Source organism: Aythya fuligula, chromosome 3, assembly GCF_009819795.1.
Source record: "Aythya fuligula isolate bAytFul2 chromosome 3, bAytFul2.pri, whole genome shotgun sequence".
NCBI lineage: Eukaryota > Metazoa > Chordata > Aves > Anseriformes > Anatidae > Aythya > Aythya fuligula.
The window spans coordinates 525049-746635 of NC_045561.1; the positions used below are offsets into that span (position 1 = coordinate 525049).

Genomic DNA, 221587 nt, shown 5'->3' on the forward strand with positions numbered 1-221587 from the left:
TGCCGGTGCCGGGAGCAGCCCCTCCCCCTCGGCCCTTTGTGCGGCCCCGGGCGGCGGGGCGCAGCTTTATGCTAATGCCGCGCACAAAGGCGGCCGCGCCGGGCCGGGCGGGGGGTGCCGCGCGTGCCGCCCGCCCGCCCCCGCCCCCAGCACCCCGGGCCGGGCCGGCTGCTGCCCCCCACCCCCCGGCCGCCACCTGCGGGGCGCTGGGCCCGGCCCGGTCCCGGGCTGCGGGGCGCGGACAAAGGGCCGAGGGGCAGCCCTAGCACCTGCCGCGTGTCCGCGCGGCCCGGGAGCGGCGCTAACAGGTAGCGGCCGACCCGCGGGGCTCGGCCCCTCGCGGGGCAGGGGCAGCGCCCGGTCCCCCGCCTCCCGCGGCGCCCCCCGCCCGGCTGCAGGGGCTCCGTCCAACGCCTGACGCCGAGCGGCACCCCGGGCCCCCGCAGCGCGCCGGAGCCTCCGGACCCGCACCCCCGTGGAGGGGGGAGGGGGGGGGAACGGGGACGCGGCCCGCGGCGAGGGGAGGGGAGGGGAGGGGAGGGGAGGGGAGGGGAGGGGAGCGGGCCGGGCCCCGCGGCGGGCGGCACACAAAGGCCCACGCGTGCCGGGGGCGGGCCGGGCGTGTGCCGCGCCGCGGGGGGGCGGCCGGGGGCCCGGGCTCAGGTGCAGCCGCTCCGCCCGCCGCCGCCGCCCGCCGCGGCGCCGCTGATTGGCCGCGGCCGCCGCCGCCGGGCCGAACAATGGCCCGGGCCCGCTTAAAGGCGGCGGCGGCGGCAGCGCGGGGCCGAGAGGGGGAGCGAGCGCCGCTGCCGCCGGGCGCGGAGGCGGCCTCCCGCGGAGGCGCCGCCAAGATGCCCCGCGGCTTCCTGGTGAAGCGCAGCCGGCGGCCCACGCCCGTCTCCTACCGGGTGCGCGCCTGCCGCGAGGTCGCCCCGCTCCCCGCCGGCGGCGGCGCCCCGGTGCCCGCCTGCCCCGCCGCGCCGCCGCCGGCTCCGCGGGACTCGCCGCCGCCGGTGCCCTTCGGGACGCCAGATGCCGCCGTGCAGGCGCTGTACAGCCCGACGCGGCCCGTCAGCAGGGACAAGTACCTGGAGCGCGGCTTCAGCCTGGGCTCGCCCGTCTCGGCGGAGTCCTTCCCCGCGCCGGCCGTGCCCAGCACCATGGACCCGCTGCTCTTCGCCCCCGCCGAGCTCAAGCTCTGGGCTGCCGCCGCCGCCGGCCACGCCGAAGCGCCCGCCGCCAACAACGGCCCCGGCGCGGCCCCCGCCGCCCCCGGCCTCGCGCCACCCCCCCCGGTTGGGGCCCCCCCCGCCGCCGCCGCCTCCGGCCGCCCCCAGCCCGGCAAGCGGCCGCCGGGCGCGGCGGAGGCCGGCAGGCAGAAAGCGCCGTCGGGCAAGAAGGCGAAGGCGATCCGCAAGCTGACCTTCGAGGACGAGGTGACCACGTCGCCCGTGCTGGGGCTGCGCATCAAGGAGGGCCCGGTGGAGGCGCCGGCCAAGGCGCGGGGCGGCTGCGCCCGGCCGCTGGGCGAGTTCATCTGCCAGCTCTGCAAGGAGGAGTACGGGGACCCCTTCGCGCTGGCGCAGCACCGCTGCTCGCGCATCGTCCGCGTGGAGTACCGCTGCCCCGAGTGCGACAAAGTCTTCTCCTGCCCCGCAAACCTCGCCTCCCACCGCCGCTGGCACAAGCCGCGCGCGCCCGCCGCCAAGGGCGGCCCCGAGCCGGGCCGGGCACCGGCGGAGGAGCCGCCGAAGGAGGCGAGCGGCAGCGAGCGGGACACGCCGAGCCCCGGCGGCGGCTCGGAGGCGGGCTCCGAGGAGGGGCTCTTCGAGTGCCCGCGCTGCGCCAAGCGGTTCCGCCGGCAGGCCTACCTGCGCAAGCACCTGCTGGGTCACCCGGCCCCGGCCCCGGCCCCGGCCCCGGGAGCGGGAGCGGCCCTGGCCCCGACCCCGGCCCCGGTCCCGGTCCCGGTCCCCGGTCCGGCCCCCGAGCCCGCCGCCGAGGTGCCGCCCGCGCCGCCGCCCGCCGAGTGCCGCCTGTGCCCCGTGTGCGGGGAGACCTTCCCCAGCAAGAGCAGCCAGGAGCGGCACCTGCGCCTCCTGCACGCCGCCCAGGTCTTCCCCTGCAAGTACTGCCCGGCCACCTTCTACAGCTCGCCCGGCCTCACCCGGCACATCAACAAGTGCCACCCGTCGGAGAACAGGCAGGTCATCCTGCTCCAGGTGCCGCTGCGCCCCGCCTGCTAGAGCCGCCCGTGCCTTCCCGGCCCGCCGAGCGCCTCCCGCGGGCTGCGCACCGGACTCGCCGCACCGTTAGCTTTAATATGGCTTGTGAACTGCTGGAATCTGGCTTTACAGTTACTTTTCCGGGTTCTCTTTCTCTCTCTGTCTCTCTCTCTCTTTTTTTTTTTTTCGCTTATTCTTTTCGTTTTTTATAAATGTGAACAGATCAAAGCGCTTCAGGAGAAATGAGAATTTCCTTTAGTGTAGCCACAAATGCCTTGACTCTGCTGTTGTTGGTCTCCAGAAAATGCTGTAGAAAATGCCTTAACTGTGACATGCCAACTTTCTGTTTTCGTTTGTTTTGCCCTTACTAAGGTAGCTTATGAGTTGACTATTTGTATATGTTGGTTTGCATAATTATGTTATTTATTTGTTATTTATTTATATTAATTATGAAGATTGATATTATTTGATTGCAGATGTTCTAATGCGCTTTTTTTTTTTGTCTCCCCCTCCTGCCATTTCACTGTGCATTTCAGAAGATTTTTTTTCTAAAGGGATCTGCTAAAAGGTTTTAACTTTTATACCTAGAATAACACACAGTCTGAACCATTTTATCCTGTGCAACCGACAGCTCTTACTTTTAGATGCAATCTCTTTTTCTACACACATTATTTTCTTAACTGTTAGTTATTTATAGAGTGCTTCGATAGAACTGTTTCAACTGTATAATTATTTACTATTCAAATAAAATATTTTCAAATTCAGACGTGCCCCCACTGCCTCCTGCTTGGCCCAGCCAGGGGGATTGGGGCCGGACCCTGCCTGCCCTGTTGGAGGGCACCCCAGTAGGTACCGCGCTGCTCTGTGCTTTCTGATGAGATTAATTAAAAGGCAGTTATGGGGGGGGGGGGAGGGGGAGAAGAGCGAGGTGAGGCAGGCTGGGTCCCAGGGGGGCTGACAGGGATAGGAGCCCCAGGTGTTGGCCCCCAGCCCGGGTCAGGCTACAGCTGTCCATGCACTGCGCGCTGTGCTACGGCAGGTGAAACAGCCATGGAAGAGTGGTGCAGGGGAAGCAGAGGGAGGGAATGTGTGTGTGTCACATTTGGGGGAAAGGGTGAGAAATTGGAAAGGTTCTGGCATGTAGGAAGGCTCCTGGGAAGCCTTCCTGTGCGCTCGGAAAGGCAGGCTCTGAGGCTCCCTAGGACGGCTGTGCCTGGTGAGAGGCAGCCACACGTGTGCAGGACCCACCGGGGCCCGAGCCCGCTGCCCCATGGGGGGCTCTGCAGCATCCCCAGTAGCTGTGGGGACCACTCCAGCTAGGAGAGGCACAGCCCAGTGGTGTGAAAGACCTCAGGGCAATGGCTGGGGCAGATGGAGCAGCAAGCAGGGCGCTCCACTCACCCTGTGGGCTGGGGCAGTCAGCCCTGACGTGTGGTGGTGCACACACTTTACTCAGCAAGTAATTTCTTCAGTTTTTTAGCAAAAAAAATATAAAATATTAGCATGACTGGGGAGGATGCACACTGGGCCAGTGAAAGCCCTCTGGCAGGCTTTGTGGTGCCACCGTGTCATCTCTCCCTCCAGCAGCAGAAGCCTCGGAGCCACCCTTACGGCATTATGGCACACAGCTCTGTGTGGGAACGATGGGCCCAAACCCCTTGTCACTTGCTGGTGTGCTCAGGGCCTGGCATGGGCTGAGGGCATGGCTCAGGTGTTTGGTTGCTCCAGGCTGGGGACAGGAGGGCACGCGGCCACCTTGGGCATGGTGCTGCCTTCAAGGCATTCATTAACCAGCCTGTTCCTGATGGGCATGCTCACCTGGAGGCTATTGCCTGAAATGGGGCTGTTCTGCCTTGGGAAAGGCAGGCGGCCATCTGGAGATCCCCAGCTCCCCAGGAATGCTCCAAGTATTTGTTTACTTATTTATTTATTTTTGATATAGCTTTTATAGGAAGAAAAAGATAGTTGCTGAGGTTTTTGTTTGTTTGTTTTGGGGTGCTCGTTTATTTTTTTATTTTTGCCTTGTTTAGTCGGGCCAAAAAGCACTGAAGCCACCAGGCACTCACTGTCTCCACTCCTAGGAAACCAACCTTCTTACACCAGGACTGGCCTCAGGTCTAGGCAGAGCTGTGGTTTTAGCAGAAAATTGATACACTGAAAATGAGTGTAGTCTTGATAGCCTCAGAGCTACAGGCAGCAAAACATGTTTGGCAAGAAGTTTTGCTTTGCTTTTCCCTGTTCCTTGGGGCCTGGAAAGCCCCAGGGATGGGTCCGTCACAGCCTGCTGGGGCATAGCTTCCCATGCACTGGCAGTGCCACTTCACCAGGTGTCCAAAGCAGGAGCTCCCCAGGGAAATTTTTGAACACACGTTGAAGCCCTCCTGGGCTGCCGGACACTGTTCCCAGACCAAAGCCCAGTGCATCCATCAGAGAGGCCCAGAGGATGCACGTCTCTTCAGCGGCATCCCAATGGAAATCTTTGTGCTGAAAACTTGCTCCATATCAGTGTCAATTTCCTAATATTCAGGAGAATTCTTTCCTGCCCAAGCAGGAGCCAGATCAGATCTGTTGGAGCCAGAAGAATTTCCCAGGTTAGCAGGGCGATGTCAGGGTAAGCATCAGTACCCACGCTTTTACTGCATCTGCTGCTGGGAACCTCAACTGCTGAGGGAAGCATGGGCAGGGGAGGCTCGGGCTTTGGGGAGGAGGGAGAGAGGAAGCTTGAGTGCTTTGTAGAGTGAGGTCCTTTCACAAATCCCCCGTGAAACTGGGGCCTCGCTTTTGGAGTCGCGGGGCTATAGAAGTCTTGGCAGAGGTTGTGCACCGGGGTTTCACCCCTTGAGAGACCCAAGCGGCGTGGCTGAAACCCAAGCTGCAGCTGCCACGCACAGCAGCTTCTGGGAATGCAGGTGTTGCCTTCCTGGTGCCATCTTCTCGCCATCCGGCAGCGAGGAGTGGCCAGCGCTGTGCAAACAAAGCCTTCTGCTGTCAGCTAACAAATCAATTTGCTGATGGCTCTGAATTCATCCAGCAATAACAGGTTTGGGCACCTCAGAAAATGCTGAGCCTACCCAAAACGTGATCTCCAATTTTTTGAGGCAGGTACAGAGGTCATCAGCTTTCCGTGCAAATGGCCATATATGTTTGCCTGTTTTGCAAAGCTCTGGATCTGGCCCCCTCTTTGAGCACACAAAGAGTTGAACACATGGTCTGAAATGGATTGTTTGCAAACTGAAAGGAATCAGGGAGATTAATTACAGGAACCTTCAGGGTCCTGAGAAATGCAGCTCAAACACCGTCACTGGAGCGTGGGCATACAGCTGGTGATGAGCTGGAAAGAGTTTTCCCTGCAGCGTTGTCAGCACAAGAGGCGGTGCAGCTAACAGGGGAACAGCTGAAATGCTCTGTAATTAGATGATCTTTAAGGTTCTTTCCAACCCAAACCATTCCATGCCTCTAATGCCACCGCTCGCCTGCATGTTAACAATTGTGGTGCCGACAGCACTGTAAAGTAGCAGCCGTTAATGCTGTCCATGCAGCAAAGGAGCAAAGGGGTCTGGGACAGAGCTTTGGCTTCAGATTTCAGTTTCCTTCCCCACACAAACCTGCTTAAAAACTGGTGTCAGTTTTGAATGAGCAGGTGAGCGGGGAAGCTGCTGGAGGTTCCCCCAACACTGGTGTGGTGGCATGGGCTGGGACTGGGTGATGCAGGTGGCGGTGCCATCGCTCTGCTCTGCCACTGTCCCACATTCCTCACCCTGAGCTCAAACATCTCACATACTGCCACACAGATAAAGGAAAGGGCCTCATTATGGCCATAAATGGTTTTAATTAAAACTAAGTTTACAATTTGCATAACAAAGGTCTGCCTAGTGGAAGGGTTGGGAAGGCCATGCTAGTATGGCCTTCCACGTTGCAGGTGGGGGCACCAGGACAGGGCACTGTCTGGCTTTTCTTTGCATTTCTGTTGTGAGGTGTTAATGAACGTGCTGCTGGGAAGCACCACTGAGTCCCAGCACTGCACTGGCCCTGCCACATCTGTGCAGGACACCCCAGGAACTTTCCAGAAAGTGGCTCCCAGCTGCTGGGACTTTGGTGTGGCTCCTGCCAGGCGGCCTCCTAGGCTGGGTAACTCACCCATTATAGGCAGCAACAACAAAAGACCTGATTGCCTTGAAGCTCAGGGAGCACAGAGCCCTCCCTGTTCGTCACCTCAGCTCCAACTTGCCATGTGCCTTATCAGCATCCTTTGGGCCACAGTGGCTTTAGACAAACTTAGTTTTTTAAAACGCCACCCATGTGCCAGGCACTGGCTCACAGCAAGCCCTGCACAGGATGGCAAAGCCCCGGGCAGCTGATGTAGCTGCTGCTGGGGTGCGCGGGGAAATGCTGCATTTCATCCTGAGATGTGGATTTTATTTATTTATCAGGATAAGGACCCAGGTCATCATTTCATTTGCTAATTTTATAGTTTTTCATATATATGAATTAAATCTATTCCAATAGCAGTGTAAAAGAAAAAAAAAAAAAAGAAGGGAAAAAAAAGCATCTGCATCCAATGGTTCCTTAGATTCGGACCTAGAAAATTTAATACATGTAAATGAAACAAATTATAAAACTAACTAGATGATAGCTATAGAATTTATTCTGTATAATAAATTATAAATATGTAAATTAAATGAAGATTAGATGTTCATATATAAAATTTATCAATATTTGTATACGTTATATTATGCAGTATGGCACATGAGATATATAATGTATTAGAAATTATATGTTGCCTGTTATATAAAACTTGTTATAGAAAGCATATTATAAAGCACTGTATGTAGTATATATGTATAATTATTTATACTTTATTATTTAGATAATGAAATATTTTCTTATATAATTTTGTATGTATTAGCTTTCTAAGACTATACTGTTTAGTGTATAGAGTGTTCATTATAGAATGCACTGTTTTATATGTATATGCACATATTGCATACGGGGCATATACAGGCATGCACAATGTATGTACATTATATATATTATGCATAATCTATGATCTATAGTCTATGTATTGTCCATATTATATTGTACATTGCATCAAATATTCTATGATGTATGTTATACTTTCATTATATGACATATATAGTATCAAGTATTATTTTGATAATTAAATATAATCTATGATGTGTTATTTATACATTACTGAGATTATATAACCATGTATAACTTATAGTAAGTACTTATGCTTTAAAGAAATATACTACATATAATATGAAATATTGTAGTTTATGTAGTATATACAGAATATATTATAGTCTATACAGCAATGTGTGTATGTATAGATGTAATATATACATGTATATATGCATATCTAGTATATATATGTGTGTGAACACATGCATAATATAAATATACTAAAAATAAAGTAATATAATATACAATATAAATATTGTATATGCTTTCTGCAAACCATAATATATTTGGATAAAAATAATAAATATTTGTATAATAAAATTTAACATTTTATTGTTACATATATATTAATAATGTACAAAGAATATAAAATTTATTGTACATAGGACATTTATACTACATTACAGTGCATATTTTATAATATATATAATTTATAATATATTATGTATGTCATGCTCCTGCATGCTGGCCAGCGGGTGCAGTTAGGGATACAAATGGGGCAAGTGAGGCCTTTACCAGAGTCGTTTGGATTAATTCTCCATTGTGGAAGAGAGCAATTCAAGAGAGAACTTGGTTGTCCCTTCAGAAAGAGCAGCAGACATTTCAAAGCTGCTTTCACACTGCCAAATAATCCTGTATCATTCCCACTGGCCTAAGTGGGTATTAATGCCTGAGCACCCCCAACATAATTACGACGGAGCACACAACCCCCCCTTCATTTTTGTAAGTGATGTCTCTGCAGAGTAGAAAATTGCCATAAGAAACATTGTTTTTAATGTCCATGCAAATTCCCAGCAATGGGGCATTACACAGCTTAGGAAGGGAAGCCTTGTCATCATGCATTTCTTGCAATGAATGGTATATAAATAATGTCTTCTGGGGTTTAGTAATGCTCTGTAAGTGTTATTAGCAAGATGCTGCAAAGCCCCTTCAGAGGAGGCTGGTGATGATGTGTGCTGGGAGCATGCTCAGCTACCGAAATACTGCTGAAGTGCACGTGCGCTTGCTGGCCAAGTGCCATCATGAGTGTGCCAAAGCATGAGGTGGGGAAACACTACCGACAGCAGTGCTGCCTATGCTTAACAGCAAAGTCTTTTGCTGGGGAAAGACCAGCCAGGTTGGCATCAAACGTTCTGAACCGCAGCAGTCACTCTTAAATGTGTTACTAGGTGGCCTTGTGATCCCCTTTGCCTTGCATTTCAAAACCCAGGATAAAACAAAAGCTACCTGCTGTCCACCAGAAATGAATTATTTGGTAAAAGTACAAAACCTTTATGAGAAGATGCCAGAGGGTTTCAGCAGGATGTCTTTCAGGTGGGTTGGTCTCTCCCTGTCCACAGGTGAGCGAAGCACATTCCTGAGCAGCCTGCAACAAGTGCTCACTGCAGCAACGCAGCCACAGGGCCTTGTTGCACACCGCATGCACTGGGCTTTAGCCCCAGATCCTTGACCAGGTTTGAATCAGACCTGAAAAACCATTAGGCATGCAACATGGTGACCCACGCGGGGCAGTTCGTGCTTCCCGAGCTCAGGTGCTGCCCCTGGGCATGGTGTGGGGACAACAGCCCCTTGGGAATGGCCACTGCCAGTGGCAGCAGCCCCAGTGTCACAGTGCTGCTCACTGCTCTTTAAAGAAGAAGCTGTTGTGAGCTCAGGGCTGTGAAGTTTCTGAGGTGTAACAGGACAACTTTGTTATTTACTTTATGGTACACAACTTCAGTTGAGTTTTCACAAATTAATATTACTTTTTTTTTTTTTTCTTTTTTTGACATCAGGAAAACACTTTTCACTGGTGTTTTAATTCTTCTCTGAAATAGAGATGTGTATTGCTCTAAAGAGAAAAGTCTCACTTTATTCAGAATGCTTTTGAAATTATTTCAGACCATTTATTAGCTAACTAAGAACAAGACAGCATCGTGTATTCCATCATGAAAAAAAATAAATTAAAATATGTTTTATTTTCCAATTTACCCCCACACAATCAGTAGAAATCAAAACCAAAATGTGAGGCAGAAAATCAAAATGTCAGTCAAACACTTGGCCAGCGGGCTCCTTCCCTGCAGGATTCCTGCGCTCACCTGGATCCCAGGAATGCCAACTGTGCCCCGCACCCGCTCGCTGTGTGGCTCAGCTCCCACCCTGGATGGTGAGAGTGCCCAGCCAAAGGCACGCCGTGGGGATGTGCCGCCAGTAAGCTGCTTCACAAAGCTAACAGCAAAATGTCCCATGAGCTTGGTGGTACTGTATTTGTGACACAGTGTTCCACATTTACAGGGAAGCACTGCAGAGAGGTGATGACGCAAAAACAGGCAGACACTCAAGTTAACACATAAGTGGAAGTGCAAAAAATGGTGGCCCAATCATGCATTTTGCTTCACTTAAAAATCAGTCCCCTTCACTTCAGACAAATCACATTAAGTTCAGAGATGTTCACTTAAATGCTGAGTAGCATAATAACCAAAAATTGAACAAAAAAGCAACAAGAACCAGACCTGAGGAGGAACAGGAAGGCCAGCGGTATATCTGTCATACTGGACAGAGATACTGATGTTAAGAACACCCAAAAACCAAAGGTAATGCAGATGAGCTTTACCGCCACATGCCCCAATCATCCTCATATGAAGAGTGGCTGGGGGCTCTGGGCTGCACGGTGCCTGCCCCACCACGGCCACCATCAGGTCCTGTGTCCTGCGGGGGCACTGGGGCTCGTGCTACTGTGCCCTGTTGCGTCTCGCTGGTGCAGCAACTGCCCATTCCTGCCTTTGGTCTGGATGTCTTCCTCATGCTGCCTGTTTGCGTTCATGCAGTACATCTTCTGGGTTGCTGTTTTTATAATACATGTTTTCCTAAGGTATAAAAAGTTTTCACCCCTGGAAACATAGGATACATGTAGTATGAAATACATTTCCTATTCAAAATAAAAGATTTGCTTACTACACAAAGTGCCAACAGGACACTACATGTCCTTGAAAACCTTCAGATTTATTTTATTCTAACTAAGTAGAGATGTTTCAATTTGCAGATTATTGCCCTGATGTGAAAAGGTGAAGTGGTTACCTCAGAAGTATACTGTGTCACAATTATTCAAGCCCTGGTGAGTAGTCATAGCAGATGTGCAGCATTTGCTCTTCAAAAAGAAATGTGGCTATTTTTATTTTCCACGCATAGTGAGCAGTTCACATTATGCAGCCACCACAAACATTACTGGAAAGGACTAAACAATCCTGAAGCTAAAGCCAGTGCTGAGAAAGAGGTCTTTTGGCTAAAACACGTGCAAAGATGTGAAATGTTTGTACCAAGCTGGCACCGTAGCTGCTGACTAGCGGCTGATGCCTGGCACAGGGTGCTGCCACCCCCAGCCTTCCATTTGCCACAGGCCGGCATGTACTGAGCATGCTGAAGAGGAGCTGAGAAGCCTGGATTGCTGCGGTGCTGAATGCACCGAGCACAGGCTGGAACATCCTCAGCTTCAGGATTTTGCACAATAGGTAGTGATGGATGACCTTGAATAAGATAGCATGATTAAGCAGAGCGATTTCAGTGCAGGTGCTGCCATTTGATGAAACTGGCAGCACCCTCCTGCATTTCAGATCAATGGCTTCTCTGATTATTACTAATTCTTAGCTACATGCACAAAACCTGCATTGGATGACTACTGAAAACAGAATTGGAGCAGAGGTTGAATAGATACTGAAAAGCACCTCAATCACTCACCCACACTTCAGAGGAGGAGGAGATTTGTAACGTCTAGTCATTAGAAAACTCTTTTCTACTTTGACAAAATTCCCTAATACACAATTATGTGTTGGACGGAATGACTACAATCAATGCTCTGAAATTACATTAGGTAACTGGTTTCAGCAGTGGTTTGTGTCCTCTTGCTGCAACAGCTGCCTTGCACACAGGTGCCAAGGGAGGAGAGGCGCATGCTGCCGGGAGGGCTCTCCAGCACCGCCATGCTCCTTGCAACAGCAACAGACAAGAGAGCACATGGTGATAGCCCAGGTGATGTTTGGTCATCGAGGATGGCTACGTGAATACAATGATAGTTTTACAGAGCAAACCCCTCGCCCATCCCCTTCAGCACATGCTCATCCCAAATTTCAAGTTCTGTTGGCAAAATACATGGCTCGATACATGTTGAGGTCTTTACGGTTCCTTGAAGGGGGTGCATTCCCACAGCCCTTCAGCTGGAAGACTTGCTCAGTGTGCTGGTGGAGCGGCGAAGCTTCCCAGAGACTTTGCTCCTGGTGGCACGTGGCAGCGTTGGCGAGGTTGGCTCCACTAGCTCTATTCCTATGGTGACAGTAAGGTCGGCGCTTGTGCTTGTGGTGAGGCAGCCTGGAATACAGAACGGGCATAGAGAAGGTGCCTAAGAAATGAGACAACCTGCCTGCAACTTGTGCAGCTGAACAACTGCTTTGCAAAGGGCAGCCCCTCTCCACCTCCTCTTCCATGTTACTCAGGGGTATGACAGCTGATCTGAACATTTATGTCAGAGACTCTGCCCAGGCAGCTGAGGGGCTTAACCCTGTGTTTTCAGGAGAAATGAGTGGTTTCTGTGCTAGCTTCCAGGCAGAGCTGGTGTGGGACTGTGAGTGGCCCCCGCACTGGTCTGCACAGCACCTGCAGCAGCCTGACACAGAGCTCTAGCCACAACCACAAAGGCAAAATGGAACTCAGAAAATGTTTCTTTCACATGTACAATTACAATGATATTTCTTGCTGCATTTCACCAAGAGATTTTTCTGTATGTGGTCTATGACAGAGGTCTGAGAGCAAGCTTCCAGAACGTGCTCATGAGGCTCCCTGGAACGTGTCTTGGTAGCTGATAAAAAATAAAGAATGCCAAGTTTTTCTCCTTAGCTCCATAATTCAAACAGGACACCAAATGCCCATCAGTGTCATTGTTCTCATGACCAGCACTCAGGAATGGTGTTTGTGAGCTGGGAAATACTGGACACCAGCAGTGCATGCTACATGCATTTACACTTTGTTGTTCAACAACATGAAGTTACACCTCAGTTACTCCCCAGAGGTGATTATGACTACAGGTCAGGGCTAGATGGGTTGTCTGAATAAGCAGCTGGGGATATGACTATTGAACTAAAAAATAAATGAATAAAACTGAGTGTGTGTGCACACAGCTCTCGCCTGTCCCCTGCGCAGCCCCTGCCGTGCGCTGGGGAATACTTGCATACATGCTGCAACACCACACTGCTCTTGCTGCTGGGGCTTTGACTCGTCCCAAGGCATTTCTTGGCGTGAATGTCATTTCATCAGCTCCCTTGGGCTGCAGTATTTTTAAATCATGTTACAACTCTCTCTCCATCTCTGTGTGTTTTTTTCTGGTGGCAGAGGAACAGCGCCGTGCTCAGGTGTTTGCAGCCCCTGTTTGTGTTACAGAGTGGGGCTGAGCCCAAACCAGAGGCCCTGCAGCCAGATGAACACCTCTGAACTCAGACCAATGGCTGGATTTTGCAGCACAAACCTACTTCCAGTTTGACAGGGGTCTGTATCTTCTGGCTGTGCCTTTATTTGCCTTTAATCTACATGATGGATGACTGCAGGGATGTCTAACACACCTTCAGCTCACTAACCCGAGTGACTCAAGCATGCAAGAAGTACTCTGCAACTCAGCCCGTGCCTGGGTTACATGCTGAAGGCATCAAAATGCTCAAGTCAAATGTGCTGGTTAATTGGTTCAGAGACCTGCAGCTTTAGGGAGAGCATACTTTATCAGCAAGCCCTGCAAACAAAGGAGCTGCCTGCGCTCCTGACGGGGTTTTCTGGTAGCATTGGCAGTGCCACCTGGTACGTCCACACAGCGCTCAAACCTCGTGACTGACTGGGAACTCTGCAGTGCTTGTTGGGCACAGGCAGCCCCTCATTTTGTTTCCTCACTTGAAGGATTAAGACCTGAGCCCTGTGCTGTAGCTAACTCTGGATACGTTGGTGAATCAACATGATAAACGCTGTAAAGCTGAGGTGTGGCTGCAGCTAAATCTAAAGCCTGTCCTGCTTCTCTGAAGTCCTGTAGCCAGTTTACAACCTGGTGCTCACATTTCGGATGCAATCTTTACTTACCACATTTATACTTCAAGACAACTGACTGAAGGGAAAATAGCACATTAAAAAAGGGTGAAAAACATGAAAATGTGCAAAGGCATTTTCTGTGAAAAATGTGGAGCTGTCAGTTTGGGATTAAAAAGAAAACCTGCGGTGTTCTTCGCAGGGAGAAAAGCGTGGGGGAGAAAGGGGGTGTGAGGGAGGTGCCGTACTTTACATTCCTGCAGTTGAGCGGCATGGCAGATGGTCAAAATAATACAGTTTTCACCAAATGGACAAGCTCAAGCAATATTCATGCAGGCTCCCAACAATGACTCGCCTGCGCATATGAAAGGCTGGGCAGTGGCGGGCAGGGCGTGGGACGAGGCGCAGCCCGGTCCCCCCAATCCCAGAACCCTCCGGCCCCCAGCCCACACATTCCTTCAGTCACAACTTTCTCCTAGTGAGTCCTGAGCTTAGCAGTCAACCTTGGAGCAGCCCCTGAACCACCATGATTGATAGGGAGACGGCAGCTGCAGAGTGAGCGAGTAATAACCACAAAAGATAAAGGCTTTCATACAAATATTATAATTCCACTTGCAAGCTGTCTGACACGGACTCTAATTACATGGCCTCCTTGTGGGGGAAGCCTGCAACTTTGTTCACTCGCTTGGCCGGGGAGAGGGCACGGGGCTGTGCACGGGCTGCTGAGGGGCTCGCTCGTTTTGTCGCTGCTGCTGTGGTCCTGCATTTGTTTCAGAGGGTGCACAGACAGCGTGCAAGTGGAAGTTGTAAAAATCAAGCAGCAGCTCTGGAATGGTGTATTGAATAAAAAGTATTCATTTTCAACTCACAAGTGGGCCCCTGGAGTGCTCGGGCCCTTCAAAATTCAACCAAACAGGTAGAATTCGCCACAGGGGGAATTTGCCCATGGGGAGCACATCAGCCTTTCCCTGTGGGCAGCAGGAGGGCAGGGGTGGTGGGACGGCGTTAGGGAGAGGCAGAGACAGCCTAAGGCCAAGCCGCCAGCACAGGAAGAGTAAGAAGAGGAGGAGGAGGAAGAGAAGGAGCATGGTTAGTGATAGAGCACGACGCCAGCAGTGTGGCCTGTGGGAAGCATCGCTCTTACCTGCGGCAATTACCGTAACGAGACCATTACATATTCTAATCTAAAGGGAGAGAACACAAAATGGTGTAAATACAGGAACAGCACACACATTGCGCTCGCGCGAAACCCAGGCCAGTTGCCCATGGGTGCTCAGCAGCAAGTTAAGCACGGTGGGCAGCGGGCTGAGTGAAAGGGCCGCCTCAGCACCAGGGACCTGGGGAGAAAGTGGCGACTGCTGGCGTTCTTCTGGCTTCTGCTGGTGCATTGATTGGAAAAGCAGAGGAAGGAAATGTTGGCAAGAATTAGAATGAATAATTGTCATCTTCAACTTCTGCCAAACTTGCAGACATGGTGCCATGGGCATCCAGCATCCTCTTACTCCTACATTTCCAACATTGTTAGTGGTCATACAGGTTCAATCTGGGTAAAATTAAAGACTTCTTGGAGACCTAGACTGCTATTACACTGTAGCCAGGTTAAAAAATCAGAGTGAACAACATACACGTCACTGTGTCACATAAACTTCACGCAGGTGGAAAGTAATGTTTGTGCATAAAAACACAGCACGTGCAGGGTATGCCTGCACACCAACAGGATCAGGCACCTCCGCAGCTCTTGCAGGTATGAATACTTTACGGTGATGCAACCTTAAGATCTTAGAGTAAGTCCCTTGCAGAAAGGGATTAAAAATTCAGTTAGTAATACAGACAAAAGCACGCTTTAAATGAACAATTATCTTTTGGAGAGCTGCAGAGATCTGATTTGCTTTAATCTACTGAATAGAACAAACCAGGCTTCTCACACAACACCAGGGTACATTTCCCCAGGAAAAAACAAAACAAAACAAAACAAAACAAAACAGCAAAAAAACTCTTTTAAGCAATTTTCCCCCATCACAGGTGGGGTACACATTGGGAGCTCCAGCCTGTGACGGTGGGCACAGCAGGCCTGGCTCGCTTCATACCTGGTCAGCGTGGCTGGTGCATGGGAAGACCAGGGTGGCCACTTGGGGCGAACCCATGTGCATGAGAATGGACCCTAACAGCATGTGTGATCACTGAGGATCTCAAAGCTTTGCACTTGAGGTAGATCCATGAGGTTTCCACATAGGTCACGACTTATCCCCACAGTGAGCCTACCGGCCATGACACCACTGTGGAAACCTTTGTTTCTTCCCCAGTAAGTGTGGAGGCAAGAAAATTGCAGAGAGAATCACATGGGAAATCCGCTTAGCATTTTGACCTGCTCTGCTTTCCACTGACAAGGACACAGCTGAAAATACCATGTGAGTGTGTTCTGAAGCCATTATCAATAGGTAAAGGAACTGTGGCTGCATTCATTCAAAACCAAACATGTTTGTATGCCAATGACATGAAATGCAGGTACAGCAGCAAACTATGCATTATGGATGTAAGACATCGAATCTTTGGCTCTGCATCTATACCGTGTGCTCCTTTGCTCAGGTGTCTTGTGTAGCACCATCTGATGAACTATGCCATTGTTCTGCCACCAGTGGCAGCTGCTTGACACCTGCATTTGGCCCTTCCGTGGAAGAAAAGGCAGGTATTCTGGATGGGGCCACCCTGACCTCCCCCTGCTAGTTTCATCTGGAGTTTTCAAGGGGCTGGACTCATGCCATCCACTGCACTGCAGGCCGTGGCAGCAGTCCCATGCCTCCCCTGCCATCCTGCATGGTTCATATGCCCACAAGCCAGCCCAGTCAGCACCACGCACATTTGCCTCAGCGTACTCAGGTCAGAGGAGCTACAGAGGGCACAGAGCTGATGCCACCTTAGGATTTGCTTCATGGTACCTAGCATGACTGTCCTGTTGGGTAACAGAGCATTTCTGACCCTCATGGGGAAGCCAGGAATTTCACTAACTAGACAAGAGCATTTCATGAAAATATGTAAAATACCGTGCTGCCGACACACACAAAATCCAGCTCTTTACAAACACGAGGGGTTCTGACCAGCCCTGGAGAGTGGCATGGCATGCCAAGGGCATGGGAGCTTCCTTTGCGTTCCTCCCATCTGGCTGCTAGTGGGGTGCTTGAGCCCCTCAGAGTGCTCCGGGCTGGAGCAGATTAATTAAGGGGGATGCCACAGCCTGCAAAAGATTTTCACTGACTGACCGAATCCCACAGAGGAAAATCAGCGTTTCTGATTTCTAGTGTTGTCTCTGAAACTGTAGCTAGTGCTTCTGTGTGGGAAGGGCTGTACTTCCACTTGCTCGCTGCCTCATCATTCGGCAAAATTCTGACTGTTCATAGCACCCATCTGTTACCACAGAAAGCGCCAGGGTTTCTCAGCTTTGCCATGAGAAGAGGCAGAAGGTGGACAGAGTTGCTGTGTCACATTGTTTGGATACCTCATGCGGGTGTCACTAAGTGAGAGGGAAGGAGGGAGTGGAAAACATGAGATTTATTTTGTGCGTCTTGCTGAAAGGCATCTCTGGGGAGAAAGGGTAAATTTGGGGTTTCTGCAGAGCCTCATGACTTTCCTCCTTCATTAAATCAGGTAATTATGCTTGATTCAATTGAAAATTTTATTTGGCACCTTTTCATTCTCTGCTACCAAGCAGTGACCATGGCCAAGAGAAAAATTTACCAAGCAGGGAGAAAAACACTTTGGTGTCTGAGGGCTGGTGAGGTTCATGACATGGTTCGTTAGTGTGTGTACAAATACACTTGCGAGCGGCCAAGCAGGGAACAGTGCACTTACGATCACAAAACAAAAACTCTGCGACTGGAAATGATGGGAGGTAAAATTTCAGCATCCCACTGGGTTCTGCCTGTTTGCGATGCAGAGAAACAGGCAGGGCCTCCAAGAACTGCTGGATGAGCAGAGAGCTACCATGGGAGGAACACTGTGATGGGACGCCTCCCCTTCCGCACCGAGAGCTCTGCCACCAGCAGTGGGGATGGAACAAGTTCTGGAATCGCGCACACATGGCACCACAGGTCCTGAGAGCTGCTCCAAACCAGCATGTGGCTTGGCTTGGCTGTGCCGTGCACAGACCAGTGGGGTCAGTGACCACGCAGCCCTGAGATCCACACGAGAGGTGGCAGGGCCAGAGCTGAGCCAGTGTGAGAGATGCTCCAGTTGGCCGAGTGTGGGCCACCCAGGGAAACGGGGTGGAGAAGCGCCTTGCATCTTGCACCTCCTCCTGCATGATCTTCACAGGGAAAGAGAGAAATATTTAATACCTGCAGTCCCTTCCCATTTGGTATAGCTTCCCACCCCTCGCTCCACCTCCCCAAGCCTTCCCCCCTTTGTTTACTGCCTGGACAACTTCTACCACTGCAACGATTCGATTCGCTTCTACGACTGCAAATTTCTCTCTGGCAGCCTCCCACGCAGAGTGCAGCCAGCTCCCCACAGCCCTCACAGCGAGCTTGGCACGGCACAGCATGGTGTGCGTCCTTCCACGCAGGATGGGCAGCACCGCACTGGGACATGAGGAGTCTGCCGCTCCCACTGCAGCACATCCATGGACCTGTCCGCAACCGCTGCCAGATGGTTTCAGCACCGCCTCCTTTCCCTGGAAAACTGGCTGGGGGGGGGCTCTGCTCTGCCAGGGCATTAGGGAATGCTGCACCTCTCACTTACTAGGAACTCATTTTTCAATTTCAGGCACCATGCTTGTGTTGTTAAAACTCAACACTTGTCATGTGCTGCACTTGCTGTAAGTAGTACCGTGACACAGCCGTTCATTTTCAGATGGGCATTTTCTAATATTCAGCTCCATCCAGCTTCCCAAAAATACGAATATTACACAAAACCCAGAGAGACTTTTATTCTGCCTAGTACATAAAACTGCCCAAACATCCTACAGATTTTCAAGTAGACAGGGATTCTCACAGACAAGGAATGAAAAAAGAACAGCAAAACCAAACCAAACCAAAAAGAGTCACTGCTGAATTATATTTACAAATAGCGCAAATATGTTCAAGACAACAGTAACTTCCAGGTTCTGTTTTGCTTCTGCCAAAAATATATTTTAAAACGACGCAGCCATTGGAAATGTTCTTTTTGCTTTAAAGTGAAAAACATAAAGCTCAGCACTTAGTAAAAAGCATTTTAAAATAATCCAAATCTTGTTTGTTGTACGCTTACATGTTTTCTACAAGAAATTTATGCGTATAAAAGTCCAGAGACAAAAGAGAAGCATGTGTCATCTTTTCAACAAAAAGGCTGCAAAATCTCAGTTTTATGTAAATAAGCACACAGGGTTCCCAAGGCTTTAAAACCAGGGAATGCTGAAAACGTCTATAGTTCCTGAACTCAAGTGTTCCTCCTGGGCAATGCTATAATATTAATTAAAGAATCCATTTATCAACAGATACCACATGTCAGTGTTTTCCAGCACAGTTTTCCTGACACTCCAGTGAAAATGATGCTTTAAAAAATGAAAATGGAAAGCAATAATCCGAGATTCTTCTGCCTGCTGTTTCATTCTGCAGTAGCGATTAGCAACTAAAAAAGTAAAGATTTAAACTATATCCCTTCTGATAACGTCAAGCATTATGCTTTATTTTCCAAATCATTAGCATGCACAAGAATGACCTCATGGTGAACAGATGCACTTGGATATGGCAGTGATTAGATCAGTCCTCTCAGCAGTCAAGTGTGCCCATTTCAATTAACCCTTTGAAGTACTAACAACAAGCCTGCAGCGCTGAAAAGCAGGTTTGTAGGTTCTCTTGAAAGTAGAAAGCTACCCCTGCAAGTATAAAAGTGTAGAATCTAAGTACTTCTCTGGCCAAACAGCCATTTCTTTTCCCTTCTAGAATATCCAACTAGTTCTGTTTTCGAAGAGTCAATACAGTTCTGGCTGCTTAGCTTGAATGAAAAAATAATGATTTTTAGACACCAGAGGCAATTAAAGTTGGAACGCTTCTGTATCTGTTTGCACCTGTTTAGTTTTTATGTTTTTTTTTCTTTGTTTTGTTTTGTTGTTGTTGTTGTTTTTTTAAGCATATACAAATATTTTGTTGGATAACTGTTTTCTTTTTTTTTTTGGCGGAGGGAGCAAGAACAGAATAAGATAGCAGCTTAAAAACCCATCCTTTAGAAGGAGAGAAGTCTGCAGAGGGAAAGGATACGAATAATTCAATAGTGTTGGATTACTGAGGATTTCCTGGGCTGACTCTCATACCCAGCCTAATTAAAATACAGCATGTAATGCACCAGTTTAACAACAAAGGACTGTATTCTCATCTTTTGTTCCTAATCTGCACATCCCCTAAATGAGTTCGGGGACGTCTATTCTTCCCACCAGCCTGCATTTTCAGTGTTTGAGATATACAGGGGTATCTATGATACGTATACGGAGTTTAAGGCTCTACTTCTGAAAACAGCAAGTGAGGTCAATTGGACTGTGTTTGTGCATAAAACAAACACCTGCAGAACTATTTATGATATGAGAAACTAAGCCAGGGCAGATTTTAAGAAGCCTGTTTGAATCTAGGGGAAGCATCCCCAGAGGCAGTATCAGAAAACATAAAAACAGCTAATTCAAATAAATAGATCATGGTTAGTAACACACCAATAATGTGTGTCATTAATGGCTACATATTGAATTCATTTAATGCTTCTGATTTGCCTCTTGTACTGTATTAACTGCTTAAAACAGTCTTAATTTTAATAAATATGTAGTTACTCACTGAGCCGTTTTATTGTGCACATGTATATGCAATGATGACAGGATTAAAATTAGGTGGCACTAAGAATAAAATCAGAATAGAAATAACCTGAAATTGACCTGAAAACTTTAGAAGCCAGGCAGGGTTGGTGGTTTCAGCTGGCTTCCTGCTTGAGAAAGGAGAGAACACAGCCCGGTGTCAGTCCCACACATTTACATCTCTGTGGCTCGTTTTTCCCCTTTCTGAATAGCGGTTCCCCTCTCGCACGAAGACCTTGCCGTGATTCCCCAGGGCAGCTACCCAGCCTATCCAGCTCACACCCTCCTGGCTGCACCACCTGCGCTGCGTCGGTGGCCCCAAGCACTCTGTGCCCTGTCTAATCCGTAACAGGGGCAGAGAGATGGCTGCAAATCTATTCAGACTTCACCTGGGTTGGGTCTCTGTTTCAAAGGACTGATTCTACAATTTGAGGAAAGATCAAAGTATGCCTTATCCTCTGCTAGACAGAAGTGTCAGCCTTGTGTGTTCGTTCCCAACGGAGAACAAACCGCAAGGACTTGCTGACTGGGGCATTGCCGGGGCAGCACTTGCAGGCACTCCCTGGGCTGTGAGTGCCAGAGCTAGGCTGAAGGCTGCCGTCAGCAGGCTGCCCTGCTTCTGGATGCTGCCAGTACCTTTGTCAGCACTCACCGATGTAAAACACCATCGGCGTGTCAATGCCAGCAGCGCTGTCGAGCAATACTCAACTGAACATACAAGTAAGTGAGTAGGTAACGTGGGGAGACTTCTTCAAACAAAGAGCACTCCCCGAGGCATGGATTCACATCTCTACCAGCAGCAGAGCTCATCCCATCCAGAAAACCTTATTTTCATGTGCTGACGAAACTCTTCTTGCCTCATTCCTGCCCCACAACAACTTCCAAAGCCCTCAGGAGTGAGATGCTGGGGGTGCCCCCAATGGCACGTTGCCTCCAGAGAGCAGCTGGGCTGGGTCCAGCACCGGCAGCACTGCTGTGCCACCTCCATGCTCCTGGTGCTAGCAGGAGAGGGCAGGAGGGACGTGGCTGCCGCTGCCCCAGCCCATATCAGCCCTTTATCTCTGCACATTGCTGATCAGAAAGGAATTGTAACTGACAGACTGGGGGCAAGGTGGCGACTCTGACCCTAGAAGTCACAGCCAGACCCCAGCTTCTCCAAGAGCACGAAGTAAAATTGTGATGTTTGGAAGCCTGAAAATCAGGACCTGACAGTGGCAGGTCTTTAGAAAATAAAATCATGAAATCATAACATCACATTCAAGTACTAATTATTTAACAGCATTCTGAAAAATGTAAATGTATTTTAAATAATTTTTGTATAGAAAATAGATCACAGAATTCAGAAAGCATGACTACGGTGTTATTGAATGAATGTGTCCTTGTTTGTTGAACTAAATTTGATTAGAGTAGGATCCCTATGTGCTGCAAGAGGAACATGAAAAACAAACAAATGGAATTATGCATAGAGAAAAACATTTAAAATATATCAATATCTACTTTTTTTTTTTTTTTTTTTTTACTGATGCATCAACAGATAAATGATCCAAAGTGCTAACAACACTGGGCACAAAATCTACATTTCTATTGAAATTGATAATTATTTTTTTTGTCTCAGACTTTTGGCAGAGAATATAAAAGAATTTAATTCACAGCTGCTCTACTTTTTAATGTAGAAAACATTAATCAAAGCTTTAAGTTATAAGCTTTTCTAATGTTGTTTAGTATTCCAGTTCAACAAAGATCAATAGAGGCCATCCCTGTGTTTCTTGACGCCTCTCCAGGAAGCAGAGGCGCGATTATGTAAATAGCACTGGCTCCCCTTTACTTCTGCCAGCTTGCTTATCTCCAAAGCCTTCTGCCTGCTGCTACTGGCGACCAATGCAAGTACATGCATACACCTCTTATCTCCTAACAAAGCTCTGAAAGCACAAGGATTGGAGCCAGTAATGTTAAACAATGATGCACGGCTGATTTTATTTGTAAGTGATTTATTTTAGTAAATTTAATTTCTTCCTTCAATTTTTCAGTTTAGATGGAAGATATATTATAACAAGTCAGGCTGAAGAAAAATAGAGCAGATGTCCTGCAACATTTATAAAGGTTTGAAAAAATTTGTTAAACTATCTGAAAGTGTAGCAGGAAATAATTAGAAAGTGCCAGTTTCACCCAGTGAGTGTAAAAAGGGGATTAGGGAATCTTTGTTAAAGAATCCAGCATGTAGTAACTGTATACTTTCTGAGGATGGAAAAACTGGAAATCTGCATTTCAGAGCCAGTGCTCCCTTTGAGGAGACACGCATTTAAACTTAATTTAAACAGCAAAGTAGCAGTTCATATCTTACTCACGCATGCTAACTTAAAACCTCGATAGGACATATGAGGAATAAATTCACAGAGTTCTGCATTAAATTTTTGTCTTTCGGTAGAGATGATGAATTATCATCATCATAAAAGTCTGAAGTGTGTATACACATAAACACACACACACATTTATTCATACATATATTAAAAAGAAAATTTAAAAACAAAAAAAACAAAAAAAAAAAACAAAACAAAAAAAGAAAAACAAAAACAAAAACAAAACAAAACAAAACAAAACAAACAAAAAAAACCAACACAGATTCCAGACCAGGTGTTGGAAGAAAGCCTACAATTTGCTCATATATATGTAAAGGAAATGCTAGCGTACTGCATGTGGCTATGATTTTCCAGTGGAACACCATTCTTACATTTCTTTTGCATTAATCCCTGACCCTGGTATCTCAGCAGCATAATCCCCATTTAGCATTAGTAGCAACGGCTTCTACTGTGAGGAACTATTTTTCGATAAGTAAGCACCGATTCAGGCAAAGCTTTTGAACAGCATATTCACAGCTCAGCAAGAAACCCACACTCCTGAATGAACCGGAGCACATTACTGAGAGAAAGTTCATTAACCTTGCTAGATTCAGGGGTTAACAGGATAGCTGAAGAAAGGAACAGAGTGAATAGCTTTGATGCAAAACAAATTAAAATGAATGTCATCATTCCTTTTGATATTCATTAGTTGATTCAGGGGAAGAATGGTTTTCTTAAATTTGCAAGCATTTATCTACAAAAAACAGGTGTACATCTGCTGCTCAAGTGCGTCTTAGAGCTAAAGAGAAGAATAACATGCAGAGACTCACCAGTTCCACCGAGAGAGTAGCTGGGAGAGGGAGAAAAGACCTGAGCAGCAAAATCCTCAAACGTCATTACTTCTTATGGTTCTGGATTATGCTTCAAGGTACAGAGCTCTTTCCTCGTAGCTGCAACAGCCAAGTTAAGGAAATGTGTGCACAGAGTTAAATGCTCTACATGGACGGCAACACCAGCAGTTCAAGGCCACAGAAACACTAACAAAGCTGTATGCTGGTGTGGAAAAGAGAGGACCCAAACTACACAATTCTGCTTAACAGTTCTGAACAGGGGCAGCCAGGAGTGAGCATGCAGTTGCTTGAAATGATGGATGACACCTTTTAGCTTCATTCGTGAAAAGTTGTGACTCAGTAGGTCCAACAGATTGCTAGTTACAGGGGGTAAACCTAAAAAAAAAACAAACAAGCTCCAGAGTGCAGGCTTTTCGAAACCACAACCCAATTTTAACAGAAATTAGCATTATGGAAAGCTCCTGGCACACCGTCTTCCTGTTAAAATAACCCTGTCAGACTAGAAAAATGATTAGACTTGGGGGAAAAGCTGCAGAATAGAAGAGAAAACAAACAAACAAACACATTTATTTGATCATTATACTTCTTAAAACAAATTAACAGTAATAAAAGCAAATCCTAAAAGTGTGAAGTTTATGTTGAAGGCAGATGCTGGAAGGTGTAGCATTATGTATCCTAAATGAATGATGCACATGGGAAAAAAAAAACTTGCATGCATTATTGTCTGCATAACGCAGACAATAAAGCAATCTAAAATCAAGACTATTGCCTTTTAATTAAAACTCGGCAACCTGGAACACACAGCATTCAAATGTGTAATCAAAAACCAGTCACCAATAAAACTTACAAGCGTAACAAGCTGAAGCAACTTTCCAGCTGTCTTAATAGGACCCCTGCTTGCGGCAGCTTTTCAGAGTGGAGAAAGCAAATCTTTTTCTTTTGTGTGCAGCTTCTGTTTTCTCAGAAGGTGAATCATACACTTCCAATAACAGGATAACGCCTGAAACAAATCTACAATGGGCTGAAGAACCTCACGTATGACTTTATGAATTAACGCTTGCAGGAGCCAGTATGACATCTCATTTTCCATTTCCTTGTTTTAAACAAAAGTTTTCAGATCCTCATTGTGCTTCTGTTGTGCAGAAATGTATTCTAACTCTAAGAGGCTGTTATGGGGGAGAAAAGGCCAATTTAAATTTAGAAATTAGGAGCAGACAGAGGAACACCAGTGACAACACAATGCAGGTGAGGGTATTTAAAATTGAAAAGCATTACTAATGAATATTGAAGTGCCATTTGTGACTTTCATCACGTTAACAAAAACACTTTTAAACAGCATTAAAAAAAAATCAGAGCACTTAAAAAAGGGACACGGTGGCTCTAGTGTTTTGCCTCAATGGGAGAAAGCAAAGCGCGTCTTAGCTGTATGCAAGTTCCTAGAGTCACTGTGGATAAGACAAAAAAAAAACAAAAAACGGTAGTTTGGGCTTTAATGCTAGCAGAAGACGGCAGATATGTGATAAATCTTCTTACAAACTTCCCGTGGAAGCCTGAAGAAAGAAAATCAATAGATGCCGTTTCAGAGCGTGCACCTGCTGACAGCGTTATTTGCTTAGCGGTGCTCCCTTTTCTCCTCTAAGCCCAGGAGAACGCATTCCTGATAGCACAAGCATTAGCCTGCCTGCGTTTGGGGCTGCCTCCCTATTATGGGCTGAACTCCTGATGACTCTTGTTAATGAATAGGCTGCCAAACTTCCTAGGAGAGGAGGCACACGCCTGGGCCCTATTCTAAAGGGACTGACGGATGCCATTCACTTCTCATTACGAAGATGCTTATTCTGTGGCGTGCTTGGCTGTTGCCAGGGCTGTGCGGCGCGCGCTTGGGCTGTCAGCGGGGCGCACGGGCGGCACAGCCGTCTGGCCAGCAGCCCCTCCGCCGCAGAGCTGGCACGTGCGGGCGCAGCAGGGAGGGAGCGAGGCGTGACAAATCGCTGAAAGGGCTCAGCCAAACCAGCGGCTGCTGGCCACCTGAGCCTGTCGCCCCGCCATCCGTGCGCCCTGCGCTGCACGCCCTGCGGTCTGCTGGCAAGCCCATGCGAGGCGAGGCGGGGAGGCCAGAAAGGCTCTCCTTGCCACGCCTAATTGCATCCTGCTGCTTAATAGAAGGCCTGGCACATCCAACACCCCAGCGGACAACGTGCACAACAACCGCCAGCACGGCAGAAGTTTGTACCCGTTTTGTTGAAGGCTGCTCAGAGAAACAGAGCTCCAAGGTTTCGAGAAGGTTAGCTGCACAGCTCTTACAGCCTGTCCTTACGAGATGGAAGATAGCCCAAAGTACACAAAAAAATGGCCAAAATCCACTCGGCCAACCAGCTGGGCAGCCAAGGGAGAAGCACCTGAACAAGATCACCAGGCACGAGGGCTATGTCAGCACCCAAAGCTGTGCAAACTCAGCAAGGGCTGTCAAAATCTGTTGTGGGCATCGTTAGTCAACAGTCAGATACCCTGGAGTCCCAATGATGTATTTTGGAGGGTCCAAGAGAACACAAAACACCCAAAGAACAGCAATATGAGGTGGGGTGTGCAGAAGGCTTGGGGATCAGCATTTCAAAGCCACTTTTACCATAGCAATCTGCAATGGTCTCTGAATTGCAGCCCCAAAAGCTCCCTGCCCATCACCACCCAAGAGTGCTCCCACCCCGGTAATCACAGTACAACACCCAGGCTTGTCAGGGCTGCAGTTGTTGTACATTTGCTGTGCCCTCACCCTGAAGGACCAGGGATCAGATTTTACTCTTTTAAACTTATTAGAACATTAAGTTATGTAAAAACTTTTTAACATGAAATTTGTGTCACATCTCTGCAATGAGCATGTGACATGAACCTGCCCCTGAGTGCGAAGCCTACCTGCATTATTTAGGTGAAGCCAGTATTTGCACAGGGCCATATAATCTATGCCTTGCATGCATCAGCAGCTCAGCTTCTGCTGCTCATTGCTATGCTGCAGGTTGAGCAGGGCCAGGAGAAAGCCCAAAGTGCCCGGCTGGTGTTGCTGCAGAAGCCTCAAGGCTAAATTGCTGAAGTGAAGCATGCAAATCATTTCTGGGGATGGCCTGGCTGCAGAGGATGGGTTATGATCTTGAACCCTACCCTGCCAAAGGAGCTGGACAGCTGGCTTCCCTGATTAACTAAGCCCCCATTTATCTGAAGGTTTTGGACATCCCCTGAGATCTCCCGATAAATGGAGTTATACCAGACATTCAAAGGAGATGATCAAAAGCAGCCTCTTTTAATATGTACGGCAATTTGACCCACCTCTTACGCGACTGTATTATTTTACATTTTGCTTCTACTACGACAACACTCTAGAGCAAAATGCTTTCAATAGGAACAAACATTTTTATCTGATTCACACGCTGAATGCAGAGAGCCATGAGAAGGCATGAATTTATCGACCATGACTATATATATATGAATGCATGACAGCAGGAATTTAGCTGCAAACAGAATACAGCAAATCTCAGTACCTCAATGCTATGAGGTTTTATAATTCTTTTATCACTTTTGAAATTATTTTAACAGCTCAACTATGCACTGCAAGCCGAGTGACAACCATCGCAATGCTCAGATGAGCTGCTTGAAACACACCGCGCTGTCTTACTGCAGGTAGCGGGATGTGCCGTGAAATCATGTGAGCCCCACTCCGGACCTCCTGCCGGATGGGGAGCCCCACAGCAGACAAAAGGCAGCACTTCTGACAGCTGCCCCACTGCAGGGAGCAGCTGGCACAGCCCCAAGCCAGCTCCCCCGGCACACAGCGCCACGCCAGCACAGGGAGCTCCCTGGGAGAGCCAGGGCTCTGTGGGGCTGGGGACTTGCCGGGGGGTCGGGAGGCATGCCGTCCTGCTGCTGCCCCTCCGCTCTGACTGCAAGCTCGCTGCCACACAGCCGCAAGCTTTAAAGGGGGTTCTGTGCACATTTTGCCAGTAAAAGATGTGATCACAACCCGCAAGCATCAGTCCCACATTTAACCTCTACGAGATGGTGACAGCTTCAGACGTGCAGTGCAAAACACAGAGACTTTGGACATCCCTCCAAGCCCTGACTTCAAGCAAAACTACCAGGTAACCATCACTGCCAGCAATTCCTTCTGGACCCTATTTTTAGAAAACAAAAACATTTTGGCAACATTTTCATATTCTCACCAATATATGGAAACAACCATGCGTTTTGTTGACATAGCACTCTTTTCATGCAAACAAAAGCCGAAATTATTTGTGTTTTTTTGAGCAGGCAAAGCGAGAACTGCCTGGCTATCCTCCATGGCTTGTTGTTTGTGGTGTGCCAGTGCCAGGGGGCTCCTGTCCCGGACTGGGACCCAACTGCTGGAGTCCATGAGGAGCAGACGGTGATGCGACTGTTCCTCTGGCTCCGGAGGGTTTGCCAAGGAAGTTAATGCCGACTGTTGGCATGAACTGATTGCAATTCCCATCTGTGATGTGAATCCCACCCCAAGAAGGGCTTTCAGGGCATCTGGCCAGTGGAGAACCTGAAAGTATAGAGGCAGACAGCTCTTTCCAACCCATCAGACACCAAGGCTGTCTACATGATCACAAGCCAACTCCTGCTTCCACCCAAACGGAGACTCGAAGGAATGATAAATTCTTTGAACTTATGGTTAAATGCAAGAAGCACATTTCACAACTCTACCCCAGGGGTTTCCAGCCTCACCTCCAGCTCATGCAGGTGATTCGCAGGTGTTGTGCAGGCAAGACACAGAAAAACTATTTTGCAGGTAGCTGTTTGCTTGGGCTGGCCTGACAGACCCTGCAGCAGAGGAAATGCAGTGCTGTTTTACTGGCTGGCCTTTCAAGATGTCAGTACTGAAGAAGTACAAATAAGTCATTTCTGACCATTACATTTATTTCAATATCCTCTTAATTTGTACCATAAGAACCAAAGCTGGGTACACAAAAAGATTTTGCCCCTGACACAACAACAGTGGTTTTGAAAACAAACGCAAGTATAAATGTTTGGGACTTACCAAAGTAGAATAAAACAGGGGCCATACAATTGAGGCCAACAAATGTGGTGGTAGATGACCTTTATATGCCTGACTGTCCCCCTCACGGCTCTGAGCACTGAAGAGCTACTGTGCTTTTAAAATGCTGTGATAGGTAATTTCAGTGTGAAAGTCAATATGCTTCAGTCACTTATGGTCTAGTAACTGTCACCACTGTGTAAATTTAACTGAAAACTTTTCGGGGAATTTCAGTAACATATATCCTTCACTGAACAGGTGCAATTAAACTACACCTGTCAGCAGCTGCAGATTTATTTATTTATTTATTTTATTTTAAACCAAAACATCTGAGATTATTTAGAGAGTGATGAATTTTTAAAGACTGTTACTGTGCCATGGAACACCACCAGAGGAGGCTGCCTCTGTGTAACTGTCTTGACTCAAAGCAATGGCTGCATGAGCAGGAGCGAGTTGGCTCTGCACCCTGTGCCAGCCCCATGGATGCCGTCTGTTCATCTGTCTGCAGAGCAGCCAGGGCAGAGGCTGCTGCTCGCAGGCAGGTGCCAGGGCTGCTCCTCCTTCTCGCCCGGGCAGAGGCGGGCAGAGGACCCTCTTCTACCAAAACGAGGAGAGCATCCTCTCTGCAGCATGACTTCCCTCTGCTCAGCCACCCTTCCTGCAATTTGCTTCTCCAGCTGCTGCATGCCACATGGGGATCTGCAGGCACAGGGAATGGCTCAGCCAGAGCCCCTGTTTTTTTCAGAGCCTTTGCTCTCACCCAAACCAGCAGGTATGGGGAGACTTCCCAGCAGATTTGTGCTCTGCAGAAGGCGTGCCTGGAGCCTCAGCACCACATGCCAGGAGCTTTGCCATCGTCCTCCCCAGTGTGGGGCTGGTGTCCTGCCAGTGGGCTACAAAGGATGCTAAGTAGTGACTGATACAGACAGGGCTTCAGGTACAGCTGTAACATAGAGCAACATATAACCTGTAACTGCTTAAAGTAACACAGCAGACTTCCTCAGCACTTCCAAAATGTACTGACACGTTTGTTTGCCCGTGGATGATCACCATTAATTGCTTTAAAGAGGAAAGTGAAGCAAAACAACAAAAACATGCTTCGCACTGTCTGAAACCAGCTCCCTGGAAATCAAGCCATGTCACAGCAAACTCTTACCCAAGGGCCCCGTGGCAGAGAGCATACGCTCTTGTTCTTCGAGCTGAGCCTGCTCCGGTGCTGGCCTGCAGCTCTCACCAGGCAGTGCACGGCCCAAGGTGTGCTGCAAGCCACCAGCCTGGCAGCTGTGCTCACACTGCCCTGGGATGTCAAGAAGCTGTGGCACATTAGTCATGGCGAGTGCTGCAGGGGAGACTTTTGCATTTATTATGAATAAGGCAGAAAACAAGCTTTCATCTTAATTTACTCCTCTTCCTCCTTGCAGGAAGCCGCTAGGAGAAGACAGCATTATAGAGCAATCACATAATGGTAGGAGGGAAGGAACAACAGGTTGCTTTCCTAATACGACACAGTTCTGTACTCGGCGCCCATGTTTACCCACATCTTGAGCTATTTTTATTCTAATGTAGAGTACTTGTAATGATCCCCTGTCAGGTATCCGTGTTGGTATAGATACCAGCAATGTTGACAATAATGTTAGAAATGCACCTCGTTTCCTTTATCAGTTTTGTTTAACTGAGACTGTTCTTAATATAGCAGAAAAACAACACTGCAGCAGTGCACAAAGCAGTGGCAAAACTACCAAACATACATGTAGATAGAAAAAGGGCACCCTGAGCTCTGTGTTGTACAGATGGCCCTCTGCACATCCCAGGTCCAGTTACAGCTGTACTTCATGCTTCACCATACTGATAGACTTTGATTACAATATTTCCATTGATTAAAATGATGCCATAATTGCCTATTGCCAGTTAGTGCACCAGAAGCCCTAGCTAGTAAATCATTCTGCAGAGCACACAAAGGTTTAACCACTAAGAAGCTCTCTCTGAAAAACGGTCTGTCATCCTGCAAGAACTGTGATGACTTCAGTTATGCAAGTTTATGGCCAGTGCATCGTTGCCTATCCCACTCTAAGACATACCCTACAGGAACAGACGCTGCCCAGGTCTGATTGAAAGCCACCTTCCCAGGGTACCGAAATGCAGTGGCTTTCTCTCCCGAGGACAGTGGGATCAGATACCTACTGGCCATCTCTGCGCACTACTTACTCCTGGAAAACAGCTGCACTGGGCAACAAAAAGGATGGGTGAGAGAGGCACAGAAAGAGGGGGGCCAGGGTAATCCGCAGGTCTCCCCACAGCAGAAGACCCCTGGCGAGACAGACCTGCACGGGAAGTTCATGGAGAGCAAAGCCTGGCCATGATCTGCCTTTGCCTACACAGCGAGTGGGAGCTGCTGTCGTGCAGACACTTTGCTGTCTGGGTCCAGAAGGAAAGCTGTCCAGTGGCTGCAGAAGACAAATCCCTAGCTCGTATTTTCACAGAGATCATTATAACACTGTAGCTGTCCCACTTTATCAGTGTATGTACAGCTGCTGATGCTCATGTTCTGCAATTATCTGGCTTGTTCCACAAACTGGGTGATCATCGAGGGCTAAATAACTGCAGGAAAGGTCACATGTTACCGAGCAATGCTTCCCCCATGCTTTGTTGCAGTCTTAATTTCATTCAAACACTAACAAAATGCACCTATTTCAGTAACTCCACTAATGGGCTGTTACTTTTGGACATCTTAGAAAAAGGGCAAAGGTACAAAGGTTCAATTATTTGTCATTTACTTATGCCATCCAGTTCCTTCAAATTGGCTGCTTGAACACACAGAAATAATATATTATCTTTGGTCTACTATTGTTAAGCACATAGCAGCAATACTATGCCCTTTTGTTGTTATTAGCATCTTTGTTACAGCAGACACGTGTTACAGGGACGGGGAGGCTTCCTTTCAAAGCATGAGTATTTTTGCACTAGAACAGTGTTCTGGTAATTTGTTGTTCGTGAAGAACAGCCATAGGGTTTTCAGCCCTGCTCAGAACTGCCCATGCTGCCCTGTGGGACGGATGGCAAAACTCCTGAAAGCTTTTATCAGGCAAACTGGGAGAACTTTTGAAAACCCCAACCCCGTAATAACAGCAATAAAGGCCAACAAACATAACACCAGATGCAAGACTGTGAACCGATGTCCTTCCAAACACGTAATCATTTCAGAGGTATCATTCAAGTGGTTGCAGAAATGATTTCTTGTGAAGCCTGACATTGTGTTGCACTAAAAGCCTTCACAAAACTTTGTGGAGAAAGAACCAGCTCTGTTTGCATTGACTGGTTGGCGTTTGCAATTCCCATTCTTTGAAGAAAAAAAGCATGACTGAGAGACTGGACACTTCAGTGACTGTTTGGGAGACTGCAGTGTTGTTTTGGAGCTACAAAACCAAAAGCCACAAAACATTGCTAGCAGGATCGTGCCTCTGCCTCCCGCTTCGTGTGGGTGCTTTCTCAGAGCTTGCACTGTGTGCGTCAGGTTAAGCATAAAACTGCTAAGTCATTCATTTTTGCAGCATGTGTGGACCAAATATTTAACTAAAGTCAAACCTGGTGTGTGCTATCACACAATATAGCCTATCTGAACGTGTGACATAAAGACATTGTCCACCAGTGTCTGTGATTAATTCACCACTTACAGATGGCTGAGCCATGTGGGCATTATTCAGCCTGTTCCAAGAGCGAGATCCTCACTGCTTGGCTGGGTGACCTACTGGAAACGAAGGGCTGGTACGTGTTAAGTGAGAAACAAATATGCTGTGTCCACACAAATAAATTAAATATGCCCAGGAATGCTCTGGCTCTTCATCTATCTTGCACAGAGCACCTTGCATCTGTGCTACTTAAATTCCTTGGTTTCCAAAGCAGGATGGCTACATTCAGGTATTTTACTCATAAGAGGCGAGAAAACCTTGCAGAGGGGGTGCATCATTACCATCATTTTACAGTTGACAGAGGTACAGAGAGATTGGAAATGTATTTCAAAGTGATAAAGGATGATTTTGTGGTTAAGGAACTATATAATAACCAATGTCCTGCCTCCTCAGTAAGGAGTGCTTGGAAAAATTTTAAAAATGCAACTGATACATTTTTTAAAACACTTCCACTAACTAATCTTAGAAACATAAAAGTGACTTAAATCGGGATTTTTCATGAATAAGAATTTTGTAGTTTTAAAATCTTAGTCAAGTAGCTCTCTTGCTCCCTTTTTGCAATGCTAGATTTTTTTTTTCTTTCTCTTAAGATAAAGCATTTGCTTTTGGCAGCAGTAGCACACTGTGAAACACCCAAATCCAAGCCGTTGGCTAATCTTGGAATTCAGTATCTTTAGCTTCAGGCCATGTATGTGTATTAAGTAGGGAATCAAGTTCAGCAGAAGAAGCAGAAACAGTTTTTCTCATAGCTTATTGTTTGTATTTGACAGCTGTTGGAAACTGCTTACATGCTGGAAATATTAATAGTCTTGATGGAGATAAGTGAGTCAGGCAAGCAGGAATTACAAGTGCTGTTTATCACATGGCTCTACTATATGGCTGCAACTTCCTCTGGACAAGGCAGATAATGAGATTTGGTCACAAAATACACGCAGCAGACGCTGGAATGTTTACTTGGAGCCGTAACCAGAAAATAAACAGGGTGGCAGGGCTAAGTGAAAGCCTTGCGCCTTCTCATAAATGCGATGCTGCTCCCACAGGTCCACACAGTGGCAGCGATTGCTGCTTGAGCCTATGCAGAAGAGGAGAGCATCTTTCTCTCTCCTATGGACCTTTTGCCAGTGCCTCACAACTCGGCTGCTGTAACATCCCACGCAGCGCCCACCCTCAGGGCACTCAGACATAATGCCGGTGCAGAACGCAGTCGTCTGCTTAGCAAGAGAGGCCTTGGCCTGGATCCGCACTGGATCCCCACAATGGTCCTAGGTGGAGCCTCTGACTGCCGGGGTAGGGGTCTCCTCTCAGGGATGTGCCTCACAGGGATGCTCTGTGGCCAGTGCCAGCCCACCCTGGCTGGGAGTCCCCCACCATAAACACAAAGCAGATGCTAGTGGGGGACACTCCACCACAGACCCAATCTTCCAGCTTTTACTGATGCTTTTAGGAAAGGAGCAGACTGGACTGTAGGGCCTGTGGGTTTTGTTTATTATCAGCTGATGACAAAATCCTGTTGGTAGTCATTTACATCTTTAAAATTTAATAAAATAAAACAGGCACATTGATTGCCTCATAAAGATAGGTTCAGCCAAACTCAGCATAACTGCTCAGAGAAGCTCGTACAGAAAGTCGCTGGAAATGAGCGCACTGGAACTGGAGAGAAGCTCGAGCTGAGAGAAGCAGAGCCGCACACACAACTGTCCCTCGCTGGTAAGCAGCTGCGCAGTATGGGGAATCATACGTCCTTAGGAACAAAGACTGTCCTGGTAATCTTACAGCTTGTTCTCCTTATTAACAATCAGACAGTTTATGAGCCTGAAACATGGGACCAAACTGAGGTCAAGGTGTGGGACTCTGCAACTAAAAACGACAAGGTTACAGTGGGATTGCTCGGCACCTGGCAAGCAATCTCTGAGGCCTTAAAGAGCCCTGTGGAGTCACAATCACAAATGTGTGGCTTGCCAGACAGTGAGGGAGCTGCGGGCTCCTTTACTGATCTGACTGCTACGCCATGGGCCCCTCTGCTGCTACAGTCATCGAAGGCTTTTGCTGTTATGCCCCCTGTTGACCTGGACGTGCCTTTTGACCCAGGCCTATTGGCCTTGAAAAGGAGATGGATATGCTTTTCTTCGATCTGGGAAGAACAGGATACATAAGGCCTGAAGACCGAGTTGCTTGACAACTTAAAGCGAGACATATTGCTCAAAAGGAATGGAAAATGGAGACTTGTTTATAATCAAGAAAAGGAATGGAAAATGGAGACTGTTAAGTCATGGAACTTAAAGGATTGTTATCTTTTCTGATCGTGAATATGTATAGGCGTACTCGATTTTAGTAAGTTATGGAACTTAAATGATTGTTTGTTACCTTTCCTGATTGTACAAATGTATAGGCATACTCGGGTTTAGTATGTAAAGCAATGTTCTGTATATTTAGAATGTTTGATGTTCGTGTGTGCATGTTGGTGGATCGTAGACTCCCTGCACATCCGGCGCTGTTTACTTGCCTTTTATACCTTTTAGAAATATTTGTTTTATAAATATTACCAAATTCAGATTGAGTTGAGACCTCATTTATAACATTACTATCATCACATTCTCCAAATGCACATATTCACCTGAAGTCAGACATGTCACCACACTGGCACGCTGCCTCTTAAAAACTTCACATGCCACACCAGGTTTGCTCCTCATGCTGCTCTGCTGCACAGTGCAGCTCGAGAAGGGCACAGGTCACAGCATTGCCTCAGAGTCAGTATTTTCTAGCTCCATCACAGCAGTACCAAAGCGAGTGCACGTTTAACAGCCTCCCAGCATAATGGTGTACTCAACACCATAGAAAAAGTGAACTACCCAGTGATATTCTAAGTCATTCTCAGCCTTTAAAATGAAACAACTAGAGACAGGAAGCGGGAGATGATGACAGATCTATTATTCAAAACCCCTACCTGGAGAACTGTTCATCAGCCTTATGAGACAATCTGCATTAACTTGCAAGATAATTTTGCTCCTGTAAATCAGAAGTCAACTTTTGTCTCACCATTACTCCTCAATCATAAGAGACAGCAAGCAGAAATTACCAAAATATTTTCTCGTACACACACTTCAGAAATCTGGACGTTCTGAAAGTTGAAAAAGTAATTACTGACAGGTTAAACATGACGAGAAGCGCAAAGGCAGGAGGATGATTGCAAAATAGTTTAAATAACTGAGGAGAGGAATCTGGTGTATGTAGCTGTGCACCACAGCACAGAGCCCGTGTCCTGTGGGTGGGCATGAAGACAGCTCCTGCTCCTTGCCGAGCCTCTCCCTGCAAGTTCCCCACAGGGCTGGCCATGGAAAAAGAGGATGTCTGCCAGCAACCCCTTGATCTGAGCACCTTTGAAAAGCACAGAACCTCTCTATAAACTGGCTTGCCTTGCCTTTAAAGGGCATCACGGTGACCTTACCTGAGAAATTGTCTGCTACTACCAGCTGCCACACTCCTGACAGCAAAAGCAGCACATGCTGGGGCAGATTAATGTGTAACACTCCTGCCACAATGCTCTGTGGTGCTTACTGATTTACCTGGTAGGTAAACACACAGCCCTGCAGAACGGCAAGAACAGAGGATGATAAAATTGCCTAGAAAACCTGTGCTGAATGAGGAAGGCCAGTGCTTAATCGTGCACTTGCACATGCAAACTGTGGGGTACTTGTTGCCCACTGCATACTTACAAACCAATTGAGATTACATTCATCTATAATTTGGTAAGTCTGCTTTTCATGTTTCTGTGCAAGATGCTACAGTGGTTACTTAAATGGGGTGTATATGCCGGGAAGTCAGGATACTGCAGTTATCTTCATGTTAGGCTTCATGGCAGATCACGTGCATATTGCAAGACAGCTTTTGACTGCCTTTCTTTTTGTTAAGTACAAAAAAAGTCTTCTCTGTGTTACACAAAGACACCTGAATAGATGCCTTTCTGCATCACAGATGCTCTTACAGAGGCAACGTCAAGCCCGATCCCGAGGTCACAGCCACAGTACAGTGGACTGTGACAGAAAAGGGCCGCACTCCACATCTGCATGGGCACGAGACTGGCTGCACCGAGCTGCTGCCGAGCAGCACGCAGAGGTACTTGAATGTACAGGTGCAGAACTTCCTCTCCTGTCACACAGGCACAAAGGTCACCTCCATGCCTCAGACACTGCTGATGAACCAGCAATCTCTCCACCAGATTCCCACTCTTTGGTTGAGGAAAAATCTTTTCAGATTAATTTATAATCATATGTTTTTCACCTACTAAAGGTTAATAAACCATCACTGTCAGATTGATAAGAGTATAAGGATCAGGCTGCTGCAGCCAGAACAAAATATAATTACACAAAATAATTTTGCCCCTTCTACTTTATTACAGATCTTTTCATTATGTCTGGGACCAACACTGAACAGCTCAGTTTCAGGTCTATTATACTTGATAATTTACATTCATTACAATCAGGGATAGGTAACTGTGGGGCTTATTATCACATCCATTACCAGTGACACCATTTGCAAGATGCTCAACACTAAATGTACTTGTTGCTGCAGCAATACAGGCTGGGAAATTGCTCTACATTAGAGGGTAGGAAGGAATTGTGCATCAGGAAAACATGGCCAAGAAATCAGGGGGGATGTCCTGACTTTAAGTTAAAAAAAAAAAAAAAAAGGTTGCGGGTGTTAACATCATAATCCAGGCCATTCGTGACCAGTGTAGATGTCCCAAAGTAGATCTGGGGACGAGAGACCCCCAGGCACAGGGGGTCTGGGTCCAGCCCAGTGCGCACCTGGCATCCTCGCACTGCTGGGTGCTGCAGCCACTGGTGCCTGGTGCCCAGTGTCCATGGGGTAGGCACAGCGCAGCACCTGGTGTGCCGGTGCGGGGCCCTCCCCAGCAGCTGACTGCAAAATCTCCCTGCCAGGTGGCTGTGCTTCAATTGCGTCAGCTAGGCATTGTAGGGTTAACAAGTATCCGAAGGAAATCTTTTATTCATATAACACAGTACGCCTTTTGTTGATCTTTGAATAATGTTGCTTAAAATCCATTAAATTAAAATACTCTTTCAAACATGCAGACGGCAACAGGTACAGCACTATGCATCCACTGCTTTCTGCTCTACCAGCTTTGTCATTGGCACGAATGAAAATCTGATCCCCAAAAGCAAATGATTAAGCCAGCATTTAAAACAACATTTTTTTTTCCCTGGAAGTGACCTCTCAGTAGGGGGAACGGATTCCCCTTTCACTGCATAGCTCAGCCGGTGTACATGCTGTGATGTCTCTCAGTTTCCCCAAAGGAGTAAATTAAAATTCTGGTGCATGTTTATGAAATCTGCTTTTTTACTTATACAATGGGCAGTGTGGGGGGAGGAAGCAAAACTGAAAATGTAAGGGAGTCCTTCACAAAGAGGCAAGCTAATACGATAGCTTCACTGCTGCTAAGTTCTTCTAAATGTTCTGTTGTTTCTAGAACATTTAAAATATATATTTTCTCCCCCCACAGGCTTTAAGAAATTCCACTTGGTCATAGAAGCTTACCATCCTATTTAATTAAGGGTCAAAAAATGAGTTAATGACTGAACTGTGTAATGTGGAATTGAAACAACCACATTCTAAATTCAGGCATGCGATGCAGACAAGGCACATCACCAGGAGAGAGGTGGGACAATCACCCCCGATGCAAAGACCCCAGGTACTCCGGAGACTGGGGTTGCACAGATATACAGGGGAAAGCATCCACGAGCAATTCCGCCGTGAAAGCAGCAAGATGCTGGCACAGGCTTTGTGCTCCTGCCCATCACCAAGGTGCCTGGGTTATGGAGTGTGCATTTCCACCACGATGAGATTATAGGCTGATTCCCAGAATGACAGCACTTTGTTAAAATGGAAAATTAATCTGATTTGAAAAGGCAAACGAGAGAGCTAGTGCTGCTGTAGAGGAGGCTGCCATACAGAGTAGAAATCCTGCGTGAGTCAGAAGTGGCTTCTGCTCTCACCTCCGTGAGCAAGCACCAGTGAGAAGCGTGTTGCCTCAGTGCCTTTCCCCGCGACCACCCAAAAACGCACAGGAGCCCCAGCAAAGGAGCCGAGCTGCTCCGCCCCACACAGCTGTGTCCACCTGCTTCCCGATGGGGCATTTTGATGCGTCTCACTGTAGGCAGCATAGAAACCGCGCTCCCTGATGTGCCGTGCTACCACGACCACCATCAGCCACGCACCTGACCCGTCCCCAGTGAGAGCCTCAGCGCAGCGCTGCAGCCGCCTTCAGCTTTGTGGACTGGGAGAAAGACCCCTGCAGAAGCAGGGGGCTGGGGAGCAAAGTGCCTGGTGCACAGGATTGCTGGATGCTCAGCGGAATTGCTTTGCTCTTTTATTATTTTTTTTTCCATTTTTAATCAGGGTACCAAAAGGAAAGGCTTTGGTGGCATTCAGGCTCAACAGTCCTTGTCACAGACACAGGCTGAGCAAAGAGGGGGAGTTTTCTTTTTGTTCTTAGCTTTCATTAAAACACATCAGTTTTTTCTTATTCTTAACACTGTTTCTTGAAGACAGTGCCCTTTAAGTTGAATTTCTGAAGTTCTTTGAAGCCCTTCACTGCTGAGTCATTTCAGACATAAAAAGAGGTAATGGGGATCCCAAAGAGAAAGGGGAAGAGCAGAAGATGAATTTTTAATGAAGCATCAAAGCTGGGGGAAGTAAACAGGGAAGCAGACTAGGGCCAGTGATGCAGGCAAGAAGGCACCGGGCAGGAATGCTCTGTGCTGCTGCCACTGCACCTTCAGAGAAAAAAATTCAAGTGCAGGTGTAAGTGCAAGTGCAAGGCTTTTTTTTTCCATTTTTTTAAAGTCTTAATTTTATCAATTAAATACTTGACAAGCCATAAGCTTTCTCAACTCCCACCTTTTAATTAAATTTTATTCTTTTAATTACCTAAGAGAAATTGCATGAGAAACACTTTTGAAGATTTCCTGGTTTATAGTTTAATATGCAACTTACTATTTTTACGATTACAACTTTTACAAAGCTTTAGTTTTCTACTGCTTGAGAAACACAATAGGCAATTTTTCTGATTCCTGAGCAGAAGACTGTTGAGCATGTATGTGAGCTTACACTTTCCTAAAGCATCCATCCTACAGCTAGTTTATAGTTAGTGAGTTTACTAACTCAAAACTCAAGCACCAAATTTCACCCAGTTTTAATAAGGAAGATTTTTATCAGTTATTTGTCCACTACTCTGTCTTCCATAGAGCACAATCAATGCTAAAATAGCTCCTGTACAATCGTACACTAACACTTTCCATATTTATCTTCACAGGGGATTCAGTGAACTATTTCTTAGCAGTCAAGAACAAAAGGAAGATCAATATTTTGGCAAAAGTGAGAGTAGATATAAACAGCCTTTCTCCCTGCAAATCTATTACGGCAACTGTGTTGTGACCTGCATCAATCCCCTGCTACGTGAGCTATGAGTAGCCTGCAAAATTTCATCCATTTTCTGGAAAATATCCACTGCAACACAAGATGAGCCCATCCAAATAATTTCACTTGCTAATTAACTTTGGAAATACATTATAGCCTTGTCTTCAACAGTTATTTTTACAGACTACAGCACCCACCACACCACCAAGCTTGCTTTCTATTTTAAAACCGAATTGTATGACTTGGTATAACAGCAGTAATGCTGCCACCTAAGTGGATTATTTAAAATAAAATATTTGGCTTTTTGAAACATCTATTTTCAATAAATGCCTTGGCTTTGCTTTGGTATTCATCTGTGCAGGCACACTGTTATCTGATCCCAGCATATAATGCCATTAATATTATTGCATATTTATATTATGCTACCTCGAGCAAGGTTTGGCTACCAGGGTATTAGAATCTGCCTCCATGAGGCAGATACTGCTCTGCAGCTCAAAACAATGACCAGCACTTCTGAATGAAAAGAGAGAAAGTGAACATTAGCACATCAAAGGCCCCTTTCTGAAAGAAGAAAAATTGCATGATGCACACTTTAATCTTTCTGACAATCTATGCATGGATTGAACTGAATTCTATTTTTCACGTACATGTGAATGCTCAATACGAGGACATCTTTACCAACAGCAAAAAGAACACAGGGCATGGTAGTGCAATCTTTGAACTTGTAAAATATGGATTAACATGCAATAATATTTAACCACTGAGAGAGAACAGCGTCCTTCTTGGCTTTCCTCATAAACCCAAATAATGTAAACATACATTTCACAGGCAACATACTGAGAAAATGTTATAAATATTTTTATCCTAAAATAAAAAACAACTTGAGAAATGTTCTCCCAAATGGAATACAGCAAATATTAAAGTCTTCAACTGAATGTCTATTATTTAAAATCAGCTACCCATCACAGAACAGCCTTAATTGTTAATTCGCTTAATTAGCACTTCTATTTAGCTGAGGGCAGAACAGGACTCGTGTTTACAGGTTTAAGAGACAATATTGCTATAACATGTATGCAACGTATATTACACTAATGACGCCCATTCTGCTGCTGTAAGCTCAGAGATTTCTGCACACCTCTGCCATCACCCTGCGGAAGATGTCTGCTGGTCGAAGCCTGGCTGGGGCTCCCAGCTCCTGGCACCAGGCACAGCGGGAGACGCTTCCAGGCAAGGCGAGGGCATACCAACTGGCTGGCACGGCTCTCCCTCGACACCCTCAAGCAAGTCCTGAGCAAGTAACACTGAGAGCTTTGATTGCCTCTTTTCCGCTGAGGCGAAACGCAGGTTCATTCTGTTTCCTCAGGAGCAAGCCAAGAGCAGAGCACTGGTGATGAGAGCCCCGGGCAGGCGCCTTCCAGCAGCTGCACGCCTGAAGCAGAGCACGGAGCTGTGGGGACTGCAGCATGGCCTCTAGGCACAGCCAGCCAGACCCGCATGGCCTGTGGAGAAACCAGAGAGAAAGGGCAAACAAGCGAGGGGCAAGATCTTCTCCTTCATCCTTCATCAGGATGCTCTGTTTGCTGTTAAAATTTCACCAAGGTGGCCTGTGCATTTTTTCCTGCTGACAACAGGCTGAAGTGTTGAGAACAAATGCTTGTGGGGAGCAGGAAAGGCACTTCACAGGAACCACGTCCTAGAGTTTTCTTCTTGTAAGCAAAACTGCATCCTCCAAACTAGAAGCTTGTAAAGGAATGTCATGGCTTTAGAAGCAAGACTTACTAAATGCACATGATGAGTGAATTTGTCTCTAAATAAAAAAATAAGCCTAATTCATTTGGTTGTAGCCCAATCGCAGCCAGTGGAATGAAGTTCCAGAACAAGCCAGATGAGATCCCAGTGCTCAGCTTGCAGAACACCACCAGTGGGGAAAGCCGAGGCTCTGAAGCTGAGCCAAAGAGCCCACACCTGGCTCTTGGCACAAACCAACACAATCCTGAACCTAACATGCACACTTCTCAAAAGGTCTGTGGGACAAGCACTTCTCTTGCAGACGTGCCAGTGCCTGGCAGTTGCACGGCTGCAGCCACGCGGAGGGGCAGCACACTGCATTTTCCACTGCCCTGCACTTGTCCAGGCAGGGGTCAGCACAGAGGGGAGGAGCACATGGGTGGAAATAGTGGAAGAGGAACTTAAAGATAGCTCTTTGGAAATGTTCCCTTTTAGGGCACTGGAAACCTTCGACATTCAGGTTGGAACTGGTCCAAAAGAGGACAGTGACTTGAGGAAAACCCCCGGTAAAAGATCAACATGGCCGGGAACCCCAGGAAAACAGAAAAGATTGCCTGTGCCTTGCCTTACGCAACTACGATGCCATAGAGTAGCATACTGAAGGCAAAACAAAAAACAGGTGCTCTTGATACTGTTTTCACAAACAACTTGTGAAATGTAGAAGGCAGGCAACACAGCTCGTTTTTCTGAACACAGCGGCTGCAGCCCTGTGCCTAAGGCTCTTATTTCACTTCAGATTTTGCTTCTCCAGGCCACGCGCTTACTCAAAGCACCAGCTAAAATGTATGCTGCGGGAGAAAAGAGTGGCTGGCCCGGACAGATGGCCTGTTTTAGAGGCAGAATAGGATTTTGAGTGAGTTGAGTGGTATGACTTAATTCTTGTCCTGAATATTTAAGGTGAACACAAGCCAATCCAAAGCGGGTGAAGCACAACTACAGAACTACAACACTGCACCATACCAAGAAGCCAGCAAGAGACCAAGAACGCAAGAACACCCTCAGGAAAGGTGTCCTTTTCCTCCTTTGCTAACCACTCAAGCTCCAGAGCTGCTTGTGATTGTAATTTGACATTTAAATTCAGTACAGCTATTTGCCTATGAATTCCTAATGCACAGAAACCTTCTAGGGCTGTTTTTCTGAAAAAGTATAATACTCTTGAAATATGGCCTCTTCTGTCTGATCAGGGAGCAGAAATGTACTTTCATTTTTAAAAATGCAGCCATCTGTTCATTCTGCACAAACCACTGACTTCCCATGCTGCTGCACAGCCAGAACGCCCGCAGATGCCACAGCAGCAATGCTCAAAGTATTTAGGAACTCCTGTCCTACTGCTTTCTCGTTTTTCGCTGTTCTGGCCCATTATTGCCACCGTCCCTATGATACCTCCCAGCAGCACTAGCCATTCCACTGAGCCCTAAAATCTCATTATACTGAGTATTACAAACAAGTAAAGCTGCCTCGGTGCTGATGTTCTACATGCCACAAAAAGATGATATACAAGGAGTGGAAAATGTGTCTGCGCACACTCTATTTCAATTTTTCTCCCAATAAGTGCTAAGTATGAGCAAAATGAAACATTTTGCTTATTGGTCTGTGGGTCTGTGTATATCTTCTTCAACAATACCAGGGAAGATTAAAGCACTGCTGTTCTAGGCTTTAACAAGAACAAGAAAGTCCATGTGAGCCTTTTATTTGCAGCACCAGTTTTACAGAGATTGTAACTGACATGAAAAAATTATACTAAAAGTAAAATTTCTCTAATTTGCCTTAAGAGATACAAGTACTTTGTGTGCTGACTTTTGGGATTCCAAAATGCACGTTGCTGTGGTATTAAAAAAACAACAACAACAACAAAAAAACAACGGAAATGCTGGCATGCAAATCCTATTCAACAACTTGAGAATACTAAGAGCTTTTACAAGGAAAAGAACATGTTAAAAGTTCATTAATTAAACAGTGCTTGTGAACAGATGGAATGGCTATCTGGGCTCTAATTACTGTAAGTTGGTACAGAGGTTTGCAGACCTTAATGGGGTTCAATAAAATGAATGATTACACATCAATCACAATTAGAGAAACCTGTAAGATTAGCTGAATTATCGTGGCAACAAGTCATAAAACATGGGAGCACAACCCAGCAGGCTCTGCAAAACCTAATAAAGAAAACATTTCTGGCTTAAAACAGTTTTTCTGGATTTGAACAATTCTTAGCCCTTGACACCCCCACAAACATGCTCAGTGCTTTAACTAGAGGGTTATACCATCTTCCTCTCACATCTGCATAATTGATGAGCTGTAGAAAAGTGCAGGGGAGGACAGCACTGAAAGGGTTAGCAGAAAGAAGGTGAACAGGGCAATGCTCTGAAAAATAACGGGCTACGGAAATGAAGGGAGCGGGAATCTTTTGTTGCACATTAAATACATTATTGAAAATAAAGACACCAATGTGTCTTTTTATCTTAATAGCTAAATGAAGATGTCAAACGTCAGGTACACAGGCTGCTTAAAACCAGTACAATTAGAAAACAATCTGCAGCTAGCTGGAAAACTGTAGTCAAGGTTATTCAAAACTGCTAGGTGTGGGTGCAGCTGCTATTTCTGCAGTGCCAAGCCTTTAAAGTAACAGCGAGTTTTATTTAGCAATTATGGACAGAAAGCAGATCACAGCCCCTTCTGTGTCTTACCACTGGGCCTGCACATGGGAAATGGGACTGCCAGAGCCTCGAGTGTCCCAGCTGGGACAGACTGCAGCAGCAGGGACAGGAAGGTGCTAGGCTGGGGACGGAAATTAATAGTGAGGGGAGGAGTTCACTTGTGATACGCCAAGTCTCCAAACATCAGCTTCAGTGCTTGTTCCATGAAGGAACATGCACGGCTCTCTACTTTTGTCATTTTTCCAGTCAGGCAGGCACAGCGCTGAAATACTCCAGAAGTCAACTTTCAATAGCAGGGAGCTCGATAGAGTGACAGGTATGGCACAAAATCAGGTAAGAGCTTTCAGACTGAGAGAAAAGAAAAATGCATGTGAGCTTGGGGTTATTTTCTTTAGGTTAACCAGGTCACTTTCAGGTTGATGTATTTTTGATGTCAAAGCTTTGCAGTAATGAACAACTGAGCGAACGCCAAGCCTGTTTCAGTGATAGCACTAACATTTCTAAGTGAAAGTGCTGCTGCTGAAACAGCACCACTTTGTCCAGCTGAAAGGTGGGCAGGGGAATGCCTACAAGTTCCTGTTTAGGAAGCCAACAAATTGTAGACCAGCAAGGTTTTACAAGATCACCTGTTTTAGCCTGTTAGGCAGGTGAATGAGATGGATAATCCTAAACCAATACCGATAAATCTAGCTGTTCAGCAGAAGTTATTGGATCTAAAAAAAAAACTGGTCAAGGCCAATTTAGAGACAGTATTAAAAAGCAGAAAATTAAGTTTTTTTTTCTTTCCTTTTTTTTTTCTTTTTTTCAGAAAATGGCATGTTTACTAGATACTTCCTTAGTATTACATGTAAGTAATTATTATAAAGCCATCTGCTCTTATACACACACAAGAACACAATCTTACTCTGAAATACACACAAAGACATGATACTGCGGAAAGAAAATATTCAAGCTGAATAAGCCAGACAATGAGCCAAGCATTAAAAAGTATCTTTCTCTCATTCCTCTCCCTTGTTGTCTCCAAGCTTTTGTCTCCAACCTAATAAAGATGTCTCCAGTAACAAGATATTCCAAAACGTCTTCAAGTGCACATAGAAGAAAAAATCTTCCTTCTTTAAGGTATGAAGTAGGATTACAGTGATACCCATTAAAATAGCTCTTGTGTAATACCCATTGACATTACGTATGTCCTTGTCTTAATATTAGATTCACGGAAACCCTGGACCAGCCAGGCTGCACGCAGGCCAGGAGGGGATCTAGCCTCACCTCCTCCTCAGTGTGGCCAACAATGAATTCGGAGCCTCACTTTTACTTAGAGAAAAACAAAGCAATTAAAAAAAATCAAAGCTACACTTAAAACATCTCTCCCATTGAGAAAACTATGACTCAACTTCTGAAGGAAGTAATTGCAGCATGTATGGCTGATGAAGAACATATACTGAATCAGGTTTTCTCTAAAAATGAAAACAAGGAAAAGTTTGAAAAAAATGAGTTAGAAATACCTTGGAGATTGCACCTTTGCACTAATGGAAGTGCCTGTGTAGTCAGGCACTTGCCCGAGAAGAGGCCCACATGTGTGTCAAGCATCTCCACGCCCTCCCACAACCCATGAAGGTGCACACGTGTGGCTCAGGGCCCTGGGAGCTGCCCTGCAGGATGGAAACCACAGCTCCTGGGGTTGGCACCCAGGCTTTGGGAGAAATGAGCAATCGTGCGTCTCACTGGGGCTGTGACAAGCCCCCTGGCAGGCTGGCATACGGTCACCTGCCCCTCCACAGCTCCCAGCTGCCCCCAGCTAAGAACCACTTCTCCTCACAGGTGTCACCTGGCACAAGGGCCAGCCCTGCTGGGCCAGGCCCAGAGGCTTGCTGCAGCACGACGTGCGCTCACGAGGAGCCCGAGCAGCCATGATCCTGCCACCTCCATATTTCATCTCGCATCCCTTTGTTCTTTTGTTGTGACGGAGGAGCGCGGGGCTTCCTGCCACACCATCCCGCTCGACCCCACGTGCACTTCCGTCGTGCTTTGTGCCTTGCAACAAAAGTGGAGGAACCCGAGCTTTTCACTCTCCTCTAACGAGTTTTCTCATGACCTACATAATCTCACTTTCACGCAGAGCACCCGCGTACCATGCAACCAGTATGTGCTTTAGTTTTCTCTGATTTTTGCAGCTTAATTTGATGATCACGCTGTAAAAATTAAGACACATCCTTTTAATCTAAATTACTCAGGGTAATTCCACATAATTTTATTAAAATGTAGAAATCATTGCTGTACGTTCTGCACAAAGGAATTAGTCTGGAAGGCTAAGAACAAGCATCAGTGGTAACAGCAGCTCCCTCTAGTTGGAAAGAATGTTATTTTTCTCCCCGAAGAACTAGCATACAGGAAAGATAACCAGATATTAAAAGCTTTTTATCACAAGTAGCTAGTTAACTGCACTGTTGAATATGATCGCTGCAGACCCACTAACAACATTGCTTTGATTCTCTCTAAAATGAAAATGACTTTTTATCCTCTGTGCTGACTTCAGACTACTTTTCTAATATGTAACTGCCAAAGAATAAAAACAAACAAACAAATAAACAAAAACATTTCACTGAAAATCTACTTTGGAACAAAAAGAAACAAAACCACCCATATGTTAGAAAAGCGCTCTGAAAACAGCATTTTACAGAAATTCAAAATAACTGTTAGAACTTGCATATGCTTTAAATAAATATAGGGTTTCATTTATTGATCCAGAAGCTACCTCCTTACATTTCCAAGGCTTTGAAACTAAAAGAGGAGGCTTTTTAGCCCGAGGGGTTAAAAGTGTGGGTGTGGAAGTGGGCTTTTGTTAGAAAAATTAGCAATGCTATGAGTCATTGTGCATTAGCGGCAGAATAGTTTTGCATCTTGTATGAATCCAGACACCATATGCCATGCGAGGGCCTGCTACTTTATGCGGTGCTGCTGCTGTCGGGCGGCCACGTGGGCATCCCCAGTGGAAAGGCTGTCTGCGCGCGGCGGCGGGCGCAGGAACCCGGTGATGCGGACACGCTGGACATTGTCGTGAGCAGCAGGAACAGCTGGTAAGCTAGCGGAGCTCGCTGAGCGAGCAAAGCCAGTGCGCCGCAGAGCCGGCGCCCAGCCAGCATGCTAATGAGCGTGCACAAAGCCCCTGTGGCACAGCGCGCGCAGCCTGGTCGCTGGCTGGACTCGCTGCCCCAGAGCTCGGGGCAGTCGGGACACACCTTGGGGTGGCCACAACGCTCTGGCCAGAGCCATGGCTGCATGGCAGCCCAGGCCAGGCAGGACTGGCGGCACAGCTGGCACACACTTTGCCCATGCGAGCATCGCACAGCCTAAGCTGAATGCAAAATCTGTTCAGATAATATTGCCTTTTTGTAATTTTTCCTCCTCCACCTGCAACAAAAGCCAAAGAAGAATAACCCACATAATCCAAAGCACAAATGAGTGCGTGGGAGCAAGTTTCTAAAAGATGCAGTGGAGGTTTCAGCTACAGAAATCCCAATAAAGTTAACAGGGGCAGAAGAGCAAAGCCATCACAAGCTGTTTTGAAAACACCAAGAACATAAAACTGTTAATCTGTCTGGTGTATGCCTGAAAAAAAAAAAAAACAACAAAACAAAACAACAAACACATAGAACTTTGAATGAAGTAGTTAGTGTTAGCCTGAACACATCCATTCTGGCTGCCATCGCCACCGTGAAGAGACCCACCATAAACACGGGTTAGGTGCTGCCTAACGTGATGGAAAGCAGCACACAGCAGGCGCTTGCACCCCTGCGCGTCTCTCTCGAGCTCACACCTGGCTGCCAGAGGCACGGTTACCAGCTCAGTTGTACACAACACTACACCACACCGATCTGTACTTGCTATTGCAACTTAAATCACAGATTCCACTGCAGGTAGGGCACTCACAAAACTGCCCCTTGAACAGAATTGCTTTATTTTTTATGGGGAACAACAGGAACAAAACTGTGCTTTACTTGGGAACATCCAAGAGTTGTGCGGTGCTTCCATACCTGGATGTGGAGAAACTTGACTTCCAGCCACCTTAAGGGCAGCAGCAGGACACAAACCCTTCTGCACAACTTGTTTGATCCAGTGCCTAGGACACAGCAGTTTAAAGCAACACTTAGAACAAAACCCCAGCTTCTTGCAAAGTTATCCACGTACAAACAAAATGACTTTTTTATTCCATTTCTTCATCAGTAACGAGAATATCATCCAAAGCAGCAGCTTCTCCATGACGGCAGAGGGAAGTCAGGATTCAAATTCCCAACTCCAAATCCTGACCTGCTGCTTCTATTCTATACATTGTACAGTTTCCAGCATGATCATGACTTTCCAGTCTCTAGCAGGGGCTGAAATAGCATAGCTGTGTATTTTAATAAGCTTGTTTTCAATTAGTGCATGTGTACATCATTCAATGAGCCCAGAATTGCCTTTTTTTTCCTGTTTCTGACAGATCACACACTGAATTCACTTTTCATTTAAAAAAAACATTACATTCATGATATTACTTAAATACAGGCTCTTTTTTAGGACTATTCATTAAGTCACTTAGCAAATAAAAGCCTTTAAAAGTGCTGGGGTTTGTTTACTTCTACCAAAGAGAGACCAGCTCCAGCAGGAGCAGCAGTTAGTGCTGCTTCAAACCCTGTTACAGAATTAGCCTGGGACTTTCTTAGCAGCCCTCAGTGATCTGTACAGCTTCCGGTTGTGGAGAAGAATAATGATGCTCTTTATGTTACAGCAGAAAAATGAATTGTATTGTTAACAGGAAATTACAGACATCCAAAAAGGTGGGAAGACTCAGGGTCACTGGCCTGATAATATTTTTGGAGGGGCAAGAGGTATTTTATCACACAAAATAACTCAAAACCCTGAGAATAATTTTTGTAGCCATCCGTGGGGAACGGACTAGCTGAGAGCAATGAAAGGTGAGAATCCATCTGGAAGGTCGGGTGAGGAGTTGCCACAGTCATTAGGATTACAGGCCAGGCAATCTCTGAATCAGGAATGAGGGACACCACCAGGGGAGCCAGGATGGCACAGCTTCCTGTTGGCACACATGTTCCAAGAATAAATAATGGACTGCGCTTTCTTACCTTGCCTAGAGCTCCACTCGCTTTTTATCAACCACTTATACATGGTGCAAGCTTCACTGCTGCCTGCCTTCCTCCTATAAAACAGTGAAAATAACAGGCCGATAACAGAGGTACATATGCAAGATGTGTGTTCCGAGGGAACGCGAGCAGGGACAGGTGCATACAGATTTGTGCACAAAAATACAGAAACTTAAAACCATTGTGTCCACATGCGAAGTTCGGATCGGCAGAATCATTATGCGCTCTTTAGATATTCACAAGTGGGATGCAGTAGATTTCTCTGCAAGTCTATGAAGAGCACTATGAATAAGAGCTGAAGGGCCGCCTCCACAATCCCATGTAATGCCACCTAAAAGCTTTGCCACGCATGACTTATTACAGGCTGCAGCAGATTAGAGGCATCGATCGCTGCCTGGTGAAGATTCTGGCTGCGAGGCGGGAAAGCAGCCGCAGAGGCAGGGGCCCAGCCATCAACTGGCTGCCGCGGGAGCTGTGCCACACACCAGAGGCCAGCGTTGCCTTACGCCACCCATGAAGCCTCCGAGGCGCTCGCCAGCATCCCCTGAGCAGCATCGCATGCTGCTGCCTGGCACTCGCCCTGCCATGCCAGGGCTGGTTTCGGCAACACAACGACTGGAGAGGCGGCAGACAGGCAGCTCTCCTCAGACAAAGCAGCAGAGGAGCCTGTGAGCCACAACCCATCATTTCGGCAGAAAACTGTCAGATGCTATGTCATATAAATTGTCACAGCTCACATGACACAAGATTTAGAATTTCATAGTCATTTCTAACAGCATCCATATATCCCAATGGCACAACTTCTTTGGATGAAAAAAGGGGAACAAATTACAAACTCTTCTCCAAAAAGAGTAGCAGGCTTTCCATTTTGCTTGCAGTGCAATCGAGCACCCCTTTATCATCAGAATACAGTTCTGAATGCAAGCTGAAAAAAATACAATTTGAAAAGTACCCGAAAACACGTTTTCAGGCATCTTGCTTTACGTGCACCTACAAAATGTGACAGTCATTCACACGACTGGCTCAATCACAGCAAATGTTTATTTTTTAGTGTCCAACGAAACACACAAGCAGGTCAATTGCCCTATATTAAGCTAATCATAAATCAGTTTAAAGCAACAAAAGCAATTTGTTTTGAATTCAACATTGATAATCTTTGCTTAATCTTGATTCCAGACATGACATATTAACATGTAGTAGATATGCTCATATCTACTATACAATGCTCATATCTACTATACAATGTAATGAATTAAAGTTATGGGTATTGTTTTTTTTGTTTTTAATCCTAGTGAGCTACTTGCTTCGTATAGGTAAGCTGGCATGCCCTATTCATCACAGAGCGTAAACCTTTATGACTTATGCACGTATCGGATTACCTCTCCAAAGGGCTGTTTTCTCCTGGCCCACATGCTTGCAAATCTTAAGCAGGGAAATGGTGACATCCAGTGCTCAGATACTATGTAAAGCATATGCATCCTCGCAGTGCTTTTTGTTTGTTCTAATGCAGACACATTCACGATCTACTGTACAGACGCACTAACACAGAGATGTATTATGTTGCAGCAAAGCCCTGTGAATGTTCAAGACAAACTCAGGAAGAATTGAAAACTCAGTATCAGATTTTCCTCTCAGACTGAACAGCAACAGAAACTGCAATCAATTTTGGAAACAATTCTTCAGCCTGAAGCTGTGGCAGTAACTAAGTAACTACCTAAGTAACTAGTAGACTAAGCAAATTTGGATCGGCCCTTACAGAATTCTATTTGTGTAAATGAAAGAAAGAAGAAGCAGCACAGCTTATATGAGAGATTACTGTGAGGACTGCATCTCCAAGCACACTTGGACAGCTACCTGAAACATTGTTTTGACAGCAAAAAGAACAGCAGAGTGATTGATGAGTTGGCATGTTGCCCCTGCCATGAGATATTTCTTCTTCCCCTGAAGAGCATCGCAGTACTGTCCTCTAATCAAGATGCTATAAAATACTACAAAAAACACACAATAATCAAAAGGCAGAATAAGAAAAATAAAATTCCGTAAGACCAAACCAATTTATCCTAAAAGTGAGGATGCTTAAAAAGATAGTTTTACAGTAAACACGTTAATTCTTAAACCCCAAGAGGCACTAAATCATCATGTACCCATTCACAGGAAAATAAATGTAGCTTAAATTGCTAATAAAATATTTCAAAGACTACAAAAAATCATTGGAGAGTATGGTTAAAATCAAATGGTGCATGTACACAGGGAGATTTCATACTTTCCAGCAGATTCCTCAAAAAGAGCAGGTCGAACTTGGGGCAACATCTCAGACATGTCAGAATCTCTTCTGCTTTTCTTCAAACTCAGTTAGTGAGAGCAAGCAGGACTACAAGTACAGGGGGGAACAGCAGTAAAACACCACAAATAACATCAAAACATTTTTTCAATTAAAAAGAAGCTCTTTTATTTTTTTAATCTCTTTTTTTTTTTTTTTTTTTAAGTGAAGAGTACAAACAGAGAAATGTGGCCACTCACATTCAGGTACAGGGGTCTGCTTCTCAAACTTATCTTTTCCTCTGCATCACTGTACCCATTTTTCAAACTCTAATAAGCTTTTCTCCCAACTTAAGAAGCATTTGCAATTTTTTTCTAAGCAAACCATGGTATAATCTTTTAGCCACTGCGATTTGAAGAATACCTGTCTTCTTGTGAAGATAAGCTTGCACTACTATTTTTCTCATTTTTAGAAGGATAAAAGAGAAGAATCTGGGATGTTCATTCCTGTTGTTATTATGAAATGTGTGAGATGAGAAAGAATAAGCAACCTGGTTATAAAAGTTCATAAGTAAACCTGAGAGTGACTAAAAAATCTAAAAAAAGAACAATGTAATTCAATGAGCAAGGAAATTACTCCATTTTGCATGACAATCTGGATTCAGGATAATCAAAATTGCTTTTCCCTGTGTGTTCTAAGGGGATCTTTTTGTGCAGACATCACTATACCCAGATTCCAAAATCTTTGTGGAGCAGTATATTATGGACCAGCCACCAAAGTGCCTGACACCTGCAGGTTTAGTTACATTTCCACATTCAGTGACTTGCTTGCACCTGAGCTTTGATACTATCAGCTTCAACAGCATCTGTAAATCAGACCCAAAATAACATCTTGGGGACAAGCCATGTTTTGTTTCCCCCCCTCCCCCAGTATTTATCTTTACAGATAAGACCAGCTCTCAAAGATGTGTACCACTATATACACTGCAGCTTTGGGCAACTGGGACTCCAGAACAGACCAATGTTGAAAAATCCTTTTCCAACACACAACTAATGTTATATTAACTGGAAGAAAGCATAAAGATACAATTTTTAAAGTATATCACCACCCCTAACATTCTGGGAAATGTTCTGTACTACTGGAACCAGAGCAGACACTTGCTCAGGGGTCCTGCTCGACAGGCCCCTCGCTGAGTGCAAACAGCCAGTTACTGCTCTCCAGCTACGGCTGCCCGAGCAGTTGGCCTTCCACCTCTGCCATGCCCTCTCTTACAAAATACAGATCACACCCAGATTCCCCCAGCAGCCTGAGGGACTGATGTGGTGTTTTCCAGTGGCACCAGTCCCGCTCCCCCCAGCAAGCTGTGCTTCCCTCCCCTCCTCATCTTCCCCCGACACCTCACCTGTCCCCTGCGAGCTCTCTACCTGCAAGGAGCTCTGAAATCCTGTCAGGCCTTGTAATTGTGAAATGGTAGGAACGAAACAGAAGCCCAGACATTTGTGGGTGCAATCTGCCAGGCCAGCACACGTGAAACACCTTGGCTCAGCCAGTCCTACTCCTCTGTCAGGGGCTCAGCAGGTGACAGAAGTGGTTTACAAGAAAGAAACGGGAAGAACTGGAGAAGTTGCCCACAAGTATAAGGGGAAAATCATGTTAGTAGTGATTAAAGTAGCTGGGAAGGGTGACTTAACATTGCAATTCCTCCACAGAATGCTGCAGGTGGAGGTGGAACAAGGCTGGCGCTGAGGTGCTGCACAAGCAGCAGGCCGGCAGCACCTCCAGTTGCAGCTGGCAGGTCTCAAATTACTGGGTATCTGTGCCCTTACTCTGCTCTGATACCAGTAACACACACAAAGCAAAACAGGATCTGGATATTTTGCGGCAGACTGCATACAGAGAGATGTTTTTTTTTTTTTTCCCAGCTCGATGTTTATTTTCAAAGACATAACTCACTAAAATATCCCAATTTACATTTGTTCAAGAGCTACGTTTAGGGAGTTCTGAAGAAAAGCTGTTGCACAGCTGTGAAGAAAAACACACGCTTATTGGAGGAAACACAACAATTTGATATTTTATTCACATGCGGATATTTTTTACACTGCATCACATATTTTACACAGTCCACAGATCCATGTTTTCCTCCTTTGTGTCCAGTTTCAGTTGCCAAAGTCTTAAAAACTGACTGGTTTTCATCCCTGCTCTTACTGCCTAAACCCTTCTGCTTATAGACTGGCCTTACTCTCACAGACCGAGATTAGCAGCCTCTGCTTTAACTGGGCTCTGTAAGAGGAACTTCAGTTTTTGCACAGGCAATTGTTTGTCTGGGAGATTGTAGTTTCCTCCTTTCTCCATCAAACAATAAGGTGCCTTTAAAAAACTCAAAAACTTGCATTAATATATACAGAATCACAGAATCCTCTAGGTTGGAAGAGACCTCTAAGATCACCCAGTCCAACCTCTGACCTAACACTAACAAGTCCTCCACTAAACCGTATCACTAAGCTCTACATCTAAACGTCTTTTAAAGACCTCCAGGGATGGGGACTCCACCACTTCCCTGGGCAGCCCATTCCAGTGCCTAACAACCCTTTCAGTAAAGAAGTTTCTCCTAACATCCAACCTAAACCTCCCCTGGCACAACTTTAGCCCATTCCCCCTCATCCTGTCACCAGGCATGTGGGATAATAGACCAACCCCCACCTCGCTACAGCCTCCTTTAAGGTAACTGTAGACAGCGATAAGGTCACCCCTGAGCCTCCTCTTCTCCAGGATGAACAACCCCAGCTCCCTCAGCCGCTCCTCGTAGGACTTGTTCTCCAGACCCCTCACCAGCTTCGTTGCCCTTCTCTGGACTCTCTCGAGCACCTCCATGTCCTTCTTGTAGTGAGGGGCACAAAGCTGAACACAGTACTCGAGGTGTGGCCTCACCAGAGCCGAGTACAGGGGGACAATCACCTCCCTAGCCCTGCTGGCCACACTGCTTCTGATACAAGCCAGGATGCTGTTGGCCTTCTTGGCCACCTGAGCACACTGCTGGCTCTTATTCAGCCGACTATCAACCAATACTCCCAGGTCCTTCTCTGCCTGGCAGCTTTCCAACCACTCCTCTCCCAGCCTGTAGCTCTGCTTGGGGTTATTGCGCCCCAGGTGCAGGACCCGGCACTTGGCCTTGTTGAACTTCATGCAGTTGGCCTCAGCCCATTGGTGCAGCCTATCCAGATCCTCCTGCAGAGCCCTCCTACCCTCAAGCAGATCGACACACACACCTAACTTGGTGTCATCTTCAAACTTACTGAGGGTGCACTCGATCCCCTCATCCAGATCATCAAAGATATTGAAGAGGACTGGCCCAGTACTGAGCCCTGGGGGATGCCACCAGTGACCAGCCTCCAGCTGGATTTGACTGCATTCACCACAACTCTTTGGGCCCAGCTACCCAGCCAGTTTTTAACCCAATGAAGCATACACCAGTCCAAGCCATGAGCAGCCAGTTTCTTGAGGAGAATGTTGTGGGAAACGGTGTCAAAAGCCTTACTGAAGTCAAGGTAGACCACATCCACAGCCTCTCCCTCATCTTCCAGCATTGTCACTTTGTCATAGAAGGAGTTCAGGTTCATGTAGCAGGACCTGCCTTTCATAAACCCATGCTGACTGGGCCTGATCGCCTGCTTGCCCTGCAAGTGCCGCGTGATGAAACTCAAGATAATCTGCTCCATGAGCTTCGCTGGCACTGAGGGGCCTATAGTTCCCCGGGTCTGCCCTCTGTCCCTTCTTGTAGATGGGAACCATGTCTGCTAGCCGCCAGTCGACTGGGACCTCCCCCGATAGCCAGGACTGCCGATAAATGATGGAAAGTTGCTTGGCCAGCTCCTCTGCCAGTTCTCTCAGTACCCTTGGGTGGATCCCATCTGGCCCCATCGACTTGCATACATCCAAGTGCTGTAGCAGGTCGCCAACCATTTCCTCGTGGATTATGAGGGCCACATCCTGCTCCCCATCCCCTTCACCAGCTCAGGGGGCTGGGTACCCAGAGAACAACTGCTCTTGCCACTAAAGACTGAGGCAAAGAAGGCATTAAGGACCTCAGCCTTATCCTCATCTCTTGTCACTAAGTTCCCCCTCCCCCGCCATCCAGTAAAGGATGGAGATTCTCCTTAGTCCTCTTTTTTGTGTTGTATTTATAAAAACATTTTTTTGTTATCTTTAATGGTAGTAGCCAGTTTGAGATCCAGATGAGCTTTGGCCTTTCTAATTTTGTCCCCACAAAGCCTCGCAACATCCTTACAGTCCTCCTCAGTGGCCCGTCCTCTTTTCCAAAGATTATAAACCCTCTTTTTTCTTCCTAAGCTCTAGCCACAACTCCCTGTTCAGCCAGGCCGGTCTTCTTCCGCGCCAGCTCGTCTTTGGGCACGTGGAGACAGAGCACTCCTGAGCAGTTAAGATTTCCTCCTTGAAGAGTGCCCAGCCTTCCTGGACTCCTCTGCCCTTCAGAACTGCCTTCCAACGGACTCTGCCAACCAGTGTCCTGAACAGCTCAGTCAGCCCTCCAAAAGTCCAAGGCAGCAGTTTTATTGATCCCCCTCCTGACTTTGCCAAGAGTAGAGAACTCCACCATTTCGTGGTCACTCTGCCCAAGACAGCTCCCAACCACCACATCTCCCACCAGTCCTTCTCTGTTTGTGAAGAGAAGGTCCAGCGGGGCACCTCCCCTGGTAGGCTCACTAACCAGCTGCGTCAGGAAGCTATCTTCCATGCTCTCCAGAAACCTCCTAGACTGCTTTCTCTGGGCTGTGTTGTGCTTCCAGGATATGTCTGGGAAGTCGAAGTCCCCCACGAGAACAAACGCTGATGATTTTGCAACTCCTGCCAGCTGCCTGTAGAACTCCTCATCCGTCTCCTCATTCTGGTTCAGCAGTCTGTAACAGACCCCCACCAGGATGCTTGCCTTGTTGGCCTTCCCACTGATCCTAACCCACAGGGACTCAACCTTAGCATTCCCAGCCTCGAGTTCTACAGCATCAAAACACTCTATAATGTAGAGAGCCACACCACCACCCTTTCTGTGCTGTCTGTCCCTTCTGAAGAGCCTATAGCCAGACATTGCAGCACTCCAGTCATGGGAGTGGTCCCACCACGCTTCCATGATGGCAACCAAGTCATAGCCTGCCTGCTGCACGACGGCTTCCAGCTCCTCCTGTTTGTTACCCATGCTGCGTGCGTTAGTGTAGATGCACTTCAGTTGGGCCATTGCCTTCTCCCCTGGCCTTGCCATTGTTCCCTCTGGCACACCTCCAACAAGCCTTATTTCAGCCCCTTCCCCCTTCTTACCTAGTTTAAAGCCCTCTCAATGAGCCCTGCCTGCTCCTGGGCTAGGATCCGTTTTCCCCTTAGAGATAGGTGAGATCTGTCTGCGGCCATCAGGCCGGGTGTCAAGTAAAGCGCCCCATGGTCAAAAAATCCAAAGTGTGGCTAGAGGCTGGTGCCAACACAGATGTGTCTGGTGCGCTTTCCGTGTCCTCTCTGTACCCCTCCCTGCCACTGTAGGGATGGATGAAAACACCACCTGCACTCCTGCTCCATCCACTCCCCATCCCAATCCCCTAAAGTCCCGTTTGATAGCCTTCAGGCTTCTCTCTTCAATATTATCACTGCCAGCCTGGACTCTCAAAAGAGGACAGTAATGAGTGGGGCAAACCAGGCTGGGAAGCTTTCTGGCAACATCCCTGACCCTGGCCCCAGGGAGGCAGCAGACTTCCCTACGGGTAGGGTCAGGCTGACAAATAGGGCCCTCTGTTCCCCTAGGAAGGGAGTCGCCTACAATGATTACCCTTCTGTCTTTCTTGGTGGAGGAAGTCTTGAGGCATGAAGTTGACTTCCTTGCCCTAGGCATCCTCCTGGGTACACTTTCTACCTCATCCTCACCCACCGGTCTCTCAAGCTCCAGGGCCTCAAACCTGTTGTGTAAGGGCAGCTGGGAAGGTGGGGCCAGCAGCGGGGTGCATCGTCTGCAAGGTCGAGCAGGGACCTGTCTCCATTCCTCCTCAACTCCCAGGTCCCCTCCCTCTGTCCGACGGCGACAGGGCAGGGGGTCCACCCCCATTTTGGGTGTCCCATCCCGGTACCTCTCCTTCATGCTCTGCAGGGAGTTGCTCCACCAGTCTATCTCCCGCTCACACTCCCTGATGGCCCTCAACCTCTCCACCTCCTCCTTGAGCTCTGTCACCGGGCTGATCAAGTCATCCACCCGCTTGCACCTCACACACACAGTATCTCATCAAGTGGCCTCGATGCCAGAAAGAAAGCCCTGCCTGTCCCGATCCCCTGCTCTGCTGCAGAATGCGTCTGCCCCGAAGCCGAGCACCTCGGCAAGTTATGTACATTAAGTATATTAAGTATGATAATACATATCATACATTATCATGTAACAATTTTAGAAAGTTTAAGACTTAATCTTTTGCGTTCTCATGTAATTTTAAGCCCCCTTATTGTTTGTGATTTCCATAAAACACACACGCATACTTAAAATGACAATTACTGCCTGAAAAAGCAGAGTGGTGAGGCTGCTGAAAGACATTACTTTGCGCTTAACAGTTACTTAAGTACGGTGAGAGTACCAATTAGTACAGTCTGCGGCCGCTCAGTCTCAATGCTTCAGTGCACCAAGAATGGACAGTTCCTGAAAAAATGATTATTTTGGATATACACTAATATACAATCAGCCATTAACATGTAAACATTACAGCAGTTGCAGAGAAAAATGAGCTTTAACCACTCCACAGACAACTCAGCTATGCCTAAGTGCCCTGCTTTTGCTTCAGTGCAATGCCATGACATGCCATTTGATGTACACAACTTGTAGCCAGAACAGCTTTAAACTAAGATTTAAATATAGTTAATTATTTTTAATGAATATTTATCTTGGCCTAGAGAGTGCCTTAAAACAGAAGCAGTTACTTGAACACAAAAAAATGGATTAAAAAACCTTGTGTGTTCTGCCATAGTTACGTTTCTCATTTTCAGAGGTATTCCTAACAGAAAAATGTATTTGGGTACGACAGCGGAATTTGTGTCATCACAACCAAAGGATTACAGTGCAAAGCGAGATTCTCCCGTGGCTCTGTGGTCCTGGTCCCCATGGAAACCAGACTCAGATACTGTCCCCCGCTTGCTGGAGCACCCAGCTCGGCAGCCTTTTGTGCCTGATGAGATTTCTTCCACAACCTTCCAGCAACAGACCCTACCGCTTCCTCCTGATTCTTTCCTAATTGAGATGCAAATTAATCTCTGGCTGATTACACTTCCCTCAAAGCCCCTGACAAGTGCAGCTGTAACCGGAGTTTGCAGACTTTCCAACAAGTGACTTCAGCTGTCACTACTCGCATGCCGCTGCCAGCACCCAGCAGCATGCAACCCCGCACAGCACTCCCGAGGGTCACAATGCTTCGCCCACCTGGGAACCACGGCAGTGGAGCATGAGTGCTTTGCTTTACAGTGAAACTTCCACAGGTGCCCGATAAACCAGTCCCTCTGCCCTCCACTTCTTTTTATTACTGCCCCGTGATTTCCCTTGGATTTGTCAGTGTTTTATTACCATTGAGCCATTTACACCAGACGAAGTGTTCATTCAATTCCTAACCATGCTGGAATTGAGAAAAAAATTACCTACTAACCCTTCCTACAAATGCTGACTTGTAAAATGTCCTGTACAACAAACAGCAGTGGAAGACTCTCTGGCTCTGCCTTAACACAAGTGTTTCTGTGCTCATCCAAACTGCAAAGCTATGTGCTGCCAAACAGCATCCTTCCCTTTTCCAGGATTATCGCTTTTTATTTCTCCATTCCATTCAAATATTTTATTTCACCTTTGAGTTATTTTTGCTCCCAGTATGACAAAGTTACTAAAGTCCTTTATTTACCTGTTAAATTGTTGGGGCTGCTCTCCTTTTGTTCTCCAAATAACAGCTAGCAAAACCAACACCAGGGAGAAAAGTCATACTGAGCTTGCACATTTTGCGGGCTACAAAGTAGTGTTACTGCAATGGACAGGTTCAAATACCTCCTTTATACATCCATACATTTACACGCTAATTTCTGGCTCATTAAGAATTTTAGTATATCTTTGTGTTTATAGGGAGCAATTATTGTTGACCTTTTCTATTCAAATAAATTTAATTTTCTACAAAAAATGTTGTTGATGTCTTTCTTTCCTACTCCAGCATCATCCTGATGGGACCTTCCCACCCCATTATCTTTGTCCAGTTTCAGAAGTTTCTCAGTTCTCTTTCATCTATCAAATGGAGATGTAGCAGTTGATCCACAAGAGATACCACTGGTGCAAAAGCAGACACAAAAAAAAAGGAAAACAAAACAAAACAAAAGTAGACACAAAAAAGGAAAACAGGAGTCAGAGGAGAGAGACAGTTTTAGCTCGACCCAAAACATATGCTGAAAAGTGGTATGTGCTGCCACATTTGTGCTGCTCATGTTTCAACAGGGACAACGAAGGACCCAGAAAGGGACCCTGTAGGAAAGTGGGAGCACAGCAGGTGGGTGCAAACCACCTGCTCACAGAACACTGTTAGCCAAAAGATGAGCAGGATGCAGAAATCTAAGGACTCTTGGGGAGCTCAGTGGTGGGATTACAGGAAGAGGCAATAGTGACACTTCATTCTTGTCAGTACTGTTTTTTACATTGATTTTTCTACACTATTTCATTATTACACATTGACTTTACCAGCAGATGGATTAAACTAAATTCCACATAGAAGAATTTTAGTAATTAGCTAGACTGCTCTCATTAAACAAAAGTGGAAAACCTGGCTAGTTTTGAATCATCTGTTAGGTACTGCCATGATTTTGCAATTGATGTACTGCACTCAACTGCTTATGCAGCAACCACCAACTGGCTTTGTTTTGTGTATGAAATGAGTAAACAATGAAGTTGATCAAACATGAATTTATTTAACTACAATGTTACTTTTAAATTCCAAGGACTCTTGAAAAGTATACTGGATAAAATTCAGCCTTACTTAAAAGAAGACCATTTTGAAAATACTGTATTTTAAAAATGTGTTCCAAACTAATTAATCAATATTCTTTCAAAGCTAAAAACATTTATGAACTCTTCCTAAAACTCATACTATTAGAAAAATCCTCAAATCAAGAGTTCCCCAAAGAAAACACTGTATATTAAGTGTTGTTCTGGAGATAAGTGATAAGATTAACAAACAAGCAATAAAACATTTCTTGCATAATCATGGCATTATGAGAAAATCCTAGAAAAAGTGAAACCCAATAATAATACTATTAGTCTGCACATCATGTAAGAATAAAAGTTTATCCTACAATTTATGTAGGAGAAAAGCATACCGTCTAGTTATCTCCCATCAACTGTTAGAAAATGTGTTCTGAAAATTCCCTATTACAGAAATGGCTTGAATAAGACTGGAATTAGGGAACTGAAACATCCATATGAGAGGCCAAATCCCATCTGTCTTGTTAATATAATGAGTCCAAGTAAAGTCAACTGGACTACTTTCTTGAATAAGATAAGAATACAATTAAGCTATGTATTAGCCTAATATACACTATTATTGGCATTAGAGAAAATTGATTATCAATACTTATGGTTCAAAGCATCAGTGTTAAGTCCAAGCCCACCATCAGCGAGAATGTCTGCAACCTCTGGTGAGAACATTCTTGTGATGTTATGATTTTTTTAAAAATAGTGGATGGCAACTGGGAGTGAATGACTCTTAAAAACATTGAGCTTGACACGAAGAAAGCTTTGACCTTTTCTAGGAAGTATTTATTAAAGCTTACCTCTTAGTAGCAGGATATTCAGAAGTAGGAACCCTACCAAGGGGAACTTTGCATCATCAGCAGGAAAGGATACAAGCTCTGGTAGAGTGGGATGAGCGACTTGACAGCTCTGCTGGCGTTGATGCATGTGGCACATATAAGGCTTGGCAGAAGCTTTGCAGTCACAATGGCTCCATCAAAGAGAGGACCAAAAAATGGCACCTGTAGACCCCAAAATAAAAACAACATGTGAAATTGAGCCAAAGGAGGCTGTGGAGCATGGGAGCAAATTCCACTGTTAGAAACAGAAACAACACACCCAATGCCCACAGGGTTTTCACAGCAAGGCACCTGCTGCTTGAGAAAGGTAAGAGGCAAGGGGAAGAAGATTTCACACTTCCCAGCTCTAGGCAAAAGACTAGTAAACTATTTTGCCAGGAAGCAGTATGACCACATTGTTTTACATACTGACACTTCTAGTATGATATTAATCCCAATTTTTTTTTAAGCATTTAACCTTCTGTAACTATTACCAGTAAGTTGATGTGCATATGTACATGGCATATTTAATGAGGCAAGCACGAGCTCATTATATACATTTAACAAAATTTGCCAATGAATTTGAAGCTCATGCTCCATTTGGAGCAGATACTGAGAGAGGTTTGTTGTCTTATAATTTCAACGTGAGACCATTGGCTGAGTCCCCCCCTGGCAGGAGCTTTGGCAAAGAAGTATTCATTTCAGATTAATCCTCTATAAACTCCCTTCCATGGACTTCTCTAAAGGAAATAAAATAAAATAAAATAAAATAAAATAAAATAAATAAAATAAAATAAAATAAAATAAAATAAAATAAAATAAAATAAAATAAAATAAATAAAATAAAATAAAATAAAATAAAATAAAATAAATAAAATAAAATAAATAAAATAAATAAAATAAAATAAAATAAATAAAATAAAAATAAAATGCTGAACCAAGATAACGAGGTTCAGGGAAAGCAGGGGAGATGGCACCTGTAAGCAAAGCTGGCACACAGGCAAACAGGTCCATCCAGCATACGGCATCAAGATGTTAAGAACTGTGTTACGCAGGGTTACCTCCAGAGAAACCCTCCACATAACGTCATTTGGTGGCATATGCTCTTCAGACAAAGGCTACATTAGGTAAAAGAGCCCCACACACTTTATAAAGTGAAAACATCTGCCAGTGAGGAAACATATAACAGGCTTTGCCATGTCAAAAGCAGAGACAATCTTAACGATTAACTGTAAATTTCAGCATCGACAAATAGTCAAACTCACTTCCTTATCAACCTCAAATGAAAAAAAAAAATGAAAAAAAAAAAAACAACAAAAACAAAAACAAAACAACACAGAAGCTAGCAGCAATTAACAATATTTAAGCTGTGGATTTTTCCATCTGTACAGGGGCTTATCACATAAATAAATACCCTCTATTATTCTTCTGCAACTGCTTGTGGGTGACTGTGACAGTCATTCAATAAATGGACAAAGAGAATAATATAAATCCCCTGCATCTAGGGAATTCCTCTAATTAGAAGTGGCAATGAATTACAGGAGAAATTTGGATTTAATATAACATCTGCAAATGACAGCTGTCTTTTCACAGTTTTGTCATTCCTTTACTTAAAATAATGAACTCCCCCCTCAAATAAAGACTAATGTAAAATGTTTCCACAGTATTCCTTTTTCCTTTCCTTTCCTTTCCTTTCCTTTCCTTTCCTTTCCTTTCCTTCCTTTCCTTTCCTTTCCTTTACATTCCTTTACTTTCCATTCCATTACATTCCTTTCCTTTACATTACTTTCCTTTCCTTTCCATTCCTTTTTTTCTTTCATGCTAGCATTACTAACTAGCCAGCTGGAAAGGAAGGTGACAATAAGAAAATCTATGCCACAAAAGTGATAATGTTCTAGAGCATCAAGTTTCTCCAGTTTAAGCAATAACATTTCTAAGTGAAATTTTTAACACACACTCTTACCTTTCAAGTGTTGACAACAAGAGAAAGAAATGTAAAACTATGTTTTTATATAAGCACAAATAAGCCTGTGAAGTACATATTAGTATTAACATTATATCACACGCAAATGCTAGATATTCAAATCACATTAGCACTTACATATGCTTACCGGACAAAGAAATTCATTCTCAGTCTTTTCGGCAGCAAGCTGAAGGCTTACAGGTTGTTGTTACACTATTTCAGAAGCACCTGGAGTCTAGGGAGTGAGGCAGATTGTCTTGAACCTAGGATTACTGAATTTTTATACTGAAAGTATACACAAGGTGTGTTTATTTTGTACACCATTTATTTGCATACATTTTTAAATATCTTTCAATGGGCACTCTGCTGCAAATTTTTCAAAAAATATCTCCAATCTGACAGACTTCTTTAAACAAAAAGTTCAGTAGTGTTTTCTATTGTACTCTGAGAACCACACTTTACTACAAAAAAAAACTTTTTCAAACTAAAAAGTAGGCTCATTTGAGCTGAATCACAAAACTTGGGCATGCTCCTTTGCTGCTTGTGGGTGCTTGTGCCTGCCAGCTTGCCCTCAGCCATAATAACGCTGCCAGCCAGGTACCGAAAGGCACAAAAAAGAGGCGTGTGGAACAGTTGTGAAGTCTATTACTTACCCTGCACATGATTATTTTTGTAAATACAGAACTTTCAGAAAATGCGGAAACATGCTTTTTTCTCAAGAAGAAAACTACATTATTTAAATTATTGCGTCCTAGGCAATTACTTTGTCAAAAAGTATTTTCACGAGCCAAAGTTAGCATACACTGTCTGATAGGAAAAGACAGCAATGAAGCAGAGGATAGAGGTGACTTTGTCAGAGTGCAAATGATTTTACATTGGCAAAGCAAGACAAGCGTAGCCCACGTGAAACCAGAACCAAGAGCAGATCCATCAGGGTCATTAAAGTTAATGGGACGCCATGTACCGCCATTCTCCATCCGTACAGCGCCTGCCTTAGAGGGAGCACGAAGGGACAGAGAAACCGAATGCCTAGGAACACACTCCCCTGTCAGTACTTTTCTGTAAGCCAGTATTTAAACAGCCATTTGAGGAAAACAGGGTTTCGAACGGTTACAAAAAAAATCAGTAGGCTTAGACAGGAATGAATTTGAAAAAGAAAAAAGAAGTCAAGGGAAATTACCCCCCCCCCCCCCCCCACTACTCCAAATGTCAGTGCAAGTTATCCACGAACCATAAATTAATATTCACCACATTGCAAACACCTGCTTCATTATAATTTCCAAGAAAAAAAATAATTATTTTTGTTGCACACAGTAAAAGTAGGCAAGGTTAAATAACCTTTTGAGCACAAAGACTTCACTTCTATAGCAAGCAGCACTAGTTAAAAGACTGGGGAATGGGTAAATTATTGTACCAAATGGCTGAGAATTAATCTCTGATGACTAGCTGCAATCTAACGAGGCATCTGTGTCCCAGGGAACCCACAGTATGTCCCTGGCGGTATGTGCAGTGTGTAGAGTCTGCCTGGCATTCTTTGTCCTCTTTTGCAGGCAGCTTTTCGTCTCATTGTTCAGAATATCCTCATGCATCTGTGACGCGTGGAATGCATTCACACTAACAGACTTACTATTGTCTTCCCTCAGAAGCTTTGTCGAGCAAAGACTGCATCACGGTTCCTGATAATTATATTGCTTAATTAATCAAGACAAAAAAAATTTGCAAATCATTGCCCGGTTGCCAAGCAGGGAGATAAAAATGAAAACAATACAAGCTGAAGCAATATAACAAAGTAACAGCTATCTGATCAGAAATTCTTATATAATGAAGCTATTAATGCATAATCGGTTAATGTTACATTGCTCCAGGTGTCTCTACTTAGATGCAAACAAAAGGCTAACATTATTGTATATAAAAGGCCAAATGTTGCCATGGATTCTGTAACCTGAAAGAGAGGACAGCCTTTTCATTTGATTAGGGAATGCAATTTAAATACCAGGGACCGAAGCCAAACAACAGACATTTCTTTCTGCAAGCCTCTTTCATTCACCCTGGGGGTCAGTAGCTGGTGAACAAAAGGTCAGCCACACTTGCCCTGGAAATGTCTGGATTAATTTTATTACATTGTAATGGTTTGTACTTTAAATGTAGGGATAACACTAAATTTCCAGTTAGCTATTATTCTTCTGCTGGTGGGTATTTTTGACTAATATACAAGATGACATAGCTGTTCTCGGGTTGATTCATAGAATTTTCAAGCATGTTCATAGAGCTAAACTTTGATTTTCCTTATGGAAGACTAAAAGCTAAAATTCCCAAGAAGTAAACTCTAGAGTTCACCATCAAGTACAAGGGAAAAAAAACACTCTTTCAAAACATAAAAAAAAAAATCAAGTTTGAAATGTCTAGTCTGATTAATATGTAATAGCTCCCATCATTCACAACTCCAAAAACATCATATACAGCTGCTAAATATGTCACCTGGTGGAATGCATTTTTCCACTGCTGGTTATTTTCTTGGACAAATACTGTCCCTCATAAAAGGGAAATAGTATTTACCGCATAGATTACTTTCATAAAGTACATACTATATATGCCAGACAAATATAAATACCAAAAAAAAATCCCATTTGAAAAAAAAAAAACCAAAAACTCAAAATTTAGTCGTATGACAATTAATTAAATGGCAAATAATAAAACTCAAATACTTTGCTTGATGTAAGGATATCCAATGCCTGTACCATCCCACTGAGTCCAGAATAGGATGAGGGTTCTCGAAAATATGCGAGGTTATGCCCAGTGTCATATATACAACAGTTGATAATTCTTATGGGGTGAATCAGTAGCAAATGAGAAGCTTAAATTTTTATATTTTGCTTCTGTTGCTCACGTTGGAAATTCATCATGATTTTAAGCTGTTTGTACAATAACTTCTATTGGTTTAGAAATCTGAAATGTTTCTTTAAGCGCTAAGCAAAATATAACATGAATTAGTAGCCATTTCAATTGCTACTACATTTTCTACATTTAAAACAAAAACTCATTGCTCAGTATGCTTTTAAACTGAGGACAGCCTATATATAGTATTTGCTGGGAGAAAAAAAACAACGCTATAACACTGAGCTTTATTTAAGCAACAAAACTGTTGGTCACATGTGCAGCATAAATAATAGATCCAATACAGCAGTCAAAACATACCTCTGGTTTCTTCATTATCTCTATGAAAAACATGTGATTCTTCATTGGATAAATAACAATTAAAACATCTCCAAATCTGTTGGTATAATGCCCCTGCGGTAGTTCCTGGTGTGTTCAGACCAGACGATGTGAACCTCATCATTTCCCAAGTGACGAAGCTGCAACAGCAAATTGGCTCTTTATTAATCAGAGCGATAACAACAGTTTATGAGGGGTCATGGCTTACAAATTGAATTACAATGCTCAATACTAGAAATAACTCATTACAGAAAAAAGTTAAAATATTGTTTTTCTTCAGTTACTCATGAAAAGATCAGCTAATAATTTGCTTCATTCAGAAACACATTGCTATCTGATAGCTTAATTAAGTAATTATCAAATTAGCCATTAACATGAGTATGTAAATGTACATTACCTACAATAATTTAAGGCGGAAATCTAAGTTACTAGAACAAAATGTTAGGCAGCAAACATCATATGTCAGTTATAATAATGCAGCTCTCACAGAAATGTGAAATGCCTGGACTCTGGATGTCAAGAAACTTTCCATCATGGACCTCTCTTTCTTTCTCTATTTACTATATTACAAATGTTTTCTTGAGGTCTCCATATCTGGTGAGGAAGACTCCTCTTTTGTTTGAAAATGGATGCAAAATATTTTGGACAGTGTAAATTACAGAAGAATGGGAAATACTGGGTAAGTTACTTTGTTTGGAGCAGTCACATAAAATATGGATCAATTATAAGTAGGACATACCCCAAATCCATCTAAAGATCTGTGTGTTTGCTTTGTTAGATGGGAGGAACTGGAGGTGATCTAACAGATGGTAAAAATTATTTGGCAATCATGTACAAGCTATGCACAATAGTTTCAACTGTAAGCTTTAAAGTTAATATTTAATCCACATGCAGAATGCCAGCCTAATGTATAAAGAGAGTTTAAGTCCCACTTAAACCTTAAAAGACCACCACCCCTAGTTTGGTGCTAGCCCCTGAACAATGTGGACAATAGACCTAACGAAGCTAAAATGTAGCTCTGCTTCCTGCATTCTCTGTAAAAAAATAAAAATAAAAATAAAAATAAAAAAAATCGTTGGTAAATAATCTCTAGGGACCTCATAGCAGCTGGTATTATACCAAAGAATATTCCCTCTTCAGAACCAGTAGCATCTTTAAAAGTAAAGAATGTAAATCCTACAAGGTTGGTTGAGTGGCAAACGGTACCCTAGTTTGTAAGAGAAACATGCAAAACTGTGAACCGTGACAGGAATCAATATGCCTTTTTGCCTATACTTTGTACTCAGCAGAGTGAAATGGAGCTACACTCAAAGTAGGATTGAGATTCTCAGTTTGTTCTAAATTAAATAAAAATTCAGAGTTGTATTTTGTTTAAAGCTATACATAAAAGCCATTTTTGAAGAAAATGCAGTCTGTGCTTACAAGAAATTTGGAAACATTAACAATACTAATAACAGCCTCTTACATGTAGAAAATCAGAATAAAAAACTGTTCTCATGGTCATCCCAACTTCTATTTTATTACTCAGTAAAAACAAAGTCATACCCAAGAAAATACTTATGCTGACAACATCACAGTGCAGACCAGTACATACAAAGCTAGATAGTAATTTAATCGAACATCCTGACTTTGTTTTCACACTCATATCTGAATAAGCAGACACAGCTAGGTCGCCTCAGAAATGATTAAGGCAGCAGGTGAAGTTTTCTATGACCAACTCTGCCCGGTGCTAGGGCTTTGCGTAGAAAAGTTATAGACTGCGAGGATTTGGCATGGCCGCTCCATGCCTGGCTGAAGTCGAGCTGCAATTCCTGCAGAAGCTGGGAAGCCAGGACCTGGCTCGCAGCAGCAGTGCTCAGAGCAGGCCAGGCACTGGGCTCACAAGCCATGACCCACATTTGCTCGGCGGAGCGGAGGCACCCAGCTCACCTTACAGAGTGAGTACAGGCACTTGCTCTGCGGCATGGAGAGAGCCCACAACGGCTTTAGCAACCTCTGCTTATAAATAAATAAATAAATATGAAAACAGACTTTTGCAAGGCTATGCAGTTGCCCTGTTGCATAGGGAAATTCAAACTGGAGACAGCTCACTTGTTTTACTACAAGAAAACCAGGAAGAAAAGGGTTGGTTCTGCCTTTCTTCATGGTGCCTTGGGAATGGTACATGGCATGTATAGCTACAGAAACAAAATTCAAAATAGGTCCCAGTGCTGGTAAGAGACCCTTTTTAATTCACAACAAATCACTCTCTTAATAATCAAACACTTTTCATACTGAAAAAATCCCCAAACGCTTTATACCTGTATCACACCCCAGAGAACAAGACTCAGTAAACTTGAAGTCAGTGCGACCTACACTTGTTTGAGACTGGAAGTGATGGCTCCAAGCCCCAAATCCTGCAAACATCAGTGCGATGATGAATTACTCTTTGCTATGAGTACCACCTCATTACATGCAGAGAACTGCTTTTAAAGCACAAGTTACTATCTCTTTGGTTTTAAACCATACATCCCTAACCACTGCATTTATACAATGCAGTGCCACAAATGTACAATTGGCATCAACCAGAAGTATTTGTCCTTGTGAGATCATTCCAGCGATAAAAACCATTGCAATAATCTTATCAGTGGCAGCACACAGCTGCAGCTTCCTGGGTCACTCGCTCACAGCACTGGCTGTGGTGGCCTGGGCTCCCCAGTGGACATCACCGAGGTTTGCTCCACAGGCCAGAGCCCGGGTGCACGCCAGGTTCCCCGTGCAGGTGGAAAGACAGAAACACCTGCATCCGAAAGCCCAAAACAGCAAGAGCATGAAGCACATGCTAAAATCCCGGGGAACGAGGAGCAGCCTGAACGCTTGAGTTTATCGTATCCATGTGACCCTGCCTGAAGCTGGGCGTTGCGCCGATGCTGGTGCCTCGGGTGTGCTGCCGGCCAGGGTGACTGCAGGGCCCTGGGTGGCTGCAGCGCGTGGCGGCAAGGCAGTGCTCACAGCATATACCTCGCGGCCTGACCCCTATCCCTGCTAATTGCGTTACAGAGCCAGCTGGCTCCAGAGAGGAGTCATCTGTTTGACTGAAAAATTCCTGCTTGTGGGGAGGCACGGCTGCTACTTTCGCTAAGTAACAGTCAGGTCTGACATCCCCATTGTCTGGCTGACAGTGCGCCCATCCTAAAATCTAAGTTTTATTTGTAAATTAACCGAGAAACTTCCTGCCAGAACAGTGCTGCCTGGAGACTGATAATGTGTGCCTTTCATTCCCTTTCACTCTTACTGTATCACTGCCAATTTGTTTTTCTGCTGCTCGCCAGCCCTAGGCTATAAAAGCCTTGTAAGACATAAGTGCAATTATAGTCCTGGAGTCAAATGAATTGGACAAATCCAATAGCACAGCTCTGTCCCCACTCTGCAAACCCCTACAGCAGTTAGATTAGCTGCTAAAAATCTAATCTAGCTCTAGCTAACAAATTTCTGCAGCGAAGGAGCAAGAGTTCAGTATGGGGTTGCAACCAGATTTCTGAATTGAAAAATTTCTGCTTTGACAATGGGGGGAGATGGAATGAATCACTTGAAAATTTTGCAGCCCATTTTTAAACCGTTAGATGCAATTTAGTTAGAACAAGAAAGGGGTCTGCAGGATGCTGTTACTATGATTGATTTTCGTTCTTGCCACAAGACATCCAGATAAAAAAAATTTAGAACCAATGATGCTGAACCCTACAGCAGCAAGAGATATCAGTTGAATTTTAATTATTCCACAAGAAAGCATTTCTTTCAGGGCTAAGTCTTATTTTAGAGTGGTTTGTTGCGTTTTATTGTGTTTGCAGGGGTGTTGTGTTTTGTTTATTTTGTGTTTTTTTGTTTTTTTTTCGAACGATATAATATGTCAGCATATACTTCATATAAAGGAATACAAAGTGCATATTACTACTGTATGGCACAAAAATAAGAGGCCAAACTCATCCTCAGTGGAAGTGCACTTATTCTTGTGAATTTATACCAGGAATGACTTTATCGTCTTGTGTTCAGTAAAAATAAAGAAACATAATAACATTTAAATAAAATTATTGCATCTGCTAAATTCCCCAGCCCACAGAATTTATGGCCTGCTGTACTACTTTCCTGGCCAGCAGGTGGTTAGACCTTCTGTTCAGCTCCAGAGTTTGAGAGCCAAGCAAACTGGTATTGAATGCTTTCTGCCTGTCCAGAGGCAAAATAAGCAGGGAAGAAAACACAGAAATGACAAAGATTTAGGAGATAAGGGGGAGCTTAGAACCCAAATAGTATCCATGCAACCCTATCTGATGGAAGCATTAGGAAGGCAATAAAAAAAATCTGTGACCCCCATCACACCCTGAAGGCAGCACAATGACATTTTCTCCTCCCAGCAGTGTTGGTCTCTAATAGCATAAATTCCTTTTGCAGCAAAAATGGAAACGAAGCAGGTACTAACTTACAAGATCACAACCTTCCTTCTTCTCACAGCTGCTATGAAAAAGAAGAATTAACCAAAAGAGGTAGTAGATAAATAATGTTTTAACCATAAAACACCTGGATGTACTGCCTCGTTAATCTGAGGTGAAGACTTCAGCCCACCACGCGCTAACTGTTCAGTGAGTAAGTGGAATTATTAAAACACTCGCAACGATGTTGAGCGCTGCTGCAAACAAAGAAGAGGCTTTCACTGCTGGATGAATGACACACAACATTTTGTTTGAACGTGGCTCTCTTAGCCAGGCACATTGCTCATAAGTGCAGTATCACCAGGTGGGGAAACAAATACTTTTTCTTCTGCTTTAACAGTATGTCACAGACAGGCACACGTTTCTTTTCAAGCACGCACCAGTTGTGGCCTGCACACAGAGGAGCTGCCAAAATCAACATGGGTCTGTGGCAGACCGAGGGATTTTTCTACTAAAGCATCAATGCACTTGCCTTCCTGTATCTCACTGTAAGGCCTCCTTGCAGCTAAGATTCACAAGTGAAAAATCAAAAAAATGGACACTTTAGAGTTTACTTTTAGGCTGATAAGAGCTCTTAAACAAATATTGTCATTAGAAATGGTTTGGATTTACACTCAAATCACTGGTTTCAAATGAGGGCTGTTTCATCCATCAGCATTGCCAAGGAATTAGAGAATTATCTATCTTCCAGAATTTTATGGTGCCTCGTACATGTATCTTGTCCTCTGCATTTACATGAAGTTTGCTAAGAAGTCTGTGCTAATTTGTACAGAAATACATGCTAAACCAACACATTACCAAACAGCTATGGCAAATCAAAGTTTTTTTTGTGCAGAAACACAGCATCACAAAAGATTGTGCAACCCACTGTTTACAGGAGGACCAGCTCCCAAGCTCCATTAGGTTGCTCAGAGCTTTGTCTTCCCTTACCAGAATACACAGTTTGATCCCTGCAGGGCTCCCATTCCTATAGTAGATTTAAGATTTTTTAAAGTCTTAAAGCAATTACTGTGAGGTGTTTTCTGTGGATAGTATGTACTGGAGCTGGCCTTGTTTCCTAACACTTCCTGACCCAGAGACTGGCAACTACTAAATGCTTTTGCTTTTTTTTCTCATGAAGAAGAAATTCTCCCAGAGTAAATTTAGGGAAGAAAATTAAATAGAATAACCAGACTCTCTCCATGGCTGTGTTAATTACTAATACATGTGTAAATTAGGGGAATTAGTAAAATAGACTGTTTGCAAGTAAAGCCCATTTTTCCCTGCATGGTGGGCTCTGTCAGACTGTGCTCTCTCCTTTCCCAGCTAATTTATTATTCAACAGCTAGACGAGATATTTCACTACCTTTGCTATGCTTCCATAACATCCAGGAGCTATGACTTAAAAGGGAAGATTGGACTAAATGACTACAATTTGTCCAGGAAAAGACTGAAAAGCATGGTAGCAGTTCTCAAACATGAAAAGATCTGCTGCAAAATGATCTCTTTGTAGCTACCTGGGATAGGGTAAGAATAAATGGACCTAAACTGAAGCAAAGTAGACGCCACAAAATATTTTCTCATGGCACAAAAAGTAAGTCATTGGAGTATGTTGCTGAGGGAATCTATAAAGCATTTATCACAGGAGGTTTTTAACTAGCAGCTGGATAAACACTAGCCAGGAACAGTAAAATACGGATAGATCTACCTTGGTTCAGTGACAGAGACTATACAGCTTCTCAATACATGTCACAGCACTACCACCCTACTCTAAATTACTCTGATGACTCTTTTTTTTCCCCATAACTATGTAAATCCCCTAATAAGAAGATAATGAGTTGCATATTTGAAGACAAACGTAATTTTGTTGATATATATGTATATTTTTAAATGAGAGGCATTAGAAAAAAAGAGAGGATCCAGCTTTACTATTAAATGCTGGGCAAGTTTTTAGAAGTGGTAATCAGAAAGTCCAACTTTTGATTTCTAGGAAAAGCACATGCTATTATGAAAATAACTGGAGAACAAATAAAATCATCTAGTGACTTTTATAGATAATTTTCAGAGCACAATAGTATCACATGGTAGACTGAATGGATGTGGTAGCATTATTAACACACATTAACAACCTTGTAGGACAAGTTGCCAATCCTAATTAAAAAGGCAAAGATTTGGTATGCACCTAAAATCTTCTTTGACTAAGCAGCAGTTGGCAAGCACCATAATCTCAAATCACTTCTTGTTAGTAAAGACAAATGATTAAGTACTGATACCAACAAAATTTTGGGCTGGGTTTTGGCCATCTTTGAAGCAGAGTCTGCTTGTCACAATTGTGAATGACTGGATAATGGCTTTAAATATCAGCTGGCTGCTTTTGGTACTATGCTTGTCACTTCTCTTTCACTTCTTTTCTTTTCTGTTACACACTGGACGATTCATCTGTAAGGTTTTATTATGCTGCATTTGGTTGTTTTGTTCTACCATACTACAGCAGCTTTGGCAGGCAGACAACACACAAATGAAATTATTGCTAATATTATTACTAACGGTGGTATTTGAGGCTACCATGGAAATGTTAATTGTGTTGCAGAATCCAGAATTTAGATGCCATTTAATTCAGATAATCTGGCTGCAGAGCACCATGTGGCACAGAAAAGATGGCCTGCTAGGACCAGTTAGCATGGTCTGTTTTCAGTGTAAACTTTAATTTAAGCACAAGACTACATCAAATGTTTTGAAATACACAGGAAATGAATTACCTTTTTGGTCAGTGAATCATCTGAATCTGACGGCATTCTTGTAGACACATGAAAAATGATTTCCACGGTAGAGGTAGCATAATAGGGTGCTGTTTGTCCAGTGCTGCCGTTGCGCTGCAGGCCACCCATAAATCCACCATGTGTTGAGAGATCAACCTAAGTGATTGAAAGTCATAATTAGAAGAACCATTCTTTCTTAAAGACTGACAAATAACCCTACTTATTAATAAATCAAGACCTGGCAAGTTTGTTACCATCCCAGACACAGAGAAATCTTTCCATACAGGTTCATGATCTTAGCACTAGATCTGTTGGTTTCCCATTCCTGTATTTGACATTTACTGAAAGTAAACAACTATTAACTAGGTACTGTGTGATTATCTACAAGGCTATTCTACCTTTCTATCAGCAACCTGCAGCAAGGAAACAAAAGTACTGTCATGCACAGCTGCTCTAAGGGTTACACATGGCTTAGCAAGCCCACGCAAAGCATACACAGTGAGAAATAAAGTGCTAAGAAAATATAACCAGTAAGAAAAACTGAAGAAGAAAATCTTTTTTTTTTACAAGAATAAATATTTTAGAAGAAATTACTCAAAAAGATTGTTCAGGAACAATGCCCTTCTGAAGACGAGCCTGTGTCTGAAAACTTGCGTGTTTTCCCAACTGCATCATTCTAACTGGGGATGCTACCTCTCCCTGTAGACCCTGTTTCACTTACATCCATAGATGTGAAACACAGCTACTGTGTATTTCCAGAAAACCATAAATGTTCACACCACTTAGGTTACTGACACACCATTTCACCAATGCTAACTAAATCCAAATGTTTTTGCCTTCTGTACAGCAGTCCTTTGTTTGGGTAAGTGGTCTGACCATGTGAAGAGCTCAAAAGAGCTAAAATTAAGGTAAAAATTAAGCTACAGCTTTTAACGATGCCGAAAGCAGTAATGTCCAGTGCAGCGCCACTTATCCATCAGAAACAGGAAGGATGTACAACAATAGTGCTAATAAATTATAAAATTATATTAGAAGGGACTGTACTTTGTGCATGCCAAGTGAGTGGCAGCAAACAAGTGAGTTAGAAGAACAAAGTGCTGTACGCTCTTCCTTGGATACGTGCGTACAGATCATCTAAGGCAGACGTGAAAATAGCATTTGCTTCAAGCCTAAGAGGTGACAGATATTTTTTAAAAAAAATAATTAAGTACTTCATCCCATGCATGACTGCACAATGAATGAATGAGTGGTCTGATGGTTTTCTAGGCTGGACATTTTTAAGATTTGACTCAGTTTCTTCCTTAGAGATACCCAACAGCTTTCACTGGTGGAAAGCACAGAAAGAATTCTTTCTTTAGCCACTCTGGCAAAGGATCTCAGGACCTTTGTCAGAGGACAGTCTGACCAATACTGCAGCCTGATAACACTGAATGAAAACCGCCCTAAGCATTCTTATTTTCTTGGCTGAGCTAGGGATGAGTAGAAAAAACTCTTTTGTGCCAAAAGGCACAGAAAACACAGAGAGAGATATAAAGTAAGTAAAAGTTTTGAGAGTATAAAGACATGGGAACTTAAAGAATATGGGAAACTTGACTTGTTTAAAATGATACAGTTCTGGGACACAACTGGCCTGAAACTTCACATCCACTTTCATAGCAGTGTCTGCTATAGCAGGGAAAATGGAGAGACACTTTATCCCAGCTTTGCATGGCTGTGTCACATATTAGCCTCAAAAACATCATCTTTCTGTTCTGTAATACAACATTCTTGTTGTATTACATTCCTGCTTTCCTGTTTCTGCTAGCTAACACAAATCTAAAGTAACCTACAACGTATCCTAGCTTGTAGGAACAATACGAACACTTTAATTATTTTGTAACCTGCTAATTCAAACACACAGTTTCCACAGAAACTACTTTAATAAAGTAATGATTAATAATATTTTAACATTAACTAATATTTTAGATGTTTTTAGATTAAAGCTTTTTTCATGTTAGAAGGAAAGTGTACTTACATTACCCATCATATAACTGAAATTCTAAACAGTGAACTCTGATGATGTTAATGAACTTAGTTTATAAAGAAGGTAAAAACCTTCTAAAACATCTTAAACAACATTTCACTGTTCCTGTTCAAACAGAAGTAGCATGTGGATTTATAGAATTCTGTTAAATTAAGTGATCTTCTCAGTACTGATAAACATTGCCATACATTAAAATTTATCTTTCTGTTTTGAGAATTTAAAAATATGCAATTACATAAGCAGTTTATTTTCCATTTACCTATTTTAACTGGCTTACACTGATTTTTGTAGGTTTTCAAATCAAATATGTTAGTTTGCCTAAATTTGTGATTATTACCTCCCAACCCAGTCCAGCAACAAAATCTTCATATGCCTGGCTTCCCCTTGCATTGGACAGTATTGAGCATTTGTCCTCCTGTCCTTCTGCAATGTAAAACACTGCAATCTTGTGAGTTTCACGGCTGTAATTAGATATAACAAGAAATGAAAATTAAAATAGGTTTTAGCTCAAATGATTCTTTAGATCACCTGCCCTCCGAAAGCTATGGACAGATGACCTCCTTTTACTCTACATCTGCTTCTTTTCTGCACACAAAGACATCACTTAAATTAGAAATATATATGTTCACCATTTTTTTCCCACATGGCAGAGATAGTGCAGTTTGGAGTGCAGAGCAGGGTATATTCTTTCTGTTTATCAGCAAAAGAACTGATGACCAAGTTCCATTTACAGGCTTTATCACACACATCTGTGCAACCTTGCTGAAGACGGTAAGATTGCACAGGTGTTAATGAGAACATAATTTGATCAACAGAATTTTAATTATGGGGTGATGATATACGAGAAAAGAAAAAAGCATATGTAGACTTTCAGCTCCTAGGTTAAATTTTACATGACTGACAGTTATAGTTGGCTCCTTAGACAATGAGTGGATTGGGTATGAAAATTGTTGGGATGAAAGAAAATCAGAACTCTACAATACTGCAAACACTTTTCAAATAGCTATGGGCCAAGGAAATAAAATAAAACATAAAAACATAATATTCAGAAATCTATCCTGACACTACCTGGCTGAAAAAAAAAATAAAAATGGAGATTACCCCTTGAGTACCGCTCTTGACAGAGGGATCATTCTGAAGAAAAGTCTTTTGAGTGAATCAGTGCAAGGTTATCAACAAATTTTGGAACTTCTTCCCTCCCCTCTCAAGTAAATAAACCAGGAAAAGGGCTGTTGTGTCTTATTGTTCACTATTTTGAATTCTATGTATATAGTACCATTGAAAATAGCTTCTCTATTCAGTCTACGGAACTCTTTAGAAACAAACAGTCCATTTCTCATACAAATATTTGTATTGCTAGCACATGCAATTTTATTTTTTTTGATGAGGCATTTATTCTTTAGAAACTGAGTTTATCCACAGTGTGCTTAGTAAACATTACCTACCATTGGCGAGAATCCAGATTTTTCAGTTCTCTCAGTAATTTTGAATTTTTCTTAAGAATATGAAAGCTTTTCCTACAAATATATTAAAAAAAAAAGAAGGAAAATGCAACACAGATAGACACAGTATTTTTTCATTCAAAATCCTAAGAGAAGTAATCAAACTAGCGTGATTCAAATGACTACAATCAGACCCAGAAGCAACTCAGATAATTTCAAACTGACCAGACTTGTTTGGATGACTGTAAGTCAGAAGAGCAGTGCTAGAGCAGGGAAGGGACAGTGGGTGGATCTCGATTTCTTTTCAAGGTCAGAAGCAGCAAGAGTACTGTAAACATGTTCTGAACCCTCTGTTCCTACCTTCTATCCCAGGAGTTCATTCCCAAATCATTTAGCAACAGCCGACAGAAATAAAAGGATGCTTGAGGTTCAGCAGGACACGGTTCTTCTTGACGGGCCACCTTCATACTGAAGCCTGAGCTGCATTTAAAAATATAGTCTTTTTCCTGGGCACTCTGCCTCATCAGGGCTTCGGTGATTGCATTCTCTTGTTCGTAGCTCATACCAAAGGGTGGTGGCGATGGCTCATTCAGCTTCCGCTGGGGATGTAAAAGGCATTCAGGACTAGTGTTACCAATCTTCTCCAGCAACTTGTCAAGAGCATCTTCTCCTTCTTCCACATGAGAAATGTCTTTATAGGAACTGAACTGGTGCTCAGGGTTGCCTGAAATCACAAATGAGCTCGGAGTACTCTGCCGTGGAAGGCAGCCCTCCAAAGGTCCATATAATATTCTGCCATCCCAAGAGTACTTCCCTGAGATATCTCTGACAATTACCCTCACATCTGAGGGGGCTACTGCTGGTTCAGTGTCCTTCTTCTTTTCTGCAGGGATCTGGAGGTATGATATAAGAGTACTGTCATTAAACACAAAGAGCTGCAAGTTGGGGCTCCGGAAAACTTCTGATGACAGCTCAGAAGATTCCACATAGGAGTTGTCATGATTCTCACTAAGGAGACTGTGAAGGATGGCAGGACCTCCGCTGAGTGGGTAGTGGCTCAAGTGGTTCACCAGATGAGTCATAACCATGCGTGCCGTTAAAGGTATTAATTCTAAGTTCCTTCTTCTTTTTTCTAAAACAATCAATAAAGAGATTACAGATCAGTAAGAGCAGGAAGAGGTAATTAAAAAGAGCATCTGCAATTTTCTGAAACATTTTGAAGCTTGCCTTAGTTGTCCTCCAAATCATTCATTTTCAGTAAATCATTTACAACCACTGCACAAGAAATTCTATGCACCACATGTTCTACACAATTTCTTTGCATGTTTTTTGCAATTCTACGCAAACTCAAACCAGAGATGCAACTGGAAAACAGTGCTTCTCCAGCTTTAGCAGTCATTTGAGAACAGCATCATGGAAAAGTTCATTGCATCAGGTGAGAGGAGATTTTCTGGATCCACAAGCCCCTCTCACATCGCAGGCAAATACATCACAGTTATCTCATGAACCAGTGGTGCTCTAGAGTTACGTTGTGCCTCCAGTTCTCCTACTGGAATGTTATTCCAGAATTATCTCTCTCTTATAGCCAGAACTTTCTCATTGCCAGTCTATTTTTTTTCATATTCAGCTTAAATCCATTTTTATTTAGCTTATATTGTTTTCCTCTTTCCTTGGCATTTATAGTTTCAAATACACTTTCAGACAGCATGCATATCCCTTTTCAGCCTTCATTTTGCTAGACCTCAAAAGCCAAAATTCTTCAGCCTCCCCTCTTAAAAAGTCTCTTTATTCTTTACCTGAATTCCCTGCTCCAGTTTGAATTAATCTATTTTTTCAGAAACAATTAAACCGAAGCATTTGTAGAGCACTAACACACCCAAGATGAGAAACACCTTGTTCTACCTAAAATGGCAAATGTACCTGACACATAACTTTTTCTTTCTGCTGTTCACAATATGTCCCTAATCAGCGAGAAATCTGTGTAAAATAGGTTTTTAGTTATTTTTTTCTTGTTTTTTAAACTGAAAACACATATACCAAAAAAAAAAAAATAACAGGAAAACAAGCTGTAGAACTCAAAAATAGTACAGTAATAAAATCTGAAAATACTATTTTAGAGCATCATTGCAAACCCAACAGTAGCTCACACCACTTAATATTGCATCTTTACTTTGACCCTTCTGCAAAAATATACTAATGCATATTAATATATTATTTATAATATATGTAATCCATTGTTTTTAAAGTTTTTAACAAGTGTTTGAAATAAAAGTGGTCTCTAAGATAGAACACTCAAATATAAATTACTTCATATGCTTGGATGCATACCCAAGGTGATTTCATGTAGTCTGTAACATGATGCAGCTAGATCCAAATAATCTTTTCACTTTTGACACAGGTTGAATTGTGAATCAGCAGGAACAGCTTATTTATGCAGATTCATAATTTGGTTCAAATCACACATGTCCTTCCAAAACCACTCAGAATAGGTAAATCATCTGTGACAATGGATTCATTTCTACTGAAAAATTCAAAAAGGCAGCTGCATGCTTCTGAAAGAAGCTTGATCTTAGTTGTTGAAATTCTCTATACCAAATTTTAAGTCATCCCGAAGGCAAAAACAGATTCTCAGTCTACTCAACACCTGCAGAACTTTTGCACTGTATGGCACCACAATGTAATTTTCTTTCTCCTGTGACAGTGCTAAAGAGCATCGTCAGCAACAGATTCTCTTACAGAGGCAACAGCAGTTCATAAAATAAATATATTAATTAAAAACTTCAAGGAGTAATTGCTGCATGCAGTAAGATAAGCACATTTGCAAGGGAGAGATGTAACCTGGAAACTTTTGTTTCCTAGCTGCTGCATGTAGACATGCTGGTCCTCATCACTGTAAGTTCTCTTACCCTCAGCAACAGTAAGCAGGTTGCCCAAATCTGTGACAGAGTGGCACAGGGCTGGCTCAGAGCTTGTGACATTTCCCAGTGGCAAGAAAGGGTCATAGTCACTAGACGAGAGATCCGCAAGACTCAGAACGTAATGGCTTTGCTGAGTATAAGTACTGGAGCCATTCACACAGCAGTGCAAAACCTGCGAGCAGACAAGCACAACACTGAAGGAGCAATGAAGTATATGCCAAAGTACCCACTTATACAGCAAGGAGTGACCCACCATGATTTTACATTGTGAAAGCCAGCCCCTGCTACAAAAAAAAGCTGTCTAAATTCAGTGTTTTTAAAATAACTCTCTTTTTCATGACCTATTCTGTACTTTAACAGCTCACTTAAGGACTTATTTTGTATTTTAACACACCACTCCAAATAATTCAAATATTTCTGCCAAGATTATTTTCCCTGGCTTGTTGTTTTGAGTATTTTGCCTTTCTCTTTTCACTGCCCTCTATGTTGCATGTCTACCTCAAACAAACTGCTTTTCTTCCTTTTCAAGATCCTTCACATTGATCTTATCCTCTTAATATTTTAAATTCTTCACGTCTCCCCTGTATGACTCTGCTCACACTTTGTGTTTCTCTACAGCTTGATAAAAAATGCTTCTGTGACTAACAGGATCTGTAAAAGGCATCTTTAAACATCTAGATATAATAAATCATGTGCATTCCTCATACTCACTCTATAAATATAGTCCAGTAAAGGAGCTTTGGATGCATGTTGATCTTCAAGGACACCAGCAGACACTGGCTCCAGAAGCACTTTCATGGGTAATGCCATGCACCAATCCAACAAGCAAAGTAGCAGTGAAACTATAAACTAAACAGAAACATGTAACACAGTATTTAGGTATTATCTATCAAGCTCACACAAACTTAGAGGTACATTTTTAGAAGTTTAAAATAAGACTTTGTTTCAAAGCCACTTCATTTAATGAGTAGTTCAAACAGCACAAAGAAAGACAGACACTGCTCACTTCAGCAACAAACCTTTTTATCTGCTTCCACAGAGGAGTACTCCGCGCTTGGCAGAAGAAATGCAATAGTGGCCAAGAGGATCTATGTTAAAAGAAACAGAATTACAGAAAGACATTTATCTTCTTTCATTACAAAGACAGAGAACTAACTTCACTTGAACAGGGCGTGAAAAAGGTTAAATTCTCTTAAGAGCATCTAACTGCTTTTGTAAATAAATGTCCAAGTGAAACAAAGTTTCACTGAACATTTTAAAAATACATGACTACAAATGAGAAATGCACACTGCTCCTAGGATTACAGCAAACCTAACAATACTTGCAGAAGAAAGCATTAACAGAAAGCTATGGTTCCAGCAGCTTAAGTAAGGAATTAGGGGAACTTCGCACACAATTTCCATAAAAATGGTTTAAAGAAACTGACATACTTCAGTAATTTTTCTGGACAGAGAGGATTCATACTTCTGCAGCTTTTGCCAGTAAGACACTAGCAGTTGAAGAACATCACAGGCTACCTGAGCTACCACTTTATTAGAAAACTGTAAGAGAAAAAAAGGTAATTAAAAACAAATAAAATATTTAGCTATCATACAGTACAATTAGTTTTTCTACTTCTTAAATCATTTTACATCTATAAAAACAATTCAAAATGTTAATGCCACAAAATCACACAGTCAGCATTAGGAAACAGCAGACAACATTATTGACATAATCCTAGCTTGGTCCACTGTGGTAGGGGTCTTTAGGTGCATAATCACATCCTATGTTTGCAAATATTTTGCACTTTTATATAGGATGTCACCTTGGCCCCACTGAAGAACTATACATATACTCCTTGGCAACTTCATAGGAGCCATAAGGATCTGAACCACGCTCACTAGAGATAATGAGCTACTAATTACATGTAAAGGTTCAGAACCAGAAGGTATCTTTTAGAAGATGACCAATGTCATATCACTAATACTATGGAAAGACCCCCAAGCAACTTCTTGTCAGTGGTTTAAGCAATGAAAAGAAAAACCAGCACACTGCACTCCATATAACCAGCAACTGTTTCAAAAAATAAAATGTCTATCAATTACAGAGACCACCTCAGTACTACCTTTAGTGTCACACCTATGACATTGATTGCTTCCTTCACTTGGGGGTGATTTGTACACTGCATTAGTTCTTCACATATCCAAACTCCAAGGCCACAAATGGCTATGCATCTTTTTTAAAGGGAAAAAAAAAAAAAGAAGTCAGAAGTTTTAAAAGTATCTTGTCTTCATCTACACTTCATTCTTTCCAAATTTGCACTTTGGAAGGTAACCACTCCTCCACCAGACAGCAGCTATCACTGTACGGTAACACTAGACAGCTATTAATAAAAAATCTCAAAGGAACAGTGACTTTTCATCAGTCAAATAAAAAAGTTAGAAAGAAACCAGTTAGAAATAAATCAGCACTGCAAAGATGTGATTTTTTCCAAATTTACTTTTAAGTAAATTCAAACAGAGCAGAATTTTGTAAGTTCTAGGCATTTAACCACAGCATATACCATCTTTGGAAACCAGGAATATTCCTTGAAATCAAAGACAATATAAGCAGGCCCTGTAAAAACAAAAAGCAAACAGGGAGGAAAAAAGCAATAAATGAAGAATGTGCTCTCTTCTCCCTCACACAGTAGGTCTACATCTTCACAGCACAGAGCAGACCTCATCACAATGCCACAGTAAGGAACTCAACTCAACAGGGTCAAAAAATAAGGCAGGAGTAACAAATCAGCTGTACAAACACAGAAAAATATGTAGGGAGAAAGTTTTTCCAATTTTCCCATTTTTAACTTCATTCAATATTTTACCTTGCAGCTTCACTTGGCTCCTCTGTAGCATTCTTCAATAAAATATTTATGAGGTAACACTAAAATGATAAAATAAATCAGAGTAAGTGTCCTTTTCATACATGCACTTTATTTGAACTTGTTTAATTTTGACATAGTTGTAAATGAAACGAGTTTTAAATCTTAGTCTATTCTTAAAGGACTTTAACTACATTTTGTTTACTATTTTTACCACAATTTTATTTCATCAAAAGAAGATTGCTTACTGATTGCACTTCAAGTATACAGACCCTTGCAGATGAAACTAATCAATCCAAAATCATGTACAGGCAGCAACGTGGAAATCAATTCATTTTCAGAGTTGGAAGGTGTTTACTATGAGTGTTCAGCACTTGATAATACAAACTATGGTGTACAAATTTTCAGCAAGTTAGATTTTGACCCACAAAAAATCAACACAAAAGACTTTAAAATCTAGCCTGCTTTAACACTCACCTGATGAGACTCTGGGGTGTGATAAAGAAATCCAGAATGGAAGCACTGGAAGAATGTTTTGCATTCTGTCCATTTTTACATTCTAAAGCCACACAAGGAATTCAGAAATTCCTCCCCAGTTTTAGCTAATTTTCCACAGTGGATCAGCATGGTGTCTCAAGTTTATCAAGGAGCAATAGAGGTTTGTACAAGGGCAACCATCTGAGCAGGTTCCATCAGCTAGTGATGCTCTAGGTCGCGTTTGTTGGGGTCTTTGTGGGAGGGTGTGCATGTGTGATTTTTCCTTTCAATGTTATTTTTTAAGGTCATTAAATTACAAAGTTTTCCACTGAGCAAAATAATTAATATTGCAGGGTATTTCACTGAAGTTAATGCCTGGGGAAAGACCATTCATATTAAGCTAATGGTTCTGTGTAAGAGTGGAATCAACTTAGCATTTTACTGTAATACCAGTAAGGCAGAAACTGTCTCCCCTCATACACACTCCACATCTCTTAGAGAACAACCTAATATACATAGATGCAATGAATGGGCACTTTAAATAATACCACGTCCACTGTTTAATGAATTGATGTGACAGGCATCTGGCTGGAAAACATAGCATTTGATCATAGCCAGTTCACTCTCCTTGAAAATAAAATGTAATTTGTACTATCTAAGCTTTGCTAATTTTATGGTGCATGTTAGGAAAAGCAATGCTTATCAAGTAAGTACATATAATGTGCGCAGTTGTGGGATTTTGATGAGAAGGAGGGATTTATTATTTAAACAAAAAGTGTACAGTAAAAAATAAGTGATTAAATAATAAAGATATGTTAGACTTACTAATTAAATGTGGCTTTACCTTTACATCTGCACTTCCCGCGATGATCTCACCAGCTTCTGAAATGGGCCGCAAGAGTGGGATTTCTTGGTAGATATTTGGAAAGCAAACAAGAGAACCAAGGATGGTATGAGCTTCTGAACGGGGAGCCTAACAAAAGGAAAAGTAAACAAAAATATTTTCTTCATCAAGTTATGAAAATAACATAAGCTGTGAGGCTAGTGTATATTACTGCAAATACTAAAAGTGCTGTATTCACAATACAGTGCAGAAAGTGTCCTGAGGAACATGTCCTGAGTAGCTTTTCCTTTAGAACTACTGCAAAATGAGCACTAAAGCAGTGACTAGCAAACGTTTCTTTGTCTGTGCTTTTTGCTGCTGTGTTTTTCTTTTTTCTGGTGCAGAACTCCTCCATCAGTGTGGATCTGGCACTACTCATGCTTTTTTTGTAACACTGAAAATACATTGCACACTGTTTTATGCTTATAGGAGAAAAGAAAGGTGTTTTGTGTTTGTTTTTTTTTAAGAACTCTTTCAATGGAAAGTCAAGCTTTCACTTCTTATTCGCATTTTAAGATTTATCAGAAATCAGGCTGATCAGCTTTTTCAGAGATGCCAGAAAATTAATGTCTAAGTGCTGAGGGACAATGCAACCAGACTCGCTGTTTTGTTTCTGCTTCAAGCTGGGAGATCTGTGTCCCCGTGCACCACCGTCTGCTCAGAAGCACAGACATCATGAGCAACAGTAAAAACATGTGGCCAGAATGGATCAAAAGGTCTCCCCTAAATTGCGGTTCCAGTGCTTTCCTGTTTTTTTTTCCAGGGCTGTCACATCATTACCCTTATTTTGGCATCCACCATTAATTTGCTGGTTTATTTTACTTCATTAATTTAATGGTTTAGAATCCCATTTCTGTTAGAGTTGATACTTCGTAAAACATTCTGCATTACAAAACAAGTTCCATATCTCAATCCGTGAAATCATCTCAGTGAAAAATGCTAACAAGATTCTAAGACCCAAGTCCTGCTTGTAGCACACAAACACATGGCAGCATTGGTGAGGATATGATTTCTCACACTTTGGCCTTTTGATGAAACGCCTCAGCAATGCTAGTATATCACCTTATCCCCCAGTTTCACACATCAGCTGCCATGGTATCTGCCCCCCAAGAGCCCCATTTCACCTTGCACTAATAAGTCTGCACCTGTTAGAGTGGAGACATCCCAAGCTTGTTAGCAAGCGGGCTCCCACAGGCCGGGCACAGGGCATTGCCATACTCACCTCCAGCATGTCTGCACTCAGCACTCTGGCTGCTGCTGTAATGAAGTCTCCTATCAGCATCGTAAAGCCAGGTAGGCCCAGGAAGAAAAACCAAGGTGGGCAATGCTTTATGACAGTATTCAAGATATCCTGAAAAATGAAGATAAGTTACCTGTTTGAGTAAAAAGATTAAAACAAAACAAAACAAAACAAAACACCAAAACAACAACAGGAGAGTTTAAGAGGATTTAACTTTGTAATTCACCAGTTCCCCACTCATCGAAGTGATGTTTCCCAGAGCCACATGCCTTGTCGCATAACAACTGCGGCTTTCTTTTGCATGTACATTTAGTAAGAAAACGGCATTTTGTATTTCAGTGACATTTGCACTCTTAAATTCCTATGAAAAAAACAAACACCTATGTCTCTTCATGTCTATGTGTAAAATAACTGTTTGCTTGTGAAACAAGACTTTGGATAAAGCAAGACATCCAAACTGTTAATCAATTTAAGACGAAGTTTTACACCATCCCAAATGAGGTACCTCCTAAAACAGTATTACTCAGAATTCTGTAGCCGTAACAATAATGAAATGACACAACTTACTGTCGCCTTTCACCCAAAGGAGCTTGAAGCACTACCTGACAGCAGGTAGCTTACACCTGTTAGGCTGCTCTAGCACATACATTTCAACTACACTGGGCTGGCTGAGAAGCAGTGATGTCAAATGCAAGAAGTGATTGCACTCAGCACAGTAACAAAGATAAACCTATAGTAACTAGATTGCTACTATTTGCTATTCTAAATAACTTAATTGCAAGTACAGATAAGCCTTGGGGGGAAAAAAAAAGATTAAAGACTTTTTGCTGAACTTTTAAAGAAAGTTTTCTTACTATTTTTTAAGAGGTTGCACTGTACTTGTAATACTAGACCACCAGCAACAGCTTTGCTCTCATAATTACCCCATGACACAGACCATATTTGAGATAAGCATTTCGAATTTAATCCTTCCTCATGTTTCAATTCTTCACAGTCTCTTCAAATCAGAGAAAAGTTCCTGCATTTAAGACTTTCTTTCTAGGACATTTCAGAAGGCTTATAATTAGGCTCAAAAGCTAAATTATCCTTACCTAGAGCATTACATTTGCAGAAGAACATGCTACAGTTATTTCTGTATTGAGTAGAAGATTATTTTTCTTCTCAATAAAATTTAAAAAAAAATTGTGAAGGAAAACAATTGTCAGTGTCCACCCTTACTGCTTTTATGATGTGTGAAAGATGGTTTGAATGTAAATTTTAGTCTGAAAATATGTCTTTATGCTCACTTTCTACATCAGAAGCTAGAGAAGTTAAGCTGATTTTTCTCTGTTTGAAGATATGCTTTAGCCACACTGGTATTTTCTCAATGCACTGCTCAACACCTGGGCAAAACCTATTTATTATTCTCCTGAAGTATTTACAGCAGTAACATCCTACAAAATAACAGTGTTATATATTTAAAATATTACCAAATAAATATTCGTTTTTAACATAGTACAAGATAATGCTTCCACTTTCCTGAATAAGCTAGAATGCCACTCGAGTTAATGTTTAAACTAGTTTTAATCACTTCCTTTGATACATTTTAAAGTCAATATCAGTCAATGCAAACATTCAAAAAGAAAGAACAGATGGATGCAGCAGCTCATAAAGTGGGTGGTAAACTCACGCTCCAAGCAGAACAAAAGACCCACCTTTTCATAATTAAGGGGCTGATTAACGCACCTCACTCCTCGCAGCACAACACACCTGTAATTACGAATGGAGCCAGGTACTGAGATGTGTTTGGTCTCTGAATAATTGGGCATCAAACCATAGAGCAACAGATGGGAGTACACTTCTGTTGACATATGCCACAATAAAAGAGCCTGTGCTAACCTGGCTTAAAAGGTAACAGAACATAGGAAGTACAAAGACCTGCTACAAACAACTGTGTTAACTCCTGTCCTTGTTCCATCAATCCCATCTGTTAAATACCACTGTAACGATCGCCTTGCATCATCAGCTCTTAGCCATGGTCATTGAACAGAACTCTTAGAAAATTAGGATAAAAAAATGTAATTGTAGAACTGTTGTTTTAACACCTTAATACCTATAAGCTTACAGCACAGCATAAATAATGCAATTTTTCACATATGCTGTGACAACACATTCACTACAGAAAGCTGCTAGAGTTCCGTTGCATGGATCTATTTGCTGTTTATGAGATGTACAACCACTAAAAAAAATACATTTTTCATAGTTAGAAGGCAAAAACCTTTGGAAAGTTTCTTTTTGGAAAGCTAATGAAACAATCCTCAGCTTTTCTTTTTTGTTACGTAGAAATACAGACCTTCTGGCACAGATCATATGCTGCGATGATACAACAGACTCAGAACCAATAAAAGTTAGCACTGTGCACAAACAGCCTAGTTTTCCATTAGTTTCCAGTGCCATTTTTCACCTCAGGCACTTCACTCAGTATTAGTCTGTGACAGCTTTAGTGACTTCATTTAAATTAGTACAGGGCAGAATACATCCTGAACATCATCTTGCTCTACTAGAGCTTATTGCAAACAGAACAGATTGGAAAGAAACCACACCTCAGGAAGGCGTTTGCAGGTAAAATTTGACAATTTTTCTACTGTTTCCCAGAGAGCACACTTTCATGCACAACACAGCTAACAATAAAACCATGACTTCACGTATTAATTCAGTAGCATTGCAAACTTATCAAAAGATTCAGGTTTATGAGAAAGTGGCCCAGTGAGAACATACGTCCTATCAGTGATATTGCAAAAATCAGGTAATTCAAACAGAGGCAAGTTGTTTCCTTCCCTTTAAAGCACTGTTCTATAAATGTAAACTGTGTTCAGCAGCTTACAGCTTAGTAAATGAATCACTTTAATTGAATGCTATGTACACAGTAACTGGAAAAACACAAGCAATAAGAAAAACATATGGTGATGGCAATAGAAATTGGTTTACTCATTCTGTACAGTGTTGTTTCTTTACTTCTTTCATAATTGACCTTTAGAATGATAAATGTGTAAAATAATTTTGGTTTATTATGGCTCCGAACCTTTCAGCAATTACACAGAATGAAAATTTAAAAGGAAGTATTCATTCTGGAAGCATTTCAATTGTTTACATAATTGCACAGCTATAATTTAGTGTTCATGTTGTTAAAGAAAAGTGAAAAAAAAGGACCATTATGGACTATTTCAATTCAAAATGATGCTCTGTAGCGTTAAAAATGGGGAGGAAGGGAGAGAAGGGGGCAAACACACACACATCTGTTTCAAATGGATTAACCCTATAAAAGGCATAATATTTCTGTATAGGGTAATCTAGTAATCCAAATAATTTGGTCATAAACATCCAGTGAGTAAGTGGAAAAAAAATTCAAGTTCACTGAAAGGTTGATTACAAAAATATTCTTCACCTAATTTTTGTTCAAGGTTTTGCAGATTACAGGTGTAACAAAATAGCCTGCCATCTGCCTTCCTCACGTTTCCAATTGTCCCTCAACAGGAACAACATGGATTTTTTACTTAAAGTTCACTCTGTTCTTCCCAGAGACATACCTCATTTGGGGCTGAAATTTACAGCACAGAGAAGATTATTAATTTAAACAGGACATAAGTGGTAAATCCTTCATTTTCCTTTTATTTTAAAGTAACGACTGATTCCATTTACTTATTCCAAGCTCTCCCAGCTGGCATTACATTTTAGGTAAGAGTTAACTTGTCAAAAATTAAGTTCCGATAAAAGTTTGTGAAGAATTTTAACACGCTCAGAAAGCACAGGACTGCTTGTCAGAAAATCTATTTCAATCTGTCATTTAAACCTAATGTTCAAAAAAAAAATTATCTTTGCTGAAGTATCTTGTGATTAGATTGTAACAGAGAGAGAAACTGAAAACCAGAAGACATGTAATATATTGGAATTTGGAAAACAGATGACAGACAGATTATCACATAAATTACCTGCTGGTAATTGTTACTTGCCCCCAAACTACATTAGAAAGCTCTTTTAAAGGTGCATTTGGAACATAAAAACAACCTTTGTGCTCATATGGAGAAGTGCCCAGATGCCTTATTAACAGAGATCAGACAAATATCTTAAGTGAACAGAAGTTTGTCCCATTTTAAAGTATGTTTGATATTTCTATTGCCTACTGCCTGAAATGCTGAGACAGCTTTGTGTTGGCAGACAGACTTCTCCCAAACACCTGTGGCAGGACCACCAGGGAGTCTGGCAGTGAGATGCCAGCACATGGTGCCAACCCAGCTGCAGTGCTGGGGTGACCCCCTCATGGGGAAGGTAGCTTAGGGACAGGATGATGAGCAGGCATTTGTTAGAAGAACACACAGCTCCTACAGTTGGCATTACCTGGTTCTGCCTTTCTTCCAGTCAATCCTAGCAGCTGTTTTTCTCCAGCACTGCCAGTGTATCCTCCTGATGTGGGTGAGCAGAGGGGCATGCAGCGTCTTCTGAGAGAACTGCTCACCCAGTACAGAGCAGGTAAATGTTCTGCAGAAAGGCAGATGTGGGGGAGACTACAGAAGGAGAAAATTGAGGTAGCTACTGGAAGGTCACAGCAAACTAAAATATGTGACTCTAAGCCTTATTATCTAAAGACTACGTTATGATTTTTTTTTAATGGCAGTCTGGAGAGAAATGTAAATATGTGCTATGGTTTCTGAGATGTTGTATAACTAAGAGTCCTCATGTGAAACACTATCAGACAGAAATCTAGGCAAGAAGTACTTATCCCACTGCATACATGAGGGAAGCTCCCATCTACAGTACCTTTGGAAGACAATGCCCCACACAGCTACCACACATCCCAGTGCACAGCACCAGTGATCTCGCAGCCATGAGTTGAACACTGCTTCTTGTTGCAGAGTAAGAATTTAACAGAAAGATATAAAAGCTTACAAGCAACTCTATTACAAAATGTTCCATATAAATCAGCAATCACACACAAAACTTCAATCTTGCCATACTTTGCATTTCTACATGAGCTTACTTTGAAACTGACAAAGTTTTCTTTCCACAGTAAGCAACAGTTTATTTTAAACAAACTAAGGGGCTTATAGACAAGCATAACATATATTAATATATCATTATCATTACTGGTAAATTATTAAATCTAGCTCCTTTCTTATACCACTAAAAGGACCAAGCTAAAAACGTGGCTGTTAACTTCTCCATCTTCAGCTGCACTGCATGCATGTGGGCTTATGCTGTTCTGCATAGCAAAAGAAGCCAGGTCTCTGTGTGCTGAAATTCAATCACCAGGGACATCTGTCAACTCATTTGGATCTGGGCTTTTTTCCCCCCATATTTAAAGTTAGTACTGCATTTAATATCATTAAACAACAAAAAGCCCTTAGTGCAGTCTTTAGCTGTCCTTTTCAGAGAATCTCTGAAGTATGTATTTTTTATTATGTTCCTTACTATTTCTTTATGAAGTAACCTGCTCCAAAAATATGCTGGCAAGCCAGTATAATTGCAGATTTACTGAACCTAATTGTTGAAACTCTCTTCAAAAGCCAGGAATATAACTATCCTGTCAGCTCACTTTTCAGATAACAATCTCTAACACTACAGGCCAAAAATGCAGTGGCATATGTTGTCAATAGCTTACGGCAAGTGTGTTAACTGATGCCAAAGCCCTGGTAGCAGGGTGAGACTCTCCCCAAAAATGACACGAAAGAGCTGGCAGTTCCAAAACTTGCAACATTTTGAAAAGCTGCCTCTTCCTCTACAGAGAATACCAAAAGTTGTAGGAATTAGAATTATCTCAATAGTAGTTTTTCTGAAAAGGGGGCTGAGTAGCATTAGTAGAATTTTGGAATAGAGTTTTAGGGTGTTTGTTTTTTTTACCAGAAAAAATAGGGAAGCTATAAAAGAAAAAGCTTACATACTTCAAGTTCATGATGCAAAAATTACTGCTACAGTAAGCAGCCAGTAGAAATGAGAAAAAATACATTTCTTTTCTACACCTAGACATTTGTGCATTGCAATATTAGAATTCAGTTGAATTTTAAAAGCTGTATGTATCATCCAAATCAAAAAATATGAATTCTTACGATTGCTGCAAGTGGGGGCTTTTCAACCCTTAAACTCACACAGTTATGCCCACCCAAGCTGCAACAGGCTCTCCTGTGGAATCCTCTAAAAATCTCTTCCCAAGAACATGCCATGATTCTCCATGGTTTAAACCAGGAGCTGGAGCAAATGCAGGTGACACCAGGATGGCTTTCATGAAGCTGCAGACTGAATGATACAGTAAAGAAATGGATGTTGCTGGGAAAGACCTAGGCATTCCTGTAACCACTGCTGCCTGGCTGAGTTGATACCAGAAGAAATACTGGATAGAAAAAGTCTGTCCTGCACAGGTGTGATGGACTAGAAAGACCCTGAAGGCATTTGAAGGCTGACAGACCTCAGTGGTATAAAGGGCAAAAGAACTGAAGTTAATGCAAGCAGTACCTCCTGCATCCTGTCTGAGTGATTCCTGATACACTGTCTTCTCAGGATTTTCAGTCAAGCTCTGGATGCAAGTGGAAACATTGCCTTCGCTACCAGGTGAAGATAGTGTATAAAAAATGAAACCATGCTCTAATTCACTTTCCTCTGTACTGGTGAGGGAGGGGAGGTGGAGAACCTGAGTGAACTTTGTTCATAAAAAGCAGTGGGAAAATCTGAACTCACTAGAGCATCAGAGAAATGCCCACTGGCTCAAGTGGTACAGGAGCAGAATTGTTGTTGCACAGTCACCTGTGCCCTGGGTTCAGGGCACTTGGCACACTGAAAGTAGTTGTGGCGCCAGGCTGTGACTTACTTCTCCCACCTGAAAAGGTGATGCAATTGTTGCAGAGAATTGTACACTTCCTCAAGTGGAGATGTTTGTTGTTTGACACTCAGACATGGATAAATTAGCCATGGCTTAGCTACAACACTGTCTCCTTTCTCATCTGCTGAACTAATTGCTAAATCTTGAACTCCAAGTATCATGGGAGCTTTTTATAAAATATACCTTTACATTGCTCTTTTATATGCTCCAGGGGACAAGTCTTCAAAACTAGGTTGCACTTTGCATGAATGTATTAATAAATGTATTATTTTGTTTTTTACCATTACCAAAACCTACACAATGCAGCAGTAATTTTGTATACTCATACCCTCAAGAGAGGAGTGAAACACAATTGAGCAATTTAGAGTAACAGGTAATGGAAACAGTGCATACATTAGAGGAGGAGGGCTGCATTCTCCCAAGTCTAGGAAAAACCTTTTTCACCTATCCAGATAGCTACGTGTATCTGGACATGTATCTACTGAAATAAATACAACTACTATCTGCTCAGAAAGTCCAATTAGTGTCTTTGGTAAGGTATTTATCTTTATATTGAAGTCCGGCTTTCATTAAAATTAATTGTATAACTGCACTTTGCTCATGTAATACAAGATTTGTGGACTTTTTTTTTTTCTTCTAAGAGAAGTACATTTCAAAAAGATATATTTCTGATGCTAAAATACTGATAATCATATTCAGATTATAAGGTTTCTGACCATAACTTTACTAAATTATGTAGCCATATAAAAGGCTCATCTAAAACAACCAATGTGATTTCCTGGAGCTGGTCTACCTTTGTGTTGCTTCTCTCCATTAATTTTTAAAATTGTACTAGTCACATACATAGAATGAAAATTCCCCCATGAGAAAATCCCCTTCTCCTTTCTTCTGTTAATGTTCCATAAAAGTGAGAAATATATGCTTATGTTTAGGAAAAAAAAATCACAAAGCAGATTGCTCTTTCTTTCCACTACAAGATCTCCAATTTCCAGCCCCTTCACGCAAAACAGATCAGATTTCCCCCACACCTGGGTAGTTTAATCTTTTGGCGGCAAGGTAAAAGGCTGGTGAAATACCTTGCCTGCACCATCAATCTACCTGTGGAAGAAAGACCCTGTGTTCAATCATTAGGGTACCAGATGGCATCTAGCATAAATAACTCCCTGGCTCCACCAAAATACTTGAGAAATATATCCATGACCCATATTAACAGTTATTCTGTTATTCTGCCTCAAACAATACATTCCTGCAATTGTATTTATTGCAGGTGTTACCTTCAACATGCAAAATATTGAGCTACTCTAAACACCCATTGAGCAATGTGACCCTAATCAAACTGCAAATATGGAAATAGGTATAATGAACTGGCTTTGCATCAACATGTTGCATGAGAATTGAAGCCCCAAAGCACCATGAGTGAACATCTCACATCATCCAGTATCATAGCTAATGAAAGCAGAACTGGAAGGACAGTAACACAAGAGAAAACTTGCGGTCAAGTGTGCCACCAAGAGGCAACAAAAGCAGAACCAAGAGAGCCAAAGAAGAATAAAAGAGCAGCATTAGTGTGCAAAATATCTGGGAAACCATGGAATGATCTGTACTGCCTTCATCAGCCAGTCTTCACTTCTTGATCTTAGTGTCTGCATTGCAAATTTGCACACAGACTGAAATATGAAGTGCAACAAAGCAACAGGCTTAAAATCAGTGGAGCTGTTATTAACACCAAACCACAATGAATGGTGAGAAATACAGCTCATCAAGAATCAATACCAGGTTTTAAAAATCACCGAGTCTCTATGTAAGAAACTCTTTTCCAGGATTTTTCTCCAGTGTCACTAGTAGCACACCAGGACAATTAACAGAAAAACTCTGGCCCAAACCATCTGTAGGAGACCTAGTCAGTTCTCTTCCTAAAAAGAGAGCATGCTGTGAGTCTGTGTAAAGAAAAAAACAAGTTATCCTAAATGCATGCCTTAACTTTTGAAGGTGAGAACACAGGAAGATGTTTTTGCATGTATCATAGTATTAGTGTTTTGCTTTAGGAAGTATAGTTCAAAGATATTCTGCTACTAATAGTTTTCTTCTTCCATACCTACAGAAGCACTTGGGGAGCAGGTGGAAAGCTTGCAGAGAATGCACGACGATGGTTGTCTTTCCTTTACTTTTGCAAAAACAGGGACAGCGTGAAGTTTTTCAAGTGCAGGGTTATGCAGGCCAGCACAGAGAGAGGGACTGAGTTGCTGATTGCAGCAAGGCACCCATGTTCAAGGTGTGAGCAGCATGTTGCACACTGGTAAAGCTAAAAACAGCTTCACAACGTTTAAAAAAATGCACCACTAACCCAGCACTAGTTATGCAAAAGAACAGGCCTTCTTGGGGATTACAGGAGTAGCAAAGATTGGTAACAACTAGCATAACCAAATCTGTGCAAGACTGTTCCCTTTGGCTTGATAAAGGTGCGAGAAGTCACTCCCTGAAGCAGCAAATACCTCTACAGGTTTTATAAAGAGGTCCATGTGCCCTCTGCTGGCATCTGCAGTGCAGCTCTCGCCATTGTATACATCAGAGTATTTCTTTTAAGGATGAAAACACACTGTTACAGCTATAAAAACACAGGCATGGTTTTAGAATGTCTATTTTGCTGAGAGTATTTCTTATAATTCTTATGCATATTTAGCTGCTTCTGTGGTCCAATAATCCTTTTACAGCTCAAGTTTTTTCCTCATCTCCCACCGACTACATTATTGGTTAGGCCAAACCATGGCATATAAACCCAGAAATGGCATTTATTCACATATTTATTCACAGACACAGAATGTTTAGCCAAGAACAGCTGTCCAGAGTGGTAAGATAACCTGAAGAGTATGGAGAAAGTTCAGACTGTAGTCTAATCAAAGAGAAGAACGGACTAGGCTATACATGGATAATTTCATACAATCGTTTCTTTCTGCTTCTTCAAAAATGAAACTAAAAACATTTCCATCAGCATATGGAAAAAAAATGTATGATTTTTTTTTAAAGAAGGCTTTTACCTGGTCTTCACTTGTTAAGCCAAGGTGCATCACAAAATAAAAATGAACTAGGAAATCAGAATTCGGCAGAACATCTTGACGCCTAGTCATCATAGCACAGATCAGCCTGTATGCCTGAAGTTTTCCTTCCTTATATTCATTTGGCAGGGTGGTTGCCTAAAAAGAGCAAAAGCCTTGTTTTACTACATTTTTCCTAGTAGTTAGTTAATACAAAATTGTTATTTTCAGCAGATTTTCCATACAGCAAATCTACTGTATTTATTAAAATAGACTTGAGTCCAAATGTCCTCTGGAAGATATCTGTTGTCTTAGAAAGCAGTGATTGTGAGAATTATGAATTATGCAACTGAACACTCATAAATTTAATATTTATACAGAAAAAAACACTAATGTGAAAATTTTAGAAATAACTTACCTTGAATAACCATGATGCAAATATTCTGAGAGGAGGAATTAAGACAGGAGGAGAGGGAGTTGACTGATTATCCATACTTATAGCAAGGTTGTCCCTTACCTGGTGTTTTTAAAGGATGAGAGGTAATAAGCACAATAGCTTACTTTATTAATGTTATTTATTTCATATTATTATTTTTCTATTTTATTATAGCACCTCAAGGCGCTATACCCTGTGCTACCCAAACAGTTCCTCTTTAAGCAAACACCTCCAGGAAAACACATTCTATAATGCTATATAGCCTAACCAAATATTATCATTTTAGGTTGTACCATCTGCTTTTACACTTAACACAACATTTGCAATATTCTATTCTATACCTCTGTTTTCTTTGCTACCGTTTCATGATGCCATGTAAATCAACTAATCTAAATTCTCATGATTAAACAGGAATATTTTTTTACTCAGGATAGCTACTAGAAGTCAAACAAAATCTGACAAAACTTATGACAGAATCCTCCAAATATCATGCTTGTGTTCCATATACTAATCCTAAACTAAACTTAAGTATCATTTTTACAGGAAAAAAAATATTATATGAAAGTTTGATATACTATACCTTTGCAAGTTTATACCACAGCTCATAGAGATACCCAAAAACTTTTGCATGAATTTTAGGTGACTGTATATTGTTCACATCTCCAAGAATTCCCAAGATCCTCCTCCATAGCACAGCAGCAGAATCAGGATGCCAACCAATGAGACTTCCACCGGCAATTATACTGCAGTCATCAGCAAGATATTCACTGCTGTCTGTAAATTTTAAAATGCTCAATTTCGCTGAATTACAAATGCAGTGTACAATATAAATGGAATCAAAAAAGTGGGAATATCAATACAGAATAGGAATAGTAATTCTGAACATGTCTGATGGGATCTCACCGAATATAAACACTAAGCAAATACAATGACTTGGAAATTACAAGCAAACATCAGAAAAACATAAAGCATTAGGCTGGATAATAATTTAAAAACATCAATCACTTTTGCAAGAGTATCACAGTAGTTCTACGAGTTGTACAAAAGTATGTCTATACCTAAAATCTCTACATAATAGTTTCTTCATTTTTACTTTTTTTTTTTTTTATAAATCAAACCATTATCTTCTAGAAATCATGAAAGCCTACAATTCCACAGTGTTTGTATCTTGGGGTTTTACACAGATAACAAGAATATTATGGAATTCGAGAATGAAGCTTAATATTATATAAAGCAATTCAGTGAAGCATATCTAAAAGCCAATTATATAAAACATATATGAAATCAACAAGTGAGATTAATTTTTCCTATGTGATGACCTTGGGCTGTGAAGAGGGTTTCTCTTTCACAACAAAGTAGTTTCTAAGCAAAACTCTTTTGGGTTAGGGAATTGCATTTCCCTATGACACAAGGAAAAGACACATCAACTTTTACCCAGAAAAGATAAAGAGCAAAGATTTATGTTTTAATATAAACAGGAACTTTAGAGTAGAGATACCTGAAAGTTTTGGTCTCAACAAACAGAACATACGTAATTGTCATAAATAATTTGTCACTGAGTCGCACCATTTTATTTCTAAAGAGTACGCCTAAAAATGTTTTGTGACAGAAGTACCAAAAACTTAAAATGTTCATTGTGAAGTTTGGAAAGTTTACTACCATGCATAAAGACCAGAGCTGTGGATTTATTTATAAAAGGACACTTTGGCCTTCCTGGGTAAGCATACTCACAAATTAGAGGGGAAAAAAATGACACAGAAAAATAGTGAAGGCATATTGCCACTCCTGCAGGCCCTAGGCACAGGTAGACTTTCTTGATGATGATATACCTGCATGAGATGCTGCCTCCACGCATCGCACATTGCAGAAGAACACAATGATCATCTTCCCAGACTAAACGCAGAACGCTGTTAAGACCTATTATTCCTTATAATTTTTTTTCATCTCAGAAGTGATCTCTCCCACTAAATCATCTCCCTCTTCTACATTACTCAAGGGAGCACATGGTTCAAAGCAAAAACTGGCGAGAAAACACAAGCTAAAGGGCCTTCTGTATAGAGACAACCCAGCTATAAATCAGTTTTGTATCAGACAGACTGCCCTCACTCAAGGCTTTTTTAGCAGGAAGGCAAATGCAGTTAAATGTACTCTGTACATGTCTGAAACTCATGTACTCTGAAAATATATTCAATCAGTAACTGGCTTTTACAGGTAGTATTTCCATTGCTAAGTGTCTTTTCTCTGTAGAGAGCAATAAGGTCGCCCCTGCGCCTCCTCTTCTCCAGGATGAACAACCCCAGCTCCCTCAGCCGCTCCTTGTAGGACTTGTTCTCCAGACCCCTCACCAGCTTCGTCGCCCTTCTCTGGACTTGCTCGAGAACCTTGATGTCCTTCTTGTAGAGAGGGGCCCAAAGCTGAACACAGTACTCGAGGTGTGGCCTCACCAGAGCCGAGTACAGGGGGACAATCACCTCCCTAGCCCTGCTGGCCACACTGCTTCTGATACAAGCCAGGATGCTGTTGGCCTTCTTGGCCACCTGAGCACACTGCTGGCTCTTATTCAGCCGACTATCAACCAATACTCCCAGGTCCTTCTCTGCCTGGCAGCTTTCCAACCATTCCTCTCCCAGCCTGTAGCTCTGCTTGGGGTTGTTGTGCCGCAGGTGCAGGACCCAGCACTTAGCCTTGTTGAACTTCATGCAGTTGGCCTCAGCCCATCGGTCCAGCCTATCCAGATCCTCCTGCAGAGCCTTCCTGCCCTCGAGCAGATTGACACACGCACCTAGCAGATCGACACACACACCTAAACCTTTCTTTTAAAGCTTTGGGGATTTTTTTTTCCTTTTTTGTTTTGTTTGTTGCAGTATTATGAATTCCCAAAGTATTAAAACAGATGTTATTTTTAAGTGTGTTAGAATGCTCCTTCAACAGAGAAGAGATCATCTCTCATCAGAGAATTTAATCCATCTATTCTGTTCAGGTGATAGCATTACACTATTTTTTGCCTTACGCTGTGGAGGTTTTGACAGCAAAACAAAGGTTTTTTATTTTAGAAAGCCTCCAAATCTTAAGACCAAATATGTATTTTGTTGTAAAAGAAAATTAAACACCCAAATGAATCCAAGTAACCATATGACATATCAAAATCCTGAAGGCTCAGCTTGTGACATAATTTTACTACAACAGTAGACATCGTTCACAAGTGAAAGATGAGCAAGGGACTCAGATCCTTCCCGCGTTCTCCATGTAACAACCATGCAGCAAACAGTAGCAGGTTTGACTCAGATAAGGTGTTCAAAGGAACAACGTGAAGGTGTTCTCTGACTGTGTGGATGTACAGTGAGCAAAAAGAGGGTTGTGTACACCATAAGGATAACTTAGATATTCTAACATGCCAGTCTGAAATAAGCTGTACACTGTCTTATACGCAGCCACACAGTATGAGCGGACACACGGACAAACAAGTTGGACAAGAACCAGAAAAGCAGCGAGAGCATGCCAGATCCATTGGGTAATTAAACATTTGTTACCACACTACTCTTTTAGTCCACATTACCTTTCAGATTATTTTATATAGCTCATTCTGTTTGTGAACACAAAAGAGCAATTTCTTGTATCACAGACAAAGCAATGAATTTATCATACATAACAATCCTTGCCGGGTATTGTATTACTACCTTTTATATAATGGTAATCTGAACTATGGAAAAAGGTGCACTGGTTCGTCAAACCAGCAGTATTTTAAAGAAAAAGCGATCATGAAAAAAATACCCTTGAAACTATACAGCTCATGAGTAAAAACAGCAGATAAGATAGTTTCACATGTTACTGTATTAAGTTACTGAAGTAAAAACCCTGACTCACATCTTGCATATTAGATGGAAAGGTACCCGGCTAAGAATCAAAACATTTTAGCAGATAACTGTAAGTGTTGGATATGTCAAAGATACTATAACTAAAATTAAAAGGCAAAAGAGCTTTATTTCCATATTAACTTTTCTGAGAATGCTACTTATCACATTCTACTGGAATACAGGCAATGCACACCCTGAAGTATAAATAAGGAGGGTAACAGGATTAAGATGAGAAAAGTTGTTATGCATTAATCAGTTATTTCCCATCAGTTAATATATACAGTAAGGAACTCCCTGCACTTTCTTAGGCAATTCTGCTATGAAATAAAATCTATTAATTTAATAGAAATTTAATTAATTCATTTTACTTGAACACTAGTGTAGGCTAAGAGAGCACAAAGATCAACTATCACATTTCTGCTGATGAGCAGTAATTTGACATAGCAAGCAATGCAATCATTTTCAATTGTGCTTTCATTTTCTGGATTAGAATGTGTTGGCACCTATGTCACCTTCATTCTAATTATACAAATTCCTTAAACTCTGGCCATTTAAATCTCTTTTTTGACATAACAAAAGCTTGGTGACATGCCTAAAGGACATACGTTTTAATATGCAAACTGAACTGTATGAACTGCTTTTTGATACAAAAATCTAAAATAGTAAATATAGTTTCTGGACTAGAGTACCTGTTAAATTTGCATTATCTGAAGGACTAAGCTGAAGCCAGTGAGGTGCATCAGTATCCACACAAACATCTGTTGATGCATTAACTTCATGGTCTTCTTCAGAAGCTTGCCAGGGGATGAGTGCAATCTCTACTTCATTATTATACCCAACGGATGTGTCACTGCTAACACTTTCACCTAAAGCAAACAGAAGATTAAAAAAGATCTCAGATCCTATTTTTAAAAATTGCATTAGCAAAACCTGGTGAGGAAAGTGCCTAATGTATCTGTAACAAGAAAAAATTATCACACTGATTTAAATTGATAAGCTTAAGAAAAATACTGTATTTCTTGGAACTCACTTTTTTCTCTCTCCCTACAGTTTCCATGTGTTTGTTGGAAGTCTGCTTTCAAATCTAATTCATCTGTACTATTGCTCCTTTGTACTAGTACCTTCAGAGAAAAAAAAATAGTATTAATCTGAGTTTATTAATTACATTTTTGAGAACTACATATTCTTGCAAATTCAATACACAAACACACATATAGAGAAAGTTACTAAAAGTTAATCATAACTGAGTCAATATATTTTAATCTATACCTGGACTACCAAATATCTTTAGATGTCTTAAGGACACCATCATGTTTTCAGTTTCTATTTCTACTCCCTTTCTTAAACTCAGTTTACCTACTAAGAGGCACGACTTTCTACTGATGTTTTTCCACAAAGCTGAAACCATTCAAAACTTTCAAAAGTATCAAAAAACCTTTCAGGAAGAAATTGGTAGTCATCTCTTATGTTGATGCATTACTTTGTTGCAAAACAACCCATTTGAAAGCACCTAATCTTTTGTTTACCTTAATTTTTTATTAGTTTTTTTTTTTTTTTCAAATGGATTTATAGCCTACTTGCTGAAAAACCATCAGGCAATTTTCTGCTTCTAGATGATACTCCTCCGTCCCTAAGCGTAATTGCTTTGCTTTACATCTGGTACATCACCTTCAAATTCACATTTCTTGCATTTCCATGTCATCTATAATAGCAAAACTTGGTTTCTGCCAGAAAATAGAATACCATGTTGCTTGTCACTATATAAGTGTGCAACAAAACCCCCATGTTCTGCACCTCACCCCTAGGAGCATACCAGATCTAACTGCTAAAGGAATCTCTGCTCTGAAACTCCTCAATTCAACTAAAAATTCTGAAATTCCCTTTTAGTTTTGTATTTGTAATTAGTAGTGTTATTTTTAAATAAAATTCTATTTTTTTCTGATTTGCTGTCCAGACCATTAATCCATTTTCTTTCTCCATATATCTGAGAAAGTAAATTATTGCCACCAAAGACATAACTAACTCACAGAAATTATTATTATATTAATGAAGGCTGTAGGTTTGGTTTGTTTTGCTTTGAGCTGGGCATCATTCAAGCATTCCCAAGAAAGAAATGCTTCCTCGTGCTGCCTGATAGACTGCAGAATCATTTCTCCTCCATGGCAAATCTAGCTTTTGGTGATTAGTGATGGACAATATGCAATTGTGTTGTGATATTAAGTCAAACTGGTCCACATAGAACATCAGCAACTTATGTTGTATATACATGGTCAAACCTCAGCTTCCAGTTGCAAAAGAAGGTGAAACTACAATGTGTTTGACAGCCCCAGCAGCATGTGCTTGTAAATATTTTATAATACATGCCACAGGAATAGAATGGGGAGACAGATTAATTTTTAATTTAATTTTAATTTAATTTAATTCTCCACAACTACTGAACTATTCCTCTCCCTCTCCCCTCACCTCCATCACATGTAGTCCACTAGATTTTCCTTCCCACTGTAAGGCACTTTGTTATTCCTGACGTGATTAATGAAAGCACTTCAAAAAAAAAACCCTTGTCTCTCCAGAGGTGTTAGTATTTTATAACAGTACTTTAAGTCCAGATATATGGGAGAGCCACGGACCAGAGATGAGATTCATCTTGAAGTCCTCCATGTTGCATTGCATTATACTTCCACAAAGATGAAGTCATTTATTATTTCTACTGCTTGTTCCAAAGTTGCATTAAAAATTTACAAAGCTTGCCTGTCCTATGTTAACTTATACAAATAATCTGCAATAAATAACTAGTGTTACAAATTGTGCTGAAGGAAATTATTTTTCCTCAATACTTCAAACCATCAACCATTTATTCCACTGTAGTGTAGCTCTATAAAAGCCATGAATTATTACCAAAAAAAGTGGTGAACTTGTTTATAATTAATAAAGGAAAGCAAAGATGTCTTTTATAAGAATAGCATATAGCCAATTACATAAAATTGTGTAGGCAACTTACAGTATCAGAAGTCACAGAACAAGCATACCAAATAGCATAATGAACAGCTACAGTTTAAACCCAGATCCTATATTGGAAACGTGACTAATGAATTTTCATACTTTCACGTTGCTAGTTTCAAAACACTAATAAAAATCTGATCAGAAATAAAACATTTGTTTTATTTAAAACATGATATCATCAATAATCATTCTCTATTTTGCCTTACATGCTCAGCTTCATGTTCCTTCTTCATATATTCCTTATTTTCCTGAACTGATTTGGAGTCTGAAGAAGATAAATTATGAGAACTTCCAGCCTTCTTACCTAGAAATTTTAGAAGGTAAAAAAAGAAGTATAGAAATTTGTGGGATGAAAGTGCATAGCAAATTGCAGGAAAAAATCAGCTACATTTACTTATATACTTTTCATATTTACAGGTAAGTGAAGTAATATATACTACATAATTTTCAGGGCTTAATCAATAAGATGGAACGTGACGTTTTAAAAATCCTTCATAAGCATAACACACTTACACAATCAGAACAGAAGTAGAACTGTTAACTCAGATACACAAAATTTAAATGCAAGTCAGATAAACAAACATAAAGAGTTACACTGAAAATGCATGCTTTTAACAAAGCCCTGGTTTATTAAAGGTTGTGCTCTGCATTCATAGTCCACAGCTTCTTAAAAACAGTTTTTTCAACAAGATACCAACAACAGATTTACTAAGAAAATGGGATAAAAAGCATTTTAGAACCATGGCTGGAAAACAAAGAAGATAAGAGCAGCATCTGTGAAGCTTAACAAGTCTCAGCACTTTTTCTTCTAAGTGTAGCATTGCTATATTTCATCAATATTACCTTGAAAAAAATCGGATGGAAACTGATCTGCAATATCTGAAGTGCTGCTACTTCGAGTTATTGCTGCTCTTGGTCTACAAATAGGCCTGTGACTTCTGTTCCTGCTGAAGTTTCCAACTGCTGGGATTCTTCAACTTCTGTTTAGTTAAAAAACAAAATATTTGCACAGCCTCAGAATTTTATACGAACACTAACTCCTTAGCTACAAAACCTATGTGAAAAAGCAACCCACCCAAATATTTGAAACTCCAGGTTACAAAAGCTAGAATGTGACCACTAGTTAAAGAAGTTAAATTATTCTTAGAAAAAATGTAAAGTTTGGAGAGAGATGTATGAGCAGTTTCAATAGCAAAAGATCTAGAGAAAAGAGAAGAATTACTTCAGGGATTCAGTGTACACAATGAAGGGTTGGAGGACGTCATGAGAATAAAGCTATCTTTTCCATTGCTAGATACCTAAACTAGACTCTGTTTGTTCTGGAAAAAGAAAGAAGAGAGGCAGCAAAACTAGTATAGAGTACAGAGAAAGTTACTGTGGTTACTGACTTTTCCTCCATAAAGATGGAATGGGGACATCAAAAAGGGAAAGAATTTAAAAAAAAAAAAAAAAAAAAAAGCACAGATTCTGGAATAATTTGTGAAGACAAACTGAATCATGCAGCTTTTTTACTGTAACTGAAAATCCAAATAAAAAGAGAGGAGAGAGAAGCATGAAAATTCAAGTGAGAAAGTAAATTGATACACTGGGGAAGGAGCAACAGGAAAATTTTAAGATGAGCTAGCAACACACTTATAGAAATATAATTCTCTTGGCATTAAGTGAAAAAAGACAGTAACATTTGGGACCAAGTGTGCTCCTATTCAGTAATAATGGCTTTAGTTATAGCAGCAGTTAATGCCACCCAACCTAGCTATTAACTCTTCTCCTAGAAATCAGTCAAAGAAGTGACACACAAATCCCTTCAAAGCTGACCTAACAGAACTGTCAGACTGTCCAAGAAGATTTATAGCTGAGTGTTACACACAGTGAATGAGATTTTTTTTTTAAATCAAGTAGCTCAACCTTACAAATTTATTCACTTGCATATTTTGCTTGCACCATCTCATACATTCAAGCATGTAACTAGTTTCTACTCAGTTCCTTGAAAAGACCTTGCTGTCCTCATTTTCCCTTAAAAGGTTACTTATTTTGATAATGAACACAGTTCCGGTAACAGAATAACAAAAACATTTACCTAACCATTCTTTTTCACCCTTCATAACTTTGAAAAAGGACAAGATATACTTCCATTGAACTTGCTCATCTCCTACTGGCTACCAATATTACTTAACACTGTGTTTTGAACAGATCCAGGCAAGAGACACAGAATCAGAGAAAAACATCTCATTCCACAATCCTAAAGAACAATTAACTGGACAGAAAGAAAGCAGACAGACAGCAGCTTAAAAATATAAAGAACATTTATAAAAACGATGACTTTAAAGTACAGTACCTGACAGTCTGTGAGAGCAAGAAGTGTAAGAGATACCAGGTAAGAGAGAGCTCACAGTGTGAAGCAGAAGAGGTACACTTTTAGTAGCTGGCAAAGCCTCATAAAGATGAACACAGTTGCTGATAGATTGGCTTCGCTTAGCTTCCAGGAAAAAATAAAGCAAGAATTATGTCAGAAAAAATAGCAAAATATTTGGATTTTGGAATATCATGATACAACAAAACACATAGCTTTTGAAAAAATTTTAAAATGTTAAGCTCTGAAATATTTCCTAAAGGCTGTAAGTCAATAACATGCAATGCATCTCACACACTGTAATTACAATAATCAGTAATTTCTGAATCACAATTCCACAAAGTGGAATCTTTCATTTTGTCAGCTTGTGATTACCATTCATGGGCTAATTTGACTTACCCTTTTTTCTTCTCAGTGAAGTACCTGTAGCAGTACATACAGCTCAAAACTGAAGAATAGAAAACTTATTCAGCTTACCCTCTGTTAGCTATGCTCCACCCTGACCCCCTGACCCTCAGACTAACTACCTCTTCCATTCATTCATCTCTGCTGAAAATAATCCATTTTCATCCAAGAAGTGGGTTACTGTGCTTCTCAGAAGTTAATCTAAAGATACAGGTACCTCTGCTTTTGCTTTTAAAATTAGGGATCCTAGCTCCAGCCTGGATAAAGCCCTGAGTACTCTGGTCCGAGCAGGCAGCTGACCCTGCTTTGAGCAGGAGCTTAGACCTGATGACCTGATGTTCCTTACATGCTGAATTATCCTGCAGACTCTGTGTTGGGGGTACTGAGTCTTGCTTTCTACATTTATGAAGAGGATGATGAAACGGATACAAATTATGTGAAAGGTTTTGGACTCTTAAGACATGATGGGAAGGTAGAAGCGCTCAAAATATTGTTGGACCTGTGAAATTTTTCAAAACTAGAAATGAGAATGAGAAATGAGAAAAAAAATCAAAATGAGAAAAACATCTCTAAAATAGCAAAATGTTACATTTTATATCCAGTACTCTGTTGGCAACTTTTCTCATAATTTGTAAGAGAGATGAGCAGCTCTCTCTCCAATGGGATCTGAAAGTGGACCTTTTATAACTTGTGGATTAAATACTCTGTATCACGCTACAAGAAAGCACTTTCCAAGGTAGCTAATGCTTTAGAGACTTTTTTCCAAAATAGTGGTAGTGTTCCAGACATCCAGACATAGGTATGAAACATCTGTGTTTAGGCATTTAGTTAAGTTGCACTATTTTTGCAAGCTGTCACAACTCAACGGTTGATTTAAAACTCAAGTGTTATTGAATGTTTGGGAACATACACATTTAGTTATGGTCTATACCTGTCGCTCTCTGACGAACAATATTTCTTGCTTTCTCAACTCCTGGGGCTCCAGAGGTGGTAGCACTTCTGAATCTCATTGGCTCTACAACTTCTGGATGACTTTTCCAGCTTAATGAAAAAGATCTTCCAACTACAGCGGTCTTCTGAGGCTCTAAAATGCCACCTTAGAGATAAAGAAAACAAACTTTTCTAGCATCGTATGCTTTGGCATGTATTCTTCTACAGTATGAATGGTACAAGCACTCCAACGTGAAAAAAATATTCACCTTCAAAACAGCATAGTTGAAGGAGTAACTCTTTTTTAATGATAGTAAAAATTCAGCTATGTGCATCAGTTGCAAGGTGGCATATAAATGCAGCCAAATAACTGTAATTAAAGTTCGATGAAATTACATGGAAAGGAATTTTGACATTGATGACTATGCCAGACTACAGCACAAGAAACCATGTTTCATTACTGTTCTAGAGAAAACACTGATTTTGAACGCATACTGAATCCGCTAAATAGCTACTATCTATCGACCTCAATTACCTTTCATACCTCAGTGAATGATGAGAATATAAAAATTCAAAGCACTTTATATTTGATTAATCAGGTTCTTACACTAGGATTGAGAGGTATTTAATGTTAGATTAAATTAATTTTTAAACTTAAATATCTAACTTGTTTGATACAAAAAGCACTGAAGCATGGAGACTAACCCTTTCCTCTCTGCTTTTTTTCTTTTTGTTCACTGAGTTTATCCAAGGGTAAGTTTGTCATTTCTACCCCATACACAGTTCTTGCCAGTACTGCTGTTAGAGAGTCCATGATATTGGCCCACTCGTTTATCAGCTCCTCCCAGTCAGTCAGGGCAGACAGAACACTGAGCAGTTCATCCCACAGCTCCCGAGAAATGTAAACGCTCAGATTTGCTCTGATCCAAGCCACAATAAGGGTCTGAGAGGAAAGAAACAAGTGATAGGTCATGCATTTTTACTGAAATTAATTCAATGCACCAATTCACATGCTGCTAAATTCAACACCAACCTGCACATTAGCACTGATTATCAGTGACACACAGATACTATGCACAGATACTTTTCATCAAAAAATACTCCCAAAAATATGTGAAAGTTACTAAGGAAATTTTAAAATTCCAAAACATATGTTTCAGGTGATCTTATGTTTCCAGGTAAGCTGAAACAACACTTTGTTTATATAATAATGATAGAAAACAGAACTGCCTGCTATACCTTCCAAATAATTAGTGATTGAACTATGCCTGTGACATTCAGGCTTCAACACTGTAGCTGACCACATTATGTACCAATGATGACCAGATATTTTCATCTCATTAAAAAGACCTAGTTTTGAGATGCCAGATGAACTTCCTCCTAGAAAAACTTACATATAGCTCCCATTTTAGAGGAACTCATTGAAAATATCCCACACTGAGACAAGTGTTTGCTACCATCATTTGTAACAGAGCCCTGAAGAACTGATCAAATTAGCCGCTTCTGGCAGCTGGAATTAATTGTATTACTGCAAACGAGACTTATTTCATGTTTTAAAAATAGGTTGTATAGTACTGCATAATACTACTTAAGCAAAACTATGGGCAATCAGCACTGAAAACAGGTGTCACATGTACACAAAAAATACTTACGCGAAAAAGTAACCCTGACATGCTCTGAGCAAACGTATCCTTTATATGTTTTTCTTTTGGCTTCTGCATCACAGCTTCTGTTATTCTGAGGAGTATCTGTAACATCTGTTCCCTGGTTCCAAAATAAAATTGCACTTTTTGTTCACATGTGTTATTAAACATGCTTGTTAATTTTCATCTACCAGAAAAAACTTTTAATTCTCAATAAGTCTTACACGTTGGGAATGTGATCTTACACGCTCACTAAGATTTCAGAACTTTCGCAAAATAACATTAGTTGGTTGTGGACTGTAAAAATTAATTTTTGAGAAGGTGAAGCCAGGAATGGAAGTAATGACCAGAATCTTTAAATGAAACAGTATCATGATGAAGACATGGCAGAACCTACAATCTCCCAAATCAGTTCATATGGAATTCATAATTGTGATGTGTATCAAGATCTACACCTGAGTAAGTCCACTCTCCCTCTCTCCTGACAATTTTCCCATAAATTTTAAATGTTGATATATTTCTCTTAGATGCAGAATATAATAAACTTACCATGTCTTTTTATTCATTGATAGTTCCATTATCATGCGCCTAAAAATGCTCAGAACTGCCTTGCAAGCATCAACTTGCTCCTTCAGAAGCACAGGGACTTCAGTGCATGGTTCCAATAAGAAAACATTAGCAGAGTTTGTCAAGAACACCTTCAAGACAGGCATTTACAGTCAGTTTAAATAGTGTCGAAAAATTAAAAAAAAGGTCAAAGACTTACAACCAAATACTTGTCATCCTCTAGCCAAGCCTTTCACTTTTCTTAGAGCAAACTTCATGTTTTACATACCGCTTTATTTTTCTAAATAATTCTGGTAAAAAGTCAGGTAGCATTATATGCCCAACAAAGGCATGTGTTACATAGTCTATGTCTTGCAGGTATCTATTCTATTCCCTCAGGCAAGAGCACCATTCCTCCAGCTACTCATTTCCCAGCATTACATGCTTAAGCAGTCACCAATATTTTCAGTAAATGAGGTACACTGAAGCAAATGTACAGTTCTAATTCCTAGTACCAACAGTAGAAAAAAAATGCAGCTTTACCTTAAAATAGGTATCTGGCTCTAGGACATGGGTGCATGGTTTAATATGCTTTTTTAAAAAGATAAAAATGAAGTCCAAATTGTATATTATGAAAACCATCAACTCTACAGTTTCTTTCCTTAATTTCATACTACAGAAAGACCTGTACACAAGCTCTTCAACCAAAATGTGGAATTATAATTAATATAAGCAAGCAGAACATTATTTTCAGTAATACAGAAAATGATAATTGAACTACACATTGTAGCTATATCTCCCTTTTTCCATTCCCAGTACAGGGTGTCTATAATTGGCAAGAATGAGAGCTGTCATGTGCTGAGCTCAGCACATCTGTTTGCATAACACTGTGTGGGTGCTAACCTAGAACCCTCACAAATTGCTCTAATCATAAAGTTTTATATGACTATATAATAATATGTAGTAAAGTGACTCCATGACTCTTAGAGCCTTCTAATCTCTATACAGCACACCTGTAATGCAGCTTGAGCACCAGCTTTAACATTTTTGTCCTCGTCTTCTAATACACATCCTCTGTTAACAGCACTGGTAAAGGAGTATGTTCTTCCCCAGCTGGATGAGCGCTTATGTCCTGAGTGGTCAGAGGAAAGCTTTCAAAAACATCATTCAGTTAGTGACCAAGAAGAAAGGAACATGTCCACATTTATTCAGTATCATTTCAGTATCATTTTCAGTATCATATGTCAAAAGCAGGAAGAGATAACTGTCACATTGTCCTATGTCCATTTCAACAAGGAATTAATGTCGAATATTTACAGATTCTAAGCAAACAGCATATGGAATTTAAAGGTTCATAAGACTTCTAATAGCTATGTTATTTCAAAGTATTCTATATTCAAAATATTCTATATTACATTTTGTTGTCACTGACTGTAGTAGTATTTGAATTTAAGCCTGGAAAAAATATAAATTCTTTATGAAAATCATCTGTCAAAACATCACAATTTTTACTACTATTTTAAGAAGTGAACCATCTTTCCTTGTAGAAAAAATAATTCCCATTAACTAGTTTTGCACGGCAGTGTCAAAGTCAACATTTACTGATGATTCATTACAGGACATGAAAAAAACGATGCCACATAATTTTTATCTATAAGTTAATTTCCTAGAGTTAAGGATCCAAAGTTTTGATAAAGTGTATATAAATTAGTAGATATTTTCAAACTCTTAAATAATTACCACTGAAATTAAATAGACCTACATGCACTAGGCCAACAGACAGTGTAAATTTTAACACTGCAGCATATATTATTTTTTTTCCATTACATTCTTACTACAGTATTTGTATAGAAAGGGAATAATAAAGAAATTTTATTTTTCAAAGAGCTGCAATCTTTCTTTGCACTCAGTAAGGCCTACTGAACACAGTAATATTTTAGATTTGTGCACCTTAGATAAAGCACTTTTTAATCCTGATTTTCTGTACTTCTTAAATTTTTACTTAAATTTTACAGAGAAAAATTAAAAGATAAATAATGCTTTGCAGCAAACAAAATAATGTAAATAACTGATACCATACATGTTTACCATCCGTTTGCACTGATGAATCCTCTAAGCTGACAACAGTATCCTCTCTGTTTTCCTTTTTGTCTGGCTCCTCCATGAACACAGGCTTCTCTTGTAATATCCACTTTCTATAGACCTTAACCACTTTTCGCGTTGCAGATATATCAGAAGAAGGCAACAAAAAAGCCTGAATTTAAAGTTAACTACTTTTACTATATATATTTGGGCACAGCAATTCATGCATATATAAACACACACGCAGCATCATCACCCATAAATAACATAACTCAGAAAAAGAAAGGAAATGCGTTTTTTACATTTATGTCTGTACTAGGAGCTATGGTTAATCAACAACATATGCATATACCTACAGCAGTGTGGGATTTCACAATTCTGTAAGCATTAACTTCAAGTGACTTCCATGTTTTATTTGTTCAAACAATAAAAAAGAGGTGGTTTTGTTCATACCAAGTTCTCTAACTTTGGGTGGATTCATCGCACAAGTTGTTACTAATCCAGAGAGGCCTGGCAGGCTAAACTTGGATACCACGCTGCACTTTCTGAAGAAGCTGACTTCAAATTACATCACCAGTATATGATATGAAATGCCATTTCAGCAAGTGTAGGTAAAGACAAGACAGTAAATTATGATGAGGACAGAAGTGGCAGGCATTTGATCGTTTTCTGATAAAAGTCAAAAATCAAAATAATGAATTTACTGTCATTTTGCTACCCAATGTCAGTATTTGGAACCATTCTGTAAAGATGTCCACTTCGAAAGCTTTCAAAGACCATACCACCTGCTTTCCCATATTTCTGTTGGTTTTAGGCATCTAAAAAACCACATGTCTACAGTAATGTGTGTTAGCCTCTTCCAATATTTTAAGTCCTAAGAAATTACACACTCACTAAACTGTGAAAAATGTCTAGATATTTTTATTGGCTGAGTATTATTCATTGTTTTGCTATAAATTTCATCTGATCACAGAAAAATTCATAGACTTTAAAAAACAAATCTCACTACATACTAGCACCAACCATTGGAAAAACTTTGGACTACAGAGAACTGGCACAGAAATCAATATATAAAAATTTTATCTGGTAGAAAACAAATTGTATTTGGTCAAGACAAAATGCTTCTATTTTGGCATTACTATGTACTATATTACAAAGACACTGAAAAAGACTGAAATCCATTTTTCAAATTAAAAAAAAATCTCTTCCAACTGTGAAGAGATTACCTGCTCTCCATAGTTAACAGGGACAAAAACTATAGCATTGCATTTCAGAATACACACTGATGGCATGTCTTCCCATAACCATTTTAGCCGCAAAACATTAAAAGGGTATCTTGCTCAGGTTGGTGGAAATCTTTGCATCATATAGTACATTTCCCTTTCTCTAGTCAGCACGAAGTACAACATCCAACAGCTTAATGGGGTTTTCAACTAATAGTCTACAGAAATTAAAGGGTTATCAAAAGCAAGCTTATATATGTCATTCAACAATTATAAGTGAAATTTCTGAAAATGTCTTCACGGACACTGTCAAGTTATTAAAGATGCAGAAACTGAAAAAGCCAAAAGACAATTGCTAGACTATTAGAAAAACAACAGCTCATCTATGGGATGAATGACTACTACAAAAAAAAATAAAATGCTTTCTGTAAGGCTGAGAAGTAAGGTAGAAAGAATAATATATATATATATATATATATGTATACATATGTATGTTTATAAAGCATTCCAGAATTCATAGGGACTAGTGAGATTCCTCTAAGGGAGAGATAAACACAGAAAAGATCCAAGTGCTATTATTATCTGCTTCAGTTACTGAACACTGGCCATATTTAATAAAGATAAAAGTGCTGCATCGTACTAGCCTTTGTTCCCTGGAAGCTGGTCTAAGCTGGTCTAACTTTACAGACACTTTGAACAAACACCAGGAGACGGCAGCATACCACAGAGGTTCCCAACATACACAAAACACTCCCTGTCAAAATCACATCCATCCCACAAAAAGCACTTGTACAAGTTCTTACACTGTGCCACACAAAACACTTTCAGTAAAGCATGTGTGCTCACTCGTCTTCTGCACGGTGTCTCCTCTAAATTTATGTGACCTAAAACTGATGTTTCAACCAACTGCTGCCTTGATAACACATCTAAAAAAGGTGAATTGCCAGTAGATCATGTATTTTTATCCCAAACAATACAAAAGATGTCAAAGTAAAGAGTACGAGCAGAAGCAATCAATAATGTCCAAACAGACGTTAAATGCTGTCTTTGACCACAGGAATTAGAATCTTACAATTTCAAATAGCAAGCTAATAAAGTGTCAAATTCAAGTATGACAAATTGCTACTTAGCATCAGCAACAAGTTTCAGTTCCCACAGAATTTTTTTACTTCATCATTAAAAATAGACCTAGGAAGGAATCCAAAATAAGTGTGTGCTCATGTGATTAACATCATTTGACCAGTTATCTGACCAGCAGCCTTCAGTGTTCTTTCTAATGATGATGACATTTCCTTTTTAAAAAATCATGTAACAGCAACTACACATCCACACGTACCTGTCGAAACACCTCATTAACAAAGTTAACATATCCTCGTGTGGACAAGAGGATTCTCTGCACCATCTCATAAACAGTTCGATGCTGCTCTTCGATGCTGCAGAGGCTGGAACTACTGAGCCGTCGGTCAGACAAGGTGCTGCTGTTCGAATGGCTTCTCTCCTGCTCGCCTGCATAAGACACGCCAGTTTCCAGCTCTGGGTTTTTATCTTGATTTACAACACCAACAGTCTACACAGAAGAAAACATGTGCCTAATTAACTTACTGGAGTACTGCATGTCAAAAATCTGGGGTACTTAACTCAGAACTCACGATAGCAACACTCATTCACACTGCATGCAGGGATTCTAGCCACCAGGAAGTGCAACTTTCAATCTACTTCTTGATACAGGAAGGAATTTGTTCTTGTACTCTATATGATATATACTTTCTATGAGTCCTCCCAGCCCAGCACAACTGACTGACTCGTCAACCACTCCCTAAGACAAAAAAGAAGACATGCAGTGGTGGGAGTGGAAGAAGGGACACACAATGGAGAAACATCTCCAAGTCCCTTTGATTTTTGAGAAAAGATGGATCACAGCTCTATACATGGCTCGTACACTTAGGCATTCCTAACCGCTCTTTGTCAGGCATTGTTCTGCCATAGTGTTGCATGTCTTTTCCAACATTTCATCTTGAACCATATCTGGCTAAAATGATCAGTCCAGGGAAGAAAGAGGACTTAGCCTTTAGAAGACAGTCAGTAAAACTTGAATTGAGTTACCAGAAAAAGAATCCCACTTCCACCAACCGAAAGCATTGCCCAAATGCAGTTCTGCTTTTGTTTACTTCAATAAGGCTGCCACCTGTTCGTCAAAGTGAGCAGTAACAGAGCAGCAATATCATTTCTACTGCTTTTGATAATGAATGTTTTTGTACAGTCCTGCCACACCAGTGAAGCACAGGCTACAGGCAGTGAAATTTAAGACCATTAAAAAGTCAGCATGTGCCAAAAGCTGACACACTACTGCAGCTAAGTGATAACTTTTGACCAGTTTCCATTTTGAGGGCAGCAATATCTTTACGTATCGTAAATATCTAATTGGTATTAGTGTTCTATAAAATTCAGTGAAGAGAAAAAAATTCATTTTCCAGGGTATGTCAGTTGCAATGGTACAGCAACTATTTATACAGAAGGTGTAAATTCCAACGAGAAAAAATAATAATAATAAAAAGTGCTTGTAGTAAGTAAGCTACATCTAGCTGTTCCAGGGTTTCAAAATTCTGCACTTCAAAACAAACTACAAACTTCAAAAGCAAGTAACATGAAAATATGCATTTTGACTTTCAGAGTTAATAAATGCTTTTCCACTCAATCCAGATGTGACACTGACCTACGATTCAAGAGAAGAATATAGAATTGACATTGATTCTAGATTTGTAATGGGAAGCTGGAGAGTCTCTTAAAACAATTTATTTCTGCAAGATTAATCTTAAATCCCTAATCCTACAGAAATCTCAACCAGCAATTTGAAAGTAAAATATTTTTCTGTTATCTCATTGAAAGAGCTGCTATAATCAAGAGTAAAACAAAATGGCTTTTGATGTTACTGGAAAACGGTCTATGCCACAAATAAATTTGACAGTTTACAGATTAAATTCCAAAAGTCTAAAGATAATACTGATGATGCTGTTAAGTTAAATACCTATGAGAATAAAAAATACTAATAAATTACTAAAGGGATTCCCTTGAAGACTCCCTCCTTTATCAAAGAAAAAAAAATAATGAATTTACGAGTACATAATTTATTCACTGGGAAACTGCATTTCTTTCTTCTTTCAGTTGTCAGTGTGTTGTGATCATTTGCAAGGTTTCTAGCACATATGCAAGCAAAATAAAAAAAATGAAAACTTTAAAGCACACCTGAATAATTTTAGGGAGCATTTCTCCTCCATTTTTTGTATTCTGAACAGCAGTTAAATATTTCTTTTCAAGAAAGAAGGTAACAAGCCACTTAATAAAAACAACTCGAGCTGCCATATATGGAATTTTTGTGCTATAGACATTTTCATTGTTTCGTGTTGCAGTAATGTATACTGGTCTTGGTCTTATATCAGGAATATCTGGTGAGATAAGAAGAGAAGATGTAAAGAAAATTTAATATTAAAAAACTGTAATTGCTTCCAGACTTCAGTTAAATGCATCGAACATGTCACCAACAACATTTTGTCCATATGAAATAACAGATGCAATGACTTACTATTTTTATTATATTAACGCTTATATTCATAATTTTATTAATTCTAAAGAAAAGCAAGAGAATAAAAGCACAAATCTCTCTTGAAGTTCATAAATTGTATCAGGCAAAACAAAGGAAAGCAAAAGAGAAGGACTGCAAGTAGAAAGGTAAAATCTGAAACGAAGAACTATTCCTTCTGCAACATAAGTTAATTTTATAACTTTCAGAGTTTTATTGGTAATGTAGACAGAGAAGGTGTTTCAAGAACACTCGATAGTAAAAAGATTAAGAAGAAAAAGGGCACTTAGCACATGGAAAAGAGATATTAGTCAGGTGCAAAGAGCATGGCACAAGCTGAAATAAAAGAAAGAAAATGCATGGGAAGAAGTGGAAGATTGACAAAGGGAGACTGGGTGTGTCATAATTAACTCAGAGGCATAGATTTGAGGGAAAAAAATCACTTGTATACAGCTGAAAAACAGGGAAGGACTGTGCTCTAGCTGTCAGCAACGCAGTTGAAGTGGCACAGAGGTGACTTTAGACACTAAATTGCAAAGGACGGGAGCTACAAGTCAGAGGAGGGAGGGGAAGGATGACGAAAACAAGGTTGCAGTACATCAGGTGAGTATTAACAACAATGCTCCTATTGACTCTAATATATAATTCAATAGAACATTAGCAAAAGGTCAAAGAAAAATGTAAGCATTCCTAAAATAACATGCTTTTAATCCTACAGCTGTGCTTCCTAGAGATACTTCTAGCAACACAAACTAGCTCATTGTTTCTTTCATAGCTACATCTGTTTCCTTCCATTTGTCCCTTCATGTTCATTTTATTCTTTTCAAGGAAACAAGAAGTAAAATAAGAAAAACTTTAAGTTAGCTGCTTCCTCACACTTAGGGAAATTTCTTTAAAAAACCCTGTCAGAGAGCATGTTCTGTCTCGATTGCACATCACAGTTACATCAAGTCCTTGTTCACTTGATATAAATGCTATGCATGTGTATTTTAAGGAAACATTTACAAATTCTTCTTAGGAAAGAAGAACCTGGCCAGCCCATAGGCAGCAATGAACAGCAGCAACCTCCTGGACTATCACAAAAATTAGAAGTTGTACTAGGAAAAAAATCAAATCAAGAGAAAAGAGAGGAAAAATCCTTATTCACCAGAACTGTAGTAGTATGCCACTAGATAACAGAGATGCTACTGAAAACAGTCACCATTAATTATTTTTCTATTTAAAAGACAAAATTCACTACTTACCTAGAACAGGTTTGTAGAGGTTAGTTAGCTTTGTAAAAGATGGAAACAAGTGTGGAAGGTAGTATTTTCTAAACAAGGTAAAGAGAAACTTAAACCCAGTGTCTTGGTTCTCCTTATTCTTCCACTCCAAACTTGCAGCCTTTGCCATGGAGTTAAAAAGAAAGAAACACAAAAAAAGTTTCAAATTAATATTTTCTACTGAGAAGCATTCCACACTGATGACAAAATGCTGTTCTACAGAATAAGTAAGATGAATAATTGTGTTTTAATAAGAAAGATGAAAAATTATCACTGTCCCATTTTTTTTTACAATAAGAACAGTAAGAATATAGGATATTACCATGAGGACTCTAGCACATCAAACAAAGCAAGCTCATTAGAAGTAAGCATATCTGTGCTGTTTTAAGGCAGTGAAACACCAAAAATGCAGTATTAATGTTTTTAACAAACTTGCTTCTTACCTGTAAATTTAGACAAAGTTATGAATGTCTCTGGGCTACACTTTCATCACGAATAAGTTTTTAATCAGAAACACACCCAATGCCTAGGTTTAAAACAGCTACACACATATGCAATACTCCTTCGAGATACTTGACTCGAGGCACAAGTAATTTCCATTGACAAGGAAGAGGCTGACATCTACGTTTTTAAAGGCACTCTTTTGTTCCTGAACAGATCAACGCCAAGGAATCATACATGTAATTTCAAGAGAAATCTTTATGGATGCGAAGTAAAACTGTGTGCAAGTTTGGATAACATTAATAAATTTTGTTCACATTTCTGAGAAAATTTAGTATTTTTACCAAAAATGGCACACAAAAAAATATCTTGGGGATGATTTTCCCGTTAAAAGAAAAAAGAAAATGCAGACAACAGCTTCTTCCTGGAAAAGCACAAGAGCAGCTCTGTACAGAAACAGTGCAAATGATGTTCTAACACTATACAGTCCTTCAAACATGAATAGTTAAAAACATTATATCCTCCGCACCTGAATTACCATATATTTTAACAGTAGCTGAAGAAAGTAGCAGGTTTGGTCATCAGCAATTTTCTCTCCAGAAACAGCTGGCAAAAGTGGGGTAATTTCTTCTGGAAAAATCTTAGCTGAAATAAAAGGAGAATGCGTTAAACACAGAAAACCTGAAAATAATGAAAAAATAAAACCAATTTGATGATTACTAATGTGCTTATAAGTTGCACAAAGCCAAAACTGCTTGGGTTTCCCTTATTTTTGCCAAGTCCCACCACATGTAACTGAGGACAGCACCAACCTTTGATTTATTGCAGTTTGGAAGGGTTAACACAGTCACTGCAGGTTAACCAGTAAATTGTAAATCTACATAACAACATATTTTGCAGTAACATGTTCATGTAACTGCATCTCAATTCAAAAAAAAAAAAAAAAACAAAAAACAACCAAACATCCCCACAACTGTTCTGAGCTCAAAATGACAAGACCTGAAGGCACTACAGCTCCTTCAAAACCAAAATCTGAACCATCTCTGAATTACAAAGACAAATTGCATCATCCTTGTGACATCTTTCCCGCAAGCAGCTCTACAGCTCCATGATGACTTCAGGGGAAGGGGGAAAGCAAAACACCTAGCACAGGAATTCTGTTAGTTTACTCACCATCTGGTGAATTAGGAGGACTAATGAGGTTATCTAGTGTACAGGGACCTCGTGAGGACATAATTGGTGGAAAACCAGGCACAAGGCATGCAAATATTAATATCTGCTCTTCTGCACAGTTAGTCTGAAGTGCTTGAAGCCAGAGAAGAAACAGTCGTATTCCTTCACATCTTATCTACAAGGGGATGATTTTGTAGAAAAAAAAAAATATTAAAACAAATTTGAAAGTACAGTAACACAGTTAAGTAGTTAAGAAAGTGCAGGACAAGTACATTCATTCAAATTCTGTCCTAGCAAGTCTTTCGGTCATACCATGAGTAATCACATCACTAATTTAACAAAAGCAGAGAAGGGCGGGAGCAAACTGTAACCAAGGTGGTGGCACTCTGAGGAGACAATATTACTGCCCCAACTTCAGCTAGAGGTCAAAATCCCATGGCTGTGCTCCCCCGACTGATGGGTCAAAGGCAGCTCAGCCCAGCGGTGTAGGAAGAACAGCAGCAAGTGGAACGTGCCGGGAAGCTGCCCCTGCTCCAGCCCTGCCGAGCCTGAAATCCTGGCCCCACACAGCCCATGCAAGCCACTGTCTTCAGCATCAGCAGGACCAGAAGATTCTCATGAAAATTACGATGCAACAAACCACCCAAGGTAGAGTACTCCATAAATTTACTTTCTTCTTTTTCATTATGCAAGATGCAATTTTAGTTTTAGTAATTTATTTAGAAAAGTGGATTTAAAACTATTTAGCAAACAAGCAACCAATGTATTTAATACAATGCACTTAATGCTAGAGAGATCTGAAAGATGAAGAATTAAGCAAAACACGTTTCTACCTTCTTTGGGTAAGTTTAGAAAGGTCACAAAATAGCAGAACAACTGCTATTATATAGCAGAACAAAAAAAATAATACGAATATTAAAATAATCTAGTTACAACATTAAAATTTGTGATTAAAAGGTGAATAATTAAAATTACAAAGCCTAACAATCTTAAAAATTGATACTGAAAATCTGTAAAGTAATATGCTTCATACAATTTAAAGTAAAAAGAAATAAGGATGCATCATCAAAGAGAGATACCTTGAGGGAGTTTCCAGTGTGCAAAAGTTTCTTCAAAATTGACGCTGGATTAGAAAAATGAAATAGACATATATCAGATACTAAGATGGTCGCTTTCTACTAGAATGCTTTCTAAAAAAACACTACAGAAAAAAAGCTACTTTCATGCTATTTACTATGTATCTACTTCACTGGTAAGAAAACTTGAGTGAGAAAACACAAAATGAATCAATTTACAACCATCAGCATCATCATCAGGTAAATAGTTCTTTAACATCAAATATAATGTCTCTTTAGAGCAAGGTACTTTGGTTTTAGTCAGATGATAATCTTCTCAAATTGTTTTCATTGAAAAATAAAGTACCTAGAGAAAATTTTGACCTGCTAGTTTGGGGAAAATGCTTTAAACAAGTGTATTTAAAATTTTAGGCAAATGTATTAGTTTCTGCAAAGTAACAAATGGACCATAGTAAGTCCAACTTATAGGAATAATGCATTCAAATAGAGTAATATTGACTATTATGATAAGAAAAAATGCTAGAAATCGGTATGATATTGTATATGTCCATTAAAAATATATATACATTAAAATTGCAAAACATTTTTATTCTTGTTTTAAAAATACCCAGTCAACTATCCATAGCTTCAGAAATCTGATCTAAAATCAGAGATCTTATACATCAAATGCTTTAGTTACAAAACATTTTCAATCCAATTCTTAGAAAAATAACATAAAGCAGCACTCAGCTATTTCACCTGGATTTGAGAATTATGTGCCTTACTTAAATGTGACACCTCAAGATTCACTATTTCACAATTTTAAATTATTAACATATATAGCAAATACATATTAACTCACATATTAAGCAAAAAGCAAATCACAAGGCACACTTGCAAATAATTGCAACACCACATCCTTTAGCTCATTTACTGAACACAGATGTAAATCTATCCAAATATGACTATTCAAGAGGAGCATAAATATAAAGAATATATTATCTATGAAACAACTGACTAAAAAACAATTTGTTCTAGACTAAGTCAGATGAAATGGAAGTAAAGTAGTCAAACAAATGTCTCCTTTTATTTTTGTCAGTGCTAACTGGAAATGTGAGAATAGCCCTTGCCCTGACCTTTAACTTCAACTCATTATTTCTTCTGCAACAGCAAATACATTGTTCTGAGAAAACACATTGCAGCTGATGAAATGGTGCTGGAAACCAAACCAACTAACCAACAAAAGTACTACATAGAAGAAATATATGCCCCCTCTCCTCCCAAAGCAGCATAATTTGTCCTATTTCCTTTAACAAACAGCAAGACAAAATATTGTGACCAGTTTGGTAGCACTCAGAAGCAGAATTTTCACAGTAGTAATGAATCAAAGATTTTTAGTTCAGAGGAAATCAAGTTAAACTACTTCAGTGGATTACAAATTGTTTTGACTATCAAAATTAAAGTATTTTACCTTTCAGTATTTCTGCACCCATTTGACTCTAATTTATTCAATCTGGTCAAATTAGGAGAGGAATAAATTTTTCTTTCTGTCTCCTGTACATGATCTCAGGGCCAAAATATTCATTACAAGAGCACCTCAGGCCACAGGGAACATTTAAATAATTAGAAAATTAACTACCTTGAAAAAAAAAGACAGTTAAACTTTTTCCCCTCAGCATTTTTAGAATATAATTTTAAGATCTACTCAAAATCCCTATACTACCTACAAGAAAACCTAAAAAAAAGTTCAGAAAAATTAGTCCTGCTTTTCTTATTTCTGAAATTCACAAGTGACCAAACAAAGCCTGTGTTAAAGTCATAAATGAAGTTGTAAGCCAAGCACTCTGAGTGCCTTAACTAAGGTGACAACTTCAGTCTGTTGTTTCTATGCATGAGTTGCAATGCATCCTCCAGTTCTATGTTTATGAGGTTTTCTACAAAATACTTGCCTATGAAGCATGCAAAATGGTCAGGGGAGTAAGAGAAAGAAGCAGAGCTTTACCAGTTCCAAGACTTCTCTCTGTTGGACTCCTCCCATTCCCTCCCTTGCTCCAGCACCCAGAATACGTACTGGAACCATGGAGCGCAGACAAAGAATGGATAGCCTCTTGGCTTGACGAAGTGTATGCCATCCACAGGTATCTATCTCATGGCTGTCATGGCCAGCGTCAATATTGTAACGTGGTGCTTGGCAACTCCTCCATTAAATGAAGGATCACTGGGACAGCTGGGGCCAGACTTGCAGACATACTGTGCTCAGAATCCCACTTTAAAAGGCCAACAAACTGTGGGCTGCTCAGAAAATATATTAAAAAAAAAGAGCTCCTAAGAAGTTTATACTTTTGTCCTTAATCTCTTTGCTTTACCATTCTTGCACTAAACCACAAAATTCCTCGGAAGAAATTAAGCACTTATCTACTGCAGCAGTCCAATGGTTCACGTTTCATTTAGCACAGCCTCTGCTCAACTACTGAACAGCCACCAATTCACAGCAGAAATGTTACAGAATATATTTCCAAAAGGAGACAAGGTTCAAGTTCAACATGTATTTTTACACAAAGAATGATCTTTACTACTATGAACTTGTATGGGCAATCTCACACACGATCACTCGTGAAAGATTGTCACAATGCAAATTTGAAAGAGCGTCAAATATAGATTCCATAACCCTCCTCAGTCTTGATTTTTGGTGTTAGTCTGTGAATGCAAATGGAGACCTAATTAGGAAAAGGTGTGCTGATTTAAATCCCTCATCATCTAGTAGCTAGAAAGAGATGAAAGGGAAGAGGACCCATGTACATCCAAAGGTAAAAAAAAAATCCAAGAGCTTTCATGCAAAAATAAAAGTGAAGCAAGCAACCAAAACCACACAAAACAAAGAACACACAGAGCTAGCTATCTTAGCAGGTAAACAGATTTTCCAGATGTTTCAAGAATTTTCAGCTGCAAATCTCATACAGAAGTACAATTTGTGTATCGCATAAAATGAAGCGAGTCTGTGGTTTACAGGACTTGCGGAACCAGTTAAGTGACTACAGAAAACATTGACTTTATTTTACTAGAATATTTTTAAACCATTCCTTCTTACCTATACTGCGAAAATGCCATCGATAAAAAATCCTCTCAGGTAGTAGCTGCAATATTTTCTGCAGGAAACAAAACTAAATAGTCAAATTTTCCATAATAAACTGGCTCATTCAGAGGATACAGACAAACTAATACACAAAACATAAATGAAATGGTAACATACAGAGAGAGAGAACACAACAGAAAGCAGATACCTATTGTAATCAGAACTTGCGGCCCATTACTTTACTCTCTTGTTACGAGAAAAGGTACTTGGAAACAGTCCTGAATCAATACCATGGCACTGGCATGAGTTGCTTTTACCTTCCCCCTGTCTTGGAATGCCCCAGCATTTCAGAATATAAACTGAATTATAAGGAAGAAGTTACAGGTAAAATTTTCTTCTAAGAGGCTCACTTTGGGTTACATTTTTCTGAAGTGTCTAGTAATGACTGCTGTTAGATTGATACATTCCAGATTTTGAGCTTCAGTGGCTTAGGTCTGCCTTTTTATCAGCTAATGTGGTCTGATCTCCCAGCTAAGGCAGAGATGGACAGCGGTGCAGTTATTTTTGCTGTGAGATGATTTACCTGTATTTTCAGCTGCTGAGTGAAACCGAGCCAATTCACACAAAGACAGACTAATTTAATTCATAGCGCATGCAGTTAATAAAGCACTTATGAGGAATAAAATGCGGCAATCTTCCTCTGTAGTTTTGGGCTGATGCTAACCGAGGCAGATCAAACAAAGAAAGAGATTTGGTCAAGCCCATTTCCCCTTAGTTTTGTTACTCTGCAGGGCACCAGCAAAGCAAAGCAATTTAAGCATATGCCTAAGCGCTTTCCTGAATGGAGTCCTATAATCTCAGTTGCAAAGAATGTTCGGGGCTTCCAAATGTGGACAATAACGTTTATTAGGTAATCTGAATAAACCCAAACTATTTAGGGGTCTTACTTTGGTAAATATGGCTTTTAAAGGGAGTTTAAGTCAGCAGGTTCCAAGGCACTTTTTTTAAAAAAAAAAAAAAAAAAAAAAAGGATTGGCATTATAGACTAGGACTTGGCAAGTAGGTGTCTAGTAGGTGTCTTGTTAGTACAGGACAGCTAAATTACTGATGATCGGCTTCTCAAAAAAGCAAGAGAACACACATGGTTTTGCATAGATTTCACATAAAAATGCATCTGAATCTTACAACTTTCCAGCCATTTGGATATGAAATTAGTAAGTTCTATATAAATGTGAAACTAGTTTCAACATCTACTTTTACAAATAAATTAAACAAAGCTATATATGACCAGCAGTCAGAGTTCCTTGTAATCATCAAACAAAATTACCAGAAGCAATTTCTGCATAACAGAGAGTCATTAAGTCTTCAGAAAAACCACATGCAGGATGCAAAATGAATGACAAGTCATCTAAGCAATGGTGACCCATTTGCTGGTCTTTTGCACATCAAAGGTCACAAGAGGAAATAAAGCATCACAGCAAGAAAGCAAGAATTTGGGTTTTAGACAGTCCTTTGGAGACAGCCAACACATGAATCATTATTGCGTTTAAAAACAGTATGCTTGAGAGATGGATTATGACAGACTTCTTTTAATTTTTGACAACAAAGTGCTTCAGCAATTGTATACAAAACTCAAAGTCACAGTCTTTTTGAAAATGGAACATTCCTTTCTCCATGGCAGAGGATGGAAGTCATGACAAGTTCAGAGACTTAGGGAACTAGACCTCGGGTCACACAGACAGACCGGTCTTCCTTTATCTGTACCACAGCACATGTTCCTTACACAGGATTTGGCATTTCTAAAAGTTTACCCAGAATAAAAGAATAAATCAGGCACATCCCTTCCATGTCCTCATGCTTTGTTTCAGTGCTACTCACACTGCCCCATCCCCGGGCCATCGCGGCAGCAGGGACGGAGGGACCGGGAGGCAGGTGCCGGAGGTCTAGCTGCCTGTCCGCGGGCAGGATGATGCGCTCGTGATGGAGGATCCGACTGGCTAAAAATGAGGCCATGACTCACATTTGGGCTTTACCTGTCAGTTAAGGACCACGTTTCTGCCAATCAGATTGCAGGATCCACAGGCAAAGAATTATAATTATCCACATAAATATTAAAATACTAGCAGCCCACCACTTTGCAAGACTATTTCTGACATTAATCATTTATCTGCTTGGCATGGGGCAAAAAGGAGCTCCTGACCAACATCAGGAACACCTCAGGTCACCAGTTCCAGCGCTGCAGTAGCCAGCAGGTGCAGTGCTAGGTCTGTGTTCAGGCAGCCCTTAACCCTGGCACACCGCGTGCCCACACCGCATGCCCACACGTACGTTAAGCAAACCCCTCATAAAGGTGGGCAACAAAATGCTGTCTGAATTCAGGTACCAGAATGCACCACAGGGAGCTCAAATATCTTCACATTTATTACAGGAGAAACAAACCAAAACATGTGCATTTTATTTCAATTTTTAGGTCATTATAAGAAGTATGGTAGATCATTACAGCAAAACCAATTTCCTTTCACAGGCCACCCTGTGACAAGCATTGCAACAAGATACCTTCAGCTTCTCTTTGGATGGAATTTCTATCTCTTTTGTTCCAAAACACTGAGAACCAACTTTGTTAAACTTCTACAGAATCAAGCACTTCTGTATAATAAAGTTTCATTAGAAATCTGTCAAAATCTGGTAATAATACTAGTGAAAATGCTTATCTTCTTATATTTAAGATGTTACAGTAAAATTCTTTATTTTAGAACACAAAAAAAATAGAAAATATATGCCTTTTTCACTAAAGAAGTCTGAGTCTTAAAACACTAGGCATGGCATAATCACGTATTATTAATGAGTTTGTGAAAATAATCTGATGATGCACAACTGTATTTTCCTTAGTTGAAAAAAGAAACAATACCCATTTCCCAAGAGCTTCAGCAATGTTCTTAGAGTAACTTTTCGGGTTTAAACATCTCAACTGCTCAGGAGGGAAGCAAATAGCCACCCCCTGTTAGCTGTTTCTGAACACAACAGCACATTTGGGGAAGCTAGGTTTTACCATGCCCACTCTGCAAAATGCAGAGCATGTTAACAGTTATTTGGGAAAGGCCAGAAATGTGACAGCATGAAATACAGGCAGTATCTTACACGTTACAAAATTTCCCGCAACTTAGACACAAAATTCACTTCCAGAAAGTGAACTATGATAAGGTGTAAGCTGCATAAACTGATAAGGTGTCAAAGCTACATAATGAAGACTACTTTGAAAAAGAACTTAAGAATAACTCTTGCACCTGCATGTTACTGAATTGTAATATGTCCACATCAAATCTGGAACACAAATGCTCTTCCAGAGTCTGACAACTACCAGGAAAAAGCAAGACTTCAAACCACATGAAGCTTGGAAGTTAGGAGAAAGAAAAAACATGTTTACAATTTTGTGCAATTTTTCTTAAAAAACAACAAAAAAACACAGAATCAAAACACCCTTACCAGGTGGCTGCATCACAACAATTTAAGGGTTGAAAGAAGTAGTAAGAGGACAGTACTAGTACACCACTAAGATCGTGACATAATATTGTATCATGAACAAGCACTGGTTGTTGTGTGCTTTCAACTTAGTAATTCAAAGAACATATTCCTTACTCTCCCAACCCTTGGTGTTCTAAAAAATCTCATATTGCCATTCCTATAAAACAAATGATAGCTTCTTCCACTATAGCCTAGACTTTTAGCAACACTGCTGTGAATCCAAACTGGCTATTGACATCTTGCTTGTAGTTTCACAGTACACTAATAAGAAATATTTTAAGAAACCCCACAGTGTGAAATAATGTTGGTTTTTCAGAAAACACATAGATCTATTTAATGCTTAGTGCTTTGCTGCATCTATATGGTAATCCATTATAGCACACTTGAAATAGAAATTAGGTATTACTACTGATCAACACATCAGGGTATCTGTCAGTTCTTTTAACTGATTATCCATAGTTCTTTTTCTTCCAGACTTCCTGCATGACTAGGAATAATGTTAAGTTTAAATCTTAGTTTACACAGGACACTGCCTTTTGCAAGATCTCTCTCTATTTTAACAAAGTAAAATAAAATAAAATAAAATAAAATAAAATAAAATAAAATAAAATAAAATAAAATAAAATAAAATAAAATAAAATAAAATAAAATAAAATAAAATAAAATAAAATAAAATAAAATAAAATAAAATAAAATGAAATAAAATAAAATGAAATAAAAATGAAATGAAATGAAATGAAATGAAATGAAATGAAATGAAATGAAATAAAGGGTTGAATTTCAACAGATTCCATCTGACTTAACTAATACTGAAATTTCTTTTAAAAATGATTTGATTTTTGACAACTTTACTGAATCTTACCATGCTCGGTAGCTTCACATCCATTACAGCATGCTAGACTGCCCTGATGTAGAATGCAGAGAAAGCCAAGCCTGCTGGCAAATCTTCCACTGATGATCCCTAGCCTGTGGATGTTTTCCAGCTTAACTTGCACAAATGTGAGATGATAAGCTTTGCTGCTCTGTAACACACTATGCAGAGTGTCTTATTAACCAACAAAATCAAATGTGTTCTTGCTGATTGATTGTGTTCTTGGAGGCGATATCAATGACAAGTCCAGAATAATCATTCCAGGGGAATGGATGCTGAGGAAAAAAATAGCTTTTTTGATACAACCTGTACATAATAAGCAGTTCCTATTAGTCTGCTGGCAAGTGTATCTACTTTAAGGAAAGTCAAATGTAAAACAGCTCTACTATGCCTATATGTGTAAGTACTAACTATTTGGCAGTATCTGTACAAGAGTTTCAGAAGGTTCAACTATTAAAATCTGCAAAAATTTAGAAATGTTCTTGCTATCATTCACTGATTTAGCTGAGGCCATGAGCTCAATGAAGTTAGTATGCCTGTGGCAGCTATATCTACATAAAGGGATACCCTAGTTGATGCATCAATAAATTATTTATAGTAAACAAATAAGCCTTTATTACCCTATTGAGTTTGAGAATCAGCCAACCAAGTCTGTGTGACAGACTAAACAGGAGAAGTTGTATTCACAGTAGGAAATGAAGCCAACTGAAAAGCTGTAACAGAACCCAAAACCTGAATTTAAAGCTGAAACTTTTAATGGTAATTTGATTTGAGGCGTAAGATAACCTACAGAGGGGGAAATTAAGCCACCTACATGAGGAAAATCCAAATAGTAAAAAGAAAGTTAAATAAAAGGAATAATGTCAAGGAATTAGAAACCAGTACCTGTGGCAATAAGAACTCAAAAATAAAAACTTGACTTGATTGTTCCCTGCAAACAATTTTACAAGTACTTTTTACATTGTCTGGCTTCACTGCACAATTTTGTTCTGCAGAATTCAATTTTACTCATATTTTTGTTCAAACCAAAATGTAAGTAATTAGGAGCAACACCCTCAGATTAGAAAACCACCCTAAGGAAATGCTAAAGATACTAGAACAGCATCCTTTTGCACATAATAACAGCAAAACATCTCTAAAGCCTTCCAAAATAGTTATGAATGAAAAACTACCGCAAGTTTCACTGATGCAGGTTTTTATTAAATTGAGAATAAGCTTTTAAAATCACAGTTAGTTTGAGATTGGTTTTAAACTGCTTAACCAATATTGCTAACTGATGCAATAGTCCGTATAAAGCAGACATACAGTGCAATCAAGGAGTGCAATATTTAAAATACCCTCTGCAATCTTAGACTATAATGAACAAAATTATATATTGTTAATAGATATCAGTGTCTATTACTAGGTGGCACTAAAAAAGAAGGGTACATTCCTAAACTGTATCTTTGCACAGACCTATCTATCTGGTCACCCACCATCACAGCAGGTGTTCCTCTGACAGATGAAGTGTATTTACTGCATATTGTCTGTAATCTACTTCTCAAAAGGGTCGCTAACAGACTATAGTCAATTATAAACCTGTGCTGAATTGTCACTAGCATTTGCAGAACCAGTAACTTGTGCACATCTGCAGTAATAAATTTAGGCTATACAGCTGTTTCTGCAATTGTTGCATTCAAATTCTGACAGCAGACCAATTCACATTTCAATGGATACGTACTGTGTGTTAATCTTCTGGGTATGTGGCTATTTGTAGTTTATATTTAGATGCACTTCTAACAACAACAATGCTGTATTAAAACCAGTACCTCCTGCTGTAAGATAAACAGCCCAATGTATGGTTGTGCAAGTTCAAATAGTTTATTGATTATCATCTCTGGAAAAATGCTTAGTGTTACACAAAAAACAAAGCAGACCATGAATATGAGTGTATAATATGAATATTGCAAAAGCTATTAGCACATTTATTTTCTTCTATTTTACATCCACTTAACATTTAAATCTACCTGCTGTGCGCATATTCAGGATACTCCAAATCATACCTAGGAATGACACATTAAAATTTTACTGCTGAATTTCTAAGGAAGGTCAAAACAGACAGCTTTGTCTGTTCCTGATTGATAACCAAGGTTAGCCTCTCCCCTTTTCATCAGGAGAAGTTCCATACAAATCATGGATTTACAGGAATTAAGAGATTACAGCATAAACTTCCTTGTACAAAAAACACAGTATGTTTTTACAAAGAAACCATGAAACATGAGTGCTTTAAATTATATTAATGTGTATTGGTAAAAAATGAACAAGCAAAAAAATCCAGACTGATAATCTTTTAGTACATGCATGGTCTGTGGGAGGCGGGAATACCAAACCCATCTTCTTATCTGTCTACAAAACTGCAGCCATACCTAGCTACACTGATAGCACCTGAAAAACTTAAGAGTGGCTACATTGATCAAGTGACTTGGAGAAACTTTACTACATGAGAAGGAGTATTTATGAAATTCTAAGAACAAAGTATTTCATACAGTGAATATTCAGTGAATACACTGAATCAGCATACTGAAGTTTATGACTTCACCAGCATGACACATGGTTGTTCTTAAGCATCATTATAGAGAATGGAAAGAAATGTCTATATCAAAAGCAACAGTGTGTTTTTATTTTGCTACAGATGCAGGACTGTAGTGTCTGAGGAATCAGTATCTGATGGTGCAAGAAAAAAAGAATTATAAAAAAATTCCAAGCTTTCACAATCAAGTGATGGCATAATGCTTTTATGGGATGTAGCAAATTTACAAAAACATAGTGCACCTTTTACGAGTTCTGTGATATATGGTGCTCCACTGACAGCCCTAACAAGCAATGCCTCCAAGTCACGGAAAACAATAATACAAGAAACAGTATGAACATGTTCTGAAAACACACTGTAACTCTACAGATGGCTATCCCCTACCTGTTTTTCCTAAAGGAAAAACAAATTTCTTTTGCACATCATTTTGGTCTTTTAATGGAAACAAGGAAAAAATAAAAAGGTCATTACAGATGTTGTATCATTTCTTGTATTTCTGTTTGGAAAGGGACAAGGTCAAAACACTTCAGAAAATATAAAATCAGACCTAAGAATTCTGTAATATAAATTGTAAAAACATTTTTAAATGCACAATTAAAATTTCATATTACGCCCTTTTTTATTTTCTCTTTGATTAATATGTTGTTTGATGTTCCATTGAATGACCAAACTACATAGCTGATGTGTAAAATTAAGATTTCAACAAATTACAACTGAGTAAACTTAGTTTTCTGAGCATTTATGGAGAAGAACGTTACTTTTGCTTAATATATACACTAGGTGTCACTCAAGAACAGCAGCAAAATGTCCACCAAACTATGCCAGAAAAGACGTAAGTCAATTCCTTTCATAAATATTTGTGTTGATTTTCAGACAGCTAACCCTCAGCACCTGGGTTCAGGATTTGTTAATCCTAAGTAATTACCTAGTTAGCTAATTAGAAGAAAACCCTAGCTCATGCTGACAACAGATTAAATATGGCAAGCTTAACAATCAATTAGTTTCATTTCCTATGGCTGACAATATGAATGTTTAATTACCTGGCATTTATATTTTTTTCATGTCCTGTATTCTGATTGACATATTATTGGTCTGTGCATTAAAAGCTGTTCTGTGAAAAGCTGTTCTCCTACAATGCATTAAGCTATCGAGTGTCAGAGATGTAAATGGATTGCAAACTTACTTCTAGTAGATAAACACCATGAAGCAGTTCACTCCAAATTTCACACAAATCTTGAACTATTCCTCCTTCCTCTCAGCTACTGATGACTGGGCTGTAATATAAGTCTCCTCACCCTGGACCAAATCAGCACTTTGTTCATATACAACCACATGTTTCTTTCTTTCTTCATGTTTTCCATGTAGTACCTTTTCCTGATGTTTTTAAAGCTATACAAAATGGTTATTAGACACTTGTTTTCAAGACACAGGCATACATCTTTATTCACTTTAACTGGGTGAGTAAGCATTAGCTATTTTCCATTCAATGACATAGTTGCAGAAATTTAATTACTTATTCAAGACCACAGAGCAAGCTTATTAATGAGATGCAATTAAAATGCACAGCCTTGCTCAGTAAATGAGGTGATACCTACTCCACTTGGGGGCAGGAAGGGATAAGCAAAAGCAGTTTTCCTACCACCCAAACAGGCCTAGCAGATATACGGCCTCATGTAATTTGATGTTGCCTTACACAAAATCCTAAAGCAGACTCCTCTACTGATATTTGAAAAATAAAAAATAAAATTTAATGAATAACAACAACCCTGAATTGGAAGATTGTGACTGTGGTAAAAATAAACTCCCCGCCAACCCCAATCTTCTGCAGGATTTGCTGCTCCAGCTGGATGCACTTAAGTCTATGGGGCCTGATGGGATTCATTCCAGGGTACTCAAAATGCTAGCTGATGTCATCACAAGATCTCTCTTTTTTTTTTTTTTCTTATTTTTTCTACGTTCTTGGGAATCAGGAAATGTCCCAGGTGACTGGAAGCTGGCAAATGCTGTCCCAGTTTTCAAGAAGTGTAGGAAAGAAGACCCTGGCAATTACAGACCTGTCAGTCTCACTTCAGGGCCTGGTAAAATTATGTAAGAGTTTACTGTGGGGAGTTACTGAAAAGCACTTGAAGAATAATGCAGTCAGTCACAGCCAACATGGGTTCATGAGGGGAAAGTCCTATTCAACAAATTTAATTTCTTTTTATGACAAGGTTATCCACCTAGTTGACCAAAGGACACCAGAAAATGTAATTTTATTGGATTTCAGAAAAGCTTTCAATGCTGTTTCTCACAGTACCCTTCTGGGCAAAATGTCCAGCATACAGTTAAGAAAAGTACATAATGTGATGGGTGAACAATTGGTTGACAGGCCAGGCTCAAAGGGTTATGGTAAATCAGGTTACATCAAGCTGGAAGAAAATCACTAGTGGCGTTCCCCAGGGCTCCATTTTAAGGACAGTTTAATGTTTAAATGTTTTCATGTTTTTATAAATGATCTTTAATATTTCTATAAATGAACTGGACACAGGACTCAAATGCATACTAAGTTTGCAGCCAATACTTAAATTAGGAAGAGCTGTTGACCCCCTCAGGATGGAGAGGCCTTGCAGAGAAATGTTGACAATTAGAGGGCTGGGCAATCACCAGCAATACAAAGTTTAACAAGAGCAAGTGCTGGATTCTGGACCTGGGAAGGGGCAACCCTTGCTGTATGTACAGACTGGGGGATGAGAGGCCACAGAACAGCCCTGCAGAAAGGGGTCCGGGGGTTCTGGGTGATGGCAAGCTGGTCACGAGCCAGCAGTGTGCCCTGGCAGGCCAGAGGGCCAGCTGGCATCAAGCACAGCACTGCTGGACAGCCAAGAGAAGGGATTGCCCCACTCCCCTTCGTGCTCGTGTGGCCTCACCTCGAACACTGCGTAAAGTCCAGAGCACCACAATCTAAGAAGGATATCAGACTAATAGGGGGGTGCCCAAAGGAGGGGGTACAAGGATAGGCAAGGGTCCAGAGGGCAAGACATACCAGGAGGAGCTGAGGTCTCTGGGTTTGTTTAGCCCAGAGCAGGCTGAGGGGAGGCCTCATGGCAGCCTGCAGCTCCCTCACGAGGGGAGTGGAGGGGCAGGTGCTGAGCTCTGCTCTCTGGGGACAGCGACAGGACCAGAGGGAACGGCATGGAGCTGGGACAGGGGAGGGTCAGGCTGGGTGTTCTGCACCCAGAGGGTGGTCAAGCACTGAGCCAGGTTCCCTAGGGAAATGGTAAGGGCTCCAAGCCTGCCAGAATTCAAGAAGTGTTTGGACAATGGTCTCGGACATAGGGTTTGGTCGTTGGGTGTGGGGTTCTGTGTGGAGTGAGGAGTTAGAATGGATGATCAGTGTAGGTCCCTTACACCTACAGATAGCCTATGATTCTCTAACTATCATAAAACGCAACCCCATTTTCAGATGCATTCTTGTAGCTCGAGGAGGGAGAATAGGAAGAGGGAGAACAGGAAAAGGGAAATGAAGTCCTCGGCCTCAAATTCAGAAGATGAGACCACAAAATTCCAGGATTTCATGTAATTAGTTTCAGAGATATTTTTCATATTACAGGCACATTAGACTGAAGAGCATCACTCTTAGTCTAGTTAATCTAATTTTTATATTGACAAACTACGCAATAATGCAACAAAAATGAAGCCACATCTTTGAGGCTACTTTTGGTGGTAGTTTCTTTGTTTTAGAGGAAGGGGAGAGGAGTTAAGAATATTAATCCTTTCATTAATTCCAAATCTTAGGTGCCATTGAAAATTGATTTTTTTTTTTCCAAAAACATAAACCACATATAAAAAGTTAACATTTTTATCATTGAATACTCAAGTGAAAACTAAAAATCCAAGAGTAATTAACTAGATATTGATTGCAGCTCTCTGAATTCAGTGACAAGTAAAGCGTATGTTAAGACTTCTGGTGTGCATTATGAACAAAATTGTACATGTCAGGCTTCCTTCTGCTCCAGTGAAATTTGCTCACATCCAAATATATTACACATTCAAAATAGACGTAACTACACTGACATACTGACACTGTCATACTGACAAAGTGTAAGAAATAAGTAGTATTGCCTTGAACTAGTCTACCCTTGCGATACGGAACTGAAATATATTTAGTTTAAAAAAAAAAAAAAAAAAAAAAAGAAAGAAAGACTATTTAACAGCTTTAGCCCAACAGAGGCTATACAGTTATTGATCACTTGCTCACAAATTCTACTGGAAAAAAAAATGGACACTTTCAGAGGGTTGATCTTCAGTTCCTTCAGACATATATATTACTGTATAATCTTCAATTCATTTTGAGAAGATACATCACAGAATCATCTAGGGTTGGAAGAGACCTCCAAGATCACCTAGTCCAACCTCTGACCTAACACTAACAAGTCCTCCACGAAACCATATCACTAAGCTCTACATCTAAACGTCTTCTGAATACCTCCAGGGATGGTTGACTCAACCACTTCCCTGGGCAGCACATTCCAATGCCTAACAACCCTTTCGGTAAAGAACCCTTTCTAATTTTATCCCTGCCCAGCCTCGCAACATCCTTACAGTCCTCCTCAGTGGCCCGTCCTCTTTTCCAAAGATTATAAACACTTTTTTTTTCTTCTAAGCTCTAGCCACAACTCCCTGTTCAGCCAGGCCGGTTTTCTTCCGCGCCAGCTCGTCTTTGGGCACGTGGAGACAGAGCACTCCTGAGCAGTTAAGATTTCCTCCTTGAAGAGTGCCCAGCCTTCCTGGACTCTCTGCCCTTCAGAACTGCCTTCCAACGGGACTCTGCCAACCAGTGTCCTGAACAGCTCAGTCAGCCCTCCAAAAGTCCAAGGCAGCAGTTTTATTGATCCCCCTCCTGACTTTGCCAAGAGTAGAGAACTCTACCATTTCGTGGTCTCTCTGCCCAAGACAGCTCCCAACCACCACATCTCCCACCAGTCCTTCTCTGTTTGTGAAGAGAAGGTCCAGCGGGGCACCTCCCCTGGTAGGCTCACTAAGCAGCTGCGTCAGGAAGCTATCTTCCACGCTCTCCAGAAACCTCCTAGACTGCTTTCTCTGGGCTGTGTTGTGCTTCCAGGATATGTCTGGGAAGTCGAAGTCCCCCACGAGAACAAACGCTGATGATTTTGCAACTCCTGCCAGCTGCCTGTAGAACTCCTCATCCGTCTCCTCATTCTGGTTCAGCAGTCTGTAACAGACCCCCACCAGGATGCTTGCCTTGTTGGCCTTCCCCACTGAATCCTAACCACAGGGACTCAACCTTAGCATCCCAGCCTCGAGTTCTACAGCATCAAAACACTCTATAATGTAGAGAGCCACACCACCACCCTTTCTGTGCTGTCTGTCCCTTCTGAAGAGCCTATAGCCAGACATTGCAGGCACTCCAGTCATGGGAGTGGTTCCCACCACGCTTCCATGATGGCAACCAAGTCATAGCCTGCCTGCTGCACGACGGCTTCCAGGCTCCTCCTGTTTGTTACCCATGCTGCGTGCGTTAGTGTAGATGCACTTCAGTTGGGCCATTGCCTTCTCCCCTGGCCTTGCCATTGTTCCCTCTGGCACACCTCCAACAAGCCTTATTTCAGCCCCTTCCCCCTTCTTACCTAGTTTAAAGCCCTCTCAATGAGCCCTGCCTGCTCCTGGGCTAGGATCCGTTTTCCCCTTAGAGATAGGTGAGATCTGTCTGCGGCCATCAGGCCGGGTGTCAAGTAAAGCGCCCCATGGTCAAAAAATCCAAAGTGTGGCTAGAGGCTGGTGCCAACACAGATGTGCCTGGTGCGCTTTCCGTGTCCTCTCTGTACCCCTCCCTGCCACTGTAGGGATGGATGAAAACACCACCTGCACTCCTGCTCCATCCACTCCCCATCCCAATCCCCTAAAGTCCCGTTTGATAGCCTTCAGGCTTCTCTCTTCAATATTATCACTGCCAGCCTGGACTCTCAAAAGAGGACAGTAATGAGTGGGGCAAACCAGGCTGGGAAGCTTTCTGGCAACATCCCTGACCCTGGCCCCAGGGAGGCAGCAGACTTCCCTACGGGTAGGGTCAGGCTGACAAATAGGGCCCTCTGTTCCCCTAGGAAGGGAGTCGCCTACAATGATTACCCTTCTGTCTTTCTTGGTGGAGGAAGTCTTGAGGCATGGAGTTGACTTCCTTGCCCTAGGCATCCTCCTGGGTACACTTTCTACCTCATCCTCACCCACCGGTCTCTCAAGCTCCAGGGCCTCAAACCTGTTGTGTAAGGGCAGCTGGGAAGGTGGGGCCAGCAGCGGGGTGCATCGTCTGCAAGGTCGAGCAGGGACCTGTCTCCATTCCTCCTCAACTCCCAGGTCCCCTCCCTCTGTCCGACGGCGACAGGGCAGGGGGTCCACCCCCATTTTGGGTGTCCCACCCCGGTACCTCTCCTTCATGCTCTGCAGGGAGTTGCTCCACCAGTCTATCTCCCGCTCACACTCCCTGATGGCCCTCAACCTCTCCACCTCCTCCTTGAGCTCTGAATTTCTTCTCCCATTTTTGCTGCTCTTCTTTTCTTGACTCTTCCAAGACTTTCTTACATTTTGACACTACTGTCATGACGTAATCTCAAAGAATGATGTCTTTCAGGTTTGATGTACTTAAAGAACAGTATCATGTAGGAAAAAAATCTTATTTCGAAAAGTATCATGAGGTTTAAAGAAAAACTCCGTTCACATCATTACTTCCTCGCTTCAACAACTGATTTTATTCCCCAAATGAAAATCCCATTTTTCTTTGTTATATGAATGACAAGATTCCTTTACCTAATTGTTTACATTTGTTAGCATTAAATCTTCATTCTTCAAAAGGAAAGGAAACTGATGACAGAGATCTTGTCATTTGAAGGATTTTTTTCTGCGAATTGAGTATAATCAAATACATTTTCTGAAAGAGACTTCCATTTTATTTTTTTATTATTATTATTTTATTATTTTTTTCTGATATCTTCCTGCTCACTTACTCCTGCATTCAGTCTAGCCAGTTGATGCGTCATCTTTTTTTATGGAAGAATCATGACTTCATGAAACTGTATCAATGAACTTTTCAACAGTGAGAAAGCATGCTCCAGTCTGGTAAGACTGCCTTGTGCAGACAAAGCAATTTCATATATCCTATGGCATTCAGAAGCACACATTTTTATATTCTTGGAAACAAGCTATTGACATACATGGTTACTAAATTCACATGGAAAGCCCTGTAATGAGACAACTACTCTTCAAACATTTTCTGTTACCATCTTGGAAAATCCTGAATTTGGATCAAACCCCACTGATGCTAGAATTTATTGTTCAATAATGGACAATAACAACTTGCAAAAGTAACCCAGCTTTAAGAACTGAAGTCAGAAGTAGTGTACTCTAAGAAGTGTCAGTGAAACACAAGTTGCAACGGTAATAAAGAAAAATGCTAAAGCACAAAACAAGGTATTAAACACTTCCTTCTAACATATTTCAAAATAGGGTTTACATTTTAGCAACTAGCAACTTTTATTTGCAACTTGCATTTCATCATCGCAGACATTATTTTCAGACTTGCAACTACACAGAGAATATGCCACCTCCTATACTCAATTTTTTCCTGAAGTATAAGGATTTCATTAACTGTTATTCTGCTCAAACTAACAGCCATACCTTCTTATCAACAAGCATCCCACTTTCTTTTGACTTCTGAGGTATTCTTATTCACTCTTCAAATTGTGAAATTTTGACTGGCTGTGTTAATTAAAACTCTCCTTCATACATCATGAATTACCATAATATCAAGTGTGTTCAGTAATTTGAAAAAATTAAAGAAGAGCAAAACTGAATGACCTACAATTTACTTAGAACTGATGTATTGCTCATATCCTGAATGTATTCTCATTCAAGCACTTCAAGGGGAACTACAATAAGGCATACTGCTGGTGCAGAACAAATTCACCACATGAGATTTCTCAGGACTAAGAACCTACATTTTTATAACATAAATGCTTTACAGATACAAAATAAGATTTTAGTTAATCTTTAAATTTTTTTTTTCCATTAAAATTTAGTGGAAAACCTCAAAATTTGAAGAAGCTTCCCCTAGCCCCTCCCTCCCCCCTTTTGGTTCAAACAACCTGTCTTCCACCTGAGAACCAATTAATAAAATAGCTGTAATTAACTGCATATGACACTAGTCAGAGGCAGATTTCAGACTATTTTTGAAGCTAAATTAGTTGGCTTGTCTTTAATAAAATCTCTTACCTCTGGATATTCCTTCAAGCCACACATTTCCATTACATAAGATTTTTTTTTTTTTTAATTATTGTACCTGAAAACTTAATGCACGCCCCAGTTCTTTTCTGCCTTTCACCTCATATAATCATGGACGCCTATTGTCATTTTGACTGATACCTGGTTTTAACCCTCCGTGTAAATGTATAAGCAAGCACATGACAAGATTTCAAATAAGTTACTTCCATGGTATGGAAAACTTACTTCAAAAAGAAAAAGAATGGAGTCCAGTTCCTCCCTTTGTGATTTATTCCCTGCCAGAGAGAAAACAATAATGTTTGCTGTAAGTAAATGGTCTGGTGAGACAGATGTAGAAACTACAGTGCTGTTATTCAACTGAGGTCAAAAATGCTGTATTTGGTTTATTTTTCTTCATCTAAAAAGAGCAAGATTTTTCTAAATTTCAGTCTCTCTCTCTCTCCTGACATCCCTCAGTCATAGTCAAGAATCCCAAATCTGCAAAGCAACGTGATTGGACTCATCTTGAGGCAATCAGCTATTCTTAACAAGGTACCCTATCTATCCTCAACATTCAGATTTGTTCTGAAAATTTCTGATGTTTTCAGGTGGACAGACATATACTTAATACGGGAGTGTGGGAGACAATAAGAAGTTTTTTTTTTATTTTTTTTTTTTTTTTTTTGTTTTTTTTTTTTTTTTACATATGTGAACACAAAAAGAAGGACGAAAGAAAACATAGGTCTGCTACTTGATGGGGAAGGTCACCTCACAGACAAGGACATAAGCGAAGCAGAGATGGTTAATGCCTAAAGAAGGCATTAACCGTCTCTGCCTTCATCTTCAACACTAATGATGGGCTTCAGGACCCTGGGTGCCCTGAGCTGGAGGACCATGACAGTGGGAATGATAAACTCCCAACCGATCCTGAACGTGTGCAGGAGTTGCTGCTCTACCTGGATCCATACAAGTCCATGGGTCCAGATGGGAGTCATCTCAGGGTGCTTAAAAAGCTGGCTGATGTCATCGCAGGACTTCTCTCAATTATTTTTCAATGATCTTGGGAATCTGGAGGGGTTCCAGTAGACTGAAAGCTGACAAATATTGTACCAATTTTCAAGAAGGGCAAGAAAGAAGACCCTAGCAATTACAGGCCTGTTAGTCTCACATCAGTGCCTGGTAAAATTATGGAGAAGATCCTTGAAGCTATTGAAGCCAACGTGAGTTCACAAGGGGTAGGTCCTGTCTAACAAATTTGATTTCATTTTTATGATAAGATCACCTGTCTAGTCGATCAAGGGAAACCAGCTGACGTGATCTTTTTGGACTTCAGCAAAACTTTTGACACGGTTTCCCATAGGATCCTACTGGACAAAATGTCCAGCATACAGCTAAACAAAAACATCATACGATGGGTGAGCAATTGGCTGATGGGCAGGGCTCAAAGGGTTGTGGTAAAAGGGACCACATCAGGCTGGCGAATGGTCACTAGTGGGGTCCCTCAAGGCTCCATTTTAGGGCCAGTACTCTTCAATGTTTTTATAAACGACTTGGATGTAGGACTAGAAGGTGTTTTGAGCAAATTTGCTGACGACACCAAACTTGGAGGAGTTGCGGACTCTGCTGAGGGTGGAAAGGCCTTGCAGAGAGACCTGGACAGATCGGAGAGCTGGGTGATCACCAACCACATGAAGTTTAACAAAAGCAAGTTCCAGGTCCTGCACCTGGGACGGGGCAACCCTGGCTATACATACAGACTGGGCGACAAGATGCTGGAGAGCAGCCCTGAAGAGAGCGATCTGGGGGTTGTGGTTGACAGCAAGCTGAATATGAGCCAGCAGTGTGCCCTGGCAGCCAGGAGGGCCAACTGTATCCTGGGGTGCATCAAGCACGGCATTGCTAGTCGGTCAAGAGAAGGGGTTGTCCTGCTCTACTCTGCACTGGCATGGCCTCACCTCAAGTACTGTGTGCACTTCTGGGCACCACAGTACAAAAAGGATGTAAAACTATTGGAGAGTGTCTAGAGGAGGGCAACAAAGATAGTGAAGGGACTAGAGGGGAAGATGCATGAGGAGCAGCTGAGGTCACTTGGTCTGTTCAGCCTGGAAAAGAGGAGGCTGAGGGGGGACCTCATTGTGGTCTACAGCTTCCTCACCAGAGGGAGTGGAGGGGCAGGCACAGATCTATTCTCCTTAGCCACCAGTGATAGGACCCAAGGGTATGGCATCAAGCTGAGGCAGTGGAGGTTTAGGCTAGACATCAGGAAGAGGTTCTTCACCGAGAGGGTGGTTGCACACTGGAACAGGCTCCCCAGGGAAGTAGTCACTGGACCAAGCCTGTCTGAATTTAAGAAGCGATTGGACTGTGCACTTAGTCACATGGTCTAAAATTTGGGGTAGACCTGTGCGGTACCAGGAGTTGGATTTGATGGTCCTTCTGGGTCCCTTCCAACTCAGGATATTCTACGATTCTATGATTAATTACAGGGTAAGGGCCTTCAGTATTTCAAAACAAGATGAGAAGATACGTATGTAAGTGCATAGTACCTGATTTTTGTGCTGAAATTACACTTAAAGGAATAAGCGTATTTAGAACTCTTTTCAATTACCTACAACATTTCAGGCAGCACTTTTCCATGCTCATCTTTACTGACACGAAAATTAAGGTGCCAACAAAACTCAAAAACTTACCTTTTTGTTTCAAGCTATTTTCCAGTGTTATGAAGTTTTCATAGAAGATAAAAAAGAATTGCGAATAATGTTCTCAAATAACTGCTTCAGATCACTTCCATCCACAATATCTGCAGAGGAGAACAAATGGAGTTTTAACACAACATCAGAAACCTTAAAACTGTTTTCTTCATGCAAATTGGAAGATGAGATAAATACAATACAAAACAATTTTAGTATAGAATCTATAATGATATTCCCAAAATTGTGATTCCAGTGTTAGAAGTAAAATATGGAAGTTTACATTTTTACTTTTTTTTTTTTTTTTTTTTTTTTTTTAAAGTCTACAGTGTGGTTTAGGTTCATTTGTTTTCTGTTAACAAAATAAAAAGGGGATGTGTCAATATACCACTTCCATACAAATTCTTAATCCATGAGACACATTTTTTGCTATCAAATATTAAAGCTACCTGATATCAAAAGGATTCACCATTTCTCCAAACAGGGGATTACATGAAATATTATACTGAATTCAACACTTCTTAATAATCAGAAGTATACATTACTGAGAATTCTTCTCTGTGATACAAGTACAGAGTAGAAGGGCTGAGCCCAAATAAAAAGGAACTATGTGGTTTAGCCACCATCACCTAGGACTACTTTTTAGCCCATTTGTCAGCCGATGACACTAGTAACTCATTTATGAACAAGTTTTAAATTACTTTGCAAATTGCACTACTCGGTAGCTGCCCTAGAAAGATCTAAGACTCCATAGCAAATTCAAAAGATCTCATTTAGAATAAATATATAAATTCTTCACTCAAGGGTAAAATCAACCTCGTACATTGAGTAGAGGAAGCTTGCAAGACAGCTCTGCAAAGGAAGTTGAGAGCAAAGGGGTGAGAACAAGTGAAGGGTAAAACACAGTCCAAAAAGACCAAAGAAGTATTCACAGTGATTGCCTGAACACCATGATCTGTATCAGCCAATAACATTACACTAAAAACAAAGGTAAAATTCACACATTTCATTAGTAACAAAACTTAAAATTGCAGATTTTTCAATTAGTCAAATGCATAATTTTTAAGTTTAATTACAGAAAAACTGAGTTAAAGGTTGTTTGTAAAAAGTTTATCCTAGGGTACCACCCAACGAAAGAGAGCCTTTTACCTTCATTAACAAATTTAATTCAGTAACCTGATTCTCTGCAGAGTTAAACTTGCGTCAGAGAGCAAATTGTTTCAGTAAACTAAAAATCTGAGTGCCAGTAAGTCCAAACGAATAGATTTAAATTAATGTTGCCAGTAAGATCAAATGGAAGTTCATTAGAGGAAAAAAATATGCTATTAATTTGAAAAAAGATGCAGTATTTAAAGGCCAGAACAATATCTTGTCTCATTTTTCAAGATACAGAAACTATGCAGTCACAGATACACAAACTGAAACTGATACAGAGAAGCACTACTGTGGCATCAGTGAATGTCAATATCTGAAGACCTTCGTCACCACTGCAATATCTGAAATCAGATTTAACATGCATTTTAATATTCATTTGGACGTAATTCTACTAGAAGAGCACACAACTCCAGAAACCTCCAGAAATAAATTGAGATAATTTCCTAAATTAAATCAAAATTAAAATGATTCTTTAAGATTTTGAGAATTAAAAAGATACCATGGGAGAAGATCTCTTTGCAATTCAGCATGAGACTGGAGGAGATCTCAAACTAACAAACCACTCAGGCAGGGCATATCTGAACTAATCCTGTCCCGCCATGTTCCGTACCCCCAAGCGACACAGCAAACAGAAGAAGGGTACCGTGCGCGACTCGTAGCTCAGATAAGACATCAATGAGTAGTGGCAGCACCCTGAGCACACACCCTGGACTTTTGCCGCTCCTCTGCTTGCTCAGAACTGCTCTCTGCTAGCACCCAGGGACCAAGGTCCAGAGCCATGGAGAGGTGGTGGTACAGCCAGCCACCGCACAGTTCTACCCAGGCAGTATGTAAAATGGCATAAAATCTGGACTTCTAATTAAAAAGCAGATCATTATTTATTAAATACATAAACCTACGTTAGACAAACCAAATCAGACAAGAAAATTAGTGTAGGAAAGTATTTTGAATGTACAGTTAATGTTTGAAGCAAAGGTCACAGATCACTGGGCTAAAGGACTAACTGTTCCTATTGCATTCCTTCACTTCTTCTGGAAATCCCACCAGCCAATAAATACTTCTGAAAACCTGATCTGCATCTTTTAGATTGTCACAGTTAACAGCTTTTCATTACCTCTCCATCTTTAAAACCTCAGACCAGAATACTCCTCAATTTTTTTCATTCTTCTATTTCCAAACCACTTCCAGGAAAGTATTCTACAAAGTACCTTTTGATGTCAGCAGAGGTATTTGACCAAATAGTTTCTGCATCATCAAGCAGGTACTTTTGGAAAAAACATAAATGCCAAAAATTATTTCCATATGCAAAATTGAAATGCAGTTATTAAATTTATCTGGCAAGTGAATCAAATGAAAAAAATAGCATACTTTCATTATTTTTTCAAACAAATTGAAAACCCACACATGCAACACTTCTTCAGGCCTTAACCTAGGGCTGAAATTTCAAATAAACTTATTTTTAAGAAATAAAAAAGTGATCTAACGTTTCCTAAACTTGGTATTTGCTAAACATATTTTGATTTTGTCTGTTTCCACTTTATTGTAATTGATTTGGTCAAGGAAAGATGATGATTCCACACAGAAATAAGAGGATAAAGGGCAAGAATCATTAACAACATTTTTTCTTACTTAAGTTTCACCTCTCAAGAAAGCCATTCATTAACCAAGACAACAAAGCTGACTACAGCAAGAGCCACCAATAATATCACATATCAACAACAGAATGATATTAGCCTTGGACAGCTAATGTTAGGGTTTTGTGTTCCCCCCCAAAAAAAAAAAAAAAAAGAAGAATTAAGTAATACCTTTTCAGTAGTAAGGCTTTGTTTGGTGCTTGCACTATGGAAACAATTAGCACATGGAATCTCTTTTCCATGATAATCTTTTTCCTACAAAGCTGCTGGCCTTTGAATTCACAAACTAAGTACAATTATTCCCCTCTATGAATGTGTTCTGTTAAATAAGACTCTAGGAGAAAACAAGGCATTCATTTACAAGGATTTCATATGAAAGTATGAGGTCATTAAAATGTAAACAAAAAGGAAACTTTTCCTTGAAATTATGAAAGGAGGAGAAAGGAACTGCCTGAACAAAACAACGTGAATTCCTCTATTCTATAAATATGGCATTTTGGAGATGACTCATCTGCTATTCTGACATAAGCATGCATTCTTATATCTGCATCCTTTTCCTACTGAACTATCTCATCTCATAAAGGGATATAGAACTATAACCTTAAATTCCAAAACTTAAGGTTATGAAGTTTGAACCATAAATGTCAAAAGGCCAATAATACCCCCACTTACTACTCTAGAACAAGATACTCACTCCAAAAGCAACACCTCCTTGCAATCCTACACGTAAGTTGACATTCCAATACCACTGCCAACCTAACTCTAAAAGAAAAAAAAAAAATCAATGCCTCCCCTCCCCAGGTCTCTCCAGGGTAGAAGGAAAGCATCTCTGTACAGGCAGCACCATGCACAGTGTACCTGGGACTCACATGCTCCTTTACTCTCCTGCTTTGGCTCTGCACGCAAACCAGCCACTTCTGCTAATTTCACCAAAAATGATCGTCACAGACGAACAGAAAATATGTCGAGAAAGACTCCTTCTCAAGATGGAGTTTAACACAAGTCGTCAGAAAGCCTAAGACAGTAACTTGGATCACTACTACAGATCTGTTTGATTTGTAGCAGATAAGGCTCATTCTTCAGATTTTCAAAAAAAAAAAAATTAGAGAAAGTTTCCTTATTTATCACTAAAGATACTAAGGTAAAATACCAACTTTTGGCAAATCAAATTGACTGAAGAAGTACTTGTAAACATTCGAGGAAAATTAAACTGAATTAAATTGAATTGAAGGTGTTAGGTTCTATTTTTCTATTTATATTTTTCTATTTATGTGGACTGATAAGTAACTCTCACGTAACTTCTGCTGAAAAGCAACCACCTTGTGAATTCAGAACTCTGAGCACTAAAATCTAAGCCAAGCTGACAAACATCAGCCATCAGAGCGCTGGTGCCTTTCCAAAAGCACATATCACCTACCTCCATTCCCCAAACAAGGGCAGTTGTCATTAGCCAGTACTTCAACACATCACAGCTCTTGCAGCAATGCAGAGGGAACAACAACATATTCGTGAGGGCACACATGAAACTTCTATATAGAATATGACCAAGTTGGCTCTCGGGGTGATGGCAAGTGGACCCTTACTTGCCTTACTACTTAAGCTTAAAATTTAGGGACTCAAATTACTCTAGTGCCATTTAATAAGAATTTGTGTTTATTACAAGTTCTTATTACTCTTTGTGGTATAAAAAAATAAGAGGGGACAATAATCATGTCATTAGCGCATCAGTTTTCCTTTTATCTATTAACAACAAAATGTTATTGTATTCATTTAAGCAGCTGAAATCCTCCCTTAATTCCATAAACATCCAGAGTCAGCTGGTTTCATGTTATTTATACATAGTTCACACAAACTTGAGGGATTTCCTTTGTCTTACGTACTTAAAAAAGTAAAGCAGATGAAAAGATGAATTTGCAGTCATGCTCTGGTTAATGATAAACTTTTATGACTAGCCCCACCCCTGAAACTACATACATTTTTTACTTACCATCTCAAAAATCGCACAGTTCTTTCAACTTAGAACTTTAAATGCTAAGTAGAAGCCCAGAAGATAATTTTCCTCCCCCCTCCCACCCACCCCCCCAAAGAAATATACCTTTGGCAGGGAAACTTAAAATTACTAAAAATGAATTAAATTATTTTAGAAATCTTCTAATTTGAATTAACACCTCAAATTTCACAGGCAATCCAAAGAACAATGGCTTTTCTAAACACAGGAAGTTTACAACCATTCACTTTTGAATGTGCCTAAAATAACATCTCTAGCAAGTGTACATAATTTGAGCTGTACAGAACTGTGTAGAACAAAATCTGAGAACGAAAAAAAAAAAAATCCATTCCTTATTGACTCATTTTTGGTGAAGAGATATAACGAAAAACATGATTTCTTCTCAATTTGCATTTTTTTGACAAAAATATATTAAGGACTGTGCTTGGCAACCTAGCAAGTTCCGTATTACTCTACTCCAGGAACTTCCAGCAGGAAGCACCATGCATTTGTCTACTGCTCCACAGGGAGCAGTAGACAAAGGAAGGAGGACGAGCCCAGCACAATCAGCACCCGGTGCACCAAGCGCAGGACGTGGTTGCGGCCCTGCTGGCTGAGGAGCCTGCCAAGAGCCATATCTCTGAGTGCAGCCAGCTGGTCCATGCGCACCCAGGAGCCAGGTGCTGCAGCACAGGCCCCAAGGCGCACACTGTTAGTTCAGCCACCAGCCTGCATTCCGCTCTCTGGCACACAATTCACTCAGGCAGCATACTCAAAACCAAACAGGAATAAGTGTACAGTCTAACAATCCACCCCAGCAAATGTCCAAGTTTGGATTCATGGATCTGCAAAGCTGTTTGAAAAAAAGCCAAATAATCTCCCAGGCAACCGTGATCACAATTGCTTCAAGCAGTCCCACCACCACTGGGATGAGCTGAGGTGAAATGAGGGAGCCCACACCAGACCTGACACGGGAGGCCAGATGCAGCAGCATGGGAAGGAAGCGCAGCAGGCAGCCAGTGCTCCATGCAGGAGCCAGGCTCGGTTACCCGAGGCTCACTCACGGTTTGCCTCCACCACACCTTCCAGCACAAGGTTGTCATCCTTAGCACCACTCAGAACAAGAAAATAAAAGTCCAGCCACCTAATTCAGTCATATTGTCACCATCTTTCCAGCAGCTTGCAGCACATCCAATAGCAGCAATGATAAGTTTCCATTTTCACCTATTTCTAAGCGTAACGTGAAGGTGACAGCCAACCGAAATCACCACAGATCATTCGTGAAGCCTACCCACAGACTGACTTTATAATTTCCAGCCTTAAGCAATCAAGAAGTTTTAAGACCCAAGCATGCACTGAAGTCCTAGGCAAATCACACTCTGAAATGAATAAGAACACCACCACCACCACCAAGGAAAGGAACATCACCTGAAATAAAATCATATAGCATTGTGTGGTACCTCACCCATTGTTATGCATAAGCAAATAATGACATTGTCTAGATTAATGGGGAGCACCACAGCAAACAGCAGTTGTTTCTTCACAGCACCATTATTCACAAGAGGTGTTGTGTCATGGCAGATCCATTCTTGAAAGCACAAGAAAAATTCAAGGGACTGGCACTAAACCATACAAAGCTGTTAAACTAAACAGTGCAATTCCACCCAAGGCAAAAACATGGAGAGCAGCATTTCAGTTAAAAAAAAAAAAAAAAAAAAAAGTTTTCCCCAAGAACAGCCATGGAAACAAAGCCTTGAAGAGCAAGGATACATTTATGTTTAAAAAGCCCCACGCAAAATGCTCCAGTAAATAGTACAGTGGGCTTAATTTACATGTGGAAAGTATCAAGCCTACACATCACTACTACCAGTTATAAAAAAACGATTTTTCAATCCTATCCTTAGAAAAGGCCATGCTATCAATGCTTCCACACACTGGGTTTGGAAAAGAAGTTACTGCTGACATCACATAAGTTCTGAAAGTTAGAACATCTTTATAGAAATTTAAAAAAAATGGAGGAAATTTTGGTCCTTACAGAAGTGAACATCCACTTTAAAATAGTAATGTCATAATTCTGGTCAGTATTCTGTATCATCATGTAGGTAGACAACTGTCCCAGTGAGTAACAACCCATCAAACAGAGGAAAACACCTCAAAGATGAAGCCTCCTGAAGAGCTCCAGAGGCTCGAGAGATGTTATAAGCAATGAAGACTTAAAGTGAATCTTTTTCCAGTTTTTGGGCATTAGACAGACTTACACAGATGACAGCTAAGAGACCTGAAGCAACCAGGTAGGGAAGTATCCAACTATTTTTGAGTCTTTATATCAAAAGCTTTGTTTCCTTAATTCCTAAATCCTTAGGAGAGGTTCTTACCATGCTCTGCTTCGTTTTCTGTGTTTGAATAATACCATAAAAGCCATACTTGCAATCATTCCTATGAAGAAATTATATTTAAAAAAGGCACCCCCCATACTATCCAGTGTGTTTACTGAAGTTTTCAAAAGACGTCTCGGTAACGTAACCGGAGACTGCTTTGACACCATCCCTGCAATAAAACACACCTGCTAGAAGACAGCCAGCAGTCACACCATGGCCCTTCAGCAAACACACCACCAGCATGCCACCCAGCCCTCCAGCACCGATAGCCATTATCACTCAAAACCAACATTTAATAAGTTCCATCACCAAACTGGGTTGCTGTATCCAAATGTAACAGACACTTGGAGAAAAGATGTTTATTCAGAAGTGACACTTTCTTTCTCTAGCCAACCGGGTAATCAGTATCATTACTGAAAACTGCCAGACAACACTACCTCATACACCACCTGCTTTGGGACACAAATTAATTTTGTCATGCTAATAGGCACATTTCCCTATTTGTTCCACTCCTCAGATCCATCACAGGAGCCTGGCAACCTCCTCTGCACCTCCCTGGCTCACAAAAATGAGCACCCTGGTATATGGGCGTACCCAGGAGCCACAGCAATGCCAGCACTGCACCTTAAAGCACTCCTCTCTAATAATTGTGTCCTGGTTCTGGTCATGTCCTTCCACAGGGCTGAAAGGGGAACATGAATATAAAGTCGCCATATTTCTGATTTCTTTAGGTCCGCTTATTTTAGTGAGTGTGGAAGAGAAGGGAGAAGCGTATGGCCTGCAAGCCCTGACTACAGTCTTTTAGAACATCTTTCTGCAGGATGTCTTCACAAAGTGTTCTAAAACCTCATCTTGGAAACAAAAAATCCCCAGATTATTTAAAATGAAGCTTGAAATTTTAATATTGTTTGTAAAGCACACGATCAATAAGGTAAATATATAGTTGAAACACATGGGGGTAACGCAGGTGCAATCTTCTTCTGTCCTTTCAACCTCCTCTCCTTAGGCAGGTAAATATATACTATGATTAAAAAACACAAGCAAGCAGAACATTTTATACACCTCCAATAAAAGAAAGGTACAAGCTTGGTTCCCAGTAGGGATAAACAGAAAAATGACCACCAGACCTCTTACTGTGAAGATTTTCTACATGCACTGAAGGAACAGGAGGAAGTCATAACAGGAACAGCCACGTCCTCTTCACCTGTGGCTAGCTCCAGAGCAAAGGCTGAGCGCCACCCACAAGAAGCACGACCGCCCCCAGCACAGAGGGACCGCAGTACCAGTCACCTGTCTCCTAGTGCCCCACACAGCAACCGAACTTCTCTGCCCAAATGATGGAGCTTGAACAACTACGGACCAGGCATTGCAAACCTGAACACCTTGTTGCTCAAAAGACCTGCAAAACAGGGCCACTTTTAGAGCCTGATGAGACCCCTTACTGATTTGTCCAGTACTTTCTCCACTGATTAATTACCCAGAAAAACCTCTTCAGACAAGCTAGTTAAAGGCTGTAGATCGCAGGGAAATGTTTAAGTCAGAGAGAAGTTTGATTAAAACCTTGAGAAACAACAACAGTAAAAAATCACTTAAATGCCTGTGACCAGCTAAACTATCAAGACTTTTTACTCCTTTGTATCTGCACTCTCATGAAGCACGTACTTTCTCAAAGGTACAGTCCTGAGGGAGGCTTGTCGCTACTCTTCTCACCCGGGGTCACATTCACAACAAGCTCCTCCTCCACTGCATCACACTGAGAACACCCTTTATGTATTCTCTCCTGTCAGGGAAACGCCACAGGAAGAGGCTTTTAATCTCAACACCACTGATGTCCCATGCTCTGGACCACCGCCAGGTTTTCCCATGCAGCCTGGCGCAGGACCAGGCAGAGGAGCACTGGAGCACTGCACCTCCATTCTGCAAAGCCTCGACCTACTGCTGGTCCTCGCATCCTGCAGAGCACTGGGAACAAGCACATGGAGGGGCTGAGAATGAGGTAGATACTGACCAAAAGGAGAGAGGCTTCCCCAGGGAAAACATGGTGACCAACTCTTACTTTCTTGAGGAGCTGCTAACCTTGGGCCCTCTATCTCCTCAGTCAGTGCCTTATGTCTCACAGAAAATTGCACCTCTATGAGACTCTTACACAGCTGTCAATCTCGACTGAAATGGGCCAGCACACCAACAAAATAAGTAGAGTACACAAGAAGTACAAGCCTCATGCATCACTTTTTCTTCCTCATTTCTTTAAAAAATAATCCAAAATAACAAGTGTTAACACTATTACCGATTCTCCTGAACCGGAACAGTGCCCAGGAACTCTTAAAAGAGCCTCTTCCTGTCGCAGTTTGCTGACTAGCAGAACACGAGGCCACCCAAAACCCCACAAACCATAGAACATAGCTAAAATTCACTGAGAAGTTTAAATGTTCAGAATAAAAAGACCAGGGTTAAGATTTCGGCTCTACAGGGACACTAGAGAAAGAGGTTCAACATTGTCACAGACAGTGGAAGTGTATCTCAAAACACAATGACACGAAGCCTTTAAGGTTAGAATAAAAGGACAAAGCAGCATTGCTAAAAGGAGCAGCTTGTACATATGGGTCTTCTGAAAATACCTCTGGGGGGCTGTTTGCTATTGTGTGCCCAAACAACACTGCACTACAAATATTTTCACGCCGAGCGACAGGAGCCAGTTTGCAAAACCATGGGCAGTAAATGGCACTGCTGACCTCCTAACGGCTCCTGTAGCTCCGAGAGGACAGGCACTGCCGCCTTGCAGGAGCTGTGGCCAGCAGAGCTCCCCGAAACCACAGGGGAGCTCGAAGGAGAGCTGCGGCACAGCGGCATGTCTTCAGAAAGGGCTTCAGTCCCTGCCGTGCGGGCAGCTCTTCTCCGTCCTTTCAGAAAGGACGAGACGTAACACCTAGGGGTAAAAAAGGAAACCACTTGCTGGCACAACACAACTGCTGGATTTGCTGAGACATCCTGCAAGGCGTCCTGCCGGCGTGGGGCTGGGGAGCGCTCCCTTTTCCTCTCTTCCTTTTCTCTTCCCAAGGAAAAGGGCTGCCGCAAGCACCAGCACCCCCCGCACACCCCCCACAAACCCCACCCCACCCCGAACTCCGTGCCGTGCCGTGCCGGGCGGTGCCGCGGCTCTCACCCAGCAGCGCCCGGAGGTGCTTGAGGCGGGTCAGCACGTCCCGCTTGGGGTCCAGCGCCTTCTGCGTGCACTTCCTGGCGTCGGCATGGCCCTTCCTGGAGAACATGGCGGGGGGCCGGGACCGCCACCCCCGACAGCAGCCGGGGGCAAGCGGGCGCCGCGCGGGAGGCCGGCGAGGGCCGCACGGCTCGGCACGGCACGGGATGACTCCGCACAGCGCCGCCGCCGCCCTCCGCTCACGGGATGGCTCCGCGGGGCAGGACGGGCGCTGGGAGGGCCGTAGCGTGGCGTCATCGTGACGTCATGTTCGCTGTTCGGAGGTGGGGCGCTGCTGCTCCCCTGGGTTACGCCCCCGTCGCGGCTGTGCGCCAAAAACTTCGTTTTTCCTCAGAAGCAGACCCGGAGGGGCTCGGGCGAAACCCCTCAGAGTCCTTCAGTAAAAGCCTGGGTAGAAAAGTCATCTTTAGTAAATGCAAGGAAAGGGGCACGTCCTAAGAGAGTGCTGTGACTAAGGCACAGAAATCTTACCTGCCACGTTTAGCAAAAAATAAACTCGCCCGACTGCCCTCTTGAAGAATTCACTGCCTTGGGCATTGGGAAGAGGGACGGTGCTGGCTGGCGCTCGGCATTTTTCTAACAAAACTTTTAACAAAGCAAAATCATTTTTGTGACAACCCCCCCCCCCACACACACACACTTTAAAAGCATGATCTTGCCATCAGAAAAAGAGAATGTGTTATTGTCTGGGAGTATATTGTTTGGAACCAACTTAAAGTTTACAGTAATTCATGGTGCATGTTCTTCCCATACACGGTTTGTTACACAATGTCTCATTCTAGAAAAGTTGTAAATCTCAAAAAAAAATCTAAAATTATTTGTCATGTGTTGCAAGTTGAGTATCTGCAGCTTCCTGAGAAGACTGAGTGAGGTTATTACAGCTTTTCCTTTTCACTGCCACAAATCAATACGTGCAGTTGGCTAAAGAAGCATAGAGCTAAAATATCGGCTTGCTTTTTTTTCTTTTTTCCTTCTCACTTTTTTTTTTTTTTATTTCTTCCTTTTTACTTTAATTGACTTATAACAACAAGAGCTTTCAGTTTGTCTTTTCTGGCAATTTCTGATCTTTCCATGTTTTTGTCTTTTCCCTCTTTGTTAAAAAACAAAACAAAACAAAACAAAAATGCTTTTGGAGATAAAGCTACTGTGATTATTTGGCTGCTCTAATGTCTTATAACATTTGTGATAACTAAGTAAGCATTTTGGTGCCTAGCACGTAACTGCAGAGCTTCATGCATTCGCTGATTTAAAGTTTGCCAGGAATTCCTCTGTTGAGAAGCTCCACTGAATATAGATTTCATGACTTGAATTGCAGTGCTCCAGGACAACGCTCTTTCTCTCCCTCTTAGAAGCTGGAAAATGTGGTCATGTGAAGAACTCAGTAATTCAGCACAGTTTAACATTTGCATAATTAGAGTGGGGTTTTTTGTTTGTTTTTGTTTTTAATTGCGTGCTTTAATCACAGAATTAATGTTATTTGAACCCAGTCCTTGTTCATCAGTGAACTGAAGAGATGAAAATGTGCTTCTAATGTTGTGTGTAGGAGGTAAATTCAGTGTGGGCATGAAATTTGTATTTGGAGGTTGGAGGCTGGTTCTGGTGACTAGAGACATTGAGATATCCAGCTGACAGCAACCAGTGGAGGTTTGGAGTCCACCTTTTGGTGTCCAGCAGTGTTGAAAAACCCCGTGCAATACATGTGCACCAAATTCAAACTGGCTTCTGTTACAGGTAAAATGTTAACATGCTTATTGTTTGAATGAGGCAGATCTGTTCTCTCTACCACTAGGGGTTCCTCTGAAATAAAAAAAATAAGCCGGTTGGTACAGGGGCAAACATTGACACTATTCACTGTATTCTCATGAAAAAAACTTTAAAGCTTCCAGAAATTAAGACACTTCCATATGGCATGTGATAAGAGGCTTTGCTCCTCAGAAGTTTCTTCTCCTAGTTTTTGGAGTGAATATTATTTGGAAATATACAAGCTAATAACATGTTTTACAATTGGAAGTTAACAAGATTTTTTTCCCATTTATTTTGTAATCCATCTTTGCATTTGCTAAGTCATCACAATACAAAACTGAATAATAAACCTTGGATGGTCTAACTCACATTTCCTTCCGCATGTCATGTCCCATTCAAAATATAATGAGTGCAATGTTTTTGCTGCTTGTAATTGCATTGCCACATGTTGGCTAATCTTCATGAACTAAAATTCCTTTGTCTTTTATTAAGAACAAGCAGTCGGTATAACATGGAGATGAAAGTATGTTAAACAATTTCTCCTGAGTTTTAGGTAAGCAAATACAACTAAATTAATACATACTTTTAGGAACTCAAGTTTATATGCAACTGACTTTTTACCTATCATGAAATACAACTTCTCAAATGATTTGTTTATGACAATGTAGCATAATGGGAAATAGAAATCACAATAAACTTGCAGCAATGATTTCAGCTTGTGTAGGGGAACCACTGTGAAATCCTATGACTTGTGTTTTCTAACAATGAGACAACAGTAATTTCCCAGAAAGTCCAATGATGCATTTCCAGAAGCTGATGCTTAATGTAGATTAATTTCCCAAAAAAGATTTGATCATTCAGCTTTCAGGATCTGAAGTAAAATCTGTATAAAGTAGTCATGTAAGGAAGGAAGCAAACAAAGAGGCAAAGCAGTAAACACTTACCACAGAATTACATTTAAATGGTCACAGCACAATGTGATGTGCTTAGTGAGCTGAACTTCAGACATAAGCACAGAGGCGGTGGGAATGGGTTCACCACTCACTGAGGTAAATCTCTCTTGTTTAGTTCCTCAAATCTTTTTAGCTGCGTGCACATGCAGGTAACATGCATGTTGGCTGCAATGAGTTATATCCCTATGGAAGGTTGTAGCAAAAACAAGACCTGGAAAGTAACATCAGGGCTGTGTGTACCGTGAGCTGTGCAGCCCTGGCCCCCTTTCTGTCTGGTGCTGTGGGTGGAGGTGGCAGTGTGGCTTCCAGGATCCCGGTACATCTGATCCCAGGGCTCTAACACTAGCTTTCAGCTTACCCAGGCTCCCGCCCAAGGGCTCCGGATTTCCCAGGGAGCTGCCTCCCTCAGGATGCCCTTCCGCTGTTGGCATTCAGATGCTCCTGTGGGTGGGGAAGGCAGAAAATGGCTTGTTTCGCCTTGAACAGGGCTCAGGAATGTGCAGTGCCAGCTGGCCTGGGAGCAGGAAGGTGGTAGGGCAGGGGAAGCGTGCTCTGCCTGGACAGATATGGCCTCTGCCAAATGGACACGATCTGCTGAGCATGGCTGGTGGCTAGTCTTACAAACCCCAGATAACCTATGCTCACCAGGGGCTTTGATTTTAACGGATAAAAGCACTGAGGACTAAAGATGAACTATGGGCCTGCAAACCACAATCTCAAGGGCATGCATATTTTTTTAAATTTCATGTCAGAAGGATCACACAAATCACATTCTGATGGTCAAAGAGCAGGGACTTATCCTTACATACAACAACAGGTATGGAACAGAACTGTGGTCAAAATAATGAAAAGCCATGACGCGGCTCATTTGCCATCAGATTGTAGTGGAACAGGAGGAGCAGGAGGCAGCGGCGTTTCTGCACTGCCAACAGGCGAAACCGTGTAGGTCACAGTTCGCTATAAGCTGTTTGCTGTTCCCTGCCTGCAGTAGGTCAGGGGGCTGATGGTAGCAAGCTGTGCTGCTTTCTGCTGCCTGCACTGAAACATGAAGTGCAGCCGCTTGGGCTTCACCAGACTTGACGAACTGGCACAGCAACTTTTCCTGTTCAGTCTGAAATTTTAATGACAGAGATTAAATTACGGAACTTCTCCACTTACTTGTATCAATGCAACACTTCATAATGATCCCAGAAAAAAGGGTAGGGGAAAAGTAAGTAAGAGAAACTTGCCTCCTAAATAACGTACGGGTGAGATAATGATTTCTGTAGCACAAGATGCCATTACTGATTACCTGTCCTTTGAACCAAACGTTTCAAATGGTGTTTATAAAGTGCCTTCCTTCTACCTGGGCAGGACTCGTCTCGCTGAAAATGAGGGTCTGCAAAAAACGGAGTTACGGTGGGTTAGATAGGAGGAAGCACTACAGAAATAAGCCCAAAAGTGGTGTGCTGCTTTCAGGGGCTGGCATGGCAGCATGAGGCCAGGGGACCACCTGGAAAGGGCACAGGATCCGGCCCTGGCCCTTGTTGGAGCCCAGCTTCCCGCAGGCGATGGAAGCAGCTGTGTGAAGCACGCACAGAGCCGGGTGTTCAGGCCTGGGAATCCATCAGCAAAAGCAAAAGCAGACACTGGGTGCAGAGCAGTTTGGGGAAACAGGCGCACAAGTGGAGCTGAGCACAAATCTCCCCCTGCTCCTGCTCAGGAAGGGCTGGCTTTTATGGAAGAAGATAAAAGCATGGGGAAAAAAAAAAAAAAAAAAAAAAGAAGAGAGATGGAACTGAAGGGGAGGATTCAGTTGAGGTTTTTCTATTCAAAAGTCCTGAATTTAATCAATTCTAACAAGAATTATTTTGGAAAGCCCCTAACCACTGCAGCACAAGGCATCAAAATGGCTTTTATACAGTAAAAGCAAGGGGCGGGACGAAACAGCTGTCAGAAAAAGCCATCAGATTCCCTTCTGCACTGTGTACAGAGGGATAAACAAGAATTTATGGGTGGAAAAAATCCAAAATAGAAGGAACATGAATTGCATGTCCCTTGATACCTTCCAAAAGGAAATGGCCCAGAGAATGAGAAAACTGTGTAAAAATATCTCCCCACTAAGGAGAACTCAGGCTGTGCTTGCAAAAAACTGAACTGTGTGAAGAAGTTTGGGGCAGGCTGTGGAAGCCCAGAGCTTTTGTGCTGAGGTGTTGCTGCTTAGCTTGAAACCAGAATAAGAAAGAAGATGTGCTTTACGCAATAAAAGCAGAAAAAGAGCTACCTTGCTTCCCTTCTCCAAGTGCCACAGCGCAGGGCTGAAGCAACACTTCCCCATCTCCCAGAATACGTCAGCAACATGATTTTAAGTATCAGAGAGGCACAGGCAGTGAGGCTTGGAGAAATAACTCTGGTCCTAAGGAATAATGGAAACAAGGCAAGAAATAGGGCTCATTTTGATAGTGCAAGTTGCAAACAAAGTATTCTACCAGCTGAAATGATATTCTTCTTTTTTTTTTTTTTTTTTTTTTTTTTTTCTATCATTCTCTGCTCATCTTGCTTTGTTTTGGGTTCTGTCTTACTGTGTATACCTTAAGCTCCCTTTCTTTGACTCAAGTGTGTTCATATTGTTGTTTTCTCTCACATTGCCACTCCAAGAAACAATAAATAAGGAAGGAAACAGTTGCCTAGGATGACCGTAAGCTGAGCTTTGTTAACATTGTGTGACCATGCAGATTGCCTCGAACCTGAGCACAGTTTATAGCATTGAAACAGACTTTAAATAACGGCTATATGTTAAATTTTCCTTCTGAGAGTGAGGCCTTGAGTTTCTTAGTACAAAAGAAAGAGAGCAAAACTAAGAAATGAAATCAAGATAAAACAGAAACACACAAAGCAACCGCTGGCCACTGGTGTTGCAGAGATTGTTCCTTCATTTATTTTTTTACAAATAAATCACTGTAGAGAGCAGTGCAGTAATTATAGCCTTCAGAAATGGCTCAGGTTTTTCCCGATAGACAAGCATGACAAAAAATAGTAAAAAATATTTTTTACTAACACAGCTGGTGTTCAGATGAAATTATGTGGTTAGCTTTGAAACAGTATTAAAAGAGAAATTTTAATTAACCTGTACCATGGAGTGAGAAGATAATATCTGACGCATATAACAGGCATACAGACAAAATATGATAAAATAATTATTTGCAATTAGATATACGCATTACAGACAATGTTGTAATTAAAATGTACTTAATGTCACAGGAGGTCCTTTATTATCAAAATTGTAGAAGGACTGTGGAAACAATGTGTGATGACTACACTTCCATCTGGAAAAAAAAAAAAAAAAAAAAAAATCCTCAAAATCTACCAAGATCCCAAAGTGTTTCCTACAGCACTTCTGTTTTGGGTGCTGGTGTAGTTGAATGGCTGCACACCTCTAGCACAGCGGTGCCACAGGTGCCACCAGGCCATTGCTGCTCCCAGAGCACTGCAGTAGGTGGGGTGAGTGCTGCCTGCTGTGGCCCCCAGTCCTGCTGCAATGTCCAGCAGCATCCAGGGGCCCAGAGCAGTTCCAGTTGCCAGATGCTCCCATCAGGCCCGGCGTATTGGTGCCAACAAGGGGCTAGGCAAGCCTCTTCCCCTGATTAACGTTGCCTCATGCAGAGCCACCCCACTGCCATTTGGGGGCTGCTTCCTATTTCTTGGGCTGACTCTGAGCTTTTCTCATGGCCGCTGTTTGGATTTGTGCCCTTGCAAAATTCCTCTTGAAGCAATGGATTCTCTGCCCAAACGAGAAAGGAGCCTGGGCTCATTCCAAGGTGTGTGGTACTCAAGTGGCACATCACTCTGGGACAGATGGATAGTGGCATTCAACCATGATTAAGTTAATGTTTCTTTATGGAAATACTTACTTTGTCACATCATAAATATTAAGCAAAATTGCTGCAAAAGGTATTAAACTGAAGGAATGGCTTGAGGGGAACACTCGGCCCCCCCCCCCCCCCCCCCCCCCCGGTTATAATCTGCTGCTTCTTTATCTCTCCCAGGCTTCTCCACTTCCTAGCTTTCAAAAGAACAAAGAAAATGTGCCAAAGCTGCTTTGGGATTTCAAGGAAAAATAATGAGAATTCATTGCTAATTAGGGCTCCAATTAAAAAAAATATATCTTTGAAGGGACACTGTTAATGAACTTCTAAATTACAGCTGCAGACTTGCATCCCTATCAAGATCACTGAGGTTTGATTCAATTTGGATCTATGAAAGCAGCAAGCGGAGGATGCATATGTATGGGCTGCAGCCACCACTTGGCCCCCATAGCAGAGTCGAACAGCCCCTGCTGCTGTGGGCTGCCTCGACTGCATTTTGGGCTCATTGGAGGTATGCACAGCATACCAATGATCGTGGTGTACATTGCAAAATTGCCTACAAAAGCTCGGTGCTGCTGGAGGAGTCTCCCTGCTCTGCAGCAGTGCATGGTGGCTTCCAACGGCTGCAGACAAAGTGGGATATGCTCCAGCTCCCAGACCAGGCATTCCTGCAGGGGAATAGACAGAAAAGTAATAATTTTGGGGAAAAATCATTTTCTTTTTGTTCAGTTGCAAGCTCAGGTAGGAACCAACCACAGCCAAGCTGAGCTCTGAGGCAAGGCCTTCACCCAGCATAGCAGCTGCTTGTGTGATCCTTCCTACTTTATTCTCCTTCATTCCCTTTTGCCAGGGGCACATCGCAGGGTGCCTTGTCCCAGCCCCTACTATCCCCTTTCCATCACAGGAGAGCTTTTTCTCCTGGAAGAAGAGCACTGAACATTGGAGGGCAATTAGCAGTGGGTCTGAAACACACCTGAAACCAGATCAGAGGCTTTCTGGCCACAGGTGGCAAAACATGGATAAGTTCCACGTTAATTGAGCACATTTCCCTCTAAACTAACACTGAATAGAAGCACACAGAGGTTGGTATTGGCAGGCAGCACTGAAGATGCCCCTTCCAAGCCCTGCTGCAGCCCAGGCATGGAGCAGGTTGCCCAGGACCATGCCTGGCTTCACTTTGGGTGTCTCCAAGGCTGAAGGTTCCATGGCCTCTCTGCACAACCAACACCAGCATTCAGCCACTGTAAAGAAGTTTGTTCCTGTGGTTAACTGGAAATTCCCATACTTGCCTGGGCATTTTCCTCTCTCCCAGGGTTTGAAGAAAGTCACAATGATGGAAAGAAAGGAAAGAGAAGAATATCCCAGGCTCTTGGGTATGAGCCTCTCCCAAAATGAAACACAGCTAAACCATCAAGGGATCAAAGTGAGCAAGGACATGGTGCCAAGCTCTGCCCTCACTGAGGCAGTATGCGCAGAGCGAGGGCACGAAGTACAGTGTGACCACAGAGAGCAAAGGAAATATTTCATCACTGTTCCAGTGACTCCTGGAAAATGGACTCCACAGTCAGTAAGACTGTAAAGTAGGTATGTTTATTCAGCGCTGGGCAGCACTGGGGGGTAGTTCCACCAAAGTCGTGTGCACCTGACGCAGCAACTTGCCATGATTATATGCTGTAAAGAGTTACATATGCATGAAGTTTCACCCTACCCCTATACATATTCATAACCTGTACTTCATATTAAAATTAGTTCCAAGGAGTCATTTCCATAAACACCTCCCATCTGCACTTGTGCAGTGTATTCTGGTGGTGGTCTTCGGGGGTCATGGGGATGAAGATTGATGACTCTTCCTCGTCACCGCTAGTTGACCTCTTGTTTCTGTGCAGACTCAGTTGCTCCTTGGCCCTTGTCCATCCACATGACAATTTTCTTAAGATAGGCTCACACTCTTATTAGGAGACTGACCTCGGTAAAGGGGCCCAAGGCTTCTTGCTTTAATTAATTTGAGCATCCTAGTTTCATGCTGTCTATCACTCTATCTCTACTTGATAAGATTCCCCTAACTTTGTCTCTTAGTTCCCCTTTTTGTAAAAGTTAGCAAATTCTTTTCTAAACGGGTAGTGATTTATTGTAGTCTCCTAACTCTCTCTCTCACCAGAGCCCAGAATTAACTTTTATTGTTCCACCTAGCTGTGGAGATTTTGTTTCTGGTAGTGTACAACAGCTGATAGCATACATAATGGACTCATTCAGGGACATCTCTGAATAGAAACGCTTCCCACACATAGAAATACACCTGAAATTTTCAAAGATGGTATGCTCATTGGCCCATTTAAGAAGAAAATAGAGAGAAAAAGGGAGCAAAGCTTATGAAGTTCAAAGCCTTCATAGAAAATGGACAGGAAAGTACACATACATATAAAACGATGCTGATATCTCTGAAATAAGAGAAACGGTGTTTTATCTATACTATACCAAAGCCCTTTAAGATAACATGGTGCTGTGTAATAGCTGCAGCTTTAGATACTACTTCAGTTTTAAACAATTTTCTAGAGAAAAAGCACAATTCTTACCCATAATATTAGTCTAGTACTTGACAAATTATAGCATACACTTCTTAGCTATACCTAATATAGGAAAAACTGTATGCTAGCAGAAGAAGACCTCATTTTCCTCCTCTACCACACCAGATTCACCTGTTCTTTATGCTAAGGAGGGGAAGAGGCAGAGGCTTTTAAAGCATAGAGTGAGAGGCAACGACGAGCCTTAATTGTGCTGATCGGTGCCAGCTGGAGCCCTTGTGGGTCTGGCAGCTCCATTTAGGCCTGGGGCCAGGCCCCCAGCTCCTGATTTGGGCTGTGCTGTGGTAGGTCTTCTGGTGTCCTTACTCTTCCTTCTGAATGAAGGGGGTACCTGTGCTGAAGGTAGCCTCTTAATCCTTGTCCTGTAGCTATGCCTGCTTCTTTCACCCCAAACCTCACCTATAGCCTCAGGTAGGGGTGGGCCCTAGCTCTGCTTGGGGAGTGGGGGCTGGGCCCAGGGGTGGCTGCTGTGGTTGCACTCTGCTCCTGCAGCCAGCCCCTGGCCTGGCAAAGTCACAAACCTTGGTGGGATGTGGGGACTGTGCTTGTACCCTAGGCTTCACATGAGCAAAACCTTCCCTGCGGTGGCTGCTGGTGGAGGAGACTGGGAGGGAGACATGCTTTGAAAGGTCCTGAAGCACCCCAGAAGAGTAGAGAAGTCCAGGGTGGCTGGAGGAGGTGGTCAAATCTTTCCAGGAGGCCTTCTGAGGAAGAGCTGTGTTAGTGCATAAAAGTGGCTCCTGAATGCATGAATTTGTGTCCCCAGATGCTGTTCCCATCTGCAGAGCACTGGGTGAAGGCTAGCCTGTAGCTTGTGCTAACAGGTCTGAGCTCATGTTATGGGGGTGTTTTCCTTCTCTTCTGGCAGCTGGAAAGGTACAAATCCCTTTGGCACCTGCTTGGCATTAGCAGTGGTGCTACTGGCATGTCCTTGTCTTGCTCTGGAAGCAATGCACCATGAGCTCTTTCTGGGGTATTGATAAAACAATTACCTGTCTTGGAGTTTGCCCCTTTCTTGTGGGAATCCAAATGAAGCAGAGTGTCCTGGTGAAAGGCATCCTCAGATGGGCAATGAGATTGCCTGAGCTCCCCAGACTCCTTTGGCCTGATGCACTTGTTTCTAGGATTACCTAACCAATCTTCTGGCAAAGTTTAGCAGTAAGAGAAAGTTATTTCCTAATTCTGGGTGCGCGGGTGCACCTGCAGGTGTGCTCTCAGCTAATAATGCTGAGAAAGGATACTAGGAGCCCTGACTTAAGAAGTCTGTATAATCCTTGTTTAAGGAGACAGTTACCTTGGCAGAGGTGGTGAAGCTACTCCCTCTGAAGGGCATTTTGACTTCCTGGATGTTGATCTGCCTTAAGTGCAAAGGTAAAACAAAGCAAACAACAACAACAAAAAAAAGGCACCAAGCCAAAAATCCTTCTGCTGGGAAGTTTCTTTCAAGATGCTTAGGAACAAAATCTGGCAGGAGACTATTTTATGTACGCTGGTAAGTAGTCCTTGCAGAATGTGAGCACAATCACAGGGCTGAAGGCTGTGCCCCAGCCCCTCAGCAGCTGATGCTGGTATCTGCTGTGTGGGAGGAAGGGATTTCAGCATACCTGGTAATTAATGGGCAGAGGAAGGAGGATCTAGGTTTTCATGACAACCATAAAACAAAGTATAAATTAAACTCTGCTAGGAAATGAAATTCAAGGAGCAGAAATAGTTTCCTTGGCAAGCTGAGAATAATGCTGGCAGCACTCAGACTGGTTGCTAAGTGAGAGGGCAGAGCAAGGAAAGGATACCAGTAGCTGTGATTATTGTTGCTACCTTAACAAATGTATACATCCAAGGTAATAAAGTTATGCTTCTAAAACTGTGCAGCTCCACAGAGTATTCTTTGTATGTACCCCAAGTAAGGGAATTGAGGGTCGATAAAGTCTTGGTATGCATGTTAGAGATAATCTGTCCATGGTCAAAATCTGTTTATTTCTGTTGGTCACCAGGACAGTTTTTCCCCCTATAAAGATGCAGGGATTTTTCTTTGCATGGTTTAAATGGTTGGTTGCATGTCTTTTGGTAATAGCAGCATATGGTTGGAAAGGGAAAACTTGTAAAGAACAGCTAATTGCTGGGTTCTCAGATGGTGTAAGTCAGAACTTCTATTAATCTGTCCCCTTACATCAAGGATGTGGGACCTGGTCCAGTTTCCCTGGACATGGAGGCAGAGCTTTGCTCTGGCCCAGGAGGGCACAGGCTCAAGCCTGTGTGAAGTGCCTGCTGGAGGAAACTGAGCAAAGAAATGGGAATGCCTGTATTTTGGTTCCAGTCCTAAATCTTTGGCTTGATGACATTTGTCTTGATGAAATGTTAAAGTCTGTGGCTAAAAAAGTACCACATAAGTGAGTAGTTACAGAAAATGCTTTTGCCACAAATACAAACTGCCAGTCACATTAGGTTTTCTGTGCATCTTCTTGGACTAATGTGAATGTCATGTCATCGTAAGAAGCCAAGACATAACAGAAATACTTTTGCAGTTAAAGTTGCTGACTAAATTAAGCAGGCTGCTATTTTGGGGGCAGATAGTCCTTTTGATAGGCATGACAGGGCAGAGATCCTTTAATAGCTCTCTCTTTAATAGCTCTCTCTTTAATAGCCCTCCTTACTAAAGCATGTTGAAGGTGTAGGTCCCACTGAGCTGGGTGACCCTTGCTTTGCAATCTGGGAGTAAAAATAAGTTATCTCATATTTATCTCATCCGTGTAGAAGCTTGTCTATCCCAAGGTGAAGTGCAATCCCTTGAGAATACAGTTCTGCATATGTTATTTCTCATATGCAGTTCCTGTGTTACCAGACTCCAGCACAAACCCTCTCTTCCTGCTTGCTCCTCATCCTCTTAGTGGATTTCCATTTTTCCCGTTGAAGCTTGCTCTTTCATAAGCTTTCAAGCTATTCTGGAGAAATTTGCCCAAAAGGATAGATCATTCTTAAACATACCTCTCTACTTAAGAGGATCTTTGCATAAATACAACACAGGAATTGCCATCAGTTCATGACTTTCACTTGCATCATGAACCAGGAATATTATTTCAGCCAAATGGTTACATCTTTGCTGTTTATGTTCTAGGATGAGCTGCAAAGATGGAATGGCAAACAGATGCAGCAGTCTGCACATGGAGCCCATCTGATTTTTGGGGGACTATTGCATTTAATCCCAGGATTAAACTGTCTGAAGGTTGGTGTTACAATGCCAGTAAGTATTGCCATGGCAGAAAGATGATTTAAGGGCCTCTGGATGATAAATTTGTGGCTGAGGAACAGAATGAATGAGTGCCTCTGGGCTGGGTGCATTTCAGAGCACTGGTGATATTGATGAGGGTGTGGGAGCTCACACGGTATGGCTCTGTGTGTTAATTAACCTCCTGCTGCTGTGGGTTTGCTCAGCTCATGTGGTGCTATAGCTCTGAGATGCTGTGCCCCCTGGCTTCTGACTAAGCAAAAAGCTTGCTGGTATATTTCAGGGCTGTTGTAGAATCTGATGACCACAAATCTACTAAGGTATCTTAATTGCTCTGGAGGAACCAGATTCCCAATGTCAGACCACAGGACAGATGTAGGCTGTGTTGCAGTTAATAGAGGTAAACATCCAGCACAGAGTTCTTAGGTTTCTTGTAAAATTAAGCCAAGCAAAAACTGCTATTTAAGTACATGAAAATTCCCACTCTACCTCTAGTTTCAAGCCCTTAAAATGGCTCCATCACATGGCATTAGGACATTGTGCTGATTGCAGCGATTTCTTGAAATCTGGGAACTGGGTGCCAGAAAATCTCTAGGAATGAGTTGGGAGTGTTCGGGTTTCATCCATCAGCAGCAATGGGTTCCATGAAATCTGACCTCACTTCCTGCAGCCTGACGTTGCCCAGGTACAGGGCAAATTGAAGTGTGCCTGTTACATTTATGCATACTTGCAGAGCTTGGCAGGAGCCCTAGTATTCAGGCTGCTCCTCAACACTGAGCCATTTTATTTATTTATGTGTTTATTTTACTGTGGGCCCTCACTGCAGCATCAAATATATATATATATTATATATATAAATATTATATGGGGAAATTTGGGAAAAAAAAAATACTGAGTTTTGTTAGAGTTTGGTCAGGTGCTGTTCTTATATCTGATGTGTACACTGTCCTGAGGCCTCACTTCAGCACGTGGTTAAGTGTTGTCTGTCACTGTTGAACTTCAACATGCAACCAAGTACAAACACAAGTACTTTGTGTTTGTGCCTCACTTACAGCAGTTTGCTGGTTGTTGGACACCAGTGTACTAACACTTAGATGTGTCTCTTTAAAACAAAATAACCTCTCTGAAAATGGACAAAGACAGACTAGTTTGCTTATGTAGTATCAACAGGAGCATCTTGCCAAAAGGGGAAAAAAAAAATTGATCTGTAACTTATTCTAAGTTAAAATATAAAAACAGGTATATTCTGCTAAATTCCGGTATTATAGAGGGGAGTTGGAAATTCTGCTACTTTTAAGGAGAAACTAGGTGAAATAAAGTAGGTTCTCGTGCTATTGGGACTGCATTTTAATGGTGTTCAATGATTAACTTTGTCATGGAATGGATACACACATTAACTTCTCAGATACCAAAAAGTATTGGGCTTAACTGAAAAAGTAATTTTTCACTTTTGTTGTTTCTTTTTCAAAAGGAAAGCTTTCAATCACTTAGAGTATTTCACTTTTAAAAACTGAATATAAACCTTCAAGATTTAAGAAGCCCAGCTGAATATTTTCCTATTTTTTTTAGTGTGAGATTTTCCAGTGTAAAAAAAAAAAAAAAAACAAAGTGCATTTTTTTTTTTTTTTTTAAGATATTTTTAGCTGTATATCAATGCAAGGGTCTGTCCTGGGAAGCAGAGCTCCGGGGAGGGAATGGAGTAACAGTTGTTTGTTGTTGTTGTTTTTTTTTTTTTTTTTTTTTTTTTCCAGTTATAAAAACAATCCTTCAGCTTTTGCTATGGCGCTGAGTGACCTGGCTTGGGTGCTCCTTGGTCCAGTCCACCCTTCAAGCTTCTGCCTTCTGTTTCTGCCTTGGCTCTTCCATGCTGCAGGGGCAGCTTCTGCCAGCTCCTCTGCTCCCAGCAGGACCTCATCTCCCCAGGGCAGAGAAAATGGGAAATGGTTAATTCTCATGTGGAGAGCCTGCAAAATCAGATCTCTGCTCAGTCACTTGTGCAGCCAGAAAGACTTGAAATTTTGTTTGTAGTGTAAAAGACTCTTAACTGCCTGCTTTAGTCCGTACCACTGCAGTACACTGTAATTTGAATTACTGTTTGGTTTTCTGTGCTACAGTTGCTGGCGGCTCCATACAGAATCCTGGTTTTAATGTTCATTTGAATATTTAATTACTCTATAATAGCACAATAATTACTGTGTAGCTACAGAGGAATTGCATGGCTGTTTGTACTCTGTAAACTAGTGTTGACCTCATCTACAAACAAATAATTATGCAGCAAACATACCTGTTTAACTTAAACAGTTATTAGCAGAGAACCAGGAGAAATGTAGAAAGTGCTGTTGATTCTTTCATAATGTCATATACGGAATTCTTTAGTTCCTTGATTTCTTTTACTGACAGAATGTTAGATGATACAAACCAGCACCAGGAAAAATATTTCTATAGCGTTTAATGATGATAGAGCTGCCTCTGATGGCACCATATAAATACGCGGTGCTTCCTAGCCCTTTATTTCTGCAGCTGGCTATTAAGCAAATGGAAATATTTCCAAACAACTTCGTGTGCTTTGGCTGTGTCTCTGCAGTTGGGGGCCTGTTCTAGGAATTTGGAGGAAAACCACAAGGTGGCAATGTGCACAAGGAAATAAAGCCACTCAGATCTGCCTGGAAGCCACAGCACTCAAAGATGGAATTACTCAGCCTCGAGATCTAACAGAGCTCCTGCGTTACAGGAGCTGGGGTAGGATTTCAAGTATCTTTTCCACTTTAGAAGGATTTTAACTAAGAGTATATGTAATGGAAAATATCTCTGTAGTGACTGCTTTGTTTCATGCTGGTGGATATCTGCAGTGAATGTTTCTTTCCTTTAGGTTCAGATGCTCCCCAGTGAGTACTGGGGAACATGTTTTCTTGTCACCAGTCCCCTGCCTGGTGATCTGTCCTGGTGCACCTGTCCATGCTCCAAGCATGGGGATGCTGAGCACCTTCTTGACCCACTGACACCTTTCCCATCCCTCCCTTGCTCTGGGTTATCCTGGGCTACAGGAGTGGCCTGTGCCTGCCTCTGACTTGTGCACACATCGAGTGGGTTGCTGAGAAGGGATGGGCAAAACAGTGCTTGGGCTGCTTTGAGGAAACCTGGCTTCCCTGATAGTGCCCCTCTGAGGTGAGGGGTCAGACCTCTGTGTCTTGATGCCAGACTGAGAAACAGCAAAACCTACCCTGTTTTGGCTTGTTGGAAGATGTATATGAACTGCAGGGAATTCTGAGATCAAAGCTCAGTGATCACCTTCCTCATAGGAATGGCTTTTCTTAAGGAAATATGATGCACAGTGTCCCTGGTCCCTGTTGCCAGGTCCTTCAAAGCAGGCCTGTTTTATACCCATCCCTGAGGGAAGGCATGTACTTCTCTTCCTGCTTTCTTTTTGGGAGTCAGCTCATCCCTCTGCAGCAGAGACAGCAAAATCAGCAGGATTTAACTGTTGCATATGTGCTCCTTGAGGTGCATGCTGAGGTATTAAGGTGTGTTGGTGGGATGTGATTCGGTCTAGTGCAAGGGGGGGTGTTAATCTGGCAGAACAAGTGCAGTGAGTTCCTGTTTGCTGATCGGGGGCTTCGTGCTCGCTGTCTCCCGGGCTCTGCCCGGAGGAGCCCTGTCGGGCAGCTGGCTGTACCCGCTGCCCTCCAACAGCAGGTGGCATCGCGGCTGAGTGCCTGGGAGGGGGCTCAGCTTTGGGACTTTCTGGGCATGGTTCCAGGCAATAATATCTTTTCCCACCAGTTGTGACAGATCTAAACTTCACTTCACATTAGAAGCTTAAAAAGGAACTGTTTAAAATAATAATAATAATAATCCCTTTTCTAGCTTGTTTGCAGACCAGCTATCCCCAACATATCTGTGTAAGGCTTCCAAACAGCCAGCTGGCTGAGGAGAGCATGGGAGCATGTCATCGCTCTGAACCTGGTGAGGACCTGGGGCTTTACCAAATGGACTTCGTGTCAGAGTTGCTGCATGCAACTCTTAATTTACATTTTTGCTGTGAAAAGTCTGCCTTTTAAATCTGTCTCTTAAGACAGTGTTAGTAAAAAAAAAAAAAAAAAAAAAAAAAAAAAAGCTCTGCTCAACACAGCTCCTTGGTAGGAACAGGTCAAGAGGAGACAAAGTTGCACGCTACCCAATGCATCCATGAGATTTAGCCACTTGATTTTAGACAACTGGGTTGTTTTTCTGTGGATTTACAAGGGTTCCGTTCAGCACAGAAACAGTGAAGATCATGTTCTCTTACATTCATCTGTATCCTGCAGGATAGTGAAGCAGGCTTCAACAGCCCAGATGATTTTGAAATGAATTGCGGAGCTGGGTGGGGAAGTCAGTGGCTCTTTTCTAAAGAATAGAGCCCTTAGTGTCTGTGCTGCAACACTATTCCCCTTTTGTCTATTTGTCTTTAGCTCTTTGTTATGTCAACATCTGTAGTTTTGAGTAAATAGCATAAGGAGAGAATGCATATTGTACTCCTGTTAAAGGAGCGGGGCTGGGTGGGGGCCAGATAACTGTATGAACTGTGCTGCCTCTGTGAAGCAAGGAGGTCGGGAGTAAATGCATACATAGGACTCCCAGAGACCCTAATTTTATGATGAATGATATTGCTTAGTACTTAATTGACTACATCCTTGCCTTGTGCAAACCAGTGTAGCTCTTGTGTCAGTCCTTTGGATGTGTTGGTCCACTGGAGCCAAGTACCTGATGCTTATGTAGCTTCTCTGAAATGTTCATGTCTTTTGTCAGCTCCCTCCAGAAGCTTTTAGCTATGCTGGTTCTTAATTATTAAAAATATTTTATTTGTATAATTGTGCAAATATTAGAGCACATTTTATCAAGGACTTTAAAATCCTGCTCTACTTGTAGCTAATGCTGCCACCTCTCCATCCTCCCCCCAGCCAGTTCCAAATAAAATGAGCAGAGTTGAAGTCCCAAAGCTAAGGAATTCTGCTATTTTTATGAAAATACATTAGAGGGAGTGAGGAACATGGCTAGTGATGTCTGAATGAAAGGCTGCTGTGTGAATTTAGTTTTTGCAAGACCTCAGAGATGTGGTGTGAGAGATGAAGATGCTCACTAGCTTGGGTTTACAGAGCAGCAAAATGTCACCCTGCTCCAGGAGGGATTCAGCATGAACACGATATCTTCACCATGTGATTTGCTGTGCGTGGGGAGCAGCTCAATGGTGCTGAAATCAATCCACTAGCAGTTCCATGCACAGGAAACCAATTAATGAGTAGTTCTCATCTGTTTCAGTGCAACCTCAGAGCATGCTTTTCAAAGGAAACACAAGGTCACAAAAAATATTTGCCAAGTAAATATTATGAACTATTAACTGGGCTGCAAGAATAAACTTTAAGATGAGGTCCATCTTCCCCATTTAGCTGTTATTGCTCCCTTTGACCAGAGCCATGATATTAACAGTTGGAATGTGGCAGAAATACTGGACTTCTCAGATAAGCAACTTGCCTTACACTCTGAAGGGCTGGTCTATACCCAGTAGTGGATGTGGGCTAATCTTCCCTCTCACTGGGTGAGATGGCTCAGGGATCTCTGTGCTGGACTGCCATCTAGCTGCATGCGAAGTGCATGCACTTATGAATAAGTGGTTCCTCATCATGAGAATACGGATCTGTTGAGATAAGAGATGATGCAAGCCCACTGAAATGGTGTGGAGCAAAATCAGGATCTGGGCAGAAGCAATGCGATGTAGAAATCTTTCTACTGATGGGGGCTCTGCTGAATCTTCCAATTTGATTCGTGGTGATGCTGGATGTGAGTTGGCTCGTGCTGCACAGGCTTGGTACACTGGCTGGCAGCAGCTTAAGCCCCTGGAAGCAGGGGATGAGCTCTGCCTCTTGCTTTACTTGGTTGCTTGCCTCTTCCAAGCCCTGGGCAAAACAAGCCGTCTCTTATGGATACGCTTTTGTCCCATTTGAAGTTATCTGGATGTAAGCTTGTGCTTAATACTTGAAACATTTATGTATTTTGCTGGATAGAAACAGGTCTAAGAACACTTCAATTTACACATGTGGTGTTGACTTGCAGCCTTAAATCATGTATAACAGGAAGAAATCCCAAGAGGGGCAGTTTTCTTTCATTTAGCTTCATTTGGTGCTGAGCAGACCTGACAACATTGCTGTAGTGCTAACAGCTAAGGGAATGGATGTTGGTTCTTGGGAAATGTATTTGTGTAAGTAAATATGTACATGTTTCAGTATTTGCAGAGAACTTAATTATGTTTGATAGCTAATTAATTTTGTTGTATTTTGACACTTTTACTTTAATATGCTACAAAAGACAGTTCATGAGGGATGGGATTTCCTTCATTTTGAAAGCATCCTCTACCTGTCTCTTGTTCTCCCATATTCAGAAATGCTCTTTGAAGGTCTGCTAACCATTCTTTTGGTTGCAACCAATTTTTTTTCCTCCTCTGGAAGCTTGTCAGTAAATCTTGTTTCCAGTGAGCAAAAGGGGAAGACTTTTAAAAGCACAGAGGACTGTAAGGAACCCAATTTCACTGTAAGGTTGGGTGCCTAATTGCCCTTTGTGCCATTAAAAATATGTCTCCATATGTGTTTTGTGTTTTTTGTGGGCTCTTCCCTCCTCACACAGGCAAAAATCAATTGATCAATGTTTGTTACAAAGTTATGAACAAACGTCTCTGGTCTCATTGATGTCAGCCCAGTGTGTTCTCCTTGCTCACAAAATGAGTTGCAAAGTCAGCAGGAGGCTTGCAAGAACACAGAGCGCAGGTTTTGTTTGCATAGCACACAGGGCTGGCTGCTGCTTAAATAACAAATCATCCGTCTATGCTTCCACAGTTTTTTTTTTTTTTTTTTTTTTTTTTTTTGCATCAGGAGTTGTTTTTTGAATAAAGGGTCATTTGCTGCCTTACTGAGGGAAAACAGTGATGTAAACATGTGGCAGTGGTGCACGTCCCAGCCTGCATGCTGTTTTCCAGCAGACCCGCAGAGGCAGGGACTGTCACAGCCTGGGTCTAAGCATGCTGCTGGTTGCCCTGGGTCATGCACCAGCAGCTGTGGGATCAGTCTTGGGATGAGGTAGTTTGGTCACAGCTCCAGCATGACATGCTGGTGAGCTCTGCACAGAACCAGCCCAAAAGCAAACCGTGTGTCTGGGAGTGTTGTCCAAATGCTACCTGAACTCCAGCAGCTGCCTGCTGCCCTGGGGAGCCTGTCCCAGTGCCCAGCCATCTCTGGTGCAGAACCTTCCCTTATCCCCCAGCTTGACCCTCCCCTGTCCCAGCTCCATGCCATTCCCTCAGGTCCTGTTGCTCTCCCCAGAGCAGAGCTCAGCGCCTGCCCCTCCACTCCCCTCGTGAGGGAGCTGCAGGCCACCATGAGGCCTCCCCTCAGCCTGCTCTGGGCTGAACAAACGCAGAGACATCAGCTGCTCCTCATACATCTTGCACACTGGACCCTTGGCCATCTGTGTAGCCCTCCTTTGGATGCTGCCTAATAGTTTCTTATATTGTGGTGTCCCAACCTGCACACAGTACTCAGCCTGTGTATAGACCAGGGCTCGTCCTGGCCAGATGCTCCAGCTGAGGCCTCATACCAAAGACTGCTGAAGTAGATTCTGGTCTCTGCAGCAGTCTGTTGCTCATCCAGTAATACTGCTGCTTGGTGCAACACCTCTTATCAACGCTGCTTTATTTAAAGTTGTAGCAATATGTTGTGTTTTTTTTTTTTTTTTTTTTTTAATTTCTTTACTGCTGTTCCAGGTGCTCTCACCTCCCTGCCTGTTTTGAAGCAAAATACGCTTGGAGGATGAGAAGATGGCTTGCAGGCTGTTCTTCATCTTGCATTTGCTTACAGTTCATTTGCGATGAGCCCCTTATCTACTGTACTCTTACAGCTTCTAGCTTTTTTTCTGCCAAATTTTGATCATTAAGTCTTGTAGTATTGACTGCCTTGGATTTTGCTTCACTTATGTTCAACATTTAAAGGTTATTTCTAATATGTGTAAAAAAAAATAAAAATACACTGTATACAAATGACAAGGAACTGTGATTATCACTTCTTCCCACCTTTTCTTCTAACATTTCTCTAGTTTCTGCTCTAACAGCAGGAACCAAAAATGTGCAAAATAAAAAGATATATTTCTAATTTATAGGAGTTCTTAAAAGGCTCCTTTAGGTTCAGATTAAACCCTGCCACAGGTTCAAGGGAAAATTTAAGAAAATCAATTTTCCCTGGCTGAAAGAGCAAAACCACTGCAGTTTATATAATGTTCTTTGTTACTTGAATCAATACCTCTGTTCCCATGAATGGCCCAATAATCACTTTCTTACATAATGTTGGTACACAGACTTATCTCCTTCAGACTTTGTTGTTGAGCCTGCAGTAAAATATTTTTGATCATTAACAGTTTCTTGCTCTTATCCTTGTTTAATTTTTTCCTGTATCAGAATCTTGCTCAGAGCTTGAAATGTGACAATTATTCCCTGCTGTGGCACTGGCATGAAATATAAAACTATTTTTCAAATTAGTTTTCAAATTAGGCTTTCCAAGAAATCATAAGAAAGGTCATGCATAACCGTAGCTAAATGCAACTTTATTAGTTGCTTTGGCTGTGAATATTTTCAAATTGTCTGTTAATCACTAATGGTGGCAGGAGACATACCTATCGTGTACATAATTGTTTCAGAAGAAACAGCTTGGATAACAATGCACTTGAGGAAGAGCTGGTTGCTCCTGCTGCCCATCCTGTCCCAAGGCAGGGTGGGTTCCCCTTTTCCTTGTTGTTTTGCTGCAGCACTGTGACGAGCCCCAGTCCCCACTGCAGGAGTGAGGGGGATGTTGGAACAGGGGCTACTGCTTTGCCGTGACATGGCCATGTAGCTGTCTGTGTGTTAGTGATGGCAGGACACCTCTAATACGAGGCTTTCTATTGTCTTTAATGTATCTACTGTTTCCTAATTGTAGCATTGCAAATGTCCTTGCAAGGATATGATCTCTTCAGGAAAGAGGTAGGACATGCCTTGGAAAGGGTGACTAAAAACAAAAGGATTTTTCTGTTTTGTTTCAGTAACTCATGCTTATTACAGCTTTGTATTTTAAGCATAACCTTTTCCACTTACAAACAGTTGCATTATTAAAAAGATATTTTCGTCTGATAGTAACCTTGGCAGTAGTTGTCAAGGCTAATAGTCTGACATTTCAGATCACCCACAACTAATCATCTGAGCATGGCAACACATTTGAGAAAGCCATTACGGATGCATGGCCACAGTGCGGGGTGTTGCAGCAGTGCTGACGGCCGCCCTGCAAAGTGCCTGATTTTCCTCTTCTGCATGGGCACGTGGCAGAAAAGCATTTTCGAGGGGCTTGGGAGCAATCCAGGCACAAGTGGTAGGGCATATATTTGTGGAAAGCTCACCACAGCACTGGTGAGCAGAGCTGCCTCTTCCAGCTCCATCTCCTCAGTGGCTCTCATAGGGGGACCTGCCATGGGGGCTCCTGAGCACCATCCTGAGTGACCTGTGGCAGAGATCTCTGCAGCTGTCAGCCTTTTGGAAGCTCAGGGAAGCCCAAAGAGGCCATCAGTTGTACCCAACCTCCAATATGTGGGCCTGGGAGGCCATAAGAAGAGAAAACAGGAAGAAATCGCTTTGCCTTGCTTCTTTGGAGCTGGGAAGGCAGAAGGTGCTCAGGATGTTAAAGTGCTGGGGCATGCTCAGCCCTGAGGAGACGGCATTTTGCTCGAGTGTGGGCCAGGCTTGCAGTCAGGCTGAGGGGGGACAAGCTCGGTGCACTTTGGAAGCCACCTGAGCAGCCTCTGGTCCTGGGCTGAGGCCCAGCCTCTGTCAGAGCAGGCAGCGGCCTCAGGCACTTCTCTGTTCAGTGACACGTGGCCTGACTCCTCAAGAACCAGTGGGGATGAATGTGAAAGCCCACTGTGCATAGCGAAGAAAAAGCTGTCAGAAATCCAAGATTTAGGCAAGAACTTGTCGTGGAGACTGGGTCTTAGCCCTAGTACTTGGCTTGTCCCCATCTAGGTCTCCAGCTTTGTCTGGGATGGGGGTGATGGCAAGTTGTTTTTGTGCAAAATTCTCTGAGATGTTGTGGTGTAAATGCCTGAAGTAACTAGGAAAATAAAACTAACATTCACATTTTTAAGGAAAAGGTACAGCATTGAAGAGGCTTTCAGGGTAGGGCATAACTGCTTTATCTGAGCGTTCCCTAGGCTCCCAGCCTTAGATGCTATCGCGCTGGGGAAACTTGGTGTGCTAGCTCTAAGGAACAGCACGGAGCATAGAGTGGAGTGGAGACACCACGGCTAGGCTCTGTAATCAAATGGGACCTCGATTGTTCTTGTGCACAAAGCTGCACTTTTTGCCACCCTAAGCCAAAGACCTGTCATGTTTTGACAAATGCTGTACCCTAGTGTACTTTTTGCTCATTATAATATCATTATAATACCAAAACACACCTCCATCCCAAAAGCTACCCGCCTCCAAGGTGCGACCACCCCTCACTGAGCATGCGCTCTGAATTCCTCGGAGCCTATTACTTTAAACGGAGACGGGAAAACTTTACACCAATCATAACTAAGATATGCTTGACTAGAGCCACTCAAGCTCCACCTAAAAGATAGAAAATAATATAAATTGGCCGAAGAGAAAGGGGATGTTAGGGAAGATACCACCGTCAGGGGAGATACCATCCCGAGGACAACATCCTTAGGACCTCCTGACTCTTGGGATCAGTCGACGGGCTGAGCCTCTCTTCCCCCCCCCATTGGGACGCCTTTGGGTGAGATCTGAATACTTGCTTATAAACCTCTATAGAGTCTTTGATCCTTTTAACGCGTTTATTTCTAGGCTGCGCACCTGTAACATCTATAACATCTATAACATCTATAACACCTGAAACACCTGTAACATCTATAACACCTATAACACCTATAACACCTGTGTATTTTATGCATACTAACTTGCTTTTGCAGACAGTCACTATCGCCGGCAATCCAAAAGAACCTGATTATCTGTTGCTGTAATAAACCATACTTGATTGCATTGTGATAACTCTCATTGAGTGCAACGAGGGTGAGGGTGGTTATCCGTGATAGTTCAGTGTTCTGAATCTAACCAGACCCCCAGGTGGTTAATGCATTTTTGGTGAATGTCCGAACGGACCCCCAGATGGTTAATGCGTTTTTGGTGAATGTCTGACTGGACCCCCAGACGGTTAATGTGTTTTTGGTGAATGTCCGACTGGTTCAGTAACCTGAATCTGACCGGGCCCGTAACGGTTAATCAGCTACACCCCTTAACGCGACAGATGTACAAGAAGCTGATTTAAGTGGAAATGTGAAGTGGGCTATAGTGTGGAGTCCATGTTGTGTGTTGGTTCCTCCAGTGCACACTTAAAGATAACGTGTTCTCATGGACACAGTTCTGTGTATAAAAAAACAAGTTTTCACTTGGTTACAGCACCTTGGAGTAAATGATGAATGCTAGGACTCTTTTCCTCTTCAGAAACAGTGAAAAGCAGTTTAATATGGCTGACACTTCTGTAACTGAACATCGATGCCAGGCAAAGACCCTTAAAGAAAAGCTGTTTGCAAGCAAACCTTGTGTCACATTTTGCTCGTGTTCTTATTGTTAAGAATGTTTCAGTGGGATCTTTATTTTAGCCTGGGTTTTGTGAAGCTTGGATGTAATGCTCCTTATGTCCCTGGGCGCGTTGTCCAAATAGCTGAAGCTTGTAAGAAAATGCTGAGTTTCTTGCCTCCCATGATGCTGGCTCCTGATGCCAGTTGGGGTGTTTCAGCCTACTGGGGCTAATTAGACATCGGTGTCTGAGCACGAACCCAGGGTCTCTTCAGACAAGCGCTTTAACTCCCAGTCCTGTCCATTCTCAGCTGTGCTCTCAGTGCAATCCAGCTCACTTTGCTCACTGGCAATTAAACTCTCTCTGCGTACAGGTTAGTTTAATGTTAGACTTAACCTAGCAGATATAAAAAGTTTTATTCATATACCTTCCATGATTTAAAAAGTAAAAAAATCAGCAGGTCTGTTTTGCATCATGTTGGCCATGAGAGGTTAAAAACAGTTGATTGACTTCGATGTGGAGGGCACTGTACAACAATATGCATCCTATTTGCCTGACTGTAGGCTGCAAAGAAACCAGTGATCCAAAGCTGTTTTGGTTTTGCCCTCTGAAAGACATGCTCACTCCAGAGCAGACTGACATCTGGGTTTTCTCAGAAAGGCTTGTCATCTCAAATATTGGTTGAGATGTAGTTCCCAAGACCAAACAGGGGCTTAAAAGAAGAAAATGCCTTAGCTGTCCCCATATCCTTCTGGGCTGTTAGAGGTAGAAAGCCAGCCCTGCTTAGATGTCAAAAGAAGACTTGCTCTGTGGTAAGTGAAGTGATTTAAATATAAATATAAGTGTTTAAATATTGTGTAATCTGAATTATTGGAGCCAGTTCATAGGGCTTTGTTTCCCTTTGCTCTTCAGTGTATCACTGATTTGCTTGCTTTGAGATTGCATTTCACTGCATTTCTATCCCTCTGTCTGCCTGTATCAGTAATCAGCTCTGGGCTTGCAAGAATCTGGACCAACGTATGCACATAGTTGTGTACTGCTTGTTGTTACTTTTTCCTCAGATACTTATAGAAACACAGTTCTGTTGTGTCAATATAAAGGTTTCTGCAGGTCGGCCAAAGGACACTGTATCTGAGGGAATGCAACTAGCAGGTCTGTGTGACACCATTAGCTCCATGATTACCTGTCTTTCTAAGAGAATCCTGTGTTTTGCAAATAGGAACGAAGCATGCTGTATGGAATAGGGTGGGAGGGAGGGGAAGGAGGTAAAAAGGGTAGTATTTGAGAAATGGTGTGTTAGGGCATAACCTGAAATGACATGTACCAGCAGGAAGTGAGAGGAATACTAAGTTACACTTTTCACACAGAAATTGTGTTTTTCCAACTTGAACTAGCGAAGTTTGCATAAACCCAGAGACACAAACACATCCCCTGCCCCTCTTGTGTGGTGACTGGTGTTTGGGTCTGCTCTCTGGACACATCCAGTTTGCTTCCAGCCCCACTGCTGCTCCCTGCTCCCATACCAGGCATCTTTTACTAATGGAAACACAGATTTCTTTTCTATCCTTTGACAACTGCTTGGGCTGGGGGGGAAGGGAGGGAAGAATAAGGAGAAAATATGAACTAAACATCTTTGTGTTTTCTGGGATTTTTCCTCATTGGCTTAATTGCAATAACATTTATAACACATAATATAGTGCACCAAGGTTGTAATTTTCCTATCATCTAAATTGCAGGCTGAAAAGTGTGTTAGGAAAAAACTGTAGAAAATGAATTGCTGCTTTCAAAATGACTACTGTTAACTGACAATGTGACCGGCAAATGATTGCCAAAGACAGGATGTTTTTGTGTATGTTAGTGAACTGTAGCATGGTGTTTCTAAATGTGTCTCAGCACATGCTGAATAATACATCTTTAACTAAAAGAAATCATCTCCTTCAAACATGTGCCTGTACTTCTTACAGGTGCTTATAAATAATAACAAAAAAGAAAAGGGGACAGGTTCAATATGCCTAATTCTGTATCTGTGTATTACTGAAGGAGATATAATTAAAGGGATTTTTGAATTTGAATTTAATTTCTACTATTGCTTGTGAATGTTTGATGTCCCTGTGAGACCCATCAACTTCACGTGTTTCTAACCAGCTGTGCTTTCCCAGGGCTCATGTTGTGCATTGCTCCTGCAGCATGGAAGTGTTTGGAGCTGTGCAAGACACAGAAAAGCCCAGTCTTCCCAGGGGATGTGTGCAAAGAGGAATGTATATTGTAGTCAGTGTGAGGGGTTCAAGTAAGGGGACAGCAGCTGCCTAGCCTGCTGGGTTTTTCCCTAAAACCTATTTTCCAATAGGTCCTTTGGAAATTTTTTAGGTCCTTTGTGAGATCCCAGTGCTTCAGCTCTGAGCTCTGATATGTTTGCCTCAGCACAAGAAGGACCAGGAATGTTGCCTAAACTTTTTTTTTTTTTTTCAATTTTCTTCTACTTAGCTTATTTATGTTCAAGTATATATGGAAGTCAAAATAATAACAACTCAAATTGCTTTAAAACAAATTAAGAAGTCTCAAAATTTACCCATGGTCTATGTTTATAGAAAAATGTTTCTATGGATTTAAGATTCTGGGTGGGGTTGGGAGGTTTGAGTTTTCACTTGTACCCACTCATAGAGGCTTTTTGTTTATTCCATTACTAAAACTACAAATGCTGTAAAGCTGGCTTTAATAAAGACAATTTCAGAAAGCAGCCCATGGCTGTGCTGATTTTCAAGTTAATCTGCTCTGGTCCTGGAGGATTTGTCTGGATCCCGTTTGGTTGTTGCTCCTGTCCCTTCCCTAATGGTTTTGTTTTTGCACCTAGACCCTGCAATGCCTTGGTGTTTTGGTTCAGCCAATCCATATCTAATGTTAATAGGAGGGGAGCTTCACTGCTGAATGAATGGAAGCACTGTATGAACAGGGAGAACAAAAGCAGACTGTTTCGTTCCTGTACGCTCCGATTTGCTTTCAGGCTTTTCTGGTTCAGTCAACTGCAATGCGTTGTTGGACACTTTAACGTGCATTAAAGTGCCTGGCACATCAAACACCCTGAAAGTCCTGAGGAATAATTTGAGATGTTGCAGCATGCATATTCACAGTGCCTTGCATTCTGGCTTCGCAGAAAGCATCGAGATACATTATTTCTCATGGTAATACAGGATGCACGGGTTCATAATGAGCAGTAAATGACCAGTTAATTTAATACAATGGATGGTTTTGATATATCAGAAATATTTTAATTAATTTTTCAAAAAACACCAGCGTGGTCATGTTCAAAATGAATGCAAGCAGCCTGTGGAACTGCCAATTTAATTAGTGGGTACTGCAAGGGTACAAAACCTTGGGGGGGGAAGCAATTCTGGTATTTGAGGGTGGTTGTGGTGTTTTTTTTGTGTGTGTGTGGTTTTTTTTTGTTTGTTTGTTTGTTTGTTTGCATAGTGAGGGTGTGTGTGTGTTTTATTTTTTTCTTTTCGCATAGTATTCCACAGCACCATCAAGGTTTATTTTTTTCTAAAGATATCAAAAAGTTATTTTACTAAAATGCATATGGTGGCCCCCTTGCTCATGCTCTGTTTGTTCTCTGAATTACAGTTTAGCAAATATTTCTTACAGCACGTTTTAAACCCCTTTTACCAGACACAGGATAAAGGAATTAAATGTGGTGAGAATAAAGCCTTCTGCCTATTTATGCTGCCACAAGAAACAGTCCAAAAAGGCTTTTGGTTATTTAAGTCTTAGTTTTTTTCTTGCACGACTCCTTGCTGGAAGAAAATATTAGTGCATTGCCATCTCTGAGGCCTCAAAGTACTGAAGCACCAGGTGAAGAAAGCAATTTCATGGTTCACGCCACCATTAATGTCTTGTCGTAATCTTCGGAGAGCAAGTCCCTTCTGTTTAAGTTTGGGATAATGAAGGGTTTAACTTTTCAGTTCTGTCAAATTAGTCGACAGAGTGAAAATGGGGGCCTGCTTCACTTTTGGCAGTGTGGAGATTGCCTGTGCGGACACATAAGTGAGCATTACAGGTGATTCTTTCTCCACATGGAGGTAGAGAGGTTCCATTTATTGCCATCAAATGCATTAAGCTGGAAGTCAAAGCCCTTAGCTTTTTGCTTGCTGCTAGTCTGGACCAGAAGACAATCAAACCATAAGGGTCATTTTCTGCATGAGCTAACCTTTTCCTCTCTTATGGTTTGAAGCCTTTGTTGACAATGAGATGCTCAGTGGGAACATTAAATTAACACTTCATATTCGTGGCTGTAAATTTACTGGCAAGCTGAGGAAAAGTCAGGGAAAACAAACACTCCATCATTTCTGCTTCATTTAGCTGCTGAATGGGGACACTCTCACCTGCAGAGAAAAGAGGTCAGGGCAAACAAGGATAATTTTAATCTGACTCTCAGCCAAGTCTTTAGTAGCGGTGGATTGTGTTGCTTTCTGTGCAGAAAGTAAAGGTGAGAGCGAGGTGAGAGCAAGAAAATGGATAAGTACTGTGTGAAATGCTTGAGAGACCTTGTCGCGGGCAGGAAGGGATGGATTGTTGTACTGGTTACTACGGAAACTAGCGGGCTAAATACTATTAATTTTGCAAACTACAGAATCAGTTTGCTCTCAGATAATAGTTGCAGCAAGGTTTCCTTGCGTAAGCCAGAAGATAGCGCTGAATTTCATGGCTGAAGGTTTAAAAACCGAGCTGCTTTCTTTCACAACAAGATAACAATGCTCAATGGTGACTTCATCTTCCCAAGTCATGTGTTACATGTCACCTGTCACTTCCCCAGGTCACAGTCACTATTGACGATGGCTTTCAGGTGCTGATGGGCAAATAATGCTCGTTTCTGTTGCAATGATGAGTAATATGACAGCACTTGGTTGTCACCACCCTTCAATGTGTGTGACAACGGTGCCCAGGTTCCCAAAAGAATTGGGGTGCCTTGAAACTAGCTGTGCAAGGCTTTATGCCTTACTCCATCAGTGTCATTTGTGAGTGGTATAAATTCTATGAAAAGGGGAAACATTAATTTTGGAAAGATGCTTGGAGATCAGAATAAGACAAACACTGAATGTTTGATCTACAGCGCTTTTATTTGGTTGCTTCTAGATGTCTGCATTTCTGTCAAAAATGTTACTGAGAGGCTGTAGATATTTCAATTAATTTTAGCAAGTCTTGTTTCTGCAATGCTTGGCAGGTCTTGCTGTGATGCTTGTTTGGATGTTTGGGTTTCAGAGCAGCTTGCTGCCGATTTTGGTGGGAGCTGTTGTGGCAGAGAAATGATGGTGTGGGGCAGGGGAATGATGCTCACTGCTGCGAGGGGCATCACTACCTGGGGACATTTCCATCATAGACCCAACCTCGTGGGGGCCAAGCCCTGTAACCCCTTGTTACCTCACTGCCTTTCACATTTGAAGCTGTGGTGGTGGGTCTGGGGGATTAAGGGGGATTTTGGCCCGTGCAGGAGGGGTGGGGGCATGCTTCCAGTCTCCCTCCCAGGTGGTCCCACAGGGGCTGTGGGGCCGGGCTGCCAGTGGCTATACAGCACTGGGGCTGCCTTTGATGTGTGGTGGTGGAGGGAGCGGGGCTGCGGGCGGGCGGCTGGTGAATGCCTGGCGTGGGGCTGCCCAATTTCCCAGGGGGTCGCAGGGTCAGGTTTGTATTTAGTTAGCAGTAATGATCTCGTTAGGGATCTGAATGGACCACCGTCCTTGCTCTTTCAGGGGTGCGAGCGTGCCTTGCCTTCACCGCTCCTCCTGCCTTGTGTGGGCTGCGACTGGGACGTGAGTGGTGAGCGATTGGCGGCCACGCATGGGGGCTGCTGACAGCTGCAGGGGCTGGGGGCACCAACAGTGCACCCCAGCACTGCCAGGGCTCGGCTTCCATGGGTGGGAAAGGGGGGGGGGGTGGGGATGAGGCTAAGTGCTGTGGGGGTAAAGCATGAGGAAGGCGTTGAGCAGCCGTGGGAGATTAAGGAGCTGAGAAAGTGACAAGCTGATAATAGAAAGCACTTCCAGTAGTAGTAATCCTTGACATGTAAGGACAAATATGAATGCTTTTGTTCTTGAATTTAAATTATCTTTCAGTGCCAGCCTAAAACTTCAAACAACTTCATGTGCCTGTGGTGTGAAGTGGGAGCTGGGATGCTGCTGGACTCGGGGAAGCGCTCTGCAGGGAGTGGGGTGAGATGCAGGGCAGAGCACTGCCTTTCTCGTCTCATCCTCCAGTTTGTATCGGGCGGTCTTACCCTGCTGCTCTGACACACAGTATCCCCAGCCTGCCTGTGCACACCCAGCAGGCCTGGAAGTGGTGTTTAATAAACTTCTTAGTGCTCTTACCAAAACATAGGCTTCATGAGGGCATTGCAAATCAGGCTGTTTGTATGGGCACGTGGCTCTGCAGGAAGGTCTGAGGCAAGGAGAAAGGAGACTTATGTGGTGCAGTGACACTTGTATGATAATTAGAGCGTGTTACAGGGAGAAAGAGTGAAGGGAACTGCATAAAATAAGGAAATGAAATAAAACTGATTTTTAGCCACACAGCTTTCTGATCCAGTTGCCAGAGAATTGCAATACCATACAACAGTGCTACTACAGATATTTTAATTGGCTCTTTCTGTGGGCTGCCAGGCTGAAATAGAAGTCTGTCTACCTATGTACTTGGGGATTTGAAGTGTGAGTAAGGGCCTGAAGGAAAAGAGATGCTCCTGATGGCAAGAAAGGATAGATCTTAAGAGCCTTAAAGCAAATTGTTGTGGGGAGAATAGTCAATTAAATAAAAATCCCTCCAAACATAACCAAGTGTTGCTGGGAATTCTGTGTGCGGCTTCTCCCTGCTGCTATGAAGTAAACAGCAAAAGAAATGAGCCACATCATTTGGGCTAATGAATTTACTTGGAGTGGCTGACATCAGCACACATGCACTCCCCGCATTCCTGCTGGTGGTCGGGGGCGATGGGCGAGGATCCTTCAGGGCTGGTGCCGAGGGATGGGAGAAGCGGATGGGTGGCTCCTCGGCTGTGGTTTTGCCTGTAGCAGGTCTGCACCTTCACTGCCCAAAGTGCTCCTTCGGTACCTCCATCCCTGCTTGAGGAAGGGGTGTGTGGGGCTGGGGAAGGGGAAGAAGGAGAGAGAGCCCAGACAGGGTCAGGGTTAGGCAGTGGGGCCTCTAGACCTGCTCTGCTGCTGAAAATATTGCCATTCATGTTACTGACCTCTGAAAAGATAAGGTTGAAATGTGCAGCCACACAGCTGAGAAGAGAAAAAGAGGATCAGACACGCAACCCCCATGTACATATGATAATTTCTAGTCTTGGTTTATCTTGTAGGAATTACAAGATACTGAGTAGGAAATAATTCATAATGTTAGGACTAAATGCCATTTTCCTTCTCAGTGTGATTTGCAGCATCCCAGTCAAACAGATTTTGTTCCCTCTCACAAGATTCTCCCCCTTAATTGAATTATGCCCCTGACTAGCAAATGGGATTTGTTCTTTGAGATACAGGGAAATTACCATTAGATGAAACAATGCTTTACTCCGTCGTCACCTGCACAAACATCCTTCAGGAAAACTATTATGCAGATATCCTTGATTACAGAGTATTGTTCCTTTTGATCTCTAGCTTCATTTGTTGTAATCAACAACAATGTAATACTGCGTGAATATTATACAGAGAGTGCACAGATGCATTTGAACTGTCCTCGACAATTGTTTGCTGACTGTTTTCTTCAGAACTTCAAAAGAGTTTCTCGGTTCCATTTAATTAAAATGCTCTCTGCCACAGACAGTTCATTGGCAGGCAGATACTGTCAGTGGGTTGCTGGGTGTGTGATGGTACCTACTCACTTCTTGGGGGTGGCGCCTTCAGAGTAATGCTAATGACCACCAGGAACTGGATTTTCTGAGGAAACCAAGTAACCTGAGCTGATATAAATATTTCTATGGTAAAACTGTCCTTGGTCAGCAGGAGACTTGTTAATTCTGTACTGCCGTATTTTGGCAGTTAACTCTGAAGTGCAATTTTAACAAGAATTTACGACAGCCCTGGTCACAAAGGGCTCTGCCTGACAAAGCAGGGAGCTGCCATGTGCCATGGGGACCAGTGGGCACCCAAAAGGAGCTGCTGCTCTGTTGTGGCTGGTATTCCCCTGTTAGCTACAGTATGTGTCCATCTGCCTGAAAAATGAGTTGGCAAACCTGGCAAGGTGAGCAACAAAATCTGTATCCATCTGTGAGGTGGAGGGGTGGCAGCTAATCTGCCTAGCAAGAGCTCTTCTGATTTCCTTGGCACAGCACCTGCTGATCTGCACTATTACTAGTGAGCTTATGCACCTTGCAAGAGCTGTGACAACATGCAAAAAGGTGTGTGTGTGTGGCGTGGGCATGGTACCTGGTTAGAGTGTGGGCCCAGAGCAGTTAAAGCCCCAGGTGCCCAGTGAAGTTTGGCAGGAAATTCAGCAGAGTCCAAAACACCACGAGGAGCTTGGAACATGTAAATTTCTCTGGGACTTTCTTTGTTGATGAGCCAGGTGTGAGCCTGGCCGTGCAGCACGGCCTCACGCTGCAGTGGGGCAGGCGTGTGCCATTTCACTTCAACCATAAAATTGATGTTTACCCTGGCAGTCTGAAAGAGAAAAGGAAGAAAGCATAAAAATAATTATTTACTGACTGAGTGGCTAGTTTCATTTATTAGTTTCACATCTCTTACAGAGCTAATTACAGTGAATCTCATTAACTGCATGGAGTGGGCTGAAGAGCAGCTTTCCCGAGGCCAGTGGCTGATGTAGACTTAGTGCCTGCACTGGCACCAATCATCAAGAAATCCTGATTTCCCAGGGCAATAGGCTTGGTGCTAATTTAGACAGTCTTTTTTATCACATGCTGGTGTCTAGTGGTGAAGACTTAGAGGTGTACTTGAAAAGTTTAGAAACTCTGATCTAGACTGAAATGCCAGAGATGTTCCATAACATACAAATGTTTAAAGAGGTGGCAGAGTGTTGTGGTGTCTTGCAGTTACAGATCAGTGCACAATACCCCACATGTTTTTGTATTTTAACTCATGAATCAAGTGAATTTAGATTATTTTACATTTTTGCTACCTAACCCTAGCTACCTTTTGGCCCTATGAAGTACATGTATTTTCAATGTCTTTTCACATAACTTGTATTTATAAAATAAAGATATTCTTGATTTGTTCATCCATGTTATGGCCAGGAACAAGGCTGTGCTTTGGCAGGGCACTTGGGATGTATGTGGGGTGCAAAGACAGCTGCTGACAGGCTGCAGCCTGATCCCTGCTGCTGCTGTGCTCCCCATCACTGTGGTCCATCACTGCTCCTGCCCTGCCTGGCAGCTTTCTTCAGTGCTGGTGCTGCAAATGGCCTTCTTGGGGGTGGGAACGGCATGGGGAGCAGAGGAGTTGTGGTCGTTTTGAGTCTTGTTCCTCCTGAGCATTCAAAAATACCACATCTTCCCTAAGCTTGAGGGGGAAGTAGGAAAGCAGGTGCAAGAACTGGAATTTTAACTAAAAATAGCATGTAAACCAGACTCTAAAAGCTGGAAAGAGGTTTAAGAGAGCAGCAAAATATTCTTTAATTAGTGACAAAGGGAGGGAGCTGCTGTCAGAGGTGCCCATCAGAGTGCCCAGAGTTAGGTGCTGCTTCCACTCCCACACAATGACAACTCTGACAGAGCAGGGCTGCTTTAGGAGAATTGGTTGTTTCCATATTTTTATCTAAGATATGAGTAAGGAATAAATCGTGGCTCAATGCATGTGTCCAGTACCTAATCCTTCCAGCTACCAAGAGATTAGTAAGGGCTCAGCAGAGCTAAAAATGAGACCCCTTGTCTGGATCCCAGAAGCAAGGTGTGAACTCTGGAAGCAGTAAGGTCCCAATTCCTATCATGGGGTGCTAGGTGGAAATGTTTCCAAGGGTTGGGGTCTGCAGTGGCCAGCAGATGATTTAGCAGGTCTGCTTCTGGCTGTACAACAAACCCATTGCTGGTGGAGCCCTGCCAGGATCCAAGTCCAGGGGCTCTCATTTGGTTTCTACAGCCAGGGGTGTGCAAGAAGTGATGCTGCTGGCACAGCAGCCCCTTGTTCATGAAAGATGCGTTTTTGTAAGGATTTGATGGCTGTGGCTTAATCCAGGATATGGAGGAGGGAAGTCTGTGGCTGAAGCTGCTCATTTCATTTTCTTGGATGCAGCCACTGTCATGTTCATTTGTGTTTTGTGATGATTCCCAAGACTTCGGGTGCTTCAAGTGCTGAATGTTAACAGCAGAAAAAGCAGCAGCTCCAAAAGCAAGGTCTGTTCAGCAAGGAATGGATTTCAGAAGAAGTACAAATTGTTCTGCTGCCAATTTTTTTTCTTGACCATACAGTAACTTTGTAATTAATGTGTTAGCTGGCTGCCAATTAACAAGCAAAATTGTTTCAGCTGACAAATGCTTTTTCACTCCCAATCTATTTGCTTTTTCTCTTCTGCTTTTCATCTCCGCAGTCGGTCGGGTACCACTGCTGAAGCCATATGCCCCTCTGTTCTGGGAGCTGCTGTTGTAGCTCCTGGTCCCCTGCTGCCTCCAATCTAGCCCCCCTTGGGCTTGCCATGCACATTGCTTTATGGCTTTCTTCCTTGCTTCATTCGATCATGTTTTTCTTCATTCTTAGAATCACAAAATCACTCAGGTTGGAAAAGACCTCCAAGATCATCTAGTCTACCCTTTAACCTAATACCAAAGTCCACCTTTGAACCATGTTCCAAACCAACACATTTCTTGAAGACCTCCAGGGATGGTGACTCAGCCACTTCCCTGGGCAGCCTATTCCAATGCTGCACAGCCCTTTGGGATCAGTCATCAATACCCTGTTCCCCCTTCCCATACTCCATACTCCCCCCCTGTTACAGGCTTTCCATGAGCTCTCCCATGCTTCAGTGGTTGAGATGGGTCTCCTGGTTTTTCTACTGCTCCAAAAACATAGCTGGATCTTTGGATATGATTTCTCCAGAGTGCCAGATGGTGGTGGACTCATGTGCAGTCTTGTTAGGAGTTTCCTCCATCTCCTCTTTTCTGTGTTGCTGAGAATGGATGCTAGCTTCACCAGGATGGAGGTGGGACAGGTTAGCTTTCCTGTCTCCAAAAGGCTGCACATGGATGTGGAGATGCAGAAACCTAATCTGCAGCTCAAACTGAATAACGGTTTTATTGAAGCTTGGGTTGGGGCAGTGGGAAAGAAGTGAAGATAGATGTGGCCATGTCCTTCTGTTCTCTGGCAGCTAGCAGAGCGGGGGCTGTGGGTCACAGACACCAGTAAGGATGAGGAGGGTCCTCAAACGGATGAGGAGAGACGCCTGCCTTGCCAAGCAGAGCTGCTGTTATGAAATGGCCCCTGACCATGGATAGCTGCAATGGACAGAGCTGGGGGCTGCACGAATGCATGGCATGGGACTCACTTTGCCAGATGGGTGGTTCAGGTGATGCGCTACCTCTGCTGCTCTTTTCTGGGGAAGGATGGAAGGAGGCTCTCCCAGGGCACAGGCATCTCAGCCAAAAAAACAGGGGACCTAAACTGATCAGCTGTGTGCTGAAACCATCTTTTGCTTGGTGCTGACTGCAGGAGGCTGGTGTGGGTATTGATCTCTGCAGCTGCACCATGGTGGAGTCAGTGCCAAAGGTGTCTGATGGTGCGGGAGCTGATGTCTCCTTGGGACAAACTCCCCTGGGACTCAACGTATGCCCTAAGCCCTCTGGTTCTGCACTCCTGCTTCATCATAATGTTAACAAAGCCCTATTTATCCTATTTATCCTCTCCTATTTATACCTATTTATCCTCTCCATATGTGTTGTGTGTGTCTCTGGCATGTATATGTATATAATTCTTATTCTTCAGATTCATAAAATACCCTCCAGGAGTAGGGCTGGGTGTGGGTGACCCAGATGCACAAGAGGAAATGTTTCATATCTCAAGCAGTGCCGTATGTGCACCCTGACAGCCCCTCCCTCCCGCCTATCAGATGTAGGGCTTAATGGGCTTAAGAATTAGAGCAGCTGCTTGGTGCAGAATTTATTGACTGATTGTGCATAACAAGTAGAATTAAAACTGTAATTGGCTGAGCTGTTCCTTGTCAGTTTCAGAATTTTTACTTTTTTGGAGGCTTGATATTTTCATCAAGGCTCCCAGGCTCTTCCCTCCCTCCCACCTTGTTGTACCACTTTCGGGACTGAGAAGTAACCAATTGGAAACCTGCCCATCTCCTGGGGTTGGAGCTGACCCCTTCATTGGTGGCCTGGAGGAAGAGGCTGAGATAGAGAGGGAGCAAGTGTCCATGGCACCTTCTCTGCAGCAGCTACTGCTGGAGGCAGTTGGAAACCCCAGCTCAGAGCTGGCCCCCTGCTGTGTCCCAGCCTGCCGATGCGGGCTGTCACTGCTGCAGCCCCACATGAATCAGAACCAAACTTGCTCCCAGACCCCAGGTGGAGTTCTGCAGCACTTAGGGCTGGTTGCATGGCAGGGGATGAGAGCAAAGGCTCTGTTGTGGGGCACAGAGCCACTCCACAGGTCACCTCCCTGAGCAAGCATGTCCCTTTGCAGTGGTCCTGGCTCCCCTTGTAAGTGCCCCTCGTGTAGCCAGTCTTTTCCAGAATAATCTTTCTTCAGTTTCCCACCATTGGCATAGAAGTAATAAGCTGGCTTGGTGTGTTAAGGCAGAAAAGGGGTCTCACATGGAAGATGAGCTGCCATTGAAGCATTGGTCCTGCTCTGTGCTGCAAGTCACAAGACTCCTGAAGTGCTGTAATAGTTTTTCCTTTTGATAAAGCAGGTCTCTGAAGGCCTCCCTGGAGAAACCTCACCTGTGCCTTTCTGCTTCCTCTTTCCACGTGTATATGGGAGGAAAAGACGAGTGTGAATTTCAGAATTCTAAATCTAGAAACCTTGATGTAGATTTTCTCTGATGAGACATGCAAAGTGTCTGTGCTCTCCTCCCCAGCCCCAGGGCATGTGTCCACTGTGACCTGCAGGGGACAAAGCCACGGGGTCTGTCCTTAATGCCAATAAATGCTTGTAGGTATGCACTAAAAAGGCAGCTTTGTGCGTTGTGCAAAGCACTGCAGTCAGAACTGCACTGCAGCCTTGTACAATATGGTACAAGTGTGTGGTCATGCTCACCACCACGTGGATGGGGCTTAAACTCCATAAACGCTGCCAGAAACCTGCAGCCCTGGTTTCAGCCCATATATCCTCTCTGCCCAAACACTGCAGTCAGCTGCTGCCTTGAAGCATGGAGTGCCATTGTGTTTGAGAGCTGGAAGGAACTGGGTTGTTCCCTGAATGTGCTGCTCTGCTCCTGAGCCATCTCTGGAAGGGCTCTGGGGAGGAGCAGCATGGTGCAGCTTGGAGGAGATGTTTTTAGGTTAACTTCTTAGTGGATTTCACATGGTGAATGAGAGAGCAAGGTCATGAAGCTCCCTTGGAGGCAACTGACTCTGGCATGAACATGCTGTGGGAAGCCCTGTGAGCATGCAGGGACACACCTGGGCCAGGTATCAAATATTGCTGGGCATTCAGGTGAAGTTAGTCAAAAGCAAATCCAAATTACTGCTTCTTTTTTTTTTTTTTTTTTTTTTTTCGGGTCCCTAATTCACTACTGTCGTGTAAGGACCAAATCAGCAGCCACCTGGCTTTTCCCAGCTACTTACAACACACCTACTTTTGAATAAGAGTAGTGAGTCAGAAATAGCTTCCACTCTGAGTCTCAAACCCTGGGTCCAATGCAAGCTTCCTGAACCACCTTGATTTCATTTGAGGTTTGCCACCTCAGTAACTGTGGAGTCTGGGGCTCTTGTCTCTCTGTACCCAGTTCTCCAGCTGTAATGTGAATGTGACAGGGCTATTCTGGCATCTTGGCCCATTCAGACCATTTGTACAGTCACACAATGTGTCTGTGCAGCACCGAGCATCAGAAAGCTCTCAGCAACACAGCTACAAAACCAGGAAGTGTTTACATTTCTTGCATGGAAATCTTTATCAATATTTCAGACTCCAGTGGAGGCAAGACAGAGGGTTTTTACAGCAGCGGAGCTTGTGGTCATCCTTGTATCCTTAGTCCTTTGTATCTAATGACACTGCAGTAAAAATAAAAGTATTCTACAGTAAATGTATACTGGGTACCTATTTCATGAAAAATACCTCAGTGCAATGAAAATAAAGTGTTAGTGAGTCTCAGTAGTGTCCCCAAAGAGGGTACTGCCACTTGCATTAATTTCCAGTCCCCTCCAACAGTCCTCAATGTAATGTGCAGGATGCTGGAAAGCAGTAAGAGCACCCACAGCTCTGATTAAGGTTTTTTCTTGCAGGTTTGCCTGTGTGTATCCTCACTGAGAACTGAATTAGACCTGTCTAACTATTCACATTCCTGTTACAGATAAAAGCAGAGGACGTAACAGGGCTGAGAGGTACTCCTACTTAGCATTAAAAAAATGCTTTTGTTAACATCCTAGTAACCCTTTGGAAATATGAAAGCAGAAGCTGAAATCTGTTTTTGCAATGGATGAAAGGCTATTGAAGCCTACAGAAACCCAAAGTTTAACGTGGGAAGTCATGGTGAAGGAAGAGTGGAGCATGGGAATTTGCATTCAAGAGGGAGGAAAATGAGGGATTTGGGTAGAAAATAACAGATAGGTGCTGTGAATTCTCATTAAAAGAGGTTATAAAAGATACACTACACGGTTCTGGTGACAGACCAACAAAGCTTTTTTCCCCATCATTGTTTATACTGTCACAGGATCCTCACAATAGATGATAGTTTAGCCTTGTACTCCATGGTTCATTATCTATTATTCTATTTATTAATGCATTCTTGGGTCTTAGTGATGTGATAAACCATCCATGCTTTTCTTTTATGGCTTAATAGGATTCTTCTAACCCCCCCTCGATGTTTACATAACCTTGCAATTCACAGTTATCTATCATTTATTTCCTACTTTAGGTGCACTCGAGGGGCGCTCAGCCTGCGCAGTCTGGATGGGGTACGTGGGGGATTAACATTCTTTATAACAAATGTTTCCACAAAATCCCGTTGGTGCGCCTTTGGAGGGGGCTGGCCCTTCACAAACATGGGATGAAGCACGTGGGTTCAGTGGCAATGGCAGATCTCACATGGCACGAGGGGGTCGAGGCCTGCTCTGGGTAGCCCATGGCCTTGCCAGCCCTCTGCAGAAGACCCACAGGTGTGTGAAGATGGGATTTAATGGTGAATAAAGACAAATTAAAGGCCAATTTAACGCTATCTCTAAGAAATGTTGAGACTCTTCTTGAGGGGCTTGGCTGAGGTGACTTGCAAGTCATGGAAGTGGTAAATGGCAAAGCTGGAACCCAAGCTGCCACTCCCAGCCCCTCTGGCATGGAGTGGCATCAGCAGCTTTCCTGCATTAAATCTTGGGAGAACAGGGCCGGCACCAGAGGCAGGAAGCCACTGAAACATGGCGCCGAAACTCTGTTAACGATGCTGGGGAATGGGACGCGAGACCTCATTTATGATTTCATTTGTAATCCCTTCAAAATGAGTTGGTACCAGTATGTGATAAGTGGATTATGTGCTAGGCCCAAGTAAAGCCAGACACAATTAGTGCTTTAATAAACCAGTTGTATGCATTACTAACAACTAAGTCATGAGGGAATTGGTGTATTTACAAACCCTAATTAGTAGTTTGTTACTGTGATACCAAATTTAAACAAATCTGTAGCATCACTGACCATCTGGGTTAGAAATCTCTGTTTTGAATTTAATTAGGAAATAGTTGTGACAGAAAATTGGTCCTTATTAGTTAGCTAACGATCAGCATTCCCCTAATTGAAATGAAGAACTGTCTGTCGGGTCTGTGAGATGTTTAGACATGAACAGAGACAATAAAAAAATATTCTGTCACTTAGGACTTTGTAAGCTGCAACAATCAATTAAATAACACATACACTGCTATTTTAACAAATAAAATGCAAATGGTGTGGTTGCAACAAAATGAGAACCGTGTGCTTCTCTTGCTTTGCTTCTGGAAGCTCAGCCAGAGCTTGGCCTGCCCTGGCTTGGGGTCTTGCTGCTGGTGCCTGGTGCTGGTCATGCAGATGGACACTGACCAGCCCTTGCACCCCTTGGGCTTTGAGAGGCCACGTCCGTGCCCAAAACCCAGGAGGGCCAGGGGCCTTCCTCAGTGTGTATGCCCTGCACTGGTGGCCGTTTGTAACAGGGGGGGTGAGGCCTGCAATCAGATATGCATCGTTTACTGCAAACATGCTCACAGCACAAGTGATCATCTCAACCTTGTGATCAAAAGACAGATAGTTCCTTTAAAACACAGGCTGCAGTTCTTAATTAATTTTCACTTCCTCCCTTTATAGTTCTCCCCAGGACTCCAGACATTAGGATTCCTGGTAAGCTTTCCAGATTAAAGAAAACATGCTGGAAATAATAAACAACCTGATTGCTGCTGTTCTAGCGTTACTTGATACTGAGAAACTCTTTATATATTGTAATGGACAATGAAGTTTCTGTAGAGGCTTTAAATCACTTAATGTTGAAAGGAATTCCCAGACGGCTTTATCAGTCACTGCGTAAAATTGTTAGAGAACTCCACCAGCTAATAAATTTGATTTGGGGTTTGTTTTGCTGGCATTTGCACAAACCCTCTGAGAACTATAGTTACTGTATTCCTATACAGTATTTGAATTCAAAATTGAAATGCCTGTTCTGCTGTCCTCTGGGAGTGGAAATAAACTTTGTAATAGAATATGAATGCCGGTTGTTTTTCTTTTTAAGTCAGTGTGTTATTATTTGAGGAGATATAGTGTTTGACAAAACCATTTATTTTGTTTCAAATATTTTATTGAGCAATAAAACTAGTTTACACTGCTGCCGCACATGGGGATTTGTGCCTTTTAATGCGCAAGGAAAAGGAGTAAAGAAAAGGGCACCCTGGCCCCACTGGTTCTACTTCAGAGCCCAGCCTGGTGGCCCTGCAACCACAACAGGTGCCAAGGCTGGCCATGGAGACATCGCCAGGGCTCAGGGTGGTCAATGCCTAGAAATAAAAGCCAGCTTAGGTTCCAGGCTGGCTGTTTTATTTTTTCTACCCAGGACTCACAGATAAATCACGTGATGACTTTTCATGGATGTTTACATTCTGAAGGGAGAAAACTAGGGTTTACCTAAAGACGACTGCACCTGTTGCAGCCTGTCGGCTGTGCTGCAGCCAGCCCCAGCAGCCCTGGGCTCACCAGCAGTGCCAGAGATGCAACCCCTGCCAGAGTGGAAAGTTGCCTTTTTGTCCTTCTCCCCCCCCCCAATCCCCTTCCCCCCCATTGGAGGGAATTGGGCTCCTGTTCAAGAAGCCTTGCTTCAAGTTCAGTTTTGTTTTCCTTTTTTTCCTTGGGCTCCCTCTCCTGCCCTGGCAAGCACTTAATCTCCCCAATTCAGAGTCTCTTGTCTGCTAAATGGAGCCAACAGTGACTCTTTTCTTCCCACAGTGGGCTTGTGGACATGAAACCCTTGAGGGATGGTCTTGTTCTCTGGCTCTGGCTGTGCCAGCTGTGCTGGATGCGAGAGCTGCTGTCTCCAAGTCAGAGCTCTCCCTAAAAGGGCTGCAATGGCAGTGGGCTTAGCGACCTGTTCTGTGAGCATTTGGGAGAGCAAGAAGCTGAAAGCAATGTTTGTTGAGGCTGATGTGGGCAGCATCTCTACAGGGATGCTGGCTGGCAAATGTCACTGCTCTGAGTGCCAGTAGGGTACCCAGCATGTCTTGTGATGCTGTGGCGGGCACAGCTGAGCAAAGCAGTGTGTGCATCAAGGTGATGGGCTCCTTCCTCAAAATACAGAGGATGGAGCTTCTGCCAGGCCAAGTGGGCACTGTTCTCCCAAAGGTTGTGCTGCAGATTCTGTGCTGGCCATGGGTTTGTTCCCCAGTGTGGGAGCAGCAGATCATTCTTCTGCAAAGAGCAAATCTGTGTTCTCAGCAAGTGCTTCACTGCCTTTGTTCCCATGATAAATTGGGCAGTGCTGGAGCTGCATTTGAGGCTGTTGCTGGAGCCATGACAAGCACTCCAACCCTGAACACAGGGTCATCAGCCTGATGCTGCAAACCCAGCTGCTTTCCTGCAGCTGGCATGGATGCTGACTTTTTCGAGGGGGTAAAGGGTTTAATGCTCTGGAAAACTCAGGGCCCTGTGGAGCATGGTGGGATGTGTGCTGCACATTGCTGCGCTGCTGCTTCCCTGTTGCCAAATAGCCCAAAGTTGCAGATGGTGGAGATCAACGAACCTGTGGCAGCACAAACAGGGAGTATTTTCTATGGCCAGTGGTGCGTGGTGCTGAAGCTTCTCCTGCCTTGGGTTTTCACCCTTCCAAGGCTCTTGTGACAAGGTGGCACACAGTGGTGACACTTCCTCCTCTTCAGGCACTTCTGTGCAGCAGTGTGCAAGGCTCTCTGTGCCCCAGGAGTTAGTTGCCTGTGTTCCTTCATGTTTCCCAGGCAAGGTGCCACTGCTGGGAATGGCTCCTGAGTTTCTGTGTGTTTTTTGGATATTTATTTTGTGCTTTAATAGCCCAGGGTAAGCATTTGTCTGCAGGTTGCATTATCTGCAGAAAAAATGCCCAGGATGCATGAATATGAACAAACTGGGATGAGCCACCTGGGCAGCCATTATTCCTTTTTGATTTGTAATGTTTTTATCTTCAAGATTATCTGGTGAAATGCAAGGTTTGCAGCTGTGGCCATGGCTGGCCCCCTGGGTGCCACATGCCCTGCCCATGGCCGTGTCCTGATTGCTGTGGGATCCTCGCTGCAACCTCAGCCGGCGGCAGGCATGGGGACCTGCGGCTTGCCCAGGAGATGGATGCAGGCTCAGCTTTCCCACAGCTCATCATTAGTCCTCGCACTGGAAAGGCTGAGCCATCCCTCCCCAGTAAATTATGTGCCATTTCTCAAAAAAGTGGATTAAATGAATGGGGCTAGAGCATGCCTTTTTTGCTCTTAGCTTTAGCGTATTGATTTGAACATATTTTCACGCCAGGAGTAATCAATTCTTCGGCGGATGGGCAGAATAAAATAATTTCAGGCGAACTCTTCAGATGGCTTGTCATTAATTTGCCTTTCGGCAGCACTGGCTGAGGCTGGGCGCGATGCACTCAGAATCCCGGGCGCTGCCCTGGGGATTTCCTGGGGCTGATGGGCCGGGGGGGGGCACAGGGGGAATGAATGTGCTCTGTTTGCTCATCTTTACAGAGTCACTTATTACCGCTAATTGGGAGGGACAGTTCAAACAAGCACAGAGGAACAGTTGTAGCGCGAGCGTGACATGGGTTCAAAGAAGCGGCCGTGTCCCAGCGCAGCGCCAGACCCCGCACGCATCCTGCGTGGAGCAGGATGGGGGCACCCTGCGGCCCCCGGCTGCGGGCAGGGCACAGCCTCAGATGAGCGGCAGGCAGGCAGATAGACAGACAGACAGACAGACGCGGCTGTCTGGGCCGCCGGGGAAGCCAACAGCTGACGGAAGGGGTGGGCTGCTGGCCGAGCCGCGGGGCTCTGGAGATGTGATCCGCATTAATGTGCTCGCGTTTGGTTTCACAGCACCATGCTGGGGGACGTTTGGTTCTCCTCCGGCACTGCTTGGCTGAAGGGCTTCTGCGTGGGGCCGACGTCGCTCGTTGCTGCCTTTCTGGAAGATTTTCCCTCCTGACACAAACGTGCCTAATGTTTCCTGGTTATTTTTACTTTCAAGGATTCTCTTCCAAGCTCGTATTCTTTTATCCATTGTTGTTTTCTCTAATAAAAACCTTTTGGATTATTCCCAGGAAAGCCAAATGTTTCCTGCAGCTGTGTACAACAAGTATACACATTTAATTTCTATGGCAGGAGCCACACGTTGCACTTAATTTTAACACATTTTTAAAATTTTACTTGGGGAAAATAGCCAAAGAGATATTTTAGAAATCAGAGGAACATGGGCTTTGTTTCTTGGTGCTGGGCCCTACTGCTGCTGGACTTTGGGACAACATTCTGCTCTGAAGCCATGCTTCCAGCTCCAGTTTAACCCCCCCCCCCCCCCCCATTTTTTTTTTAATATAAAAATGAAGATTTTTCAAAGTGAATGTTAAAGGCTCTGTTTTTATTTAAATGAGTAATTCCTCTCCCTTTTGGAAAAGAAAATATATACATGCCTCCTGTATGTAATGCAGGAAGACAGAGATTATGTGCATCTGCAGCCCAATTTTAAATACACTCTACCAACGCATTGTACACACATTGTCACTGAAGAGGATAAACCTAACAAAAAGATCTTAATGTAAGAAGTTAGCATCAACTGCTAAAGCCCCAGCAAAAAACTCCTCATGTGTGGCTTGCATTTTAAGCGTTGCTGAAGAGGCGTGGGAGCCAAAGCTGCCAGTCAAAGAATGCTGCAGTCACGGCACCTAACAACAAATTTTTTTTTCTTTTGAATGTGTGGTGAAGATGAATTGAGTTTGTTTTGCCGTCTCTTCTGTTTTAGATTTCCTGTGTCATAACAGAATGAGTTTGTTGTTCATTGATACCTTAATGTATAGGTTGTTGGGATTTTTTTCAAGGAGGAGGACAATGTCCCCTTCTTGTTTGCATGAATGAATTCATTTATTCCGCCTGGCGTCCGGAAGTCGTTTATTCTGCCCTGGACAGCTGCAGGCTCTGTTTGTGCAGGGTGGTTGCAGAGCCCTTGGCCAGCCCCTGGTCCTCCCCTGCTCCACGCCCGGCGCTGGCAGCACGAGTGTGGCAGTGGCAGCAGGAGCGCGGGCACCCCAGCAAGCCCTTCTCACAGGCACTCGTGCAAGTGTCACAACAGAGGGCAGCTGTATGCATGCCCAAAACGAGTTTGCTCTGCTTTGGGTGGAATGGTGCTGGCTGCCAGTCATGGCACAACCTGGACCTCTTCCCTGGGGTGATGCTTCCTACCACTGATTTCAATTCTTCTCTTAGCACCGTGACCTGCTGCTGATGATTGCTAATCAACAGCAATTTAATTAATACATGTGCTTTTACAGGTCTATCCTTCGTTATGGTGTAGCAGTGGCTGATGTCCACGTAGAGGATAATAGGGCTGATTTCCCTTTATTAGAGTGAGCTTGACCACCAGGGAGACCTCAGTGTTTTGGCCCACTGCAGCCTATGGCCAAGTGTGGACCAGCTCCAGCAGAGCCATGAGTATATGTACTTATATGCTCAAGCATGCAAACAAAGTCTCTCCTCTCAGTCCAAGCCCTTTCCAGTCTCCAAAAGCAGTTTCATAAAATAAATTCCATGTTTTTACAAACTTATATGGTTGCATTTTCTGCAGGTTTTTCCATCCTCCACAAACCTGTAAAAACTGGCAGATTACGATGCAGGAATGGGAGAGGAAGAAGCCTGTGTTACCGTTATATCTGACGTGACGGGGCATTTTCTGGTTTCCTTAGCCATACTAAAGGCATCTCTGCTGTGACTTCAGTTTGTTAATGTAAGAAAACCTAAAACAGCCTTATTAAAGGGTGGAGATGAAGACAATGACCCTCGGTCAGCCTGGCAGGCTTCACATTGCAGCTCTGCAGTCTGCAAAGCACCTAGCGCATGCCCAGAGTGAAACACACAGGCTCAGTGTGGTGGACCCTCAGGTGCTTTACTTCCCCATAACAGTGTGGAAGCCAAGTGCCTGCCTGCGACCTGACTCCCCCTGCGCTGGAGATGGCAGACCGCCTGTGGCCATCCCAGTGGGGCTGGCAAGGGTGGGGGAACCCAGTGGGCACCTCGGCAGCCCCAGGAGAAGCCATCATTTAAAATATCCCAGTGATCTGGGGTGGGACGGGTGCATGGAACTCAGCCTCTGCTGTAGCTCTGTGCTTTCCAGGGTGCAGGATGCTTGCGGCCGTCTCGTTGTGTCGGGATGGGATGCAGACGAGCGGCACCCACCAGACATGCTCATTGGAAATAATGCGCGGCTTAATAGAAGTCCTCCATTAAAAGGTTTTGGGAATAATGTATGAAATGAATGGTGTACGCTGCTGGTTTTAAATGGCTGGGGAGGGGTGCGGAGCCAGCTAACCCTCAGACCTCCTCTGCGCCATGCATAAATGCGCTCTGCGCCTAAAACTGAGGCTGGAAATTGGTTTTGATTTTTATTTAAAATTCAAATGTCTGATGTTCTTAAACTGAAAAAAATGATATTTTTAAAAAATATATATCAGGCTCCAACATCTGCAGATTATGATTTGCATTTTGAAATTGGCTGCTTGAATTGAACAAGGATGAATACTGTCACTCTTCTTTTATTCGCTCAGTTTATTTAATGAAATGCTAGAGGTCAACCCTTTGTCCTTAAATTAGTTACTATAAAAATCTTTTTGTACTTTTCTGCTTGTTATGATGTCTTCTAAGCAGAAGAAAAGGTTGCCATTAATTATGTCTTTCTTGAATATGGATATCTATTCAGAGTTAGTTAAACAGTTTCAAACAAAATTAGCATTGAGCAACTCTGAGGCCAGCTTTAGGTTGGTTATCAAGAATTTTTTGCTAAGAGAATGCTCTTCTGCAAGTGTGCATTATCTAATATATTCAGCTTTCAGTTGCTAATTTTTTTTCCAGATGAAGATGGGCTTAATTGAGGTTGTGCTTTTAAGTTTGTAGAGCTCTTCAGCATCTCATACAAAAGCATCTAGAGGCTTTTCATTTGTCTTGAGTATGTTTTAGATGTACAAATATTATTTACTTTAAACTCTAAATCAAAAGACACACTGTAACTATTTTAAATAAAACATTATTCTCTGCTGAAATGTATATAAATTCAAAGCGGGACGTTTCCCCGTTGTCACTCGGTAATTTATTTGCAGGAGCCGCTGCCGGCGAATTTTAGGAGGGTCCCAGAGGGGGGGAGGGGTGCGGGGCGGATGGGGGCCCGGTGGGAGCCCCGAGCCCAGCAACGGGGTCGCCCTCCGCCGTCCCCCGGTCCGCCGAGCCCCCCGGCCCCGCGCCCGTAACCCGCGTCGGGGCGGCGCCAGGCGGGGGCGGTGCGGAGCGGTGCGGAGCGGTGCGGAGCGGAGAGGAGCGGTGCGGTGCGGAGCGGTGCCGAGCGGAGGATTAGCACCCGGTGTTGGAAATGCAAATGAAAGGCGCGCTCGCTGCCGGCGCTCTTGTTCCGAGCTGGCGCTGCAGAAAAGGGCTTTTCTCGGCGCTCCCACTGCCTCCTCCTCCGTGCGACGGCGCCGCTCCTCCGGCAGCATTAAGCGTGCTCGGAGCCGCGCCTGTAACCTTGTAATGCTTTTAGGTAGAGCGCACCTATTTCTTTCGTTTTAAATGCTAGCTCGTAATGACATTGTGAAGTAGGGATCCCGAGTCAGCCTTATTATCGTGGCGTCTCCTTGAGCTGAACCTCTGAGAAATGTGAAGGGGAGACCTTTCGGAATGAACAAATCCTTTAGCTGCCTATAATTATTTATTAAAATGGGCTGCGGGGAGAAAGGACCGGGAGGGGGAGGGAGGAGCGGGATTCATTTCTGTGCAGACGTACCACGGGCACATCCAGCTCTAAAGGGAGTGACTGCCAAGCCCTGAATTTGGTAAATATAAAATCATGAGTATGCGGACAGAAAAGATAAAACACCAACAGATCACACTTTTTTTCCCTTTTTTTTTTTTTTTTTTTTTTTAAAATGAAAGAAAGAAAAATACTACGTCCTGACCGCTTAGACAGCGTCCGAACCGTTTAATTTGGCTGCTGCTCATTTTCACGAAAATGCTTAGCACCAGCCTGGGAAGAAAGTGGTTATGTACCCGTACACATGACTCCATATGAAATGAAAAACAAAAAGGACTGGACCAGTCTTATCCTCCCTGTGTGTGTGAGCCCTGAAAAAGAAAACATCCTGCATGACTTTCTGGTGTGGGCTGGGTAGAAAGAAAGAAAAAACACACATACACACACACACACACAAAAAAAAAAAAAAAAAAAAAAAAAAAAAAAAAAAAAAAAGTCAACATTTTATTTAAGGAATTGCACAGATCTGTCTTACTTCATTAGTGAGCCAAAATAACACGTGTGGGCACTGTGCGGTTGAATATAATAGCAGAAAGGTAACATAACCCTCTCTGCACATCTTGAGAAATTTTATAAACTTAGCAGGCTGTTAAAAAAAAATCTTTGGGGTCAACTTTCCACTTGTGCCTTTAGCTCTTGAAAAAGTACTTTTATGGTTTCTTCTAATATATAGGATTTATCTTCAGTTGTGTGAAGAGCTTTTAAATTTAATCCAGCGTTGAAGTAGTAATTTGTTGCTACTGCTTTATAACAGGCTTTTCTTTTAACTTTCTCAGGATGCAGGCTCTTTGTACAGGCTAATCTTTAACACACAATGTGAATCTGTGCTGGGTATCTCAGTTTTGGACCTCAGATGTCCTTAAAATATGAGGAATGAAAGTTGGTAAGTATGCTATGATCAGAATGGTAAAATGAGAATTGTCTGCAAGTGACACTCCAGGGACAATGAGCTGCTGCTTGCTGCAGCAGTATTTCAGCAGAGAGTATTCTTCACTCATTGTCAACTTGGAAAACTGCTGCACAGTAATTATTTGTATTTCACAGGCATTAAGTTAATAACTTTTTCAGGATTTGAGCCTTTTTCATGTGCGTGCACTGATCTGCTGGTGCACACAATTTATACAAGCCACTGGAGCTTTTCTGGAAAGTCTGTAATTTTTTTATTTTATTTTTTTTACTCCACTTAGATCAGCATTTTTTATGTTTACCTTCTGTTAAAATTCATCTTACTTTGGTATTAACATATTTATTTTTCCTGGTGCAGGCAGTGGTATAGGCTGTCAATGTTTTTTTTTTCTGAGAGGGAAAAAGTGACGATAATGGAAAAGAATTCTACCCCTTATTTATTTTAATCTATGTACAAACAATAATTTTTGTTTGTTTGTTTTTAAACAAGAGTTTCACCATTCTGCCTTACATGCACATTTTTCTCTTTTTTTCTTTTTCTTTTTCTTTTTTTTTTTTTTATTATTAAAAGTAGTATTTTTAATCCCAGATGATTAATGAATATTTTATGCCAGATAGAAGAACATATTGGGGACATGTTTCAACATAGTCCAAGCATTTGAAATAATACACAACGAATATGAAATAGTCTCTCATAAATAAAGATACTGGAGTCACAATATTAAAAATGGGAATAGCTCTGCCTGCCTTTCTTTTATCGGGAACATTTCTAAACTAGACTGTTATTATGTGAGACTTTTTGGCAGCTATGGCTTGGACAAGAAATTTTGATGCATCTACATGAATTATATCTGCAGTTTATATTTTTATGCCTGCGGAAAAAATCAATACCTTTATACACTGTGTAAATTTGTTCTTGAGGCATGACGTGCATCACCACATCACACTTCTTCTACATTCCTGTTAAAAACCCACGCCTGGGATTGCCGTGCACCCAAATCTTTTCTTAGCCCGTCTCAAAGCACGCCAGGGACAATTACCCGCACACGTCAGGCAGTCGGTACTTCTGCTGTTTTTTCTGCCAGCTACCACTGTGCAGAAGTTAATTAATTACAGACCAAACCGTATGCTTCAAAAAGAGCAAACCACAGCCCTGAAATATTTTTAAGCCATAAACCGGGGGACTTGCAGGTACGGCAGCATATACTGAGATTTTATAGGAATGATTTAGTGAATATTAGAGCATATTTTGTACTGCATTGTTTAGACTCAAGAAGGCATAAAATCTGTAACACCTATTTATCATGCAGCTATTTTAATGTAAACATTTGTCTATTTAGATGAAGTGTTTTCATTATTAAGCTAATTTCAACATGTTTCAGATAGACTGATGAGTTCGAAGCAGAACACTTGCTGATGAGAAACGAAATTCTGTCTCAGCTCAGCCTGCTGTCAGATACATCTTCATTAGTTTTTGTCATTCACCGATGGCAAATGCTCCATAAATGAGATGACGATCAGGTCCGCCTTGATAACTTGCCTTATCTCATTAGTTTTCACATCAAAGTTAATCAGCAATGTGAATTGTAATTGCTGGAAGAGACAATGCAATAGATCACTGGGCCTTTTTTTTCTGTATGGCATCTTGAAACATCAGCAGGCTGGTGTGAGTAGATAGGCTCAGAAAGAAAATGATGTGGAAAGCATAATAAGCAAGCTGCTCAGAATTAATGAGCTTACCCAATAAGAAAAGAATAACCAATCAATGTGAGTTGGGCAAATATAATTTAGGAATAATTGCTTGATTGGTTGTCTATAGTAGACTGATTTGACCACACACAAGGATTAAGAATTAAGATGTCAAGGTAAAAAATAATTTGGCAACTGAGGGCATGTAATTTTTTGTTTCCTTTCCTTTATGACTGAAAGAGATTGCTGTTTGATATGTTATTCCCCAAGAATGAAAACATTAGACACAGGCTTTTTTTTTTTTCTCTCTCTCTTTTTTTTTTTTTTTTTCTTTTCCTTTCCTTTATGTTTCTCTTATAATACAAGCTCTTTCAAACCTCAGTGGGGATATTTCGGTACAGGACATTAAAAATGAATAGAGTTAAAAAAAAAAATCCAAATGTTTTCATTTATAAGCGTTGCGTTGAAAAGGGATGCAAGTTGAAGGTGCTGTACACAAAATGTTTGCTTCTGCAAAACGATGTGCTTGGGTGTTTGCAAAACACAGCAATTATTTGGTCCAAATCTGAAAAGCAATTCTTGCGGTAGGCATGCTTTTAATATAATTTTCCCTACAGCCATTCACCAATTATCAAAGAACCCTTATATTCTTCTATCTAAACTATTGGGAAGGTTCAGCCAGAAGGTAAATTTGCTTTGATCTACATTACACCTAATTGAGTCACCACCAATGTCTCTATCCCAACATCAAGAAATGTGAAAATGTTAGATTATTTCACTGGGGATTAAACCTAATTTTCGCGTGTTCTGCATTAACCTATTAGGCTGACTCATCTGCATTGCTAATATGGCTCAGGCAGCTGTCACCGCTAAAGAAAAACATGATCATGCAATCCTTGAATGAATGATTCCAGCTCTGATTAGTGTTAGTGAAGTTAGCTGAGCCCTAGTGATAAGGAAGGAAAATTCCCAGGTTGCCAATAGCTTTGAAAATTATCAGACTGTGGGCAAAAGCGCACCCCTGACTGCAGGCCTCTGTCCAAGCGTGCACCGGGTGACATTATTTAGGGCTGTCTTTTTCGGCTAGCTGGCATCGGTGCTGCAGAAACGCGCCTGTTTCTTTCAAGAGGCCAATGCCATGGGTGCATATTAAAATGCTAATGGCAAACCACCTGAAAACAACCCGAAATAGGAGGCGACACGTCTTCCCCCCTCCCCACTCTGGTGCCACAGCCTTTGTTCCTAAGGGGCATTTCTAGAAGTGAGCAGAGGGGAGCAGCCACCAGAGGTGCCAGGCAGGCGCAGCTCATGGCATGTGGGCATCCCATCCCCACCACGCACTCCTCATGAGTGCCCCGGTCCTGGTGGGGGCCACAAGCCCCTGGCCGTCCCTGCAGCGTGGCCACACCGCACCACATTGCTGTGCACCGCACTGCTCTGCACTACTGCACTGCATGCTCCTGCCCATCCCTACTCTTTGTTTGCATCGTGGCAGGCGCTGCCATCATCTCAGGCTGCTGCTCGCTTCTTTCTGCCTGTCAGATTTAAATAGTTAAAAAAAAAAAAAAAAAAAAAAAAAAAAAAAAAAAAAAAAGCAACAATGACACAGCCCCTTGAGATGTGAAAAATTTTGGAATGAGTTAGCCTCCTAGCAATAGAGTGAGGAGCCAATTTAATCCGATTAGTGCCTCCCAACAATAGATGCTCCTCACCCATTGTGGACAGAGGCTTTCACTTTATTTGTTTCTATTAGCCAAGAATCTGAGATATCAGAAAAGTGGAATTTAGATCGTTTCAGACAATCAACAAAAAAACAAATTGAGGAAAATAGTCTAATGTGTCAATATTTATCTTCTTGCCCTAATTGTCTGCAGAGAGGACTTGTTGAGTGTGCAAAGTTTGCGGTGCCGGTTTATCTATGTGCACTTGATTCTCCCCATTGTATGGATATAGTGGCAGCTACTCACAATGTAGTGATGTTTAAGAAGGGTAGTAACTGCAGAGGCATAATAGAGGCATTTTAATGGAAAAAGGCTTGCATTTGTAGACCAAGCTGCAATGCTTGATAGAAAATGTAAAAAGGCTTTAAACTGATATATATATATATATTTATATAAATTTACAATTTATTTGTGAAAGCACTTGCACAATCCCCATTGAATTTGATAGCAAGAAACTCATTTTAAAACACTTCTGAACATGTCCTCCTCTGTTCCAGACTGTGGTATTGATGTGATTTACTCTTAGCAGCATAAACTGGTGCCACTGGTGGCCGCCCTCCTACCCACACAGCCGTGGCAAAGCTTTGGCAGCCAGTGCTGTGCTGCGACCCATGGGTTGGGTGGAAAGACACGGCACACAAGGGCATAAAGGAAAATACCACCATGCATTACCGTGACGTTCAGGATGCTCACAAGGTATGGCTGGAGGGGAGCATGGCTGTAGCCACGGGTTAGGGTGTGTTGCTACCTTTTGCTGCTGAGATTTTGTCTGGCCCCAATCCTTCAGAGAAATTATTGCTTCATTGGCTCTGTGGGTGGGCAGTCAGCACACCTGCAAGGGTGGGGGTGGTACCCCACTTGGGGCCCATCTGCCTGGGAGAACAGGTCAGGGTGAGAGGCTCCCCAGTGCTACCCCAAAAAGCTCCACCAGCACGTTCTCTCATCCTAAAACAGGATTTCCCCCCCCCCCCCTTCTGCAACGATGATTGGCTGCAGGTGTGGGCCAAGCAAACACAGGAGGCAGCTACGGGTGCACAGTAAGTGTCCACATGCAGAATATTCTGGAACAGGTATTTTACTTTAAATTCACACCCTGTCTTACTCCGGAATATTTCTCCCATGTAGAGGAGCACTTAGCTGGGGTCTCTGCTTGCTGCCGTGCTGGTGATAAGATGGATTGGCTGATCTAATAGGTCTTTTCAATCTCTGATTTTGAAAGCTAAGATTGGGAAATTAATTTCAGAAAGGTCAAAACAGAGCAAGGCTATCCTGCTGCTGTGTGATGGATCCTATTTTTTTTTTAAATCTATCTATTGAAGAAAAGGTTAGTTATTCAGCATCCTGTAAAATAAATAAATAAATAAATAAATAAACCAAGCAGAGGGAATACAAAAAGTGTATAGATCTGCTGACCCATTCGCAATCTTCAGTTAATGAAAATGCTGCGGAATAGGAGTGGTAAGAGCCCGCCGCTCCGGGAGGCGCTGACCCTGCCGGCTGATGGGAGCTGAATGGTGTCAGCCTTCAAACCCTCTCCAATCACAATGATGAACGCTGGCACAGACGGACCAAGCGACTTAGGAGCAGCAGCAGCAAGCACCTCGCCAGCTGCCCCAGTCCTGTGCTGCCTTGTGCTTTCGGATGCTGGCGCCAAAAGCTGCTGTGCTGTGCCAGGTCGGCCCTCACTGTACTGTCTTTGGGTTTTTAAGGGTATTTTCCAGGAATGCTCAGTAAATCCCAGCATTAACTTAACGGTAAAGCTTGAGGTGTAAGCTTGGCAGAATCAGATGGCGGCTTTGTTCTGGGTTTGCTCAAAGTCACTGAGGGGTTTTGGAAGTTGTGGTATATGTTGATGGAAAGCTGAATGTATTTTTCTCATTGAAAAGTATGCTCCACAAAAGAAAGAGAAGGCAAAAAAAAAAACAACAACCAGAGATCAGGTAGATAATTCTCTTCTCTTTACCTGTTTCCTCCCAACATACAAGCCAAAGAGTAAAATTTAAAAATAAACTGTTTCATTTAAAAAAAAAAAAAAAAACTCTTGGGGACAGAAAATTGCATGCTTATGCTGAGGGGTGGAGTGGATGGGGGGGAATCACTTATTAGAAAGAAAAGAGATTTGTGATTTTTTTTTTTTGGTTTCTTGCTTGATTTTTCCTTTTCTCCTGGTGTATAGGAATAAGGAAGCCCACACACAATAGTTTACTTCTTAATTGTAAAAGCTAAGATGCGCTACCTCCCCTTACCCTGGTGCCAACTTCTGCTGTTGAAGAAACCTTCTAATTTACCCTCAGCAGATAAATTAGAAATCCATGTTTTTAATGTTGAGCCCCTCGCTGGAGACATCCAGTCGTGTGCAGGGCTGGGCTGCGGGCGCATTTTGTTGGTGCCTTGCTTTCTACTTCCTGAGGCTGGGAACAATTTTAATTTTTTTCTTGATTTACGCTGGGGCTTGTAAACTGTTGCCTCCTGCATACTGATTGTTATTGATGCAAGGTCTGTGTTGCTTCACGTGCCTCTCCCACCCTGCGTGTGCGAATGGAGGTGCAGGGACCAAGCTGCAGCACACATCGGAAAGGCGCTGGCAGCATCCAGTCCCAGGGAACCAAGTGGCAGCGCTGGCGCTGGCTGGGCTGGCCATGGGGCTGGCTCTGTGCCACATGCCGTGCTGCAGTGGGCTGTGGTGCTGGGGAGCAGGCAGAAAGTAAGCACGGATGACAGGAGTCTGGGAGCTGACCGAGACCCCTTGTACAGATGGGCAGCTCCAACTCCTCTCTGCAAGTGGCATGGAGGGGCTGTGGAGGCTTCTGGCCATGCACTTTGTGGTGTGTACCTGCTGGGGATCTGTCAGTGGAAAAATGTTTGCAAACAATGTGGGAGTATTGCCTACACCTCCCACTTCATTTCAAAGCAAGTTCACTTTGATGGTGCTTAAGCCAAATTAAGCCATTATAAATGGAAACATTGTCTGTCTCGTGGTTTGTGCTCGTTTTCCAAGCCAGTAAACAACAGCATGAGTTTATTTCTGCTTGAGATTTAGATGTCAATTTAAAGTAGAAATCCATCTTTTTGGTTTTCTGAAACCGTATTGCCAAAGCACCAAGTGGTGGAGACAGCGAACTGGCTGCTGGTGTGGCACACTCTTCTCTCCCATAACACAGGCAAGTGAGGTGCTGGGGGGAGAACAGAGGGATGCACGTCTGGACACAGCAGGGTGTTTTTACATGATGGGGATCTAAGCATCAGGTGAAACTCTTATGGGAAAGAGGGTCTGGAAAAAAATGTATCTGGGAAGCTCTTGCAAAGAGCAAGAGAATGCGCAGTTTGGATAGTGGTGTCTGATGTGCAGGGGTAGCTAAAGTGAAGGGCGGCACTTCCAGAGTGAGGGATGCACCTTCTCCATTTTGATAAGGACAAAGTATAAGAATCGACCTGGCTCTGCTCTGAGCAAATCAAAGAGATTACATTGATCAAAAAATGCTTCCCAAATCATTAATGCAGCATGTGCAGGTGCAGTCACCTGCCTGCACGTATGCTCCAGTACATATTCATGTTTCACGCATTACCCTGCCTGATGTTCACCCCTTCTGCATCCCTGTGGTGACATGCAGGTATGTTGTGGATCCAGCATGCCTTTACGGTGGAGAGATGGGCTCACCACTCAGGTACCAGGTTGAGGGCCAGGGCTGAGCTCTACTAACAGCTCTCAGCCACCCCAGTACGGTATTTCTACCCACCATATCTCAAGCTACAGAAGATGATTTAAGGCCTCTCTTTGTTGCTTTGCACACTGCTCTTGAGGTAGGATCCTGTCTTGAAAACTGAGGCACAGTAATGCTAATTAGTACACTCGTCTTCTTGTATTCCTATAATTCAGTCTCAAACATGGACAGGACAATCTTGATTTCAAGATTTCTTGATTTCGATATCTTTACAGATATCAAAAGCATATATATTTGGGTTTGTACCCATATGGTAGCATCCTTAATATACATTATTAAAGCTTTCCATTTCTTGCTCTTGCAGTTTCCTGTTGCTTTGTACAATCAGTTATACAAAAACAATTAAGCAATACGGGGAAAAATAAACATCTCCAGATGAGGATTATGTTAACAAGCTCAGTAATAAATGACAATTATTAGTCAATATAAACAAATGACTTAATTCTTTTAACACACTAGGCAACACTGGAGATAAAGTATAACTTGGAAAATTGGTTGCATATTTCATTCTGAACAAGAGATGTGGAGAACAATGTCAGAAAAAGCAAATGCATCTGGCTCATTAATGTGGTATCTTTTCCCAGTAAAGAATCTCAAGCAGATTTGAATGGACACCAGAGCATCTCCCTAAATCAGATTTAGCTCCCCACAAAAAGTGCTGTGGAAGCTGCCAGGCATCAGCTAACCTGTCCTTTACAGTGCTCCTCTTTGCTGCTAATTCCGAACACATTGGAGCAATTCATATGTACAGATGTTCCCATAACCCCAAATACCTCCTGCTTCCCACACCCCATACTGGAATTAGGCAAGAACTCTAGCATCCAGCAAGAAGCAGGAACTCAAGTCTGGAAGGAGAAAAGTTGATGTTTTACCAAGTTATGCTGTGTGTTGGCTTAAGTGGAGGAGTCCTTCCTCTGGGGAGAGCTGAGGGCCACACACAGTACAGGAGTGGCACACGTGTGTTGCCACATATGTAGTACAGCATGGGGGGCATGCTGCTGGGAGGGAGGCCTTTCCTAACTCATGCTGTAGGGCTGCGAGTACAGCCCAGGGAGCCAACAGTGGATTTTTCCTGGTTGTTGAAATGCCAGTATCTTGTGTCCTGCAGCATGACCCTGACCCTGCCTGAGGGCTGCGCCCTTCCTGCTGCTCCAGCAGCTGGGGAAGGAGGGTGGCTGTGACTGGCATGAAAGTAGGATGGCAGGCAGCAAGGCAGTTAATCTGAAACATGATGAGTTTTTATATTATTTGTGACCCAAATAAGTACCTTCTTCAGCAGGAGTGTCCAGCCGAATGCTATTGGTTCCCCAGGTCTGTATGCAATGCCAAGGGCATGTTTATTTGGACTGTGAACACTAAAAAAGGAACATTTTTCCACACCAGGGCCTAGGCCAGCATCCCACTGATTTAGTCTGGTGCCCGAGAAAGTGGCTCACTGCAGCTGCAAGGGGCCCGGGCTGTCTGGACTCTGTCTGGTGGGTGGTTTCAAGTGTTGATACACACCGTGCTTCAGTGGCATCATCTCTGCTCAGCTTCCTCAGCTTGATTTGTTGTGGTGTCACATCAGCACAAGGACCAAGAGCAATCCCTTTGGCCATGACTGGGTGATCAGAGAGGGCACATGGCAACACCCTGGCTGAAGTAAGCTCTTGCTTCCCCTGCAGCATGCTCACGAGGTTTTGCGGAGCTTCGGTTAGCTGGAAAAGCTCCACTTTTCCACAGTAAGAGCATGTTTTGCATAAAAAAGAATGACACAGTTATTCCTTTAGGCACCTAGCTTTAAATTACCTTAGGTGTTTGAAAATGTTCATACAAGAACATTAACTCAAACATGACAAAGTGTGAGTGCTGCTAGTTGGAGGCAGGATGCTTTTTCCCATGTGAATCAGAGATGTTGACTCTGTCAGCATGGGAAACTGAACTTGCTCCTCCTTCACTGCAGCAATGTGGCCAGGGCTGCTGCAGATCAGAAACTTTCCAGTGTTTTTGGTCCCTGCACATTATTTTTAGAAAGACCTGGTATGATAGATAAGTGAGCAGAGTTGTCATATGTTGGGGTTTGTGCCTGTAACTTCCAGGGGAATTTTGCCCATTTCCTGATTTTCTTCCCATATTTCAGTCACTCAACCCTTACTTGAGAGAGTCATTTCATACTTAGGCTCAGACTTGCACAGGCATTTCAGGTTTTACAGCCCCATGATTTCTTCATTTTTTTTTTTCCCCAGGTGTCTTAGACTTCTGTGCATTCAACCACTGCTTAGAGGTAGCATTGACGTAATGATCTCAAATTAAGTATGCATTTGTAACAAATATACATGGAAAAGCACAGTCCTCAGTGTGCAACCCCCAGCGAGAGGTGGGGGCCTGCCATCCCAATAAGAAGGAGGATGGTGAAGGCAAGTACTGTGCATTTTGGGAACAGGGAAAAGAATGGGAACACTGTGGGAGGAGTTGTTGAAGTGAAGAGGCCATGTTCTCCCCGGGCAGAGGATGCAGGTAGCATCCCTGGCTGTGGGGCTGCTGCGAGCAGCGCGGGACATTAACCCTGGGTGGATCCCAGCAGCGCCAGGGGAATAGCTCTAAACCCAATTTAAATAGGGGGGGGGGAAGGCTGAAGGGGGGCTGAACATTTATTAACATCTAATCCTGTTAAGATTTTCTACACCATATGTCTGAGCAACAGAACATGTGAAATGTGTACTAATTACTCCTGCTTGTGTCATGTGTGTATATTTTATATGCAGTCCCTGACCTTTTTGTTAATAACTTCACATTATATTCATTGACCTGAAACAAATTGAATTCAGTGGCACTCACTCAAGAATTGAATTACATAGTCTTCTTAATTGGTCTCTTATTTAAATGTGGAAAAGTAACAGTTTACCACCTGTAATTTTTTTTTTCCTTAAGAAATTCCTCTGGAGCATGTGCCCGCCTGCCAGGGTTGCGTTGTTGGGGAATTAAAAGGGAAAACCCGAGCCCTGCGTGTGGCACAGGAGGAAAGCCACAGGAGGAAGCCGTGTTGCATGGCCATCCCGTTGTCTCCCACCACCCTTGCGGGAGCTCTGTGCAGCCCAGCGCAGCCCCTGTGCAGGCAGCCCAGTCCACATGGGGCAGGCAATGGCTGCTGGCGCTCTCTGCTCTGTGCTATACTGACGCAAAGTTAATTGCCAAAGCTGCAAAGGAGAGGCTTACTCCTTACTTACTATATTTAACTTAAAAATGCAAATGTTATTAGTGTCCCGATCATTGATAAGAGTGCCTTTGTGCCATGCTTTAACCTCCATTAGGGAGGATTATGAGAACATCGCCACATTGGCATTTTATAAGTGTCACTATGACAGCACTTGCTGCACAAATGCCTGGCTGTCACACTGAGGTTTATCACCAGGTTTTTTCCTCCGAATGCAGACTAATAAGCCCAGAAATTACAATTGCCTCCCTGCCGAATCTGTGATAGGCGGAAATAATGATATCAGTGCCCTGCTAATCTCCTTGCCTCCGCGCTTGGCACCATCCTATTGAGTCACCTGTCATACGCCGCTTTGATGAGGCGAATTCAATCTCTCAGCTATAATGACAATGGAGCCATTTTAATGTTTGGAAATGATTATGTGTAGGTTTCTCTTTGCTCTGTCTTGGCAAGCAAACCAGGTCAGTGTTCAGTCTGTGTCTCCTGCTGCCGCTAACGACTTGGAAGGAGCCGGGCTGTATTAAGTGAATATGCCAAGTTATTAGAAATGAGACGCCAGAGGCAGCTTCAGGGGGAGGAGTTGAGGGGGAGCAGGAGGAAGGAAGGGGTGCTTGTTTTATTTCCTTTTCCCCACCAAAACCCAAACCCAAGGAGATGCTTCATATGCACAAGCCTCTCACGCCTGCATGGCATGGCCACATGTGCAGAGCAGCACGAACCTTATGGCCAAGCACAGCGCTCTTGTTGCTTCTGTGCAGACACCCCACAGCCCCTGCTCACTCCTGTGGCTCTGTGGTGTCATGGAGCTCCCATGTTCATCTTGTGACAGCTTTAAAATAAAAGGCGATCCTTAAAATAAAACAATGAAAGAAACCTATTCAGAGCTGTGGATAGACCCTCCTGTCTGCTCATGTGTTGGGCTGGTGGAGGGGAAAGTTTCCTGCTCCGATGACAGGGGAGCAGCAGGGGGCAGGCTGGGCAGGGACAGCCCTGCCAGGTGCACAGCACTGCCTTCGTCACACCGACTTATCTGAACAAGTTCTTGTGGAGAAAGTGAATTCCTCTCCTTCTCAAATGGATGGCTCTCTGATTTCAGCTGTTTCTGAACCCAGGCTCACCCTAGACACACAGTGTGTTTCCTTTACATATGGACTGAAAAGCTTTTTTATTTTCTTTTTTTCTTTTTTTTTTTCCTTAAAAGGAAAATAACTGCATTTCTTCCAGGGGAAAGGCAGCAGAGTGAGGGGGATGCTCTGGTGCAGCTGCAGTGGCTGAGGCCCCTTCCCACCTGTGCTCTGGCCACCAGGTACCTGCAGCTTGGCCCCTGCTCTGCCATGCTCACACCTCTATCCTCTCTCATCGGCGGGGTCTGCGCCTGCTCTCAGACAAGCCCCTGCTCCTGCAGCCCTGCTCCCACCATCTCTCCTTCCTGCTCAGCCCCAGTGGCACTGAGATGCTTTAGAAGCCATTGGGCGCATCGAGCGGTGCTCGTGCATGTGTTGCATGTGATCTGTCATCTTGCTTACAGCTAGCAGAGCCAAAAATGTACATTCAGATTCATAATACCTTGGTAACTTGAATCGCTGTCCTTGCAGGCTGTGAGCCAGGGCACCAGGGCTGCGGTACACCCTGCGGCTGGGCTCTAAAGCACGCCCCGAGGAGTCTGTGCCCTGCAGCCATCTCAAACACACGCAGCCCTCTTGCTCCCCAGGGGCCAGGTCCCTCCCAAGCCTGCAGCTGCCTCTCCCTGCCGGGTCGGGCCTGGCAAGGGCTTTATCACATGTGGTTGCCAGCACTGGAGCCACCGCACCGACTGCGTGCCCGGCATTCCTGGGAGTGCTCCTCACCCCCTCCTGGCTGGCGCCAGCCGCTGGGCTGTTAGTGCTTATTAATACAACATTAATTTTCTGAAATCTTGACCAACTCTTTGATAAGGGAGGAATAAAGAAGCAGAATTTCAGATGTCAAGCTTTTATTAATGAAAGTGTTCAAGGCCATCTCTGGATGGATATTACAGGCTGCTTTCACCGTGCTCTTCAGTTTATGAAAAGCAATTGTTTAGCTGTATAGAGAGTATAGAGCAGAATCAAATTGACCTGCACGATACAGAAAGTAGCACTGAGCCCATTTAAATAAGGGTCCTTTGAAAGAAATCTTTTTTATTATAGATGAGTGCTGAAATTATTTCAAGGAAGTGATTATCTGTCTAATAATTTTAAATGCATGAGCGGCTTCAGCCCATAAAATTAAGGCAGAGCAAAGCGGCGTGCTCAGAGAGGCGCTTGGCACGCGAGGACACGGGCGGCCCTGCCTGCGCTGGGGGACGCTGCTGGCAGGGGATGCAGGGATGTGTCGGTCACCGCTGCAGAGCCCACGCGTGGGGCCTCAGCACCACCACGCGGCCCAGTGTCTCCCCAATTAAGGCCAGCAGCCTAATTAGGGCTGCGCCCCGCTGCAGCCGCCCCATGGGGGCACATCAAAGCCTGCATGGGGAGCGCACAGGGGCAGTGCACGTTCAGCGCAATTACTGAAGTTAAGAAAACATCCCTGTAATTAGCCAGGCAACTCTAAGCACGAAGAATGGAAATTAGTCACAGTGCAATAAATTAGTCGGTGCATATATTACGTGCCGCGAGCACCCCAGGGGCCTCCTGTTTGCAAGGCTTTGGTTTGCAACCCCATGCCTCTCAATAAAGCGTTCATCCCTAGGTGATTATGTTCCAGTAAAAGGAGTTTTTAACTGAATTACAAATTTTCTTTTCTAATTCTTTTGTAGGCAGAATTGGGGTCCCTCACTTTTTTCTTTTCTTTCTCTCTCTCTCTTTTTTTTTTTTTTTTTTTCCTGACAGCGCAGGGAGCAAAGCCACTTCCCTCCCCCTTCAGCTAATAATTAATTTTCAGCTTTTCAGGGTGCTTCAAGACCCTGCATTGTTTGCTTTAATTAGGAGCAGTAGTTAAGGAACTATTTTTGAAATCCCTCCCCAGTTTTGAACTATTTTAGCTGGCGTTTCTTTACTGGGGGAAGGAAAGGGAGATGGGGAGTGGGGGGAGCAAGCAGGAAATTGGACTGTAGCAGCACATAACATTTGCATCAAAATAATACAGCCGGCAACAGAAAATCACAATCACATCACTTAGAAGGAAGGAACAGAATACAAATTAAAGGAATAATGTAAATTTTTTGCCATTAAGCTTCAATGACCATTTGAAATGGTGCAAGGCACAAAGGTTTTGATGAGCATCATCCAGTTTGATTATTCATACTTGTGCTTCTGCTTGAATTAAAGTAGGAGTGCTAGAGCCTGTTAAAGCAAAATATTTGAATTGGTAGTGAACTCTCACCTTTACTTGCATCCATTTACTTTTCAAATGAATACCAGATAAGTTAGTGCATTTTATAATCGGCCTGTTTTCCAGCGAGTGCTGTCATTACATACCAATTTCTTTTAGAAGTGCTTCCTAAGAAACATTAAATACTCACAAACAAGGCTCTGTCCGTCACCAGCAGCAATCCGTGAGCAGACCCAGGGCTTCGTGCCCTCCTCGCCTGCCGCGTGCTCGCCCACCTCGTTAAACCCAGCTCATTACCGGCCCAGCCATGCGAAGCTGCCCTGTGAGTGCCCGGACATTGCTAGCATGGCTGGACCCTGCCTGCCCCTGTGGTTCATGGGGGCTTGAGTCCTTCCCATATGAAAAGCAGTTTTTACTTTTTTTTCTTTTTTTTTTTTCCTTTTTTTTAGCCACTATCACCACCAGGACCCCAGCCTGAGGAGGGGATGTCTGAGGGAGCTGACCTTTGAGTGTAATCTCCTGCTTTGCAACATCACCAGTATTACCCTGCTCTGGTGCATGCCATGAAGGGATGGAGATTGCTTCCAGAGGGGAAAAGTGGTGGGGAAGGACAGCACTTGGCACAGCTCTCGGGTGCTGGGTTGCAAACAATGGTCACTGCATAGAAAAAACAAGGAGAGCCAAGGCAAGACTAAAAGAGGTGGCGAGATCTGTTCCAGGACACCTCAACAAGGACCTGATGCCAATCGGCCTGAAAATGCTGGCGATTTTGCCATTTGCAGAAATGAGAGCAAAACTGGCCAGATATTTGCTAATTGTGAAGTAAGAAGACACAACGGGGTTTTAAAACTGAGCCTTTTATAAAGTAAATATATTTTAAGATAACTCAGTCTTCCTTTAAGAAAAAAAAAAAAAAGAAAATCAGAGGTGAGATTTCAGGTTGCTCACATGCAAATACTGGCTTTGGATAATGAAGACGAAAGTGTCCTGGAAGTTCAGTTTTAGGTGTGTGGGTGTGCGCAACAAGGGCTAAAAGATTGTGCCAATTTACCAGCAGTGTAGCTCAGCCCTCAGTGAAAAGTTTGAGAGGCAGCCCCAGACAGGTGATTCATTTAGCTTTCTCAGTGCATTCAGGGAGTATGCACACCTCCAAAAGGACCTTTGGCACCTATTGTTCCTGCTCATTGTTTTCCATGTACACCGTGAATCTGAAGCCTCTGGTGGAGACCAGAACACAGCCTTTTGGCTTACTTGGGCCCCATGTCACCTTGGCTCCCTGCAGCTGTGGGGATGCTTTACCCTGTCTCACTGAGTCATTCTGTAAAATCGAGGGGGAAAAATCAATGCAACTACACAGGGAAAACAAACAAACCTCCGTTTGGGCAATTTTAAAGCAGTCCATCACAAGCTGAGGAAGGCCAGGTTATTTAAATGGCAGAGGATGCTGAATGAATGCATGCCTTTGTCTCTGCTGTTTTTTCCAGGGTGATCTGGATTAAAACTGTGCTGCCAGGGTTAATTTTGGGCTGCTTCCCTTTTAAAAATGTTTTTTGCCTCGCCCCGCCTCGCCTCGCCTCGCCTCCCCTACCCTCTCCTCTCCTCATCTCTCCTCTCTCCTCTCCTCTCCTCTCCCCATATTGATGGGAGGTTTGAGGGATGCAATGCCTGCAGCAACCCGCAAGTCTTTGCAGATGCAAGGCTGCCCATCCCACTGCTGCCCTCTCCACCCACACCGCCAGGGTGCTCTACTTCCCTCTAGCAAAGGATGCTCAGTGCACAGTGCTCTGGGCTGCAAGAAAAACAAACCAAAAGGCAGCAGTGAAGGAGTGAACACCTGCATCTCCCAGTCTGGAGACCAGGCCTGGTGACCTCTCGCAGCCCCACCAGTCCTGATGATGCTGTGCTGAGGCTCTGGGTGCTGTGAGATGCTGAGCCTGCCCACAGTACCCAGCAGGTCCCTGTGGATGGGAAAGCAGGGCAAGACGGGAAAATCTTTGGGACGGCACGGCCGTGGGAAGAAGCTCACTCACCCTCACCACCCATGTGTGTGTGGAGCTGGGGAAAGCCCAGGGATCTCTCCCTTGGGGCGTGCTGCTCTGCTTTATTCATCTCTACACACTTTGTTTTATTCTCTCCTCCCTGTTTCTTCAGCTGCTTCTTCCCTTCCCAGCACATAAAAGCCCTGCTCTCTTTTTAGGGTCATCCTTGTCATCCAGAAGCGAAGTCCCCCAGGTTGCCTGCTGCGTGTGTGTGGGCAATCACAAATTTGTGGCGATGCTGAGGCCCTGGAGGGAGAAAGGCCAGCACATTTCTGCCACAAACCACTGCTTTCAGGGATCATTCCACTCGAGTGGCTAAGAAGAAAACTGTGCTGATAGAAACTATTTTATAATAGTTGAGAACTTTATAACAATGCAGTACCAACTGAGCTGATTTATTCTAATATGCCAGCATGGGGAATTGTTATTCACCAAAGCAGAAAATGGAGCTGGCTTTTCAAAGTGTTTAAAATCAAGCAGCTCTGAAGTCACCATCCGATTATTTATGTAATCTTTTGGTGGCCAGGCAATCACATTTCATTATGGGCAGTGCTACTCTGCAAATCAAATATTGCGTATTATCAAAACAACGCTGCGCCCCTGCTGGCATGGTGTGGATGCTCAGCGCTTCACATCCTGTGGCTGCTCCCGAAGGCACAGCGTCCTCTCTCCTGCATGGGGGGTGACAGCATTGGTGGCATCAGGGCCAGCGTGAGGATGTCATCTGATGCAGGAGGGTGGGAAGGTGATGCCTCCTCTTCCGCCCCACCACCCGCATTAAAGTTTAACTCCACTTATCAGCTACCTGCCAGGAAGCACCAGCTGATGGCTGTAAAGTTGCTGGTGCTCAGTAGGGAGACTGAGAGTGATGGAAGGGTGAGCAGGGAGAGGTGTAAGCACGGTAGCTTGGCTGGCAGTGAGAAGAATGACATATGCTATGGATTTGCTCAGAAATTAGGCACATCTGCCCAGGCTTGCTCTGGGAAGGAGGATGTGAAGGGCTGTTTGATGAGGGGGGCTGGCAGCACTACCAGGGTGAGGGACGGGGTGGCCGCGGGTGACAGTGGCCACTGGGCAGGGCTGTCTGCCTTCTGCTCCATGCCGCCAAGGAACCATGCATGGAAGGAGCTGCAGCCCCACACACAGGGGCCAGAGGTCAGCACCCTGCGCATGTATCCGTGCCTGTGTGCTCATGTAGCTGCTGCACACACGCACCCGTGCCCTCGCCCTTCCAGTGCCATAGGTGTGTGGCAGGTGTGCATATAGCCCAATGCTGCTGACATGCTAGGGAACACCACGTGCAACTTGTGAGCATGTGTGTTTTTTCTCAGACTTTTCACCCCAGTGGAGGTACAAGAGAGGGCAGCAAACACAAAGGCGCCAGCAAAAAGGAGATGCTCTGCTAAGAGAGGGGCAGAGCTGGGGCAGCTCGGGCCTGCAGAGCAATTTTCTGGGAGTCACTTTTAGTGCTCACCTCTGTTAGGTGCCACATGGGGCATCCCCGGGGATGAGGGATGCCCAGGGCCCACTGCAGCCCCCTCTCCCCTGAGCCACAGGTGCTGCCCAGCCTGGAGCAGGCTGGGACATGGAGAGCATGGGCAGAGAAAACCTCTCAAATGCACAGAGGGGCCAGCTGCAGCCAGCACAAGAGGAGGTGGCAGCAGTGACCAGCCACTGGTTCAGAGCAGTTTTATTTCCCCAAAGCAGAACTGAGGGGGGAGAAGTGATCCAGAGCCTGAGTGACTTCTCCATCTCTTGCCCCAGTTATCTTGAAGGGAAAGGACAGGATTTACAAGCAAGCCTGAGTATTGTGCTGATGTTGCTACCAAAAAAAAAAAAAAAAAACAGGTGAGAAATGCTGTCAGGGAGAGAAGAGAGGGCTGATGAGTGCACTGCTGCGGGCTGAGGGGCATTAGCAGGGAGCCCTGGAAGTACTGTTGGCAGCGTTTCACCCAGTGGAGGTTTGCCGTGGGATGTTCTGGTGCCTGATCCCCCAAAAGTGATCCCTGCCCAGGCTGGGTGTAATCCTGGGTCCTCACCACAGCTCCTCTGGTAGGTGCCATTCTGCGGAACAATGTTTTTCAGTTACTGGACACCAGCTCACCCACACGCTCAGCAGCTGTCATTGCACAGGCTTTGTCATTCCGCTTTCCTCAGGGTACCTCGCACGGCTGAAGTTGGTTTATGCGATAAATGGGCTGGGTTCAAAACTATGACTTCTCTGAACTTACTAACCTTACACTAAGGGGAAGGATTCCAAGAGCAATGGATAAAATTCAATTAACCGAGATGACAGAAAATAATCTACTAAGCGAATACATCAGGCAATTGGGGGCTTTCATACCTTTCAAAAAGGAAATAACCTATTTCTTTCCTTGTTATCTAATGACACAGGAGTTTATTTCTCTAGAAGCAGTTACAAATCTACCTAATGGGGCCTAAACACTGTTGCCAGGCAATTAGTGTTTTTATTGTGTGGCTAATTCTTTCATTTCCGTAGCTGGTGATTGTCATTACCAAATGCCACAGCTTGCAAGCTGCCCCCTCGTCAGAGAGCCTGTGTTTGCCTGTGCATGCACATCTGTCTGTATGCATGTCTGCATGTAGGCACACACACTCGTGTGTTTGTATACATATACGTGTCTGTGGTGTACTGGGAGCAGGCTATGGCCGAAGCATGCTATTCAGCCTTTCAAGGGGCCCGTTTGCTGCTCCAGCTGCAAACGGGCGTTTTGCTGCTGAAATGCTCCCCCCTGAAGCAGGCAGCGCCCCAGAAAGATAAGGTTTTCAGGGGGGTGCCAGTTAGATGGCAACTCAGTCAGCAAGTGGGTGAAATCATTGCAGGGAGCATGGGATAGGTGGCACGGTGCCTGCCGTTGCCTGCCAGTGCCTGATGATCAGCGTGGGATCTGGGCAGCCTCTGCCAGGTGCTCTTAGGAGACCTGGTGGTGTGCAGCTGTGGGGATGGCTGCAGGAAAGATGGTGGAGGAGGCGAACAGGAGGCTGGGGAGCTCCCACTCAGGTGGGGATTCAGCCTCACGGGAGCACCAGCAGGTGTTTACCATGAGGTTATTTAACACTCCTTGACAGGCTGTCTGGGTTTGAGCAGCTGGGCCCCACACAAGGTATGGGAGTAAGTGCTTAGGGTTTTGCTGGGGTGAGTGTGCAGCCCCCAGGAGCTGGTGTTGGGAGTGCTGTGGGTTGTGGGGCTCTGGCTGTGCACTGGTGACAGCAGGGAGCTTGCTTTCCTGGGAGCCAGTGGGCTTAAAAGTAATAATCTTGAAACTCTTGAACTCTTGGGCTGTATTTTTTGCTTGCTGCCTGTGTAGCTGTACAGGACTGTCACCCATGCATGTGTATTTTTTATTTATTTATTCATTTATTTTTTGTGTAGGAGAGCTGAGTTTCCCAGGAAGCCCTGTAATGGCAGTAGGGGATTTGGGGAGAGCCCACAGGTCCCTAGGATGCACCCCAAAGATGTCAGGGAAGAGGAGACAGGGCAGGGAGGGGTTTTTGGGGCTCAGAACCTGAGCTATTGACAAAGATGATTGGAAATAATCCTCTAAGTCGGTATTAGGGTTGCACCTCCTTTGTAAATCTTTATTTAGGAGAAGTCTCCTTTTCCATGCTGTGGGCTGTAGTAGCTCCTTTAGAAAGTAAATGCATAGGACTATTAAGTCGGCAGATTATATGGCCATCACCCATGCATACTGAGTCTGCTTAGCCTAAACCTTCCTGAAGCCTTCATTAAAAAATGAATATCAATGTTCAGTGCATCTGCAACCTGCCAGCCTGGGCTGCCCACAGGTGGGGCCATTGAGCATCCTTCTGTCTGTCTGTTCCTGAGCACTCAGGGGTGATGGTTGCAGGGGTTCAGGGCCAACCTGCACTTGGCTCCAAAACTGACTGTGGGGTGAAACTATGCCCTGGGGACCCCAGTTGCCACCAGCTGTCCTGCACAGGCAGGGCAGTGAAGATCAGGTGCGTGCAGCATCCCACAGCTTTCACGCAGTGCTTGCAGTTGCATTATCAGCTACAACACTTTAATATGCCCCGGTAAACTAAGAGTGTGCTTAATTTCTTATCAAGCTTTTTTTTTTTTTTTTTTTTTTTTTAATCGGGGGTCTTTCTTTTGTGAGAATTCTTGTTTTGCGTTCTTTTGTTGTGTCAGTTTGCTGATAAAAGTACACAGTGGATTGCATTATGCTGTTAATTTTCCTTTTGGTATGCTTGCTACAATGACTTATTTTGTGTCTGATATATTATACAATTTTTGTAAGCTGATTTTAAATACGTTACTGCGCAAACTCTTTTTACAGCCTGTGTGGCTTTTGATTATGAATGAGTGCAGAGATACACGCAGGAGTATTATTTATATAAAATATATAAGCAGGAAGAATCTTCATAAATCACAAAATGCTATTATCCCAGGGGTTCATGACAGCCATATCTTTTTATACAGAAAACCAGAATACATTAAACAACACAGGCATTTGAAAGGGACATTTCAAAAACTGTACAATTGCTCTATTTATTCAATTTGTTTATCACATAGCATTTAATGTCTAAAGTCTGTTTTACAAAAAATAAATCTTGAAATTAAGATTTAAGTAAAAATTTATTGAGTGAAGCTACCGTATCTGCCTGTGGTGTTTGTATGTTTTATGGTCCGAGGAATACGGAAATAAACAAAGCAAGCCTCAGATGTGCAGGATTTAGCTGGAGCTATCTGAAATAAGTTGTCAGGCAGAGCCCTGTGCCCATGGAGTGTATACATGCCTGCTGTAGTGCTGGGATGGGGGTCCTGAGTGGAGCACCGCCCCACTGCCACCCTGCATCCCTGGGTCTGGGACAGCAAAACCTGGCTTTGGCTGCACTAATCAATAGCTGGGCCTCCCAGTTTGCTATCAAACTGGGGCCGCCCAGTTTGTCAGGCCCTTTTGAAGTCAAATCCATTGCAAGCAATTTAAATTCTGGTGTATTGCAATGTTTTTTGAGGTTACTAGTGCTTTTAACCACTGTCTAAAGTGCATACAGTGTTAATTAGCATATTTAGGATTAAGTAGATTTACCATGCAGTAATCATTCTCTAATTCACTAAGAACTATCTCTGGTGAATAGTGGACATTAATGACAGTTGCAAGAGCTTAGATATTACATAATCACTAATTACATTCTGCACAATTAGCGGAGACTCCTCAATGTGAATCACTAATGGCTGATTGGTGTCAGGCGCCTGCTCGGCTGCGAAGGGACACAAACTGACTGTGGGGTGGCTCAGCAACCGCGGCCTCGCAGGTCCTGGGCTCTGCAGATCAGTGCCTGGGGATGATGAGCACCCTGCTGCTGATGGGCGGCAGCAGGGTGCTGCTTGGGTTGCCCAGCTTCTTCACCACTACCTGGGGAAATAAAGATGAGTTTTGTGCACTTCTGTGTTTAGCAGTTCCTTGCTTCTAATAATTTTCTCAGACAAACTAGGAAAGGCTTCGTGATAAAATGCAGCATGATAAAACTGACTTATTGAGGGGAAGGATCTCTCTTATTAGTTAAGCATGACAAAGGCTCAGGCAAGAGTGAGGTGTCTGTTATTCATCACCAGTTTTTAAAAGGGGAAAAAATCTTCAGATTGAATTGTAAGGATGTTTGGATCAGACCCATAGTCACTTGAAAGTAGAATTCAGCCTCCCGCATTTGTCTGATTAAAATAAGGCTGTATGATTAAATAGTTGTTTTCAATTGCTTTGGAAGAATACCGAACTGGAAAGCAGCATTGGGCCCCTCTCCCTTCAGGTGTTAGGTGTTTTAAATTAAGATTGCATGTGGTCTTAAAAGGCATTGTCAGAGCAAAAGCAATTTAACAAAAGGCAATGTATCTGGCAACTACTCTTCTGCCTGCCAAGTGCTCTTCTCAGCGAGTGCATTGTAGGGATGGCAGATTACATCTTCTGAATATTTTTGTCCATTGCTTGGTTCATTTTCATAATAATAACTTGCATCCTTCTCTATCCTTTCATGTTGAAGGGTTGCAAACTATTACACAAACAGACCCGCTCCTGAAATGCTGCCACCTCTGAGGGAAAAGACAGCAGCTTTCGGTGGTGGGCAGAGATTCCGGGGGACTGGGAAGCAGCAGAGCTGATGAGAGGGATGCAGGGGGCATCCAGTGCCTTGGCTGTGTGCAGTGTCACCTATGGAGCACAGTCATTAAGATTTAAAGCAGACACCTGCTGTCTTCCTGGCATGTCCCTGAACCTTTATTTTCTCCCACTCACTTGTCAGCACCATGTGCTGCTGGTGGAGAAACCTGCAAAGGGGGTGAGCGGTCAGCAGATTCTGGGGTGCTGCCTGGGCTTTACAGCAGGAAAATAAATAAAATAAAAAATCCAAAGCATAAGTAGATCCCATCTTTCATTCTGTGTGTGAGCTGTGCTGGGTCAGTGGGAACGCAGACTGGCATTGCAATGGTGTCCAAGCCGCAACTCCCCACACCAGCCAGAAATAGGTCTGAAAGAGCCTCTGTTCATAGTCTTTTTAGAAATATATACATATTGTTTCTCTGGCCTCAGAATGGCTAGCTGCTTATTTGGGTCAATGCATGTCACTGCTCACATACCATAGGTAGCTAATTGCTAAATGAGAGCTGTGTTCCTGCTGAGGTGCTGCGGAGCCCCCCGAGCACACTCGGCTCGGCACTGCCACCCCAGCCCAGTGCAGCAAGGTGGGTTTGTGAGGCCCTGAAGCACCTCGCAGTGCTCCTCGCC

At 42.7% G+C, this 221587-nt stretch overlaps 2 protein-coding genes and 1 long non-coding RNA gene across 3 annotated transcripts; 2 read left to right on the forward strand and 1 right to left on the reverse strand.

Annotated features, from left to right (window-relative positions):
• Positions 1-740: 740 nt before the first annotated feature.
• Positions 741-2380, forward strand: INSM1 (INSM transcriptional repressor 1). Its single transcript, XM_032185321.1, has one exon. The coding sequence runs from the start codon at positions 741-743 to the stop codon at positions 2244-2246; it is 1506 nt and encodes a 501-aa protein (XP_032041212.1). The 3' UTR covers positions 2247-2380.
• A 9348-nt stretch (positions 2381-11728) lies between these two features.
• RALGAPA2 (Ral GTPase activating protein catalytic subunit alpha 2) lies at positions 11729-150863 on the reverse strand. The gene is given in 45 exon segments (XM_032185106.1): positions 11729-11750; positions 14587-14626; positions 23417-23491; positions 23494-23508; positions 23511-23536; positions 61340-61467; positions 66443-66519; positions 66522-66600; positions 73662-73817; positions 76022-76145; positions 77130-77201; positions 77487-78258; positions 80033-80216; positions 80756-80893; positions 81064-81132; positions 81476-81586; positions 82150-82258; positions 82891-82949; positions 84209-84337; positions 85470-85598; positions 95370-95525; positions 95785-95883; positions 96383-96576; positions 100346-100522; positions 100687-100777; positions 102863-102960; positions 103500-103559; positions 103562-103636; positions 106343-106507; positions 107047-107284; positions 107994-108105; positions 108534-108682; positions 109544-109681; positions 110611-110784; positions 113172-113402; positions 115079-115278; positions 116657-116795; positions 117645-117760; positions 118289-118463; positions 119368-119411; positions 122432-122489; positions 137875-137924; positions 140319-140390; positions 140393-140428; positions 150636-150863. Coding segments are annotated over 44 exon segments (5610 nt in total). The 5' UTR covers positions 150742-150863; the 3' UTR covers positions 11729-11750; positions 14587-14621.
• LOC116487884 lies at positions 142361-158881 on the forward strand. Its single transcript, XR_004253117.1, has 3 exons — positions 142361-142372; positions 146908-146911; positions 158818-158881. It is a non-coding gene; the product is annotated as an uncharacterized LOC116487884 (long non-coding RNA).
• Positions 158882-221587: the final 62706 nt, after the last annotated feature.

Excerpts from the sequence above, each read along its gene's own strand:
- INSM1 (XM_032185321.1), top strand. The coding sequence starts at position 741 with ATGGCCCGGGCCCGCTTAAAGGCGGCGGCGGCGGCAGCGCGGGGCCGA.